Here is a 288,358-nt window from a genome sequence, read left to right as displayed (position 1 = left end):
CTGTTTTCCAGCAAAGGTTAATGGGTACCTGTTTGGACAGGAGCAAAGCATAATTATTTTTTTTTTTGCTTTGAGGACAAATGTGAAAGGTGCCTGGAGAGATCCATGAAGGCTGTCTCCAGACTTGTGTAACGCATTTGATTAATGAGGTAAGGTCTCCGGCCACTGGTAGAACAATGGGAAAACAAAGGAGCATAGGTTGAGCCTCAGTTGATGGTTGCCAACAAGAGTTCTTATTTGAATGACACTCCCCTACTTCTGGTACAATGACACTGACATTCTGAGCCATCCTTTCCCTTTTCACTATTATAACTTTCGGCCTTTTAAGACTGACTCCAACTACAAAAGGAGTTAAGTGTAAACAGAATTCTTTCCTTTCATACTATCTGAAGAGGCAAATGGTGTTTCAATGCAAAATAAACAGAATATAGCTGTGACATTTATATAATTAAGACACAGTTATTAATACAAAGTATTCTTATATTTTTAGGTGGTATTAATTTCTTGTTTTCAATTATTTATTCTTAAGATTTTTTTTTTTTGATGTGGACCATTTTTAAAGTCTTTATTGAATTTGTTACAATATTGCTTCTGTTTTATGTTTTGGTGTTTTGGCTGTGAGGAATGTGGGAATCTTAGTTCCCTGACGAGGGATCGAGCCCGCACCCCCTGCATTGGAAGGCAAAGTTTTAACCACTGGACTGCCAGGCAAGTCCCTCATTTTCAATGATTTAGACCTATGCTACCTGGTAGCCTGAAATTAGGAATTAGACAGACATGAGCAGGTCATGTACACTTAATCATTTCTGATTAACAATTAACAATACACTACATTTCATACCTTTAGAGTTTATGGGGAGAAAATTGTTCTCCCCTTGAAGAAGTTACATACTTGATTTGATTTATTCTTTGTACACTCATTAAAATAACATTTATACATGACTCATAAAAGCCAGGCACTCTGTCAAAAGAATAACAATTCTGTATTTCTAGTCTTGACTTTTGTCCTGAAGGCCAACTGAAAAAGTTCAAGACATTTCCTTTTTAATACCATATTATCTTCCTTCTGGGTTTCTGATTTTTGTAATGATACTACCCTTCACTTACTTCTAAGATGTAACTCCTGAGTCATCTATAATTCCTGGCTTCCTATCTTCTCCCATAGTTACTTAGTAGAAAAGTGATATCTTTTTCCTCTCGAAATAGTTCTGTTTCCATTACTGGGACCGTATTTCAGACTTCATTCGTAGACTCCCTCATTGACCGCCTGGCCTCCACTCTCACCTTCTTTGGGCTAGTATACACTAAAGCCTAATGAGTCTTCCCCAGACACTCTAGAATCCTGTCTCACACAAAAATAGGTTCAATAATTTCATAATACCTACTTTTCCTTTGCTTGAACAAACAACTTTAATAGCTTCACTTTAACACCTAACTAAAATTTTTTGACTGGCATCCAGCATCCTCCCTATTTTGGCTCCAGTCTTATCTCACCCAGCATAACTTAGGTTACTCCTTTAAACAGACCTTTGGCTCCATCTGTATAATCAACCTTCTGAACTCTAACCTTGGCAACCACATTCCTGATTTTGGTATAGTGCTATACTCTTCTTTTGTTTTGGGAAGTTTTCAGCTCTTTTCAACTACTTAAAATTGACCTACATTACAGTGTCCATTCCAAGGCCTATGAGAATTATATTAAAAGGATAATTTTTACTTTTTAATTAAAATTTTAAAAAAATTTTTTAATTAAAATAATTTTTTTGGCCACGCCATGCATCTTGCGTGATCTTAGTTCCCCGACCAGGGATTGAACCTGGACCCGGCAGTGAAAGCTCTGAGTCCTAACCACTGGACTGCCAGGGAATTCCCTAAAAGGATAATTTGTAGATTCAGACTGTTTGGGTTCAAATCCACACCCTGATCAGCAGAGTCTAAATTAAGCTGAAGTGACAATTTCCGCCACCACAAGGGGAAAGTTGCCTGAGACGAGGCCAATATAGATAAAAGCAGAGCCTGGGGGTAGAGGGATGAGTCTTGATGACTTCTGAGCGATGCAGCAATTCTACCTGCCTAGATTTTTTTGGTTCCAAGAATCCATCAATTCCTTTTTTCCCTTAGCCAATTTCAATGACATTTCAGTCATCTGTAACAGAAGGAGTCCTAGCTAGCAGTCCAGAATGCTTGCCTTATCTGACCATTGTATTTTTTCGTCACGCTACATGGAAAGTCAAACTAAAGTAAAAAGTGTCTTGATACTCCTCTCTAGAGTTATATCCTTGACCTGGACACCCTATAACCTTTAGACATTGCTAGTTTCTGTCCCCTCAGGATTTCTTTTTCTTACCTATGGCTAACTACCTCTTTTTCTTTCCTCACATTGTCTCAAAAAAAAGAATCTTTAGGATTAACTAAATACATTCATGCAAATCCTGACATCGCAATTACCTTGATAGGAATTTATAGAGATTAGTTTGTTCAATCCCTCTTTTTTTAAGGGCATGAAGATAAACACACACATATGTAAAATGGTTTTCAAAGAACCTGAAGTACAGTAAACCATTAAAAAAAAAGCTAAATATTGTTATAACTATTTTTATTATCAGGAATTCCTTTATTGTGTCCCTATATTAAAAACTCTCTAAGTGGACCAAGATTTTTTTGTTTTTTGGAGGGGATAAAGATTCAGATACTTAAGAATATTTGAACCAATACTTTATAATAATTTTACATTATTCTGTCTTCTGAATTGTTCATATTTTCTACATTAACTCAAAGTAAACACCATAAGTGGTTGTTAGTAAATTCACACCTGAAGTTAATATTTAAGCCTCAAATTGGAGAAAGCACTTTTTAAAAAAAATATTATTATTTATTTAGGCTGTGCCAGGTCTTAGTTGCAGCATGCAGACTCTTAGTGGTGGCATGTATGTTGCAGCATGCGGGATCTAGTTTCCCAACCAGGGATTGAACCCGGGCCCCCTGCATTGGGAGCACAGAGTCTTACCCACTGGACCACCAGGGAAGTCCTGGAGAAAGCACTTTTGCAAATGGAAATAACCTATGCATTAAGATATATTAGCATAAATGTACTGCCATTATTGAGTGAAAATTTGCATTGACTCAAGTGGAAATATAAAGAAATCAGCATTACAGTGATTACAGCTTAGCAGTTACCTCAATAGCTGGGGATGATGTGTGATGTTGAAAGTACCATAGAGAAGAAAGACATGCTGGTGAATTGGAATGTGACACCACACAGGAAGTAAGCAGTGGCATTACTCACTAAAAGGCCTTGGGGAGGGAAAGAAATTGGTGCTTGAGGAGGAAAAAATGATGGTATTTTACCAAGATAATTAAGGAAATTTTCCTTTGTGAAAAGTAGTTTCAAATAATTCACACACCATGTATGAAGCAAAGGATTCCTGTTCTGTCCAACAGAAGAGTATTCACAGCTAAGACCTAAAGAAGATGATAGTAAATAGTAGGCGACAGAGTCAGTGAGCAAAATCTTCACAGCTCTTCAGTCACCATGAGTTAGACAAAGGACATTAGAAAATGTGGAATTTGGGGTGTCTGTGAAATTTTACTTATCATATCCCACTTAATACTTACTGTTTTGATGCATTTGGGCTACTATAACAAAATACCATACACTGGGTTGCTAGTAAACAACAAACATTTATTTCTAACAGTTCTGGAGGCTGGGAAGTCCAAGATCAAGACACCAGCATTTCAACATCTGGTGAGGACCCCTTCCTGGTTCATAGCTGGTCATCTTTTAGCTGTGTCCTCACATGGCAGAAGAACTGAGGGATCTCTCTGGACCCTCCTTTATTAGGGCACTAATCCCATGTATGAGGACTCTATCCTCCCGACCTAATCAATACCCAAAACCTCCACTCCAAATACCATCATTTTGGGAGTTAGGCTTTAACATATGAATTTAGGGGAGACAGGGGACACAAACATTCAGTCTGTAGCACTTACATTATGGTTGCTATATATTTTCCTTTATTTATACTTCTTTTCTGATTATCTCGGGTAAGAGCAAGAGAGTTTTGATAGCCATGCCTGTCCCATATTTCAAATAGTCCTGAGAAACTGAGAAGGGTGAATGAAAATGACATAAAAAATTCTTCGGTTGCAAGTAACAGAAACTAATTCCTGCTAACTTAAGCAACACAAGAATTTACCAGGTTGTAAACAGGCTGAGCAACAAGCTTCCTAAACATCAAAACCAGGGGAAATCCTGTGATTTAAAAGGCAATGTCATCAGGCCACCACCCTCTGAATAAATCCTCCCCAAGTATTTTCTTTCCTTGAGCCATTCTGCTCAAGAATCAAATTCCAGAGTCTAATTGACTTAGCTTTTGACAAATGACAAACCCTTGGCCAGGAAAAACAGGGGTGCTTTGGTTCATAGTCCCAAGACTAAATCTAACTACGATGAAAGAGCTTGGGCATAGATAATGAATAGACCAAAAAAAAAAAAAAAAAATTACTGAGGGCAGCCATAAATGCATAAGTCATTTACCTAGAGAACACAGAAAATAGATAATTGACCCTAGTGCTACATTTAAATTTTTTTTATGTGGAAAACTTTAATCTCTCAAGCTGATTTTACCATTTCTTTAGATACATATATATATTTTGGGGGAAAAAAGTATTGAAAGGACAATATTGATGCACTCATTGGTATAATAAAAAGTTGCCCACTTTCAAATACAAATTTATAGCTTTTAATAAAAAAACAGCAAGCTTTGGGCTTCCCTGGTGGCGCCGTGGTTAAGAATCCGCCTGCCAAAGCAGGGGACACGGGTTTGAACCCTGGTCCAGGAAGATCCCACATGCCGTGGAGCAACTAAACCCGTGCCCTACAACTACTGAGCCTGCGCTCTAGAGCCCACGAGCCACAACTAGTGAGCCCGCGTGCCACAACTACTGAAGCCCACGTGCCTAGAGCCCATGCTCCGCGACAAGAGAAGCCACCACAATGAGAAGCCCGTGCACCGCAACGAAGAGTAGCTCTCGCTCGCTGCAACTAGAGAAAGCCCGCCCGCAGCAACGAAGACCCAATGCAGCCAAGAATAAAAATAAATAAATTTATTAAAAACAAAACAAAGCAAAACAGCAAGCGTCACTCCTTCTGAGTTTTAATTTCCTTGTCTGTGAAATGAGAGATTGGGACTAGATAATCTCCAACTCCTACATTCTTTAAATCTATGAAGGTAATGACCCACTGCAAGCCAGTCTCGATTAAAATAGTTTTCAGAGATGTGTAGAAATTAAAACTCACCCTTTGATATTTTGGCCTATGACCCAAAGTGGCTGAGTTTAGGGAAATAGGTCATGATATGAACTGTTTTCCCTGAAATTAGGAGTAAACCTCTGATGTCTGTCCTGGGTCCTTATTAACTGAACAGCCTGCTACAGTTCATATAAGAGCAAAGTTGTGGACTTTCTGGAGTAAGTACTCTTACATATCTTGAAATTAGTGAATAGAAAACCAACAATTGATATTATCTGATTTTAGCTGCTATTTTCCCTCTTCCTAGAGTTCCCTATTCCTTACTTTAAAGTATGAACAAAAAAATATGAATCTGATTGACATAAAATATAGGCATTAACAACAGAGATAGTCCCTTATTATATTTGTCAGCAGATATTAAACAAACAAACATTTTTGATGGAAACAGTTCCTCATGCATGTTTGTATGACGTCAGGTCCTATAAATAAAAATATAATAGAGAATTTAATGCATGATAATTATGGTTTAGAATACATATTTTAATAGAGGATGTCTTTGGTTTCTATTATTCCAACACTTGTAAGGAAGCCAAAATTTCTGGCTAACCTCCAAGACAAAAAAACTGTTTTAAAACAACAACAAAAATAGAAATACACCTTATAATAAAATTTTAAGTAATATTTTATTGGCGATATTTGGTGGCATTCTTACCAGAAGTCTACTACCAATTTCTTTGGCCTGTGTAGTTTGAAGTTTACAGACTTTCAAAAGTGTGGTAAGGACTGCAGAGAAGGAAAGGGTGGAGGAGGAGAAGAGGGAAATTGAAAGGTAGAGTACAGTGACGAAAAAAATAAAAGCATATCATTTAAGAGTCAGTGGCTAAGTTTACTTAATTCTAGTCTCTCCATTCAATCCAAAGAAAATGAGTGCATTTTTATATAAGCTATTGACAGTATGTGATGAAAGAAAGTAGAATGTGTTAAACCAAATAACTGATGATTAAATGCTGTCAAGTCAGCATGGAGATGTTTTAACCCATCAGTCATTATTCATTTATTATTGGGTAAATTCAATTTGACACTGTTATTCAACACTGCATTAGTGAACTCTTTCTTAAATGTGGAGTCTACTTACTATACTTCTATTTTCTGGTATTTAATTATTTTTGATTATTATATAGGTACCATAACCACCTGTCATAACTTTGGGAAAATAGAGAAGGAAAATAAATTGAAATCCATCACTATATTATCCTTTAATTCTGTATTAGTTTACTTTCCTCTGGCTTGTCCTTAGTATGTATATGTAGCTCATAATTTGGCATGTGAATTTTTGGAATGCTATTACTCTCACTTAACACTATAAATAAACATTTTCAAATTATAAGAATAGAAAGCATACCCATAATATTTAGTGGCAATATAATATTCTGTCATGTATCAGATCTCCCAAAATTTATTAAACCACCACCAATCTTGGACTTTAAAGCCAATTTCCATTTTCTTTGTATAAGAATTAATATTGCAATGAAAATTACCTCAGTATATTTTCTTCCGTATTTCCTTAGGATAGTTATAACACTTTTGGATTCATTTGGTAAAGAATACAAATATTTTTATATCTCTTGTTTCCATTAGCAAAGTGCTTTCTAAAAAGGCTGTCTGATTACACTCCCACCAACAATATGGAACTTCATTTTCCTCTGACAATCTAATTGATGAAAACATTGGTACTTCATTAGCAGTGTTTTGGCTATTTCTGTGAAACCCTTTGTCCCACATATTTTCACAATTCGTTACTAACTGTTCTATTTTGTGATTTATTACTGCTTTATTACCACTCCCCATTTATCTAAGGAGTCTTTTTGCTAAGTTGGGGGCACTTAAAGATCCATGAGGTAAAACAATGGTCTCAAATCATTATATGACAATCCCAATGATATCATCAGTCTCCATAAAAATTTATATAGGTTTACCTTGTCCTAAATATGCAGTGTGGGATATAAATAATAATTCCATTTCAATTTTAATCACCGGGAATTAATAAATATATACAAAAATATGGATCGCACATGTGAGTATTAGTTCTTTACATTTGGTCTCATATTGTAATGTTTCAAATGAAGAAAATGTCACACAACAGGAACGTGAGATAGGCAGAAGAGTGTGTATCTATTGTTATAGTTGATTTCAAAGGAGATAGGTTAGTAAGAGGAAACGTGGGTCTGCCACGATAAGGAAGAGATACACTGTTGATTCTCTGCCGTTGAGGATGAGGGCTTACACTCCCCTTTAAGAGACATAAGTGTGTGGTTGTAACTAGGGAGTGCTGGTTATGTTGTGACATTGGTCAGAAAAGGGCGTGTTAGGTGGCAAGGTATCTGAAAGAAAAATGAAACATTTAGTCATCACTCTAAGTTGTTATTTTATCAGCATAACAGGCAAGAACTTGTTTCACTAATGTGTTTTTAATGGTGTCATACTGGCTCTGAGAAGGCTTAACGGTGTCATACAAGTGCAGAAGGCTTTTATATTGTTAAGGATGAAGCATGAATAGTGAGTTGTAAAAAATTTGTGGTATGCAAGGTGTGGCCCTGAGCTGATCCCATATCCTGCAAGTCTTTATCTACACCTGCCCCAATGATACGCATGGGGGGAAATCTGTTTATGCTCTCTCATGTATGGATTGTCTTGCTTTATTTAATATTCTGATAAATACTTTTATCTGTGCTCAGTAATTGCATTGGCTACTTTATCCATCCAGGATACCAGACACAAATATTTTCAACAAAATTTCCTAGAATAGTAACAGAAGTTCTTTGACGGTTTTCATGTTACAAATCAGTTTAATATTCTTTCCTTCTAGTACTAGAGAATTATACGATTTAAACAATCTAAACAAATTCTGACCTAATATTGAACTTAAAAAAGCATGTCTAGGAACATCCCTAACAGGATATTCTAATGTCTAATTAGATAATGCTTTATAAAGAAATTTTCATTGAGATTTAATTAGCCTGCACAGATTCACACCTAATGTTGTAATTAACAATTGCAGAAGCTTACATTTTCATATGAAGACCTTTAAAATACTTTCATTCAATTCCTGGAAAGTAGAAATCATTTTTAAACATAAGAATTACAGCTTTTCCTATTTTACCCTCTTAATACTCTTTTTTCCTCCATACTTTATTTTATGGTTGATTATTTTGACCCTGTTTTTCTTTTCTGGTTTTTAAAAATTAAGCAGATAATTGATTTAATCATCCATTATAAGCTATAAGCTTTTTATAAATATTAGAAGTATAGAAAAGTATCAACTAAGTGATTTGATTTGAATACTCTTCCAAATTTCCCTGCATCTAGCCTCACACCCTGAAAATAAAACTTCCACTATTTATTGAGATAGTTTTACAATTAAAGGCCTACTTTTAAAATGTAATACCTTTAAGCTTTATGCTTTTTAAAGCATCAAGATAGTAGTTTATCAAAGACTAACTCTGCAACTTACTTCCCAAAACCCTGGGGAATTGGGGAAAATACTTTTAATTGGGAAGACGTGACGAAAGAATCATGGGACCCCGTATCATGCTAAAAGACATTCATGAGCTAAGGATAACTGGAGAGCTAAAGGTAGCACAAGGTCATTGATCACTGTGGTGAAGAGGAGAGGGGTGATGCAAAGACAAAATGGGACCAAGAAAAAGTCTGCTTATTTCATATTTTTCCAAAGTTATCTATGCATTATAGATAACTCTATGCTCTTCTCTTCATTTCTACAATAATCCTGCAGGTAATCTGAAGAGGTATCTTCATGTAGTAAATGTAAAATGCTATTCTTCATGAATAAAGAGGGCACCAGTAAGTCTACAGAAAATAACATTTGAATTTGAATTTGTAGGTAGAATTGTATTGTCCTTGTGCCTAATGCCATATATTACCAATAACCAACTAGACTTAACAGTTGTGACTAAGGTATACATTTTTAAAATGTAAACATTAAATATTTTATATAACAAGTAAATACCTCACTCTTAATCAATATTAAATTTCATCAAGATTCCTGAAAGGAAATTTTTGATTATCAGATCTCTTCTTCTCTTTCTCACTGATGACCCTTTGTACTATTTTGAGGCAATTTGGCAAATATTTGAACACTCATGATTATTCTTATTTGGTATATTTAAACAATGAATAGGCTTGGCACATGCTTTGAAGAGCTTACCCAGAAGAGAAGACACGCAGGTAATCAAATAATTTCAGGTACATTTTCATAAGTACTGAGATGCATAGAATATTGTGAAGCACGTAGAAGTCTTCTCAGAAGGTGAGATACTTAGAATTAAGGCGAGCCAAGAATGGGAGTGATGAGGAAGCCAGTTGCGGACTGTAAAGAGTTTCAGGTAGAGATAGAACAAAAGGGCCAACTGCACGGACATAATGATGGGTAATTAGAGGGTGTTCAGTATTGTTGAAATGTAAAAATTGAACAGGGATACTTGGGGTAGATGAAGCTGAATTCAGGTGTTAAATGTCATTATGCCACCTTGACCATGTACTAGTAATAGTTATGTAGCAAAGGAACAACATGGTCTTATTTACATTTTAGATATGATACCCTGGGATAGTGTGAGAAATTAATTTGGGGAGGTCCTTGGAGGGGAAAGAACAGAGGCTGGGAAAATAAAGGTGTGAAAAAAATCCACAGGAGAAAGATTAGGGGCCTGAACTAAACATGTGCTTTTGGGTACAGAGTGAAGGGACAGATTTACAAAATGTGTGTAAGGTATGATTCACTCTGTAACCAATTGGGTGACAACAGTTGAGAGAGTTGGAGGAATTCAGGTGATTGCCAGTTGAATGGTGAAAACACCATCCAAAACAGGGGATACTAGACTAGAAGTGACATGTTGCATGTGAGATGTCACGGGAACTCCAAGTACAGATAACATTAGGCAATGGGTTTTGTGAATCTGGATCTCAGGATTCCTTACTATTAATATCTGCTTCTTTCTTCCATACTGCAGAAATATAAACCTTTTTTTCTGAGCTGGTCCTTGTCACTATTTTCCTGGCTGCCCTTCTCCTTATGGTTTTGTGGTTGTACTGTAAAGTCTCTGAGGATAGAAACAGTGTCTTATTCATGTTTCTTCTAATAATTAGCACAATTTCATGTTCCTTTTGGCACTCAAAATATGTTAAATCACTCCTTCCGTTTGTGAGACATTGAGGTTACAAAGATGAAAAACAGGCATAGTCCCTGCCCTCAAATGGCACACTGCATCACTGTGCAAGCAGACAAACACATAATTACCTCTTGATACCTGTCATATTGAAGGGGCTACAAAAGAAAGGAAGTAGCTATTGAACGGATCTTGCAGAAAGAAGGAGTGGGTAGGGATTTTTTGAGATGAGTTTACCGTGCAAAGCCGTGTATGGCTGCTGCTTTCAGGATACCACTTTGGCTGTAAAATGCAAAGCCTAAATGAGTAAGCTACCTCATTCCTCCATAACACATAGCTGCTGAAAGAAGACGTAAGCCTGTTTTTTTCTTGCATTATCAGTTACAGTTGACACAATGGCTCAGTTCCACAGTATCAGATGTGGATTTCAATTCTGCTCAGCTTTGTTCTCTCTTCCCCTAGGTCTTGCCCTACTCAGCGTGGTCAAAGCATACTCACTAGCACTTTGTCCCCATACTAATCCACAGAGAGGGGGAAGATAGAAAGTAGAGGGTAATTTTCTTTCTAAAAGATATTACCCTGAAGTTGTCCACATAAATTCTACTCAGAGTCCTTTGCACAAATTTATTCTCAAGACAAAAATAAGATAAAATGGAGGACGCAAAACAGGTTTCTAGCTGGGCTGCCATGTGTTCTGAAGAACCATGTGAGTTATATTGTCAAAAGGAATGAAGGAAGAATAGATAATAGAGGGTTATATCACCTTCTCTGCCCTAATCACTTAATCCCATTATCATCATACTCAACAGAACCATGATTATCAGAAATTATATCACATCTGTGAACTCAGATTGTTCATCCTATTCTCTGACCCAGTAATTTTATTCTTGCAGTTCACTTGCTCTAGTATTCCTTGCTACTACAATTCTTCAGATTATCTGTGACCTTGAGCTCCATTTTTTTTTCACTACCAGCGGCTTCCTCTTCTTTTTTCTTTGGCCAGCTTAGAATTCTATAATCTGTTAATGTAATCACAACATTGAAAATAATCTTAGTTCCCTTGTCTTCTTCTAATTGTATCATAATTACATAAGTCCAACTGTGATTGAACCCATTTATCCATCTTCTCTAGGCCCACATCTTAGCCTTTAAACATTTCTAGAGAAAAATTAAGAAACATAGATGATTGACTTCACTTTATATTCATTACCATAAATTTCATGTAGACAAACAATACCAGCCAGATATGCTACTATATTCTCTTTGTAAACTTGTACATTCCCATGCTCTAAGGTAAATAGGTGATACTTCCTCTCCCCGCAAGCCTCTTGCACCCTCAGGGGCACCACCCTGAACAATTCCAAGGGCTTAATTCACAATGAAAATGATGTTCAACCTTGAACACTCCCTTTCCTTACCCAGCCTTGTGGCGAATGGCCTCATACTTCAAACATGAATTCCGTGATTTTATTCTTAAAAAAATTTATTTTTTTTAATGGGTTCTATTTTTCATTTATTTATTTTTTTAATTTCCCCGCACCACACAGCATGTGGGGTCTTAGTTCCCCAACCAGGGATCGAACCCGTGACCCCTGCATTGGAAGCGCCAAGTCTTAACCACTGCACCGTCAGGGAAGTCTTAAACGAAATTTAGAAGTCAATCTACAGGTACCAAGTTTTTCCAAAGAGAAAGCAGCCCTCCCTCTATCAAAGCAAAGTCCAGACCATGCACTTTTACTCTAAACTCCACCCCCTGCAAACTTCTCAGGAGATATGTTCAGACATTTCCCAGAATCTTCAAATTCATCCTTTCTAATGGTGTACTCCCATCAGCATACTCTATCAGCTCTAGTACAAACTATAAGTCTTCCTTTCCATCTGTATCGTCCTCCAGATACTGCTCAATTTTTCTGCTCTCTTTCTCAGAAGACTCTTAAAAATTGGGTTCAAAAGTTTCAAATTTCCAGGTATAAAATAAGTAAGTCAAGGGGATGTAATGTACAGCATGGTGACTATAGTTAAAAAAACACTGTACAGGGCTTCCCTGGTGGCGCAGTGGTTAAGAATCTGTCTGCCAATGCAAGGGACACAGGTTTGAGCCCTGGCCTGGGAAGATTCCACATGCGGTGGAGCAACTAAGCCCGTGTGCCACAACTACTGAGCCTGCGCTCTAGAGCCCGCAAGCCACAACTACTGAGCCCACAAGCCACAACTACTGAAGCCTGTGCGCCTAGAGCCCATGCTCCACAACAAGAGAAGCCACGACAATGAGAAGCCCGCGCACCACAACAAAGAGTAGCCCCCGCTCACCGCAACTAGAGAAAGCCCGCGCGCAGCAACGAAGACCCAACACAGCCATAAATCAATTAATTAATTAATTAAAAAAAAAAATACTGGCCCAAGAGGTCTTTAAAAAAAACAAAAAAAACAAAAAAAACCCACTGTACATCTTGATTCTAACAACTTCTCATTCATTCTTTAACACATTAAACAACTTCTCTCATTTGTTCTTTAACACAATCCTGTCTAGTGTCAGTCTTTATAACTCTATTGGGGTCACAGTCTCCAATGATTTCTATACCAGATTGCCAGATTCAAAAGACATTATTTGATTATCATCATACTTGACTCTTGGGAATATATGTAACAGTTTGACCTTTTGCTCCTTCTTGAAATTCTCTTCTCTCTCATATCAAGCTCTTTGAATTTGCCTCCAACTTTCCAGGATGTTCATTTGCTGTCTCAGTCTCTTTTTCTCAAATTATACATGTTGGAGTTCCTCAAAGTACAGTCTTGACCTCCTCTCATGTCTATTTACAAATCTCTACCTGGGCAATGATTCTATTCCCATAGCTTTAAATAATAGCTACATGCTGGTAACTTACAATTTTACTTCTTTGATGAAGATCTCACTTGAGAGAGCAAAATTTATATAACTAACTGTCCCTTTGATACGCTGAGTGGGATACCTTAAGGGAAACTCAAAGTTAAATCATCCAAAACAAAACTCTAGCTTAGGCTTCAATCTGATTCTTCTCTGCTCCTCCTCATCTTAGTAAATGCTGTTATAGTTCACATATTTACAGAATCCCCCAACTGAGAGTGATTTTTGATTTATTTCCTCTTTTACCACCTCACACTTCTTCCTTTATTTCCTACATTTATAGCACCTTAAGGAGTTTTAGCATCTACCTTTCTTTGTAATATATTTTGTATCTATACATTTCTATCTTTGCTGCTAATAGCTCAGCTCCAGCTATTTCCATCTCTTGCTTGCACTGCTTTTATTTATTTTTTAATTTATTTTATTGAAGTAGACTTAATTTACACTGTGTTAATTTCTACTGTACAGCAAACTGATTCAGTTATACATATATACATTCTTTTTTATGTTATTTTCCATTATGGTTTATCACAGGATATTGAATATAGTGCTAAACAGTAGGACCTTGTTGTTTATCCATTCTATATATAGTATTGCTTGGACTACTTTTAATCACTTTCAAACTGATTTCTCATTTCTGTTTTCTCTCCTCCCATTCATTCTGCACACAGCCATTAGAATATCCACTACATATAAATCGGATCATCCTGCCTCTATGAACCACCAATGGAAATTATGGACTTTGGTTGATAATGATGTGTCAGTGTAGATTCATCATTTGTAACAAATGTACCGCTCTCATGGGGGAGGTTGATAGTGAGTGGTAAAGACTGTGTGTGCATGTGTTGGGGACAGGGGATATAGGGGAATTCTCTGTACTTTCCACTTAATTTTGCTGTGAACCTAAAACTCCTCAGAAAATAGTTTATTAATTTTTAAAAATTAATACTTGGCCTACTCAAGTTTCCATTGGATTATACATTTCTTAGAAGTTATGGATATTTTATTAAAAGGTGAAGTGGTTTGGTGAGACACTCAGCAATATCTGACACCTGGTTTTCCTAGCTACCTCTTAGCTTTTTACATATTAAAGATATAACCACAAAGCAGGAGAGACAAGATAATGTAAATTGATTTTGACTCCAACTACTAATCTAAAACTCCTGTAATCTCAGCCACAACACAATACTACCTAAAGCTAAGCAGCCTCAAATCAAAACTAGTTCCATTCCTACTCTACACTTAAACCTAAGTTAAAGGAGCTTACCACTTCCCTGATATGAAAGCCCACATGGGCCTCTGCGTCGCCTATAAGAAACAGGTACACATGACAGCATTAAGTCATTAAATCACAAGTTAATAATCCTTTGAAATTACTTTCGCCTCTGGCTTTATATTCAATTATAAAAATTATGTTAAACAGTTATAACTCTGAGAGAGTTAACCAAGTTCACTAGGCCTTCAAACCAACTGAATTAATCTTTTTTTTTCTTTACACAATCCCTTGGATAATTCAATTTTTATTTAACTTACTAAAGCCATAATTTCTTCTGGGTGTTATTTCAGAGAATTTTTCTGGGGACTAGAAGTGAGTCTTGAATCTTAAGAACCTAATAACGAAAATTATATTTTTGACTTTGGTTTCTTTCAGTTATGAAGTTATTTCTGGGTTCTCCCTAAACCCCCATACTAACATATATTCACTCATTGAGTACATGGGATCATTTTAAATGGAAAATTGGTAAATCCACAATTGCTCTTCAAAATCGCCAGTTAAAGAAGGTGTGATGTTTTCAAGAGACAAGGTTGAAAGTGGTTTGGAGCAGGGATTTAGAAGAAGCCTACTATTAACGTCTGACCTATGTTCATTTGTTCAATTTGTTTCAAATGAATGAGTCTATATAACGAATAATGAATGAGCCTATATAATACATTATTATTAACTAAAGGCCATACTTTATTCAGATTTCCTTAGTTTTAACCTAATGTTCTTTTCAATTCCAGGACCCATCTATGATACCACATTACGTTTAGTCATCACGTCTCCTTGGGTCCTCTTGGCTATAGTAGTCTCTCATCCTTTCCTCGTTTTTTAATGATCTTGACAGTTTTCAGAGTTACTGGTCAGATATTTTATAGAATGTCCCTCTGTTGATATGTGCCTGATATTTTTCTCCTGATTAGGCTGAGGTTATGTGTTTTGAGGAGAAAGAACACAGAGGTGAAGTGCCATTCTCATCACATCATCAATAGGTTTTAAAGATTTATCCACATCGAAAATGTGCAACTCTTTAGTTCGTATATATTAACTTTTATTATATTTGTATATCAATATTCCAAAATATATTTAGTTATTCTACCATTAATGGAGAGCGAGACTACTTCCAATATTTCAAAACTGCAAACAAAGCTTCAATATCTCTTTGTATATGTGTGTGAGATTCTCCAGCAAATATAGGTAAAAATAGAGTATGTGCCTTTTTATCTTTGCTACCTTTTCCTTTCAGAGTGGTTGTATAAATTTATACTTTATAAAAACAACAGTATATAAGGACATACTTGCTCTCCATACTTGTCATCATTTGGTTTTGTAAGGTTTTAAAATTATTGGTACATTATGGATGTGATTGTTTTAATTTGCATTTCCATGATCATTAGTGAATATATTTGTAAGTACACTAGTTGGTTATCCTGTCTTATTAATCAACTGTTTAAAGCCTTTGACCATTTTTCTATTGTGATAATGGTTTTTATTCTTGTATTTAATTGTATTTTCTCTTTCATTGATTATCTTATATTTTTGTTTAAGCCTTTGACCATCTTTCAGTTTTGTTGATTGTCTTTATTCTTTTTTTATTATATCTTCTTTTTCACTATTATTTTAAATGTTTGTTAAAGAACCTACTTTGTGAGGCTCTACTTAACCTTTTACATATGCAAAGTAATAACACTTTGTTTATGTATGTAGCAAATACCCTCTCCCAATCTATGGCTGGTCCTTTCTTTTTTATTATGATTTCTTGAGATGCATGTATATCTTTTATTAATGTACTTCGTTGTTTTTTCTTTTAGTTTGTGTACTTTGTGTCTTATTTAAGAAATCCCCTTACCTTAAGGTCATAAAATTACCCTTTATTTTTCTTCTATAACACTTAAAGTTTTGCTTTTAACATTTATGTTTTATTTACCCTGAAATTTATTTTTCTATATGATGAGACAGCAATCTATTTTTTTATAATTTTCTCAAGTTTCAAATGTCTATGTGTAGAGGTCTACTTTTGGGAGTGCATGGGGGAATCTGGGGCTCAGCTTGTGTGCATCACCTCTGTCAGTGATTGGACCCTGTGCTGTAGGCTGTCAAATGCTTGTCATATATTTTGTCTGTTGTTATAGAGTTTATGATAGGGGTGGGGGCTAATCTGATACCAGCTATATCATTGTCACGATTGCAGGAACTGAGCCCAAGATGTCTATACTTATAAAGGTTATCCTTATATTTTTAATCTTCATACTTGTCTTTAAAAAAAAAAGACACTAATCAGTATCTCTCCTCTTTCCAAACAATATAATGACTGTTGAAAGCCTTAACTCCAATTGCTCTTGTCAACTCGCATGTCTGTTGTTTTAGTTCAATGGTATTTTGTCATTATTATTATTATTGTTTGACCCACTCATTGTTATTTAGATAGTCTCCATTTTGTTAGTTTCTTAGTTCACCATAGTTTCTCACATTTATTTCTTTTCTTCTGACATTAATTTTATTTAGCAGTTTTCCATGAGGATCTGTTAGTGGTTAAACCAGTATTTTTTTAATCTGATAATTTATTTCACTCTAATTTTCTAATGGAATCATAGTTGGAGTACTATTCTAGTTTGTCATTGATTCCCTCTCAACTCTCTAAAGGTGTTTGTTTGGCTTCTATCTTTCCTTTTAAGAAATTTAATCTCAATCAAATCTATGTTTCCTTTTCTTTTTAGATATCGCTTGTGATTTGTTATTAAAATCTTTCTTCTATCTTTGATTTTTAACATTTTACTATGAAATGTCTAGACATAACTGTTTAGGTTTTTTTTTACTTATCTTTTTCATTACTCTATGTGTTTTCAAAATCTGAAGATACATATCTTTCATTGATTACATTCTCAACTATTATCAACCAAATATTACCTTTATTCCGTTCACTCTATTTTCTCCATCTGGAACTGTTTTTAGTTATATATAGGGCTTTTTCCTTCTGTCTTCCAATCTTTTATTTTCTCTCATACTTTCTTTTATCTTTTCATGCCTATCCTGAATAATTTCCTCAGGTCAATCTTCCAGTTCACTAATGTCTTCTTCACTGTATTTAATTTGATTTTTGAAACATATATTGAGTTTTAAATTTCAATTAATATTTTATAATTCTGGAAATTCCATATGGCCTTTATTTAAATATCTTTTATTATGTGAAATATATCATGCCTACAAAAGAGCATAAAGTCTTTATTACAGTTTAAAGACTAACCAATATAGCCAGAAGGTTATTTAAGAAATAGAAAATTTTCACCCTAGAGCTAATCCAGAATCACACTGTGGGGGTTGGGGGTGCCAGCAGCTGAATAAATGTCTCTCAGCTGGAAAAAAAAAAGGAGAAAAAAAGAAATAGAATATTTTCAGTAAGTTTGAAGTCTTGTATATGACCATTCCTGATCTCATTCTTCTTACATCTATCCCCAGTGGTAATCACTATCTTGATTTATATTTTAACTTTTAAGTGAATGATATTACTTTAAATGTGTCCTTCAATTATTTCCCCTACTTTCAATATCGTTTGTTTTTTAGATTCATATATTTTGTTGCAGGTAGCTGTAGTTCTTTTACTTTTACTGTTATATTATGTTTCATTTACACATTTTGTGTAGACAGAGAATTGAGATATTTATATATTGGGGTTCATATAAACAATGCTTATGAGCATCCTTATACATGTTTCCTGGTTCCTAGATACAAGTCTCTCTAGGGTGTCTACCTAGGAGTAGAATTTCAGACCATAGGGAACGCTTATCTTCAAATATACTAAGCATTATCTGTTTTCTCTAGTGCTTGTAACAACATACTTGCCCATCTTCATCTTATAAGCATTCCCGTTATTACATATCATCACCACACTTGGTATTTTCAGACTTTAAGTTTTACCAACTGGCACATATGTATCTACTAAGATATATCTCCTTGTAGTTTTAATTTTTATTTCCCTAGTTACTAATGAGGTTTAATATATTTTCCTGTATTTGTGTGCAATTTATTTTTCAACAATGAGGAGAGCACTTATAACAGTGGTATCTGTACATAATCATTTGACAAAAATGGTTCACATTCTCCGGCGAGAAAAACTGAAGGAGGATGAAGTGCCCGGAGGCCTCTTTAAACTTCTGTACATTTATGAGCAGCTCTGATGTGTGAAATATTTCCAAATGCACTCCTGCTCTCACTTGTTGAACATGATATCTCATCTGAATGAAGTGTAATTCAATCTGCCATGAATAATCTTACCTTTGTTGTGTTTAAAAATATGGTATTGGCAAAGCTTTCCCCAACCAGATACCACAAATTGTAAAAGTGAAGAAGGCTCATACATAAAGTTTTGATGACCGAAATAAAAATGGTATAGCAAAAATAAATGTATTTATGACATAGATAAAGTTAACACTGAATCTTGCATATTGTTATGGAGACAAATAATGGATATACTTATTAACACTTACTCCAATTTTACTGTTTTTTTATCCATATGTTCTCATCTTAGATTTTTATGTCATTTTTCTATTATGTTACCAAACCCCAGTTTCCAGCAGATTTACTGGTTTATCTTTTATTCTTCTAATTTCACCTGGTTGTTTCAAATTATGACATAGCCAAAGGCAAGTTAACAAGTCTAGACAGCATATACATGTTTTGTTATTCTTTGAGAAATATTTTAATTATAACTTTAGTAAAGAAATCTAAGAGAAGACATAATGAGAAATAATCTATAACTTTTAAAATAGTATTTTTGTTTTACTCATTTATCTCTTATAAAAGAAAAACATGTTATATAAAAGAAAGATAATTACTCACCTATTTAATCAGTCCATCTTTTTAAGTTCTAGTTCATTTAAGGCTTAACTGTGCCCTAAGTAAGACAAATGTTTAAGTTTCATCTGTGTACTGAAGATGTGAAACCAAAGGTTACATTAATTTCAATTTGCTTAATGCGAAGTAAACACAAGTAAAGAAGGTATTCTACTAGTATTGAGAAAAGACTTTTTTGGAGAAAGACAAGCATTATAAGTATTAAAGCTTTTAGGATATTTTCTTTCTTTATGCTATTTCTTGAAAATAGGCGTATAGCTATCTGAATGGACAATTTAATGTTATGCTTGGAAAGCTATATTTAAATTTCCACCAGTCCTTATTTAGGGCACAATTCTTTACGGGATTTTTCTTTTTTTGTATGTCACAATGTAGGTACTGAATCTCTATTCTGTCTCAACAGATCTGCTTGTTCTTGTCATTCTGGTTCTACATTGGCCAATGATACACTCTTTTTAACTTTATACCATTCCATATTCCAACATTGTGCTTTTGCATCATAATGTTTTTGTATCAGGGTTTTACATTTTCCAAAGTTCACACTTTTGGTTCAGTGTCTCCGTGTGCCATAAAAGCATTTTCAACATACTCTGTAAATTGCTGCTACATTCCTTAAAAAGGAAGGCTTGCCGCTCAGTGCTTCACTTCAGTAATGTAAGAGAAAGTATAGATCACCCAGGCTTTCGCCTGGAAAAAGAATAATTTAGGTTTGAATGTCACCTGAACTGTATCCCTCCACCCTCCACCATTTGTTACTTCCTATTTCAGACTGGCAAATAGCTCCCTGGACTATTCCAACCTAGAGTTTTGCAGTTTATTTTATTACTTACAGATGGCTTGCATCAAAATAAAGAATGTTTTATAAACAGAAATATATAAGCATAAAATTATCATAAAAATGGAGAAAATATACATCAAGTATTACATTCAATAATTAAATAAGATATGTACTCTAAGCTTATCATATCCCCATAGCTTATTAGTACATTATTTTCTTGAAAGCAATATCTATACAGAACATTAATGTTGCTGACTATTATTGACAGTAGCAGATTGCTCAGATATGATTTACAAAATAAGAAATTCAGAAATGGCAAAGTCTCCAGTGGGAGGATGTTAGAATAAATTCAAAATACAGCCATTTCATGCTCTTTTATACATAATGCATTCCTGAAAAGAGCTACAAGTCAAATATTTAAAACTTTCTATAGACATGTTTCATTTAGAAGATTCCATTTTTAGTTAGTTAAAGAAAAGGATTATAAAATCCACTAACTATAAGTGCAGGTAACACCGGTGAAATTTGAATATTGCCAGTGGACTAAACCAATGTCCATTTCTTGGTTTAATTTTGAAGTAGAGTATTGCAAAATGTTACCTCTGGGAAACTGGGTGAAGAATACGTTGGATTTCTATGTGCTATTTTTTGCAACTGCATGTTAATATAAAATTATCTCAAAAATAAAAATCCATTAACCCTACCTCTTTCTTCAGACAATTTTTAATCATATACCTCAAGTATTTTGTGCCTGCTCTTTATCTGGGGTACTTTACACACAACTGGTAAGTTGATAGGCTTAAGTCAAATTAGAATGCAATTGACAGTCAAAGTTTCACTCCTTTTAAAATACCTAATTATTTACACTTTATTTAATTGTATTCATTTAATGAGACTTACTGTCTTTAACACTAGTGACATCACATTTCTTTTATAAAAACTCAAAACAAAGCATTAAAAACGTAAAATATTTAAATCATTAAACCAACAAAAGCACAGTGTTCTGATAGAGTTGATGACACCGTAAAAAGGAGTTCTTGAACTGCACACAGTGTCAGCAGGAAATAGCTTGTGAAATGTTATGAGTGAATCTGGTCGTAGTAGTTTGAATTTGATATGTAAAAGCCAATTAGAGGTGTCGACGGGCGACTGCAAAAAAAAACTGGGATGTTGGAAGCCATGTATGAAAATCTGGGGTAAGCATTGTGGAATGACATGAAGTCTAAAGGGGTGGGGCAACCTTACAAAATCTTAGTTGTACGAAAGAAACTCATAATCTAAGATATTTTTTTAGTTAATTAATTAATTTATTTATTTATGGCTGTGTTGGGTCTTCGTTTATGTGCGAGGGCTTTCTCTAGTTGCGGCAAGTGGGGGGCACTCTTCATCGCGGTGCGCGGGCCTCTTACTATCGCGGCCTCTCTTGTTGCAGAGCACAGGCTCCAGACGCGCAGGCTCAGTAGTTGTGGCTCACGAGCCCAGTTGCCCCACGACATGTGGGATCTTCCCAGACCAGGGCTCGAACCCGTGTCCCCTGCATTGGCAGGCAGACTCTCAACCACTGCGCCACCAGGGAAGCCCCTAAGATGTTTTTAATAAGGAGAAATTGACCAGCCACCTCTCCCATTTCCCTCACCTGCTCTCTGCCCGGCTCCTCATTACTGACTGCATTGTTCCTGACAGCACTTCCTGCTACTCACAGAGAAAACAGATGTCTCACATAGAATTGTGCCTACATAGTCACCATTTCCACCTTCTGGAACACTATTAAGTGTCTTTCCTGATTCTGGGCTAACTCTTCCAATTGTGCTTCAAATTCATGGGCTCGCTTTCTTCTGAAAAATTTTCTGTCAGTATAAATTATTTTCTCTTTCACCCATATCATGCATGTAAGCCTTTCAATTGATTCCTCATCCTCAGCTGATAGCTGCTCAGATGGCTTCCATCAGAAAAACAAAACAAAACAAATCCTTCCTTTGAATATATATCCTCTTCTAAACATTACCTTCCTTCTCTGAGAAATAGCCATAAAATTAAGATGTCATAGGTATATGGCAAAATGAGCAGACTTAATCATCTTTTAAAAATAATATCCACTCATTATTACTTAGATTTGTTTTCAGGAAAAAATGAATTTTTAAGTGATGAATAAGGTAGGAGCGCTCAGTCTTTGGTTTATAAAATACCTTAATTCTAACACATTTAGTAGGACACTCAAATTCTGCTAGACAAGAATGATTTTCATACATACCAAAGAACTCACAATAATAAACACATTTGGAAGAGAAATAACATATATATATGTTATTATAAAATATATATATATATATATTTTATCCCAATAGTAAGAGAATTGCAATGATCCCAGACAGGGAATTTTTGTAGAGAAGGGAAAATAACACCGTTGACCACCACTATTATTTTCCTCTTCCTTACTATGCCCAAAGGTGCTGCTGAGCCGTCCTGGGGCAGTTATGGGCTGTCTGTCTAAAGACCTTGCTGAAGTTAATGACATACACACCTGTGCCAGTGCCTATTAAGCTTAGCTCACTCCCTAAGCAGCTGAAAAATTCCTTAGGCATCAGTGTTTATCTGAGCCCCTGAGGGCTGCTCGAACAGAGGGCATCTCTGCTAGATCAGATCTATGATAGAGAACCACCGGGCAGTGGTACAAAGGGACTCTCCCCCAACTCCTTATTTTTCAGACTCCTTATTTTGTTTTGCCAAGCTACAAATTCTAGAGGAAAAATTAAAGTAAAAATGCTATTTACCTCATTATTTCTTAGAACTGTCAAAATCATTTTAGTTATTCATTAATTTTTTAATTGACAAAATTGATTTACAGTGTTGTGTTAGTTTCAGGTGTACAGCACAGTGATTCATATATATATATATATATATATATATATATATATATATATACACACACACACACATATATATATTCTTTTTCAGATTCTTTTCCCTTATAGGTTATTACAAAATATTGAGTATAGTTCCCTGTGCTATATGGTAGGTACTTGTTGGTTATCTGTTTTATATATAGTAGTATGTATATGTTAATTACAAACTACTAATAATTTTAGTTATTTAAAAAAAAACTATTTTATGATCTTTTAACACGATTCCTCTGAAAATAAATTTTATGCTCAATAGTTATTTCTCTCTATCCATGATTAAGAGGAAGAAGTTTTAACTTTATAAGCCTTTTGAGACTTTTTCTGGTTTTTTCTGTGCTTAAGTCACATAGATGCAGCCTTCAAGCAACTGTAATTTGAGATAGCTCAGATGTTTGCCAGTGATCAATTCCAGTGCTGTGGTCATTTGCAAGAGGACCACTCATCTCTGCACAATCTTTTACTTATCTTCCAGTTTCTGCTTCACAGTTGCTTCCTCAGCAGAGCTGAAGGAGAATATTCCGGTGATAGCATGATATGAATCTACTCTGGCTCCTCCCAGGGAAGGTTTGCGCTTATATTTCTTTGCCCTTTTCCAACACTTTACTAAAGCTTCCAGCTTTGTCATCTTTATCACAATCTACAGGGCATGTCCAGGATCATTACAAAGATAACAGATAAGTGTTAGATACTAAGTCCTTCATCTTGGCAGGTGGCCCTACTGGGCTCTCTCAGCAACCACATCCTCTCTACTTCCAGAAGCCTGAAAAGTGTCAGCTGAAGCTTTTACTTTTTTCCTGAAACATTTAAAAGTTGTAGACAGCACTCCTTTTTACCTCTAGAAACTTCAGCTTGTTATAACTAAGAACAACATTCTCTAACATTTACCAACATACAATTCTCAAACTAAGGAAACTGATGAAATACTATTATCTAATATACTTTCTTCATTCAGTTTTTTTTCACAGATGTCCCAATAATGTCATTTATAGCATTTTCCCCTGATTTGGATCCCATTCAGACTCTTGCATTGCCTTCGGTTGCATGTCATTTCAGTCTCCTTTAGTCTGGAAGAGTTCTGCAATGTCTCTTGTCTTTTCACAACCATGATATTTTTGAAGTACAGGCCTGCTGTTTTGTAGAAGTAAGAGCTTTTATTGTTATCTTTATTCTTGTTGTTGTTTTATCTCTTCCTCTATATCAGCTGTCTGCACTGGTAAAACTAGCCTCCCCCACCAGGCCCCATCCAAGATGATTACAGACAATCTTTCCTGTCTTCCCTCTACACCTCAATATCAATACCTGAACAAAGTTGGTGAGGGTGAAGGTTGCACAAGGGGATGTAAGAAGCTTATAGTACCTTTTAAAAACAAAAATGGAGTGTTCACTTCATAGAAATTAATGATTAATTTGGAATTGCTGGGGTTGAGCTCTGAATGCTCAAAACACACCAGGATGGATAAATCTAGCAGCCCTCTGAAATATGTTTCTGGAGTTTAGGAGAGCTGTTGGCCTGGAAATGTTTTTGGAACAAATCTACACAAAAGTGATGGATATAGAAAATGGAGTAAGTATTACAACATGATAAAGGAGTTGGAGAGAAAAGAAGAAAAAGTAGAATTCTGAGAATGTCTACAGTTAGGGCAGAGAAAGGGGGGGAAAAAACCTCTGAAGCCACAAATGAAGAAAAGGCACAATGAGAGAACCAGAAAAAGATTTATAAGAACAACTACCAATATATCAAGGAAAGAGCACTCCTCAAAGAGGAAAGAAAAGGTGTAAAATATCACAGGAACTGAGCTCAAAGTGTTCGAGGGCTGGAACCAAAGCACGCTATTAGGAGGAAGTTGTTCTTGTTGAGTTTGTTGCAACAGGACATGAAAGGAAAGCTGAGTGGGGATAAGAAAATTCAAGAGGCAAGTAGAGATTACTCCTTTGTGCCCTTTGACATTGAGAGGAAGGAGAGTCGTTTAACGACTACATGAGAAAGTAGAAGGTTTGAGGGAAGGCATTTTGATGTAGAGGTGAATTAAGCATGCATTGGTGAGCAAACAGCCAAGGAAGAGAGGAGACCTGCCAAACTCAAATTCAAATTAAAAGAGCAAAGAGACTCAGCACATTCATAGGAGCTTTAATCTTCAAAGAAAAACTAGAAGATGGATACCAAGAGAAGAAGAGAGATATTAAAACATCTCACATTAGATGACCTCAGTTTCTACAGTGTAGAAAAATGATATGTTGATTGCTTTAGTAATCAAAATGATATGTTGATTGCTTTAGTAAGGGTAAGGCATAATGACAGAAGATAAAAGTGCTCTGAAACACTGTTGGTAATTCAATAGATCGTCAACATTGAGGATACGTGGAGGATTGACTCCATGCACATGTACTGAATCCAAAGAGCAGCCCAAAATTAACAACACAGAAAATATAGTGCAGAGATGCCCAAGGTTCTGATTTTGGTAAAGTAAGTGAAGGAAATAAGAGATTCTTAGGGTTCAAGCAATGCCATTGCTGAAATGGCTGATCATAGAGGCATGTGATTCTGGACTGGCTCTAAGATTGCTTATCATAGAGGCATGTGATTCTGGAAAGGCTCTAAAAAGCTTAGTGAAGAAAGGCAGAATGAGACACAGAGGAGCCTTATGGTGGCAAAAAACAGACTGAAGAATTGGAGAGAGTGAGCAGGAAAAGGAGGCCATCGATTAACAGGCAGAGATACAGATGGATAGTCAAAGCTGTTTTGTTGTGCAGTGATCTGGAAGTACTAGTGGGAAGAGCAAAGTATACTGATTGTATGTCAATAAATGAACCACAGAAACAGAAGGTGTCTTGAGTTTTGCCATTCAAGATAACTAGGTTTTACTTAAAACAGTTAAGATGAGATTTTTCTTGAAAAGCAAATGCACACTGAAGCTTGCTTATGTTTAAAATCAGGTTCCAAAGGATGGGGTAGAAAGTAAGAAGTATGCTGGCAAAGTGGGTAGTTGGAAAAGAATGATCGGCAGGAATAAAGGAAGCAAAGGATGTAGAATTAGGTTAGATCAGAAATTCTGGTTAAGGAGAGGGGAAAATTCTAAATATGATAAATATGTAATCGGTTATTGGAGGAGTTTTTATATTTAATCATTTCCAGTGTTCCATTTGGAATGCTAGCATGATAAAATAGGACTATAAAATTTTTCTCACTTTATGTTGATTTTTCATCAAAGACACTTAAAGATATACTCACATTAAAGTTGGACACATGTTACCAAACAATAAATGTGCTATTTAGAGTTTAGCAATAATGCTTTTATTAAAAATAATTATTTTATTAAAAATAACTTTCTGTGTATAAGGTCCAATGGGGTAGAAATCCTACTCGCATTGAATGTTCTTGAATAAGGAAAATATTTTTATATGATTTTATTGAATCAAATAGTTACTGGAGGACGTTTTAAAAATTAGCAATGAATCAAGACACTTATTTAAAAATGCAGCATTTTAGGTATATTTTCTAAAGTATTTCATGTGCTCTGACAGTGAAATGATAGTTGGCAAAATCATTCTAAGACAAAAGGATTATCTCATAAACCAATATTTTCTAAAAGATGTTTATCTTCTGAAGGCTTCCGATTATATGTGATTTTAAGATTTCTAAACTATGGTGACATATATTTTCTTTTTGTTAAACATGGACGGGCTCAATTTTATAACTGAACTCTCCTCTTTCTTATAGTGAATAATGCTTAATTCAAAAAGAAATAAATATAATGGAAATAGGAAATGCAGTTTTCAGAGAAAAGTTGATAAATTGTGATTTTATTTTATTTAGGAAGTAAACTGAATGAAAAAACATTGAAACCTCCAGGGATTCCTGGGGTTCCTTTTTTTTTAACTTTATGGAATACCTACAGAGTATATTGGGGCCAATGCGCTGTGCCAGGTAAGGCTTTGTATAAAGTGGACAACTCAGTTGTCCTCTAGGATTAACAGCATTGTAAACAAATAGGTCACAAGGCACTTACTAGGTTTAGTTTGTTGTCGTTTGCCTCTTAACCTAGAGCAATGAGTTGCAAAGTAGGTATATGACTTCCTCTCTCTTCACCCTTCTCACTCTCATCTCCACGCTCATAAACAATGGAATCACAAAAATGGCAAAAACAAAAAAACAATAAGGAGAATAGAGGAGGTAAAATTAAAGATCAGAAGAATAAACTATCACTAGGGCCTTTTGAAAAACAATTTTCCAAGACATGTGGGTGGTCAAAGCGAATAACAGAATCCAAAGATTGCATGAAGAAAGAACAGAATTTCATCTCTGCAGCCTGGAAGGCATCAACACCAGTTATCTGATGAGATTTCCAGATCCTACACTGGAAGCAAATACTGATGTGTACCAGTAGGTTTTTGTTAAATCTTACATGTCTGTCTGTCTCTGGCTCTCTCTTTTTCTCTTTCTCTCCCTTCTTCTCCCTCTCCCCAACTTCCCTCTCAATTGCTCTCTGTCTATACATGAATATGTATATATAGATATAGATATGGATATAGGTATCTCTGGTTTTTTCCATTTTTGAATATATGCACTGCTTAGTTGATGACAATCATATGATTAAAAAATGAAAATAAAGTCATCATTCAGAAAATTGACATTTAGTGTAGAAAAGTATCTGGATAATTGTGTTTCTTCGTTTTCCCTGGACATACTGAAATTAATTAGACACAAATTTATAATATGCAGGATACATACTAATTTTCATGGCAAACGTTTGACCAGAAAAACTCAAAGGTACATAGAAAAAAGTCACAGTTTTAAGTGAAAATCCGTGTTGCTTTCCTGTATAGAATTTATAAAAAGTATAGTACAACATTGTGTCTATGACCAATTACATATATTATAATAACAAATATTAGAAATGCATGTTTTCCTATGTCTCTATGGCAACTTGATTAGTATGAAAAGGAAGGCAAGAACAATATCTTAATTTATAAATTATTTGATTCATATATCTATTGCCAATGCTAATATTTATTTTTAATGTAATTTGCCTTGGAAAAATATATTGTTGATCACAAGCAAATAAAAGACTTTTGTATTATTGCACAAAGAACCTGAGAGAAATTGCACTTATAAATAATGAGGTCTTACTTTAAAAACTTCTTCACAGCAAGGTGGTAAACAGAATCCTAATTTATGAAATTCATCATATATTTGTTTTCTATTAAAAGAATACCAAGTTTTTATCTGTAGGCTTTACATTATATATATTCATTACAAATATTACACACGTTTCAAATTAAATGTCATACAAATTGACAGTGTTTCAAACAATAATGATGTGGATATTTTTACTGTGTTCAAACAGTTTCAGCCCTAATTCCTATACTTTCTAGACAGAACATTTACAATTTTAAAATATTTTCCAAGAGGATAAATGCTTTGCAGTAAAAAGTGAAATACAAAGGATAAAAAGAGCCAATTAACGCAATATCATTTTTCAAAAAACTAAGCTGTAGAAAAGTATCTCAACTGCTGTTTTTACGATTATATTTTATTATAATTTGAAAGAGCACAAAGGTCATTGTGCTTAATGCACATGCCTTATAAGGAACCACAAGGTTTTTTCATTTGCCATCATTTATCCACTGATGTCTAGATAAATCTTTACAGTACCATAAATTTCCACAATATAAACTCAATAAAAGGCCACATGGCATGTACTTTGAAAACATCTGCCCTTGCCATCTATAGAATTTCTATACCACAAAGGAGACCATGTTTAACCTTCACTTTAAACAATGCAATTACTTTGATGCAAATCTTTGGCTTATGATACAAGGACTTTTCTTGGATATGAACAGGGAAAAAAAATCAGTATCTCAGGCTTTCAGTGTTGAAACTGGAAAACTGCCTTTCCCTTCATGTAACCGTTTCATCAAAGCAAACTAGCAGTTCAAAATCATTTTCACTACCACAACTACCACAGAACCTGCAAATATGCTATCTGGGGTCCTTCCACAACCACAGAAACTGAAAGAATATTTGATATCATTTATAGTTTAACTCTATATTTAAGTAAAGAAAGAGGTCACCAAGTATAAAATGTGTGTCATTTAATAAGAATGTGAACTAGTTTTATAAAAATAAGGATACTGAATTATCTCTGGATTGAAGCTGAAAAAACTCCAAGTTATTACCATTCGATGTGCAATATGAAGTTGCCATTTTAATTTGTCAAACCTAAGAAAAAAAGGATGGAATGCCCATATCTTAGGATTTTTTGAAACTGAACTCTTGATCCCACCTCTTAAAAAAATTATGTTTAATAGACTGTCATATAAATCCAAGCTGGTAAAGAATATTTACTGCAGTGAGAATGAATAAAGCCTATGAAAGCCATGAAATGTTAAACAGACTTAATACTGTAGAGAAATGTATTAATTATGCACTTGTAGAAAAATATGGAAATTTGATTGGGAGGAGCTAAACAAAGATTCTGACAATTTAATGATAAATTGGTGAAAGAGAAACCATAAGTGAAATTCAAGAAAAATTTCTACTGCTTTTAAATCAAAATTAGGACAATGTGGAAGTTTTATAGTCTTATTTGTATACTTTTGTATTTGTATTGTATTTATAGAGTATAGCAAGTGAAACTTTCCAGGCAATATAGTTAATATCTTAAGAGATTATGTGTTCTAGATAAAATCATAAATCCACTTTTGCTTGTTTAGAAATGCATACTAGCATCAAAAGCTTAAAATATGCAGATGCACCATGCTCTAGTAAAATTCAAGATATACCTGGCTGCAAAATAAATGTTGATGCAGCATAAATGTATTAATTGCTAATGTTTTTCTTTGTCTTTAATAGCACTCTTTTTTTTTTTTTACAATTTTTTAGTTCACAATGCTTAGGATAACTTCACAGTTATATCTTTCAGACAAAGTCAACATAAAATCCTGAAAAAAACTGTAGCTATTAAACATGTGTTTAATACAAGGTCTCTGTGTTAGAGCTAAATAAGCTGCTGAATACAGTAAGCTTTGTGGGACCCATTGGCTTCCACCTCCTTCTACAAAATGATCCTAACCAGTTATAGAAAATATTTTGAAAAATTATTCAAAAGATGATGTATACGCATGGTAAACATAATTTAAAAATTAAAGAAGAGTATAGCCTAAAGTGCAAAATGTCTCCCGCTGAACGCCTCCTTTATTCTAGAGTCTCTTTCTAAGACATATATTATATTTACATACATTTCCTTGTATATATTTAGTATTGCCACTATATATACATAATCCTTTTCTTTATACAAATAACTCTCCTCAACCATATTGTTTGCAATAAAAATATAGATTAACCATATGTCCATATCAGTAATGTAGATCTCTTACATTCCTTGAAACAGCTATGTATTTTTCCACTATATTCATACGTTAAAATTTACATAATTATTCACATTGAAATGGGCCTTTCATTTGCTTCTAGTGTTTTCTTATTATTTTAATGATGAAATGAAAAGCCTTGAATATATATATCATTGCAACTTATTGGAGTATATTAGTAAGATAATTTTTTAGAAATAAAATTGTTGATAAATATTGATTGTAAAGAATACATTTCATTAAAGGTGTCAGCAAATCAGATTTCCTCAATCCAATATCTGCAAATTTATGCAACTGATAGATTTAACAAAATAAACACAACTAAAGAAGAAATGCGTTCCTATTAATATTGTTGTTATGGACTGAATGTTTGTGTCCCCCACCAAAACTTGTATATCAAAGATCCAAACAACAGTGTGGTTATATTTGGAGATGGGCTGCTAAGGAAGTAATTAAGGTTAAATGAGGTCATAAGGGTGTGGCCCTGTTCCAGTAGGATTAGCATCCTTCTAAGAAGAGACACCAGAGAGCTCACTTTCTCTCTCTCCTCATGCGCACAACAAGGAAAGGGCACGTAAGGACATAGCAAGAAGGTGGCTGTCTACTAGTCAGAAAGAGTGCCTTCACCAGACACCAACTAGCTAACACCTTGATCTCAGACTTCTAGCCTCCAGGACTGTGAGAAAATATCTTTCTCTTGTTTAAGCCACCCAGTCTGTGGTATTTTGCTATGGCAGCCCAAGGAGATGAACACAATTAAAGTTGTAGTCACAATTTTTCTGTCAATTAGATTGAATAATTACCTAAATCAAACTTGCTCATGGTTATCCAGAAAAACTTTTAAACTTTCAGTCTGGCTAGATATGATTTGTTAATAACCAAATTCAGTAAAAACTATATAAATGATATACATATATAGAAGGAGATATAATATGTATATATATGTACATATTATATATATATATACACACATAAGGATAATATAAATGGTAGAAAAACAAATCCATGTTTCAGGAAATGTAATTCACTACATATGTTTCATTTTCTTTCTCAGAAGACGTTTGTCTTTTTATAAAAAATCTTCATACTCAAAAGTGTTTAGGGCTTCTCTGGTGGTGCAGTGGTTAAGAATCCACCTCCTAATGCAGGGGACACGGGTTCGAGCCCTGGTCTGGGAAGATCCCACGTGCCATGGAGCAACTAAGCCCGTGCACCACAACTCCTGAGCCTGCACTCCAGAGCCTGCGAGCCACAACTACTGAGCCCACGTGCCACAACTACTGAAGCCCGCGCGCCTAGAGCCCATGCTCTGCAACAAGAGAAGCCACTGCAGTGAGAAGCCCGCACACCACAACGAAGAGTAACCCCCGCTCACCGCAACTAGAGAAAGCCCGCACGTAGCAACAAAGACCCAACGCAGCCAAAACAAATAAATAAAATAAATAAAATTTTTTAAAAAAGTGTTTATTAAAAACTAAGAAATGGGAGATTTTTCTAAATATGAGAAATAATAAATGAAAATAAAGCTGTAGTGTAAAGGAAGAATCCTCGAATGAATATGTATCTATAGTCAAATGATCACTATTTCATTGACTGTCTCTTGATAAGAAAGCTATTATTCCAGCATCCATATAGAATAGAACTCATTACTCATACAACACTTAGCATTTTAGAAGTAAATTTCGTGTACTTATTCATTATATCCCTACACTTCCACATCATTCCCCCAATAAAAATCACATACTGGGAGTAAGATGAGAGAAGTATTATTATTGAAACTTTACAGATGAGGAAACTCAAGCTCAGGGAAATTAGCATAAAGATGTAAACCAAGATTTCATGAGTATCTAAGCCTGTGTTCTTTCCCCTGCAATGCACTCTATTCTTTCTTCTATACACCTTCATATATGTGTTGAACAAACATTAATGCTTGTCCGTTCTACGTTAGCACTGTGTGAGCAAGTAACTGAGGGAGGAACACAGTGGTGTGGAATCAGAGGAGTACATGGATGCAGTAGGCAGGGCAGGAAATGCTCTGAGAGAAGTAGGCCCAGGGAGCATGGTAATAGACAGCTGACAGTCTGGAGAATATCAAAGAAGTCTTCCAGAAAGGGTGATGCTTGGACCGCTATTAAAGGAGCCATGAGAATTACCCAGATAAACAAGAAAATGAGAAATCTAAAACAGTCCTTATCAGACTTCAATTTCCAATGACATGAAAATGTTGGACAGCTTACTTCTCCAAGGCCCTCCCCATGAGAATTTACATATATAGATAAATACTTGTGCCCACATATTGACTACGTTAATATTGACATACTTACACTTATATAAATTTCCATATCTATAACTATATTTATACATACACATATTATATATTTACATTTGAAATCATTTCTAAATCCATAGTTATTGAGGTCCATGAGTTCACTCCCCACTTACAATCACATCACAGGGTTTATTCTAGTTTTCTCTCTTTCCGTATTTGTAACTTCCTTCTCTGACAGTGGGAAACTGAGGTCTCATTATTCTTAATTGATTAACATATTCGACTCATCCTGCATACTAACTGACCTCTCATTACCATAGCTACCCAGCCCCTATGTTGACACCTTGTTTATCAACTCTTGCACTAGGATAAATACTGTCTTCATCTTATTCAGGTTTTAATATCCCATACTAATTCACCCCATGTATAAACATCTCAGCCTACTTGGGCTCTGAAACCCCACAGCAAGCCATCCCTACACAGGGGATGTCCCACACCAGGCCACCCTACCCCTTCGCAGGTTAAGTGCCTCATTCTGCTTTGACTCTCAACATCCCTCACCAGGCTGCACCTCCAGGTGAGCTCATACCTTGTTCACTGTACTACCCTCCTGCCCCACCCTTCCTCAAAGGCTATAGGAATGAACCATTCAGGAAGAGGAAGAGGAAGGGGAAGGGAAAGGAGAAAAGGAAAGAGGAAGAGTCACAAATCATAAGAACACAGCTTGCTCTTTTTCCACTGGAAAATCAAGAGCAGTGATTCTCAAAAAGGAAACACTACAGATTCTGTGGTTTGAAATGCATAGCCAATATATAATTTTGTTATTTGGAATAGGAAACAAATATATTGTTTCACGATATGAACTACTCAAAATGAAGCTGGACAAAATGTTTGTGGATAAGGATAGGATCTTGTGGTGAGGGAGAAAGGAAGTAAGATTTCATATTTATCAAAATGAAGCATGGGTTTAAAAATATTGCCATAGAGGATAGGCATCTTGGTGTTTAGGAAATACCGGTTTTGCTGGCTTTATTCCAGTCAATATTTATTAGCATTGCAGGGTGAAAGACAGTTAGAGGACCCTTAAATAATTCAACACCAGGAAATCCTCAATTCCCTTAAATTCTAACTCAAAATATATATATACTGTTTAATATTGTTATATATAATATTTAATATCATTATATATGATATTTAATATCTTTATATATGATGTTTAATATCATTATATATAATGGTTAATATCATTATATATAGAATGTTTAATATTATAAAACTTCCTTTACAATGAAGTAGTATTAGGGCACTTGCATGAAAATCTATGATTTGCTAATTAGAAAATCATTTTCTTGTTACTGTTTTTTTTTTTTAATTTATTTACTTTGTTTTTTTAATTTTTGGCTGCGTTGAGTCTTCGTTGCTGTGCGCGGGCTTTCTCTAGTTGCAGCGAGCAAGGGTTACTCTTCTTTGCGGTGCTCGTGCTTCTCATTGCTGTGGCTTCTCTTGTTGCAGAGCACGGGCTCAAGGCATGCAGGCTTCAGTAGTTGTGGCTCACAGGCTCTAGAGCACAGCCTCAGTAGTTGTGGCGCACGGACTTAGTTGCTCTGAGGCATGTGGGATCTTCCCGAACCAGGGCTCAAACCTGTGTCCCCTGCATGGGCAGGAGGATTCTTAACCACTGTGCCACCAGAGAAGCCTTTATTTTTTTAATGAATATTAAATATTCAAACAAATCAGAAATTAACAGAGTGGGAAACTACAGTGTCCCCATTAGTAAAGTGGGTATTATTGATGGAGTAACCTGATGGGGGATTAATTCCATATATTAGTTAGTGACGTCGTTCTTCCTTTTGGGCCACTTGAACATGGCTATTTCCACATATAAAAAACTATAACAGAGTGCCACATCATAATGTTCTTCTTCAATTAAGAAATAATTGAAAAAGCCTTTGAGAGCTACAAGATGTCTTCTGAATCATCAATTTCAAGAATTTACCTTAAGGAAAATTTCCTAAAAAAATCAGAACACATACAATTTTTAACTGTAGTAATAAAGATAACTATGCTATATATGAATTTAAAAATGGAAACCACCTGATATCCTACTATACAGAATTGGAAGAATAATTATTTTACAGTCATAAAGTGGAATATCATATAGTTTTTAAAACAATTTGAAGTAGATATTAGGAAATAATTGTTTTATATGTTTTTGAGTGAAAACCTAGTATATAGCAGTATTCATTTTTATATTAAAAAAATTAATATATTTCTGTGCATTTGCACATAGAGAAAGGCCTGATTGGTTATAGATTAAAATACCATTATGTACTGGAGTTTCAACTGGTTTTATTGTTTTCCCCAAAATTATTCTTTTGTCCATTTTTTTCTCCATTCCTTCAACAAATATTTATTAACTCTATCTTGTTCCAGGCTCAAAGAGAAAATTTCATTTCTTCCCTTGAAATAAAGATAGTATATCAATACCTTAATATCCTTTCTAGCTGAGTACATATGTCCCATCTCTTCTTATTTATAATTATCCAAAAGGCACCTGAAAAAACATCCTGGAACACCTCAAGTTATAACCTGAGTGATTTAAACCTTGGAAAACATTAAAATTAAACTTTGCACAAAGCAGATCTTTGAATTTGACCTTTAAAAATAAGAAAATTCAGTTAATAAAGGGAGAAACTTTATCTCTGAGCACATATGAAAATTCTCTGCCCCAGAACCTGTGGAGTGTATTAGCTTGACCTGTAGGTACACAGTGGATGATTTAGAAAATCAGTATCTCTCTTTAACCATTGTATTAAAACCAAGGAAATAAAATTATGTCCTGATTTCTAGCATAAAAAATTCTGATTGCTAGAAAAATGTTATTCTACCTAGCTAGTTCAATTTGAAACACAGCGAATTAGACTAACTACATTTATTTCTAAATTTACTTTGTGTGATCAAGTAGATCAATTTGAAAAATTAATGTAATGATTACAAAGTAGGAAGGTGATTACAAACTACAGGAAAATAGTCTTTTACTTTAATGTTCCTTGTAAGCACAGAGAATTTCAAGACTAGTAGCTACTATACCATTTCATTTCTATAAACTGGTGTAGGTGTTTGTGTTATAAACAGTAACATATTATTAAGAGGAGTTAAGGATGCTGCAGTAGCTTACAAACCAAGGAGTGTGACTTCACGAGAAGCAGCTATATCCTCTTTATGTTGATCCAGAGTACTAAGCTGCCTAAACAGATGAAGGCAATATTAGTACTGTTTACATTCTTCTTTTGCTCTAAATTTGGAAAACAGTCAATAAACATCAGCTGAGATTTAAAGAGTTATTTTCTCTAAAGTATACTGTATCTCTTTGAATTTTTACGGAAATAAACATTCTCCTGAATTACTACTTTTGGATTATGATAAGATCAGTTTTGCAAACACTTCTTCGTATCATGGACTACACTCACAAAATTTTCTGGTAGGATGCTGTGCAGCTCTCTAGCACAGAACCATGAGGTCTACTTGTGAAGTGTTACCCTTACCCCTACCGTAATGTTAGGATGAGATTGCTCCACTATCTGTGATACTACAGTTCAACTACTGCAAGCTTTTACGACCTACCCCACCCCCATCTGCAGAGGTTACAAGAGGCTTTTTCAACTTCCCTTCTCTATTACCGACAGTAGTTTGACTTATGCAGATTCAGACACAAATGCAGGTATTGCTGCTTCTGCTACTGATGATGACCAACCTACCCCTGGTGCAGCAATACGTATGAAAGTGGCGATAAACAAAATCAGCCCGATTCCATCATTTCTATGATGTTTAAAAAAGAGACAGATGCCTTGCATAAAGGTCATTTGCTCTTCAGGTTGGGGAAATATAGAAACTCATGTTCTACATTTATTAGTTGGAGGGGTTCTTTTTATTATGCTCTAGTGAAAATGTGAATTTGTGTATTTAGTAAGACATGACTGAGTCTGTATGGAAACTAGTCAAATATAACAGTTGTCTGTGGTATAATGAGAGGTCCATCATGTGAATTGCTAGTTAGAGGTAGAGATTGATTAGTTTTAACATAAAATAATGAATTTCATTTCATTCATGTTCCTGTTATACTGAAACAAAAACCATAGCAAGCAGAACTGTTTTAGAAAATTTATATTATAGGGTCCAAACCTGAATATGAGCCCAAAGTCTACTATGTGTTCTTTAGGAAGTGATATTTGGAATGACTCATTAGTAGGCAAAGCTAAAACTCAAGAATATTGAAGCACTTTACTTATGTACTATTTCACTAGAAATAGATAGCTGTCTATAGAAATCTGTGTCCTTCCATTAACCATGCAGAGTTATCACTGAAAATTTCAGTCCCGTCCTCCTTGCACATGGAAGGGGATGTAAGTTAGTTTGTCCTAATGAAACACAAAAGAATTGAGGTGTGCTTATTATGGACCAAAGCATTTAAAAGAGGTGTGTCATCTCCCCTTTCCCTTTCTTTTCTACCAGCTGGATGCGCAGGATTCCAGACTTTAGGGGATGAAGGAGCCACAAGAGAGAAGAAGCCTGATTCCCTAAATATCTACACAGAATAAAATTGCCCACTGACTGGGAACAACTGTATCCAGCTGATTGATATGTGAGCCGCAATTAATTGTGTTAAGACATGGGAATTTGGGGGTTATTTAAGAAATCATCATTACACTAACAAATACAGTTCTCCATAATACTCAAATAATGATTTGAGGCAGGGAAAAAGGTAGAGTACTGGAACAAAGAGGAGAAGGGATGAGCATAGGTGTATGACTGAGTTTTTGCTAATGTGTGAACAAAATAATCTACTAAACAATGATATAGCTAATAGGGGATTAGTTAAAATGTGCATATTCTTCTTCTACATCCATCACTTTAGGCAACTTTGCTGCTGCTTTATGCAAGTTTTCTGGGCCTCAGTTTTCTTAACCGCAAAAGAAGAAATTCCACTAGATGAACTGTATACTTATTGATTCTTTCAGCTATAACACTCCCACTCCCTATTTCCACTAAAACATGAAGCCATGTACTCTAAGTTACAAAGTGACCTAGCATTTCTCTGAGAAGAAGAATTGTGCTATAGAGTAAAGAACACAGCACCACTCACCTACCAGGATTCCAGGGTTTCCTCTACCTCTGGATGACTGCAGGTATTTAGACAAGTTACTTAAATTTTCTGGACTTCAGTTCCTTCACCTATAAAGTAAAAATAAAGGTAAAGTTATCCCTTTAAGCTCTAATATTCAGCAATTTTTAAACAGTCCAATTTGTGTGGTTTTTATGGAAATGAAAAGCCAGGCCATTAGTGTGCTTCTGAAGTAAAGGGCATAGCTTCCCCTATCAAGTGCTATCAAGAAGTTAGGCCAAAATCTGTTGACCCATAAATAATTTTTAAGAGGCCATGACATTTGCACCAGCCCTTTTCTCACTTATCACTGTAGTATTAGGAAATTTTCCCTGAACAGCATGGCAGAGGCAGCAGAAGTACAAATTTATAGTTAGCTCCCAGCCCCTAGGCTAGGGTCACATTCCTCACTGATGATGTTCTCCTAGAGCAGGAGCTCCTCTGGACACCAAAATGCAGTGCAAGGCAAGTCCTTCCCTTCCGTGAAGCAGAGAGGAGGGCTACTTATGTCATGACTAGTCAAGGGCGGGAAGATGAACATTTTCTCAAATTCAGCTTTGAAAGCATCAATTAATTCTACGCATGTCTCTACCACAGCTCAGATGCTCCATACGCAGAAAAGTGAATCAACTGAATTTATCTTTCAAAAAAAGTCAGTGGAAAAGAAAAAAAGGGAAAATGACAGGTCAATTTAACTTTTAGTTATTAGTCGGCCTGTGTGTGTGTGTGTGTGCATGTGTCTGTGTGGGGGGGGGGAAGGAGAAAGGGGGGCGAGGAGAGACTATTTATTAACACAGGCATTGCGTTGGAATGGTTAATTTCTACCTATCTCCAAACACCCACCTTAGGTAATTTTTCTCCATTAAAGTAATTTGAAATTTAAATACAAAATTCCAATTTTATCTCTAGCTACTTAGGAAAGAGCTTAGTTTAAATGAAAGGTCAACTCACTGTTGAAAGGATAAACACAAGAAAATGTTTAGCTTCTCGGGGGTGAAAGTGGTAGCAAAATAAATTTGAGAGAGAAAGACTTCCAGTTTTTTTTTAGTTTTAAGGGTGTGTAGTCTATAAATGAGAACACACATTAGGATAATTGGACTAGAAATGTACACATCTTGAGAATGGACAGCTAAATTTGATTGGGGATTTCTAAACCTCACTGCAACCTTAGCAGTTTTATTATCTGCAATGATTATATTTGTTTGCCTCTGTTTCATGCCTTCAGGAAAGACTTGCTTGATGGCTATTAACCTACATGTGATGAATTTGAGGGGCATAAAAAAAAAATCCAGGTTGAAACTTTATAATTATAGAATGTGGTTTTTATAAAAAGGGAATTTGACATTTAAGTCAGCGCTATTATTTCTTTACTTTTTTTGTGTTATTCATAACACTGATTTCTAAGTTTATTTTAATATAGATTTTCCCTCCTGCTTTTTCCTAAGATACCTATAGCATTATTTGACATTTTACATGAGACATTTGTATGGTTGTGTATACGTTTCATGTGACATAATATGAGGAATTGAGCTGTTACACGCTTAGCTATCTTTTGTTTTGTTTTGTTTTGTTTTTTGTCACTAATTATTAGAGAAAAAAATATGGAACGCTTCGCGAATTTGCGTGTCTTCCTTGCGCAGGGGCCATGCTAATCCTCTCTGTATCGTTCCAATTTTAGTATATGTGCTGCCGAAGCGAGCACTATCTGTTTTATATTTACTTATATTTTGAGAACACCAAACATCATAAACTATCATTGATGATCACCGAATGAGAGCATCTTGACAACCATCTTGGATAGTATGATGTAGAATTCAAGAACACAAGGTCTGACAACAGACAAAAGTTTTCAAAACCTGGTCAGTATGTGGACTTTGGCATATGATCTATTCCTCTCAAGGCTTGTTTTTCTCAGCTGTAATGTGAAGGTACGTTGGCGTCTTAACCATTAAAATGATGCAGTTTCTACTTCAAGCAACAGAGTGTTATCTGCATTTCTATTTTACCTCCTTTTTCATTTAATCTGCATTTTATTCATATTCTTTATTGAGTTGCTTTTTACTAATATTTTCTTCTCTTCCTAACATGGGCATCTTTTGTCCAAGATCAAGCTGCCTGGTTAATTAATGGACAGTTTAGACAAGGACTCATCATTTCTTCTAAATGATGGTTAAATGGGATCCATGCTAGTTTTGACTATTTCCCTGCTGGGGTCATGATATTGAAGTGTAGGTCTTCTTGAAAAGATCTGAGGCCAAAGGCCCTCTGGACTCTCCCATCACTTTTCTGCCTGACCCTGACCTTTATTTAAAAAAAGAAGTGTAGTTTGCTGCTCTGACTTATTCACCACTTTGACCCAGTTTTCTGTTGAAATCTTTGTCCTACAGTTTGTGCAACATGATTCTCCATAATCGGGTCTTGGCCCCTCTGACCTGAACCAACTGATTGTACCCTGAGTTTAAGTGATCGCTCTACTTGGATCAAAGAAGGAAAGAGCTCCTTTCATTCTGTGTCAACACCATCTCAATAGTTGTCTTTCAAACAGCACTGTCTCTTTATCAGGCAAAAGTAAAACATTAATTTTAAATTTGTAGTCTCCTTTAAATGTTACAAAGCCCATATATATCTCTACTATCTTTTTAATTCCTTCTAAGTATAAGACAATGCAGATAAGGCAGGTACTATTGTTATCTTAATTTTACACACAAGAAAGCTAAAACCCAGAGAGGTTAAATGAGTTGCTCCAAGTTACACAGTAACCAGTGTGCAGAACTGAGATAAAATCTCAGGCTTTTTGAATCAGAAACCATTTTTTTTCTTCCAATAATATATGACTGACTTGAGCTATTCAACAAGCGTGAATCAAATGAGGAAAGACTAGGTACCGATAAACATTTTTTTTGTTTCTCTTTGGGAGACGTGTGGCCAGAAATAACATAATGATAAACTGAATGTAAATTTATGAATAGAACTTTGACCGGAGAGAAAAAAAAATTGACCCTGAAACTCTGCCACCCACATGTAATTTTTATTGAAATGTTTCTAAGCTGACTTGTTGATATAGCCAAGAAACCAAAGTGTCACTAAAGGAGTGAATTGTTTAGGTACATGGCCACAACACATGGTGTCCAGATCTGACTCAGAACATCTAGGGTATATTACTAGTTGTTAATGTAAAGAATATAGCACCTGAAAGAATAAGATGACATTAAGTAATTTTCTTTTATAAATACTGTTTTTATCTTTAAATTTAGAAGCAAACAAATATATTTGAGAGGGAGATTACTGATAATTTGCTAATGACATAGCAGATAACATATTTAAGCCTTGATGACTTGAAATTTCCTATTGACAAAATTGAGATAATATTGATGAAAAAATCCTATGAGCCAGTTGTGGGAGACTTTAAGTGTGTTTTTCATTTCTGTATTAATAATATATAATTCAAAGTATTTTACAGTAATTACTTTTCTTTTACAAATTTCCTTTGAGACAGTTAAACCACACGCTAGGTGTAACAGGAAATACTTTGCATGCCTAATTACAGAATTATGCAAATATTCCACCAGTATTACTATCTCTCCAATGATATGGATATATTTTTATCCTACTCACATCATTGAAAGACTTCTACCATCTGGAATAGCTTTCTTGTGAGTACATACCTATGTGTGGATGCATGTATTATGACTCTGTATACTTCTATTAGGAATCTTATTTAAAAATAGATATTTTCATCTAACTATCTAATTACATTTACTAGATATATTGGATCTATGAAATTAACTGAACTTCCATATAATTATTATATGATAGAGAATAACTATAGAATTGGTAATATATTGCTGAGCAAGTAAGAATATCCTTCATCCTGTATTCATGAACCAACGTGTACTAGGTATGGATAAAGTACTTGAAATACAAACATGAATAAAATATGACCAGTGTCCATTCTGAGCTCTAATTCATTGAGGTCATTGGCCAAGAAGCCCTCATGACCCATTCTGCTATTCAGTAGTAGAAACCTCTTCATGCCCCAAAGGGCTCCTTTTCTTTTTCTCTCTGGGCTCTATAGAGCAAGCTACCTTCTTTTCCTCTGGCAGCTACTACTACATCCTCTTTCCCCTTGGGCTCTTCACCAAGAAAGCCTGGATCTACAGAGGATGTGTCCTTCTAAGCTGTATACCCCTTACAAAAAAGGTAGCAGAGCTGACATAACTTCCCCAAGTGTAAACCCTTTGAACTGCAAATCATGAAGTAAAATCAATGATGATCTCATCAGATATGTCAAGGAATCATATAAAAGTAACCAAAATTTTCAAGACTATGTGAAATATGGAGTCAAATCAAAGATAGTTAATGGTATACTTCCAATGAAAAAGTAAAAAGTACATTAAAATGTTGTTTAATAATTATTTTATTCCTAATTCCTATTTTATGAATGTTTTATTCATACTGCATAGTGTATTAATACAGTAGTAAATGTATATCATTTATTAATATATATGTGTTGGGATATTTTCAGATTGTTTTTACTCAGAAGTATGCAGTCACATCATCAAAAAGTCTGCAAACAATAAATGCTGGAGAGGGTATGGAGAAAAGGTAACATTTCTACACTGTTGGTGGGAATGTAAACTGGTACAACCACTATGGAGAACAGTACGGCGGGTCCTTAAAAAACTAAAAATAGAACTACTATATGATCCAGCAATCTCACTCCTGGGTATATAATCTGAAAAACCATAATCCAAAAGGATACATGTACCCCAGTGTTCATTGCAGCACTGTTTACAATAGCCAAGACATGGAAGCCACCTAAATGTCCATTGACAGAGGAATGGATAAAGAAGAGGTGGTACATACATAAATGCAATGGAATATTACTCAGCCATAAAAAAAAATGAAATAATGACATTTGCAGCAACATGGATGGACCTAGGGATTATCATACTAAGTGAAGTGAAGTAAGGTAGAGAAAGGCAAATATCATATGATATCACTCATAGAATCTAAAAAAATGGTACAATGTACTTATTTACAAAACAGAAGTAGAGTCACAGATGTAGAAAGCAAACTTGTGGTTATCGGGGGGGACAAAGGGAGGAGGGATAAATTGGGAGATTGGGATTCACATATACACACTACTATACATAAAATAGATAACTAATAAGGACATACTGTATAGCACAGGGAATTCTATTCAATACTCTGTAATGATCTATATGGGAAACGAATCTAAAAAAGTGGATATATGTATATGTATATGTATAACTGATTCATTTTGCTGTACAGCAGAAACTAACACTACATTGTAAATAAACTATATTCCAATAAAAATTAAAAATAAATACCTTATGTTTCAATTAAAAAAAAAAAAAGTGTGCAGTCAGAAAAGTCTAGAGACCAAATCTACAGACCTCTTCTTTTATTCAATTAAAGTTTTTTTTTTTTCACAAAGTCTCCACTTTTCATGCAGGAAAGTCAATCAAAGGAAAATCTCTGAATGCCCTTTTACCGTAGGTGAAAAATTTGTGTTTCTTTGGGACTCCTACCCAGGTGGCACTATTTGGGCACTCAGCCATGCCCAGGAATGGCTTCTTTTTTCGTGGATAAATCTGTAAATGGCAAAATAATTAGCTAACTAATGATTATTATTAAAGCATACAATGCTACGAATGATACCGCTGATTGCTGAAAATGGTGAGAGTACAGATTAGTAGTAGTAAATGATAACAATAATAATTAATGACAGCTTTATGGCAAGCATTGTGCTAAAAGTTCATCAAAGGCAGTCATTTCCTCTATGTATAAATGAGGAAACACCTATAACAAGGAAACTAATTGCTTGGCAGAGTTATAAAAAACTTCGTAAGAGATAATATTTTTACTGGTCCTTGGCAAATAAATGGGTATTTGCTTAGGCACCTCTTGGCAAAGGACATTTCTGGGCAAAGTACCACCACAACAAAAGAGTCCTCACATATTAGTTCCTGGGAGTTAGAACACTCTCATTCACCCATCCTCTATTTTACTGGCTAGGTCTTACTCTTCTTTATGGTATTAACTTTTCTCCTGTTATCAGACTTCCTTGCCTACTGAATTCTCTGTTGAATTCAGTGTCCCAGAACACATATCTTAATTTCTCATTTAATTATTTGTCTGTAATCTCCAAACATTATTTTCACTAGGCTATAAGATCTGTGAGAACAAGGACCATATCTCTCTCACTCATTTTTATCTTTCCAGAGCCTAGGAGTATGTAAACATATAGTAAGTATCAAATACATTTGATGAATGAATGACTGAATATATTAGTCTGGCTTGATAACAGTCATATGCAACTATCACCTAGTGGTATCTAGACAGAGTAAAAATAAATACTAGTTTGGCCTAAGTTTTAAAGGCCTCTAAGTAAATAGAAGTCACAGCACTATGGCTAAAGAGTATAGATAACTGGGGGAGAATAAAAAGATACATATCAGATTAAACAAATTGGCCCTGAATCCAAGATGCTCCGTATTACTTTATCTGTGATAGTAGCAGGCAATTTCTTGATGCTTCTAAACCTCAGTGTCTTTATTTCTAATATGTGAATAACAATAACATCTGTTTCATGGGATCTTCACAGAGGTAGATGTAATATGAAATTAATGAAGCTTATGCTTCAAGGCCTATGATTTGCACAGGTACCTTTCAAGCTCTAGTTAATGAGTGTAGGACAATTAAGAATAGTTACTATTCACTGTTAAAGAAAACCTGAAATGTCCTAAAACCTTACAGCTTTTAAATGAAAAAAAATTTAGTAGAATTTCCTGCAATAATCCGAAGTGTTTATATGACCTTGGCTATAACAAGTTAGAAAGCTAAAAGGATCTTTCCTAAATTATCAATAACATACAAATTTTAATAACCTTGATAGAGAAAAGACTGATATTTTTTATTCTTTCCATGGAAAAAATTACAAAATTATTGTCATATGAACAGGCCAAAAAAGAATCATAGGAAGGGACTTCCCTGGTGGTCCAGTGGGTAAGACTCCACGCTCATAATGCAGGGGGCCCGGGTTCAATCCCTGGTCAGGGAACTAGATCCCGCAAGCATGCTGCAACTAAGACTCCACATGCCAAAACTAAGAAGCCCGCATGCCACAGCTAAGACCCGGTGCAGCCAAAATAAATAAATATATATAAAAAAAAGAATCATAGGAAAATGTGTATATGTGCATTATCTGACCAGTTCTTAGAATGCTGTATTTGGGGTTATATGCAGAAATAACTATTTAAATCATGATTATTAAAAAATAGATGTTAAATTGAAAGAATTTAACAGAGGAACAATCATCTTATTCTCACCAGACTAAAATTAAATAACATCTTTCTTTTTATTTGCCATTTGTTTTTTCCCATCCCTAACAAATGATACTAGAGAAGTCACCCCAGGTACAATTAACAAAACAGTGCAAACATTTTATTATAAAATGTATACAACTAAAGCATATTTTCCAATGATGACCAATGTTGGAATATGAAAAATGTCCTGTTGCTATCAATCTACAATGCTGAATCAGTGATTTTACTGTAAAGAGCTGATCATGTTTGTTAGAGGAAGAAAGTGCCAACTAACCAAAACAATATGTGTATTCTATTACTCTTCCCATTTGATGTTTGACAAAATAAAATGGTACCTACCCAAACCACAATATCAGGGTTATGTATCCAACGGAGTTTTGTTTATTTGAATCAATATACAGGATTATGCACGTTTATGGGTTTATATTACCACAGCCACAGATGGTAGCCACTGAATGTATGACATTTTTACATGGATGCACATGTTTTCAATGATGCTAAACTTAATAATTTATGTATTTTTTTTATATAGCCCATGAGACTGAAAGGCAGCCAAAGAGAGCCACATCTAGAAATGTTGCTGATGTAAACTAAATTAAGTTGAGCATAATGTTGTGCAAAACAAAATGAAAATTAAAAATAAAACAAATGTATCGGATGCAGTTTTAGTACTAATCAAGTACTATGGGTCACAAAGGTGATAGACATCATGTGCTTATATTAAATGATTAAAGGGAGAACATCTTCTGTTTAATGCCCCAGAATACTGTCCTCTCTGGCCTTCTTAAAAGATTACACAGCACTAAAGGGAAGAACATTCTTTATCCATCTGTGAAGAAATACAGACTGTGGCGGATGCAGGGGAGCCTGAATACATTGAATAATTAGAAAATAGTTCCCTAGAGATACAGAATTTAAAGGGTTACTGTTTAAAAAACAAACACATGCTCTGGAATTAAAATAAAAATAAAAAACCTTACCTGAAACTTATTGGAAAGTAATTTTTTTTCTTGCAATTAATATTTAGGTCCGCTGATAGCATATAAGTGAAGTGAAAAATGTCATATTGGAATTTAGCAGACTATACTTTCAAAGGAATTTCAACTGTTAAAGCTTAGTATCTCTTTGGTTACTTTCAGCATTTGTAGAAATTATTCAGAAGTCTGGTAAAGTCTTTTCCCATGCTGCTATTGCTAACAGAAACACTTTTTAATTATTTATGTGTGTGTTTATAAATTAAGCACACTATGTAAATGTATTCTAAATGTATTCTAACATGCTTTGCTATAAACTGATAATTTATAACTTCTAGGATAAATTTGCAAGAATAGAAAACAGTTCTTTTAATAGTTCACAAAATAAGCTTTCTTATGGGCAAAATTTAGGCAAGTCATGATTCTGCCTAATACACTGTACAAACCATTACTTCATGAAGTTTCATTTAACAGATATTTTGCCTGAAATGCAATCGCATGGTATAAATTTGATATAAATTGAGTGGTAATGAAAAATACCTAAGAACGAATAATAAATAGTGAATGTTTTGAAAGTAATAATACAAATTTATAAATTAGATTTTGGAAGAAAATCTTGTTAACAAAGCTGAAGTTTTAAAATCAAAAATGTTATCTTTGATAAATCATTGAACAAAGGTTAATTTACTCCAACTGTACAAATTTTTGATATTAAAAGGAGGGATATTTTTCAAATGTCTAATTACACAAACACACTCACACATGCACATACATACAATTCACAGACTTTTCTTTGTTTTTTAAAGCTTAGCCCATAACAAAGCCGAAAAGTGGAAGAGACCACACAGGTACCATATTTCTCAGAAGAAGAAACAATTAGCTCTGAAGTCTGCTTCAGGAAAAGTACTAGTTTAATGGGTACACACTGCTGGTCTGAGGCTGGGGGTTTTCCAGCAAACACCATTTTTGCTCTTTTGAAGTGTCTTGATGTTAAGAATCCATCTATTATATGAAAGAAAATGCTCAGGCTTTCTATCTTCACCTAAAGGTGTGGGCTACATGAATCCTCTCTATAAAGATATCAACAAAGAAAAAGACAGAGGGAAAATTGTGAATTCAATCTGAAAAGGCCTTCAAAAGAGATTAGCAAGCAGCGGCGGAGAATTAGATAATAGAAACAGTCTAACAAATGTTTAGAATTGGGTCCCATTTCTCTATATTTTCATCCATATAGAAACTCATTAGAAACTCATCTTAGTGGCTCAATTTTTCAGAAATTCCTTAAACTTGCTTTAAGCCTATTCATCCTCCTTGGTTGAACAGCACTGATGATTGCTGTGCGTGAGATTCTGAGAGGGGACAGTAGAGAATCATGGAATCCCGTACTTAATTTTTCTTAGCATCATAAACCTTGCTTCCCAACACTTATCACAATTCTAATTTTACATTTATTTGAGAGTTAATTTGATAGTATCTGCCTCTCAACTAAACCAACTGTTGAGAAATTGTTTTAACTCACCATTTATCTCTAGCATATGCAGTACTATCTGAGTCATAGTAGGCATTCAACATAACATTTGATGAATGAATAAGTAAATAAAAGCGGAGGTGACTCTCATAAAATCCTTTGGCCTAATCCTACTGAAGACCACGGTAAGCAGTAAGCCTAATAGCTCTGCGGATCATATGTTAATGCATAACTTACAGTATTGGCAGATCAAACAAATTAGATGGAGTAACGCTAGGCATAAGTTAAATGAGCAGCTTTTTAAGAATATTTTTTGCCCTCTGTTACCTTAGAAAAATTTTCCATCTCTAAATACGGTTTCTTTCAAAATAATCTTTAATCCTACTGAATGTTTATTTTTGTATCTATTGTAGATGTTCTAATTAATTCCTCAAACTGGTTACTAATGTAAAAGAAGGTATAGTCAATGATATAATTTTATTCATTTCAGACTTATGCTTTGCATCTAGTTACCTGGAATCTTTCATCACTGTACCTTTCCTATGTGAACTCCTAATGATCCTAAAATATTTATGCACATATGGATGGTTTCCAATTAACTTTGGAGTGTCAAATGACAGTGATTTGAGGAATTTACTAAAAGCATAAACTGAATAAGAGAGGAGTAAGCCTATCTTGTATAGTTAAGGTAGTTTACAAATAACTTTTCGTTTTAGAAATCATATATGCTATGACCACATAATTATTAACCAATGTTTTGATAGGCGAAATAAAGGCAAAAATAATCAATAGATTATTTTCCTATGTGTAGAAATGTATGTTTTATTGTCAAAAGAAAGTTTTATGAAGATATTAATCAGCATTTGCTAAGAGAGGTTGTGGTATGTAATAGAATTAGCACAAAATGGATTCTAGTTCAAGATCATCCAATTAGCTAATGGTGCAACCTTGGGCAAACCATTCTGACCCTCAGTTTATTGTCTGTAAATAAGCATGTTGGATCAATAAATGCCAAACCTAAAGTTCCACTATTTTCTATAGCAACCTCAAGAGTTATCATTCTAGTTCTGATATTCTTGCAAATTTTTGAATGGAGAATTTGAATACATTGTAAATAGTTTGACAGGTTTAATAACTAAGACAAAGATTGAGGAACTCAGCAAAGAGTAGTTTTTTGTTGTTTTAAAGAAAACATATTTTAGTTGACCTTGATGAGGATTAAGTACGTAGACACTGCATGTAAAATGTTTAGAGCCTTAGAGCTCAAAAAGTAGTTGAGCATTTATTATTGAAAAAAATCTTAGCATATGGAATTGAACAGTGAGTTTTAGATTGTGTACTGGTTGGTAGTTTGATATTAAATTTTTATTTTGGGGAAAAAAGGAATAAGTCATTAGAAAATGTCAAAGGAGAGGTGGGATAAGGAAAATAAGATGGAGAGACGATCAATAAAGAATGAGAACTCTTTTTGCTCATAAAATCTTTTAGATAATTGGTTGATGAGAAACAGAGCATATACTCAGTGGTGACGCATTCTGTGTTCGCCTCTCCCACTTCCTCTCCCTCCTCCTTTCAGAGGCCTTCTCCTCCTCCTCCCGATTGACAAATGCCTAACTAGCACCTACCCAGGAGACAGAATGTGTATGTAAACTATGACGACTGTAATTTGCCCAAAGCTTTAGTACCATCACACCAGTTGTACGTATGTGTGTACTTACGTGTGTCTGTATTATACTTAAAATCTACTTTTATACAGTACACTTTTACACAGTACAAAAAATAAGTGGTATTCTCACAGGCTCAGTTTGCCATCAATCATATCAGCAGATATATTTTGAGTTTGTTCTGTTAAAGAAAGTTAATGCTCAGACTACTCTATACACACATTGATTGATATATTTTGTTGTTACTACATATTAAATTGAAAAGTGGACCACATATAGTGTTGATCTGGGGTTAAATAAGACTAACAGAGTATAAAGAAGTCTGATGGAGAGAAATAGACAAGTAGGGGTGTAAAAGAGCCAATTGCCCTTGACTATATTCGATTAGTATGTTCACATAACTTATACTTGTCTTTCCTCAGATGTACTGATCTCCCAAAGTCCAAAACAAAATTTCCCTCTTCCAAGTAACGTATCTAGGTGCTTGTAATGATGTGTGGATTTTCTTTGCTAGTTAAAGCTGTGTGTGTGTATGTGTGTGTGTGTGTGTGAGAGAGAGAGAGAGAGAAAGAAGGATATAGTTTACAAATGCCTTGGCTTACTTACTTTCTTTGCCACCCTTCTCTTCTCACATTTCCCAGTGGCAGTGTAGGGTGAGACGTGATGGAATAGGTGAGAATAAGGGGAGGTTATCACCTTCTCAAAGTCACCACTGTTGTTTCTCCAGGCTCAGATTTCCAATGTTTTTGATCCTGTACAAAGGATATGCTGAATTTATATTTTGGAAAATGCCAAATAAGCAAGGAGCAAAACCAAAATTAGGCCTAACCTAAGGCAAATCCAAATCTCACCATCATAGAATGAACTAGAAAACAAGAAAAACTGAAACATTTAAAAATTAATTATTTACCCCCAAAACATGTTTAATTTTTTTTTAAAGTTTGGCATTATAATGTACTACTTTTTTAGCATGGTCTATAACTTCTTTGTGCCAATATTCTATCATAAGTTTGCAATATCATATGGATGCTCAAATATGATACTTGTTTGGTTGCTATGATGATCGTAATACAATGATTAAAGCAAGGAGGGTCTCAGCTTGTTTTGACACATCTATACGTTAAATTTTTTAAATTAAGTGATGTTTTACAGTTGCTGTAGTTACGTGGTAAATGTAATTATGTGAATTAAATGTTTATGATGTTTTGTAATTAATAGTTACCAAACTTTCTTTTATAAATTAGTGTGTGCAAGTTTGAAAATTGAATCTGAGTAAATTAGTATTCATTTAGCATATTACTTAAATAAATGAAACTGCAGTTTTGAAAGACAAAATGCTCATTCTATTCTGAGGTCGGTGAAAGATGCAAAGATATTTTCATCTAACTCAGATGTGATGCTATGACTAACTTATTATTTTCCTTCCTGTAGTGAATGACCGAGATAAAGACCTATCTCCATGTTAGTTCCAGAACTCGAAGACTGGTAAAGATGAATTTCATTGAGGCAATCCACAACTTAAATAATTTTTTAATGCTTAAAGAAAATACTTACTGAATGTTTTCACAAAATTAACATGATTGCCCTAACTTGTGTTTTTATTTATAAATGCACGTGTCTGCTGCTTCACAAAGTCACCTGAAAAAAAATCCTTAATCCTTGGATCTACATTTGGGCAAAAAATCAATGTAATTGGTAGGCAAAATAAAAATAACATTTCTGAATTTCCACCTGGATCTCTACTTTCACTGAATATACACTTTGTTCAAGACCTTTCTTGGAACAGAATGTTTAGTAGAGTCTTCACAGCAGGTAACACAAGAAACATTTGCATTCTGAAAGAATACCATTTGGATTTCTTCTACAGCTGGTTTCAGCAAACTATTTTCTCTGCAAGCAATCATTGGATGTTATTAAGTACATGTTATCTGAAAAGTACTGCATTAAAACATTCCTTGCAGCATCCTTTTCAACATGAGAGCTGCTATTCTACCTTGTTGGAACATCTTGCATAAATAAATGCCAAGGAAGTTATAGAACCTCTCCTCTTTTATGGAATTTAGGTGAAGGAGAACGATAAAAACATGCCATTATCTTTCTGCTTATGACCAGTAATTATGTCACGTCACTTTAACCACTTTCTAAACATATAAAGAATGTGAAAAAAATGGTTAAAGGAAGAAAATACTGGGTGAGACTGGGGGGCTGAACCTGGTTCCAATGATCTCCTTACTTCCAAAAGCCTCTATTCAGGACACAGCCTCCTCTTAGCCTCACCCCTGTGCACAAAGCCTCTTCTCCCAGATCATATTAACAATCAACCATATGGAAGGGAGAAAGGACCGGAACCCATCACTGCTAGGAGCCCTCTCCTTATACCATAGTGAGAGAACTAAATATGCCTTCTCCATAGAAATGTTATATACTACACAGTAGGTTTAGGTTACATTGCACTGGCTTAGTTCTGGGGGCTACTTCTAGGAAAAATTAACTTCTAAATCTAACCAAATCAATAAATGACTTTAGAAGGCTATTTTGAAGTGGCTGACAGTCTGTTTTTTACCATATTAGATCTATAGCTGTCATTTGAAAGGGCTATTCATTCAAGTGCTTTGGAGTAATAGTTTCAAATGCCTTTAGCAAGTTGGAAAAGTCACTGCCCTCAGATGACTAACACAGGAAAGGTCAATTAAGTAATAGTCTATTCTATTTTACCAAGCTTCTTCCCCGCCAATGCCAAAATATAAATTTATTTTTCAAGAGCTCAAAGGTTTTAAGAAGTGTTCTGTATTATGAATTAGTTATATTTTTAAAGCTACTTTTTCTGTTTAATCTAGATTACATAAGGCATATAATTTTCAACTATTTCTCACACCTGAACCTTCTTCCCTTGATTCTATGGGTCATTCCTTGAGTTCAGATCCTTATTATCCTGGAATATTGTAATTTTCTTTCAGAAGGACTTTTGGCTTCTAATTTTCCCCACTTCTAACACATGCTATTGGCAGACTAGGTTTCTCAATGTAAGGAGCACTGATATCACTACTGTGTTCAAAGATTTTTATTTGTTTGTTTGATTTGTTTTGTTTTTTTCCAGTACCTTTCCTGTTCAATTTGTGAAGTCCTAACTTTCTTAGTCGGGCATCCAAAACCTGCTTTGATATCTTGCATTATCTACTTTTTCATTCTCGTTTCTTACTTTCCAGTTTTATAGATACTTATTTCAGGAAAGTTGGACATTTTCATATTCTCCTTAACACGCTGCCCACATTCCCACATCAGGACTTTGTTCACATGGTTTCCTCATGAAACAGCCTCACTTTGCAGCCTCTCCCACTTACACCCCCACACTTTCCAGGTGCTTATGTTCTGCTCCGCCTGGAAGGAACTTTCTCAAAAGCTATCTTAACTACAGTCTATCCATACGCTTGATTTGTAAGCTCTTCTGCATAATTTTAGGCTGTATCTTTTCTCTGAACTCCAATAGAACTTTTTTAGTCTTCTTTTAAAAAAAATTTGTTTTATTTATTCAGTTGCGCTGGGTCTTAGTTGCGGCTTGTGGGCTCCTTAATTGTGGCACGCGTGTGGGATCTAGTTCCCTGACCAGGGATCGAACCCAGGCCCCCTGCACTGGGAGCGCAGAGTCTTAACCACTGAGCCACCGGGGAAGTCCCCTAGAACTCTTTTAGTCTTTTTTGAAACAACCCATTCTGTCTTCAAAGTGTTAGGCAAAACTACAGTTTTGGTTCATTTAATCAGCCCATGAAAACAAATGTTATATGAACATATTCATATTTCCAAAATAAATTAGGCTAAAACATACACCATGCTGTTTTTCTTACTAGCACACTCCCACTCTTCTGGGTATCTATTGCATACTTCCACTCTCTCCTCATTATACCCACTCTAATCTTCACTTCAGCTACTGGTCTTAGTCCTACATTACTAAGAAGAGAGGCAGGCAATAAGAAAACTTCCTTCCAGCAACATAGATAGACCTAGAGATTATCACACTAAGTGAAGTAAGTGAAAGACAAATATCATATGATATAGCTTATATGTGGAATCTAAAAAAAATTGTACAAATAAACTTATTTACAAAACAGAAACAGACTTACAGACATGGAAAACAAATTTATGGTTACCAAAGGGGAAAGGAGGGAGGGATAAATTAGGAATTTGGGATTAATATACACTACCAGGGCTTCCCTGATGGCGCAGTGGTTGGGAATCCACCTGCAATTGCAGGGGACACGGGTTCGAGCCCTGGTCTGGGAAGAGCCCACATGCTGTGGAGAAACTAAGCCCGTGCGCCACAACTACTGAGCTGGCGAGCCACAACTACTGAAGCCCGCACGCCGAGAGCCCGTGCTCCGCAACAAGAGAAGCCACCGCAATGAGAAGCCCGCGCACCGAAACGAAGAGTAGCCCCCGCTTGTTGCAACTAGAGAAAGCCCGTGCACAGCGATGAAGACCCAACGCAGCCAATAAATTAATAAATTAATTAATAAAACAGATATACACTACCATATATAAAATAGAGAAACAACAAGGTCCTACCGTATAGCACAGGTAACCATATTCAATACCTTGTAATAACCTATAATGGAAAAGAATCTGAAAAAGAATATATATATTCTTTATATATGTATATAACGGAATCGCTCTGTTGTACATCAGAAACTAACACAATATTGTAAATCAACTAAACTTCAATGAAAATAAGAAGAGAACTTCCACAAGCTCACAACAAATCTTCTGCCCATTAACCTGCTTCTCAGTATACATAACTCTTCCCTGTCTCATTTCACCACAAACTCCCCTTGCTCTTATTAACAGTAACTTCTTACTGTGGGTACTAGACCTCATTCTCTGCCAGGATCTCATGCCAGGATATCATTCCAAAGGTCTCTACTAATTCTTGCTATCTATACTATATAATTTCAATTGGTATAAAACCATAATATAATTGTTTTTATGAAAAAAAGGAAAACCTTCTGGGTTTCTGTAGAATAATGACAACCACCTACACTGGAATCTTTCCTCACAGTCTCTAAAAAACCCATATAGAACAAGACGGAACGCACATGAAACCACCCTTAATGCATTCCTAGATGTTAACTAGGAGACAGAAAATACCACAATCCTTAATTTACATAGAAGTAAGGAAACAAACATCCAAAAATGAGTAGAGCCAGATCTGGAAGCCAAGAGTGAGGAGGAGACTGAACAGAAACAAGGAGAAGGTGGTGGGGGCCAAGCAATGGCAGAAAACGTAAAAGGACCCTTGAGAGAGAGAGTTCTACACTTAGATACTGAGAAGAGGTCACAGCATGGACATAACAGGACCCCTGAGAGAGAGAGTTCTACACTTAGATACTGAGAAGAGGTCACAGCATGGACATAACAGGACCCCTGAGAGAGAGAGTTCTACACTTAGATACTGAGAAGAGGTCACAGCATGGACATAACAGGACCCCTGAGAGAGAGAGTTCTACACTTAAATACTGAGAAGAGGTCACAGCATGGACTGCTGGGGAATTATAAAGAAAGGACTTAAAAATGCAGGATCAAAACTAGCAATTTTAGAAAGGCAAGGCATAGCTTCTGGGAGAAAGGGAGGCATTCCTTGGGGCATTGGTGCTGGTGGGAAAGAACAAACAAGTGGTGGAAACTAAGCATTCTATGGAAAGAGAATTAAAAATCAGAAGACTTACCAACCCTTCTCTTGCCCTGAATTGAAAGGAGCCATCTATGAATAAAACTGCCTTTAATTGTACCAAAAGAATTTAGAAACTAAGAAACTTAAGAATCCACACCCAAACTCCTCATAGAGAATTACCTGTTTTTTGTTGGTCTAGGAAAATTTGTTCTTTCAGAAGGAACAGACATTAGCAAAAAACATCCATATATAACTTAGTGAAAAAAAAGCAGAAAATGAGAATCAAAAACATTTCAGCTGATGAAAATTACTCTCATTTAAAATAAAAATATCAAAAAGAAAAAAAAAACAAAGGGCAAAACAAAGCTAGACAATATAAAGAAAAAAAACTACAAATATGTAACATTATATATATATATAGCACATGACACACAAAATAATATGAGTTTTGTCAAAATAAATTAATCATATTAAATATAATGAACTTAATCCACCTATTAAAAGATAAACATTTTCAAACTGACTTACAAAGTAAAAGTCAACTATATGCTGAATTAAGGAAATAAACCTAAAATGATGTTATTCAGAAAGCTAAAAGTGAAAGGATGCACAAAGATGTATCAGGAAATATAAATAATAAGAAAGCATGGGTTGTAATCCTGGTAAACAAGGTAGAATAGGTAAAAAAGCATTAAAGGAGACAGTTTATAATACTAAAGACCACAATACACGATGGAGATGTTATGGTTATCTATGGACCAAATATCAGAGGAACTAACTTTATAAAGTAGAAACTACAAGTGAGGCAGAAGAAATAGACAGAAAACCACTAAAAGTAAGCGATTACCACTCTCAGTGCAACAGAAATCAACTGGATGAAAAAAAAATTAAGGCTAAAGAAGAATTAAGCAACATCATGTAGAGGATAGACCATATGAAAATATATAGAATAACAGAGAAAGTGCCTTCAACTCAAGTGCACAAAAAACAGTCACGAAAACTGACCATATATTTGGTCCCTCAAATGCCCCAAATTTCTGTAAAGTATAAATATTATAAACAACATTATCTTACATGGATATGATAGTTTTAGAAAATAACACAATTTAAAACTAAGCAAGAACAACAATAACAACATCTCTTTATCCTAGAATTAAAAAAAAAAAACAACTCTATTAATTCATTGGAGAAAGAGGAAATAGGAAATTAAATTGAAGAATTTCTGAAAAATAATGATAATTCAACACTGCATATCAGACACTCTTGGCTCTAATTAAAGTGATAATCAAACGAAAATGTATAGCTTTATGTATTTATATTAATAAAAATCAAAGAGTGAAAATAATTTAATTAAATTCTCAAAGCAAAAGTTAAAAAAAGGAGACCCTAAAAAAACAGCAGGAAGCAAATTATTAATGCATGGCAAAAATTAATGAATTTAAAAATAGAAAACAGTACAACCAATTAATAAAGGAAAAAAGTTGTTTTTTGACAAAAATGAAGATAATTACTAGCCCACCTAATCAAAACATAAAAGAAAGCATAAACACAACAATAAATTATAACTGGTAAAAATCATTGAAACAAAAAAAATTAAAAACTAAGTGACTATTTGCCTAACTCTATGCAGATAAATTTGTAAACTTAAATGAAATAGATAACATTCTAGGAAAATACAATTTACCTATATTTAACCCAGTAGAGATAGAAAGGTTAAATTTCTATAGAAGAAAAATGTCATTACAGATATCCACCAAACCTTCATAGACCAGATATTAAGAATTATATGATCGTATTCATGAATAATCTGAGATAACCCATGATGAAAATTAAGGAAACAATAAAAAATTCAGAAAATTAGCAAAATATAAAATTAATATATAGAGAGCAATAGTTTCTACATATATTAACAATACCCAGTTAAAAGATATAATGAAAGGGAAACCTAATTTACAATATCAGCAATAATATAAAATATTTAGGAGTAACATTAAGGAATGTACTTGGCAGTTCCCTGGCAGTCCATTGCTTAGGACTTGGCACTTTGACTGCCCCGGGTTCAATCCCTGGTTGGAGAAGTAAGATCCTGCAAGCCGCGCGTGAGGCCAAAAACAAAAAAAAAAAAGAAAAAGAAAAAGAAAAAGAAAGAAATGTACAAAAACATTATGAGAAAAGCTGTAAAACATTATGGAAAGACAAAGAAGTAAACCTGAACCGATAAAATGATGTTGTTTGTTAGTGGTTTGCAAGAGTCAAGATCATAAATAGTCAATTCTCCTCATCTTGCATGATTATTTTCTATATGAATCTTAAAATCAACTTGTTTAACTCCATGAAAAAAAGATTAACTATGAATCATACTATGTGTGTCTGTCTTCTTTCACTAATTATTGGTTTTCTGAAGTTAATGTACATTGCTGCTATTGTTGTAGTTTATTTTTATTGCTGTATAGCCTTCCTTTGTGTGAATTGTCCACAGTATATTATCCATCCTATTGTTGAGGATAGTTTGCATGGTTTCCAATGTAAGACATTAATTCAAATTGTTTTGCCATGAACATTATTGTACATTTACTTTGATTAACATATTTATACATTTTTCTTGGGCTCAGTCTATGCATAGAATTGCTGGTCATAGAGTATGCATACATTTAGTGTTTGGTAGATAATGCTAAAGAGTTTTCCAATGTGGTTGTAAAAATTTACACTTCCACCCACAGTGTATGAGAGTTCTGACCCTTCCATCCTTAGCAACTATTGGCATTTTGTCCTTTCATTTTGGTCATTCTGGTAGGTACGCAGTGGAATCACACTGTGGTTTTAATTTGCATTTCCCTCGTAGCTACAGAAGTTATTGGTCCTCTTTTATGAAAAGTCTGCTCAAGTCGTTAGACCATTTTATACTACTTTGCCATCTGGCCCTTGGTTAGATTTAGTCAAGAGAAAAATTTGCAGAAGATCAATAGCCGAGAAACAGAAATGCTTTATGCTTCTGCGTCTCAAAAGGAAGCAGGTCCTGGTAGTTTCTGGTAGTTGCAGGTGAAAAAATAACAGGATCAAAGTGTTTCTAACTCCAGCTTTGCAGAGATAACACCTTTCAGCAGCCGGGTCCTGGTCAAGGCAGCACATCTTAGCAGATCTAATATGTACCAGAAGATCACGCCCAAAAGAGATTGCAGCTTTGGAGCATTAGTATCTAATCTCTCATTATCATTCTTCTTTTCCTTTTACTCTTCCAGACCCTCTCCTTCTCTCTTTTGTTGCTCCTTCCAACATTTTTCATCCATTTCCCTATATTCCAGTTCCCTATCTTAAATGCCTTTGGCTTGACAATTAAATGCTTGGATTGGTTTCTGTGTTCATAACTGGCTCATAAAGGGCCTGAGAAACAGAAAAATAAAGTGACATATTCAAGCATGTTCATGAAGCATTGTTTGTAATAGTAAAATACTAGAAAAAACTCAACTGGCTATCAATATGAGAATGGATAACTCACGATGTATTCACACAATATAATTCAAAGCAACAAAAATGAACAAAGCAACAGCATACATAATAGGGAAGATGAATCTTAGATACTGCTAAGTAAAGAAAGTCACAGAAAATTACTACTTTTAGGAAGCTGTTACTATTTATATAAAGTTAGTAAGAACAATACATCATGTTATATGTTGTTTAGAGCCACATACATAAGTGCAGCAAAAAGACAGAGAAAATAAGCTCTAAATTTAGAATATTGTTCATTTCTTCATGGTAGGCAAGGGGATGGAATCAGGGAGGAACACAAAGAAAACTTCAAAGATAGCTGTAATTTTCTAATTCTTAGTTTGGGTGGCATATTCTTCAATGTGAGTTCCATTTTATTGTGTCTACGTGTGTATGCTATTTGTTTTGTATTTCAAGTGCCACAAAACAAAAGTAATTTTTAGAAAAGAAGGCATTTATTGTCCACTCAAGTTTGGAGCCAGCAAACAAAATTCTCATTATATACATAATTATATAACTAAGTCTATTTTCTGGACTTCTAATTTGTTTTATTTATTTGTTTATCTGTTCTCTAACTAATACCTCACTATTTTAATATCATAAGTTTACAATGTTTTAATAGCTAATATTTGCAGGTCACCATTTTTAATGTTAGATATGCTATCAATCATATCATACTTACAATAATGACTTTCATTATTGTGGACCACTTGTCTTTTATTCTTAACTAGTGAAATACTAATTTCTTGATACATTTTTAAATGGTCATGTTTTTGTCTTTTAAAATTAGCTCCATTCTTAGAACTGGAAATTTTAAATATAGTAAAATTAGAGATAATTTTTAAAATACACATATTATCATAGACTTTTAATGTATTGATAGACTCTTGGCAAACACATGAATAAACTTTGGAAAGTAAAACTTTGCTTGACATAGGGAAAGATAATTTTACTGAAATGTCAAGTATAAAGAGAATGCGATTTGTTAATAATATTATAGTGGTTCATTATTATTCACTAAATAGACAAAATATAAAACCTTCAACTATTTTATGAATGGTCCTTGCAATTGACAATTCCAATAAAGTATATCTGTGCTTCAAGGGTCAGAATGATCATTGAACTAGATAAACTTAAAGCTACAGGATTCTGTTTTAAGCTTGTAATTTAGAAAAACAATAGCTCCATGTTAAACCGGGCATTGTGGAAAGCTGTATTTACTCGTTCTGGTAAGTGAGATACAATTCAGTCTATTTCAGCAGCAACTTGCTAAAGTAAGGGTGCAAATTAGGAAACGGCCCACCGGCCCACTTAATACACAAGCAGATCCAGTCAAATGGAAAATGTGTGATTTAAGTCATTTTTTGTATATAAAATAATAACAGTGTTAATCATAATTATTAATATTATTATTATAGGGTTGGACTAAGGATTTAGCATTCTGGCCTGTTTTAAACCTTTGACATTCACTTAGTTACTAAGTTATTTAAATGACAGTTACATGAAACTCTCTTGATCAGCAGAGGTCATTTCCCACTAAGCCCATCTCCACTCTGTTGTTTTAGGACAATGTGGTGGGCATTTTTTTTTGTAGTGAAATTAATTATATCTGTAAATCATAGGATGTAACACATTTGTTATATTTTTATTTCTGAAGAAACAAAAGCAGAGAAAAAATATGCAGAGAATGAAAATCAGGATTCTCTTAACTGCTTTATTATACATTTTACTTTTTTAATGGAAAAATAAGCATCATCCTACAGCTAAAGAAATCTTAGAGGCATAAATACAGTAGGAAAGGAAATCATGAATTTTCTCCTATTTGTGGAAACTGATGGTTTAAGTTTGTCCAACATAAACCTCACTATTTAGGAAAGAAATTCTATCTAATGCATTTATTTGGAAGGTATTTTTATAATATCTGTAAGAATCTGTGGGTTATTTTGGAAAATCTTCCCCCATTTTTAGGGATACTGATTTCGTTGTGGCTAAGCTGCTGCTTATGACCTTGAACAAAGCAGAAGTCTTGGAATGCCTTCCTGCTGTCTGCACAGACCTGTTCTCTCTAGCTACTGCACAAAGGAATTGTTTAATTCCACTTGGAATATAGGTATGTTTGAGTTTCAGGAAATAATGGAGCACTGTTGATTAGTTGTGAACTAGAACAAATAAGCCACAAGAGGGCATATTTTTCTTGGTTTCATCACCCTTAAATAAATAAGGCTTGCCTCAATTAGGTACCATAGGAATCCCTCCCCCTCTCCCATTTTCTTAGAAGAATACACTGTGTCTAAAGCATGTTTTAAGGGTGGTGTGGTGGTGCGAGGCATTAAGAAAAGCAAATTTAAAGATTTTTTCTCTTATATGATGTATAGAAAAGTTGTTTATTTTTCCTTAAAATCTTTCCTTGGGGATGGTTTGTTGCTATAAGAACATTGTTAAAAATAAAAAACAAAGAGTCATCTATTTGATTTTAAACTCCCCCATTCTGCAATAACTCTGTGGAGTCCTATATCAGACACAGAAAGCCTTTCCAGCCTCTAGTGAATGTTCGTAGTCAAGGAGGTGTTCTCTTCTGAGGTCTCAGGACTTGGGCCAAAGGGGTTGGGCTATGTTTTTATTTTTATTTTGAAGTGCATTCCTGTTGAATTTAATTATTCACCACACCCCAACCCAGCTAAGTAAATATAACCTTAAGATTCTGGCTTGGAAAGGTTTTGAAAAATAGCTGATTTTTTTTTTTTTTTTTTTTCAAAAAAAGGCTCTACAGCAGGGTGGTATTTTGCAGAGGGCATTGAGGCAGGAGTCAGAAGGAGCTAGGTGATCACTCCACCTTCTTGGCCTTCTTTTCCTCATGTATAACATGAGGGCTAGAAGGGCTTTGAGGTCTCTCCTAACTCTGAAAGTTTATGATTATTTATGGTGTTATAAGAGTTTAAAACACAAAGACATTACAATTTCACATTCTGATTAACCATAAACTATCTTCTGTCTTTATTTGATGATGAGAAACAGGGATCCATTTACTTCTGAGAGTTCTATGCATGTATAATTAATACTGCATTAAAGATAAAAGTCAGGTGTGTTCTTTTCCACTACTAAACATGATATAATGATCTTAATATGTAACTAGCTAGTGATCAAGTGATGAGTGAATTGTCATGATCAAATGAATCAGATGGGGAAAAAAAATCTGCAGTTTATAAGGGGAAAGTATCTGATAGAAGAGTAGGAGGTGCGTGAGCTGCTTTCAACTCATGCCATCACTTGTTTCAATCAGACATAAACTAACATATATCCCAGTTTTCTCATATGAGTATAACAACATTTTTATCTGTTGGTACTGATATGTGGGAAAACATTCATAAGGTAGTATTTATTATAAGGCAGAGAGGTTTTATGTCTGACCAAGGTATGATTAGTTTTATAGAAGTGAACACTAAACGGCTTGGGTTCCATCTCCATTTTCTTGTCTCTGCACAGAACTTTGCGATCTCTTTTATCTGTCTTTTTTTTTTTCCTTTTAAATTCACTGAATTTCCATACGCTTTGTGAATGGAAGACTGCACAGAAAAGCACCTTCTGCTGAAAGTGTAGTCAAATCCTCTGAGATCCTGCTAGATTTAAATTCTGGACCCAGTAATTATCTTTCTCCTGTCTTCTGGGCAGAGGTAGCTATATGTGGAGTTGGAAAAGCCTAGAATATAACTATTCCACTCTTTCCCATCCCTGCTACCTCCCTTTATGGCTCCCAACATAGACTGATGATTCTTGAAATTCTACAGTTAGAACTTTATTCCTTGGCTTCACTCAGTATAACAATGTAATCCTTTGAGAAACAGTGTATTTCATATTATCTAACATAAATCTACTACCATACAGTAAGAATGACTTACGTTCAATCTGTGAGCCCTAATGAAGATGAGTGAGGGGTGGTATGCCACAGAGGAAGAACCTGGACCCTCAAGACAAGTTTACTTATTCAACAATGTTTCCAAGCACCTAGAAAGTATTTTGTGTTTTCTTTTTCTTTCTTTTTTACCCCTCAGACTAGAACAGGCATAGCAGCAACAATTAGGTAGTTCTAACTGATGATACACACATCTCTTTCAGTGTAATTAAGGATCGTTTACTGAATCTTGAATAGTCACCCTTGAAGATAAGCTAAACTTGTATAATACACATTACACTTTAACAAAACAAAGTAAAATAGACTTTTCCTACTGGGTGTTATTTCAAGGATTCAGATAGGGTATTAAGCAACACTATAGGACAGATTACCAAATTGCTTTTGGTAACAGTAAATTTCAAACTCTTAAAAAGGGTTATAAAACCAGACTGGTGGGATCCTGTAGAGTTAGTAGAAATTTCAGAAATAAATTCAGTGACTAATTATTGTCATCACATCCACTGTTCTCATTAACTCATTTAACCCCCAAATATTTGTTAAACACCCACCATATGCAAGACACTCAGAGAAGGATCGTGAGGATTGCAAAGCCCTGGACACAGCTGAGGCCATTCATCACCACTGAGCTGTGTGGCTGACTCTGCCTGCTGCGTGCTCAGAGTAATTAAAAGGAAAGAAAGCACAGAACCCAGTTTCCAGATGTTCTTCTCATGGTATGGTCAGGATGCCCTAGTAAATACAGTCTAAATTTGAAGTCAGGGTACTTCAAACCAAATCAGTTCAATACAAATTCATAGGCACTGTTTTAGGAGCTGGGGAAACAAGAACACAAAACAGGCAATACACCTGTATGGGATGCAGACAAACGCGTAATTTATTATGATATAACATGAAAGGGACTTATTTAGTAGTGAAATCAAAGTGTTTTGGAAAAACAGGAGGGAGTGATTAATCCTGCAGGGGCTTTGTGGAAAAGGCTGAGACAGTAGCAAAAGGGAGATGTCATTTGCCTTGAGTATATTAAGCTAGGATTTTAGACAGGAGGGAAAAAGGGGAAATCCAGAGTTAACCACAACTCTAATTAAATACAATATTCTGGCCAATAAACTGACAAAATTATTAGAAAATTAATAAATAGAGTAAAAATCTAAAAGTACTTATCATGAACCCACCATGTGCAAAACCCTAAGCTATGCTCTGGGAGACAAAAGAGGTATTTTGTCCTCACAATGAGCTTGCAATTTGGACTGGGGGCAATGGCATAAACAAATAAAAATAATATAAAAATATTTTAAAATGCAACAAACACATCAAGTGTGTGGTTAATTATAAAATGAGTGGTATAACACTGAATATAAAGCATTCAGGAAAAATGTGGCTATAGGTTGGAATAGTAGGGCTTTAAATTGTCCTGTATCCAAAGAGGAAAATTATGGGGTTGGTTGGTTGACAGTCAAAACCAAGGTTACAGTGATGGGGCAGTATGAGACACAGGAAAGAAACTTGGTCAGAGTTAGGAAACTTGAGTCCCTCCTGAGCTGGCTCTGCCACCAACCATCTGTAACTTAAAATGACTCATTTAGCTTTGGTGGCCCTCAGCTCTCTGCTGCAGAGGGAAGGCTGAATGAAGAGTCTCCTCCCCCAGACCAGTTCTTCCATTGTTGCCATTGTCCGCTCACTGCCCCCAAACCAAAACCCCCCTTGTCATTTGCCAAGGGAACTCTGGGACCTTACGAGCTGTGCTCTTAAGTCAACCTGACAAATGCAGGAGGACCCCGTGGCTGCTTTTTTCTATGGCTCCACCCCAAGTTAGTTTTATGTTTGGGACTAATAGGTGCAAGGTGTGTGACCACAGACCTAGAGTTCCAATCATAGAAGGATTTACCATGTAGCCAATAAGGCCCCAGTTCAGGACTCATCCCTTGCAGAGGCCCTTTCCATGTCCCTGTGGTCAGCCAGACCATGAGTTCATATGTCATACGTTTTTCTAAAATCTGTAGAATTAAGCTATTTCTGTATTAGTTTTCTTCAAGAGGATCCCACCTCCAAATAGTGTGAGCTCCAGGCTCCACAAAATGTGGATCCACCCTGGTCCCCATACACTTCCAAGTTTTCTATTGCGTGACCAAGGTCTGTACAAATCTACAAGGAAATCTAACACAGGAGTAAGTGACGTAACCCTGCTGGCCTGGTATGAGGTAGAGAGGAAAAAAGACTTACATCTTGTGTGTGTGTGTGTGTTTGTTTTTTGTCTACCTCCTGCTTGGTCCTTCCTCGGTGCCAGCCCCAGAGTGGAGGGCTGATGTCTGTCGCTCATCCTCCACACCTGCTCTTTCGAGGCCAGTAACAGTGGATCGGGGTTTTACATACTGGAACACAGCTCCTCTTTTTGAGGCTTAGAGTTTTTGAGACAGTGTTTGTCCTGTTTCTTCGGCAGGGAGTCCTTGGAGACGTTATGGTATAGAATAAACACGCCCAAAAGCCACCCGGGCGCGGGCTCAAACGTCAGAAATTCCTTTACATACAGAGTGCCCTGTCCGGAAAAACATCCCCCAGCGCGGCCGGAGCTACACTTAATCCACGCCGCTGACAGCCTGCGCGCCGACTGGGATGGACTTTTGCACGCTGGGGAGGGCTGGCGTGCGCACAGGGAAGGGGGGCCGAGGGCTGGGGGAGGAGATCGGAAGGGGAGAGGTAATCCCCGGCGTTCTGAGCATCCCCTTTTTAGAAAGACTGAGTCTCTCCCGGGACAGCTGCTGCGGTCACACCACAAACTTAAAAGCCGCCCTCCCGCTCCGAGCGTGCCTTTCCTCGCCACCCTCGCCTCCCCACAGCTCCAGCTGGTGCCTGGCTCCGCGCCGCTCGCGGCAGGGCGCTCGGGGGGCAGCAGCGCCCCCTGCCTCCCGGCCTGGCCTCTGCGGCCGCAGCCTCCACGCTCCGCCAGGGCCGCCGGCGGCTCCGCGGCTCAGCCAGGGCTGCCGCTCAGAGGAGGTCGCGCCGGTGTCCCGGGTCGCCGCCTCGCACGTCCACCGCCTGCACCCCCTTCCTCTCTCCCGGAAAAGACGGCGGGCACAGAGAGTGGGCGAGAAGAGTTCGCGGCAGGTAAGGCTGGTTTCGGGTCACCTGCTGCTCCGGTGGGAGGACCGCGGTGGCCAGTAGGGGTGACTGGGTTTGGGGGTGGTCGTGGGTCCGAAGTGAGGATGCCGAGCGGCCGCGAGATAAGGCAACGTTCTGGGGCGGAAAGAGCGCTCCGGAGCTGACGGGAGTGGGCGCGCGGCGGGGTGGGGGGGGAGGCCAGACGGGGAACGGGGCGCCGAGGCGCTGACGGTCCGGGCGCGCGGCGCGGGGACAGCGTGGCGGCGGGCGCAGTCTCCGCTCGCCGCCGCCGCTTCCTCAGCCCGAGCTTTCCGCACCGCGCAAAGTTTTCCTCCCGAGACGCGCCCGGGAACTTCGCTCTCTCTCTCTCTCGCCCCCTCCAGGGCCCCGGCGGCCGCGAGCGCGTCTGAACGTGCCCCGTGGCTCCTCTGGCTGCAGGTTCATTCGCAGACGCGGCGGTGGGGACAGTCTGACGAGGATTTGACCAGGGGCGTCTGCGCCCTCACTCGCTCCTTTTCCCGACGGGCTGGGGGGAGGGGACGGGGAGACCGCGGCGGCTGTTTGTGTTGTGGTGCTTTCGGGGAGGGGTGGGCAACGCCTTTTTCCCTGTGAGGGAACCGCGACGCTCCGTCTGACGGGAGCGTGCATCCTCCCAGACTCTGAGGGCAAAGTTGGAAGCAGACACCAGCCTCAGAGCTGGCTGACTGGGAAAGGCGGCTCCGGCAAAACGTACTCTCGTGGGAGCCGGGCATCCCTCGGTAGCCTCGGCTTGGCTCGCTCCGAAAAGGCCCGGATTTGACTCCTGCTGGGAATTTAACCGGGTGGGTTTAACCCCACCGGTCTTTCCCCCACTGCTCCCTCATCACGCGCCTGGAGTTGACGCGTTAACGGGCCGCCCTGGCAGCGCCCGGGCCGTTTTCGGCACCGGCTCATTTTCCTTCCCTCACGACTTGAGTTCAACCTCGTGGACTGAGTTGCTTTGCTTCCGTCCCAGCGCGCGGGGGTTACTTGACAGGAGGAGGAGGAGGCGCCGCGCTCCCGCCACCAGGCTGGACTCGAGGGGACTGGACGGGAGCTGCGCAGCCAGCAGCTGGGGCCGCTGAGGTCCCCGGTTCCGAGTTACGGAGATGGGAGTTAAATAGGCGAACTTTTTGCCGTTTAGCCCCGAGCGAAGCCGTAATGAAAGGCAAATGTCTCTACCGAGAGCTCTTCTTTCCCCACCAAAGCCCCTCCCATCCTCCCTTAGCTTGTCAGTGCCGTCTGCAAGGGAAGAAGAGGGGGCGGGAACTGAAAGTCTCAGATTTAGCCGAAAAGGTTCTCCTCCCCTGCGGGGGCGGAGGGGGGGGGGCGTGCTCACTAAAGGATGGAAAGGGTTGAGAGGGAGGTAGAGGAGATGGGATGAGACCCCTCCTGGGTCTGGTGCTGCTGTTGTGTAACCATGGCAACCGCCAGGGCAAGAGCGGTCAGAGCCTTCCGGGTTCTGCACGTGGAAAGAAAAATGTGAAGGGTGGGGAAGGGAGAGACTCACATGTCATCACTCCAGTGTTGCCTTCGCTTCTCCCCTTGTTCTGAGGCCAGAGAGCCAAGAGGATGAGCAGGAAGGGTCTGGGTTGGATGTGAGCAGCCCCAGACAGGAGTTGCTTTAACTCTGTCCCGCCTCAGAGTCACTGAGGCTCAACCGAGTAGCTAAAGCTGGCCAGAGGGACATCGTTGATAGGCTACAAAGTGATGGTTCAGGTCAGGAAGATGGGAAAAGGCCTTGGCCTTTGAAAGAGAAAAGGCCAGGAAATACAGGAAGGTGATGTGGGAAGAGATATGAATAGCGTCAAGAGGTAGCTGAGCGACAGTAAAATGGTACTGATTTGGACTGCCAACATTTCACATGGAATTTGCCCATTATGAAATGAAAAATTGGTGAAGGGAAGGGACATTTATCAAATACTTATTGCATCCTAGGTACTTTGTACATTATCACGATTAATATTCTCAACAACACTATATGAAGTTTCATTATTTTTTTTGTTTTTTAGATTGAAAACAATAAGCAGAGACACACAGAGAGTTAGAAATGTGTGTTGTCCCATTTTGGCTTTTGCAATTTTAAGAAAAATTATAGTTCTTAAAAGTGGTATTGGTGGTTACGGGAGTAGACAAGGCAATTATTCTCATTTTAGAGGTGAGAATAATGAGATGTAAAGGTGTTAGCTGATGTGTTCAAATATAAGCTAGTAAGGGGCAGAGCTGAGACTGGAACTGTTTTACCTGGATTCAGGTCACCTTTTAAGGACTTCAGGCAGCTTTTCATGACCCCACTTAAAGGGAGGACCTTTCTAAGATCAGTTGATACATTATCTGTATATTATAATTTACAGGGTAAGAACCCCAAGAATTTAAATGGGATCCAGGGTTGAAGATGGGTATGGGTCACATCAAGTCTGTAGGTCAAGGATCTTATGTACATATTAGTAATCTATATTTATAAAGGTCTTATTGTACCTATAGGAATTATTAGTGGCTTTAATAATGTTTATAAAGGAAAAATGAAAACAAAAGAAACATTTTTCAAATAGTAACTCCATGGCTGCATTGAGAAAATTTCCTGAGATTAATGAAGTTTTCCTTAGTCTACTTACTGCCTTCATGACCTGAATATCTACAAAGTTACTTCATATTTTGGCACCACTATTTCATCTTTGTAAGAGTCTGTGGCCCATTCACTTGGGAGGAGTAATAATTTGACTCCTGTTACCCTCCTGCTGACTCTCTGAGAGGGGAGGTCAAGGAAAAAATGTCTGGCAGTGCAAAGTGTTTTGGAATTATCAGGAAACTATAACCAACACTAGCAGAAACTAAGGGTAAAAGGTAAAGAAATAATTATGTATCTCTTCTTTTGCCTTTTTGCAGAATTTGCCTTTATAGTTACATCTTAGTTAATGAATTTGCTTTATAATTTTGCATGGGAAAAATGCACAAAGATAAACTGTATTTTTAATCTCTTGTGTGTGTGTGTGGGGAAGGGCTGGTAAGGGTGGGAGTGTGAATTATTTTTGGTGTCAGGGAAGGTCAGGAATATAAACAATTACAAAGGCAGAGGAAGCACATGTACTGTTTCCAGTGACAGGGTAACAGATCAAATATAGGTTTGAACTTGAGTCACCAAGCTGAATTACTCTCACATCTTTTCTTTTCCAAAGCTAGGAAATATATTGTTTGGGGTTGGAGTTAAATTAAGACAGGATGTTTCGTGGTGCTTAGTTCTTATTTCTCATACTGTGTTCTCGTTCCATTGGATGGGTATTTGTTAACTATCAAAAGGTTTATCACAGACCTGAAAGTGTCTCTGAAGGTGTCCTGTGGAATTGGTAGGTGTCTCTGTGGCCCAGTGTTTGTTTTCTGCTTAGACAGAGTACTGGGTGAAGTCATCCCCATTTTTATTAGGTATTTGGAATATCAACTTCTCAGTCTCAAGGGGAAAACACTCCAGTTGGTGCTGATTTAATGAATATTAGTATGTCTTCAGATTGTTTGTTATAGCTTCATTATTTTAGAAAAAAAAAGTGACTGAACTTTACTGTTCTGTCTGGGAGATGTAATGCTTTGATGACATATGTTCTTTGGAGAACATTCTTATCAATTAATAAATGATTTATTTAATAAACATGAGTAACCATAGCTCTGTTTGAAAAGTTATTCTTTCTGTATGTACCTGGAGCTATATAGATAACCTAGGTAAAGTAGTAAATATTTCGACTCAATAACATAGTCCTTAAAGGAAAAAGAAACATTCGCATTTGTGAAATAAGTAGTAATAACAACAATAACAATGACTGACCATGGGCAACATTTGTTAATCACATAACTTGCTACCTCAAAACTTAGTTAAAAAATACTTTCTTACTCTATGAAATCTTGGCCAAAATTCCTTTCTATTTTTATATCTTCATCCTGCCTTTCAAGCTAATATTCTAAGTTTTCAGTCATTTGCTTTCTTATGTTGTTGTTTATGATTCCTAACTAGATCGTAAGAACCTTGAAGGAAGGACTTGTCTTCTCTAACTTTTGACACCTTCAGGTTAGTACTGTGCTAAACATATTTAGATACCTAACAAATATTGAGGTCTAATTACTTACCAAGCAGTTAAGAGAGTGATTTTGAATCTCTTTGTTGCCTATCAAAGATCAGCTTAAAGACCTTTGGTTTTATACTTTACTTTCTCTGAGATTTTAGAAAGGAGAGTTTTTTCTTTTACATGAGTTTTACCCTTTCATAGAAAAAAATGTTGAGAAGCTGACTGGTTTATCATGATGCATATAACATAGAGCAATGTAATGATCATGCGAAATAGGGTTTATAATAATACATAGTAAAAAGAGGCATATTATAAAAAGTTACATTTTATTTTTGAATTTCTTGTATTTTTTAGAAGGATCTAAATTAAGAAATGAGAATCTGCATCATCTGTGTCTGCATTATTTCACCTTAACTTTAAGTACCTAAATAATAATTAGAAAGAAGCGTAAAGCTAAATTAAATTCACTGCAAACAAGAAATACACTGAGAAGAAACTGCAACACCTTGAAATTATTTTGAAATTTAAGTAATAATAATGAGGTGTACTTAAATTATTAGACATTTACAAATATAAATTATTAAAGACAAATAGTTAAGTGCTTGAAAAAGTTGCAGTATGTAATAAGATATACTGTTTAGATTTTAAATGATTTTGGTGACTTTTAATCTATCATCATTAATATTTGATCATTTATTTCCATGTTAATGATGATATTTAATAATTTCTAATAGTCATGAACCAGGATATCTTTAACTAGCCTGCTAATCTTTTGCTGGTAAATTTCGACAGTTTGCTCATTCTTTTGTCATACTCAATAAGCCACAAATATTACCCTCCCATAAAAATGTAGAAAATAAATAGAATTAAGTTGCCAAGTGTTCACAGAAGAGTTTGTGTCTCTCTGAATCTGTTATCCTTTTAAATATATGGTTTCTTCTGCTTCAGAAATTAGAAATGACATACTTTATGTCCCTTGTTCCTTCTATAGGGCATTTAACAATATAACTTCAACATTTTATGTTTTTAAGTATGTTCTACTAGAAAGTCACAGGAAAAATGGGAACATTTGCTGTATTTTTCTAATTAAATAGTATCAAGCATTATTAAATGGGACTATAACTGCAAAGAACAAAGTCAAATAAAAAAAGCAAAAAAGTCTAGATTATTGAGCATCTTAAAAGAAATACAGTACTATTACTTTCATGGAAAATAAATAAAATTGTATAGATATATAGATGTGACATTATTAATCTACCATCAGGTAAATGTCCAATTTATTTTTCCTATACTAATTATGCATTTTACTTGGCCTTTTGTATATCTTAAACTGCTTTTAAGGATTTATTGTTATATTTGGTCCTGAAATGAGCCTATATAGCTGGTACCTAATAGCTGAGTTAAATATATAGAGTTTCAAGCACATTAGCAGGAATTAGACTAATAAAATTGCTCAGTAAAGATATTGTCTGGATTTACGTTAGTGAAGAGACAGAGAAGTAGTATAGTCTATGCATTTAATATCAGCATGTATGAACTGCTTAAAAACAATGTCCACAAAAAAAGTACCCTCTTAAGTTGCTTACATAGTCCCATAGAAGCCTTTTTAAAAACATGTTATATTGACCGCTGAAGCCATGCCTAATGATGTCATAATCTCAAGTTATGTCTAAATAAACTGTTGGCTTTTTTTTTTTTGATGGAATGTATAAAATCAGTGTTAGGCTTTTACTCCTCCTTTTTTTGTTTCTTATCCTTCTCATAAAGAGCAGTCCATACATATGACATTCAGGCATTTCTTGTGTTTTGGTATTTGCTGTTGTTGCTTTCAGATAAATCTTTGGTTTTTACATCTGAAATGGTTGTTCTATGAAAGAAAGAAGTGTTTTCTGAGGTAAAAAATGAATACCATTTTTACTTGGAGGAACACTTTCAATTTTGAAACATAACACTTCATTTCAAAGATAACTATTTGGAACTCTCAGAATTCTCAGTTTACTTGTAATACTAAATACGAGGTCAGTAGAAGTTGATACCATTGGGTGGGCCAAAAGGTTTGTTCGTTCTTTTTCCATAAGGTGGCTCTATTAGCACTTAGTTGTCTTTAACTTCATTCAAAACAATTTTGTTAGATTGTATGTGACAACTGTCATATCAGCTTGCATTTAGAAAAAGACTTATCAAAATTGGTGTATTTTGTGTAGGCCATTTTAATATTGAAGACGGAAGAAGAAAAGCAACATTTTTGGCATATTATTCTTTACCATTTCAAGAAAGGTAAAAATGCAACTGAAACGCACAAAAAGATTTGTGCAGTGTATGGAGAAGGTGCTGTGACTGATGGTGTCAAAAGTGGTTTGCGAAGTTGCGTGCTGGAGATTTCTCGCTGGACAATGCTCCATGGTCGGGTAGCCCAGTTGAAGTTCATAGTGATCAAATCAAAACAATAATTGAGAACAATCAACGTTATACCACGCTGGAGATAGCCGACATGTTCAAAATATCCAAATCAAGCATTGAAAATCATTTGCACCAGATTGGTTATGTGAATCTCTTTGATGTCTGGGTTCCACATAAGTTGAGTGAAAAAAACCTTCTTGACCATATTTTTGCATGCGATTCTCTACTGAAACGTAATGAAAACATTCCGTTTTTAAAACAAATTGTGACGGGTGATGGAAAGTAGATACTGTACAACAATGTGGAATGGAAGAGATCATGGGGCAAGAGAAATGAACCACCACCAACTACACCAAAGGCTGGTCTTCATCCAAAGAAGGCAATGTTGTGTATATGGTGGGATTGGAAGGGAGTCCTCTATTGTGAGCTCCTTCCGGAAAGCCAAATGATTAATTCCAACAAGTACTGCTCCCAATTAGACCAACTGAAAGCGGCACTCGACGAAAAGCATCCAGAATTAGCCAAGAGAAAACGCATAATCTTGCATCAGGAGAATGCAAGACCGCATGTTTTTTTTATGGCCAGACAAAAACTGTTACAGCTTGGCTGGGAAGTTCTGATTCATCCGCCATATTCACCAGACATTGCACCTTCAGATTTCCATTTATTTAGGTCTTTACAAAATTTTCTTAATGGAAAAAATTTCAATTCCCTGGAAGACTGTAAAAGGGACCTGAAACAGTTCTTTGCTCAAAAAGATAAAAAGTTTTGGGAAGATGGAATTATGAAGTTGCCTGAAAAATGGCAGAAGGTAGTGGAACAAATGGGTGAATACGTTGTTCAATAAAGTTCTTGGTGAAAATGAAAAATGTGTCTTTTATTTTTACTTAAAAAACCGAAAGCACTTTTTGGCCCACCCAATAATTTGCATTTTCTTGTTGAAATGGGGTGTACATTCTTTTAGAGCTTTTATTTTTATAGTAATGATTTTCATTACAGATATAATTCGTGATCATTGCTGAAAAACTAGTAAACACAGATAAGCATAGAGTAAGGCTTAGTAAGAATTTATCCATAAATGTACTACACACAAATATATATATTTTTTATATATTTATATAAATATATTTTATATATATAATATATATATTTTATATATAATATATATAATTATATATATATTATATATAATTTTTATATAATTTATATATATATAAATTTATATATATTTATATTAAACATGAAATTTATTTTAAAAATAAATTTTGTATGTGACAGCTAGTGCCTAGATCTCATTTTCTAACATGATTCTCCAGTGAAAGGAACCAGGGATCCTCAGAGAAATGGCTGATTCTAGGACTGGGGCAGGAAATGTATGTGAGCCTGGATCATCTTGTGCCAAAAAATAAACAAGTGTTCCAAACACCCACATACAGTCACCACACCACATACGCACAATGACAGAGGTATGTCAAAGGGACATAGGAGCCAATTGAAAAAGCTCCCAATGGCCAAAACTGGAATAATTTGAGCAAAAAAAATAAAGTATTATTGATTATAACCCAAGGTATAAAATAAATATCCATGAGACCATGCTGATATAAATAAATGATGAATAAATTAATAAACAAAGGAGAAGAGACATGTCTCCCATCCAGTAGAATTTCAAACAATTTATGTAGATACTCTGGCCTGAAGGAAGGGGAACATAAAACTCCTTACTTCTGAAATGAGTTGAGCATGGTCACTTCCTCCAAAGAGTACTCAGTATGGTAAGGAGGGAGAGAATTCTTTACAGTGAATAAACCTAGCAGAGACTGTCTCAGTCAGGTGATCAGGGTCAACCTCAGTAGTCCTAAAGCATGTTGATAATATGTGCCCTTGATATGAGGGATGAAAAGAACACTCTCCCTCTCAATCTCTCTCCCAAAAACCTATAACCCCAATAAAACCGTGTGACAAATTCCAGTAGAGGGACAGTCTACAATATGCTTGACCAGTACTCCTCAAACCTATCAAGATCATCAAAACCAAAGTGAGTCTGAGAAACCGTTGGAAGCAAGAAGAAGCCAGAGAGACATGAACTAAATGTAATGTGGTGTCCTGGATGGGATCCGTGAAAAGAAAAAGAACATTAGATAAACACTAAGGAAATCAGAATAAATTATGGAGTTTAGTTAACAATAAAATGTCAATATTGGTTTATTCATTGTAACAAATGTCCATACTAATGTAAGATGTGAAAATAATAGGGGAAACTGGGGTGGGTTCTCGGGGAACTCTTTGTACTATCTTCTCAATGTTTTTGTAAATCTAAAACTGTTCTGAAAAATAAAGTATTTTTAAAAATTATATTTGAAAGCATATAGATTAACCATGGTGAGAAGCTATATAAAAGGTGAACCATTCTCTGGTCAGAAAGGTTAATGTCATTCAATTTATTCTCCTAGTTCAAGGTGCAACTATTTTACCTTTTTTTTTTTCTGTTGATACTAAGTGTAATAGTTCTCATTATAATAAACACATATTTTGAATTAGTCGTTCTCATAGTTACTTATTTTTCAAAATAAAATGTATTACTTGGATTAATAAAAATTTTTAGATCACCATTGTGGTAGGTTCTCATGCAAAGAAAGCTATGTATCAGTCATGTCTTATAAATCAATCTTAAATATTAAAAGAGAAGGCACACTTTTTTTCTACTTCAGTCTTTGCTATTTTATTGATATTGACAAGATCCATCCTCTGTGCCAGATGTCTTCAGTTCTACATGATGATTGTGCTTTCAAAATTCTTGCCAAAATGGCTCAATGACTATGTATTCTTGTTTCTCCTCTTTGAATCCCAAGGACATCTACTACATTAAGTATGTTAAAGATTATTCCCTATCAAATGTTATATGTATAATACACTTATCATTGCTATTTTGAAAATTAAAAATATACCTAGGAAGCTTCTACATCCCCTCAAATTCCTAGAAGCTGAGACTTAGATGTGTTCTAGAAATGTAGATATGGGCTGCCATTTCCCTTTCTGTGTGTGTGTGTGTGTGTGTGTGTGTGTGTGTGTGTGTGTGTGTATGTTTTCAACGCTTTCCCTCACTTTATGTATATACTTTCTCTTACATATAAAAATCACATATTATTCCTTCTATTCCCTGTGTTACAAATCGTTGCATATTTTTTTAAAATCTGAGTTTTATTCTCTTTTAGTAATAAGCTCTCTTGCTTAAAGTTGGACCAAAAGTCCTGTCATTTCACCTTTCTTTTTTTTAAAACATCTTTATTGAAGTATAATTGCTTTACAATGGTGTGTTAGTTTCTGTTTTATAACAAAGTGAATCAGTTATACATATACATATGTTCCCATATCTCTTCCTTCTTGCATCTCCCTCCCTCCCACCCTCCCCATCCCACCCGTCTAGGTGGTCACAAAGCACCGAGCTGATCTCCCTGTGTTATGCGGCTGCTTCCCACTAGCTATCTATTTTACATTTGGTAGTGTATATATGTCCATGACACTCTCTCACTCTGTCACATCTCACCCCTCCCCCTCCCCATATCCTCAAGTCCATTCTCTAGTAGGTCTGTGTCTTTATTCCCGTCTTGCCACTAGGTTCTTCATGGCCTTTTTTTTCCCCCTTAGATTCCATATATATGTGTTAGCATACTGTATTTGTTTTTCTATTTCTGACTTACTTCACTCTGTATGACAGACTCTAACTCCATCCACCTCATTACAAATACCTCCATTTCATTTCTTTTTATGGCTGAGTAATATTCCATTGTATATATGTGCCACATCTTCTTTATCCATTCATCCGATGACGGACACTTAGGTTGCTTCCATGTCCTGGCTATTGTAAATAGAGCTGCAATGAACATTTTGGTACATGACTCTTTTTGAACTATGGTTTTCTCAGGGTATATGCCCAGTAGTGGGATTGCTGGGTCGTATGGTAGTTCTATTTTTAGTTTTTTAAGGAACCTCCATACTGTTCTCCAGAGTGGCTGTATCAATTTACATTCCCACCAACAGTGCAAGAGTGTTCCCTTTTCTCCACACCCTCTCCAGCATTTATTGTTTCTAGATTTTTTTGATGATGGCCATTCTGACCGGTGTGAGATGATATCTCATTGTAGTTTTGATTTGCATTTCTCTAATGATTAATGACGTTGAGCATTCTTTCATGTGTCTGTTGGCCATCTGTATATCTTCTTTGGAGAAATGTCTATTTAGGTCTTCTGCCCATTTTTGGATTGGGTTGTTCGTTTTTTTGTTATTGAGCTGCATGAGCTGCTTGTAAATCTTGGAGATTAATCCTTTGTCAGTTGCTTCATTTGCAAATATTTTCTCCCATTCTGAGGGTTGTCTTTTGGTCTTGTTTATGGTTTCCTTTGCTGTGCAAAAGCTTTTAAGTTTCATTAGGTCCCATTTGTTTATTTTTGTTTTTATTTCCATTTCTCTAGGAGCTGGGTCAAAAAGAATCTTGCTGTGATTTATGTCATAGAGTGTTCTGCCTATGTTTTCCTCTAAGAGTTTGATAGTGTCTGGCCTTACACTTAGGTCTTTAATCCATTTTGAGTTTATTTTTGTGTATGGTGTCAGGGAGTGTTCTAATTTCATACTTTTACATGTACCTGTCCAATTTTCCCAGCACCACTTATTGAAGAGGCTGTTTTTTCTCCACTGTATATGCTTGCCTCCTTTATCAAAGATAAGGTGACCATATGTGCATGGGCTTATCTCTGGGCTTTCTATCCTGTTCCATTGATCTATATTTCTGTTTTTGTGCCAGTACCAAACTGTCTTGATTACTGTAGCTTTGTAATATAGTCTGAAGTCAGGGAGCCTGATTCCTCCAGCTCCATTTTTCATTCTCAAGATTGCTTTGGCTATTCGGGGTCTTTTGTGTTTCCATACAAATTGTGAAATTTTTTGTTCTAGTTCTGTGAAAAATGCCAGTGGTAGTTTGATAGGGATTGCATTGAATCTGTAGATTGCTTTGGGTAGTAGAGTCATTTTCACAATGTTGATTCTTCCAATCCAAGAACATGGTATATCTCTCCATCTATTTGTATCATCTTTAATTTCTTTCATCAGTGTCCTATAATTTTCTGCATACAGGTCTTTTGTCTCCTTAGGTAGGTTTATTCCTAGATATTTTATTCTTTTTGTTGCAATGGTAAACGGGAGTGTTTTCTTAATTTCACTTTCAGATTTTTCGTCATTAGTGTATAGAAATGCAAGAGATTTCTGTGCATTAATTTTGTATCCTGCTACTTTACCAAATTCATTGATTAGCTCTAGTAGTTTTCTGGTAGTATCTTTAGGATTCTCTATGTATAGTATCATGTCATCTGCAAACAGTGACAGCTTTACTTCTTCTTTTCCGATTTGGATTCCTTTTATTTCTTTTTCTTCTCTGATTGCTGTGGCTAACACTTCCAAAACTATGTTGAATAATAGTGGTGAGAGTGGGCAACCTTGTCTTGTTCCTGATCTTAGTGGAAATGGTTTCAGTTTTCCACCATTGAGGACAATATTGGCTGTGGGTTTGTCATATATGGCCTTTATTATGTTGAGGAAAGTTCCCTCTATGCCTACTTTCTGCAGGTCTTTTATCATAAATGGGTGTTGAATTTTGTTGAAAGCTTTCTCTGCATCTATTGAGATGATCATATGGTTTTTCTCCTTCAATTTGTTAATATGGTGTATCACGTTGATTGATTTGCATATATTGAAGAATCCTTGCATTCCTGGGATAAACCCCACTTGATCATGGTGTATGATCCTTTTAATGTGCTGTTGGATTCTGTTTGCTAGTATTTTGTTGAGGATTTTTGCATCTATGTTCATCAGTGATATTGGCCTGTAGTTTTCTTTCTTTCTGACATCTTTGTCTGGTTTTGGTATCAGGGTGATGGTGGCCTCATAGAATGAGTTTGGGAGTGTTCCTCCCTCTGCAATATTTTGGAAGAGTTTGAGAAGGATAGGTGTTAGCTCTTCTCTAACTGTTTGATAGAATTCGCCTGTGAAGCCATCTGGTCCTGGGCTTTTGTGTGTTGGAAGATTTTTAATAACAGTTTCAATTTCAGTGCTTGTGATTGGTCTGTTCATATTTTCTATTTCTTCCTCATTTCGCCTTTCTTATTGAAGCTTTTATACATGCTGATGTCATTTTTTTACTGTTATCTCATACTGTTATCTCATATTTATAATTATTTAACAATTACCTGACTCTGTGCTTTACACTTAACTGCTTTTTGTTGAATTTGTGCTCTACTGTGGCAGTTGTTGAAAAGTTTAAACTTGCTTTTTTTTCCCCCCTGTTTTTAGTTTGTGAATCATAGCACACAAAAAACACATTTCAACAACTTGTTCGGGAAAAGCCATGGAATTCAATCCCAGAATATGTGACTAAAGGGCCTCTTTTTTGGTGATACCCCATTGAACTTCCTGAAATAATAAGTATAATAATAATAATAAGTATCTGAAAAAGACTCAGATCAATACAACTAATATGCTCTGGGCTGTCATTGGAATCTTAGATACAAGGTTTTCATTTTCATTACACAGGAGAATTGAGTACAATTTTGAAAAGAGAGATCCTGCCTGTGATAATTTAACTCATTCAAAAAAATGAATGAAGAAATATAAAATTCTGACCAAAACCTTTAGAAATGCACATACCTAATTTGTATAGTAGAGCTATGTGTGATTTACATTTTTGCATGGGGTACCATTGTCTCCTTTTTCACTTCATATCAACATATTTTCAAGTAATTGATGACTTATGAATACATAATTATAACTAGAGTATTATTTTTAAAAAATTGTTTCAAATGTAAATAATCATCTCAAATCTCATCAATTTTGATGTTTGACTCTCCTTATCAGAAGACAAGTTTTTTAAATAGTAGTGAAATTGTATACCTATTAACTTTACCCTTGACATATGTTCTGATTCAAAATTCATTCTTTTGGCCACACTAGCTTCTGTCTTGTAGCTTCAGATAGTTCCATATCAAAATCAAATTAGGGTGTTACAAGTTGCTTTCCGAGCAGGTTGGTAGAAGGTTAAAGTAGCCAGACTATTCTGTCTGCAAAAGTATTTGCATGATGAAATAGTGTAAGATGAGTTATGTATAATTTTAAAATGGAAAATTGATATAAATCAAGAAATTATTGTATCAACTTATGAAGACTTTTATCACCTGTAAAGTAGCTGTTCAAAAGCATTTGTACTGGATATACAGATTAGAGAATAACATTTCCCTTTCTTTGGCTTGATTCACATTTCACAGAGCCCTGGGGATTATTGTCTGAGACTACACTGTAATGAGGTTTGGCAGAGAGTGTTCATTGTTCAGGTTTTAAAAAGGGCAAGTTTTTGGCAGAAGTAACTTACATAGAAGAGGAATGCTATGCTTACACATGTGCACTCAATAAACCCTTCAAAGAGCTTGGGCTGAGATACTAGGATTCCTCACTTGACCCTACCCCCAGTCTCTGGGTGTTGATTGTTTGGAGCCCTTCTTTTGTTGTGTCATTATCACATAGGCCTTTTCATATTCCAGAAAATGGTACTTTTGATCCATATATCAAAAGTTATTAGAGTACAGTGAGTAGTCATTCATATCCTGTGCACTTTCACTTGAGACTTATTAAGAATAAGAATTGCATTCAGATCTGCTTTCCCCTAGTATTTATCGAACACATAACCATCATCTTCATGATAGCCACCAATCATTCTTTTATATATTTGTAACCCTTGGCTATTTCTGTTAATCAGAAATGACAATTTAGACTTTCCCTTTTTTCCTTTACTGTGTACAAGTGGTGTTAAAAAGTGTGCTTTAAGTGGATAATGTATTAGGATGAGCCAAAACTAAGTCTCATAAATTCCCCAAATTAATAACAGGACAAACTGGCATCGACCACATGGGCCTACCATTTCTGTACTCGTTCCTCATGGGGCTTTGCAGTGATTTCTCCTTTCACTTGGATAATTTTGTCTTTTACTGCCATCACTTCTCCTGGCCCCCAACCAATGCCCACTCCCCTAGCCACCCTCACATATGTCCACTAAATCTTGCTTGCAAAAGTGTTTTTCACTCAAATTCTGCCCTCCTCTTTGTAAGATCTTTTTCAGTTTCAGTAACTATTACTCTCTCTCTTAGTTGGACTAAGTTTCTCAAGAATAAGGATCAAATGGTTGCTACCTTGACAGCTTTCTTCATACTTCCATGCATACCACCTAATCTTGTATGTAATAAGTACACCGTCTCTAATACATGAATATAAATTAATCTATTCAGTATCCCTTACCTGTTTTTTCCTCTTGTAACTACTTTAGATGTGTAATTCATCATAAAGTTTATTTCGCACGTGCATTCCTTTTTTGTAAAGGTTATTTCACACATATTCATCTCATTCTTGATGCCTTCCTATCTTGAATTCCCTTTTCATCTTTTCTTTAATTCACGAAGTATTTGTTGAGTGCCTTCCATGTACTGGGCACTCTAAGAGTCACTGACGAAATACAGATGAGAAACCTTGGCTGCAATCATGAAGTAGATGATTGTAAAGGAACTCATTATCATCCTGGGTCAAATCAAATCTCGTTATGATATTAAAAACCAAAAACAAAGGGTCCTATTCATAGACTTGGCCTTTTCTCTCTGCAGCCTTTTCGTTATGTCATCTTCTTCCCTAACCTCTGCTTTTATCTATGTGGAGATTATGCTTAGAGTATTGTCTCCATCCCTGACTTCTCTCTTGGGTCCCAGGTGTGTCACCACACCACTACAACACCTGTGGGCTAGTGTTCATTGCTCAATACTGTATACTTATAAAGGAGGTCACTCTGGTAACTGAAAGAATCTTTGATTACTGTAACTTTAAACTGAGGCTTTCAAGTTGGGGGGGGGGAAATGTGGTGCAATGGTTCAGACTATGACATACACACACTACTATATATAAAATAGATGACTAATAAGGACCTACTGTATAACACAGGGACTCTACTCAATACTCTGTAATGACCTATATAGGAAAAGAATCTAAAAAAGAGTGGATATATGTATATGTGTAACTGATTCACTTTGCTGTACACCTGAAACTAACATTGTAAATCAAGTATACTCAAAATTAATGAAAAAAAAAAAAGACAATGCCCTATGAAAGCAGACAGCTTGGATTCAGATCCTAGCTCTGTCACCTCTGAGCTGTGTGGTTTAGACAAGTTACTTGACCTTTCTATATCTGTCTCCCGTCTTTTAACTGGGGGTTCATGAAGGCACTAACCTCATAGGGTTATTGTGAGAAATAAATAGGTTAATATAGGTTAACATCAAAATCTGCGTGGCACATTACAATATCTGTGTGTTATCTTTCTGTTATCCTTACACAGATGATGCAAATTACACATAGGTCAGATTCTCACACCACCTACCCACTGTCCTACTGCCTTCTTGTTCTTTATCTGCTGAGTTACATTCACCTCATTCAAAAAAAGTCCTTTGGTGACCTCCCTCAGGTATATTCCTGGATAAGAGAATGACATTTTAGGATTGGCTATTACCACCTTTTAAAGGGACATCATTTGGGGGCGCAGTGCAACAGACCATGCTATAAGGATGTGAGGGAGAATCCAGGGCAAAGGAACCCTTCAATACCAGCTGTCTCAGAAGCAGCAGCTACTTACAGAGGCTAAACAGCAGGTAATAAAATCCTTTGAGGCCCCATCTAAATTTCCAGGTTTATTTTGTAGCATCCCACCATTCCTTAGCTATCTACTACTGGATTTATAACATTGCATATTTCCTTAATAAAGTGCTCCGTCCCCAAATAAACAATACAGATATGTTCAACAGCTTGCACATCCCCCTGCCCCTGACTTTTTTCACCCAATGCACAGACACTTCTCTAGCCCTCCAGTGTGGGCCTACTGTCATTCTAATCCCCTTGCCAGCAGATTACTTCCACTGTTTGATCACCATCTTGTCCCTGTACCTCTGCTAACCAGTTACTGCTCTTGAAACCTCTTATTAAATGCTCTCACTATTGTGCGGTTTCAGAATATTCTATGTTGGTCTCGTTTATAAGGAGTGAAGGGAAACACAGTGACCTGATTTGCTATCCGTCCACTAGAGGATGTGGAAATTGGCCCCGTGACAGTCTCTTGTAGTGCAGTCTCATGCCCAGGTACTAGACTTTTTCTAGACTCTATACCAGTGCTGAACTTGGTGCCCTCATCCAGCTACTAAGAGGTCCCTGGATTTTTGCTCCCTAAATGTTGGGCTTCAGGGGACCTTGCAGGAACCTGCAGTACAGCACTTATGGAATCAAGTTCCCTAAGTGAGGCATCTCTCAAGGAGGAAGTTTCGGAAGAGCCCAGAGATAAATGGGTAGCTCCTGCATCTAGATATAAGCAATCTAATACACAAAGAACATCTTTGTCCCATGCTGCCTCACCTTCTTGGCAGTTCTCTGCAATATAACTAGTGGCAGCAGAAAGTATGTTAATCAGTGATATTTTCCAGAAATTGAACTTAAGGTCACTTCAGCTTCTGAGCAAGTGGAAGTGAAACTGAATAATGTTCTAGTTATTTTATGGGAAAATACTGTTCTAATGCCCTTCTTGGTATTGTTTCAGATTAGTCTGTTCCCGTAATCGCCACTTTTGCTTATGAATGTTCATCAATATACTTTTTATGAATAATAATTTATAAATTGTTTTATATATCTTAAATTAATTATGTATGTTATATATATCATATTAATAACAATATGTAAGACCCTATGTCTATTTCACAGAAAGTGAAATGTTTCAGAGACAGGATAAATAAGATTTACTTGAAATAATTTCTAAATATTTTCTAAATAATTATAAAGCCTCTCACAGTGCTCATCCCAGGAATATTAAATATTTTCCTATGGTTGCAAATAGATTGATGTAAATGGATGCAAAATGTTTCATCTCTACCTATCTGTCTATATAGATAGATAGATATATCTTTAGTATGTGGCATTTTCTATTCCATGAGTTCTTAAGGATGATTTTATTAGAGCAAATTAAGAGAAGGAAGCAATTTTAGAAACTAGAACCCAGAGTCAATTTAGTTTGTTTGTTTTGCTTTTGTCAATTCACTCTTACTCCTGTCGGTTTTTTATTTCTTTCCTGAGTATTTATAAATCTCCTGGCTTGTCTCTTGATGAGATTTTAAGTAAGGGAGATTATTTATATTACTTTTCTAAATAAGTATTTTGCTGGGGCAGGGGAGTTTTTTTTTTACAAATGACTACTTTTAAGTGTCATTTATGGGGACCAGCCAGGCTAATAGTGGTTTTCTGGGTAGATCCAAGGTCATTAAAAAAGTGTGACCCGGGCCAAGGTAGCACCTCCTGTTCCAGGTCCGTAGCTCAGGACTGAAGACAGGGAAGGTGGAACAGTCCTGAGGTTCTCATGCATGTTCTTCTTTGGGGGCCCCTATAATTCCTGGGTTGTATCTGATGGCTTGCTTCTTCTCTAGCTCCGTCACTGGTTCCCCTTTCTCTTCCTCCCACTAATTGCAGTTTGCCCACAGTTCTGTTCTTTTCTCTCTACAGACTTTCCTCCCTGATCCATTCCCTGTCCTCATTTTCGTTATTATTTAAATGAGAAAGACACATAAATTATTAATCCTGACCTCTCTCATGGTCTTGATTCCTCTGCCAGTGCTTTTTCCGGTAAACCCCAGTCTAAGGCAATTGATCATCCACTTAACAAGCAGTTTAAATTCTTATTATGATCTCATCGTGTACTTTCTTCTATTATGGTTGTGATATTGTACACACAAGTGTTTACACTATCTCGTGGTGGAAAGGGAGCACACTTCGGAGTCACAATTTATTATTTGGGAAAATTCGCTGTTATTTAACTCTGTCGGCTTTGGTATACTCATATATTGAAGTGGGGTAAATGACAGCTGTGTATTCAAAACACATGTGAGTATTAAATGAGAAAATGTAAATAAAGAATCTCTCCCAGTGCCTGACACCATTGTTATTTAATAAATCAACACTAATAGTTTTATTTCTTCTCACCAATATTCATTAAGCGTGTTTTACTGTTTACAAAAGCCTTGAAATGCCAGGATACAGACTTTGGATTTTATTCTGCAGGCAATTGGGAGCCACTAAAAGTTTTTGAACCATGAAATAACCCAAGAATTGGTATTTTAGGAAGATGAACCTAGGAATAATTTTCAGGGAGACCAGCTAAGAGACTCTTTATAGATAAAATAAGGTCTGGACTAACACGCCGGTGATGAGAATAGAAAATAAGGGTACTAGAGAAATACAAGGCTATCATATCAGACTTTTACTGTCTGTTATTTATGTATTTCACGATTTTGCCCTGTATAGTCAAAGCATTATTATTATGATGGGAACTTTGCTCTCAGCCTGACTCAGAACTGTTTTATATTCCTCTCAGAGCATAGATGTATTAGCATTAAAACTTTCTCATTGATGTTATGCTTTTTGAAACCAATGTATATTGTTTCCAGAATTCACAATATCTTCCCACGTATAAGGTCTGAGGTCACACTTGATCTCAGCAGGATATAAAATATCTCATGAATTTTTTCCTGCTAAAGGAAGTTTTAAATATTTCAGGTTGCGAAAATAATCTTTAGATACAGAGGATGGAGAGTTTGTGTAGACAGCAACTTTCAGGCAGATATCACGGAACTGGAAATATAAGCCAATGACTATCTTAACTAAATATTTAGTTTGTGAAATAAAATAGTGAATCCTTATTTTGTTGTCATGTATATTTAACATTTAGCATCCGGTATTTCTCATGCTGTTCATCCTTTTGTCTTTTTTTTTTTAATCTTTTGGTGTCCTGTCTATTTTTCAAAAGCTAATGCAAATCTCATGTTCTTCATCAGAATAACAATTCATGAAACATAAATCAGTTCGGTAACTTATTTTCCCTGTCACACATATTCACATTTTATAATAAATTATTTTAATTTAAAATACATTTTATACCTCTAGCAAACCATCCACTCCTAGGGTGGAGATGTATGTCCACATCTGGTTCATTCTCCTTGACACCTAACATAGCAATCAGTCTTTGTTTATTTGTAATTACAAGTGAAAAAAAAATAAAATCAAAGTAGACCTGTGAGAGTCAAAAATAAGATCCTGAGTCAGATGTAGCATCAGCAAACTATTATTTTGTATAAATAAATAATGAAATAGATACTTAAGCTATTCTTTTTATTTTTAGAAAGAATCTGAAAATCATAGAATGATTATTCTTCTCTTAATCAAAGACATCTAAAATAAGTCTCGTAGATAGCAGTAGTTATTTAATTTAAAAAAATATGTTAGGTAGTAGTTGAACTTTGTGTACCATTTAGTTAATAAGCTATGGAAATGGTTTAAGTACTCTATTTTGCCTCCTTACTATCAGTTTATTTTGGCTTTAGATTACCTGCATTTGAAAGACTGTTAAGAACAAAAATTACTATGTGAAAGTAGCAGACAACCTGTTAGTTTAGGAAATAGTACTCCTAAAGTTCAGTTTTACATTCTAAGTATATTGAATTTGTGCATATCCAATACGGAATTTTGGAATTTCTGCAACATGGGTGTATTTTGTTAAAACTTATTTAAGAGAACTAGTACCTGAGGGCTTTTGTTTGTTTGTGTGTTTGTTTGTTTTAATTCCAGCCTGGGGAATAGAGGGTAAGCCTGATAAATTGTCAGTCTCAGGATACCTATTTTGAAATGCCTGTAATTAAAAAAATGATAAATAGTAAAATAATTTTTTGTCTCATAGACTTGTGATATTTCAGAATAAAAAAACAACTTGAGAGAATGTCTAGTCCAACTGTTTAATTTTACAGAGAGGACTGAGGATGAAGTAATGTGAGTTCTTCCTTCCCTCCCTCTCTCCCTTCCTTCCTTCCTTAAACATGAAAGAACAACTTCTATATTCAAAATTGGTGCTGAATGTTTGGAGAGGAATGGCCCCAGGCTTGAGTAATTCATGATCCACATCTATAAGACACTGGTTGTAGTGTGTTCAGAGGCACACAACTGAGTCATCACAAAGCTGAGTTTATAGCTGACGTCTCTTCACTCCTAGAGGGGCAGACATCCTACTTTTTACGGATGTCGACAGATGATTTAGAAAATAAATTTAATGCGTTCTGCGAGAATTGTCGACACTTAGATCCAGGCAAGATGATGACTGCTAGTCACATAGTGATGACCATTTCTGAAAGAATATATTGATTTTCTTATCTGATAATCAAAAGCTCTGTTCTGGTTATGATCACCAATGCTATAGAGCTGCTCTTGAGCTGATCTCTATCTACTTTCATTATTTAAAAAAGGGTACATTTATCAATGTATACCTTATATTAGCACTATAGAATTTTTAATCTATATATTCATGTATACACACTCTTATATATACATATATATGCATATATCTGAAGGGGAGCAAATATGTCGCCCTCTGAAACTGCCTCTTTGGCATAAGGCTTATCTTGCCCTGGTTCTTTTTAAGAGACCACAGGTATAGGAGAAGCTCTGAAAATCTAGTAGAAGTTACCCTTTTGTAAGAGAAATTTACATTTATAAAGGAAACATCCATTTGTAAGGGTGTCTTCCACTCCGTATCAGGAAGAGAAGGATAACCGAATCTTAAACTCTTTTTGCTGGAGAAGGCCACAGACTTACATCTGCATAACAACCACGCCCTTGTTTGTTAAGGACTGGTGTCTAACTGCACATATCCCCCCACCAAAATGCTAAGTAATAGGTAGATTATGCTGGCAGAGATGGGTCTTTTCCACATTTTTAAAATATGAAACTCTGGTACAAAATTCTGTCAAGCCATTCAACTGTAGTGTAGACTTTAATCCAAAATAAATGTCCTTATCAAAAGTATTATGTTAATAGTATCCTCTGCAGTTACTGGTTTGTTGTTTATAGTTCTTTGTCTGTAGGAGATAGCCTTATGTAAAATGTTGCCACTTTCCAATCATCATTTGGGTGTGAACGAAGAAAAAGAGATAACATTTTTACACAATATCATGCTTTCTGGATGTGGTCACCTTTAATAATAGAAACCAAAAGAAACATTTCCCAATGTATTCATCAAAGTTCTACCAGGAAGCAGATGTGCAGTCTTATTTTTCTCTTAATCATGTATTTATTTATTGCATTACATCTTTCAGTTGTGGATATTTTCCTGTAGAGGGAAATTCCATCCTTCCTGGAATAATAATTCCCCAAGTTTTATATGTATTTTTTTCAACTGATGAGTTGATGTGAAAATACAGTCTCCCTTCTTAAATGTATTTGTCTTTTGATCATATCTCTATATAGGGAGAGCTTGAGTGCTTATATCTCTTCCTGAGGATATTTCTGTGGTATCAAAAAAAAAAATTCAGGGAATTTTAGGGGAAAGTAATCATATTTCTACTAAAATTCAAACAAATGGATCTCCAACAATAGAAGCAGTTTCATGGAAAATTTTAGTAACATCTAAAGGTCAAAATTTATAGTAACTCAACCTCCTATCATTCTAGCTTTTTCATTTCTTTTCTTCACTCCTGCTGAAATGATTTGTCTCCATCAGAACATCCCAGCCTTGGCTGTCCTCCATCTTTCCAGAATCTCTTGGTTTCACTTATCTATGTATCCAGCCTAGATCGCCAGATCAGGCATTTCAAACAAAAATTTTCAGCCTACTGTAACATCTCATATGCTGATGTAGTTGATGTAGTTTCCTACATAATGATGCATATACTTGTCTGAGCTCTTTGATTTTCACATGGGTTTCTATTCGTCTGGGTCTATTGAATTACCTGCTGGTTCACCAGCCCATCCTTACTGGTGGATATTACTCTGGACCAAATAATTTGTGTTGATCTCAGAACAATGTTCAGACAACTTTTGACAAATTTGATAATTTATACTCACCTTCGCAACACCTATACACCATCATTCAGACTATGGTATGATCACTTGTTTTGGCCACAGTCTTTTCCATGTTACACTCTCCTGTACAAAACCTCCAACTCATATTTCTTTATATCTTCCTGGCCTTCAAACATAAAATGTGTAAAATAAAACAGGATTTTATTTTCTTAACCTCTTTATTTCTTTTGTCACGATTCAACTAGTAATCTGAATTTAATTAACAATCATCCCTAATGCAGTGTAGAGCATGTGTTTTCCCATCCTGACTCTGTCACTTATTGAATTGTAGCTTTGGACATCTAATTTTATCTTTCTGTTTTAGTTTCCAGGACTGTAAAATGGAGTAATAAGAATATTTAACAGGTTAATGTGGGGATTAAATAAATCAGTGAGTTCGCAACTTAGAATAGTGTCTGTTCTTTAGTTATCCCTGCATAAATGTTAGCTGCTGTTATGATCACTTTCCTTTGCTCTTTATTTCCAGTTAGTTCAGCAAGTTTTCTTAAAATTTCCCTTCTTTTTATTCTCATTGCCTACACCATGATTCAAACGTTCATGGTCTTTTGCCTGTATTATTTTAATAGTCTCCTAATTCATATTCCTGTTCTCATTTAATCATAAGCTCTAACTAACTTAGAATGTTGCATTCCGAAACCTTTATCTTGGTTAGGAACATTGTATTTGGCAAGATAAAGGTTTTATAGAAAAACACATAATCTAAGCAAAACTAAAAATGGTATTAAGTGTCATGCGTGTGTATATACGTGTGTGTGTATGTGTAAGAAACCCTGTACTAAATAAAAGTGAAAGCAACCTCATTCTAACCAAATTAGATACTCATGGTTATTAAACCTCCTTGTGTTGCTTATCATCTTGTTGGTACCTTCCTTGTTGATTAAAAAACTACTGAAGCATGTGATATGCTTGGGTATATATTTATATAATTTTCTGTTAGGGAGACCATATACCTTTTAAAATTTGTGAAGCAGTTTGCATTTTCCCTTGATTTATGTATCTATTTTCTCTACCATATCTTCTCTCCATACAATGGGACTCCTTATATCACACTTATTCCTGTTTCATATGAGAGAGATCAGGAATAGTTGTTTTGTTTAAAGGGAATGAGCAGAAGTGGACTTAAATGTGAATTTTAAAAAATTGTTGTACATATGCATCAAGTTACTGAAAAATCACAAGTAATGAAACCATTGTGGGTAAGGCACAATTTTCTCCTGATAATCGTGATCCTTTCATCATCAACTGTACTCTAATGCCACTGTTGTCATCCATTCCCTGTCCAGAGTGATGGCAGAATCCAGTTTAAGTGCTTTAAATTGGTATGACCTGGGTTTAATCTAACTTTGCAGCTTAGATCACACTTATTTTATCCACACGAAATTATAACATCACCTCTTTTCTCATACCATATCTTATGTGTCTCTTGAAATATTACCCACTCTCAAATTCCAGCTTAAATGCTATCCCGACTATGAAATTTCCACTCCATTCCCCTCCCATCTCAGTCAAGAAATAATTTTTAACAATTTAGTTCATATTTTATACCTCTTATAGCACTTACATTCTGTCTAAATTATAGCTGTTTGTATACATGTTTTTTTTAAGTACACTGTTATCCCCTTTAGTAAAGGACCACATTTTGTTGACCAACTACAAACAGAGTACAGTGGAGTTGAACCTTATACAGGTTCTAAGTTCAATATTTAAAGTTAAAATTTCGTCTTTTCAATATTATTCTGAAAAGTCACTAAAGTAATACATAAAATGTATTATACAGCATTTGTGTGCCAGGTTACGAGCTGACATTCAGTCTCTCAAAAATACATTAACACTGAAAGTTTTCCTTCTACATTGAATCAAGTCACTGTCTTTTTACTTCAGCACAGATGAAGTAATTGGCTTGTATTTAGAGGCTGTGTTGTATGAAAAAAAATCCATGCCTCTTTAAACATGAAAATCAAATACAGCTTGAGGAGATGTTTAGACTATGAGAACTGAGAATGACTAAAGGGATTTCATTTTTTTTCCCCTCAAAATTACTTTTAAATAACTAAGTGGTCTAAAAATTCTTTCTGTCTTCTTGGTTTTCATGAAATTTGGTTGCCTACTTTCACAAGGGTTTGGATAGGTAAGTAGGTAGATAGATAGATCGACAGATAGATCGATAGAGGGGTAGAGGTTTGGGTAAACATATACTAGTTTGGAGGACTATATCAAATTTTAAAACTTCTGTGCATCAGAACAAACAACAGAGTGAAAAGGCAACCTATGACATAGAAGAAATAATTGCAAATCATATATCTGAAAAGTGTTAATATCCAGAATATATAAAGGACTCCTACAACTCAATAACGGCAACAACAACAAAAAACTGATTGAAAAATGAGCAAAGGATTAAATAGATATTTATTCAAAGAACATTTAGAAATAGCCAATAAGCATATGAAAAGATGCTCAATATAACTAATCGTTAGAGAAATGCAAATCAAAACCACCATTAGTTATCACTTCACATCTATTAAGATGGCTACTGTCCAAACAACAGAAAATAACAAGGGTTGGTGAGGATATAGAGAAATTGGAATCCTTGTGCACTGTTAGTGGGAATGTAAAATGATCCACCCGCTTAGGAAAACAGTCCGGAGTTTCCATTAAAAAATTGAAAATATAATTACCACATGATCCAGCAATGCCACTTCTGGGTATATATCCCAAAGACCTGAAAGCAGGGTATCAAAGAAATATTTGCACACCCAAATTTATTGTAGCATTATTCATAATAGCCACAAGGTGGAAACAACCGAAATGTCCATCAGTGGATAAATGGACAAACAAAATATGGTGTGTACATACAGTGGAAAGTGATTCAGCCTTAAAAAAGAAGGAAATCCTGTCACATGCCGCAACATGGATAAACCTTGAAGACATTATGTTAAGTGAAATAATCCAGTCACAAAAAAACACATGGTGTATGATTCCACTTCTATGAGGTGTTTAAGTAGCCAAACTCATAGAAATAAGAAATTGGAATGGTGGTTTCAGGGACTGAGGGGAGGGAGAAATGGGGGATTATTCAATGAGTGTAGAGTTTCAGTTTTGTAAGATGAAAAAGTTCTGGAGATCTGTTGCACAACAATGTGAATATACACAACAATACTAAGTTGCACACTTAAAAATGGTTAAGATGATAAATTTCATGTTACATGGGTTTTTGTTTACCAAAATTAAAAATGATTTAAGAACACTAGTTGAGGGCTTCCCTGGTGGTGCAGTGGTTAAGAATCCCCCTGCCAATGCAGGGGACATGGGTTTGAGCCCTGGTCTGGGAAGATCCCACATGCCGCGGAGCCACTAAGCCCGTGTGCCACAACTGCACTCTAGAGCCGCGCGCCACAACTACTGAGGCCATGTGCCACAACTGCTGAAGCCCGCGCACCTAGAGCCCGTGCTCCGCAACAAGAAAAGCCACAGCAGTGAGAAGCACGAGCACCTCAAGGAAGAGTAGCCCCCGTTTGCCGCAACTAGAGAAAGCCCGAGTGCAGCAATGAAGACCCAACACAGCCAAAAATAAATAAATTAAATAAATTAAAAAAAAAAAAAGAATACTAGTTTAAATAACTAGTTTAAATCTAGGATGCATGGCATTATACGATGTAGTTGCTCAGTTCAAATTATTATTCAAGAACGGCTTTGCAATAGAAACATTGTTAAAAGAGCAAACTTTTACTCAGAGAGACCTTCGGTCAAATCCATGCTCTGCTACTGACTGACTATATGACCTGAAACACTCGTTTAACTTCTCTGAGCATCAGTTTCATCACAAGCTAATTTGGATTAAAAATATCTACCTGCAGCAGCTTGAAATGAAAATCATTGAGTTTAGCACATAGTAAGCATTCAAAAAAGGTTGTTTATTATCATTATTATTGATGGTTCCATTTAAAAAACGTTTATAACTTACAGTGCAAGTTCAAGCCTTCTTTGTTAGAACAGGCATCTGTGACTTTACTCATTTCAGTTTATATTTGGAAGATAGGCAGGACTTACTTTTTTTTTCCTACTGTTTTGAAAGGGCATTCAGACATGAAATGCTTGATTATTTACTTGAATCAGGATTGAAACACTTGGCCAGTTGAAGGCAATTCTGGGAATTAGAAAAAGGGCCCCTCTCTGAATGACTGAAGCTGGATTTCTGAATTGGGTCTTTCAAAAATAATAGGGTTCTTTGCCCATTTTCCATGAATTTACATTTTTCATAGAACATTGCTTTGGATCAGATAAAATTTAAGTAACATCTCTCATTTTTTTCATTACTTTAAAAAATGCAGCCTTAATCTTAATCGTTCTCACTCTCCTTACGTCCTTTCTGTTGGACACAGGACTCTTTCTTTCCTTATTTATTTTCCTATCATGTGTACTCTCTTTATATAGCCTTTGTTTTTTTCAGATTCCAGTTCTTATTTTTCAAGTGTGATAAATATACTCTCATGAATTTTTAGAAATTTAGCTTTATTTTACTGTTCACTTTCTCACAAGCACTATGTTCTTTGCTTTGCAAGAATTTTCTTACTAAATTATGATTCTGTTGTGTGGTGAGTGATATTATTTTCTACTTTACACAGATGAGGAAACTGAGGCACAGAGAGATTACATAACTTGCCCAAGTTCCCGCCTACTAAGTGTGAAGAACGGGATGTGGACCCAGGAGGTTTGATTCCAAGGCTCAGGCTCTCCAGTGCTACACAAATATTACCTCATTTTCTTGGAGAGGCACTTTCAAAGACTGCTTTTTTTTTTCCTTTCCTTTACTCTCTCTATGTTTCACATTCCTACTAATTTCTTTTAGGAATTTCCCCCTTCCCTTCAAAATGTAGATTAACATTTTAGAATATACTGCTTTCCCTCTCCTGTTCCTGCCTTTCTTACTACATCTTTGTCCTTCCAGGTCACTAGCTCACTGCTGGGGATGTCCTTGGCCTCTGAACCTTTGCCCTGTGACATTCATTTGCTGACTCAGTTCCTTTACTTCTGTCTTCCAAGGAGTCTGAGCATTTTAAATGTTACTTTCCTCTCAGTCAGTTCCAAGATGATGTTTGTCTCTGCTAAGTGTATTTCCTCTAAGCTACTGGGAACTTCTGTTCTGCAGATTGCTGTTTGGTGCATTTGGAATGAAGTTGCCAAGTTTCTTTTTGTGCATATGCTCGCTTTTCAGTTCCTGGAACCTTGACAGAGTTTCCACTCTTTTTCTACATTGTTCTCTCTTCACTCTGCTAGTATACCTCTGCCATATTGTTTTCTCTCCACCCCAGTTCTCTTCAGAATCCCTTGTCCTGAATGCTTCAATCTACCAGAAACTTCCACTGTCTTTTTTATTGTGGCAGGAGTTGTATTTTAATTAACTACAATATGTCATTTTGTGAAAACAAATGGCTATACATTCTGGAAACTTTAGCAACTAAGTTTTGTTATTATTTTTTTACCTGATCTACTCCATCTGCTTCTTTCATTTCTCTTATAAGAATTGTGCTTTAATGATTCCCAAGAAACTCATAATGAGGATGTGGCTTTACACAGTAATCACTGTATGTGAACTATGAGTGCTTATGGGTGCTGTGATTGAGGACACAAATCATGCAAGAAATCCAGGGCAGTGGAAAGATCACCGGGCATGTAGTCAGAAGATTCCAGTCAGTCCTTGCTGTTGGTGGTTCTTAATGTCAACTTTATTTTAGCTTCTACAGTATTTCCTCTTATTCTCAGCTTTGTTATTGGTAAAACGGAGGATTAATAATACCTAACTCCAAAGGTGAGGGTCAAATGAGACAAAAAGCACACGTGTTTTACAGTTTGGAAATAGCTATACAACAGGTACAGATTATTATTAGATTGCCTCTCAAAGCACAGAGATGAAAGTTTGTCAAGCACATAAAAATGTAAATGAAAGCGAGTGGAAAATATGACCAGAACTGTATAAGAATTTCATGTATTTAGTTTTCTATCGAGTATCAGGAGTTTTCTTAAAATACTGACATCTGCACTTTGGGTTTTATTTAATGGAAGAAAACTTCAACATAGCCCTATAAATATTTGAGTGTGTGAGGGTGATGGTGACATGTTTTGCTGACCCAAATATCGTAATCCAAAAATAATACTATGTGGGTAGTTCACAGTTTCTTCACATGATAGGGTGGCTATTCCAGTGTGATTCATTGGGAGAACACAGATGGCCTACAAAGACATGGAGTAGCATGTGTTATTATGGATGAAGTTCCACCTGGGAATCCTTTGCTTCCTTCTGTGACGAGTCATGTCCCTCCCACAGGAATGGTGATTTCAAGGTTTTCTATCTCCCTGCATGTCTAATTATATAAGTGATTCATTTACATTTTAATCTTTAAAAATACCATATTGCAAGTGAACACATAGAATCACTGGAAGCCATATGAAAAGGATTTACTATCCCATTTTATTCCCTTCTGAAAACTGCTGAATTACTATACCATTTCAAGCCATTAATTAATGAAGACCTTTGTATGAACAAAATATGGAGGATAAAGCTAAACTTTTCAGTTCTTTTGAAAATTGAGCTTGAACTGTTAACATGATTCCAATTTTTTTTATTCTGTTGATTGCTTTGTCCTCTAGAATCGTGGTAACCATCTGAGTGGTCAAGTTGCTTGTATCTTATGCATACAGACTGATATCAGCTATTTCCCAGGACGTGCCTCGCTCCATACCAGGTGAACAGATTTTTCACTTGTATGTTTATACTTCCCTTCCTAATTCTAGGGTTGCCTTCTTTTCTGCCTTATTGTAATTATTCTCTATAAACCTCTCCCCTTGGTACCAGGTTAAATAATAATGTTTTTCCTCTAGATTATTTATGTCCTTTGCCTGTTTGTAGATAGCTACTTTGCCCTTCCACTTGTTGCTCTGCCAAGATGTGCTCGTTTAGTGCTTTAATCTTTTATCATCAGTCATTTTTCTCTGCATCTTAGCCATTGTTCCATCGTGTCCCTGAACTCCTTCCAGCTTCTCTGCACCTTTTGGATAATGAGGTGCCTGGATCTGAGCACCAGGTACGGTCCCATCAGTCCTGTCTAGGAGGGTCCCATTGCCTCCAGGCTGCTGTGATGCCTTCTTGTTCCCTGAGGTGCTCATTAGAGAGATGATGCCTGTCTCTACAGGCAGAGTCAAGCATGGCTTCATCGCCCCCGTTCTCCTGTAGCTCCCTTCTGGCTAATCCTTTTTCCAGAGTGACAATTCCAATTTCTCTTCTCCCCCCTCATTTTCTTGCTCTCTAGCTCTCACTGTAAGTTTGTCCCTGTTGCCCTTTACTGCTTTTATTTTACTTATCCTGCCTGACTCATGATCTAGTTCATCTGTTTATCTCCCCATTTCTCTCTTTTTCTTGTTCTAACGCAACATCTTCCCAGTTCCACCATTTTCTACTTGGTGCTGATAACAATCTCTGCCACTCTGATTGTACACGCATCTATCTCTTAACCAAATCGACTTCTTTCACTCCTCCATGGGAAAAGATACTCTTATTCCCTTACGTTTATCCAATATCTTACCTTGTCATTTTTTAACGAAACAATAAGTAGTTTGACATTATTCTGTTAGGCTTGAAAATTTAGTTTTATCGCAGTTCCTCAGAGAATTGAGGTATACATTATGTTTAATACTACTGTTTGCAAATTAATAAAATGACATTTAGTTCAGTTTTTAATCCATAAATTATATATTTTGGAGAAAAATATGATAGGTATAATGTCTCTGAAATAGTTACAATGTAAATCATGGTTTGTGCTTCTTAAATACTTGTTAATCCTTTCTTCTTTCACTCCATTCTTCCCTGTCTTTCCTGCTTCCTTCCTCCCATCACATAATGGTCCTGAAATCCTGGCATCTGCAGGATAGTGTGAGGGAGAGAATGCAGCATCTATGACTCTAGACCCTGCTCTAAAAGTGATGAACTGTGCAGCCACATGAATCACTTATATCGTCACTTGTGTTCTCATACATAACAAGAGCTGGCTTCAAACAAGTGATGATTAAGTGAGAATAAGACAGCATTTTATTCACAATTTATAGGAATATGAGAGATAACTCCTAAATGTTTTGGGTCAAATTAAGGAGGACCTTGACAACTGGAAAAGTTTTATGTGAAACAACAGAAGGCTTCCCATTGCTTGTCAAATGAATTTTATCAAAACCTTCAAGAGTATGAATGTGGTTTGGGTAAAAATGGAGAATTGAAGTGAGGGAGGCTGGAAAAGTTGCTAGGAAAATGTTATAACAGTTCAGGAATTAGGTAGTAAAGACAGATAAAGATTAGAGCTTGGAGGAAAAGTTGAATCTAGTATTATGGATTTGGGAACCAACTTTAAAATCAGTGGCTGGTCAAAAGTGGTTGGATTGAGTCTTACCACCTGGAGTGTTTTTTATTTCTTTCTTTCTTTCTTCTTCTTCTTCTTATTTTTAACATCTTTATTGGAGTATAATTGATTTACAATGGTGTGTTAGTTTCTGCTTTATAACAAAGTGAATCAGCTATACATATACATATATCCCCATATCTCCTCCCTCTTGCTTCTCCCTCCTACCCTCCCTATCCCACCCCTCTAGGTGGTCACAAAGCACCGAGCTGATCTCCCTGTGCTATGTGGCTGCTTCCCACTAGCTATCGATTTTACATTTGGTAGTGTATATATGTCCATGCCACTCTCTCACTTCATCCCAGCTTACCCTTCCCCCTCCCCGTGTCCTCAAGTCCATTCTCTAAGTCTGCCTCTTTATTCCTGTCCTGCCCCTAGGTTCTTAAGAACCATTTTTTTTTTTTTTTAGATTCCATATATATGTGTTAGCATACGGTATTTGTTTTTCTCTTTCTGACTTACTTCACTCTGTATGACAGACTCCAGGTCCATCCACCTCACTACAAATAACTCAATTTTGTTTCTTTTTATGGCTGAGTAATATTCCATTGTATATATGTGCCACATCTTCTTTATCCATTCATCTGTCGATGGACACTTAGGTTGCTTCCACGTCCTGGCTATTGTAAATAGAGCTGCAATGAACATTGGGGTGCATGTGTCTTTTTGAATTATGGTTTTCTCAGGGTATATGCCCAGTAGTGGGATTGCTGGGTCGTATGGTAGTTCTATTTTTAGTTTTTTAAGGAACCTCCATACTGTTCTCCATAGTGGCTGTATCAATTTACATTCCCACCAACAGTGCAAGAGTGATCCCTTTTCTCCACACCCTCTCCAGCATTTATTGTTTGTAGATTTTTTGATGATGGCCAGTCTGACTGGTGTGAATGATGTATCATTGTAGTTTTGATTTGCATTTCTCTAATGATTAATGTGTTGAGCATTCTTTCATGTGTTTGTTGGCAATCTGTATATCTTCTTTAGAGAAATGTCTATTTAGGTCTTCTGCCCATTTTTGGATTGGGTTGTTTGTTTTTTTGATATTGAGCTGCATGAGCTGCTTGTAAATTTTGGAGATTAATCCTTTGTCAGTTGCTTCATTGGCAAATATTTTCTCCCATTCTGAGGGTTGTCTTTTCGTCTTGTTTATGGTTTCCTTTGCTGTGCAAAAGCTTTTAAGTTTCATTAGGTCCCATGTGTTTATTTGTGTTTTTATTTCCATTTCTCTAGGACCTGGGTCAAAAAGGATCTTGCTGTGATTTATGTCATAGAGTGTTCTGCCTATGTTTTCCTCTAAGAGTTTGATAGTGTCTGGCCTTATATTTAGGTCTTTAATCCATTTTGAGTTTATTTTTGTGTATGGTGTTAGGGAGTGTTCTAATTTCGTTCTTTTACATGTAGCTGTCCAGTTTTCCCAGCACTGCTTATTGAAGAGGCTGTCTTTTCTCCATTGTATATTCTTGCCTCCTTTATCAAAGATAAGGTGACCATATGTGTGTGGGTTTATCTCTGAGCTTTCTATCCTGTTCCATCACCTGGAGTGTATTCATGGCTAATCCAGACTCCGGAATACCCCTCTGTGACTTGCTGAAATGGAGTATTTGGAGATGGCAGCATGGAAACTGTAATTGTTACAAGCCCCTCAGTTACTTCATATGCTCATAACTGGTTACAGAATTTTCAGGGGAAAGAGTTGTCATTGTCACAATAAGTTAATTTTAGAGTCTAGTGTGATGAGGAAAAGAAGGAGTAACTAAAGGGGGTTAATGGACCAAGAGACTAGGATCAAGGAGGGAAAAACCTGGGCCTGCGATGAGGGAATGATGTGGTTAACCAAGCAGGTAGACACAATAGACACGGTTGGTGGGAATGGGTGAAGAAGTTCAAGTGAGGAATTTGTGAGACACCTAGGAATTCTGAGCTTTTGTTCTTAGTAGAATAGAAAAACTTCCGAATGGTATTGCAAATCAGTGTGCTTTAGGTAACTAAAGTGAAAAGTTGAGAACAGAATATTGTTGGGGAACGGAACTACACCTCTGGCCAGCAGAGATTTGGTTGTTTTGTTCTCTTTTGTTTTCCCCAAATAGTGGTGATGCATGTGAAGCTATAAATTAATGCTTTTCATTTACTTATATGTATTGGGAAAGCAAAATAAAAAAGTAAATGGCTGATCATCTTGGGCACAGTGCATAGGACCCAGACATCAGAGTGTTAGTGTGAGCACTTGAGATAAAACATATAGGGTTTAGGAAACGGTCAAATAGTGGAGAAAAGATGCATAAATTGTACAGTGAGGGCCTGTTTAGGGATACCAAATTGTTAACTTCTTTGTAGAAGCATTTTTTAGGAACTTAGTCTCACTTGGGAAAATGAATACAAAAATCTTTCTGTTAATATTTTGAAAATAACCAGTCTTTTATTCAAGTTATTTTCATTTAGTATACTACACCAGTATTTCAACATTAACATCAAAATTATTGCCTTGTTTGAGATTAGTGTTCTTTATTTACTGCCACGTTTTTAGTAGTGACTTTCTTTAGCCATCGAAGCAAATAAGAATGAATCTTTATTTCATAAAATGAAGAAAGAGAATCAAAACACAGATCTTTAAAAAAAAAAAAATCTGACTTAAAAAAGTAGGCTTGTGTTGGGGATAGTAAGACTTTCTATATCTCAAAGTGGCATTTATTTCTGAAGCATGTCAGCCTCCCTGCACAGTGACTTACTGTGTTTATCTATAAAGAGAAAAGTCAACTATTATGCAAACTCACTTCCATTTGGAAACTGTAGTGCCAAGTGTTAATGGCATCATTATTTCAAACAAAATCTGTTAGAACCATTACTTTTTGTCATAGGTTTCATGTGGGAATTTTCATGAAGAGTTTGTAGTCTATAAGACATTCACATGGCATAACTATTTTCTTCTTACTATCTATTATGCTAATGATTTTCTGGGTAGACAGATTGGTCCTTTTATAAAAAAAAAGTCAGTTTCTTAACCTTTGCTAGCTGTCTTTCTGAATGTATCCCTTATACCAATTGAATATGGGTGATATATTGGTGATATCTTTGGAGGGAAATGTAAACAACACATGAGGGGATGGAGTTTGCCCATAAGTTGGTAAGCATCTTAAAAATTTTCAATATTGAGTTAAAATGTCATCAAGACCATAAGAATTAAAGAGAGACTTGTTTTTCTCAAGAGAGAATTTTGGAACTTTGTTAACTCTTGAAAGTACACTTGTTCTTTCAGGTTGGTAGAATCAAGCTCTAGCATTCTATGAAATACATAAAAGTTGAAGACTGCTTTGTTATATTAAGAATTACTTATCTTATGGCATAATATAAGATGTAAATATAGTAACACCTTATTTTGTCTACGTGTAGCACTTCTAAGCTAATATATATAAAATATACATGTCAGAAGTTGGTGATTAAAAACTACCAATCTTCAGAAGAAAAATCAACATAATTGAATAAATCCAGATAAATTTGGACTTAAAAGCATATCAGGTAAAATAAAGGAAATTGTATACATGTGATGAGTCATATTGTTTATTCATGATTTCAACAGCTCAGTGTTAAATTGTTGTTGATTAAGGTACCTCAGTTTTTTAATGAGAAATCAAAGACCGTTTACTTGTTGTTCTATGATAGGTGCAAAGTCCACTATGGCAATATAAGATGCTTTAATAATTTGCATTCTATTAAAGAGCTAACCTTCATTAGAAATAAATATCTAAAATAAAATAAGGCATTCATATCTGTAAATGTGATACACCTAGAAGGTAAAAAAAGCTAGAATTATATGATTATGCTTTTTCAAATAATAAATGTTTCACAGTCACTAAATATATAAATGAATCATTTACAAAGTGTCTTTAATAAACACCATCACTAGGGGCTGCTCACTGATTTGTCTATAATTAAGGATTCATGTACTCTTGCATATTACCTCCTTGTTGAAAACACATTAAGTTTCGGTATGACCAGGTGTTACCAGAGATTTAATATGTACCCATGGAAAAGAAATAACTAGTTGACCCATCAGGGAGATTAAAACTAACGCCATTGCCTCATGAGTACTAAGCTCTAATGGACAAGTTAACTAGCCTCCTAGTGATTTAGTGCACAGTAAGAAATGTATTAAGTATTACTATCTCTTAGTAACATTTTTTAAATTACAAGAGAAAATAAAAATATTTATATCATGCTTACGTGTTTAGAGGTGAAGTGTATTGATAGCTTCATCTCACATTTAAAAATATTTTTTAAAGAAATCAGATAGATTGGCAGGATGTATAGATAAAGCGAATTTAGAAAACTGTTAATCATTGAATCTGGGTGTGAGTATATGGATGTTTGCTGTATACTTTATGTTTTATAAATATTAAAAATATTAAAATATTAAAAAAATTTTATAATAAAAGTTTGGAAAAACATTTGCAACATAGACTATTACATCATTTTTGAAAGCAATCAATGTGATAAAATATGAAGGGAGCTGCCAATAATAACATGATATAATTCCTTATAAGTAGAAAGACAAGCTATGCTATATTTTAAAATATGAAGTATATTTTTAAAGTAAATTTGAACTTTAGCTAAATTCCTTTCAGATGTATGTATTTTTTGAAAACAGATTTTACTCTTTTCTCTTTAGATTATGTGTTTAAACCTAATTATTTTTTATGGTTGTTTATTATTCAGGGATAACCTAAAGTTATCACCTTGTGTTGTATTTTCATCAATGGGCTTATTCAGTTTTATGGTTCTCTCTGGTACATTTACAAAGTGCACTTTATACTGCACTTCTACTTTCCTATAAACAAGGAAACAATCTGTACTACTATATTTCAAATCATTGCCATCCCAGCCATTACTTCATTTGCAGTGAAAAGCACAAATAAACTGGGCAAGTACATTTCATACATGTTCATTTCTAAAGTGTTAATAAGTAAATGCCTGTCAGCCTTTGCACAGAGGAAGTGGAACACCCCCCCCTCCCCGACATGGTGGGATTTGTGTACTTCTCTGTCCATTCTCCTCACATCTATTAGTCCTTCTGGGTTTTGTTCCATCTTTTCTTAAAATAAAATATTTAAGCAGTCTATTAAAAGGTACGTGTTATCAGCCCCTATGAGTTACGGATATCTGAGCTTTAATTGCTGTGTGTCCTAGACAGTCCTAAGAAAATGGGGCATGGGGAGAGTTTGGAACTTAGACGTTCTCTGATGTCAGTAACATCTGAACGTTTCTCAGTTTAGCAGGCACGGGGGTAGGAGGCCAGGCAGGCAGGAGCAAGCTAAGGCACTGTGTGCTAGAGAAGAGGGGCAAGATAGGGCCTCTTTGGGCTGAGCTGAAAGAGGGAGAGGAGGCAGTCTGCGTGATGGTTTGCCAGGGCTAGCAGTCTTTGGATAATCTATGTCCATACCACATGCAATGTTTTTTATAGATATGATCAGTACAAAAAGACCATGGATTACTAATGATGATTGAATCTCTGGCATATAATTTTACTGATATTTTTCATTGAAACAAATACAGTGTAAAGTCATTATGATGCCTCCGGTCCTACTAGTCATTTACTTTTGAATGTCGTCAAGATTAGAAATTACCTGTCAATAGTTATTTATCTCTCTCAGAATCAGGGTCACAGGTTTCTGTTAATTGCCAGTACGAACAAGTGCAAGTGTCCCAGTTTATAGGCTACTTGCATTTGATATTCATGGGTGCCAAGAGCGAAAGACTGACAACTATGCTAGGGCTTTCAACTATCTTATTAGATTTACAGAATAACAAAATTTACCATATGGGTGACAAGCAGTTGTTCAATTTCTCATCTGGATCAATATTTGTATTTGTTTTCTAAAATATACTTTTTATAGAAATTATTTTGGTAATGAGGTTATCAATATGTATTTGAAGGCATATCACTAGTACCTAATCTTAGCAATGCTCTTTTGTTATTAAATTATTACTAACTCTGTTAATGCTCTTATTGTTCCACTGTTTTCCAAGCATTATCAATACCTCTGTTTTCTTTTACTATAAGATGTTACTAACCTTTTACACCCTTGTTCAGTCTGAGGTCGTTTTCATCCTTACCAACTTCTCTTCTCCACAACCCCCCGTAGGTTTATGTTGTCCTCTTATTGCGATACTACTCCTTTTTAGGTAAGAATACAGATGTCTTTGGGCTACCAAATCATTTAATTTGTTCATCTGAGATCAAATTTAGTTGTAAATGTTGATAGCTCTTTCACTTGCTTGTGATTAACAATGATCCTTCCATATGCAGCTTTGGCTTAGCTTAATAATCAGCAAGAGATCGATCCAGTCATTACTTACTTGCACATTTCAGTGAAGTTTGTCCAGCAGGTGTTTGAAATAATCAAAACCTATGATCAAAAAGCATCCTCTCTGTGTAAACAAATACTTTTCTGCAAGTAAGTGTAGGTGTAAAATAAAACATTAAATTGTAACAAGGAAGAGGTCAAGGTGAGAGAAGCAGGAAATTTTACAGTGATGATATTTTCCTATATTTTATTATCAGGCCATAGCAAACATACAATAATGAACATTTGATATAATTAGAAAGTAAATAAAACCATTCTGGACATATAACACATCTGTAACAGATTTTCTTTGCAAATTAGTTTTCTGGACGTTTTCGTTGTTTTAATCCAAGTGGGCTTAGAAAACTTGATTCTTTTTAGAGAGAATCTATAATTTGTGAATTTATAATATGAATTACAAGTTATTTAATATCTTTTAGGAAAAGGCTAACATAAAACCTCAAGATGGCCTAGAACCTTCAGTTCAATATAAGCGAATATGAAATACTAATGCAAAAAGCATGTGAGATGCTTTGAGGATGTAGAAAGAATGGTATTCCAATAAACTATAATAATTAAAAACTGCATGCTTGAATGATCATCACACATACACACAAATCGATAGTAAATCTCAATTTTAACCAATATTGAAATATATTCTAGTCTGATTATTAAATCTTCTGATGAACTACATACTTTCTGGAGTTGATTTTGAAAATAATCTATTACTGTTTGTTAAGAACATCACACTGTTTTGTTTGCTTGTATGTTTGCTTTGTTCAGTTTTGCTTTTGTTTGGGATTGGAAAATTTCCAGAAATTGTTTATATGTGTGTAAACGTAGAGAAGTTTACCTAGTTTGATTGAAGATTTCTGAAGTGAAGAATGAAGGAAGGAAAGAAGACAGACTGTTCAGAACTAAGAGAGGGAAGGAGAAAATGAACAAACTTCATAAATAATAATTTATTTTCTGTATTCAGTTTTTGCATAGGTTTTCTGTGGCAAATCCCTTATGTTGCTTTACTTGCCTTTTAGTCTCAGTAATATCAGATAACTTCTAATTTCCTGGGGGGGGGGGTGTGTGTGTATATTTCTTTGTGTGCAGGTAACAGTGCTATTTATTTATTTTTTTTTAATTTTTATTTTATATTGGAGTATAGTTGGTTAATAATGTATTAGTTTCAGGTGTAGAGCAAAGTGATTCAGTTATATACATATATAAAGAATATATATATTCCTTTTCAAATTCTTTTCCTGTTTAGGTTATTACAGAATATTAAGCAGAGTTCCCTGTGCTATACAGTAGGTCCTATATCTATTTTAAATATAGCAGTGTGTACATGTCAATTCCAAACTCCCAGTCTATCCCCCTGGTAACCATAAATTTGTTCTCTAAGTCTGTGAATCTGTTTCTGTTTTGTAAATCAGTTCATTTGTATCATTTCTTTTTAGATTCCACATGTAAGCGATATCATATGGTATTTGTCTTTCTCTGTCTGACTTCACTTGTATGATAATCTCCAGGTCCATCCATGTTGCTGCAAGTGGCGTTATTTCATTCTTTTTAATGGCTGAGTAATATTGCATTGTATACATGTACCACATCTTCTTTATCCATTCATCTGTCGATGGACATTTAGGTTGCTTCCACATCTTGGCTATTGTAAACAGCGCTGCAATGGAGGTTTCTTAAAAAACTAAAAATAGAGATACCATATGATCCAGCAATCCCACTCCTTGGCATGTATCTGGAGAAAAACATGGTTCGAAAGGATACGTGCACCCCAATGTTCATTGCAGCAGTGCTATTTATTTTTTATTTTTTTAAATATTTATTTATTTATTTGGCTGCACCTGGTCTTAGTTGTGGCATGAGGGATCTTTGTTGCCGCGTGCGGGATCTTCGTTGTGGCATGCGGGCTCCTTTAGTTGCAGCATGCGGGATCTAGTTCCCAGACCAGGGATCGAACCTAGGCCCCCTGCATTGGGAGCACGGAGTCTTAACCACTGGACCACCAGCCAAGTCCCAACAGTGCTATTTAAACATTTATATTGCTTAGCATTTGAAGAAAGTTCAAGGTGATATTAAGCATTTAAATATTATAACTGGGTTAAATTATTTTTAAAACTCTAGAACCTTGTAAAGCAATTATACTCCAATAAAGGTGTTTAAGAAAAAAACACAAAACTCTAGAAACACTGTTTTGAAATATTATTTTGTTTTTCCCACATTTACAATGAAAGAAACTCACAGGAAACAAAAAAATAACACCATCACCACATAGGGAAGTCAGTGTGAAGAAAGTCAGCTTTGGACTGTCTCCAGCGGGGCTTGATTTTGGTATCACAATGAAGATGTTGTTATACCAGGCTTCTACCTACTTGGTGAACTTAGACATAAACTCGGAAAACAGAAACATAGAAAAGCTTCAGTGACTGTAATCTTCTTGCTATAAATCCGGAAGAGCTGGAAAAGACAGAAGAGTGAAGGAGATATTAAAATGAAGCTTGAAGAGTCAAGCAGTAAATTGATTGGTATGTTGCATTAGCAAATTCTCCTGCAGATATGATTTGGTGGGTGATGCTACTTGCAGTGATACATTTTTAAATTTCCTAGAAAAGCACTTAGAATGGAAATTTCCAAAGCTTTTCAGTACCTTAGCTCAGTAACATTTCCATGGTACCACTAGGCCAACAAATAAACGAAAACCAAGAATTCTGTTTAATAAATAGTTGTAGCCAAACAGCTTATTAGTTCCAGCCAAACAACTTAATAAGTATTTATGTCCTGACAACCTAAATTGAAAGAAAAAATAAAATTAATATTTTTATTTTATTCTTAAATAACCGCAATTACTTCTTGATGGGTGTGTGAGTGTACGTTGGGCACTGCACAACTTCTCAAACCTTGGCAACAGATTGAACAGTCATCTTTATTACCCGTTCCACATGGATTTTCAGGAGGTACTTGCTTTTTATCTCATGACCTGCTGAAAACCCAGCTTTGCACAGCTATGATGCCATTGAAAGGAATGTTGCACTCTCTAACGTTGAAACTGTGAAAAACCTTGACTAGTAATTTGTAACGATACAACATCTGTGTCTGACAGATGTTGAATACAGTTGTGTTTACCTTGACATTTTAAAATATCCCACAGCACGCCCTGTGAGTTCACTTAGCACTCCAGGGTGCCTTGGCACACGGTCTTGGAATCATGTAAACTATTAGATGCTAAAGTGAATCATAGGCCCTGAATCTTAAAACTGAGAAGTCAAAAAGCCTCTGCCAGAGTGAAAGTAAATGGAAAGCACTGTAAAGCAAGTATTCTTTATTCTTTAACATGTCTTATTCTTTAATCTCAGTGTTTTCTAGTTTTCTCAGTCTAGTTATTGCAAATATTTATCAGGATTCATAGTATAATTTTCTGTGGCTTTGGAAATTTGATGTTAGCATACACAGTGGTTGTTTGACGCAAATGTTACTTGTGTATTTTAAGAAAATAATATTATCAGTGTCTATTAGGACATTTTCAATTTTGACATGGCATTTTAAGAGTTGGACTGTTTTTCAAAGTTTCCAACTATACGTTTTTCCAACTACCTTTTCTCAACAGTCCATGAGATGTACGAGAGGAGACTTTCTATCTTCTCATGTGTATATCCTAACTGCAAATAAACCCTGGGGTGCTGTAAGTCAGGGGATTTGAACTAATTTTCCATTTTATCTAATTTTTGCATTTCAGTAACCCAGTTAACTCTATAAACATTGTTTCCTTTTAAAAACAAATATATTATAGAAATGTGTATTTACTCTCAGCTAAGGAACTCAGTGGATCTTATCTGGATTATTAGAAGAAACCAAATATGAGAATTTTTAAACTAGATGATGTTATTCATTTCCTGAACAATAAACTATGAGAACCATCAGTGTCCCCAACTGAACGCTCAGAACCAAAAACTAAAGCAAGTTATGTTAAAGTGAATCATTAAGAATATAAATCAATTTTTAAGTGAAAAGTAAAACAGAAAATATAATAATGTAGAGCTCTTCTTACATATCTCAGGCAGGGGTAAGTAATATTGATCATTCGTGGGGATACCTCATTCCTGTCACTGACATTCTTATGATTTTGAATTAAAATTTTGAGTCATTTATTTTTTTCCCATCTGTTCATTTTTAATCCTAATTTCCCTACCACCTACTTTGTTAATAAAGTTTCCGTACCTTTAAATAGATAAAGTCATCATAATCTCTGGCTGTGGTAACAAATTAGCTGACTTTCATAACAGGGATAACTGGTTTAAATTTTACTCACTGATTGAAATCATTTCTCATCTACTAGACAACCGGTTTTTGAAGGAATGAAACCCAGAACTGGTGCTGGGCAGGCTGGTTGGTCTGGGATCTTGTGAATTCTCTCAGATAAAAAACTCTTAAAAATCTAAAAGGAGAAGTAGCAGGGAGCTGGTCCTATGAATGAAGGCTGTATGGAGGTAACGGGAAGGGCATTTCACCTATGTTGTATGTGCAAGATTGACTCTGGTTGTTTCATATCCAACTACAAGAGCAGAAAGCAATAACTTAGCCTATGTTGTGATGTGCAATATCTAGTAAGTGAAACATTAGGAGAAAATAATAATATGTAAATAATATGGTACTACAAGAAAAATAATTTGATATTTTTAACTTCATAAAATCCTATCACCTAAATGTTAGAAATATAAGTGTGTATATGTATACATACATACACATATGTGTGTGTGTGTGTGTGTGTGTGTGTGTGTGCATGTGTGTTTCTGGTTGTTGCCTGTAAATGGATTGTGGTGTTATATTTTTCATGATTGGTATTGAATTGCTTTCTAGCCAGGTAGCTAGTCGCAGGTCTGTAGATAGAGGCATATTTACAGGTAGTTAGAAATAAGGATGATTAGAAAGATGGACAGAAACTCTACCCCTGTGCCTACTACTGTGAGTGAATAATGTTAAAATTGTGGCACGCAACATAATAAACCCCTTCCCTGAAGGAATGAAAATGTTTGCCTGGTTCACTCACTTCATCCTAATTGCTATACCAAAGTGCCTTCTTCTGGACTTTCCATTCCTGAGGCTCTTTCCTTGCAGTGTGCATGTTAAATTTGCTACTCCTCTGAGCACCCACACTGATTTGCAGCATACTTTTTTAGCCTGCTTCAAAAGTCTGCTGCCATGTTACCGAAAGTATCTGGAGATTTTGCTGTGCATATATATGTATGTATATACACACATATATATTATATATATTTATATATACACATACACAAATATACGACATGTGAAGAGACTGGTTCTTGCCACTCCTCCATTTCTTTTATCTATGAAATCTGCCACTATGCTATTTTTTCTTTTGAAAATATGACTAATTTCATTTTATAAATACAATGACATGCTATCTTAAATGCAAAATTAAGTAAAGGATTTAAAAACAGTATGTGTGAAATGTGATGTCTTGTGTGTGTACATATATATATTGCAAAATGATAAAATACTATACAAATATAAGGTGTATTGAATTATCCTTTTATACCAACTAGTTTTTCTTTATGTGTATATGTTTTGAGTCTCTCTTTAAGTTTTGTATTTGGGTCATCGAAAGTAAGTTTTTTTAATTGGAGTATAGTTGCTTTACAATGTTGTGTTAGTTTCTGCTGTACAACGAAGTGAATCAGCTATATGTATACATATATCCCCTCCCTCTTGGACCTCCCTCCCACCCCTCCCCATCCCACCCATCTAGGTCATCACAGAGCACCGAGCTGAGCTCCCTGTGCTATATGGCAGGTTCCCACTATCTATTTTACTCATGGCAGTGTATATATGTCAATCCTAATCTCCCAATTCGTCCCACCCTCCCCATCCCCCCACCATGTCCACATGTCCATTCTCTATGTCTACGTTTCTATTCCTGCCCTGGAGACAGATTCATCTGTACCATTTTTCTAGATTCCACATATATGCGTTAATATATGATATTTGTTTTTCTCTTTCTGACTTACTTCACTCTGTATGACAGACTCTAGGTCCATCCACATCTCTACAAATGACCCAATTTCATTCCTTTTTATGGCTCAGTAATATTCCATTGTACATATGTACCACATCTTCTTTATCCATTCATCTGTCGTTGAATATTTAGGTTGTTTCCATGTCCTGGCTATTGTAAATAGTGCTGCAATGAACATTGGGGTACATATGTTATTTTGAATTATGGTTTTCTCAGGGTATATGCCCAGTAGTGGGATTGCTGGGTCATATGGTAGTTCTATTTTTAGTTTTTTAAGGAACCTCCATACTGATCTCCACAGTGGCTGTATCAATTTACATTCTCACCAACAGTGCCAGAGGGTTCCCTCTTCTCCACACCCTTTCCAGCATTTATTGTAGATTTTTTGATGATGGCCATTCTGACTGGTGTGAGGTGATACCTCATTGTAGTTGTGATTTGCATTTCTCTAATAATTAGTGATGTTGAGCATCTTTTCTTGTGCCTCTTGGCCATCTGTATGTCTCCTTTGGAGAAATGTCTATTAAAGTCTTCCACCTATTTTTTTATTGGGTTGTTTATTTTTTTGATATTTAGCTCCATGAGCTGTCTGTATATTTTGGAGATTAATCCTTTGTCTGTTGCTTCATTTCCAAATATTTTCTCCCATTCTGAGGGTTGTCTTTTCCTCTTATTTATGGTGTTCCTTTGCTGTGCAAAAGCTTTTAAGTTTCATTAGGTCCCATTTGTTTATTTTTGTTTTTATTTTCATTACTCAAGGAGGTGGGTCAAAAAAAGATCTTGCTGTGGTTTATGTCAAAGAGTGTTTTTCCTGTGTTTTCCTCTAAGAGTTTGATAGTGTCTGCCCTTACATTTTGGTCTTTAAACCATTTTGAGTTTATTTCTGTGTATGGTGTTAGGGAGTGTTCTAATTTCACTCTTTTACATGTAGCTGTCCACTTTTCCCAGTACCACTTATTGAAGAGACTGTCTCTTCTCCACTGTATATTCTTACCTCCTTTGTCATATATTAGGTGACCATAGGTACATGGGTTTATCTCTGGGCTTTCTATCCTGTACCATTGATCTATGTTTCTGTTTTTGTGCCAGTACCATACTGTCCTGATTAATGTAGCTTTGTAGTATAGTCTCCCCAGTATAGGTCCTTCTCTCTACCAGATATTTTATGATTTTTTTGTTGTTAAACACACTGTATTATCTTGCTCAGTGAGAAGGTTGAGTCATGATAATTTCCTGTTCCTTTTATTCAAGTTCTTTCCTATGAGTTGTATTTTCAGTACTCCAAGTGTCCAGCAAGGTAGCCAAGGTAGTTTTTGCAATGCCAAGTTTCTCTGATATTTTGGATAGATTGAGTTTAAAAGTGTCTGTAAAATGGTGGGGGAGAAATGCAGTTTCTTAATTTGTCATTCAGTTCTTAAATACCTTTAGAACTAAAAATTAAATAACAACAATAGCATAAAATATATCAATATCTTCTGATTATATTATTGTTTGATTTAAGAAATGTACTTTTGTCTATCCCCTCCAAAAACAATAATATGTTGTTCAGATCATCACATCTATGTCAATACTTCACAATTTATATTTGGCTTCATCATTCACTTACTCATGGTTTCTTTCATTCTCCATAATAAGTTGAACATGTGTTATATACCAAGCATTATGCCAGAATAAAATAAAGGATAAAAAGTAGAAGCCTCTATCCTCATAATTCCTATACTTGAATGGAACTATTCCAGGAAGAGGTTAAAAATTCAGAAGATAGATTAGAGTGATGCTGTCGTTTATATTCAACAATTCAGAGTCTTGAAGACTCCTAATGAGGTTTCAAGGATTATATTTTTCCTCCTTGCCTTATAAACAAATAAACCAAACTAAACACTAGTGAAAGCCAAGCTAGAACTGTGTATATTATCCAGCTGCTCCAGGATTTCCCTCCAAAACTGATTTGTTCTCCTTAGTTAAGTACAGTGGCCACCAAAGCCAGATTGATTTGTAATGACAATTTTGCCATCTTTGGGATGTTAATCAACGGATTGGCATTAAAGTAAGAATCCATGGTAAATCCTAAGCAAATTCTGTGAGGTATTAATATCTGCTTTATATTAATCAGATGTTTCAAAGTAGTGGTGAAGGGCATAAGGAAGATAAGAACAAGCTTATTTTGGGCTTTAGACTCACTTTAAAGTGTTGGATATTGCAGACTAGCTCTTAAAAAAAAAGCCTCTGTATAAATGCTTGGAAATCTTGCTAAAGATCCTCACAGAAATTCTGGTGTTTCTGTAAATTGTGTTCATTTTTCTGTCACGTCAAGTCTGAGGCGAAAAATATCATCTCCACGCCAGGAATCCCTTCCCCTCTGTCTCACAGCAAAGTATGATGTTTTCTACCTCTGGGGACAAGAACAAAAGGTTCAGATTTCTGCATCTTACAGAAGTTTCAAAGCTAGTTTTAATTTCACCTTTTATTTTGTTTAATTTTAATTAATCTAAATTTTAAAAGTGGTACTCGATACAGTTATTGGAAAACTTTTAAGTTTGTCTGAAACAGCTATAGTACATTCAATCTCCTTTTGCAATTGTAAATTTTATGAAATCTGAATACAGACCAAGTATTTTGAATGAAAATCTAACATTCAAATAGAGAAATGCTGAAAGTGTAAATTGCGCAGCTGATTTGGAAGACTTAGAATGAAAAACATAAAGCGTCTGATTAGTACTTTATCTATTGATTAAATGTTAAAATGATGATATTTTAATATATTGGATTAAATAGATTATAAAAATTGGTTTCACCTGTTACTTTCTACTTACGTGGCTACAAAAATTTTTTAAAGTGTGTGTCTTGCATTATATTTCTATTGGACAGAACTAGTATATATTTTAGAAGTGATATTAAATATAATATTACATATAATAACATACTTTTATGTTATTTTTATCTCTGATCATCTTGAAATTACTGTGATAATAAAATTATGAACATTTACCTTAGACCTTGTATGTCAGGTACTCTGGTAATCATTTTACTTCTCTAGCTGACTGTATATGAGTGTGCCATGTCATCTCATTTCCATATCTAATTACATGTAGCATCGTGATTGGTATGTAGTGCGTATCCATTATCATTCTTGTGAGTAAGTTTTAAGATGCTCTTGTTGGAAGTAATTTTTGCCTCATGGCTAAAGGTATGAGAGGCAGGGTTATTGAAGAGAGAAGAAAAGTTTTAGCAAACTGTTTGAGGTAGACTTCCTCTTAATGTTACTTTTCCTAATTAAGGTGGCAATGTCTTAGCTTCTGGAATTCCCAGAGAAGATCTTTTCACTTCATGGCTCAAGAGAGAGATATTCAGGAAAAAAATGTATAAGATGGGTTATATTTATTTTGAGAAACTATCACTCAGCCAAAAAGAGAAAAGGTTATTACATTCACATCATATTGCTTGTCTGGGAATCTTTCTAGTGAGAAAATGAACGGAGCCATAAAATTAAAGAAAATATTGACAGGGTTTTCAGACACTAGGAAATGGCAGCCCCTCTTTCCTTTCTTATGAAAAATCTCTTTCTGGGATCTCTGAAACCAAACAAATATCAAAGGGCTTTATTCTTCTTTCTAAAAGTTGTCTACATCCTGTTCTCTGAGATCCATGACAAATGCAAATTGGGAAAATGCTGTATTACCATGGAGAACGATTAAATAAAAATAGGACCACCATGAGACAGTTAGATTCCTTATTTCCCTGATGTAGTCTGTGTCTTTTATAAATAAATTACGACATCTTCAGAAAGTTTTTATTGTGGAGTTTTAAATAAGGTTGTAATTTCATGTCTTGAAATAAATTTTGACTTTTAAAGTAATAAAATTCATATGGAAGTAACTCTAGCTGATACTGAAGTTGTAGATGAAACTAACCACTTTCTCAACATTTTACTAGGCGTTTTTGGCTCAAAAATCTGTTATGTTGGTAAAGAAATGACTCCTTAAGCTTTAAGTAAACCTTTGAATAATTTAAAAATTGGGGGAGAAACACCCAGCAAATTGTGTTTTTTAGTCATGTTGATATCTCATTGCTTAGAAATTCTTATACACCCAAACCAACTAAAATTCATTGCCAGCTTCCATATAATTCACAGAAACACATTGTTTTTCTTTTCTTTCTTTTGGGGGAGTGGGTGTTAAATTTAAATAGTACATTAATGTATTAAAGCTCTGTTCAAATGCATTTTTTAACTCTTTTCCTATTCTCTGTTTTTGAGTGCAAAGTGCATTGCACACATCATAAATTAATACTGAGAAACCCAGATTTACCCCAATAGGGTCTCTCAGTGACGACTTTATAAACTAGGCCCTTGTTTATTCTGTGTGTGGCCACTTTGGTTATTAGTAGGAGTTACACTGACTGCCTTTTTGCAGATTTATGAGACTTGGCAAAAACCTTGAGAAAACAGAGCCCTGCTTCTCTCAATAGAAAACATTATTAGATACTAAATAAACATTAATTTAGGTAAACTGGTACTACTCAGTCCAACAGGAATACAGTCTTAGTTAGATTTCATTGTGATGGGTGAAAATATACAGGAGGGGAAATTGCTCTATAGAGATCACAAAGAAGGGACATTTATTTAAGTGATAGCTAAGACTTTGTTCTTAGAACACCTTCATGCTCATTCATGAGGGCCAGTGCTCCTCTGTCCGGGAGGCATGCATCATGCCCTGCTCCCACTGGAGAAGGGTCAGGAGAACACTCAGTCTTTTTAAAATTAGCTCAGAATCCCTGATAGTACAATGATTAATCTTCTCTGAATTCCAACAAGAGCTTTGGGAAGTAGGCATCCTGTGCAGTTAGTTAACACATGGTTTTCAAATAATAACTCTTGAATACACTAAAGTTTATGAAGAGGTTAAAGCATTTTTAAAAGGATGACTTGAACCTATCTCTATCTCTTGTCAATAAGTTAATGTCATGAAAAAAAGGGATGATTTGTATGCTAGATTAAAAATGAGAGTAACACAGCTAGGTACAGTGTGTCACACTGAGTTGGATCCTGAGTTGGACAAACCAATTGTAAAGAGCAATTTGGGGACAATGGTGAAAAATTTAATATGGACTGGATATTAAATAAAATGAAAATTTATTGACAGGCAAAATAGAGGTAATTAACTTATAAATATACAAAATAGAATATTTGATATGATCTTGTGATAAGAAAATATATATGGAAGAATATGGAAAGATAAGCAAGATTTTAACAGTGGTAATCTCTGAGTGGAGTGTGAATAGAAATATGATGTCTTTATTTTCTTCTTTTTGCTTGTCTGTGGTTTAACTGTGTAGAGTGCAAATATACTACTTCTGTAATAATTACAATCTATTATTAATAAAATAATTAACCAGTGGTAAAATTTACCTTGACGTTTACACTAAAATATTGTGTATTGTGAAAGAATGTAAAGAACCCCTAGACTTTAGTCAGTGCATTGGGTTATGTCTTTGTTTTGTGGTGTAGAATCCCATAGGTTGTTTTAATGATATTAAATTTGTTTTTCTTGATAATAAACTAGTTGGTACAAAAACAGCACTGGAACTTTGCTAAGAAATATCAAGTCTCTCTACGATAAGAAGATTAAAGCAGATTTTTCTTCTTTTGAGAATTCTAAATGCATTTTGAAGTTTTAGGGTAACAAAACAGAGAATATTGCTCTAATAAAAGAGTTTTTCCAACTCCTTTCACTCCCATCACTTGTCATGTTATGCATTCATTCATTCAGCATGAAGCCATTCCCTCACAAAAACTTCTGGAAACTTGGATTAAGTAGATCTGGCTCTTAATAAGGACTCTGTGGTAATCAGAAACTGATAATAATGTGTTCATGTCTTGCAAGTTGCAGACTATAGATTATACCGAGTAAATGACATATGACAGAGTCAGGAAATAATAAATAAGAAGAACTCTGTTGTAACAGGTAGGACCGAATTGTGTGTGCTGATGTTTGGAATAACATCATGATGAAGAATGTCTCAACTTTTTTCTTATAATGTAAGTGATCTTGTACACATTAGAACAGTAAGACACCTTAAAGACCATCTTCACTAATCCCTTCATTTAAAGATGAGGAAACCACAATTCACAAAGATAGAATAATTTGCCAACAGTCACACTGAGATTTATTGGCAGAGCTGAAACCAGAACTTAACTTATGTGATTTCTAATATTGTGCATTTTTACTCTGTCCTATGAAAAAGTTTTCCGTATTTGAGGAAGGGGAGAAAATGCAGAAGTCTTATTTAATAAATTAATATGCATTATAGAAAATCATATTGAACTTAAAAATGAAAGCTTGATGTTAAGCTGATTTCTCTTAGATGACCAAATATCTCCCCCTAAAATTTAAGAACAGTAATCTTAAACACATTTGTTCATTTCCATTGATTCTATGTGTTTATTTCAGCCCAATATATAATATATAGTATCATATAATATCATTCAATTTAATTAGTTCTTATGTTCAGAGAACATGTAACTATGGTAAGAATTACAAGTCCAAGAAGTCACGTATTACTCATCTCAAGATTGATTGAATATGAGTAGGCTGATTATATTTTTACTCTGATTTGGATTTCAAAAAGAAGCAATTCTGTTATGTTCTTCAAAAACTTGTTTTGAGCTTCTCTTTTCAGTTTTCATGTCAACTGAGATGTTAACAGTTTGTAACCACATCATGAAAATACATTTGGACATTTTTACCTTCGTACCTGGTATATCTAGAGAGGAAGAATACCAGGTAAAAAAGAGAGGTCAGAGGCTATTTCTTTACACTTCAAAAAGAAAATCATTCTCCTTCTAGTTAAGGTGGAGGAAACAAGACATTTTTCTAACCCTCTGCCCAGTAAGTACAAAGCTCCAAATGAGAATTGTTATTGCTTTGAATGCAGTAACTGTTTAAAGAGTAGAAATGTTTTAAATGTTCACAGTAAGCATACTTAATGTCACTTACGTAAGTTGTCCCATTTAGATGGCAGCTTCCCCATCCCACCTTTTAATCTTGTCTGTTTTATTCCATAGCAGTTTCCACATTCTGACACATTATATTTCCTTTGTGTTTGGTTTCTGTTCCTTTTTCTAAAATACAAGCTGCTTGAAAAGATTCTTTTTTCTGTGTTCACTCAGTATGTGCAGTGCCTGGAAAGTTGCTTGACACTTTGACACTTAGAAGGTGCTCAGTAAATATTCTCTTGAATGAATAAATTAATAGTTATCCACAGTTGTGGTTCAGTTATTATCTTAAATCAGATAAAATAGAATATTTGTCTCCTTATGTTAAGAAATATTATATTTTAGAAATGTCATCTCATAAATCATCTTACAAATTTAATTTTACTAATATATCAGTAAATATTTTTCACATATATACATTAAAAATTATAGGCCACATTAATAGTAGCATGTAGTAATATTTTAACTGCTCGATAATTTCAGCATGCACAGAGAGTTTAACTCTGTCGCTTTGACCTTTACCCTGGGAGGAAAAAAAGGTAGTGATTAAGTGTGTTTGTTGTTATTATTCCGTTGTGGGAATAATTGCTTATTCTGCAAAAGTACTATAAGTTACAGTGTTTACTGTCTTATTTTTTGATAAAGAAATAGAATGTGTGTCTTAGTCTAGCCACAAAAAGGGGATGATTCTGTAGCATTTCATGAATTCAAAGATGAGTATTTTTTCCTGTTTTAACATCTGTGAAAATAGGATGGATCTTACAAACAATGGTATATCATAGTTCGGCAACATTTTTTTCTTGGTGAGACCTAACATGAGGATGTACAGGATAATATATTAGCATCTTAGGTTAGATTAAATAAGGTATAATAAATAATATTAATTCACTTTCTTAGAAATGTTTTCACAATGTATTTAAAAGCTTTATTCTTAAAAAACAGCATTCATCTATAGACTCTGTGAGAAATTTCGGCAGAAATATTATCTTGTTACATTGACTTCAGGTTGTTTTAAGCCTTAGATTTAAAGCGTTTGCTGAGGTAAAAATGATATTTTCATTGTTAAAAGCATATAAATAGATATCTGTTTGGATTACAGTTGATATTTTTATGTGTTGCCTAACTCTTAGTACCATTTACATCTAATAGTTAATTCTCAGATCTCCCTTGTTGACATATTTAACACAGTGGCTCTCTTGATCACTTCATCTTCCTCTAAGGATCACACGCGGATCCAGAGCCCCACACACTTTGCTTTTCCTCCCCTCTCACTAGCAGCTTTTTCCTAGTCTTAGTTGCTGATTCTGCCTCATCTCCCTGACTTTGGAACATGGAACATGCCTGGGATCAGTGCGTGCACCTGTTCTTTCCTCTACCTGCACTCCCGCCCTTGGCAATCTCACCTCTCATAAATGCCATCTACATGCTGGAGACTATCAAAGGTGTACTTCTACCCCTGACTGCTCCCCTCTACTTCTGACTTTAATTCGCTCTTGTCTTCTCAGTGTTGCCAGGTGGATGTCCAGTAGGCAAATTTAACGTATTCAACACCCAAATCTGGGTCTCCCTGCAAGCCTCCTCTTGAGCACCCTCTCTCACATTCCGTATCTAGTCTCTCAGTAAATGGTGTTAGCTCCGTTTTCAGGTCACATGCAGAATCCGACCATCACTTTTTGCCACCTCCACAGCTAAAATTTTGCGTGTTTCATTCACCGAATTTTGACCTTTTCCAGATCTTTGCTTCAGTTTAACTTTTCTTCGAGGCCTTCTGTAAGCATCCTCTTTAAAACTGCAAGCCTCAACCAGGGGCATTCTCCATTCTTCTCTTTTTCATATTTTTTTTTCTGTAGCCCTTGTCATGGCCTGTGTGATATGTGTATTGACTACTCTCTGTCTCTCTGTACCCATCCTTAATAGAATGTAAGCTCCATTGGGAGCAGGAACATATCTATTTGTTTCTCTGTTTTATCCCCAACACCTAGAAGAGCATCTGTCACATTGCAGATGCTCTATAAGTAGTAACTGAATGAATTTAAAACTATCAGCATTACCACCATAGGAGATACTCCTTCATTCTGGCTCTCCTTTCCTCCCTCCCTCCCTCCCTCCCTCCCTCTCTCCCTTCCAGGAAAACATATCACTTGACCTGTGTTGCATACCTATGACTCATAGAGCATATACTTTAGTTAGCTGTGCATCCAAACTTAGGACAACTCTTTATAAGAAACAATTTTTGAATTCTCTTTGCTCATATTATAGTTCAGCAGTTTTTCCACAAGTATGAATTATTATATAGAAAATTATTGTATATTATGTTGAATACTTTTAAAAATAATTTAATATGTTGTTTATACAAATCAATTAAATGACAATGGCTACAAAGTAGTTCTTTAATAATGTAAAAATATCCCCTTAAGAAAAAATATTTAAACCTAAATTTTCTTTCATTCTTGAAATTCTAAAGCTTCCAAAGAAATTCCGCACTTTCAGAGAAAGTGGAGATTTGCAATAACTATTAATTATATAACAAATAGCTTGTAAAATAGTTGCCCATCTGAACTTAAGTAAATTTAATTAATGTTGAAATTTTTATACATATTTTGCATTGTCTAAGCCCTTCTTGATTTTCCTCTTCTTTATATTTCGCCAAATAAGCTATGGTGAAAACATTAATGTGTATAATGTTATTACTATATTGCTATTTATGATAATATCAGAATATTATTTACTTATAACAGTATAATTGATAAATACTGTGAACAAATATAATCCATTTTAAAAATATAGTCTTGATCATTTTGCTAATAGTTTCTCAGATTGACAAAAATGATAAATCTAGTGTTAGATATTATGTCTAACTTTTTAAGGAATGAAACTCCAATTACTTAGATTAATAATTTTCTTTCTCTTATTCATTTCACAATTGCTTAATGTCCTCTAACAGAAATATACCACGTTTGAGCATATCATTTTCTGGTAACTAGATTTTCTAATAACTGACACTGCTGTATTACTAAATTCTATTGTTCATTTCACTTACAAGTTTATGTTGTGACATTTAATAATATCAAACAAATATATTCCTTTGCCATAAATAAATTTATTACAAATTTCTCTAACATTCTTGTTTATGGTATGTTTCAACCAAAGCAGCCTAGCTATTTCAAGATGCCCCTTCATCTTCTTTTCTACAAATGTCCAACCATTTCATTTGGTTAGAGATTATGCTGACAATAGTAATTATAAAAATGAATTACTATATTTTGACTTTGCATCCTATAGTCTTTTTTTGCGAGAAAAACAAAAATATTTTCAAAATGCAAGTAGTATAGATATCTTGTTATATCAGTGTCATGTCTCTGTAGCTTTAAGTTTAAAGCATTTGGTGAAGTAAAATGTTTTCATTTTTTTAAATTTTAAAGAAAAGCAGTTAACTTGAATAGCAGTTTTTCGTATTTTATACATCTGTATTGAAACTTTTCATGGGGCTTTGTTCCTACCTGTCTTGGAATTCTGGAATGATTATGTCTGTGATACTCTTGGTTTTTCTTGAGTAAACCTGATTGTTTAAATCACTCTGAATCATTTTTGCAAAATCAAACTCAATACTATACTTAGTATATGTTATGGATATGGGGGTAAAATCTAAAAATAAAGGTTAGCACTCTTATTGCTAATATTATACTTAGAAAAGACCTTAAAGTTGCAATAGTTCCAGCTTTCATGTTTTAAAGGAAAGGACAGTAAAACCTAGAGAGGTCTTGAACTGCTATAACAAAATGCTACCAACTGGGTAACTTATAAATAACAGAAATCTATTGCTCGCCGTTTTGGAGGCTTGAAGTCCAGGATCAAGGCGTCAGCATGGTTGTCTTCTGGTGAGAGCCTTCTTCCTGGTTTGTAGCTAGTGCCTTCTTCTTGTGTCCTTACATGGCGGAAAGAGCTAGGGGGTCTCTCTGGAGCCTCTTTTTATAAGGCGCTAATCCCATTCATGATGGTTCACGCTCATGACTTAACCATCTATCAAAGGCTCCATCTACGAATGCCATCATCTTTGGACGTTAAGATTTCAACATATGAATTTTAGGTGGGTGGGGGGGCGGAAACATTCAGACCATAATAAAGCCACATAAATTATCTGAGGCAAAAAACTTGCTGGTGGCAGAACCTGGGCTCAAATTAGTATCGGGAATCCATGATGATACTGCTTTCTTCCAAAAGGTAGTCAAATATTTGTTTATATCATGATGTTTTCCATTAAAGACCAATCCATTATTACAAGAAGATGTTGCTCAGTTATGGTTGCTGTTAAAAAGAATGAAAAATTCTAGGAGGGTGAAAATGAAGTATCTTGGTTTTGCCCTTTGTATGAGGACTGTGTTGATTACACTAAGTATAATTTAAAGTAATGGAGTCATTCAAAGAATGTGAGTTTTACCATATAGTTTGATATTAACTTCCCATATATTTCAGTGTTAAATGCTTTATACATCAGTTTACGTATTTACTCCATATTCTTTACATATTACATAGGTCTTCTAACCTGATATCATCTGTATAAGTAAGTGAACACGAAATGAAAATACTATAACTGCTGTGATATCCTGTATTTTTAAGAACATGAGTATTGTTATCTTAGGTTAACTCATAAAATAACTCCATGATGTACTTTTCTTGTGCCTGAGTAGAGTTACACTGCATTTGTCGTGTTTACAGATACATTGTCTGTCAGCCATGAAATGCAATCATGTTTTATGTTGGCCCATTCTTTCTTTTTTAACTTCTAATCAATTCCATGTTGATTATCATTATCAGACTTTTGATCCACCTTTGTTAACAGCTTATTAACTAGTACTTAAGGGGTAGCATTATGTTTCTTCATCTACACCTCAATATTTTCTTTTATTCATAAAGCATGACCTATCTACCTTTCTAATTCCTTACAATACTGGGTTGGCCAAAAAGTTCGTTCGGGTTTTTGGTAAGCTGTTATGGGAAAACCCGAACGAACCTTTTGGCCAACCCAATAGTTAGGTTCTCTATCACAAATTTACATGTGATTTTCAGGTTATTAAAGAATCTCATTTATTTCTCTTAGAAAATTTATAGAACGTTGTATCGCCCAAATTCATTTAGTGTTTAATAAGTCAGAAGAACAGATTTTTTTTTTAATGTTTTCCCTTTAATTTGTTCATTTCTTACCTATCTAAAAAACATTTATTAGACTTTTACTTTGAGCCTAGTCAGCTTCTATGGGCTATTTAAGGGAGATTTGAAAGAATATACGTTTTCTGTGTTTAATCACCTTCCAATATTTTTGGAGAGACAGGAGGCGTGTACAGTTCAGGCAATATACAAGATAATTTGACTGTAAGTTAGTGTGGTAGAAAAAAAATGTGATCGTGATAGAAAGTGAATATTTTGACTTGGAATTTATCCATAAATGCTTTTTGGATGCGATTGGATCTGGGAGAGCAGGATATCATGCACAGGGAGAAGGAAATGAACATGATTTGGATGGCATGTGTTAGTTGACCATCTTGACTGGAACAGGGAGTACACATTGAGGAATAGAGAGAGAAAGTAATTTGTGTGAGGAAGGAACTGGCATACCAAGCAAGGGAGTTTATATTTTAAATTAGAGATGGCATTATGAAAGCAAACACTTTATGAAAACAAACACATCTGGAAACATCAGGCATTCCCAAGATTGTAGTCTACAGCTGGAGTCCAGAATACCAATTGTACTAACCCAGGCATATAGTAACAGCCACTTAAGGCTCCCTTAGTGACCTTGAAAATGGAGTAAAAAAATTAATCCTAGACATAAAGTAACATGTATGTTACTAAATGACATGACTGACACAGATGACAGCCTTGTTTAGTAAAGAATAGATACCGCCTTTTCTTCCCATACATATGTTACTTCTCTATTTGATAAAGAGAAGTAAGAATAGATCTGAAAGCAGGCTTTCTGATAACTGACTCTACACTAGATACGATCCAATAACACTGATCCTTTAGAAAGCAAGATTGAAGTAAGTTGAAAAAATTAACCTCTTTTAAGAAATAGGTTTATGTATGTTGCCTGTTAATTATTTTCAGAATATTTATGTGCACTTTACTAGAACTACATAATATCCCTGTTAGGTTGATGACATATTAACATACTAAATTTACGTAAAAGAACTCTAACACTCTGAGTGGTTAATTAAATTCCTGAAGATAAGATGTCCTGTAGGAGGCAAAGCCAGGACTTCCATCAGGCCTTAGGGCTTTATTGCTCTTTCCGCTACAACATGATTCTTCCCTGTTCATATTTCTCTGTGTCCTTTATAAAATAATCGCTGGAGAAGTTGACATATATTAAAAAGTCAGATTTTAATAGTAGAAGTTATATGACAGAAATCTACAAATAGCAAAATATCAAAAATGTTTCCCCCAGTTGAAAATCTTCTCCCAGTTGATGCACATTCATTTTTAGCAACAATAAGGCATAATTTATCTTTCAATGGTAATTATTTTAATCCTTTTTACAGATTTGAAGTTAAAAACATGTTTATAGACAGTTGTATAATTTAATTGCTTTAAACCTTACCATAAAATACCATTTATAGAATATAATAATTTTTCTTAAAATAGATGAACTTACAAATTTTCCCTAGGTGGGTGGATGATACATGTGCCTGTTTCAAATGGTTCAAATGCAGTATTTGAGAAATCACAGTTGTGTGCCTACTTCACACTGATGCTTATCACAGTTCCTGGCAGTCATCCCTTTTTGAGTGAGTAAGTAAAATAGTACTTACTCACTTAAACTTAAAATAGTAAGTTACATAGTAACGTTCAAAAAGAGAACTCTTTATTAGAGTAATGCAATACAAGAATTTTATTGAAGAGTGCCTGAAAAACTGATTTTTTTGAAGTGCCAAGGATAGGAAGATATCTTTTTCTCTCATCATTTTATAATCAAGAATTTTTTCCTGTTCTTTGACATTCCAAAAGATGCATGCATGCACTATTACAATGGAACTTCACATTCTTTCTTGGCCAAGACAGCAATAACCTCTACATTTCTACTTTTCTCTAAGTGGCTTGCATATTTTACCACTTAGACACTGCTCTCCTACCCCGTTTGAATCTGGGTATGTATTTACTTAGGAAAACATTTGTGCTGTGAATGTTTTAGGACTATGGTGGTTGTAAAGACAGGATGAGTATTTAAATATGTGCTTAATTTCTGCTAAGTTCAATTTTGTGCTTTGTCTTCTAGATAAAAGTCAACAATTAACAGAAGGAGACAAAGGGGAAGTATAAAGGTGATAGTAAAGAAAGAATCACATTAAAATATTTTCTTATTATAAAACTTTCTCCACTGAGACCAACGGGGATATAGGGAGAGTGAAACTTAACAAAATTTCCCAAATTACTGATGGGCATTCGCTCAGTTCCCAATAGGTACCAACAGGATTCGTTGGCAGACGACACCCAGTTGGGGGAACGGAACTATCTTAATCTGTATTAAGGAATAATCATCGTAATGGCTAATGTTTATTTTACACATACTATGTGGAGAGGGAATTTAATGTGTACTATTTCAAATCAAATAACATATCAAAGTTGCTATTTTTCCTAAATTTTGAAGAAATTCTTGTCTAGAAAGTGGTAAAACTAGAACTCATGCCCAAGCCCACCTGACTCCAGATTTCAAACTTTTTACGATTTCATGGCCCCTCTACATACAGGGGTTTTCTGCAACATTCTCAAGTGAGGTGAGAAAAATGTGATTCTGAAAACTCTTGGAAAAAGATACCCAGAAATACCAAGAATGTTCCTGACCCACTCAGTCATTCCTCCTATTTTCTGTGGATATGAATCTTTGTAGCAGACATGGGTCATTCTATTTTGATCCAAAGTTTCCCTATGTTTCTGGTACTCTTTTTTTTTTTTAAAGGGAACGCTATTTATTTATTTATTTATTTTGGCTGTGTTGTCTGGTACTCTTAAGGCTACACAGGCTTTTAAAGTCTTCATGATAGCACACAGAGGTGACATATGGAGATTTTTGGCTGCTTCATCACCATACATCATATAAGTGGGCTGGTGAAGGAAAAAGGAAGAGATCAACTGCTTCTTTCATTTATTTAACACATATATGCTCATCTCCTATTCCATGCCAGACACTGTGCTAGACTTTGGGGATACAGTGGTGAATGTGATTCATGTCTTTGCTTTCATGTGGTTTAAAAGAAGTACATGTGTCTGCAGATGGAGATTACACTTGTTCTGGAAGGTACAAATGCAAATCTTATGAGATGTAGGGAATGGCCTAAATATTATTTGGAAACATTTTTTAAACTGTGATTTTACCATACTATAACAATTTACTCTTTTGAATACTTTGAAAAAGTACAGCAGTTATAATTTAAAGCTACAGTTCTTTATGTGTATAAACTCTTTTGGCTCTTACAATATCCAAATAAGCTTTCAGAAGTAACCTTAGGTTGGCTTACCCTCAAAACTGTTTCTAAATATTAATCTCAGTTCCAAGACTTTTGTCAAACACATTTAGTAACCCCAAATTGAATATTCTAATATAAAAAGCATTTATTTTTCACTTGGCCTTTATTATTATTTTCTAACAATTTCCATGTCCAGTAAAGCAAGTGTGTTCTTTTGGTTAGGATTTCATTTTGGCAGCTCATGTCGCCAGTACTCAACAAACTGGAAATTCAGAGAAAATAACGTATTATTATTCCTGCAGCATGAGATCTTATCTTATCTACTTGTGCATGGAAAAAACTTACATTGTGGGATGAAAGTTGGGAACTTTAATGCCAAATTACACAAACACATTTGCAAGCATGATAGGAGTACATGGGAGTTTCCAGGTTTCCTTTTAAGTTTCATACCCACTTATTATCTTTGGAAAAATAGTTGCTATCATAGTTCATGGAAAAATGGCGGAACTTTAAGTTAACATTTTTTGAGAGCTACCTATATGCCACACAAGGTCGTAAGTGCTTTCCATGCATTATCTCATTTTATTCTTGTAACAACCATATTTAATAAGAACTGAGAATCCTGTTTTACAGATGAGGAAACTGGACTTAGAGAAATTAAGTGAATTCTTTCAGGATGTAAAGCTGATAAGTAGCAAAACGGGGATTACAGCCCAAACCATCGCAGAGCCAGGGCCTAAGCCCTTAAGGCGGTGTTACCCCTGGGAGATTCAAGAATTTTGTAATAGTTGCTATAACACATGGTAAAAATAAATGAGGTTAATTATTGAGGATTTTGAGAGATTACCTAAAGTGAATTCTGTATTTTAAAATCCAGACCACAGTGCTAGTTTCACTTACGAGTTAACTTCAGAGGTTATATCGTAGGAGGTGATATGATATTTTCTCTAAGAGAGAAATATGTAAAAAATAAAAGTGAGCACACATCTGTAGCTGTGTGCTCAACTCAGGAATCTCCTGCTTATTCTAATTGAGGCAGAAAGATTTGGGATGGTCATTTATTTTTTATCTCTTTACTTATTTATTTATTTACAGTCAGCAGTCTTTTATTTGTGTACAAGGTGCTCTGCCACTAATTTCTGTGAGATCTCGGGGAATCGCCGCGCTTGGTTGCTTAAGCTTAAAAATGAATGGGTTGCAAATGAGGAACATTCTACAAAATAAGGAATCAGTACAGTTAAAAAATATCAGCATCGTGAAGGACAAAGAAACTGAGGAACTGCCCCCAATTAAAGAAGGTTTAAGAAACAAGGAGACAAAAGGTGTGATCCTGGATTGGATCCTAAACCAGGAAAAGACATGAGTGGATCAATTGGCAAAATTTAAATAAGGTCTGTAAATCAGTTGACAGTATGATATCGCATTTAATTTTCTGGGATGGTCATTTAAATCCACTTTTTCAGGTACAGCTGGTAAGGATGGGATTTAACACAGCCCAGAAACTGATACTAAATTTACACAATGTTATATGTCAATTATATCGCAATAAAAAAGAAAAAGAAAAATGAAACTGATACTGGTAGATAGGGAACTAAATAAGGATGGCAAGGAGAGTGGAAGGGAAAATTGGATAGCCAAATATTCAGCACACGACTTTAACAGAACAATCATCCAAAAAAAAAAGCAAAATATATTTATATAAGAAAGACAAGAAAGGTGTTTAGAAATAACAGGCTACCTGATACAGAAGTTGAAATTTCTGGTACCTTATCAGTCTCACTTCATAAGACGGCAGCCAAATCCATTCTTCACACAGCCATATGGCTCATGCCCTGGGCAATTGCAAGTTACTTTTAAAATACAAATGTGTTAGTCTAGGACCTACTCTCTTATATGTACTAAGAGAATGTAGGTAAAAGGGATGAATTCACCTTTACCCATGAGCTTGTTAACAAGGTCCACACTATGCTTCCATATTGCATATCTGGTATAACTAATAGTGTTTCTGAAAGAAAGTGTTATAGAGTCATACTCGAAAATACGATATCTTCATATGAAGGTATATATAAAGTTTAAAACTTGTGTTAATTATAAAACAATACTCTATCATTTTACAATAATGCTATTTGGTCTATACATTATTTTTAGTTTTATTAGTGTCTGATCCACATGAATTGAAATATGCATTTTGAAGACAGTAAAGCTTATGTTATACAAACATTAAATGCTTATGCAAATATGTATTTGAATAATAATTGAATATGGAAGGAATTTTTTAATATATGCTTTTAATATTCCATCTTAGGGCTAGTAGATATATGAAGATGATCTAACATGCACGATAGCTCTTTGAATATGTGGGAGAGACAACCTCAAATCTGGTATGCTGTAAATACAGCAATTTTGTAAGCTGTTATAAATAATACTTGGCATGTTTGCAGATCTGGAATGGTTTAAATGTAATTGACTTTTTAACTTTTTAACTTACCTAAACCTAATTCAGTATTAACATAAGGTCTAATTTTGTTCTGCTTTCAGTCAGGAGATATTGCTTTCCTATTTTCTGGGTTATTATAGTCAATAAACTAAAAATTATTTTTGAGCTCCTGCTATATATCAATGTTTTACTGTGTTATGATAATCATAGGATGTTAATAATGAAGTTAGATCAACCACATTTTGTAAGCTGTTATGAATTTCAAAATATACTTTATAATAAATAACAATTTTAAGGTTAGTAAAAAACTGTAAAAAATTGATCTTGGATAAAATATAACTTTTTAAACATTTTTTCATGCAAGAAAATTCTTTTAATTAACTATTTAATACTTTACATATGTCAAAGGATGTCAGCAACTTATAAAATATAAAGTATGTAAACTTCTTAAGTAGCGTCATAACTGGACAGGGTAATTTTTTAAAGAAAGTGAAACGTAAAGAACACTGATAAGAGTTTGCGAAAGGTCTTTTTACCTATTTTAAAAATAAAGGTGAGGGGTAGGAATGGAAAACAGTACACTGAATTAAATAGGATAGATGGATAGGATAGATGCAAAAAAATTAAAATGTGTATGTAATGTATTATCCAATATAAAGGATATATTGAATTGTAGCATATGTCATTACTATATTTTGAATACACCATTGAGTATAGTATATCCTTCAATTCTACATAGCCCGCAAGGTTATTAAAATTCCCTGTTTTCCCCTTTGAAGCTAGTATCCTTTCTGGAAAAGACACCAAAAGAAGCCTAATCCTTTTAATCTTTTAATACAAGTGAAAATCTTAAAGTCAAGCATTATACATATTCACCAGTGTTTATTCTATTTTGATTCTATTTGTTATATGAAGTTATTATTTGATTGGATATTTAGTTATTTTCTCTTTCTTAAAGAACTACATCATTTAATTTATTTTTTCATTGAAGTATAGTTGATTTACAATGTTGTGTTAATTACTGCTGTACAGCAAAGTGATTCAGTTATATATATATATATATATATACATTTAAAAAAATATGCTTTTCCATTATGATTTATCATAGGATATTGAATATAATTATCTGTGCTATACAGTAGGATCTTGTTGTTTATCCATTCTATATATAATAGCTTACATCTGCTGACCCCAACCTCCCACTCCATCCCTCCCAAATCCCCTCCCCTTTCGCAACCACCAGTCTATTCTCTATGTCCGTGATTCTGTTTCTGTTTCATAGATAGATTCATTTGTGTCATATTTTAGATTCCACATATAAATGATATAATATGGTATTTATCTTTCTATTTCAGACTTACTTCACTTAGTATGATAATCTCTAGTTGCATCCATGTTGCTGCAAATGGCATTATTTCATTCTTTTTTTTATGGCTGAGTAGTATTCCATTGTATATATATACCACATCTTCTTTATCCGTTCATCTGTTGATGGACATTTAGGTTGTTTCCATGTCTTGGCTATTGTGAATCGTGCTGCTATGAACATAGGGGCACATGTATCTTTTTGAATTACAGTTTTGTCCAGTTATATGCCCAGGAGTGGGATTGTTGGATCATATGGTAATTCTATTTTTAGTTTTGTGAGGAACCTCCATACTGTTTTCCATAGTGGCTGCACCAACTTACATTCCTACCAACAGTGTAGGAGGGTTCCCTTTTCTCCACATCCTCTCCAGCATTTGTTATTTGTAGACTTTTTAATGATGGCCATTCTGACTGGTGTGAAGTGGTACCTCACTGTAGTTTTGTACATCATTTAATTTAAATGAGTAGCACTGGAAGCACTCCAGATACAATTGTATCTTATCCTTCATGACAAAATTCAGACCATCACTGATTGTCCCCGCTTAAGCCATAGAAATGAAGTTTGTTTATTTACTTGCATTGTCATTTGTTTGTCTTGGTGGTAACCTGTGATTATTTTCTTCATTTATCTTTATACTTTTGGAAATTATATAATAGTTCCCTGAGAACTCTTTATTTTACGGCCCTTATAAACTCTAGGTATATGTTCAGGTCATTATTAAATGTCTTTAAAACCATAATTTGCTTTTGTACTTAAAGAGAATCTTAATAGAAAATTAAATCAAATGCAGTAATTTAAAAATGGCTAATACACATTGATCACTTACTATGTACTGGGCGTGGTGTAGTACTTTACATCATGGTTTATAATCCTTACAACAAATGAGTTAAATACTGGTATAATCTACTATTTCAGATGTGATAAGTGAGACACAGTGAAGTTAAGTAACTTTCCCGTGAATAAACAGGAGGCCAGCGGCAGACCTGGGCTTTGCGCCTGCGTGCTCAAGCACCATGCCACTCTACTTCTGACATGTCCTGGAGGAGTTATGGAAGGTATAACTGGGCATGTTTAGAACTATAGGTAGAAGAAATTTAACAATGCAATCATATAAGTGTACAAAAATGAAAATTATAATATTAGTTTATGTATAATAGTTACAACTTTATTTTCAAATTATTTTTAGCATTTTAATAGCAGAACTAAACCAAATGTGAGAGTATGGACTGGGTCATCGTCTTGGGAACTTTTGAATTTCTGGTAATAGCTGGTAGATCATCTGTGGCAAAATTCAGAGTTCTATTACAGATAACTGTCTTCAGAGACCCAGCCCTTTTCTGGGCTAGCAGCCCCTACAAAGAGCATGTGCAAACTTATCTTGTAATATTTGCCTAAGAAAGACACAATAGTCATCAGTTGTTGAATTCAATTTGCTAAAAGATAAATTTTAAAATATTAATGACTTTCACATTTAATTACATTAAAATTGTTATTTTATTTATTTATCTATTTATCTATCTATTTACTTATCTATTTAATTTATAGCAGAGTAGGGTCAATTATCATGAAATTCAAATCTGATGTGACGACTGAGTTTCTAAATTCTGCATATGAACTTAGTTCCCTTCACATGCTGCCTATTTTTATTCCCAGATAGTTTTATGTTTATGAAGTGAATTATTTAAACTCTTCTTGCTATGCATATGGAATCCTTACATTGCTAGAAATGTTTATTTCCCTTAGGCATTTCATTAAATAGTGAAGAAAGAAATAAATTGTGTTCATGTGTTTAGCACATCCTTTTGCTTTTTAAAAAAGTCATTTAACTTATCATAAGTGTTTTGGTCTCAGAAGTACCTGCATTCCTGGAGAATTTATGGGAATATGAAGTTCAGGGTCACATTTTTTCTGCTCTGTCCTGTTTTTCAGATTAAGAAGTTTGCTTTTAGATACTGGAGTTGCTGGTAATTTGACTGGATTTCTTGGTCTGTTTATTTAAAAGTGTTAGGAGTTTTAAAGAGAATCCTTATAATTGTTCTATATCACATGCCTTAAAAACGTAATTTAATTAGTTCATTATTATTTACTAGTTTCCAGTAGTTACAACCTTTAGATCCTAAATTAAATATAGTGTGAACCCATGTTATAATTTAGTTTTACTATAGGAACTTACTTTACTATTTCCTATACATAAGTAGTTTTATATAATAGGTTGATATCATTTTTACAGCTTGGCAACTAATAACCTCTGTATATTGTTTTTGAGGATATGATGAATCTCTTGTCTCACAGTCCTGTAAAGTATCCGCTAAGCAATAAAAAAAAAACTTTGTTTCCTTCTTGTAGCATAACTAATCTTTTCAATAAATATTTTTAATTGGAAAATATAACATACACGTGAAAATTGTAAAAAACAGCACCACCACACAGGTCAGGAAATAAAAAGAAATTCTTAACTGTACATGTTTGTCTGTCATTCCTATGCTGGTGCTGTGCTCCTCTCTGCGTGTCTTTGCACTGCTCCGTCCTTGTTGTAAGCGCTGCTGAAGTAAAAGCACCATGAGAATATTTTTAAGTGTAATAAGATACCTACGTAGCTTTGAAAGAAAAGCTACATGAGATGCACAATTATTTCTGCTGATACAGAGACCATTGGGCCAATAAATTAATTGGTATATAGAAAATTTGTGTATTCGATCATTGAAGAGTCAATTTTTTAAAAGATTTAAATCCATTTATTGCCCACATAGCAGAAATAGTAGATCAGTATTATAAAGTCTGGGAAAATTTTTATTGGGCATGTAACTCAATGTCTAAATTAATAGCTAAACGTGTGCTTTAGGAAAGAAAGTTAAAACTTTTGGATATTTACCAGAACATGATTCTGTTTTGATGCTAATGATATTCCTAAAAGATAAAAGGAATAAAATAGAGAAACTTCTCAATAACAGACACATGGTTAACTCTTTTTATTTCAAGAAACTATGATCGTTTTGCCTTCTTAATTACAGTAATTCCTAATCTGCTTTATTCAATATTTCATTTACTTAAAAATCTCTTTTTAAACTGCAGAGGGCACGTATCAGAATATTTGAGGTGTAGGATGTTAAGTTTTAAAAAACAATCAGTTTAAATAATATACATTTATATTTTGAATACAAAAGGCAGACATTAAAATTTGACAAGATATCCTATAATTCTCAAAAAGTATATCAGAATTCCAAAGCGTGAGGGATAAGGTTATCTTGGTCATGAAAAGATGCATGGATCAAAATGCTCTCTAGAAAATGAGAATTTGGAAAGAAAAATCTTAAAACTTTGAATTGTGGATTAATCAAATTTAAAGAGAAACAAACTATGATTATGCTGTTGTTGCTTTCTCTGACCCAACAAATTGATAACCATTAGTGATCTGCTTTGAGTAGCCAATTAATATGAGATATAGGCTAAAGAAGATGGCTAGCAAAGTCATTTATAGTCATGTCTTATTAATTTTTTCTAACTGTGTTAATTATTTGAGCAGTTTGGGCTTCGGAGGCACTGATTTCTTTAGGACTTCTTTACAATGTAAGCATGGTTTTGCTGTTACTGTCATGTTCAGGAAAAAAATGTAACCCATAATATTAAATCTAACATGTTACACATGTATGTTCTGAAATCTCATTATTCTATTATTTTTTATTGAGCTGGATTCATTAGAGGTAAGATCATGGAGAATTTGATCTGGCTCTAAGTACAAGGCTATAAGTCTTCCAAACTCAAGTAACATGTAACAGTGGTGCTTTGGTGAGCAGGCATTTATACAATATACTTTCATTGTATTTTAGAAATACAAACGTTGTGTTTAAACCACTGCAAAATAAAAATGGAATTACTGTAATTTATTCTTACTGACATAGAGTGTGGCATGTAAGTCTCTTTTTTCATGATCTCTGAAAAATCAGATGGTCTGACAGACTACTTTGGAATATATCAATTGATGAAGAATTCATGACATCTGAAGGCAATGAAGTCTATTAATGGACAGTTAAAATTCATCAACCAAAAGTTCCTACACTATAAATTCCATCCATTGGTAATAATACTGTACACTTGAGCAGTGATTGCATACCCTCGATGGTACTAAAGTAGTAGAATATCATGTATATTAGAAAACACAGAAAGAGAAATTGGAAAAGGATGACATAAAATAAATGTAAATGACAATTTTAGCATTCCAAGCACCATTCCAGTGAGCCTTCATTCATCCCACTTGCATTCTGCTTTGCTGTCACTGCACTTGATCAATGGAATATAAGATATCTCTCTGCAAACATAAAGTTTCTCCTTGTTTGCCTATGTTGTCTCTTTGTTGTTCAAGTTTATTCTATAATTTCTGTTTGGTTCTTTGTCACTATGTTCCATGTCCCTGCCAGGAAGTAATGTTACTAAATTGATCAGTCTATGTACTCTATAGGAAAACCATCTGATCAAACAATAACTCAAAAATATGAGTTACAGTTAGGCTAAAGTGAGTTTATACTGGTAGTACCTTTAATTTGGGGATGGTCATAGCTCTTTGTGTCTCGTGAGTTAGATAAAAAATTCTCAAGTGACCTCATGTGCACCACAAAGGTATGAAGAACAAATAGCTCTTTATAAATTAAGAAATCAAGGATTCTTTTTCTCCCTTCTCCAACCTACACACACACACACACACACACACACACACACACACACACACAAGCACACACATACCTGAGAAATGATCCTACGTCTAAGTTCAGGGTTTTCAGGTGTGAAGACTTATCATGTATTTTCTTTTCCTATGCATATAGTCTATTTTTTCACTATAATTATACGTTCTTGCAACAAATAGATATAAATAAATAAGAGAAATCAATGAAGTTCACATGCAAAATTTTATATTCCTTGCTCCTCAAATAATATTTTTGACGATTTACCATCCATCTAATAAGTTCTGGACTCTTTGTATTCCTTTGGGAAATGGCATAAGGCCTTCTTGAGTGTGAGATTATGCATTTGGAGCTCTGATTTAGTGGAACAGTGTGTAAAAATCTCTCATAATCACAACACTCCCTATTGGCTCCACATCTGAAGATCCCCAAGAGTGCTGTTTGTCCCAGTGAACATCTGGAACAGATTACGTGCAGTTAATTGGCTCCAGGTCGAGCTTGTTACAGACAGTAGCATGCAGTATAACCTATGCAATTCACCAAATCCACCCACTTTAGGTTAAATCACACCTACTTCTCTCTATAATTCCTCCCAGATGCGGGACACACACACGTGTAGGTACAAAAAACACACACAGACACACACACACACTGACATGCACTGGAAGATAGCAAAATATCAATAGATTATTGGAGAGGTTGTTGGCAATACATTTAACCCATAAATTATCTCAATTAAAAGATTAACTATTGAATTCAAAGGATTGTTGGGAGGAAATACAAAGAATCAGGAGCAGCAGGTTATAGAGTGATTGTTTTATAGGAGAAAAATATATAAAGTTTAAAAAAAACGTTCCAGGAGTTTCAGAATTTTTGTTTTATTTTGTCCCTCACCCTTAACAAATGGTTCAGCACGTGTGGGCACTTATCGGAATGTCATACTAGCAAGGAAAGCAGTGCTTTGATTTTTAAGTTATTTAACAATATTAATGAGTTAGGTAACAAGGAACAGTGTGACTACTGTTCATTGGAAACCAAAACATCAATCTTCTTAACTTATAGTGTTGGACCACAGGGCATGTCTTAGCGATTAATGACCAGTTGGAGGAGTAGATATCTCAATACATAGCTAAGGGCCATTAACCTCAACTGGTCATTAATTCACAGGAAATGTCCTGTACTGAGGTCATTATTGCTAATAAAATGCACACACGGAAAGTTTCCTCTCTTTCGCGTGTGTACATAAACATACATTCACATTACATGCATTGTTACATGTCATAAAAAAAAGTAGTATTACATATGTCCAGAAGCTCAGAAAAACTAAACCTAATGAGAAGTTTAATATACTTAATCTCTATATTCAACTAACCTTTCACTCTTTTTGGAGGGTATGGGTAGGTGGAAGGATACACGTTTGTGTGGCAAAGCTGTGGAGCTGCTGTGATCAGATACCCATTTTCTGCTAACATGTGGACATAGGGAAAAGTAAAAGAAACAGGCAAGTGGGATTAGAGAAGCACTGATGAATATGGATGAAACCAGCACATATGATCTAAGACCAAAGGCAGTGTGGAATAACAGCATCGTTTGAGTCCTAATATTGTATATTAGGTACCAGAACAGGCATGAGGCACATTTAAGCATTAGGCCGAATCCCTCTTTGGTTTCCTCTCTCTTTCACTCCACTGGATTATGCTACATTGTCTCGCCCTTCTCACGCCTATCATGCTTCCAGCTTTTCAGGAACCCTTAACTAGGTATCATTGTTACCTGGAAATGTCTCTTTTTGCTTTTTATTCTCCTTTCTCTGTCCTCTATGAAACTATCCTTGTCTTACTTAAACCTATATGATACTCCTTTGAGCTGCCTTCCATAGCATCTTATAAATATCTCGATTTTAGCAATTATTTCATGATACTTTATTTGTGTATAATCAACTGCTCCTTTCAAATAAGAATCTTATCTTTCTTCTCACTTTAATAAATCATTGGAGATGAGTTATGGTGTTAATGACCGTAAGTATATGTGTATTATATATTCTTAAATGCATATTCTTATTTGCAAAAAAACAGTACGTTTTTAAGGAGAATCTGTAACTCAAAGAATGCATCTCTGTTTTACTAGTGTAAATGTAAAATTGAAAAGTTGCAAACATGCATTTCTTAAGACAGTGAGTAAATTAAAACTCACATAATTTAAAACTAATCCTGATAAATTTTTCTGTAGACCAGTTAAGTGACTCTGTTTTTTGCCAATAGCATATGCATTTTCCTACTAGTTTTGAAATAATACAACTCTTTATTTTTTAAGAGTTTGTTTTAAATATGTTATTTACAGAAGGGCTTTATTAGTGTTTTATTTGAAAATATATATTACTGAAATTTTTAAAACTAGAATTTTCATTAAGGACTGCTGATAGTGTAGATCTTTTTGGTCAGACAGACATTCCTGTTTTCTCTTAAATTATGTCATTAGGTGAAATCATCAAGAAATGTCAAGTAAATGTGAATAAAATATGTTATGTGTGGCAAATGTGAATAAAATATGTTATGTGTGACACATTCACATATGTCAAGTAAATGTGAATAAAATATGTTATGTGTGGCATACGATATTCTTAAATGAGTATCTAATTCAACTTGATTCTTTTCATTTGTAGTAATCTTCTAAATCAAAGAATTAAATATGCATGGATTACACACAAAGACAGAATAGTTTGGTACTTCCTATGGGTAATTAAAGTAACTGAGAAAATATACTTTATTAAGCATTCATATTCAACGTTTCATGAAGAAACAACATACCATTTGTAGTCTATTCTTAGAATGTTTGTCTTGTATAAAAGATTAATACATCCCTATATTTTATTTTATTTCACATTCCCAGATTGATCTTAACTTCTGCGATTTAAGGTAAGTTTAAGGAAACTTGATTCAAAGTCATTGAGGCACTTTAGTAAAGAGTTGATCTACCATAAGAAAAATACCCTTATTTAGACATTCTCTTAAAACTAAGCCATATAGACATAAAGTATTTATTTTGATATTAAATAATTACAAAAATACTAAAGTATAATACATTTTTATTATGGCTAAAGCTGTTACCAATAAATTATTGGTACTTGAAGCAGGTACCACATCTGGAATCCTCCCAGGAAGTACGCATAGCAAGATCCTTTCTGTGGGCTATTTATTAGAAGATGTCGAGGAGAAGTTGAAGACTGCATCAAGAGTTGAAGGTCACTTGATTCTGCCATAATGAAAAGCACCTAAAGACTTAGGGGCTAAGGAGGCTGATTCTAGCTGAAGTCCAGAACAAATGTTTTAATCCATCTCTTATTTGCCACAAGACCTTGAGAGAATTATCAAACCCTGTACCTCAGTTTCCTCATCCGAAAATGAGGAAAATAATTACCTATCTTTCTTGACTGTCATTAGCATTGATTAAAAAATAAACGGAGGCATATTAAAATTTTTAAGAGTTTATATGAGCAAAAATCAATTTGAATTGTGCGGCACCAAACTGGAAGTGGTTAGGAGCACTCCACTGATAGGATATTAGGGGGAAGACTTACACAAAGAAAATTTCGGAAACAAAGAAAGGAAATTATTTTATTGGCTATAGCTTAAAGCCTAGTTAACTGTTTGGTTGTTCTTAGCGTTCTGAGTTCATAGCTTTGAGGCATTTACAGGCTTAGATTTTGTTTGATTAGGTAGGCTACCATGGCATTAGAGCCACCTCAGTCTAATGACCTACTTGTTTAATTAATTTAACAGCATTAAGTGATTTAATTTATGTAACACACTTCTTAAAAAAGTATCTGGTTCATGTAAATACTCAACGAATATTATTTGTAATTATTATTACCAGGCTTAGTTTGAAATATGTGTGTTTTGATTTATTCCATGTCTTAACAAAGACAACCAAGGCAGCTTGTTTATGGCAACCTAGTTAATAACCACCACCTCTTATAAACCCTTTTATTTTACAGTTTGTTTTTATATTCAGTGCTGCCCTGTGTGGAGTAGTATAGGTTGCAGGTAAGATTGCCTTGTCCCAGGCCTAAAGTCTATACTGGTGGCCCTGACCTGATCATGTCCAGTTGTCCCAATTTTAGGTGAACTGTTAAAATATTTTTTGTCAGAAACAAAAGAACTCTCTCAAAATGACAGCTTTTATTAAATTTTGCTTGAGGGTCTTTTCCTTTGAGGATGGTATGGGGAAAGTGTAGGCTTCTACCAGTATTCTTATCTGATCAAGAATTCATCAAGTTGCAGAAAGAATTTGTCACTCCTATATTTGCATGAAACAAAACAAAACAAAAACTTTAGTAGAAGAATAGTTGCTAATTAACATAAGTAGTTGAATTTTTAGTTCTGTACTCATGTCCTCTGAGTAAAGCCAGACCTGAATTTTATTACTCAGTTCTGATTCGTTTCCCTTGCAACAATTTCTAAGAGCAGAACAAGAGAGAAGGAGCAAGCATTTTTTTAAATCTACATACATTCAGAAAATTATAATTTAGTAAGTGTAGGAAAATCTGCAAACTGCTATATTAATAGTTCTTTTCTTCTTTTTAGATTAAATTAACGCTGTTTGAAACAGAACATTGTTTTCATCATGATTGTTACTAAAGATGAGAGACCAAAGTCCAGAAACCATGATTTTTACCTTTTTCATGCCCTGATGATGCTAAGCATGACCATGCTGTTTCTTCCAGTCATTGGAACGTCTAAGCAAAATATTCCACGACTCAAGCTAACCTACAAAGGTAAATGTGTCAGTGTTTTTCAGGTTGCCTTCGCTTATTTAGAAATGCATACTGACTTCAGTGAAATGTTTGTAGTATTGGCATCAGTTAATAATAAGATTATTATAGAACGCAAAGCCCACTGATTCATTATTCTTGGTGAAGAAAATAGACGCCAAAACTGTTCATGTATGCTTTTCAGTTCATTATTTACAATTTTTAACTACTGATTAGCATAATTAAGAAATTTTGGTCAGCAAGTTGTAGTCAGTTTTTTTTTTTTTTTTTGGCTATGCTGCGTGGCATGTGGGATCTTAGCTCCTCTACCACAGATGGAACCCGCGCCCCCTGCATTGGAAGCATGGAGTCTTAACCACTGGACCACCAGGGAAGTCCCTGTAGTCAGTTTTATATTAAAATAAATCAATACCTATGTATGGTCAGGCCACTCAAGATAGCTGTTCTCTTGCTCTCTGTAAGTCCCCTGTTCAACCAGTGCCTGCTTCACCTATACCCTACTCACCTGACAGACCTTCCTACATGATTGCCCCATGTCCCAGCTAATGATTGCTCTAATTTTAGCCACCGTGATAGCCTATCAAAGGGGCAGTTAGGGGCGGGCCCCTCTGCTGGTTTCCCTGGTAACTGATGAGCCAAACTGCCGTCAATTTCCCTTATAAGTGGTAACCTCCCCCTGCCCGTGGGGGTGAAGTCTGCTTGCTTTGTCCTGCTTCGCCATGAGCCGCCGCATACATGGTGGGGTGTTGCTCCAGAACCTTGCTTCAGACATGTAAGATCTCCCATCCATTAAACCATTGATGTCTCTGTCGCTGGCTCCGGGCTCTTTGGTCTTGAAGCTGGGCAAGCACAAGCCTTGTAGGCCTGTGGGGTGCAGCTCAACAGCCTAAAAATAGAAAAATCATTAATTCTATACAGCTGCTACTAATTCGTTGATCCTTAGTATTTTTTAAAACAGTAAGATATCTTCAAATATATTAAACTAAAATACCTTGAATATCTCAAGCATATACATATTTTATTGTTTAAAAAATAGTCTGTGTGAAAAGCTTAAAATACAGAGATGAGAAAACATTTAAGAAATGAAATCTACTAAGCTAATTGTTTTTAAATGTTTAAATTAGTATGAAAGCAAAGTTTATATGCTAATATGTGTTTATATGTAAGTGTAATATATCAATATATATATCGAGAGAGAGAGAACGAGCCAAGTTTCATGCTCAAAGATTTCTTTTTTTTTTTCTGTAATATCCCCTTGGCTTCTTTAATACCTAAGTAACGAGAGGAATGTAGGGGACTCAAACTCCTTTATTCTGAACTTGGCGGGTAAAAATTATGCTGGCAGTTTTAATCTTTAAGACAACTTATTTTCAGCTCAAATTAAATATCAATAATAAAAGCAAATTTGATGTCTAATGTAAGCTTAAGTGGAATTATCTTATTATACTCACTACACATTTCATATGTTGGTATTTGTTTGGAATTTATACCTCATGAATTAAAGAGTTAAGGTAACATTATTTTTGAGTTTTTATATTCTCGAATTTCTAGAGCAGCGACAACTAATCTATGGTTAAAAAAATTCAGGACATTGCCTTTGTGCAGCTGAGGGAAGGATCGAATGGAAAGGGATATGAGAGGAAACTTTCTGGGCTTATGGAAATGTTCTCTATCCTGATAGAGATATGGATCACCCAAGTATATAATATGGACTTTTCACAACCCATCATATTACACAAGTCAGATTTGTTTGCCTGTTTTCAAAATTTATCTTAAGAACAGAACAGAAAACAAGTATGAAAAGCCAAACAATAAAAAAAAAAAAAGAGAGTGTGAAAATAGATTGAACGGAAAAAAAAAGGAAATACTACCTGGTTTCTGTGATATAGTGAATAACATGAGCATTGCATTGATGAGAGTGGACAATGCAAAATAAATTAGACTTGGAAAGAAACTTTAATAATAGTTAATAGTTACTCACTGAGGATTCATCATGAGCAAAGCACTGGTATAAGGAATATGTGTGAATTATGTCATTTTATCCTCATCACCACCCTGTGAGGTGGGGATTATTATCATCTGCCTATAAATGAGGTTATTGAGGTACTGAGGAATTAAGAAATTAAGGTTTCAAATTAGTTGGTGGCTCAGCTCCTGAGTCAGCCCCATGCTTTGGAGAGCCTGGGTGCCTAATCATATTTCTCACACCCTAGACAAGAGCAGCAGTTCTTCCCTGAGGCACTTACCTACCGAAGTGAACTTTAAAGTTGACAGAAGCATCATGCTGATATTTGACTAACTGATTATACGATTTCAATTGTCGAAATTAAATGGAGTTGAAGAAGACCACACGCTCATGGTAGCCAAAAGAGATTTACAGACTTTGATAATCTTATGGGAAAAAGGGAGATTGTCATTGTGCTAATTTGTGTTCATAATCAAAATTTTATACGAGTGACTGTAAAATATTAACTCAAATGTGGTAACTTGATCATTAGAAGATAACAAATCAGTTCCTAAAAATAAAAAAATTAAAAAACATTAATTTTATGTAGCTGCTGCTAATTAGTTTATCCCTAGTTAGAGGGTTTTTTTTTGGTATGAATCTATGTTTTTGTATTAATACTTGGAATCAACCATATAAGAGTTCAAAATCCTGTTTTATTTATCTCTCTGTAGATTTTCACTCTTTCCAGCACCTAGTACTTATATAAAAGGAGAACTGGTATAAATGTTGGATTAAATGCAATAAGAACTATTCTTTGGATGGTTCTTATATTTAGTATACTTTCCAAATATTATATTTTTTAGATATTTATCTACATGTAGATTATCTATTGATACATGTCAAAAGCAATAGCAAAGACTGAATGCAGGGAAGGAATTTTAAAAATCTCTCAGCTCACCCTCAGTACACACACACACACACACACACACTCACACTCACTACCCCCTCACCCCCTCTCCCCCTTGTCCCCCCTTTCTCCTCTCCCTCCTCCCCCTCCCTCTCTCCTATAGCGCCCTGTGGCTGCTGTTGCCATTCATTGCCAGATTGTATGCTAATAATAAAGTAAAGATCTTGGCTAGGAGAATTACTGACAATGCTTACAGAATATGCCTCTTTCCACCTATAAGAATTTGGGGACTTTTCTTCGGAAATCATCAGTTCAACACTATGAAGTAAGTATGCATTAACCATACACTTGGGAGAATTTCAACAGTTTCCCTAGCCACCTCTTCTCTGCCTATCTGAGAGTGTAAAAGGAAAGTAGTTCAAATCCTGATGTAATAGTTTTCAAAAGTAGCCTATTCCTGAATAAACAAAGTTATAACATAAAAATCACTGCTAACTTGGGGTTATGATGAGGAAAATTCCTACCTCTGAGGTAATAATCACAACTCTCCTTTGGCATTTTCTCTTTCTCTTATGACTGACTAATGAGTGAAGATCAGCTAGTATCACCCATTGCTTAGTTTTGAGGGAGTCTAAAACTTCGTGCTTGGCATTAAAATACTGCCAGAATGTGAGGTTAGAAAAATCAGTCAAAATGAAAAATTAACTGTATTTTCAAAAATAATTCATTTTTATGGGCACAAAATCAGCTTTGCTTTCCATAACTCAAGCTTCCTTAGGTGCAGACCAGAGACGCAGCCAGTATCAGTAGAGTTAGCTACTTTAAACAGCTGCAAGATTATTTTGAGGGATTTCTTAAAGGCCAACAGAAATAAAATAACCATTTTATCCAAAGAATGCTCTTTGATAAAGACTTAGCTTTGAACCTCTGAATCCACAGGAGCTTGTTTGGTTCTATTGTTGTGTAAAGAGATTTCCCCTCAGTTGCATATTTTGAATTCTTGCACATTTATGCATACTAAATCAGTTTCTTGAGTAACAAGTAAGGAAACTTAGAGGTCAGGATGTTCTGTATTTCTGGGTTTTGTGTTATAAGGGTAATATATATATATGGCCTTACAAGGTGAGCTTCTCACAGTGACTTGTATACTTTATACTGCAGATGTAGTAAATATAATTTTTGAAAAATGACCAAATTCAGTCTTGCAATTACTGTAAACATTTTTTGTATTATAAATCATCATGAAGGAACTCATGCGGGTTAAGGATATTTATACCCAGGAATCATTAGTATCTGCAATGGTATTTGTTTGGAAAACTCCTAAAGATGAGATAGGTAAAGAGGGAATGGGCAAAAACTTTGAAAAAGGAAGAGAAAAGTCACTGTCCCCCTTGAATTTCTTTACCAGATAGGGAGGCAAACAATAAACAGGTAAACAAACAGATGAAGGTTATTTCAAATAGTGGGAAGTTCTATCAGGAACATCAAACAGGAGACTGCATCCAGGACCCTACTTAGACTTTAGGACACTATGAAGAACCATCATTTTTATACCCATTTTATAGATAAGAAACATGAGGTCAGAACCTGAAGGCCTTGCCCCAAAGCAAGAAGCTGTTAAGTGGCAGAACTAACTTGTGTGTTTTCATCTCTCTAGTTCCAGGCCCATGTTCTGGCCACCTTGTGCCCTTGAGGGAGACATTGCATGTTCAGGAACACAAATATCAAGCTATTAAAAAAAAAAAAATACAAGGTTTCATTATTACATCTTCGGTAGTATGCTCTTCTCAGTAACTACCAATAGTACTAATTATTTTTTGCTCCTCCAAAACTTATGTCTTTTCATAGAAAAGAAAACTGGAAATCATCTTTAAAATTTTTATCTGCTATTGTATAACTAAACATTAGTGCATTTGATAGAATAGTTCTTTATCTTGTTTGAGTCTTCTGAGGAATGAGTGGATAAGTCTATATATTTTTCATTATTTACAAATGACTCTATTTAGCTGTGAAATGTGGTATGCCTCAAGTAGAGATTCATGGCTATTTGACTCATCTAACTTGTTTGATTTGACTAGTTTTGTATCAGTTCTGTTATCTCGATTGAGTATAGCAGTGAAGAAGGCAGGTTCTGAAGCCAAACTGCTTATTAGGTCTTAACTGCTGTTACTAGTTGTGGGATATATGGATGTTTATTTTATGTACTGCAGTTTCCAAGTGCATTAATTAATTTAATTCTAATGAGGTAGTGTGAAGGTGTCTTGATCCATGTAAAGCACGTAAAACAGTGTTTGGCATAGTAAACATTTAATAAATGCTGTCAATTATTAATTTTTGTGAAACACTATTATCTTGCTAGATATTAATGGTTGTTCCCAGACCAGAGTTTTCCCTATATAAACAACTTTGAAAAATATTACATAGTTTCCTCCTGGGGATTTACAGCATATATTAAAGTTGCTTCTGTTTACTCTCAAACATTTTCTACTAGGGTTAGTTTCCCTCAGTCCAGTACCACCCACAGATTGTGAATTTATTGAAGGTACTTTCCAGTATTTTTATCTTCATGGTCTTCTAGTAGTTAACAAGCCGTTAGGTCATTATTGACTTTGATAAGAGTAGTGTCTTTGAGTGGTTGGTAGCCTTCAGGGTGGGTTAAAAGGAATCATAAAATCATTCAGGAGTTCCTTTCTAAAGTGGACATTTTTGTTGTCAAATCAATGAGAAAAGAAGATGACTTGCTCTGAATATCTCTCCTTAAATACATAGTAAAGAAGCATTATCAATCTTATAGTAAGAATTCCCATATATTTTCTTCTATAGAGCAAGTCATTGATGGTTTAATTTTTAATGGACTCACTTGTTTTCCCAGATGTATTTTCTCTAAACTGAGGCTGTGTGTGGGACTGGGCTTTCGTAGGTTTAAGAGATCAAGGATAATATTATTGTGTATTTGATATTCAGCTCTCAGTGGTTAATAACAATAGTTTCTGATGCCCACTGTTTCCAGCCCCATGCTGGCAACAAGGGGATATATTAGCAAGTAGAAGAGGCAAAACTCCCTGGCATCATGTAGTTTATATTCTGATACAGAAAGGTAGACCATACGTAAGTACATTACACAGCAAGATGGAAGATGATAAGTGCTATGGAGAAAAATGAATCAGGAAAGTTGATTGGTGGGGGTGTCGTAGTCAAATATGGGGCTCAAGAAAGAGCTCACCCAGAGAGTGATGTTTTCACAGATACTGCAAGAAATTATTGTTGCAATTCGTGCAGATACTCAGGAAAGGAATATTTTTGGCAAAAGGAACAGCAAGTGCAAAAGTCCTGAGGTGAAAAGGTGTCTGGCATGTTCAAGGATCTTAAAGAAGACAGTATGGCAAAAAAACCAGTGGAATGGGAGAAAGAAGAAAATTGATTAAATCAGAGAGTTAATAGGAGGGAAGAAGGATTAGATCCTTTCACTGTTGCCATTGTTAAAACGTTGGTTTTTAGTCTGAGTGTTATGGGAATCCATTGGAGAATTTTGAGCACAGAGGTGACATGGTCTGACTTTCATTATTATAGGATCACTCTAGTTTCTGTACTGTGTGTGCACTGAAAGGGAGAGATCAGGGAAATAGGGAGCCAAGTCTGAGAGGACTGTAATAATCCAGGTGAGAAATGATGGTCTATGCGCCAGACTAGTTGCAGTGGAGGTAGGAGAAGAAGATATGAAGGTAGAGCCAATAGGATTTGTTGATGGATTGGATATGAAGTAAGAGAGAAGTCAAATCTGACTCCATGGTTTTTTTGTTTGTTTGTTTTTGATCTAAGGATGGGGTTACTATTGAGATGGCAGAGATTGTGAAAGAATGTTGTGTGGGAAGATCAAGTGGACATATTCGTTTGAGAAGGCTATTAGATATCTAAGTAAGATGCCTAGAAAGCACTTGAGTATATCATTTTTGGAGTTTATAGGCGATGTCAATTGGAGATTTGGCAGTTAGCATAGAGAAAAGTTAAATCCATGAAACTCTGTGAGATGACTAAGGGATATAGAAGATTTAGAGGATTGAGTTCTGGGATACTCTTAAGTCAGGAAATTAGTGAAAGGAGAACTGAGCATCTAAGTGAACTAAAAGAAGTGCCCAGGTATGTAGGAGAAAAATCAGAAGTTGTGGTGTAGAGAAAGTTAAATGAAGAAAGTAAGAAAAGGGACTATCAGCAGTGTCATATTCAGCTAATGTGTCACGAAAGATAAGTAAAAATTAACATTAAATTTAACAACAGAAGTCTTTTGTCGACCTTGATAAGAGCAGTGTCTTGAAGTGTGGGAGCCAGTGCACAACTCGGATGGATTCTGAAGAGCATGGGCTCGGGAACTGGGGGCAAGGGCAGATGATTCTTTCAAGGAGTTTTCCCATAATAGAGACATGGGCAGTAGTAGCTGGAAGGACAATGAGATCAAGAGACTTGTTTTTTTCATGAGCTAAACAACAGCATATTTATTTGTTAATTGAAATAATCTAGGAGAGGAATAATTAATGATTCAGGAGAAATGTGGGATAATTCATACCCTATTGAAGAAAATAATGATTTTTTTTTCCTCTAAAATCAGGCTACTTTTAGAACATATGTTAATAAAACTGGCTTATTTTGCGTAGCAAGCTATTGTCTGGTTCATTATCAGTGTCAACTGTTGTGTAGGTGGAAAGAGAGGTTAAACAGATATAAAAATATATTCAGTTTGATATATTGATATAGGTTGTAAGTACTACATAGGTTTAGAAAATTGTTATGTAAGGATTTAGAAATAAAACTTCAGAAAGATTAAATAATAACCTCAGAGTCACATAAGTAGATAATTAAAAAGCTGATCCAAGCCTTCTGCATTTCAGTTCAATAGTGTTTGTACTACAACTTGCCTGTATCCAACACTGTGTTTTAGTAATGATTAAAATCTATTTAACACTATGTAGAGCATTCTTCTAAACATGATTGATCTGTAGAGGTTCACAGAGTGGTAGAAGTTACCTAATAATATACGGTAACATATGATGTAATATTGCCATACAAAAGTATCATATAAAAAGTGTTCCTGGAATTAGGAACATACATAAAAATCACTGAGGCCTATGTGGTCAGCAGTGTCCTCCTGGCAGGGTAAAGGAGAGCTACATCATGAGACACTTGAATTGCATCCTTGTTATGCATAAATATGGAAGGAACTTATAAGGGCATAATTTAAGTAAAGGCAAATTTTTCTGGGATTAAACCCAGTCCACTATTTTTTGGTTAAAATAGGTTTCTTTGAACAGATCGTATACTGTATATAGTTGGTTTACTATTCTGTAAATTATTGAGGAGATAAAATTTTTTATATACGATTTCTTGTTCTATGACTTCACTTACCTAAAATTTGGCTCTAATTTCTTGGGTCTTATTAAAGGAATTTTTACAGTGAGAGTCTTTCAGTATAAATGTAAAAATATAAGTTTACAGGTATTTTTTAAATGAATGTCATTGGGTCTTTTTAACAGAAAATTTGGCAAATGCCTCTCTCTTTCTTAAGAACTTGTAATATACATTTTGCATTTTTCTGAGTCCTTTCAACATGCTGTTTTAATCCTATTAATTCAAAAGAGGCATAAATTAAAGCTAAAGTGCTTTTTACTTAGAAAGAAAGATACTCATAAAGAGGTTTATTTCCCTAAAGCCAAAGTGAGCCAGACACAGTCTAGAAAATAAGATAAATATTTCAGTAATCCCAATGGAATGGTAAAGTGGAGGAAGCAATAGAAGTGAACTTGTCTGTGGGTATGTTCCATAAAAACAGTAAGTAGAATTGTTTTGAAAAAGAACCTTGCTTTTCTAAGTAATGGTAAATCTTAAAATATAAAATATAGCTGTAATGGGTGATAGGGCTTAGAGTTAGAAGACCTCGATAGATCTTAGCTTTCTCTAAGAAAAAGAGAAAATTTCTAGGTTTTAGCTTTCTCTGCCATGTACTGTTCTTGTACCATTAGAACAGTTGTTTGCTCTTTCTGAATCTAGGTTTTCTCATCTGGAAATTAGTGATCATCCTTTGGTTAAGGATCAAATGAAATAATAGAGGAAAAGCTCCTTGGAAGTTATAAAGCACAAATGGATATTATGATAGGCTTCAAAGAGAGACCAGACATAATATATTACTGAATTAATTGAAGTAAGATGTGAAGAAAATTCAAGGTCTTTAAAAATATATTAAGGCATCTTGGATACAATTTCTCCTGCCACACATAACAGGACATTTACTTGAAAGTCAAATAATAAATCATAACTTGTCATCTTTACATTTTCCTTCCAGGTTAATGCATATTAAATGAATGTTCTTCTCTTCTTTGTATGAGAAAACGGAGGGGAAAAAGTTTTATATGTCATTGGTTGAAACTAAGTAGGTTATTTATCACTTATAGCAATTAAGTTAGTTATAAGTTAATCTCATTGGTCACATCTGTACATCCCTAACTTATTCTAACAATGTAGTATTGTAGAGGAAAAATAATAATAATTTGGCTATTTTGCATAAATTAACACATCTTCATATAAGGGTTTGAGAGAAACTGTAGTGTGGAGAAGAAAGAGAGTCCAGCACTTCAAGGCAATTGGGGCCACAGTGTTCTTTAGCTTTTCTACTCCAGCTGTGGTTCAAGGACCAGTAGCGCCAGCATAATTTGAGAGCTTGTTAGAAATGCAGAATCTCAGGCCCCCTCCCAGACTTCTCAGTGAGAGTCCATTTTTTAGCAAGAATCCCAGCTGATCTGAATGCATGTTAATCCTGAGAAGCACTGCTTTTAGAGTGTTTTATTTCCAACTCCCTCCTCTTCCCACCTCCCTCTCCTCCATCCTCCCACCCCCAACACACACAGGAGCATTTGGATATCACAACAGGAATCTCTTATGATTGCAAAGCATTAGAGCCACAACTGGGTATCCAAATGGCACATTAACCTCTCTGAATTATTAATAATCCTGTAATAAATCCTGGTTTAGATGGAAGGTAGATAAACCAACATAAACAAGAATCACTAGTTTGAAAAATCATCAGTTCAATGTTTGTTAGACTTCTTATGTGAAAGAAGAGGTGATGAATTGCAGCAATGATTTAGACATTATTCTTATCTGCAAGGGCTTCTAGTCTTTTTAAGGGACAAAATAACTGCAAAAAGATTGATGCCATAGGATTAGGGTAAATAAAACCAAACATTTCAAAGAATTTCGGAGGAGGTTGGGTGAGAAATTGAACTTTGAACATTGGAAGAAATTTAGAGTTTATTGAATGAAGTATATGTTGGCATTGGAGGATTTTGATCATGAAATTCTAACTTAATTCTAATTTAAGGGAAAAAACCAGAATAGACAGCATCATGTGGGAGAGATTGGAGAGGGAGCAGGGCAGGGAACAAGGTTGTTTAGGAGCCTGTTATAGTAATTTTGAGAAGGAGTAATATGGCTCTTAGCCTGGCTGATGATAAGAATAAATGTTTAGGAAGAAGAATAGATAATTTGCATGAGGAAATCTATAAGGCTTTAAATTTACCTGGAAGTTGTTGTGAGGGAAATGCAATATACTTACAGGTAGCAATTATTTAAATAGGGGAATAAAAGAGTAAGGGAATAAGGAAGAGGAGCTAAAAACGATTCTGTTATCTTGAGCCTGGGAACTAGGTCATGTCATTAAAGTCATTATAGTCAGTAGGACCAGGTGGTTGAGGGAGAAATGACAGTACCAAGCAGGCTACTGGAAATTCTGAACTGTGACTTAGGAGAGGCAGTGGGGTTTTAGGTGTCTATTTTGAAGTCATCAGCAGAGAACTAACAATTTATGGGAAACTATAAATGGAAAACATGATCTCATTGTTTATGCCCTGTAATACTGCCTGAAATTAGGGAAGACATTATTCTGTGACTGTATCTTGAATCTCCCTCTTGGAAGTCCATAAGCATATTCTGATGCAAATTCTGTGCACACCTGTACAGAATTGTCTTCCTTGGGTAAGCTAGAGGACCCTTTCTGGAGAAAACCTAGAGAAAAGTTGCAGATAACTGACATCTGTTTGTTCTGAATGAAAAGCCAAAAGGAAATTTTCCTGAATCAGTGGAAATTAATTTTCAGATCAGATGTCACACTGAATGCCCAGCATGATAAGTGAAAAACAAGACGAGACATATTCAGGCCAATTATTTTAAGTTGTATAATAGCAAGAGTGAGGAGGTGAAAGGAAAAACAGAAGACATTCAAAAGCTTGCGACACTGATGGCATGAGACTTCTAAACCATAACTTTGGAAGCCGGAGGATAGTATATAAATGCCTCAGCTCTCTGAGGGTGAAAGCTATTCAGCCCAGAATTCTATAGTTAGCCCAATTATCAACAAAGGTAAATTAAAGACATTTTCACACATGGAAAATTTCAAAAATATAAGTCACAGTCACTCTTTTTTAGGAAACTTCTGGAGATGTGCTCACCAAAATAAGAAAATAAATCAAAGAGGAAAGACATGGGATCCAGGAAAAATGAGTTTCATACTAGGAGAGTGGTAGAAGGAAGTTTGAGGAAGCTATTCCTCAGGCCAGAGAATAGACAGTCCAGATTGGAGCAGGAGGAAGAAAGGGCCAAAAGGGGATGTTTCCTGGAGGAAAACAAAAAACAATCTGACAGAATTTCATTTGAAAATTTTATGGAGGCATTTTTCAGAAGGTGTGGAAAGTTTTGATCATGATCTTAAGGAAGTCTAAGCAAATGTCACAATTGGGAAATTATTAACAAAAGCAACGTTTTTTTTTTTTTTCAAGAAAGAAAGTATAATCAGAGAACACTATTTTTTTTTTTTTAACATCTTTATTGGAGTATAATTGCTTTACCATGGTGTGTTAGTTTCTGCTTTATAGCAAAGTGAATCAGCTATACATATACATATATCCCCATATCTCTTCCCTCTTGCATCTCCCTCCCTCCCACCCTCCCTATCCCACCCCCCTAGGTGGTCACAAAGCACCGAGCTGATCTCCCTGTGCTATGTGGCTGCTTCCCACTAGCTAGCTATTTTACATTTGGTAGTGTATATATGTCCATGCCACTCTCTCACTTCATCCCAGCTTACCCTTCCCCCTCCCCGTGTCCTCAAGTCCATTCTCTAGTAGGTCTGCGTCTTTATTCCCGTCTTGCCCCTAGGTTCTTCATGACCATTTTTTTTTTTGGATTCCATATATATGTGTTAGCATACAGTATTTTTTTTTTTTTTCCGACTTACTTCACTCTGTATGACAGACTCTAGGTTGATCCACCTCACTACAAATAACTCAATTTCGTTTCTTTTTATGACTGAGTAATATTCCATTGTATATATGTGCCACATCTTCTTTATCCATTCATCTGTTGATGGACACTTAGGTTGCTTCCATGTCCTGGCTATTGTAAATAGAGCTGCAATGAACATTGTGGTACATGTCTCTTTTTGAATTATGGTTTTCTCAGGGTATATGCCCAGTAGTGGGATTGCTGGGTCATATGGTAGTTCTATTTTTAGTTGTTTCAGGAACCTCCATACTATTCTCCATAGTGGCTGTATCAATTTACATTCCCACCAACAGTGCAAGAGGGTTCCCTTTTCTCCACACCCTCTCCAGCATTTATTGTTTGTAGATTTGCTAATGATGGCTATTCTGACTGGTGTGAGTTGATATCTCATTGTAGTTTTGATTTGCATTTCTCTAATGATTAATGATGTTGAGCATTCTTTCATGTGTTTGTTGGCAATCTGTATATCTTCTTTGGAGAAATGTCTATTTAGGTCTTCTGCCCATTTTTGGATTGGGTTGTTTGTTTTTTAGATATTGAGCTGCATGAGCTGCTTGTAAATTTTGGAGATTAATCCTTTGTCAGTTGCTTCATTTGCAAATATTTTCTCTCATTCTGAAGGTTGTCTTTTCGTCTTGTTTATGGTTTCCTTTGCTGTGCAAAAGCTTTTAAGTTTCATTAGGTCCCATTTGTTTATTTGTGTTTTTATTTCCATTTCTCTAGGAGGTGGGTCAAAAAGGATCTTGCTGTGATTTATGTCATAGAGTGTTCTGCCTATATTTTCCTCTAAGAGTTCGACAGTGTTTAGCCTTACATTTAGATCTTTAATCCATTTTGAGTTTATTTTTGTGTATGGTGTTAGGGAGTGTTCTAATTTCAGTCTTTTGCATGTAGCTGTACAGTTTTCCCAGCACCACTTATTGAAGAGGCTGTCTTTTCTCCATTGTATATTCTTGCCTCCTTTATCAAAGATAAGGTGACCATATGTGTGTGGGTTTATCTCTGGGCTTTCTATCCTGTTCCATTGATCTATATTTCTGTTTTTGTGCCAGTACCATACTGTCTTGATTACTGTAGCTTTGTAGTATAGTCTGAAGTCAGGGAGCCTGATTCCTCCAGCTCCGTTTTTCTTTCTCAGGATTGCTTTGGCTATTCGGGGTCTTCTGTGTTTCCACACAAATTGTGAAAATTTTGTTCTAGTTCTGTGAAAAATGCCAGTGATAGTTTGATAGGGATTGCATTGAATCTATAGATTGCTTTGGGTAGTATAGTCATTTTCACAATGTTGATTCTTCCAATCCAAGAACATGGTATATCTCTCCATCTATTTGTATCATCTTTAATTTCTTTCATCAGTGTTTTATAGTTTTCTGCATACAGGTCTTTTGTCTCCTTAGGTAGGTTTATTCCTAGGTATTTTGTTCTTTTTGTTGCAACTGTAAATGAGAGTGTTTCCTTAATTTCATTTTCAGATTTCTCATCATTAGTGTATAGGAATGCCAGAGATTTCTGTACATTAATTTTGTATCCTGCTATTTACCAAATTCATTGATTAGCTCTAGCAGTTTTCTGGTAGCATCTTTAGGATTCTCTATGTATAGTGTCATGTCATCTGCAAACAGTGACAGTTTTACTTCTTTTCTGATTTGGATTCCTTTTATTTCTTTTTCTTCTCTGATTGCTGTAGCTAAAACTTCCAAAACTATGTTGAATAATAGTGGTGAGAGTGGGCAACCTTGTCTTGTTCCTGATCTTAGTGGAAATGGTTTCAGTTTTTCACCATTGAGAATGATGTTGGCTGTGGGTTTGTCATATATGGCCTTTATTATGTTGAGGTAAGTTCCCTCTATACCTACTTTCTGGAGGGTTTTTATCACAAATGGGTGTTGAATTTTGTCAAAAGCTTTTTCTGCATCTATTGAGATGATCATATGGTTTTTCTCCTTCAATTTGTTAATATGGTGTATCACATTGATTGATTTGTGTATATTGAAGAATCCTTGTATTCCTTGGATAAACCCCACTTGATCATGGTGTATAATACTTTTAATATGCTGTTGGGTTCTGTTTGCTAGTATTTTGTTGAGGATTTTTGAATTTATATTCATCAGTGATATTGGCCTGTAGTTTTTTTTCTTTGTGACATCTTTGTCTGATTTTGGTATCAGGGTGATGGTGGCTTCGTAGAATGAGTTTGGGAGTGTTCCTCCCTCTGCTATATTTTGGAAGAGTTTGAGAAGGATAGGTGTTAGCTCCTCTCTAAATGTTTGATAGAATTCGCCTGTGAAACCATCTGGTCCTGGGCTTTTGTTTGTTGGAAGATTTTTAATCACAGTTTCAATTTCAGTGCTTGTGATTGGTCTGTTCATATTTTCTATTTCTTTCTGGTTCAGTCTCGGAAGGTTGTGCATTTCTAAGAATTTGTCCATTTCTTCCAGGTTGTCCATTTTATTGGCATAGAGTTGCTTGTAGTAATCTCTCATGATCCTTTGTATTTCTGCAGTGTCAGTTGTTACTTCTCCTTTTTCATTTCTAATTCTGTTGATTTGAGTATTCTCCCTTTTTTTCTTGATGACTCTGGCTAATGGTTTATCAATTTTGTTTATCTTCTCAAAGAGCCAGCTTTTAGTTTGATTGATCTTTGCTCTCATTTCCTTCATTTCTTTTTCATTTATTTCTGATCTGATCTTTATGATTTCTTTCCTTCTGCTAACTTTGGGGTTTTTTTCTTCTTCTTTCTCTAATTGCTTTAGGTGTAAGGTAGGTTGTTTGAGATGTTTCTTGTTTCTTAAGGTAGGATTGTATTGCTGTAAAGTTCCCTCTTAAAACTGCTTTTGCTGCCTCCCATAGGTTTTGGGTTGTCGTGTTTTCATTGTCATTTGTTTCTAGGTATTTTTTGATTTCCTCTTTGATTTCTTCAATGATCTCTTGGTAATTAAGTAGTTTATTTTTATTTATTTATTCATTTTTAATTTTTTAATTTTTTTTTTTTGTCTGCATTGGGTCTTTGTTGCTGTGCGTGGGCTTTCTCTAGTTGCGGCGAGAGGGGGCTACTCTTCGTTGCGGTGTGCAGGCTTCTCATTGTGGTGGCTTCACTTGTTACGAAGCAGGGGCTCTAGGCAGGCGGGCTTCAGTAGTTGTGGCTCACAGGCTCAGTAGTTGTGACTCGCGGGCTCTAGAGCGCAGGCTCAGTAGTTGTGGTGCACGGACTTAGTTGCTCTGCGGCATGTGGGATCTTCCCGGACCAGGGCTCGAACCCGTGTCCCCTGCATTGGCAGGCGGATTCTTAACCACTGTGCCACCAGGGGAACCCTATTAAGTAGTTTATTGTTTAGCCTCCCTGTGTTTGTATTTTTTACAGATGTTTTCCTGTAATTGATGTCTAGTCTCATAGTGTTGTGGTCGGAAAAGATACTTGATACGATTTCAAGTCTCTTAAATATACCAAGGCTTGACTTGTGACCCAAGATATGATCTATCCTGGAGAATGTTCCATGAGCACTTGAGAAGAAAGTGTATTCTGCTGTTTTTGGATGGAATGTCCTATAAATATCAATTAAATCCATCTTGTTTAATGTATCATTTAAAGCTTGTACTTCCTTATTTATTTTCATTTTGGATGATCTGTCCATTGCTGAAAGTGGGGTGTTAAAATCCCCTACTATGATTGTGTTATTGTCGATTTCCCCTTTTATGGCTGTTAGTATTTGCCTTATGTATTGAGGTGCTCCTATATTGGGTGCATAAATATTTACAATGGTTATAACTTCTTCTTGGATTGATCCCTTGATCATTATGTAGTGTCCTTTTTTGTTTCTTGTAGTAGTCTTTGTTTAGAGAACACTACTTTTCAAAGTAGGGAAGAATATTTACCTTGCGATAGTAATGGAATGATTAAATATAGCTTTTATAAGAATGGACATACCGTAATATTAGGAGCTTGGTTGGAGGGAAAGAGTTGGCATAAGAAAGCTAGAACTCTCAACTTCTATAAACAGGAATTCAGTGGAAATGTCTGAAAATGATGTTTTAAAAGGTAGTAGTACATACATATTATTTGTATATATGAAAATAAATAGAAAATAAACTACTAAATGTGTTAATATGGGGTCTAGATTAGAGGTGGACAGAGGATGGGAGAAGAGACAGATGGCCTTATATACACCTTTTAACTTTACTTTTTGATATGTGTATACTTAACTTAGATTAATATAATTAATTTAAAAAGTAATATTGTTATAAAATATTGTTATATTTTAAGTTATTCTCACAACTCTTTGCTCTGTACATTAACTTGTGGTGATCTTAGCTTGAGGAATTATTTGCTCTTGTCATATTTGTCTTGCTACTTAGAATCAGTAATAGATGGTGTATTAAGGTATGACCTTTCTAAGTTTTTTAAAAATTAAATACACATACTAGATTGAAAACAAACTCATATTCACTTGTGACATGGTGTTTTGATTTTAAATATACCTTGAAATTTGAAAAGGGAGAAATTCTCAATGCTTTGAAGGGAATTGAGAAAATAATTGTCAAAGTAGAATCTGTCTTTCCCAGAATTACCCTCTCAACTATTTCTGAGGCAGTTTATTCTATTATTGAATTGTTCTTCTGGAAATGTATCAGTTATTTATAATGTTAGCCATTTTATAGGTCAGTAGGAAAATTTATCATGGCCCAGCTTTTGAGAATTTAAAACAATTCATTCTTACTCAAAGTAAGAATTTAAAAGGGACCCATAATCGTAAATTATGAATCTCACATGTGATGGATTATATAAAGCGTCTACTGTTGAAAACTAGCCAAAGAAGAAGAAACCTGTGATTTAAATGCATGGATGTAGATGAAAATGTGATGGTGTAGAATTACCACACTTGTATTCCACATCCTGTCCTGGCAAGAATGTAGCTTGATGATTAATAGGCTTTATTTGTTCCTAATTTATGTTTCCCTATGTAGCATCATCTGATTTATTATTGATATAGATAATGTTCTGTCTAAGACCTAATGAACAGAATGATTTCCAACATTCCATTGCAGATGAGCAAATGAGAATTTCATTTTTTTTTTTTTTCTAATTTTAACTTGCATTTGCAAGGTAGGGTTAGACTTTTCACCTAGGAAAATATAACGATAATATAATATACACCTATAATTTGTCTTTTGTCAGGATTTTAGCTTTGAATAACATTCTTTATACATTTGATATTGTTTGAGCAGTTAGCTATGGAGACTAAAGGTACTTAAATAGAGAATAAGTGGTATGTTTGATAGGTGGAAGTGAGCCATCTTGGTGACCAAGGTCTTTTCATATGATCTAAAACCTCAGAAAACCAATTGAAAGTCAGGTAGGGCCAATTTAAGATGGGTTCACTTTCCAAAGGTTAAATCCAAGAAAGAATTCTTCCCTTGCCTCAGACCAAAAGCGGGAGAGACAAATACAGGTTCACAGAGAGCCAGAGGGACTCAGTGAGCCACAACATTAGAGACTAATTTTCATTTTGGGATGAGCAGTTTGCTCCCTTTACTCAATTCCGGACCCAAACTGAGAACAGGCTTTGGGGGTTGGGGGATGGTAAGGGTGTTTTGGTAGCCAAAACATTTATGGGAACTATGGGACGAAGGAGTTCCATAGAAAGAATCTTGGGAGACTAACTGTTGGCATGGAAGCCCAGGGAATTCATAGATCAAGGGGGAGAAGCTGAATTTATGGGGAAGGCAGGAAAAAAAAACTCCTTTCCTTCTTTATTTAGACAGTTTTGCAGAGAACACACTGGAGATGTGACTGTATTCAAGAACCCTCAGAACAGCCCTACTGATATAATGGCTATTTCCTTGAGGAAAAAGAGGGAGTAGGTGTGGCAAGAATTTGTGCTTTTGTGCTGAATATCCTGAGATGGTAGCGAAAGGTGACAGGGTATTTTTTGGGAGGTTGTTTTTTGTTTGTTTGTTTCTTTTGCTTTGTTTTTATTGGCAAGTGCCGAGTCCTAACCACTGGACCACCAGGGAATCCCCAAGGTGACAGGGTTTTGATCTGGATTCCTTGTTGGCTGTAAGCTTTCTCTGCTGAGAAATTCTACTGGAAATTGACTTTTCTCAAAGGTGATTTTATTTTTACCCCATGAAATTCTGCCTTTAATAACTTTGATTTTCTTCTTTAAAAAAAGGTCTTCCTGTGAAGTGTTCTTGAAAGGATGTGGGAAGCCATTTTTTAGCTATGTAGTCTTCTCGTGAGAGAGATTGTCAACTCCACCCAGTATAGAATTTCTGGCAATAAATGCAGGAATTCAAGGGTTTGGGATTTTATTCATTTAACAGTGAAACATTGAGGAAGTCTGTGCTGCTTAATCCTAAATTTATTAGATTCAGTGTGACTGACCACTCCTTTCCTCTCTGGGGTAGCGAGGAAGACTGTAGAGCATCAGGTCAAATGTTTCTTCAGGCTGAATGAACAATTATATGAAGGGACACTAAAAGGGAGATACAAAGAATTCTTTTCAGAACAAGCATTTATTTCAAATAGGAGCAGGGACTGTGGGATCTTCAGCCTTGCCCTCACATGGAGGGGCATGTGGCTGTAGGTGAGGGGATTCATTGCTGCTGTATTTTGCCACGAAGAGAAAACTGGTTTTGTGAAGCCCACTTAACCATTCTGGACCTCACTGCATTGGTAACAGAGGAGTCCAACAGGTTTATTGAGAAGATCTCCCTTTAGCTCTAATTGCCATATACCGTATTTCTGTTCTTCCCAAAGGTAAGAGACTACCTGCTCCAAAGAACAGAGCAATGGCCTGGAGTAAATAGATGAATGACAGTTTGTTACTTGATACGTTGTCCGTTTTAACAAAGTTCAATGTTAGGTTCTAATGCCCTAGAACTCCAGGGTTGGAAGGTGATCAGAGACCGTTTAGTTTCTCTACCCACTGTATTGGCGAGAATTGTGTTATTTGGCTTTTGCTAATGGAGACACAGAGAGGAAGTTCTTTCTATTTTACTATTAAAAATATTTAACAGTCTACTACTTTAAGGACTGTTGTCCTTTGTCACAAGTATATTCTTGGGACTTCCCTGGTGGTCCAGTGGTTAAGACTCCGTGCTCCCAATGCACGGAGTTAACCCCAGGGCATGGGTTTGATCCCTGGTCGGGGAACTAAGGTCCTGCATCCCGCATGCCACAAGGCGTGGCCTAAATAAATAAATAACTAGATAAATAAAGTCTCCAGCCACTGGGAAAAAAAATGTATATTCTCATTTTTGTTGTGGATGAGCATTTTCTCTCCACTAGGCTGTGAGGTCCATAAGAGTGGAACTTGTTATCAGTCGTTGGAGCATGTGCACAGTACCTGGCAATCTTAGATGAGTCAGTTGTTTGCTTTCAAAAATCTAGTTTTATGAGGGTAGAGACTTACTTTGTTGTGTTAGAAATGAGAAATTATTCTAAATATGTTATTAACTGTATGTGGGAGACATAAAATTTACCTGTGACTTCTGGTAAGATATCAGCAGATGTTGATGAACTCTGGACATACTCTTCAGCAATGCACACATACATACAAATATAGGAAAATACCATGCTGTTTATAGGAATTTTGAACCTCAGAACCATCCCGTTGCTCTGCAGTGGTTTATTGATCATGGATTATGAACATCTGCTCTGTGTCATCATTCAACTAAAATCCATCATGTGCATGATTTCCATAGTTAAACTAGTGGAGTAAACGATGAATCATAACTTTGCTGCGTTTATTTTAGAAATAATCAGCTGTAGATTTTTCAAGAATGTATTGAGAACAAGAGTGGGAATTTGAGGGCCTGGGTGATTGAGATTACAAACTGAGAACAAGGTGATAGGACAATGAATTGCTGAAAGAACAGCTAGAAGGCGTGATTATGGTAGTTTCGGTCAAAGGTTTAGGTAGATAGAACAAAGAATGCATTTAGGACCTAGAAGTCTGAGGAAAGGTTGTATTGGTTAAGTAAGTACAGAGCAGGCCCTATCTGAATGGCATTTGTGAAGCCATTCACCCCACCACCAAAGGGGGAAAAAAAAAAAGACGGAGTTTCTGTTCAAAAGGATTATAAACTGTGGACAATCTTAAAAATCACGTGCCTGAGACTTGCCAGTTTAAGAAAAGAAAAAATAAAGCTTTGAAATATATTGCCAAATTATTAGTCTTTAACTTGCATGAGTTTGCAGCCTGCACAGCTCGCATCCATATCTGATTCCTGAAACCCTGGGAGTGTATCAGCTTTAGGTGTTAAGATTCAGACTCTGGATTTAACTTTTTTTTTCTAGGCTTTTGTTGATGATCCCGTGGAAACAAAAATGACTTTGCTTGGTTTGGCAGAAATGCAAGAAAGATAAACTGTTTGGGGAAGAGGGAACCTGTTCCAATCCCTGTCCCAAGGTCTTTTCAAAATGTGTGCATCAGCCTGAGAAATTTTCATATGTAATGCCTAAGTCCAGTTATTTAGTTTGGCTACAAAGCATCGGGGAAGCATGCTTTAATCGTTTTGATGCTAACATTGTTACAAGGCAATGTTAAATCATTTTGAAGTGTTAATCCTTCAGGTTAGTCACTATTTTTGCAGCTGTTTTTCCTTGTCAAATTTGTTTGAAACTAAAACCAATAGTATTAGTTATGGTAAAAGAAAATAAAGCAAATGATGACCTCAACTTTATTTTTCTCACTGTTTGCGTAGAGACGGAAAATGAGACTCAAGATTCTTAAACGTCTTCCTCTTCCCGTTAGCACTGCCATAATTCAGGGACTCACCACGTTTCAGAAACTTCTGGGGAGCCTCTCTGCCCCCATCTTTCCTGATTCTCATCCATCCTGAACACTGCAGCCAGACTTATTTTTGTAATACTCAGCTATAGTCTCTGTCACTTTTCCTGCACAAAATACTTTAGTGGCTTTCAGTTACCTACATAGTACCCGACCTCCGCAGCCTGCCGTCTTTTGCCCTAATTACCTGGAGGCAGCCTCACTTCTCACTGCCCCTGCCTCTTCTCTCTGTTGCAGCCTACTGAACTACTACAATTCCCCAAATTTATTAAAGTGCTTAATTTGTCTCAGACTCTGAGATACGTGCTGGGGTTTCCAAGATAAGTAAGGCCTGGTCTTGGCCCTGAAGGAACTCATACCCCATAGTAGGAGATAGCATTAAACATGCAGTACGTAAGTGTAATATACGATGGTGTATACCCTTGTACATTCTAGTACTCTTCTGCTTGGAATAAACTTTTCTTTATGTTTTTCCTGTAAAGCTTCCGTCTGTCCTTCAAGACTGTTCACAAGTATCACCTCCTTTTGTAAGGTGATGCACAATTAATTACTTGAAAGATTTGTTAGCATTTTGTATACACTTGTATTATAATTTATTGTGCTTATGTTGTACTGTCTATGCATATCTATTTGCACAGGGATCTGTGAGCTCCTTGACGGTAGGACTCAGCCATTCCACAGCCTTAAGCAGCATGTTCAATGCTTAACACGTACTAGAAGCTTATAAATATTTGTGGACAGAGTAGCTTTTTAATGTTATTCCAATATTATTTTAAAAAACATAGAGCTGTTCTAATCTTCATAAGTCAGATTTAATGGAAGGTGAGATAATACTCTTTAATAGAACTCATTTGGCCCAAACCAGAGTTTAATATTCAAAGTAACAGTTAATGTTTTTTGAACTTTTCCTATTTTCAAGGCATTGTTCTAAGAACTTTATATAAATTACCTCCTTTAATCATCATGAGGATTATGAGTTGGAAAATATGACTTCTTTTTATAGATTTTATATAGAGTTTTAAAAATACATCATTAGTATAATAGCTGATAGTTACATAGCACTTCCTGTGTGCTAGGCACTATTCTAATATTCTAATATTACATAGTTTCTATTAATTATTATCCCCATTTTATAGATGAGAAGGCACAGAGAGTTTAAATTTGTTGTCCTCGATCACACAGCCAGAGTTGCAAAACTAGGATATGATGCAGGTGATCTGGGCCTAAAGCTCACACTCTTGATTATTAGGCTAAGCCATGTTTCATTTTGTAATTAACATTGCAATGCATAGTTCAAAATAGTTGATTATAATCTATGGACACTTGAAATAGTATGGATTTATAACCTAAAACCTACTTTCCTCTATTAGTTGGGTCAAGATATCCTCTTGGAAATCCCCTTACGTACTTTCCATTTTGCCCATTTCATTCTTAGTTAAACAAGGGGAAATCCCATGGAAGATACAGAATTGCCTGATTGAATGAAGGTTTGTGTGAAATGTTTTCTCTTGTTAAGGCTTTAGATCGTTATCTGTCTTGTCTGTTCTCTTGGTTCCATTCTTTCCCTTCTGTTCTACTTTGCAATCAATATGGAATATTTACTGGATATCAGCCCTGCAAAAATAGGCTTATTACTACATTTGAAGATGCTAAAATATATTATCCCATTTTGTCTCTGGTCTGAAAAACAATTAATGTTTTATTTAACTTTAGTAGAAAAATAATTCGTGTAGAGTTAAGACTTCGATCCAGGGTGCACAAAGCATGATTCATAAATATTAATAAGACATTTACGTTTGGTAAAGGCACACTCACTTGAGAATTCAAATAGTCTCGTATCTTCTTCAGCATATGACCTTTTAGTTTGTCAAAACTAAGACAAAAAATCTTAGTGACTAAAAGAAGTAACATTTAACCATTGTAAATTAGAAAAGTAGAGTGACAGGAATTCTCAAAAACATGAAATAGTAATAAAGCCCACAGTTTATGGACGGAATATATAGGCTTTAAATTTAAGGGACTCAAATATCCATTTTACAGAGATTGAAAACTGCCATTACACATTTTAGAAGCATCTTGATGCCTGTTTCTAAGACATCGTCTCTTTTTACTTTTCTCATCAATTGATAATGAATTGCTTGAACATAATGATTTAGTTTTAAAGTCCAGTAACATATAATGGACTTTAATAAAAGTGATGAGTGATATTATTATCTTATTGGTAATTAATAGTCTAGGGTTGTACAAAATGAGAGGGTATGTTTTGTACTTGGGGTGAAACATATTGAAAAGATTTGGGCTCCTGTAAACTCAGACCTAAATTTATTTATTTAGTTAGTTTTTTTTTTTTTTTGGTTTTTGGTCTTTTTGGCCATGCCACATGGCTTGCGGGATCTTAGTTCCTTGACCAGAGATTGAACCTGGGCCCTCAGCAGTGAGAGCATGGAGTCCTAACCACTAACCCTCAGACCTAAATTTAAATAGGAATCTGTTCATATCACAATTATAACTGAAACAAAGAATTAGGCCCGGTAATAAACCAAAGATAAATGGAGACTGGGACTGAGGTTATATTATCAGCTTTGCCACCCTAGTTTTGTGACTTTAGGGCATGTGGCTTCATCTTGATGGAATTAAACACCTCCATTTATAAAATCATGAATTTGCATTAATTGATTTTTAAGGTCCCTTCTTGCTTTATAATTCTAATTCCATCACTGGTTCAGGATCACATCTCCTTCAGAATCCAGTGCTTCTTTGTTTACATCTTGCTGTATATGTGAAATAGGCACTGTGTAATCTTCCAGACATGGGGTCAATCTGAACACTATCAAAAGTAGAAGGGAAAAAAAATGCCTGAGATTTATCACGCACTTAGTTTGCTGCTTACTTTGCATATATTGATAATTTGATCAGTTTGCAAATCTTACTGTAGGTAGATGCTTTAATTTATAACTTAAGAAGGCAGGGACTTCCCTGGTGGCGCAGTGGTTAAGACTCCGCCTGCCAATGCAGGGGACACAGGTTCAAGCCCTGGTCCGGGAAGATCCCACGTTCCATGGAGCAACTAAGCCCGTGCGCCACAACTACCTGGACAATGAAGAGTAGCCCCCGCTCGCCCGCCGCAACTAGAGAAAGCCCATGTGCAGCAACAAAGACCCAATGCAGCCAAAAATAGATACGTAGATTTATTTTTAAAAAAGGTATAAAAAAAAAGGTAAACAGCGTTGTGAGAAATTTTGCATTTATTGCTTTTGTGTTAACATGTTTTATATTCATTTTTGATAATAAGATAAACATTGTGTCAATGAAATCAAATATAATAAGTTGCATCTATTGCTAAATGAGTATGTGCTAAAAACTATATATTGTTTTCATATATCTAAATTGGAGCTTTCATGCTGTGTATCTGCATTTACAAAGTGGAACAGTGTGTGTATGGAGGCAAATAAAGATTTTGCTTATTCAGAATTTTTTCTTTCTTTTTATCCTTCTTTTACTTGCCCGTAGACTTGCTGCTTTCAAATAGCTGTATTCCCTTTTTGGGCTCATCAGAAGGACTGGATTTCCAAACCATTCTGTTAGATGAGGAGAGGGGCAGGCTGCTGCTGGGAGCCAAGGACCACATCTTCCTGCTCAGTCTGGTTGACTTAAACAAAAATTTTAAGAAGGTCAGTTTATTTCTATATAGTTGACTGGATGCATTTATTTTCATCTATGCCCTTTTCCTTCTCTTTTGTTTTGTTTTAAGTGATTCAGTGTCAAATGCAGTAGGTCATTTACATGTCAAAAAAGAACATGTTAAAAGAACTTATTGCCTCTGATGCATGTTTTTGGATTTTTATGGATTTAAGTACAAGAGTGAGTGTAATACTAAAACCTTTGAAAATCTGAATGAAAGGCATGAAAAGTTAGTAAATGGATACTACTGCAAAGTTTTGGATTTAAAAGCTGGAAAATGAGTTATTCATGAAATATTAATATTTATATCTGTAGCAATAATTGTAAAAGTAAATTTTTATTAATTTTCAGTGAACAAATAAGCATACTTAATGATAGTGTGACTCTGGTAGCATTTTAGCACTACACTGGTTTCTCCACACTCTCCTTTTATATCTGAGCAAGTTTCTTCTATGGCCCAGTCACATTCAGATAGTGAAGATGAATAATGCCTCACTTGTGGGCTCATTAAGAACAATCTTAGCACTTAAAAGAAATATATACTAGTTATTCAAAACCCATAAAGCAATTGCTGTTGTATCCTACATTTTCAACTAGCACTGTGATACCCAAAGAAAAGACTGTCGCACTGTTTTATCAATTATTGTTAGCCAGTAATTTAGTAAATATCAATATCTATGCAAACAAAAATGGATACCAAGACTACAAGAGTTGAATGACTGATGAGAAGACATAATATATGACCTATTCTGCATCTATGAGGTAACTTTGTTTTTTCTTTCTCTTCTTTGCCAGAAGAAATACTATTGCAAAAGAAATACTAGGAGCCATTTCAAGCTTTCAGGTCAATAGTTCCCAACACTGAGTTAATAGAGACTTCTTCCCATTCAGAGTTATTTGTAGGTCATTCTTGGACTTTGAAGCTTCATATGGCTTTCACCTACAATGACCACTTTAACTTAATCCTCTAATTTTGAGTTATTAAAATAACTAAGTATCGGTTCAGTTATTTGAATATTATCAGCACTCAGGGCTTCAGTCTACATAGGCAAAATATTTGTCACCATATGTGTTACTATCACTTAATGAACACATGCATTAGAAACAATGTTTTTGCTCTTCTAATCATTTAATTTTTAAGTAGTTGTTCCACACATTTTTGAGGTCCACCAAAGGAAAAGGAATAATTTTTTATGAATGCTCAGGTATGATAAAGAAATAATCTTTGAATGCAAATGTATATGCATGCATTCCATGTAATCTGGGTTTCTAGAAGAAGAATGAGGGCTAAAATATTTCCAGTAGTTGTTCTTGACTTGTGTTAGTCCAAACACACAAACTCATAAGGTTATCTTATTTTTTTTGGAATTATTATTATTCTGCAGCCTAGATATTGTTTACAGTAAGGTGGAATAAACAGCTGATTATGTGCTAGAATTTGAAACACTTGTCCTTTCATTCTGCCATTATAGCTCCGTTCCATTTATTCTTTTTTTTTTTAACATCTTTATTGGAGTATAATTACTTTACAATGGTGTGTTAGTTTCTGCTTTATAACAAAGTGAATCAGTTATACCTATACATATGTTCCCATATCTCTTCCCTCTTGCGTCTCCCTCCCTCCCACCCTCCCTATCCCACCCCTCTAGGTGGTCACAAAGCACCGAGCTGATCTCCCTGTGCTATGCGGCTGCTCCCCACTAGCTATCTATTTTACGTTTGGTAGTGTATATATGTCCATGCCACTCTCTCACTTTGTCCCAGCTTACCCTTCCCCCTCCCTATATCCTCAAGTCCATTCTCTAGTAGGTCTGTGTCTTCATTCCCGTCTTGCCCCTAGGTTCTTCATGACCTTTTTTTTTTTTCTTTTCTTAGATTCCATATATATATGTTAGCATACTGTATTTGTTTTTCTCTTTCTGACTTACTTCACTCTGTATGACAGACTCTAGGTCCATCCACCTCACTACAAATAACTCAATTTCATTTCTTTTTATGGCTGAGTAATATTCCATTGTGCACATGTGCCACATCTTCTTTATCCATTCATCTGTTGATGGACATTTAGGTTGCTTCCCTGTCCTGGTTGTTGTAAATAGAGCTGCAATGAACATTTTGGTACATGACTGTTTTTGAATTATGGTTTTCTCAGGGTATAAGCCCAGTAGTGGGATTGCTGGGTCGTATGGTAGTTCTATTTTCAGTTTTTTAAGGAACCTCCATACTGTTCTCCATAGTGGCTGTATCAATTTACATTCCCACCAACAGTGCAAGAGGGATCCCTTTTCTCCACACCCTCTCCAGCATTTATTGTTTGTAGATTTTTTGATGATGGCCATTCTGACCGGTGTGAGATGATATCTCATTGTAGTTTTGATTTGCATTTCTCTAATGATTAATGATGTTGAGCATTCTTTCATGTGCTTGTTGGCAATCTGTGTATCTTCTTTGGAGAAAACTCTATTTAGGTCTTCTGCCCATTTTTGGATTGGGTTGTTTGTTTTTTAGATATTGAGCTGCATGAGCTGCTTGTAAATTTTGGAGATTAATCCTTTGTCAGTTGCTTCATTTGCAACTATTTTCTCCCATTCTGAGGGTTGTCTTTTGGTCTTGTTTATTGTTTCCTTTGCTGTGCAAAAGCTTTTAAGTTTCATTAGGTCCCATTTGTTTATTTTTGATTTTATTTCCATTTCTCTAGGAGGTGGGTCAAAAAGGATCTTGCTGTGATTGATGTCATAGAGTGTTCTGCCTATGTTTTCCTCTAAGAGTTCGATAGTGTCTGGCCTTACATTTAGGTCTTTAATCCATTTTGAGTTTATTTTTGTGTATGGTGTTAGGGAGTGTTCTAATTTCAGTCTTTTACATGCAGCTGTCCAGTTTTCCCAGCACCACTTATTGAAGAGGCTGTCTTTTTTCCACTGTATATTCTTGTCTCCTTTATCAAAGATAAGGTGACCATATGTGTGTGGGTTTACCTCTGGGCTTTCTATCCTGTTCCATTGATCTATATTTCTGTTTTTGTGCCAGTACCATACTGTCTTGATTACTGTAGCTTTGTAGTATAGTCTGAAGTCAGGGAGCCTGATTCCTCCAGCTCCGTTTTTCGTTCTCAAGATTGCTTTGGCTATTCGGGGTCTTTTGTGTTTCCATACAAATTGTGAAATTTTTTGTTCTAGTTCTGTGAAAAATGCCAGTGGTAGTTTGATAGGGATTGCATTGAATCTGTAGATTGCTTTGGGTAGTAGAGTCATTTTCACAATGTTGATTCTTCCAATCCAAGAACATGGTATATCTCTCCATCTATTTGTATCATTTTTAATTTCTTTCATCATTGTCTTATAATTTTCTGCATACAGGTCTTTTGTCTCCCGAGGTAGGTTTATTCCTAGATATTTTATTCTATTTGTTGCAATGGTAAATGTGAGTGTTTCCATAATTTCTCTTTCAGATTTTTCATCATTACTGTGTAGGAATGCCAGAGATTTCTGTGCATTAATTTTGTATCCTGCTACTTTACCAAATTCATTGATTAGCTCTAGTAGTTTTCTGGTAGCATCTTTAGGATTCTCTATGTATAGTATCATGTCATCTGCAAACAGTGACAGCTTTACTTCTTCTTTTCCGATTTGGATTCCTTTTATTTCTTTTTCTTCTCTGATTGCTGTGGCTAACACTTCCAAAACTATGTTGAATAATAGTGGTGAGAGTGGGCAACCTTGTCTTGTTCCTGATCTTAGTGGAAATGGTTTCAGTTTTTCACCATTGAGGACGATGTTGGCTGTGGGTTTGTCATATATGGCCTTTATTATGTTGAGGAAAGTTCCCTCTGTGCCTACTATCTGCAGGGTTTTTATCATAAATGGGTGTTGAATTTTGTCACAAGCTTTCTCTGCATCGATTGAGATGATCATATGGTTTTTCTCCTTCAATTTGTTAATATGGTGTATCACATTGATTGATTTGCATATATTGAAGAATCCTTGCTTTCCTGGGATAAACCCCACTTGATCATGGTGTATGATCCTTTTAATGTGCTGTTGGATTCTGTTTGCTAGTATTTTGTTGAGGATTTTTGTATCTCTGTTCATCAGTGATATTGGCCTGTACTTTTCTTTCTTTGTGACATCTTCGTCTGGTTTTGGTGTCAGGGTAATGGTGGCCTCGTAGAATGAGTTGGGAGTGTTCCTCCCTCTGCTATATTTTGGAAGAGTTTGAGAAGGGTAGGTGTTAGCTCCTCTCTAAATGTTTGATAGAATTCGCCTGTGAAGCCATCTGGTCCTGGGCTTTTGTTTGTTGGAAGATTTTTAATCACAGTTTCAATTTCAGTGCTTGTGATTGGTCTGTTCATATTTTCTATTTCTTTCTGGTTCAGTCTCGGAAGGTTGTGCATTTCTAAGAATTTGTCCATTTCTTCCAGGTTGTCCATTTTATTGGGATAGAGTTGCTTGTAGTAATCTCTCATGATCCTTTGTATTTCTGCAGTGTCAGTTGTTACTTCTCCTTTTTCATTTCTAATTCTATTGATTTGAGTCTTCTTTTTTTTTCTCTATGAGTCTGGCTAATGGTTTATCAATTTTGTTTATCTTCTCATAGAACCAGCTTTTAGTTTGATTGATCTTTGCTATCATTTCCTTCATTTCTTTTTCATTTATTTCTGATCTGATCTTTATGATTTCTTTCCTTCTGCTAACTTTGGGGTTATTTTTGTTCTTCTTTCTCTAATTGCTTTAGGTGTAAGGTTAGGTTGTTTATTTGAGATGTTTCTTGTTTCTTAAGGTAGGATTGTATTGCTATAAACTTCCCTCTTAGAACTGCTTTTGCTGCATCCCATAGGTTTTGGGTCGTCGTGTTTTCATTGTCATTTGTTTCTAGGTATTTTTTGATTTCCTCTTTGATTTCTTCAGTGATCTCTTGGTTATTAAGTAGTGTATTGTTTAGCCTCCATGTGTTTGTATTTTTTACAGATCTTATCCTGTAATTGATATCTAGTCTCATAGCGTTGTGGTCGGAAAAGATACTTGATACGATTTCAATTTTCTTAAATTTACCGAGGCATGCTTTGTGACCCAAGATATGATCTATCCTGGAGAATGTTCCATGAGCACTTGAGAAGAATGTGTATCCTGTTGTTTTTGGATGGAATGTCCTATAAATATCAATTAAGTCCATCTTGTTTAATGTATCATTTAAAACTTGTGTTTCCTTATTTATTTTCATTTTGGATGATCTGTGCATTGGTGAAAGTGGGGTGTTAAAGCCCCCTACTATGATTGTGTTACTGTCGGTTTCCCCTTTTATGGCTGTTAGTATTTGCCTTATATATTGAAGTGCTCCTATGTTGGGTGCATAAATATTTACAATTGTTATATCTTCTTCTTGGATCGATCCCTTGATCATTATGTAGTGTCCTTCTGTGTCTCTTGTAATAGTCTTTATTTTAAAGTCTTTTTTGTCTGATATGAGAATTGGCTACTCCAGCTTTCTTTTCATTTCCATTTGCATGGAATATCTTTTTCCATCCCCTCACTTTCAGTCTGTATGTGTCCCTAGGTCTGAAGTGGGTCTCTTGTAGACAGCATATATACGGGTCTCGTTTTTGTATCCATTCAGCCAGTCTATGTCTTTTGGTTGGAGCATTTAATCCATTTACATTTAAGGTAATTATCGATATGTATGTTCCTATTCCCATTTTCTTAATTGTTTTGGGTTTGTTATTGTAGGTGTTTTCCTTCTCTTGTGTTTCCTGCCTAGAGAAGTTCCTTTAGCATTTGTTGTAAAGGTGGTTTGATGGTGCTGAATTCTCTTAGCTTTTGCTTGTCTGTAAAGGTTTTAATTTCTCCATCAAATCTGAATGAGATCCTTGCTGGTAGAGTAATCTTGGTTGTAAGTTTTTCTCCTTCATCACTTTAAATATGTCCTGCCACTCCCTCTGGCTTGCAGAGTTTCTGCTGAAAGATCAGCTGTTAACCTTATTAACAAGGGGATTCCCTTGTGTGTTATTTGTTGTTTTTCCCTTGCTGCTTTTAATATGTTTTCTTTGTATTTAGTTTTTGACAGTTTGATTAACATGTGTCTTGGCATGTTTCTCCTTGGATTTATCCTGTATGGGACTCTCTGTGCTTCCTGGACTTGATTAACTATTTCCTTTCCCATATTAGGGAAGTTTTCAACTATAATCTCTTCAAATATTTTCTCAGTCCCTTTCTTTTTCTCTTCTTCTTCTGGGACCCCTATAATTCGAATGTTGGTGCGTTTAATGTTGTCCCAGAGGTCTCTGAGACTGTTCTCAGTTGTTTTCATTCTTTTTTCTTTATTCTGCTCTGCAGTAGTTATTTCCATTATTTTGTCTTCCAGGTCACTTATCCGTTCTTCTGCCTCAGTTATTCTGCTATTGATCCCTTCTAGAGAATTTTTAATTTCATTTATTGTGTTGTTCATCATTGTTTGTTTGCTCTTTAGTTCTTCTAGGTCCTTGTTAAACGTTTCTTGTATTTTCTCTATTCTATTTCCAAGATTTTGGATCATCTTTACTATCATTATTCTGAATTCTTTTGCAGGTAGACTGCCTATTTCCTCTTCATTTGTTAGGTCTGGTGGGTTTTTACCTTGCTCCTTCATCTGCTGTGTGTTTTTCTGTCTTCTCATTTTGCTTAACTTACTGTGTTTGGGGTCTCCTTTTCACAGGCTGCAGGTTCATAGTTCCTGTTGTTTTTGGTGTCTGTCCCCAGTGGCTAAGGTTGGTTCAGTGGGTTGTGTAGGCTTCCTGGTGGAGGGGACTAGTGCCTGTGTTCTGGTGGATGAAGCTGGATATTGTCTCTCTGGTGGGCAGGTCCACGTCTGGTGGTGTGTTTTGGGGTGTCTGTGGCCGTAATTATGATTTTAGGCAGCCTCTGTGCTAATATATGGGGTTGTGTTCCTGTCTTGCTAGTTGTTTGGCATAGGGTGTCCAGCACTGTAGCTTGCTGGTCGTTGAGTGAATCTGGGTCTTGGTGTTGAGATGGAGATCTCTGGGAGATTTTCACTGTTTGATATTACGTGGAGCTGGGAGGTCTCTTGTGGACCAGTGTCCTGAAGTTGGCTCTCCCACCTCAGAGGCACAGCACTGACTCCTGTCTGCAGCACCAAGAGCCTTTCTTCCACACGGTGCAGAATAAAAGGGAGAAAAAATAGAAAGAAAGAAAGAAAGAAGATAAAATAAAATAAAGTTATTAAAATAAAAAATAATTATTAAGAAAAAAATTTTAAAAAGTAAAAAAAAACAAAAAACAAAAAAAGAAACAGATGGACAGAACCCTAGGACTAATGGTAAAAGCAAAGCTATACAGACAAAATCACACACAGAAGCATACACATACACACTCACAAAAAGAGAAAAAGGGGAAAAAATATATATATCTTTGCTCCCAAAGTCCACCTCCTCAATTTGGGATGATTCGTTGTCTCTTCAGTTCTTCCACAGATGCAGGGTACATCAAGTTGATTGTGGAGATTTAATCCACTGTTCCTGAGGCTGCTGGGAGAGATTTCTCTTTTTCTTCTTTGTTCACACAGCTCCTGGGGTTCATCTTTGGATTTGGACCCGCCTCTGCGTGTAGGTCGCCTGTGGGCGTCTGTTCTTTGCTCAGACAGGACGGGGTTAAAGGAGCAGCTGATTCGGGGGCTCTGGCTCACTCAGGCCAGGGGGAGGGAGGGGTACGGATGCGGGGCGAGCCTGCAGCGGCACAGGCCAGCGTGACGTTGCAGCAGCCTGAGGCGCAACGTGCGTTCTCCCGGGAAAGTTTTCCCTGGATCATGGGACCCTGGCAGTGGCGGGCTGCACAGGCTTCCCGGAGGGGAGGTGTGGAGAGTGACCTGTGCTCGCACACAGGCTTCTTGGTGGCTGCAGCAGCAGCCTTAGCGTCTCGTGCCCGTCTGTGGGGTCCACGATGATAGCCGCGGCTCGCGCCCGTCTCTGGAACTCCTTTAAGCGGCACTCTTAATCCCCTCTCCTCGGGCACCAGGAAACAAAGAGGCAAGAAAAATTCTCTTGCCTCTTCGGCAGGTTCAGACTTTTTCCCGGACTCCCTCCGGCTAGCCGTGGCGCACTAGCCCCTTCAGGCTGTGTTCACGCCGCCAACCCCAGTCCTCTCCCTGGGATCCGACCGAAGCCGGAGCCTCAGCTCCCAGCCCCCGCTCGCCCCGGCGGGTGAGCAGACAAGCCTCTCGGGCTGGTGAGCGCTGGTCAGCACCGATCCTCTGTGCGGGAGTCTCTCCGCTTTGCGTTCCGCACCCCTGTGGCTGCGCTCTCCTCCGTGGCTCTGAAGCTTCCCCCCTCTGCCACCTGCAGTCTCTGCCCGCGAAGGGGCTTCCTAGTGTGTGGAAACCTTTCCTCCTTCACAGCTCCCTCCCAGACGTGCAGGTCCTGTCCCTATTCTTTTGTCTCTGTTATTTCTTTTTTCTTTTGCCCTACCCAGGTACGTGGGGAGTTTCTTGCCTTTTGGGAGGTCTGAGGTCTGCCAGCGTTCAGTAGGTGTTGTATAGGAGCAGTTCCACGTGTAGATGTATTTCTGATGTATCTGTGGGGAGGAAGGTGATCTCCATGTCTTACTCTTCCGCCATCTTGAAGCTCCTCCCCATTTATTCTTAAGGGTGTATTTTTTCCTTAGGAATTTTTTTTTAAGTACTCATACTCCTAGTAGAGCCTATAGATGGTATCAACTAATACCTTAATCATCAGTAAATATCTTAGTAGGGGATGACTCTTTTTATGAAAGAAGCCAAAGAAAATCCTATTCAACTTTGAAGTTTTGCTTTAAAAGACACTACATAGCTAACAAAGCAGTTTTCCAAATATGTCTCAGTCTTAGATAATAGCAAAAATCAATTCATACTTTTAAGGAAATTTGTTCTTGTGCTGTTCTCTGCCTTCAGGGATTGGAAGAAAAAGTCCATTTATCTGAACTGAGTGTATTAGATCATTGCTTAAAATAAATTCTGATAGCTAACTTCCTTCTGTGGCTATTTTAAGCAAATCTCTCTTTGGCCATATTCCATGCTTGAAATGTGCTAATATTTAATAAAATAAATGTTTGTGAAATATTGCTTTCCCATATGATGTTATTGAAATAAATGGTCATTTGAACATATTATAAAATTAGGGTCTGTACTAGAGATTTTCTGCCTAACTGATTTTTCTTTATCTTTGTAAAATGAACCATTCATAAAGGGATTATGCATGTAAAGGTAAGAATTTATGTTTATGTAGGTATCCACCTTTAAAATTGATATAAATCACACCAGTGCTAAAAGGTACTTATTCCACAGTAGCAAGTAAGTGTCAAGATGTAGTAGTTTCACAGTGTTTAGACCTACATCGTTTGCGTTGGCTCAGTGCCCCTCCGCAAAAATCCAGACTCCTCTGTGGAAGAAACCACACATGTTGGGACTCTGGGGCTGAAGGACGTCCGTTGTATTCTTTAGAGTTAAAGCAATCTACAACACATAATTGAGTTATGAGTGACTGGTTGGGAATTTTTTCCTCTGGGAAATTAAAAAAAAATTCTGTAGAGAGTATTTGAAGTATCAAAATTTAGGATATATGTTTATTTGAAGTGCCTATTGAAAAATAGCCAGTGTCATTTCATAATTGTCACAAGCCTTTAGAGTGGAATCACCAGAAGTAATAGCAAAATCGTTTACAAAAGTAATTTCATAATAAATATTTAATAATATCCTTGTTATTATCTTTACTCTGTTCAGACTAGATTTTGAGTCTTCTGCAATGAATGGGGCAGGTATATCATCAATAAACTTTGATGAGTAAATGGCTGTAGAGGGAGAAAGTCAAAATTAGACCTTTCAGGGCATTTCTACCATCTAGAAAGTAAAAATTAAGTAGACTGAATTTCTTTTTTAACTCTCTGACATTTTGGTAAGAGAGATAAGATTCTGATCTTTTTAAAAAAATTATTTCTACAGGGACTTAATAGACCTAAGGGCAAGTATAAGTATCACCAGGGATGTGATGCCTCAGTATTTAAGTAGGCTTTTTCTAGAGTTGCTCCCTAAGGCCTCTCTTTAGTTCAGGTACCCTGTGGATTCCTCTCTGGGACAGGTTTGGGACAGATAATGCACATTGATTCAACATTCCCTTCTCCCAACACTAGATCAAAATGGAGTAATCAGATCCAGACATAAGTGATCCCATTCCAAGGACAAATATCTGGAACTGTATTTAACCACTCCCAACAGTTTTGTTGTAGGTTGAGTTCCCCCAGAGGCCAACTATGATATGAAGATTAGCTTATAGGATATTTGTAAGGGAGTGTTCTTGGGATCAACACTTGTGAGGGCATCACTAAGGAAGTAGCATTAGACAAGGGGAGAACCAAGCTGTGACGCAGTACCAACAAAAGCCTCAGCCAATAGGCCACGCTGAGAAGGTGGCAAGCCCTTCAATATTTTTCTCTAGTATAAGTGATAATACCATTATTCATCTGGGTTTATCTTGTGAAAGAGAATCTCCATTTTCTCCCCATCTCATCCATTCACCATGACCATCGTATTATCTCTTAAAAAACAAAAATCTGATCATATTTCTTCCCTGTTTACACGCTTCTGGGAGTTCTTGATTTCCAAGAAACTTGAATAAACTTCAAGGCCCTTCCCACCCATTTCTGCTCTGTTTCCAGTCTATTGACTTCTAAGGCCCTTCCCACCCATTTCTGCTCTGTTTCCAGTCTCATTTTTATCCACTCTTCCTCGTTCCCTCACTAGTACTTTACTTTCTGCTTTCCTCTTTCTCTCTTTTACTCTAACTGCCATGTTACAAAATGAATAACTTTCAAGTTTTGTGCTTTTGCTACAACTCTGTGAAATTGACATTCACTTTCTTGCTCATCTCACTCTTTGTTTTTGAAGGCACTTACCTAATACTGCTCTTTTACCGCCTCTTGCTCCCCAAGGCTTCCTTATCCTCAGGAGACATATAACTCTTCTTTGTGTTTACTAGAGCATTTTATATATTTATACAAGTGTCAGATGTCCTACCTGATAGAACTATTATTATCCATTTGTGTAAATATATGACCCTCTTAATTATATTATACTCCTTGAATAGGGGAACTATTTTTTCTGCACTTCTGATTCTCCTTTCGTACATAGTACAGTGTCTTACACATAAAGGATACTAAATAATGTTCATTTTGTTTTTTGAGTTGGTAATTTTGTTATCTTTTCCTCTCTTGAGTGTGCAACCAATATACTACTCTTTAATCAATTAGTGTGCTGTCAGCTTAAAAGACATCTTACTTGGGCTGGTAAAAAATAAGGAAATTTGTTATATTATAGAATAAGAATAATGTACAGAGTTTGAGTGGCTATGTAAATGGTAATATCATCTACTTAACAATGTTGTAAATGATCCAGTTCTTTCTGTCTCTTCTGTCTGCCATTGTTGGTGTTGGCATTATCCTTAGGTTGGTAGCAAAGTGGTTATAACAGTTTCATGGGTCACATCCAGACAAGGAAATGTAAAGGAATAAAAGACCATTACTCACTATGTCTCATCCTTAGGAGCAAGGAAACCTTTTAAAGAACTCTCCCTCACATCTCATTGGCCAGAAACATGTCAATTCCAATTCTTATACTTACTTGAAACAGTGCTGGGGAAGCTGTGATTTGCTTATATCAATCAACTGCTTTAGGTGGAAGAAGTGTTCAGGAATCAATCACGTTGATCACTACACTTAAAGAGAGGGAGTAGAAAACAAGTTCTCTGAAAAAAATAATTTGCTTAGGGGACTTTTTTTTCTAATTAACGTAGATTTCCTGAGGCAAACATAAAAGTTTTCTCAGACAATCAAAAAGAAGAGTGTATATTTTCTGTTCAGAGAAAATTATAAAGATTAGGTAGTTCTACAAGGAAATTATCTGGAAGGATTTATTTTTCTTTCAGGAGATATCTTGGAAAGTATTCACTGCAAGTAAAAATCCTTGAAATAATTTTTCTCCACACTGCATTGTAAAGATTGAAAAATCTGCTAACATGTACAAATACTTCTCTTGCTTATGTAAGAGTTCATCTGCCTCTATAAAACTTCTCTATGATTCTTTATTTAATCTAAGCTTTGTAAAATCTAATCTGCTGCAGATTTCTTCACATTTGCTGATACTCTGTCAGTTTTCTCCCTTCAGTATTGTTAACTGTTGTTGATGGTGACATCGTCAGGAGGGAATACATTACAACTTAACTCAGAGAATTAAAGACTACATCGTTATTCTGTAATACTAGTTTTTAGCATTATCCACTAAATATTTAATGTACAGAGAACATATTTTTAAAAAATCAAATAACTAAATATGACTTAAGCATCGTTGAAAGTATTTTCTAGCAGAATTATGTCTAAAATAATGCTGCTTTGATTGATTTGGTTTTGTCAGTCTCTGGGATTGAAACTTATTGTATGTGTTTGTAGAAGTAAAACTTGGAATACTTTTTAGTAACTGAACTTTGAATAATTTTCTTTATTTTGTCCTACTTTAGTCAGGGTTTTTTGTTTGTTTATTTTTTCCATAGAAAAATTTGAGTATCTACTCTTGGTGCTAAGAACGTCTAACAGAATATAAAACTCAGGTCTTGTCATTGCTCATGCCCTACTTAGGAAGATAAGACATAACACAGTTAAAATAAGACAAGTCAGAAAATTTTTAAATGTCCAAAATAATGAGACAGATCACATAGTAGGAAATCAGGGAGGGGGAAAAAAGATCACATGTTGTGCATGGGATTTGAATTAGTCCAAAATGGATGAGTAAATGTAAATTATTGTTAACAATTTAATTAAATAGTTTGTATTTGGATTTGGACCATAAGGTTTATTATTTCCTTGTCCAGCTAGGATGGGGGAAAACATGTTGGAAAAACAGAGTAGAAGAGAGTCATTTCTCCCCTCCATGTGTAAATTTCTCATAGTTGAAGTTAAAGAAACTAGGTTTCCCTGCCCTTAACCTACCCCATCTCTAGAGTCAGAGGAATTTTAATAGTCCTTGAAAAATGTGGTCAACTGTAGACATTTATATCCATTTATCATTAATTTATAAGTGATGCTTGAGAAACCTGTTCAGTGTAGACATCATAATAATGAAAGTGTTTGACACTTGTACAATATGGTTTAAGGACCTATGGTTTCTAAACAAATTATCCTGAACTACATGGCATCTGTCACTGACTACAAGGGAACATTCTCCACCTCAGCTGGCCTTAAGTAGTCCTAGCAATAATTCATGTAAAATCCAGAGCCCTCTCTATGTAAACTTTAGGAGTAATATATACAAGCTGAAAATCTCTCCCTCTCTCCTCCTCTCTCTTTTTTTTAATGGAGTCATGATTGACAGTAAAAAAAAAATGTCCAATCCTCTCTGGTTATGCTACTTAGTTGACTTCTTGAGTTAATGAATTGTTGGGATCCTTCCATCTGAAAATGTTACTCATTTTGGAAGCAGTTCAAACCCTGCTTAGGTGGAGTGAGTCTCTAAACCAGGATGTAAGCAAACAGGTCACAAAGAGAATGATTTATTAAGCTAAGTACTGCTTTTGTATCTATTAATGAAGCATTTGTTTCTTGGTTTTCTTTCTTTTGTCTTCTCTCGTTTTTCAGGTGGGTTATAGAGGCAGATGAGTAGACCAATGAGAAATAAACTTATTCTGAGACTACAGTTGTTATTTATTTTACCTACGAATCCAGCAGCAACCGTTATGTCAACTCATGGAGTATAATAATAAACAACTTTATTTTACCTCCCACAGTCCCTTTCAATCTGCTCTGTGGGACTGGGTCTTCTCCCTGGACCTGTTTGATGACTCCAGCAGACCCCATGGCTTTCAAGGTCACTCTTAGAGAGTACAGACAGTTGTTTGCCAGCAATTAAAAGGTCCAGTCTAATGTAATAGAGTGTCCAACCTCATTTAAAATTGAACCTTCGCTCACTCTACCGGTCCCCATTTGGGCACACCATGGGAGGGAGGGCAGGTTCCTGAGTAGGGAGATGTTCAGAGGCGTCTTCTCTCCTGACCCTGACTGCGCTCCTCTTCTTCTCTAAGCTGTTACAGTCAGTGTCTGACCCTTGGTGTCGTATCAGGAGAAGAGGAGAGGGGTTCAGGAAAATGTCTTTTGCCATTGTCAGAGGGACCTCACTTCTCAACTTTCTGGTCTTGTCAGACGTTTAAAGAAGGGTGACTTTTCTTTCATTGGCCCCTCTGTGAGTTTCTGGAATTTCCTCTTTCTGGAGTTCTTTCCCTTGCAATTTTCTGGGTAAGCATGACTGCATTTCTCCTCTGACTGGTGTGTCCTCATTCTTTATCTGAGACAGGTTGCAGTTCCACCAGGAACTTCTGAAGTCTTTTCACTCAGCCTTCTTGTACAGGACCTAAGGTGACCTCATGCCATCGCATTTTTGCGTGACTATGTCTCCCATCTGTTCCGTAGGAAGCTGTCTTGTGTATTTTCCTGGACACACTCTAGAAGTTCAGGTTGATATCAGTATAGCCACTGCGCCTGGCCTCTGTGTCCAATGAAACCTGTCAGTCTCTCTCTCACCCTTTAGACATTTGTCCACAATGTCCTACAAATGGCATGTTCAACAGTAAGTGCTTCTTGAGGTCCCATCAAAGCCCCTTCCCTGGCACCTGCTTCTCACCCTGGGGCTTGTAAGACACATGACACAACTGTCTCAGACAAAATATCCTTTTCAAGGGAAAGGAAAAAACTTTGTAAGTTCCAGTGTCCAACTATTGTATAGCTTGAACATAGGTGAAATCATCTAAATGATTCTTGGCCACCAACTTTGAAGATTTTTGCATCCTCAGCTAGCATCTCATTTTAAAATTTTTTCTCAGCTAAAATTTCTTTTTTTAACATCTTGCTCTAATATCTAAGCCATAAAATGAGCTCTGAAAAGAATGTTGCTTTACCTCCAAATATAACAGGCAAGCTCATTGTATATCATTCCTGATGTATACACTCTAGAATCATTGGAGTAACCAAATGGGGAATGTCAGTATCCTTATTAGTATTATTTGCATTTTGGATATTAATAGCCTTATTCAAAACATTTGCTGTTTTACATCTTGTTTCCCATGTTTTTCAATAGTATTTCTGTTGGGTTCTAGCAAAGCTAAGCCATAACCGAGAATCTAATAAACGAGAGTGTAGGACATGCAATGATCCATTTTTAAATAATCTAACAATTAGTCTTCAAATAGTTTACTTTCATTTTGAGACAATACTTAATTATCTTTTTTCTTTTTAATTAAAAATATTTTCTCTTGAAACTGATATGTGTCAAAATTAAATGTTTTATATAAAATGTTCAAAGAATTCCCATGTTAGCTAAACAAAGGTGAAGATCATTAACAGGGCCCCAACAAAAACCTATTAGCTAAATTTACAGTGTTGAAGGCAAAAGCAGTATAATACTTAAAATTTTTATGTTTCATGTAATTGACGTTTGTTTTTAAGGTAAAAAGCACTAAATATGTTTCTGGCAGAAAACAAGGAAGTTTTCCTATGGGTTTTAAAATGAGAAAGCAATGTATCAAAGCAATATAAATTTATAACCTACCTAAAAGAGAACTCCATATTTTTATGGAATAACTTGAGACAATTTCATTTCACCTTGCTAATAAAATTTAGGTCCCCACATTTAAGACCTTTAATTCTTTTGTTTATTAACCAAAAAACAATCAGAACTATTTAAAAGGAAACATTGGTAAACTTAAGACACTTAAAAGCTAGAACTCAGACACTCTTAAGAAGATTGACTTTCTTTTTGAGCAGATTGTCACATTTATAAACATGGAATGACTCTATTAACGTTTTTTTTTTCTTCTTCCCAGCAACTGTAATTTCGTATTATTTTTCTCCTTATTTAACATGAAAATGAGGTACGTAATTATAAACATTAGTCAGTTTACTTGAAATTCATCAAAATATTCTATTTTAATCATTGTTATTAGAAAAATCACTAATCGAAATGAGTTTATAATTTCAACTATAATAATTTTCAGTGACATATTTAAACACCCTTTTTTTGTGTAGCATGAAAAGGACTTTGTTATTTCCCTTTCCTTAAGGAAGTCTAAAACAAGAGGGTTTTCATACACGGGGATCCTGAACTTGCTTGCTTTATATTGAGTATAAGCAGAAATGCTTTTATAAATCAGAATGACCTTCTGACTCTAGTTCATTAACTCATTTCATGGCTGCATAAGACGTTCTCATCTAACGTGTGACCCTGGAAGTCTATTATTTAGGCGAAAAGACTGAGAATAAATAACTTCTCATTTGAAATCAAGTTATTGATAAAAGAAAATTGCCACTCTTTATTCTTAGTTAATACTTGAAATAAAGAAAATATAAACCCTTGGAAACCCTGTGGACTCCCCAGTAAATTGAGTTTTGGTATAAGGCACCCTGCTTAGTTTCACGGTGATTAATCTGCTCCTATTGCCTGCGGAGCACATGCTGTCTGGTAATCACAGAGGTGAAACAATTGCCTCGTTCATGGATGGGCGGGCTCCCCCGCCCGGGTGCTGATGTGCAGGTCCCATCTGCTCACTGTAATGGGCTGTCAGGATGTTGTCAGACTGCTCAGACTTCTGCCGGAACTCGACAAGGACTCTTTCTCTGTCTCCAGTTTTAAAGGAAACTTTGCAGATCCCTTTTCAATAATTTCCGAGTACTTTTTATGTATGCGGGCTGTGCCAGGTGCTAAAGAGGGTAGGAAGAAAACACAATGTCCCTTGTCAGTATCAGTGGCCACTCAACTTTAATGAGTCATATACTTCCTGTAAGAAGAGAAGGGAGACTGTGACTTGCATTCCTCACAAAATTTTGAAATCTATCCACAAGTGTAATTGCATCACAAGTTCAAAATCACCAACCCATTTGTGGATTTCTTAAATTTCCTTTTAATGTGTATGATACAGTAGCATTTCTCTCATTTTCATGCAGTATATTTATTGAGCTCCTGCCATTCCAGGTAGAAAAGGTCATTCTGCGGATAAAGCTAAGATGATATTTGGCAGTGCAGCATTCGCTGCTAACAAGTGGTGCGGTAGAGACTCGAACCCACGTCTTCCAATTCCACTGCAGTTCATTGCTCTGTATGCCAGGAAAAGGTCCCACACTAAATCTACTTGCAAAAAGAAGGGGGCAGATGGATGTGGTAGACGCGAGCGTACTGGAATTCGGAGCTGGTTGACGGAAGAAAGCTAAATGTCAAAGAGGCTTTGGGCTGAGTCCTAAAACAGGAAAGGGAGAGACAGTTCTCACCCAAGACTTCATGAACGAAGCTATGTGGGCGATTAGACGCAAACCTTGAGAATTGAAACTTCTCTTCTGTAGCACTCTCTACCCCAGCCGCTTTTAGTTTTACGCGCTTTACCGCTGGCTCTCCTGTCCTTTTTTCCCAGTACTTCGGTCTTTGAGCTCAGATCTCCTACCTCTCTCTGTCCTTGGAACTGACACTCTGGAGTAGTCACTGCTCCCTTTGTTGTTCAAATCCTTGTATCATATGGCATTTAGAGCAGCATTTTCCCAACCTTTTTGCAACCAGTCAAAAACTTGAATCCTGTTCGTTGACAGAGATAGCCACTTGCATTTTTAAGGCTGTGAGTTTTTTGTCTTTACTTAGGTTTTATGAACAAGTTGTAACTTCCTCTTGTGTATTCCATTCAGTTGTCTTGGCATCTCTGAATTAGGCCAAAGGGCATTTGACTGACCTTGCACTTGCTAACTTGAGTCAATTAAATTGCTTTTCCAAAGATGAAACAAAGAGCAGATATAATTAGAATTTCCTTAGGATGTTGTTATAAGGCCTTATCATTATTTGAATGTTTCTGTAACTTGCCTAAGATTAAATAATTAAAAATAAAGTGCCTGACATTTCACGTTGTGAAATGATAACTGTTAATTAATTATATAACTTATAAATGAAACAGTAATTGTTAGAGACATTGCAGCATTTTACTGTGAGTTCCTCCTGCCTATTTGTCTTCAAAGTGAAGTAAATAGGCTTCAAAAAACAAACCATTTTGGATTTTGGATAGAGATAAGCAAATAAAATCAACATAAGATAACTAGATCATAGGTTGTATTTTTAAATGCATACAGCTCCTGCTATCGTTTCATAAGGAAATTAATATTAAATCTCTTTTGAAAAATGTGCTTAAAATTTAACTTTATAGCATATAAGCATATGTAAAGTGACAGTGAAGACAATGTTTATTTCATCAGAATGATCTCTTTTCATACTAGTAATCTACATTCTATAACTCTGAAGGAAACAGATACGTACATATTTTTACTCATTCTTTTTTTTAAAATATGTAACCCTTCATGAATTTGCATGTCATCCTTGTGCAGGGGCCAGGCTAATCTTCTCTATGTCATTCCAATTTTAGTATAGGTGCTGCCAAAGTGAGCACTACATATATATTATTAGAGGTTAGTATTTGATCCTTCCAAGTGTAACAGGCAAAAATTAATTTTTTGGAAATGATCAATTTCAAATATGAAATACTATGAAAACAACATAAACATACTACAATGGTTAGGTCAGTAAATTACTGAATATGGAAACTGACTTATCAGACATACTTGTTTTAAAACTTTAACCCATAAATTATCATCTTCAAGTGGAGACATTTTGTAAACTTATTTACTTCTCTTCTTTCCCATGTAGTTTTCTGTTACCAACTTGATCTCTAAGATTAGCACTCAAATTAAAACCAATTTGCAGCCCCTAATTATTTTGTAGTGGATCAATTAGTGGTTACACAGTAGATAACTATGTTGAGAGAAATTCTTGGGCTTATCAGGATCCACAGAAAGGATCTGTTTGTTTCCTGATGTCTGTGCTACATGTGGGTGGAGAGAGCAGCTTTGTACATATTTGAGATCCTTGATGTCTAGGCTCCAAGGTCCTGAAGACTACTCCCACCAAAAATGATAGCTTAAAAGCTGTATCTGGTACATCATACAATGTTAAGAACTAGCATTCTGTGGGAATATTTCAGGACAATTAAAATATGGCAATTATGCAAGTAGCACCTCTGCTTCTGGTATGCCTCTCTTTGATAAGTGAAAGAAAAATGTCTGTGGGTAACTTTCTAAAGGAGTAATACAGCTGCATCAACTTTTAGAAATAGTGGTATGTGTTTTGCTTATCTTGCTTAATGGAACTTTTAATATGGCATGATGCTGTGTGTTCAAAGCACCAAAGTGCAAGAAAATGTGTATGTCATCTTACTTTTGACAAATTCAACAAGCAAAGAGAGTAGTAATAATCACTACCTCAAAACTTTCCCATTACCTAATTAATGATCAAGAGGGCCTTTTATAGATATTGTGGACTTTGTATTTTTAAGTGTGGGGTGTGATTTCTGTCTGAGAGTGAGGCAATCTCAAAGTGTACTACCTGGGCTACTGAAATAATTTCAAGATCTCAGGTACCTCTTGGGCTTTTGTGTAAATGATGCTGAAACTTGATACTATATATGAAATACTCTATACCCAATCAGAGTTAACATCTCTCTCTCCCTCTATGTATCTGTCTATCTCTCTTTGTTTCTTACTCTTTTCCCCCTCTGTATCCATCTACACACGTGCACACGGTTTGACTAGAAATATATGGAAGTGGTGGAATGCTTTTATACAGATAGATAGAGATAGAGATATATATGTCACATTATGTATGTCACTTCAAAAGATTATTGAAATACAAATATGTTACTTGATGAACATATTTCTGCCAATCCTATGTAAGTATAAGAGTGTGTGGAAATCTTGGTTGTTTTTTGTTTTGCTTTATTCTTAGATTGAGTTATGTGAAATTTTGTCTCTTTATATTGTTTACCAAAAGGGATCAAAAGGAATATTTTTTAAAAAAAACCCTTATTCTAATGACTAGAATGGGCAAGTAAAAGAAAATCTCACCATAAATCATAATTAAAATGATAGCTTTTAAATATTGGCACAACTACAATGATTTTTTTTTTTTTCCTTTTAAGTAAATGTTTACAGTCTGGAAGACAATCAGATATCTCCCACATTGTTGTTATTATGATAATTCTATTTGTGATTCCTAAATTCTTGACAGCACTGTGTCAAAATAAGCCAGTATATAACCTCAATAACTTTATTTTTAAGGCTTAAATGTTTCCTTAAGAAGTAAAATTGTCTTTGTGATACTATCTTAGAATTCCTATGCTATAACAATAATGATCCAAGGATAATTTCTGTTTTTAACAGGTTTTAGACTTTCTGGGATTGAAGGTGAATGATGAAAAGTGAGATAACATTTTGGGGGAAAAACTCTGCTTTGTAAACAGACATTAGAAGATATATTTAAATTGGTTTTTGGAGTCCAACAAATTCTCAGTGCTTGAATATCTTTGTATAACATTTACCCACTAATCAAAAACCCAATTGTTGGAAGCTTGTCCTTTCAGTTTTATGGCTTCATTTACTAGGATGACACAATTCAATTTACAGTTGTATGACTTAAAATTAATAACTGAAAATGTACAACAAAACCATTAAAACATCTTTTAGAAATTTGTATCCCTTTGCAAAGAGAAAAAAGAATCTGCAATTACTATTTTAGTATCAAGTCTTTAAGACAAAATTAGAGTTGAAACTATTAAACTAAGCTAAACTGTTACATTAGAGTTGAAACTATTAAAAGCAAGTAATTTAAAACAATGGCTCAGAAGTCAGGACTGGTAGGGACTTCATTTCCCACTCAGTGCTCCTTAGGGCTCCTTGAGCATAGTGGCTCCATCCTCTTTGCTCTCTTCTTATAGTGTTTATATCTCCTATGGAAATGCACTTACCGTATCTGTTTACAGAACTGTCTTCCTGACTCACGTCTTAGCACCTCAGTGCCACACCTTGCCAGGTATACAGAAGCCCTTTCATAATTATGTGTCTAATGAACAAATGGTTAATGAACAGAAACTACTCTGTGCTAACCTTGGAACTTCCATTTAGGTTTCAAAAATGATAAAGAAGGTTGCTTCCACATTTTGTCAATCTTTAAATAACTCCCTCCGTTTTGAAGCTCCTATAAATACATTCAAAATTAATTTTAGAAACATCATTCATCTCATAATTTACTTCAACTCAATCACCCAATACACTGGTTAAAGGTAAAAGAATAGAACCCAGTGATGTTCTTTTTCCTTTTTAAGTCACACTTCATGTGAAAGAGTCCTGTATTTCCTTTTCTTTCTTTTTTTGTTTAGTACTAATACCAATAAAATATTCAGGTCTGAACAAATCTACAAATATTTATTCTAAATTTATTTCTGAAATGTGACTAAATCTGACCATCGTATAAAACAGAAAAGAACAAGATCTGACATATTGAAAGGATTCAAAGAAATATTAATCTAGACTAGAGACCAAATAAAATGAACTAGTGATTAAACCAGTTGACACATCATGGACATGCTTTCTGTGTACCATTTATTTTCATTCCAATGATACAAAGTTATCCTTTGTAAAATCACTGTAATATTCAAGAATCAGCAAGTATAGAGTTGCAGTTTTCCAAGATGAAAGAACTCTTGAGATTGGTTGCACAAAATGAATATACTTAACAATACTGTAATGGCTAAGATGGTACATTTTATGTTATGGATATTTTATCACAATTAAAAATAATAAAAAAAAGAATCAGCAAGAAAAAAGTGAGAGGATACCTTGAGTTCATAAGTTCAAATATGAAGCAAAGTTTTCATAAATTCAGGATGTTATTTTTAAAGGGGCAAAAAAGAACACTCAATTCAGTATTTTTGCTATCAGTGATTAAAAACAAAAACAAACAATAAAAAACAATGTGAAGAAACTGTCAAATTTCCTGACAGCTACAGTGTTTTATTTTTGCTATTCATATATTCATTTATTTAGGACTTCATGATTCCAGGTCGATGACCGACTAATGTCAGTTGGCCTATGCGTGGCCCATTTTGATTTATTTACTAACTTACATTACTTAGTTGTTCTTAATTATGTAGTAAACACTTGAAAATGCACCATCCAGAACAAAAGCTAAAATCTGTTAAATAACCTGTTTATTACCGCCAGTATAATCTTTTTATCAGTCTTGGGTAACCATCTTTCTGAGTCCTGTATTCATCACTCTGTTGCTTTTCTTTTTACATATTTATTGTATCTACATATATACCTAAAAAGTGTCTTTTATCTTAGTTGTTTTAAACATTATTCTACGGAGATCATGCTGTTTGTCATTTTGGGGAATATACTTTTTTCACCTAATAATGAATTGCTAAGGTCCATTCATATTGCTCTTCATTGCTGTAGCCCATTCATGTTTTATTGCTGGCTACTATTCAAAATTATGTGAAAGTATAATTGCAGTGATTTAAACCATTCTTTATAAATAGCATCTTTAGGTCTTCATTGTGAACCACATCCAGGTTAGCTGGTCACCTGAGCCTGCTGTTGGCGCTCAACGACCCTATCTATGTACACCCTTTGATTGTAATTTGTAGTTGTTAAAATGTGCTCTAAATGAACAACCTTACTTCATTTAAAAATCTCAGTAATTTAATCGTATTTGTCTGTTCAGAGACTGTAAGTGCTAGTCTATGTTCTTCTTTATTCAGAGACATAAAACCCTAAAATTTCACTATGAGGATAATATCATATAAACATTAGTGACTTCTAAATCATTTGTTCATTCCGGGTTTAACAAGTCTCTTTCAGTGTATTCCCTCAGGATATTTTCCTTTTTCCCCACCTGTTAAAATATTTTCTGCTAACATTGGTGAGAAACATAATAAAGGTTTGTCAGGAACTCTTGGAACATATAAGCTACTCAGAGCTTGACTTTGTTGTTTCTTCTTGTCTATAGCTTAACAAAGAGCATTTCTTTCTGTAAGCTAATGGGGTAATGCAACTATTTGGGGCCTTATTTTGAAAAACTTCCTGGAAGAATTTCTAAAGTTTGTTAAAAAAACAAAACAAACTATTTGTGATAAGTTCAAGACTGATAAAGCATGATTAAAAGTGACCAATCAAGGAGCCTTCTGCCTTTGTCCTTATGCATTTGCCCAAATGATATTTATTATGTAGTGGTTGAGACCCCCCAGTTCAAGGGGCAGACTTTGGGTCATATTTTGGCTCTGTTGCGAACCAGCTTCATGGCCCTTGACTTGTTTAATGACTGTATGAAGAAATTTTCTGACCTGAAAACGGGGAGAGTAAGTACAGCTATCTCATAGGGTCATTGTGAGATTGAAATAAGATAATGCTTATTGTCTTACTTAACGTTTAACTAAATGACAGGTGCATCTCAGCTCTATCTGTGTTAAATATTGTCGACAAGTCCACACTGGTCTTTGACTTGGAGTGATAACTTATGCTTGTGACAAAGAGCTGTTTCTCACACCTCATTGCACGTGTTTATAATGCACTACCACTCCGAGAAAACACAGAAAAACAGGGTAAAAAGAATCTCTTACCTAAGCAAATGCTAACCTGAAATTCCGTTGACGTCACAATAAGAAGTTATGGCCTACTCAACATGACTTATCTATTATTAAATACATTTAAAAAGAAATTAGAAGATTAACAAGTGGATGATTCTGCCCAGTGTTTTCTTATAATCTTTTTAGGGTGGCTTTGGAAAATATTTAAATCTCAAAATTCCTACAGCCTATCTAACAGCATGCTTTTGTCTTGATAGCCACTCTTTAATTTCACACACTCACTTTCCTAATTAGAATTATGTGGTGTTTTAGATATTCAGATTCTAACACACCTTGAAATGTTTTACAGATTTATTGGCCTGCTGCAAAGGAACGGGTGGAATTGTGTAAATTAGCTGGGAAAGATGCCAATGTAAGTATGAGACTTTAAAAAACATCTTTGTTAAACTGGTGCTGATATGATAGCAAATATTTATATTGGGTTTTATTGAATTAATGGCATTAGTATATTATTTTTAAGACTACACTAATATTCTGTGTAAAGATTAATATGGTATAAAATGTTTCTACCTTGCCAAAAGGAATGACATTATTCTCAGAAATTTAGAAATACTACCCTTTCTAAAGTGTTAATTCTGACTGTATTTTCTTCACAAAACCATCTCAGAAATACATTTAAAATATTTAAAAATAAACCATCAGAAAATACTGTATTTCTAGGGTTGTGTGTTTTTCACCTAATGCATGTATTTTGTGAATGTACACAAAACCATCAGTGGTTTTAGCATTACAAACACACACTTGACATTTTATTTAATTTGGGGTGAAATTACACTTACAACATCTACAAGAATTCTTGCAAAATCGACATTATAGAGCTATTAAGAAAGATTGGTTGAAAATGAATAATACAACATTCTGGAATAAGAACTAGAAATAATTTACTCCAAAATTAATGTAAGTGTAACTATAGGAAATAACTTATAAAGGATAAATAGTGGGGTCCTAGTATAAACTTCTAGTTTAAGCTCCCTTAAGGACCAGAGAAACCCCTTTGACAGGCGTAACTGCCCTCATCATTTTTGGGGTATCTTGTCTGGATTGCTTTTGTACTGTCCAAGCTGTCTTACATGCTTCCCCAAATTGTGTTGCCTTTTTTATCTCCAGCAATGCTGTGGCTCTAACTGCCTCTTCTCATCTGAATGTTCTGATTCAGGCCAGATGCTCTGTGTTCTGCCCTGACTTCTTGCCCTGTAATGATAGGGAGAATTGCTCTTCTTTGGCAAAAGAAATCACTTCCTGAATGTAACTCAAGATGAAAAAGTTCTAACTTTGGGCAAAAGCATGGACATCATGAGGCTTCCTTTGCAGTATCCTGGAATGTTTCCTCTAACCACTATAACCCAGGAGTATTAAACTGAGCAGTGCCCTCATATTTAATAACAGCAAATAGTATGTGTTATATGAAAGCATAATTAGATTTAACAATTCTCACTTTATTATTGTGATAAAGGTAAAGCAACACGACGTATGTTGCCTAATGAATTTAAGGGGAAGCTTAGAAGACTTTATTCACTCATTTGTTCATTCATTTAGCCAACAAATATTGATTAAGAGCCTAAATATGTGCATTAATAGTGTATGAAAGCTCTCATGGATCTTTTAATCTAATGAGGGATACAGATATTACACAAATGATTACTTATATGTAGCCACTGTACAGTTGGCCACAGGTTCTACGTCTATAAATTCAACCAACCGTGCATCAAAAATATTCCAAAAAAAAAAATTCCAGAAAGTTCAAAAAGCAAACTTGAATTTATTGCTTACTGGCAACTATTTACATAGTGTTTACATTGTATTTACAATTGTTTACATAGCATTTACATTGTATTAAGTATTATAAGTAATCTAGAGATAAAGTATATATGGGAGGCTGTGTGTTTGCCATTTTATATAAGGGACTTGAGCATCCTCAGATTTTGATATATGTCAAGGTCCTGGAACCAATCCCCCGAGGATACTGAACGATGCCTGTCCTGCAAAACAAAATAATCAAAACAAAGTAAAAGAAAGAAACTTTTGGTTATGCCTCATTCTGTATTCAGTTAGTGTTAAATGTGACTTTTGGGGCACATTTATGTTAGCAGAAATATATCAGAGAGTGTGTGCTTCAAATGCAACAGGAAAAAGTTTTTACATTTATTTTGCTAGAAATGAAAGAGTGTAAACTAATGTAGAATATATTCTTCCTTTCATGTCCCTAATCTCTCCACCCTGTTCAATGTCAGATGCCCTGTGAGCAGGTGCCCCAGTCTGCAAAAGCAACAGTACTTTTTTGAACTCATGGGAAAGAAAGATGCTTTGGTTGTGATTTTTCAAAATTACTTTGTTGCATAACAGTAGAAGCATGTCATAAACAGTGTGAACACTTTTGTGTTTCATCAGTGTTGAGTGTATGATAAGGAGGCAAGTAGGAAAAGGGTGTTTTAAATTTACTCCAATAGAGTAGTGTCAATTTTCCCATGGAATAGGTGAGGGATAAGCACTCAAGGTCAATCAGTGAAGTTTTAATTGTGAAAGTGTTCTCATTGCAGTATGTTCACTAATTCCAGTTGTAGAGTAACTCAGTTGCCCCTCTTATCAAGCTAAAACAAAGGGTGATAAACTTTCTTGAAGGTGGTATCCTAGAGAGTACATAAGACCCAGTATATGGAACCTATTCTTCCAATTCCATTGTATTTGAGAGCTTGTAGTCACTTCTAACTTTAAGTACACTTTAAAGTACACTGTGTACTTTAAGTACACTGTTAACCTAGGATTAGAGATTTAGGGAGCTTCTCTCTTTTTACTGAAGTCTATAAAGTTTGCTGTTGAATTATGTAGGTATAATGCAAGTCTCTGTTTCCTTCTTTTCAATTTGCCCCTTTAAAATAATACTGTATTTTAGAGTTACTAAGAATAGCTAACATTTTTATAGCACTTACCATGTTCCAGGAACTGCTTTCAAAGCTTTATACCTATAATCTCGTTTAATCCTTACAACAATACGGTATGTTAGATTTTATTTTTATTCCTCATTTTCCAGATGAGAAGACTGAGGCCAGAACGATTAAATGACTTGCCCAATATTACATACCTAGTAAATACTGAAGCCAGGAATTGAATCCAGAAGCCTTGCCCCACGATCTATGCTCTTATAATACACTATAATCTACACATCAAGGTCTGAGTTCTATGTGTAAGGTCTGCAAACTGTATCCCTCAAATCATTTCTCTCTTCACGATAACCATAACGCAGATCCTTATTTTACAGCATTACATAGATTTTGGCCAACAGAAAACTGAGGCGAGTGTGTGGTTTTATTAACATCTTTTATTGCCTTTGGCATTACCCTCTCTCCTCCCTTCTCTCCAGTAATTTTTACCTACTTCCCAAGAGTGTGTTTAGAATTAACAAGTGTTTGGAAAGAGTGTCCCTTTACACAAAGGTACTATGTAACTGAAAAATAGTGAATTATTTACCATAATGAAAGTTAGCTAATTGGCGTGGGGAGGGAGTGGAAGGAGAGGAAACAAAAGAGAGCTATTCCACTTTCTTGAGCACAGTCCCCAGTTTAATCCAAGGAAGGGAAGAGGTGACAGGAAGCTATTTGGTTGCATTTTGTGTCTGCTTCGAATATTATTCAAAAGAAAGTCACTAAAGAAATGTCTGGTCCTGCTATAAAAGAGTGGGGTAAACTGCTCAGTCCAGGCAAAAGAATGCATGGGGTGTGGGCAGGCTTAACTGTAGGGGCGCACAACCTTGTCAATGGAGACATTACATAGGGTTAAAGGGTCTTCCATCTCTAAAGTTTTCTGATTAAATTCTTTTTTTTTTTTTTTTAAGAACATCTAAAGTAAAACAAAGTGTTCATTGTAGAAAGTTTGCAAATTATATAGAATTCATCTGTAAATAGTTCTTCCCCCGTGAACATTACCCAGAGATAGCTGGTGACATTTTGATGTTTATTCTTCTATCTTATCTATTTACTATTTTTCAGAATGAAATCATTGTATACATAGTCCCTTAAAACATTTTTTTTTTCACTTCACAGACTGCCATGAGCATTTTCCCATGTCATTAAATTCCTTTTTTATAACACTACTTTTAATAGCTGCACTGCATTCCTTTATATATTATTTCATCAATCCCCTATTGTTAGAGTTTTGGTAGATATCCAGTTTTTACTATTGTGAATGATGCTGCACATGAAAAGCCTTATATATAAATATTGTGAACATCTTAGGTTATTGAGTACAATTACTGGTCAAAGGATATAAAATCTTTTATATACATTGTAAAATGGCCCTCCAGAAAGTTTATGCTTCTTATGCTTTATCCAGCAGCGCATGCTCTTAAGAGGCTATATTTCCCCATACCCTTGCTAATGTTGGATACAACATATAGTTAATGTTTAATACTAATACATTAATGAATGAAATAAATATATTTAATTTTTGCCAATAAAAAGAAAATTATTTTTGTTGTTTTAGCTTGACATTCTTTCATTACTATAAATGCTAAATATTTTATATAGTTGTAAAATTAGGATTTATATTTGTATATTATTACTTTCTGATCCACTCACGTAAAAAATATTCTTTCCTAGTTATCCTACTTGATATATAGATTTTTATAGGCATATCTCTCAATTTTTTTCCTTTAAAGTGTTTTTCTTTGCCCTTCTACCACAACTGGTTTTGCTCTGTAGAAATCCTCCCCTGTTAGATGTTTCATTTTTAAGAGAGGAATGGGATATTTGGATTTTCATATACTTACTTTGAAGCATTGACAACTTACTAAAATATTTTCAACACTGTAAGACCTAAACAGATATCTTTGCAGACTGAACTCTATCAGAAGTCTGCTAGACAAACCTAAGATGTAGCACAATGATTGGCATGTGGCGAATGATCACAAAATATTTGAGGATCACAATATTCTGCAAAATATGCTAAACACAAAAACAGACCACATTCTTAATCATAAGTGTCTTTTCATATATAACCTAAATAAATTAAAATTAGTGATTATAAGTCAGTTATCAGAAATACATATAAAGCTGTATTGGATTTAACTGGACTATATGTAAGGTTAGAGAATTACAAGTAGTTCTGTTTTGCTAATATTTTTCTAGGTATTAGGGGGAAACAAAAATTCTAAGTGTTAATATATAAACTAATATTTACTTGTCTTTTCTCTAAGTATTAATTGTTTCATATTTGTTTTATTTATTTAATTGTATATCTATTTATGTATATGTAAGGATGTGTACGAGAGGTAAAAATTGAAACAAATAATCTTACTTGAGCGAATTAGAAAGTTGATACTTGATTTTAGTTCTGTCTCTCTCTCTTTCTTCCAGTGGAGAGTTGGGGAGGTGGGAAGGAGAGTAGCTAGGAAGCGTGGGGAAGGAAGGAGAAATTCAGTTCTTTTCCCAGGTTGAGTACGTTACTGGCTGAATTGAATTGTTTGGTGTCATGCCCCAACCCTTGCCATTGTGGGCAATAGCTGATAAATTAGGCAGCTTTCAGGGAAAGTTAAAACAGCTGCTTCTCGAATTTATCTTTCTTTATGCCTCACAGAATTACACCACCATTAATAGCCATGCCGGTCACTAAGTGAATTAAATCAAGTTAATTATTGCTCGTGCTGTTGAAGCAAATCTTGGAACCTTTATAAATTAAAAGAGAAATCATTGTAAAGGCTTTTGCTTTGCTTCCAGTGTTTGGCTGAAATGTCCAACCCAGGCAAAATTTAAAATGAGACCTCTTTTAGAATCTCTGTCCCCGGTTTCATCCCCTCACTGCCCTGTCATTGCCTCCAGGCTTCCCAGAGAACTGCCCTCCATCAACTTCACCACCGAAAACTTTGAGCAGAACTGACTTTTTTTGTAAACTGTGTCAGATAACTCGGGATACATGGTTCTATTCCATGGCAGACCAATCTGAGAGAAGAGAGGAATTTCAGAAATAAATCCGTGGTGACATCTCACCAAAGTAAAAACTAGCATAATAGGTTACTTTCCAGGGCTGGCTGCATTTTAATAAAGTAACTCCCAGGAAAGTTAAAGGATGGGAAATGTTTTAGGTGTGATTCAGAGCTTTTTCTTTATCATCACTCAAATGATATCTCCTATGTGTGTAAAACTTCACTCTGGGCCTTATTTGCCTTTTTAAACAGTGCTGTGTCTCTCACAGTCCCTGGTCTTTCTGACTTTATAATTTATAATCTGGAAAGGCAGTTGTTTTATTTCTTTATACAAATATTGATTTCAGAACCTTGTAAAATTACTGTGTTACTCGGCTTGGGCTACCATAACAAAATACCATAAACTAGGCTGCTTAAACAACAGATATTTATTTCTCACAGTTCTGGAGGCTGGGAAATCCAAGGTCAACGTGCAGGCCGACTTGGTTTCTGGTGAAAATTCTCTTCTTGGCTTGCAGGTGGCTATCTTCCTGTGATATCTGCACAGGGCAGAGAGAGTGAGAGCAAGTGCCCTGGTCTCTTCTTAGAAAGGCACTAATCCTATCATGAGGATCTCACTCTCCAAACCTCTTCTAAAGCTAATTACCTCCTAAAGCCCTCACCTCCTAATACCATCACCCTGGGAGGTTTAGGGTTTCAACCCATGAATTTTGGGAGGACACAGATATTCACTCCATAACAATTACCCTCTAAATTCTATGATTCTTTGGTAACACTGAGCTTTTGAAAAAATGGTGAAATCACTGGCAGTGAGTGAATCCCACCTTACTCCAGGCATATAACTCTACTCTTGCCCTCCCTGTGCACTGTTCCATGTGTAGATTTCACCCTGCATAAATCTCTTCATGGGGAAAAGACCAATAAATAAAAGTCCCTTCAGTGAGCATGAGTGAGCAAAAGGAAAGCTAGAGAATATTAAAATCTCTTACCCTAGCAGTGAAGCCATCATTACAATTTATCTGCTGATTGCATATGTTTTTCCTCTTTTTTTGCTTTGGCTTATCTCATATTACTGTGTCATTTGTTCAAAACCATTAGTAGGGCATATGTACTCTCTGAATTAGGTTTTCATTTGCGATCGTCTAGCATGATGTAAAAGAACATGAAGCTAGTTCTCTATGGTGCCTTTGTGTCAATAGAAAATAAATTCTCTTCATCAAACACCTTGATGGAAGGGTGGAAAACACATATGATTTTGTTAAGCAAGATTATCTGACAGAAAATTGTCTTAATGAATATAAAATTTTCCTTTCTTAGGAGGCTACATATAATAATTATATGAGAACATATACTAAACATATGAAAATATTCAAGGTAACAAAGATGTCTGCAGTGTGATTTGCACTTCCTCAGATATGACTTTTATTTTTTCACAGCATACAACCTGTGTAACCATATGCAGTGGCCCTTCTGCTGTTAGAGGGTGCCGACTCTTGCTACCTGATAAACATCCTTCCCTTGCGTGGTTAACTGAGGGATTGGAACTGTCCTTTCATATAGTCTTAAGCAACTGCTTTGTTTATAAGGAAGCAGAGAGCAGAAAACTTAATAAGTTAGTTCTTTATAACATTTTTCTGTAGTAGAATGTGCAGATTTTTATTCACTGGGATCTACAAATTCTTGAGACATAAGATTGCCACGCTAGCTGGACAGAGGAAGAACTAGGTACTAGGAACGCTGTACCACAGATATGGAGACATAGCTATTCATTCTAAAATCAGAACAGCCACTGGGATATTGATTATTTTGTACAGATCAAAATCAGGGTAAGTGATAAACAATTATTAAGTGTGATATTCTTTAATTTAATCCACATAATCATAATCCTATCAGCTAAGTTGTCTGCCTTTTAAAAATTTTATTTAATTTTAAAAATCATCCTACCAGTTAGGTCATTATCTTTTTTATTTTTATTTTTTAATATTCTCCTCCTAACAACCCTAACAACAACAGTGACCTGACAGTTGAAGGACCCGTGGCCACTCAGGCAGAGAGAAAATGGACTTTTTCTCTGAATCTCAGTCGTTTCATAGATTTCCAACCTCCTTAGTAAACACTTGCCCACCTCCTGGGTAGAGCTGATCTAGAATAAAAGTAGACTACTGCCTAGTGTTTTCTCAGGAGTCTTTGGATCCAGGAATCATGAAGCCATGGTTAACAAATTGTTGCCAATAATTATGTAAAGATAAGGGATGACTTACAGGAGATGAATTGAAAATAATATATAATAACAAGAATGACTACTCTGAAAAACTGAGTCACTATTTACAAGTAATTGGGGGATAGAAAATAATTAAGTTATAAAGATATACATTGGAAATAAACATTTTTAGGCCTAAGCGTTTGCAAAAGAGGCAGAAATATGTCTCTTAAAATTTTGGCTTGGTGTAAAAAAATATTTATGGAAAAAACAAGAGATTCTTGAAATAAGCAGGAATTAAGCTAAGTCTTAAAGGCTCTGTAACATTGAAAATAAATGGAAATAAAGTGGTAGGCCATTCTGGAAAATAAGAACGGGATAATATATAGGAAGACACATCTGTGTTGAGTGTTTTATTTAGTGTAGCTGAGACAGTTGAAGTTGCACACAGTAGGTTCTATATGGGATAGACAATGTGGGAACATCAGAGCATGATGGGTTTGGTTCTGTAGGAAATCCTTGAAAGAAAGTATGGATACCTCATTCACATTATGTTCATTCTCTAGGCCCCATTGAGTCCCACTATAGAGATGTGCATTCTAGCACTGTGATGAGTTCAAAACCTTAAACCTTCAAAAAGCTTCAGTCGCTCATTAAAGCCATAGTTTCTAATTTGTTTTGCCTCCTTTGCTAAGTCAGGTGTTAAACATTTCTCATAAGTCTTTTTTATTTTACTTCTTATTTTTGATAATTAATTTACTTGGGAAACAGGTGGTATGAATGATAATCTTTCAAATACCTGAATTGTATGCTAATGCTTTTATTTTTTTATGCCCAATAGACAGAATGTGCAAATTTCATCCGGGTACTTCAACCCTATAACAAAACTCATGTTTATGTCTGTGGAACGGGAGCATTTCATCCAATATGTGGATATATTGATCTTGGAATCTACAAGGAGGTAATATAATGAAATAGCACAGAAACAATTTATTATAATAACTTGTTACTTAATGCCTATGACATAAAATAGTTAGATTTGAATATAAAGATTGAATCGTATTCTGTATGAACTGAATAAGAACTTATATTCCCAACCACTTTATGGATTACCATTTTGATTGTACACTTTATCCACCTAATACAAATTTCTTCTAGTAAAAGTTTTTTTAGTGATATGATTAAATTAAATGGTATACAATGTTGAAAGTGCTTGTTTTCTAGGCTCTATGTACAGCTTTATTTTCTCTTGAGTTTCCTTTATAACTAAATCCATTTAGTATGTTGCTGTTGGTAAAAATTCATTTCCCATAAGACCTTGCAACGGAATGATATCTTATAAATAATTTAATTTTTCCCATCCAACAAATTTGACCTGTTACTTATGTTTACAATAGTAGACACTAAATACAGATAATTTTAATGATTTTCTTAAAATTGTATGGATAGTTGTTATCACACTGGACTTATTATTTCTGCCAGACCAAAGTGACATAGTGGAAATGTGGGATGTATTAATTAGGAGTAATGTATTCCAGCAATCAATGAGCATTTCAGTAAATGAGAAACATGCAGATTACAATAATTTAATCAACAACTAACACGTTAGAGTGCTTTCTTTGTGTCATGGACTGTGCCAGGCACTTTACATGGATTGTTTTTGGAATTTCACAGCACTGTTAATGAAGTTGGTACCTTAATAACTTCCAGTTTGCAAGTTAGTAAAAACTGAGTCTCAGCAGAATGAAATAACATGCCTAAGTCACCCAACTAATAAATGGTCTAGCAAGGAATTGAACCAAAGTAGTCTATCTCTAGAGCAAGCATGCCCAACTGAGCTTCAGAATATGTACTCTAAATCATTCCTTTGTGTGGGTTGATGGGTTACACTGTCATCCTTATGTTTATGTATATACTTCTTGTGAATAACCACACATATTTGCAGGGTAATTGGCTGCGTGTTTGAAAGTAAAGTCTGGGCTCATGGTACAGGTTTCTTTACACTGATTTAACTGATTCAAGCAGAGCTCAAACCCACAACTGTTTGCTGGATAAATTTTTCTCTCTAACCAACTTGTCTAACCAGCCCAGACTCAATGGTTTGAAAGGAAAGCAACCCTGATAGTTAAATCTCTGAACCACTAGGAGACTTGGCAACTTGACTCCATCATACTTTGTTGCTGGTGTAATGTTCTCTTGCCTAGCTTTGATGAAGGGTAATATATAACAGTGGCTTATAGCATAGGCTGCAATTACATGAGATAGCCCCACATCTTGGATGTGTTTTGAGGCATGGGGCTAAAGGCCAAACTCACAACCTGCTGAGGGATGCAAATAGTGTTCATTAACTCCTAAAAGTCACAAGTGCTGAAAGGGAATTTAGAAGGAGCTAATTACTTAGCTTGAGACTGTCAAAAAGCCCCGGGGCCGTCAAATTTACAAGTTCTGTGAATAAGAGAATTATGAGTGAACAGGGATATTGAGCCTTGTGAGTTTTCCACTAGTCAGGAGTACAGGTAATTGTATGGCAGCCCTGCTTGAAGATCATTCTCTTCTAAAACGAATTATTAGTCCCAGGATTCACTGTCCATTCAGAGGGAAGGCACTTCCATCTTCAAATAGATAAGATTGCTTCTCAGGTGGCTGGGAAGAGGGAAGTGCAACAGATAACAGGGATGGAGGAGAGAAGTGTGCGAAGCCCTCTTCCTGGGGACCACTGTTGTGTGCCTGGGGCAACGGGAAGAAAGAGGAAACAGCTAAAATGAATCCCAGATTTCTATCTTTGGCAGTGAGTTGGAGAGGGGTGTTATTTATTGAGATGAGAAGAGTAACAGATTTGTGGGGAAAATGGTGAGTTAGTTTTGTACATTCTGCATTTGAGAAATGTTCCGTAGGTCATACCAAGTGGGCAGTTGGATCCGGATTTCAGGATAGAAGTCAGGGCTGTTGACAACAACTAAGAGCTAAACATGGGGAGCCAGAGTTTGAATTACGGCCCGGATCATTTACCATGGCTCCACGGTCTTCTGCATAAACTTTCTAAGCTTCTGTTTATTCAGCAAAATTATGATAATAATAACAGTAACTCAGAGTTATTTTAAGAATAAAATGAAAAAATGATTGTGCATAGGCTTTGGTATAGCCCTTGCTCTAGTCCAGTCACTTAATTCGCAGCCGTATTAGGCAACAAGGACACAGAAAGGCAGAGGCAAGTATTTCAAAAGTATGCATATAAACTTTATTTCAAAATAATGTCTGCAGTCTCTATCTATCTATCTATCTATTTATCTATCTACCTGTGTATCTACTCTGCAATACTGGGGGTGCCTGATAGTTGTTTAATAATTAGATTGGAAGTATGTTCTTTCCTCTGGAATCTCCCTTCTGCTGCAAATCTCATATTTAAATATTAATAGTATTAATAATATTAATATAATATTAACAATAATTTTTCCTAATGTGATAGTTAAACATTTCCTATTCTTATCTTCTTATGTCTTTACTTCAACAGTATTTCTCTGTGTGCAGTTTAGACAGGTACTTTTGCATGATTAATTAGGCTTAAGGAATTTAATGGGAAAAATCTTATAAAATTGAAGTTGTCTCAAAAGTTAAAGTGTCATGTCATTCAGTTTATCTCAGGAAGTCCATTTAATCAGCCATTATTTTTTTACATCATTTTCCTGTTGGTATCCTTGACTCTGGCTCAAGGAAACTTGCTTTCCTGCTGTCTCCTTTCTCCAGGAGATTATAAGGGAGACCTTGTCCTTAGCCTCCGCAAATACCAATTCTATGGGCTTATCTTGAGAATTTAATGAAATGCTGCGTTTTGACAACAGAAGTCTGTACAATTATAAGGGTTTATCTAGGACTTTGCATCAACTATGACATTCTCCCAGATGTTTTCTTGGTTTTTCTTTTTTAGCTTTTCACTATAATCTTCTGGCACACCAGGATTCAGTTTACTTTTTCCCTTTACAACGTCCCATTATAGGCTTTAGAGTCAACAGTTCTGTTTGACCTGTGGAGAATAATGTGCCCTTAATATTTAAACATTCTTAAGAGCCGTGATCTGTAGGTGTTTTTCCCTGACATATCTCTAGCCCCATCCATAGTTGGGAAACATGCCCTAAATGTGTTCTCACTGGACTTTTTTCATGCCTAGGCGCCACTATCACAACTTGTCATTAGCTGAACTGTTCTAACTAAACATACTTGGGCTTGATCATGTTACATGGTCATGGTGAGTCTATAAATTAATTTCAACACATTTTTAAATCCATGAGTTTGAAATCCTGAGACTAGATTAGTTAAGAACATGAACTTTGGAGACAGCCCTGAGTTCAAGCTACTGCTTTGCCTCTTATTCACTATGTGATGCTGAACAAGATACTTACCCCCTTTTATTCTCAATATTCCTCTTGTAAATCTGGAATTAAAGTAGCTACATCTTTAGGTTAGTGGTGAAGATTCAATGAGACAATGTACATGAAGTTCCTGGCCCATGGTTAGTATGTATTAACTGTTAAGTACCATTACTGTTAGTATTAAAGTGCATTTACTTAAAACTATAAAATGGCAAATGTTAATCATGCTATTTAAATTGGTATTACTATTTTTTAATAAGGCGGTAACTACTGTTGATCCTGTTAATTAGAAAAAGATCTGAAATGACACATCATACAATAATAATAATCCAAATAATCCAATTTCCTCTATCCCTTTTGCTTCTTTACTTGCTTTCTAGATAAGTGGCACTGAATGATCCCTTTTAATTGCATGTGTGCTCTGATATAACTTTGTAGATATGCCATCTAGAGAGAATATCTGACATGCTGAATTTCTCTAACTAGTGCATTTGCAGCCTGAGTCATCAGTCTTTTGCTGGATGGTAGTGTTATTGTTATGAAACACTCAAGCTCATGGGGCCATATTCATTATACATTCATATTTTTCTTGGAAAGTTCAACTTAAGATGTTTTTTTTCCCTGAATGTTAAAAGTCTGCCAATGCCATTCTGTCTGTGGCCACTATTATAAAAATAGATGTTTCAGCCAAAATAACTATGTGGCTTTAATGTGCATAGTGTTTTCGTAATAGTGAAAATACTACAACAGGATTTTTTTTGCCCACATGTATCAACAGCTCTGAAAATGAACTGCCTGCCTTACAACGCTTTTAAGTCACTAAAATTACAAAATATCACGAAGCTTAAGTAATTTGGTATAGTTGTAGATGCTTAGGTAGGTAGACCATAATAGTTATGAAAGTATAATTATTATAGTAAATTTATTCCTTAGAGGAGGAACTTGGCTTATTAGGGTCAGTAAATTAGTTATTAGGCTTAAGAAATAGGAGTGCTTGATGGTGATTTCGATTATGATAGTGGTCCAGGCTAAATGAATCGATGAGGATATTGCTACTTCCGGCTGAAAAATTCATTCATTATTATCATCACTACTTTGGGCAAATGGAGACCAAAACATGGGAATTGAGTCTTGCTAGAAATAATATTTGTGGAAGAGTTAAGAAGCACAGCATGATGTGCATGCTATATGCTCAGTGTTTGTTGAATTAATGAGTTAGAATTTCGTTCTTATCTCCTACGTTCTTGCTGATTTGGATATTTAAAAAAAAATCTCACTTGTGTTAATATTTCTCATAACAGGAAGTTATGTTCAAACTAGACGCACATCATTTGGAGTCTGGCAGACTGAAATGTCCTTTTGATCCTCAGCAGCCTTTTGCTTCAGTAATGACAGGTAAGATCAGTGATGGATTGTTCTAGCTTTTAGGTTGTTTTCTAAAAAGGTGTGTGTAGATTCAACCACATTTTCTGAATGAGTTAAAGATTATTTTGGATTAATCGTCCACTGGCTGTTTGGTTGTAGTTTTTCAGTGTCATGTCTCTCTATACTTAGCTCCTTATCCATAAAGTGAGGCTCCAGTAATCCTTAACGTCAGCACAGTTACATTTTAAATGAACTTCAGGTTGAATTCTTTTTCATACAAATGACACACACGCAATTGTGCTATAATTCTACATATAGCTGTCCCAGATTTTCTTATATTTAGCTATGCCCCATTTGGTTCACTGTGGCAGTTAAATTTAGCAATTCCTTGAACATAATATGTTACAAAATATGTTGAAGATTTGAGTGGGGGGATTAATAGTAAGACGTAAGTGGATAAATTAATAAAACAAATCGAACTATAGAATACAGATAAAAGAATGGTATAACACCTCTCACCCCAGTTTCACCATAACCTGATTATATTAATGGCAATGTGAAATTTTTGCTAGCACATTCAGTTTTCTCTTGCTTTGTATACATCTAAAATTCTCTTACGGGAGGACCGTCCTGTTTAAAGAAGGCAGTACTGTGTGGTCTGAAGTCTTTTCTGAGGAATGTCGGCACGACCTCTGAATTTCAACCATTATAAGGACTCCTTTTGTCTTGGTTTCATTCATGACTTCAGTCTCTTTTTATTTAACTTGTCCATCAGATGTTTGAATAGACTATCAGAGTGACGCACCATGACATTTTAATTTTCACTTAGTGAGAACTAGTGCTCTTCCTTTGAAGTGAAAGTGTGTGTGTTTTTTGAAAATTATGTGACTAATGTTCAGTCATTATCCTCAGAAAATGAGATTGATGATTTGTGATTCTGATCTGTCAAGTGGGGTTGACACAACCTTAATAAAAAACAATAGATTGTAGGTGTTGGTGACCCCTCGTAGGAACCCCTGAGTAATTTAAATACAAAGAAGACAGTTTTAAAGCCTGGATATACAGATCCAACTTTTATGTTGAAATACACCATTTTTTCTGGCAAAATGTTTGAATATTTGTAATTTTATGTTTCAAATTGATGGTGTGTTTCCTTTACTCTTACCAAACTTTTTTCATAATGTCTTTATTGATGTCGTTATTGTTATTCTTCTACTTTTTAAAACTTGCCCCACAATGAAATACTGCCTTCCACCATATGTATTTAAGAGATGGAATCAGTACCATGTCTACATTTACTTTACATAACTGGATTTCTCTCTTTTATATGCATGTGTGTGTTTTTCCCCCTTTTGGAAGTCGACTATTGTCATGAGTATTTAGGTTGGTTGTCTCAAATAGTTCAGGAAAAGTCTTATTTCAGTGGATGTAATCGGAGGATTTTGAAAGTATCTGAATCACTTATGCAAAGGCAGAATTTTCAAGATATGTTTCTGAGGAAAATTGAATTATAGTGATAAAACAGTGTCTGTAGTTGTTCTTCTATTTAGGCATTTAAAAAATCTAAATGCTCTGTAGAGATTAGCTATTTTTAAAATTTTAGTCTATTAAGTATAACCCCAAGTAGTTGAATATAAAGATTTCTTGAAACAGAGGCTTAGCTCTCAAAGGGGTAATGCATGCAACTGTAGGGACCGTATTCTTCCTGCCTCACCCCGCTCTCCCACTACATGCTAACCAGCATTAGGGAACATGGACCACCATTCCCCTCTTTTCCAACCCCCATCCTGTTCTCCCCCCTCCTCCCACTCCTCTCCCTTCTATCCTTTCTTCCTCTCCTCTCCCTCATCTTCCACTCCTCTCCTTTCCCTTCTTCCTCATTTCTTTCCACCCTCCTTCCCCTTCTCCACCTCTTTCTACCTCTCTCACCCCCTTTCTCCTCTTTTCTTCTCTTCTCTCTCTCTCCTTCTGTCTCTGGTAAACGTGGATAGTCACTTTACATAAATAACAGGACAGAGAAGTTTGGTATGCAGTAATGGCAACATCTTTCCTTTTTCAGAAATGCCTGTTTATCACAACTATTAGAGACAGGATTAGCTACAAGGAATGCAACATGTTATAATTACAAAGTATGACTTCAGTGCTGAAAGCTCCCTTTCAGCAGAGGTTAGGCAAAGAAAAGTTGTGGTCACTGAGGTTGTGTCGGTTAAGTAAATACTAATTACACAATTCATTCCTCATTATGGCGTTTACTTTCTAAATATTTTTTGTGTTATTACAAAGAGAGACTCCTAATTATGATATGTCCTTGAATTATTTGTGGGGAGAAGGGAAAGAAGAGGAGCTTATTCATAACAGAAGTTAAATGCATGTGCAATTATTAATTCGGAAGACATTGGCCTTTTTTATATTCAAGTAGTTAGCCTCGGCTTACCAAAGTTCACTGAGTTATCTTTTCTTCAACTAAGCAGATTTTTCAAAATCTGAAGGGGAAATTTATGAAGCAATATATTCTGAAGTTAAGCAATAAACATCATTGGTTTCATGCTGTGAAATTAGTCTATTGTCAGTAGTGTCTGCTGGTAAACTCTTAGAAGTCCTGTGTATTCGTTTCTCCCTTGCAGATGAGTACCTCTACTCTGGAACAGCTTCTGATTTCCTTGGCAAGGATACTGCATTCACGCGGTCCCTTGGGCCTACTCACGACCACCATTACATCAGAACTGATATTTCGGAGCACCACTGGCTCAATGGTTAGTGATTTTCACACTTTTGATCGTTTTGCCTTTGCTTTTGGGTAGATAAGAAACTCATGATTATTCATTCAGATGTGTTTTGGAAGTGATTTAGCTCAACATATAAAATACATTTGAAATAGTTCCTCAGTGCGTTAGACAAATCTCCAGAACCTACTGTGTATATAATAATAATAGTTGGCATTTATTGTGTGTGTGTGCTATTGTCCTTGACATTGTTCCATGCTCTACTTGATTTTTTAAAATATTCACAATGATGTAATATGAGAGATGTGTTATTATTATTATGTGCTTTTTAAAGATGAATAAACTGAGGTAGAGAGAAGTGGAGTAATCTTGGTCAAGGTCTTACAACTTGTCAGTTGCAGAGCTGGCATTCAAGCTGGCAATCTTTCTCCTGCAATCTGTTTTTTAATGACTAAGCCAAATACTGTCTGTGAGCATAATAGGAAGGGGTTATTGTAATGCTAACTTCTTTTATTTAAAAAATAATTTCTATTTTGGTTAAAACATGTGCCTCCAAAATTTTAAGCATATTGATATTGACATGAGTTTGTCTGATTACTTTTGTGTTTAGCGGTCATACAGTATTCCGAGTTTTCAACAACAAAAAAAAAGACTTCCTAAATGAATTTATTTAATGGAAGGAATAGTGAAAGGCTTTTGTTTTTCTTTTGCCCCACTGCCTGACAACAGGTCAGGTTTTATCATGATTTTCTAAAGTTTTCTGATTAACATAGGACTTTATTTCACCGCATGGCACACAGCATTTCTCATTCCCACCATAAATACTGGGTTTTAGTGGAGGAGGCCTGGGTAGAGATTTCCTAGGGGCTATCTCTGTATCTCTCAGTATCATTCAAGCAGTGACAACATAAACAAAAGGGAAAAACACTTTTAAAACATTTCTTTAGTCAAAACCTCCAGATCCATTTGTTTACACAACAATGCGATCTCTATTGACCAAAAGAGAACCCTATTAACAGAGTAAACAAATTTAGAATATCCCCAACTAAGTGATTACTGTTCATTTCTTAACACTTGTGCAAGGCAGGCCGATCTTGTGAATATTGTGAAGGTTTCGCGGGAATTACTTGGTTTGACGGTGACTCCATAGATTTTACCAGTAGAAAAGCTTAGTTATCTGTTTAGGTAACAAGATATTATGGCTTTATTTTATTTATTTATTTTTTAAAGAGTTTGCTGTTTTGAATAATGTTCACTCTTTTTTATTAATTAATTTATTTTTTATTTATTTATTTTGGCTGCATTGGGTCTTCGTTGCTGCGCGCGGGCGTCCTCTCGTTGCGGTGAGCGGGGGCTACTCTTCGTCGTGGTGCACGGGCTTCTCACTGTGGTGGCTTCTTTTGTTGCGAAGCATGGGCTCTAGGTGCACGAACTGCAGTAGTTGTGGCTCACGGGCTCTAGAGTGCAGGCTCAGTAGTTGTGGCGCACGGGCTTAGTTGCTCTGCGGCATGTGGGATCTTCCTGGACCAGTGCTCGAACCTGTGTCCCCTGCGTTGGCAGGCAGATTTTTAGCCACTGTGCCACCAGGGAAGTTCCGATATTATGGCTTTAAAATGAAGTATAGATTGCATTTCCCAGGCTTGGGATGGCAGATATCATCATGTTGCCACTCATTTAAGAGATTAGTCTTATTTTTTCCTTACCTGTGACATGTCCAAAAGAAGTCAACAGTATTGCCAGAACAGTAAATGTGGGAAATATTTATTCACTATTATTTGCCTAACATGCTGTTCTTAGTGCTGTGTGAAGAGAATTACAAAGTAAGAAACCTTTGCGTTGGTTTAGCATTCTCTTAATAAACAACTTTTGAGGGCCTGTGGCATACTGAATGCTCTTCTGTCCACTGGGCCTGCTGAGATTATAGGGGAGGGTCACTGACCTCATGGATGATAAACGCCTGGAGCATAGGAGGAGAGTGGGTGATGGAGCCAGAAAGCTGTAAATATTTTCCTGAAACTACTGTGAAGTTATCTATTATTTAATTCTTTACTTTTATTTTATTGAAGTATAATTGATTTACAGTGTTGTGTTAATTTCTGCTGTATAGCAAAGTGACTCAGTTATTTTATATATATATTCTTTTTCCTATTCTTTTCCATTACACTTTATCACAGGATATGGAATGTAGTTCCCTGTGCTATATAGTAGGACCTTGTCATTTATCCATCCTATATATACTGGTTTGCATCTGCTGATCCCAAACTCCCAGTTCTTTTCTCCCCCATCCCTCCTCCGTCTTGGCAACCAGGAGTCTGTTCTCTATGTCTTGGAGTCTGTTTCTGTTTCATGGACATGTTCATTTGTGTCATATTTTAGATTCCACATACAAGTGATATCATATGGTATTTGTCTTTCTCTTTCTGACTTACTTCGCTTAGTATGATAATCTCTAGGTCCATCCACCTTGCTGCAAATGACATTACTTCATTCTTTTTTATGGCTAATATTCCATTGTATATATTTACCACATCTTCTTTAGCCATTCATCTGTTAATGTATTTAATTCTTTTTTGTGTGTCTTTTTTTGGTAAGGGATAATTGACATATAACATTATATTAGTTTCAGGTGTACAACATGATTTGATACTTGTATATATTGCAAAAATCACCACAGTAAGTCCAGTTAACTTCCATCACCACATATAGTCATAGAATTTTTTTCTTGTGATGAGAACTTTTAAGATCTACTCTTTTAGCAACTTTCAAATATTCAATACACCATTATTAATTATAGTCACCATGATGTACATTACATCCCCAGGACTTATTTCTTTTGTAACTTGAAATTTGTACCTTTTGGAGCCCCTTCAGCAATTCTCTAATTTTAACCAGAAAATCAGATCTTTGTTGTTTATAGAGGTAACTGATACTAGCAGGAAGGGAAAACTAAAGGAGGAGGAGGACAGAGAGAGAAGGGGCCATTGCACCAAAAACAGGAAAATGAGGGTGGGAGAGGAACAAAGGTAGTGGCAGTGGAGGTGGACATGAGAATATACAGCAACAAATAATTGAAATAGAAGATATCTGTTTGGGAATAGAAGAATCCAAGGATATGAGGAAAAATTCAAGAGAAGATTTTGGGTACTGGGAAAACTTTGCAATGAAAGAAGTCAGTAGAAAGGAAGAAACTGAAGGAGGGAGGCAGGATACACAGTAGAAGTCTCAGTGGATTGAATGCAGGCAAATGATTAAGAATTAGGAGACCTACTATTTATGGTTGTAGGACATTTAAGGCAGATTGCTTAGTGGTTAATAACCAGAGGGACCATATAACCTGGTCTGCCTTGGACATTTCCAGTTTACCTTTGCTGTTCTTTAATTCTCTGAAGTGTCCCAATTTAGACAAAAATTACAGCTCTTTTTTGTGGAACTTAATTACGTAAGTTTAAATCCTGACTCTCACTTATTTGTGACCTTGGTCAAACCTTTCTGTGCATTTAAATTCTTTGTCTAAAAACTTGGCGTAATAATAGTATCTGTTCCCAGGGTGTTACAAGAATTAAATTAAATCTTATAGGGTAGTCTGATGGAAGGCAATTGTAAAAGCAGTTCATTGTCAATATTATCATCACCATCATTATCGTTATTCCTGAAGGTGAGAGAGGTAGCACGGTGGGACTAAAGCTCCAGATGCTCTGATTCTCTGACATCTACTCAGCATTTTTAAGTATTGACCGCCTTTTCCTTCTCTCTCTCTACATTTCATAATTCTGTGAGCTCATCCATTCTAATAGTTTTCTGTGTTCTGTGTTCTGTGTTCTTGTTTCCTAAAACTGTATTTCCAACCTTTTCCTGTAACTAAGTGACCTTAAAAATATTTATTTCTGTGTCTTACATTTTCATCTCAGATTCAACAAAAGGAACTAGTTGCTTAATATGGGAGTAAAGATATCTAAGCCTTGGCCTTGATTGTACTACTAAAGTGCTTTGAGATTTATACAAGTTGTCTAGTGATCTTTTGCTTTAGTTTCTTCAAATAGATATATAAAAGACTAATTGGATCTAAAATCTAAAATCCTGTGAGTGTAACTCAAAATTATCTTGTTTCCCCTTTCTAACCTGCCCTTCAATACCTGTTTCCTGATTTTTATCTATCTTAACTTTCTTAACTTCATCCACTCAGTTACCTTGAAGTTATCTTTAATTTCTTCCTCTCCTTTATCTCCCTTTATCTAATCTATCACAAAGAGCCTTTATTTCCTTCAGAATATCTGTTGACCTTGTTCTTTCCATGGCCACCATCTTTCTTTAGGTCTCCATCACCTTGTCTCTGGTTTATTGCTACTATTTTATTGTTTGTTAACTCATTTCCCTATGTCTGGTCTCTTCTGCTTCAAATTTATTTTATATAGCATCCTTCCTAGTCACTGTATTAGGCACTTTTAAAGTATTATCTTATTTAGTGGTATAATTTTGAGAGAATTACTATTTCCATTTAATAGTTGGGGATAGATTAGAAGTCAGATAAATAGTCCGTGGTTAAACAGTTATTGGAAGTGAGATTGAAACTCAGGTATGTCTCTCTAGCTCTACACACTTTATTCTTCTCATTGTATGATACGGTCCATCAGCCTAAATTCTGTTATTGTGATTACCCATCCTCTGCTCTTGCAGCCTCACTACAAATAGGGTCCACATCACGATGCCATTTTGGGCAACAGCAAACTGAGGATGTGGGTCTGGATATGGAGACCATGGAAGACAGAGAAAGTGTGGTTAGGCAAGCAGTGTGGAAGACCTAGACAGTCAGCTGTAGTCATTATTGCGAACATTTGCTGAGTGATGGGCTGGCCAGAATCAGAACAGCATGATGCTTCAGGAGACCCAGTCAGTCAGGAGCCTCTTGGTCCATGGAAACTTGGGCAAAGCAAGGGAGAAATAATAGAAACTACATGAGATTGTTATGAGGAAGTACCCAACATGCTAAGGGAAAAGACTGGCTTTTGGGGGGAGCATTTCTGTTCTCCATTCTGAGACGTGGCCATTTTCCAGATATAGTCAGCCTAGGGTCCAAAGACAGAGGTCAAATAGGTCATCTGGCTAGTGTCAGGAATGTGGGGAGACAAAAAGCAGTGATTGCTAAAGGAACTGTGGTGATTTGGGGAATATTAGACATTATATTATTCGACCTTACATTTCACAAATTGAGACTCAGTATGAAGAAGGGACATGTTCAGGTCTCCTAACTGCCAGACCCATCCTTCCATTACAATACCAAACTTCTGACAAGAGTATCATATCATGTCTCCTGCATCTGGGAGCTTGACTGCCATTTTAGTGGCAATTATGGGGGTAAAGGCTCTGTTTCTTCCTTAAACTGGACCTGACACAGCACAGTAGCTGGTACAGGCTACTTGCTCTAAAGCTGCACTGTCCGATATGGTAAACACTAGCCACATGTGGCTATTTAAATTTAAATTAAGTAAAATTAAATAAACTTAAAATTTGGTTTCTTAGTCACACTAATTATATTTCAAGTGCTCAATAGCCACATGGTCTAGAGGCTACCTTATTGGACAGCACAGATATAAAACATTTCCATCTTCACAGAAATTTCTATTGGACAGCACTGGTCTGAAGTGTACTTTTTATTAATTATGTACAATAGCATAATCACACAGTATAATACATACCACATATCACAGTGCAGTCCACAATCACATAATGCAACAGATGTAAATTTACTGTAGCATGTAGATGTGAAGCTCACTCCCGGGTTTTGTACAGTTATTGCCAGGTTGAAACAACTGACAGATACTTGATATTTCAAATAATGGGGTCAATGTCTAATTAGTTTCTCCTATACATATTATTCCATCGTTGTATTATTTATTTCTTGTTAGACAGTTTGAGGATTTTTTTCTGTTAAATTTTGCTTTCTGTACTTTGATTTTTAGTTAAAAACCTTACTTTTACATGTCTGTAATAAACTAAACTCTTGTAAATGTAAACAGATATTATGTTTAGATTAAGTGGAATACAAAAATTAAATTAAATTTGCAATTGAGTATTTAACTCTTAAGATGCAGGTTTTAAATAATTAACCTTTTAAAAAATATGATTCTACATGAATCATTTTTATCACTGAACCGCTTAGGCAGCTTAAAATCTTTGATGCTTGTGTGTATGCCCTATTTTGTTCTTTGCCCTGCCTGGATTTAACCAGTGAGATCAGCTAATCTCTTCAGTTACCAGTCCTAGGATCCTTGTCAGAGTTTCTGTGGGACTTTGTCTAATCCATTGCCAAAAGACATAGAAGTATGAATCTTGATTTCTTCTTTGAGAAATTAACCCACCTATTAAATACCTCACCAGGAGAGACAAAAATTGCAAAGATGAAGTCCGATGGCAGTTTTAGATGAAGACTTAGATAGTTCCACACTTTTCTTTGTCAGCTTAATCGTAGAACATAGCAGGAAATGGAAATACAGATACACGTCAGAGCGGTTACTCAATCACAGTTGAGCTTTTATGAGAATTTGGGGATAAAACTAAGAAGTATGACCATTTGGAAAATGAAAACAAACAATGACGCCTCAGATGCATATGTTTTTGTTTTCTTTCCTGGAGTAGATGAGAACTTTTGTTTCAAATTTTCATTTCTAACATGTGGAGGCAGTTTTCATTTGAAGTTTCTCTTGGAGTACTGTTGTCTATAAATTCTTCTTCCACACAGAAGGATAACATTTTTCAAACGTGGTAGGAAAAACATATTACAAGAAGAAATAAAGGAAAGTAAGGAACTCACTATGTATTAAGTCATGGTGTAGGTACGCTCATCTGGGTGAAAAGAGGTTCATAAGGAGAAATGAAAGTGATGTGCATTTCAGGCCACGGGGATTTATGCCATTTTCATTTGGCAGTGTCTCCTGGTGTCATGCTAAAAGTTCATTTGTGAAAATGCACTATTTCAAACTCCATCCCTATTAAGGCATGTGTTTCAAATGCCACAGGGGAAAAATGTGCTATAAATAAAGCCCAGGTGTCCCTTGGTATGATTTTAAATTACTTAATTCAACTATGCATGTCATATACTGATGAAATGATATCTATTTTTACACAAACTTGGCAGCAAGTCAAAAAGGAGTTTCTATCATAAAATACTAACATCAGTGTTCTAAGACACAGGACCACAGTTGAGTCTGGAAGAAAGAAAACTCTCTATTCTTGAAACAAGTATTTATTTTTAACTCAAAATTACTTATTATTTAAATCACAGAATAGAGTACTATTGGATACTCTTTTTTTCATAATTAGATTTCTTCACATAATAAATATTTGGCTTAAACACTTCTACCATTTAATTTTCTTACAGTACTCCAGAATAATTTCCTTATAGTACTTGAAAAAGAAGCAACATTTAAAAAAGAGTCCAGTAAAACCAACAGTCACTGAATAAACACAAGACCATCTATGTTATGTATTAGTTGAAAGTTAAAAGAAATGTAACTTGGAAAAGTATTCTATTTTGCCCCACTGATATTATAATGAAATTCCTGGAATGGGGACTGGTGTCATACTCTAACTTTTGACCATTTCAAATGGCAGTAGCTGGCAACAACACCTGGATAATGTTTCACGTAGCCAAAGTGGGGCTGTTCTGTGTATTTCTACAACAGACTGTGTATTACCGTATTTATTTGTTTAACTTTTAGGCCGAGTACATTCTGCTGTGTTGTAGAGCTATGTTTCTCTTGTCGAACTCTGCAAATGAGAGACCACCAATCAGTTCACGTAACTGCTTCTCCTATCTGTGTGTCTGAGAAAAGCTTTACAAGCAACTCTCTCCATCACACTGGAATCCTTTTTACCTGTAATGATTTTCTGTTTCAAATAACTGAGATCTTATTTTCTCTCTGGGGAGAGAAGACTGCAAATTTTGTACCACTATGTTATTTTTAAAAGTATAAATTCAACTCAATCATGAAATAGTTCTGATACTACAATTACAAGGGTCATCGTGCTCCGTGGATAACTTCTACTTAAGTTATATTTAAGTGCTGTGATAAATTCTACTTGTGTCATCCCCATTTTAAGCTCATATATTTGTTAAGATAAAACAAGGCAATCATATTCCTGTAATTTCTGTATAGTTTCAGTTTTATCCCTTTTTTGTCCCACCCTAATTATGAAGAATTTGTATTTATTATCAGTCTTCACTTCTCCTGTCCACCCACACATCTGCATTACTGACCTAGCGTTAATGAGTCTTGTCTGTGTCCTTTTCCCGTATACGAAATGTTAATCTATGGCAGTGACTCTTAAACTCAGATTCTTGTAAGAATCACCTATAAGGTGTTATTTCTTTATTTTTATTTATATATTTTAAAAATTCACATGCTAGTGCCACTGGAGATTTGCATCCAGGTCAATGGCATTGAATTCAGGCATCTGTAAATTCAAAAAACGTGCTATAGATTATTATTAATGCCTGGTCTGTGTCGGTGGGAACCCACAGTTGTCTTTTTCTCTACTCATTGTTGGCAATCGCCTTTCAAGTCATTGGAAACATCAAGACTGGGCCTTCTTCTTAGCCATATCTTGGCCATATGTTAATATTTTCTTAATGCAGATTGTAATTGGTTTGAAGCGAAGAGGCTGCTCTTACTCACTTTTGTATTCTTTATCCTAGTAGTTTTTCTTGTTCTAAGTGCCTTGAATATAGTAGTAATTAAATATATTCTTTGTTTTCATGAATTTGCTAAAATCCTAATGCTACATTTGCAGGAAATTTTATTTCCACAGAGAGTTTTGTTTTGTTTTGTTTTGTTTTAAGAAAACATCATATATTTAAGTCAAAAATTAGAAGTGTTAATTTGTGACTACAAAAGAATTTTAACCTTGCTCAGGGATTCAAAACTAAGTGTTTGTGATGTATAAACAATTTAAAAGAGGGGCTGGAGGGGAAAACAAAAACAAAAACAAAAAGCCTTGAGTGGAATTGTTAATGGACCTTGCTAATTTAAGATTAATTAGAAAAGAAAATTTTTTTAAATCCTGTATGATTGTCTAAAATTTAATTTTTATGTAATTTAGGACCATATCAAAATGAGATTATTGAGGGCATAAAAATCCACTGGAGTTCTAAGTTCCAGAGAAAGAACAGGGAAATAATAAAGAACAAAAAGGAAAAAGATCATGCACATATTTCCCCCCTCTCTTTTCCTCTTAAGGTTTCCCATTTAAGCAGAGAATAGACTGGATGAGAGACCCAGGGTTGACCCAGAGAGGCTGGGCTGATAAAGACTGAACTACTCATCACTTGGAATCAAACATTAACTTTTCTCTATTGAAGAGTCTATCGTGAAGTCTTGTTTACTGGGCTACTGACCAACCGTTCTACATTTGCAGGGGAATAGTTGTCAGTACTCCTGGAGTATCCGGCAGTCGGGGCCTTGGTCAAAACTCTAGAGAAGGCAATGTTAATTTTTTTTCACCTCCTACTTATTATATTTATTTATTTTGGGGGAAACTTTTTGTCTTCTCTTGTTTCCTGCTTCTGCTTCCTAAAGAGTGCTCTGTGCTTTCTTTCAGGAATCTTGTATTTTCTACTTAATTGAAGTCCTTCATTCCTCGATGACCACCCTTTGTCTTCTTTGCTTTAATCAAAATGATTGTTTCTTAACTAGTATCACCCAATTACAAATCTTTTACCTGATTAACTCCCAGTTATATAAAACCAAGACTTAAAAGGTCCAGTACTTTTTAAACAAGGCATTAGTAACCCAAATTGACTTGTCATTGATGCAATGCAAAGGAGTTAATTGTATTGCCATTATTTTTTCACTTGATTTGTATCGTGGACATCTTCCCATGACAGTACATTTAGAATTACTTCATTTTTAATAACTACATGTTATTGTAACAATTGTATGGATGTGCTCAATTTTTCCATCATTCTCTTGTTTGTGGTCCTAATAATAATTATCATCCCAGACATCCTTTTAATAATGAATAACATTTATTAAACCCTTATTATGTGTCATGCACTACCAGATAGTAAGTGCATTACATATATCAATTCACTTGATTATCATATCAGTTACCCTACTAGGTAGATGATATTGGTAGCCTCATATTAGGTATGAGAAAATTGAGGCATAGAGAAGATAAACAATTTGCCCAAAGTCACCTTTCCAGTAAGCAGCAGAAACAGGATATCAAGTTGGAAAGAGTGTCTTCAGAGCCAACGCTGGACTTGACCCAAGCATTACTGGTTGTTTCAATTTTTTTTGGCAGTTACACAAAGTGCAACAAATAACATCATAATATATCTAAATTTGGGATATGTTTATAGTTTTTCCTAAGCTCTTCATAATGGACATTTTGGTTTAGAAGCAGTGACTGCAATCATAAAAAAGGAAAATATAAAATCATAGACTCTTCAGGTTTGAAAGAAGGACTTTTCTGTGTAATTTAGTTGAATTGAAACAATTGTGAATCTCAGCCAGTCGTGTTCTCACCTGATGTCCAGAGTCCTAAAGAACTTGTTCAGGACCTCTTTGTGCTAATACATGTTCCTGCTTTGTGTCATGTTTACTTGTGTATATGTCTCATTTCCCACATTTCATTCATGTTTTTATTTTTAATTCTGCTGCTAATCGTTTTACATACAAAAGACACCAGTACTATCGTGGCTGAATTATTTCAGTATTTTAATGTATAGCTTCTTTTCTTCCAAACAGGAGCAAAATTTATTGGAACTTTCCCCATCCCAGACACCTATAATCCAGATGATGATAAAATATATTTCTTCTTTCGTGAATCATCTCAAGAAGGGAGTACTTCTGATAAGACCATCCTTTCTCGAGTTGGAAGAGTTTGTAAGGCAAGATATATTTATTCCACTTAAGGCATATGTGTATGTGTATGAATAATTAACCATGTAATGTTGAAGTTAATTCCATTATTCATAAATGGTAGAATAAATTCATATTATCTTACATGTATAATTTTTGAGATCCAAAAGTAAAAAGAAAAAAGAAGGATGCAAAATTTTCCAATATTACAAATTATTTTTTCTAGTCCCTGAGCTATTCCCCAGGTTTGAGTTAGATCTCTTGGGCAGCTTGCTCCTTTTATTGGTGGGCTATCCCTTTGCCAGTTATTACTGTTCCCAGTAAGATCACTGCATTGTCCTGATCCATGGAAGTTAAAATGTTTTGTACATTAAATAATTTTATTTTGAAATCGAAAGTAACTTAGCATACTCGCTAGAGTTCCTTAAACACTAACAGAATCATATCCCATATTTTTATCAAAACACATCACATGTAAAATTATGTATCTTTACGTGAATCAAATAAGTTGAAAATGCAGTTATATAGTCTTATTATTAAAATACTTTCTAGAGCATTAACCTAGATTAGGTTCTGAGAGAAGAATGGGATAGGGAGGAAAAAAAAACAATCCAAAAGGCAAAACATTTATCTTGAAGAACATTGAAATTTGCTTTTTAATATTGCCATTTTGTGTAAATTACAGGAAAACAGCAACTCTATGAAACACTTCCATTTTGTGCCATCAAAGTTCTCATTTGAGTGAATACAAGCTTTATAGAATAAAAATGCTACTGGAATCATACTTTTCAGTATATTCTTTTGTTAGTTGGATTTATCTTCACTGAAATCACTTTTCTTACATGGCCAGACACCTTCAGCATTAACTCAGTTATTAAGAGGAAAAGCTGTTAACTTAATAAATACTCTCAGCGGGAAGCTTTCTTTGGTCTTGTACAAACTTTTCATTTTCTTCCATCTGAGCCTATCACTTTTTTTCTCAATCTGTGCCCTCAGGCTTTTGAACACTTCCAGGGACAGAAATATAAACCGTCATTGCACTTAAGAGTGCTAATGATAACATGGCTTTTGAATGAGACCAAACTTGTGAGCGCGGATCATTCTTTACCTAGTGTCCTAGCCAGTAATGCCGTCTCCCACTGATCCCTTCACCCCCAGGGGACAGATTCTCTAAAAAGCATCCTCATTCTTTCAGAGTCTAAGAATTCACAGTCATTTCTCTTGAAGCCTCTCACCGAGAGATGAATGGCCATTGCTTGGAGTAGTCGTAGCATGTGAGTGTACTGAAGCATGCCTTAGAACAACAGTACCCCAGCCGGAAAGCTGTGCTGTGGATGGACATCATTTGTATAAATGAGCCACGTTAAGTATGTCATAAGAGATTTACAATCAATTAAATGTATTTTAAGAGTCACTTTGTGATGAGCGCATGTATAACAAGTGTGGGTTTTGTGAAGCAGTTCAATACTTATTTCTTGATAGGTCAAATCCATTTGATAGAAATTCATTTATAACAAAGTAATGGTTTTACCCTCATACTAAATATATTGAAAGTTAATTTTAGAGGTGGAGAAACATATTAAGGAAAAATTTAGCTGCCCCATTTATAAATTTGTATCATAAAAATATAATCTAGACTTTATGTATCAGCCATGGGATATTTTATTTATGAAAAAACTCCTATAGAACTGCAAAGGCAGAGAGGATTGTAGTACATAAGTCTTCCCACCACAAAAAAACTCTGAGGCCACACAGCAAGATTTTGTCATGCTATTGTGTTTGGATAAAAAGCTAACAAATTGTGATATCAAATAAGGACTTGTGATGGATGAATTTCCTTAAAAGAAAAAGAGAGATAATAGAGGTTCTTCTTAAATTGATGTATCTCTTTACTCAATCCCTGTCTTCAATTAGCACCCTCTTCAGCATTTCCCACTACACATATGATCCACTGGTCAATGTTTACAGTATTTGGTTCTAAATGCATCTTTGTAATTTCTTAATTGCATCCCACCCTGCCCAAGTTACTAACTTTATTTATTAATTTAGGATTAAAGTGCGGTAAAAAGTGAGCACTCATAAGTGGAGATTTCACTGTCGAGATTAAAAATGACTTGAAGTCTTAAAAAAAAAAATGTCCTGCAAAACAATAACAAGTTTAAATTAAAAAAGAGCTTTTCAGCATCATTGTTGCTGTTACACATTATTTTCACATAAAAAATGTTCTTGTGACATTTTGGGGAACATATTTATTCCTCTCTGTTTCATTTTTTTCATCCCATGAGGTTATTATAATATTGTTTTTCTGTTTTCAACAGGTAGTAATGTAATGTACGTCTATGCTGTGAAACAAAATTAAGTTCAATAGATATAAACAAAGCTAAGAAGGAAGAGAACATGCTAGAGAGAGTTGAGAGTAACTGTACACTGTTCTGAATTTACAGAGCTTTTCAGTAACATGAGTCCTTTATACTATTTGTTCCACCGGGATATTTCCACAGTACCTATTTATTTGGAAATATTAAGGTTTTTTTGTTCTTGTTATTATTGTTTGTTTTCATTTTTACCTGATAACCTTCAGGCCAATGAAAAACTGTTGACAGTTTAAGAGCTCCCTATGTCTTCAGCTACTAAACTAAAGTAAAAGTTGTTTTATTGACCTGTCAAAGACATTACTGTTAGAGTGAGTAGTATATAGTGATTGGTGGGGAGGAGCTTTTGGAAATAAGCACAAATCACACAAAGTGAACAAAGAATTGTTTACAGGATAAGGGTGAATCTCTTCAATTTTGTAACCCATGCCTTCATTATTTTATCATTTCATTATTTCAACAACAAGAAAATATAAGTTCTGTGCAAAGTGCAGTACACTAGACACTGGGAGGTAAGTAAACCACTGTCCCTTTTCTTTAAAACCTTAGAGTACAGTGAGGGTAATAGAGACATAAACATAATCACAATATAATGTGATCGAGGTCAGACTGAGAACTCTGTGCATTCAGTGAAGCTCAAAAAATGAGTCCTACAGGGGTAGGACATCATACTTGTACTTACTGAGTTTATAACCTAGTGCATTATATATGCATTAAACAAGAAAGCACACAGATTAACGTATAACTGGAAGGTGTGATAACTGCTATAATGGAAAAATCACAGGGTCAATTAGGAAGAATAGGTGGGCTTTAGATTGTATATGGAAGGTCTCTCTGAGAAAGTGACTTTTGAATCAGATGATAAAAATGATTAGGAAATTGCAGGGCAAAGGTGACAGGGATGGGGAAGAATATTCCAGGCAGAAGGAAAAGCGCATGTGAAATCTCAGAGGTGGGAAAAAGCACTTAAGGAATAAAAAGAGGTTTACTGTGACTGGAGCAAAACAAACAACTGGAAAATTAGCAGGATAGTGATTGTTTCCTTTTAAAACATGCACGAAAGTTCAACAGAAGTCTTCAGAAGTCTTATCTCTCCTGTTCATAATTAGGACTGATTGATAACTGCAGGTATTGATTCCACGATGTACATAAAAGGCTGCAACAACTTCCTGTCCTATTAGATCCTCCATGCATTTTAATTCTCCCTCACTCCTATTCCAAAGACCTTGATACTATCCCTGTAGACAGAAGACTCCTATACTTTTAGTAACTGTGCTTTCCAGAAGATAAGGCAGAAATAAGGAAAATGCGCAAAGAGATACATTCTGATATTTAAGAAACACCAAAAAAAGTTTATGGGCATAGATTTAATATTTGAACATATTGAACTTGATGTAGTTCTGGGTTATGTTGTCATAATAACCAGTTAAAAATATAAACCTGAGACTCAATAGGGTCTAGACTCATGAATGTAGAAATCACCAGTGTATTGGTGGATCTTGAAGTCATGGAAATGTCTGAAATTGCCCAGGAAGATTTGTAGTACAAGATCAAACAGCAAGGACAGAATCCTGAGGGACAATGACGTTTAAGAAAAAGCAGAGGAGAATGTCCACAAAGGCAATTGAGAAGAAATAGTTTGATAGCAGGTAGAGAACTGGACGAGAGTACTGTCACAAGTCAGGGATAAAAACGGTTTCAAGAAGAAGGCAGTTATCAGTAATGTCACACACCAAAAGGAAGTCAGGTAAGATTATGACTAAAAGTCACATATTAGTTTTGGCAGTAAGGATATAATCAATAACTTTTGCCCAAATGATATGAATGTTAACTTGAAGTCAAATCTAGACTTACATCTCTGCTTTACTTTTTTTTTTTAACATCTTTATTGGAGTATAATTGCTTTACAATGGTGTGTTAGTTTCTGCTTTATAACAAAGTGAATCAGCTATACGTATACATATATCCCCATATCTCTTCCCTCTTGCGTCTCCCTCCCTCCCACCCTCCCTATCCCACCCCTCTAGGTGGTCACAAAGCACCGAGCTGATCTCCCTGTGCTATGTGGCTGCTTCCCACTAGCTATCGATTTTACATTTGGTAGTGTATATATGTCCATGCCACTCTCTCACTTTGTCCCAGCTTACCCTTCCCCCTCCCCGTGTCCTCAAGTCCATTCTCTAGCAGGTCTGTGTCTTTATTCCCGTCCTGCCCCTAGGCTCTTCATAACCATTTTTTTTTTTTTTTTTAGATTCCATATATATGTGCTAGCATACAGTATTTGTTTTTCTCTTTCTGACTTACTTCATTCTGTATGACAGACTCTAGGTCCATCCACCTCACTACAAATAACTCAATTTTGTTTCTTTTTATGGCTGAGTAATATTCCATTGTATATATGTGCCACATCTTCATTATTCATTCATCTGTCGATGGACACTTAGGTTGCTTCCATGTCCTGGCTATTGTAAATAGTGCTGCAATGAACATTGTGGTACATGACTAGGATTAATCTCCAAAATTTACAAGCAGCTCATGCAGCTCAATATCAAAAAAACAAACAACCCAATCCAAAAATGGGCAGAAGTCCTAAATAGACATTTCTCCAAAGAAGATATACAGATTGCCAACAAACACATGAAAGAATGCTCAACATCACTAATCATTAGAGAAATGCAAATCAAAACTACAATGAGGTATCACCTCACACCGGTCAGAAAGGCCATCATCAAAAAGTCTACAAACAATAAATGCTGGAGAGGGTGTGGAGAAGGGGGAACCCTCTTGCACTGTTGGTGGGAATGTAAATTGATAGAGCCACTATGGAGAACAGTATGGAGGTTCCTTAAAAAACTAAAAATACAACTACCATACGACCCAGCAATCCCACTACTGGGCATATACCCTGAGAAAACCATAATTCAAAAAGAGACATGTATCTGCTTTACTTTTTTCTAGCTCAGTTTCTTAACCTAGAAAATGAGGACACCCATCTCTTCCATGACTATTTTACCAGGCAAATGAAAGGCTTAAATGAGATCATATGAATTTGGATGTTGACAGATACAGAGGAAAGTACTGGAAAACAAGGGCTACTTAGATAGATTTCTGTTTTCAAGCAGTTAACCATCTAAGAGATCGACATGTGAATAATGTGAGTACATGATCATACCACCCTGTTACATGTCAAAAATCATGTACACACATATACATGTCATACGTACACACTTCTGGAGTCAGCTCAATTAACTGCTTAGGAGTGAAAGAGTGGTAATATGTGTATATTTTGGGAGCTGGGGGGGTGGTGAGAGGCAGGTTAGTTACCAAAGTTTACTGAGAAGAGATGGTATTTCATTAGTTTTAAAGGTTAAAATTATTATTACTTTGCCCTCATTTTTAGCAATATTTGTACTTTGAGGATAGAACTTATTTCTGGATAGAGTCAGAAGAATTTGGAGACATCTCTGGTGAAAATTATGTGAACAATTTGAACAATGCAAATTTTGGACAAGAGATAGGAACAGAGAGATTCACTAAATAGCAAAGAAACTGACCTAGAAGATAATTGACAGCCTCAGGATAATAAGTACCTTCATCCAAAGAATCTCCTTCAAACTCAGTGTGTTTATCATTACAAATGGGAGAACACATTTACTAATGAATTATTTTTCAGTAGTGTCACTACTTTCCCGTCAAACAACTTCTTCAGTTTTCTCATTTTTAAAATAAGGTGCTTAGCCTAGAATGCTCTCTAAAGTCTTTGCCAGGCTCTATAATTCTTTGAACAGTCAATATTTTCAAGCACTAAATGGTGCACCTTACACCCTGGACTGCTCTCATAGATGGTAAATTACACAGGTCTTCGTGGAGAGGTAATAAATGCTGACTGAAAGGGTAGGTGAAACAGCATGAAATAAACCCTCTGAAAAGATTTGTGTCTATTTACTTTGCAAGTTAGTCTTTTCTGATACTATTATTTATGATTGCGTGATGTTTATTACTGTGTGTGTGTGTGTGTGTGTGTGTCTGTGTGTATTTCCTTTCAAAACCCACCCTGTAAGTTAATGTGTATAAATACTAGTCACTTCAGTGGGGCTTGCTTGCAACTTTCTGCCTCAAGTTTGTTTTGCATTATTTTGGGATTCTATTCATTTTTGGAAGCATTGTCCATTCGCTTACTTATGCAAGTCCACTCTGGATTACAGCTGCAGGTTATACCAGTTCTCCTTTTGTTCTGCAGTATTTCCTTTTGTCAATGCCAGGAATTCAGTTTGGTTGGACCTTTCACATAACTTGCCTGGGGGTCTAATTAATAGCCCTTTGCTTTGATTCTACTTGCACCGTCTATTTTGATATATGATCCTATTTGGACAATTACTGCCTTTGAAGATTTGTGTTTTTAGGCTGATGACACTTTCCGTATTTATTGATTTCCCCCGAGTTGTGGTTTTTTTGCTTACTTTCAGCTTGTTGCTTACAACCTAAATGAGAGATTTAGAGCCCACGAGTTACAGATGTGCTTTTGCTTCACTTCCATCTGTTTTCCTGTCAGAAATTCCTAGGCAAGGATTAATACTGTTGGCCGTAGCTTTTAAAACTTTTTTTTAAATTTAATGAACTCTTGATCCTACCTGAAACAGACCGCTGAATATGCCTAGATTTGCCTAAATTTAATCTGTTAAATCTTAGACACTGAATTCTTTAGCACAGTGTATTACCCAAGTCCTGCATTTCTAATAATCTTTACAAGTTTTTGAAGTAGTTAGAAAAACATGTTCTCCATTTCGATTCTCCAGTGGCAAATCAAAAACAGTCATGTCTAAACACTAGAGTTCTTTTTAGGAAAAAAAAATTTTTTTGCCTTGAAAGTCTATTCAGAAGTTATCCCTTAAAAACCACTGTGTGCAATACCTGCCATACAAGTTTTTTGTTTGTTTTTTCTTCTCCCCTTTGAGATGTCTGAGTTTGCCTAGTTTTGTTTCTTCTACTGCTAAGGTATTTCCAGATTATTAATAGATAAGTAGAAGACTTGTTATTATTTTCCTTTTATGTTTTTATTTTTAGTGATCATAACTTTTTTTGCATCTCAATGAAAGAATTAAATGAAATATGGTTATGACGTATTGCTGAAGAAGATTCGTAGGCTGAAAAAGAAAGTACAACATAGTTCTCTCATTTGATTCAGTGGGTTTAACTGCACTATCTTTCATGAGTTCATTTAATGTATTAAAATATCCTCACTTAAGCTCTTCCTCTCAGTATAACAGTGTATTTATATATATATATATATGACTTTTATTTTAATATATATACATGTCCTTCTAATGAGCCTCCTGGGAATCTTATTCTGGGTTTGACTTTTTGTTTCTACCACATGATGATAATAGTTTCAAGCTTCTAAATAGGCCATCCTGCATTTGGATTATCCTTATCATTATTATTGACTTATACACCCCATATAGACCATCTGTATTAAGTTTACAGAGTTTCTAAATTCTGTCCCTAGAAATAACTCAGTGAAAATTGAGGCAGCCCAGAGAGAAGTACATTGAACAATTGCTCTGAAATGTCAGTTGCTGTGATCTTACTTCAGAATTTCCTGGTGCAAATGGGTCTTTAGGTGATTTGAAGATATATCTCAACACAAGATTATTTAAAACCTGCAAGGTACAGCAGTTATTCTAAATAACAAATCAGATAAAGAGTACGAATGATGTATTGAAATACAACAGGCATTAAATCAAAGACAGAAAAGTATTTAATTGCCCTAATCTTTTTTTAATTTGTAAAAAAGATCAGTAGAAAGCCTGTGTGTTTGTCTCAATGTGATAGCTTCAGTTATGGAAAAACAAATGTTTTGTATTGTGGTATTTGGATCACACGTCACAAGAAAGTGGGTAGTGTTAGTTCAAGATAAAATCTCTGAGATTAAATGTTATTGATGGGTAGAATGTGGGAGAGGGGTGCACAAACATGCATAGATATGGTTTCTAAAGTGCTTCAGGAAATTCCCTTCTCTTGTCTGCACAAAGATGCAGAAGAGCTCCATTAGGCAAAATAACTAAATTTTAAGCAAAAGAGAATTTGTAACCTCTGACTTCACCATCGAACCTTTTTTCTTTTTTTAAGTGCTTAAGGTGTACTTATTTATTTGAAAAGCCTGGTGTCCTTCAACTTAAACTAATTAATATGGCTACAAATTTCTGAACGCACATCTCTATTTTAATAGAATATACCGTGTTCACAAATGTCTTAGAGGTTTCATTGATTTATAAAATGTTCATGATTTAAGAGCATAGGAGCTAAATGTCAATTATTACACTTTCCAAGAGCTTCTGTTTCTCAATATAAAGGTGAAAATGACAATATTTATAAAGTGCTGAGAGATCCTTGGAGAGGATGGTGTATAGAGATAAAATCACATTTAACAGATGAACCCAGCATAGTGACCCGAAGGTCAAAAGATACACTCAATAAAAGTTCACGTGTGACAGCTTGTAGCTACTCTACATGTCTGTGTAAGATTTATAAGGACTTGAGTTTGCTATGACAGTAGAAGGAAAATGGAATCACCATTAACCTGCCTCCTGACTGATCGCCCCATTAGGAGATACCAGGATTAGAAGATCACAGTATTTCATAATATGCAGCCATCACCCAATCCAATGATTCAGAGTTAACTATATTTTAAAGCTGCACAAAGATTGTAACTTGTGTTTTGTTTTTCATTTTTAAAATTTTCTGTTTTCATTAATCACTTAAAAATTAAGAAATATTGCAAACATATAAAAAGCTATAAAGAATGGGAAAACAGGCACCCTCTGCACTCACCACCCAGATGGCACACATGTGGTCGGGCTTGTTTACATTTAATTTCTTTGCTACTTTCATCTGCATCTTTGTGTAGAGGATGGAAAGGCTTTTGGCAATCTGACCACAAAGAAGCTGTGATAAATAGAGTGGAGACACACAGAAGTGACCAGTGACTAAAAGCTGCTGATTTTGACATCTCAATAATAAATCTATAGTGTTAGTGAGACAGTTGTGTTCTTTAGAATTTCACAAAAATAAGCAAGGAGGTGAGAGTTTAGTACAAAAGTGGTTACTTCCCTTTCAGCCCTCTTCTGGGCTTAAAGTTCTCAGGGGGGATTTTGTGGATTTGCAAACAAATCCAGGGACTGAGAGCTGGTCCACAAAGTCAGTCAACTGACACTTCCCTGCAGGAGAAATACAACTCCTTGTGAATTGAACTTTGCCATCCCAGGTCATGCTTCTGGATGTCTGTAAGAGTTACTATCCAGTCATTAAATGCTTATAATCCATTCCTGAGAGCTATTATCCCAGAAACTATACTTGTTTTCCCATTGACAGCAGGTGGCTTTCATCTTTGACCTGGATTTTTGTGCTTGTTTTTATCTTTTTATTCCTTGAGAGGCCACGCACAGCAGCTAGATGGGTAGGTGAGAGCATTTAAAGATTCTTTTGTTCAAAGGATTGCAGTTTCCATTTGTCAGGTTGAAAAAAATATGCAGGTACAGTATAAACCTCTTTTCAGCAAATTTGGAGCTAATAGAATAGAGTTTTTTCATGGTTTGTCTTAAATATGGTGATAATTGCAAATAGAAAGAGGGACGGTGTTTGAAAATGAGCCATTTCTTGTCACTTTTATCTAATAATGTGTTGAAAAGAGAATGTGATTGCTCGTTTTTATGATGAAGTAGTAATATGTACAATCGTCAAAGGGATGTTATGGAGCAAGTATTTGACACTATCTGTTTATTCACTTAGCAAAATAATTTGAATAACTGCTCTGTGCTAGGGGTAAAGCAGTAAACCAAACATGGTCCCTGGTATTATATTCATGATAGTTGATATATTTCTTTATGCATATTGTATCAACACTATTTTTCAGTATTTATTACTGACTCAAAATATACAAATATAAGCAATGAAAATTTTATAAATACTATAAATATGTAAGAAGATGCCTTAAAATAGACTTTAGAGTTCTGCTTAGTACAACTAGGGCTCTGCTAAAATAAAAACATATAGAGGCTAGGTATGAGAATTTAAAAAGATATAAATCAAGGGTCAAGAGAAAGATGAGGAGATAACTTATCTTGTATTTTTAAATTTATTTAAAAATCTCTTTCTTTCTGAATAATGCCAGATAACACACTTTGTCACTGGGATCTTACTGTACATTAACATAGAATTCATTATTACATTAGGAGGAAGCATCAGTATTAACATCTGGATTTATATTTATTAACTGATCTGAGGATATTAGCAGTAGAAATAAAAGTCATGTCTAGAAAAGTCTGCCTTTGCATTTGCAGACACAGGAAATCATTTAATAGCTAGCTGAAATATTATTTTTATTATTGAGCAATGATAAATAATAGAGGCACCATATACAAAATATAAATTTAAGAGCAGTTACAGACATGTTTGTTTCTAAAGGGTTATTATATAAAATATATTATATATTCATTTTCTTTCACTTCTTTGCTAATTACTAAATCTTTTAGTAATTCTTCATTGTGTACTAAATTACATACAGACACTTTGGCCTGCTATCAAACCCTTCCTTGATCTTACCCCAGTTTAGTTTTGTAACATTTTCCTCTATTGCAATTTATCCCAGTCTTCGTCTAAACCATATTTGTCCTGGTTCTCCATACATGTTCTGAATTGTTTCACCAGTTGTTCTTTCCCCCATTTTTCCAGCATCTAGAATATTTCCTGAACCAATTTCTGCATGTGTGAATCCACCTGTAATTTTAGACAGTATTAAACCTTGTGAGGTCTGTCCTCATTTTCCCAACAAAGAAATTTCAGAGAAGACTCAGTTTACTGGGCATTTATCTATACGTTTATCTATATTTTTCTAAAGACTTTTGTCAATTTTATTTTGCATTTTTAGCTATTCATTAATTACTAAATATGATCTTAATAAATACCTGACAAGCAGGATGTTAGTGGCATATCTGAAGTAGATGCTGGATAAAAGGAATAAGGGAATGCATTTTCTGCTAAGAATTAAAAACTATTAGAAAACCAACTAGATGTTACTTTGCTTTCTATTATCACCATGTGTTAGCAATTCTAAACAGTATCAGTGACAGAGTACTACTGCCAGAAAAGTCTTTTGTTTATCCAAGTTGTAAACAATTGCTGTGGTTACCATTGTGTTTCTATTATGTATATTTATGTGTACATGTATATGTATAGTCAGTCTTCAACACACATGAACTCAGCTACACATGGTTCAAGGGTAAGTTCACATTGAGTTGGAGTTATTTAAAACTTGCAACACTGAGACATAGTGCAAATTATGAGGTGTGATTATTTTGTTCGTTAAGTGCAAATGTGAGTTCATGCTAATTATTGAATTTGAATGTATTTAAAATTTTAAATTATTCTTCTTTTTAAATTGTTTGTTATAAACCTAAAGAACAACTCAAGCAAACAATAATTATTACTCATTTATACAGAGCTATTACTTAAAATACTTCTGTTGTTTAGCAGAGAGGGATGTTAAACACCATTCACTCTGGGTGTCACGGTACCCCCTTGGTGTGAGGTGTTAAGGCTATGAAGACAGCTATGGTCTCCATTCTCAATGACCTTGCTTGCCCTCCCTTCTCTCTCCTCCTCCCCATTTCTTTCTTCAAGAAGAGCCACTATTTATATGACTTTGAATTCTTCTGTCTGTAGTGGTCATGTAGATGCTTTTCTTTAATTTAATTTTCAGAGATAAAAGAATCACAGGGAAGCTAGTCCCTAGATATTCAGACCTGAAATTTGACAGCAAACTGTTTATTAACTTTATGGAACACAGACTGCATGAAAGACAAAACTTTTTATAGAATTTAGATTTAAATGGAAATATATTAATGGAAATAGTGGCTTCGTAAGTAATTTTTGAAAGTCAAAATTAAGTACTTAATGTATTTATACCATGGAACATCCTTATTTATTTATCATAAGCCTAGCAGATCTAGTTGAGTCAAACAGAAAATCATATTAATTTAGTGTTCACAGGGACATATTAAAAATAAGAAAAATATCTCTTTATGGTGAATTGTTGAACAGCATAACCCTGTTTATTCTACCTAATTGGTATAAATGCTTATGTTTTGCTAAATGTCTAAAGAATATCTTTTTTTCATTTTTTTATTGAGGTATAATGGGCAGACAACATTAGTTACAGGTGTACACCATAATGATTTTATATTTGTATATATTGCAAAAGGGTCACCACAATAAGTCTAGTTAATGTCCATTACCATACATAGCTGCAAGTTTATTTTTTTACTCTCTTAGCAACTTTCAAATATGCAATACAATATTATTTACTATAGTCACCATGCTGTATGTTACATCTCCATGACTTATTTATTTTATGTATTTTTTTTTTGAGTTTTATTTTATTTATTTTTTATACAGCAGGTTCTTATTAGTCATCCATTTTATACACATCAGTGTAGACATGTCAATCCCAATCTCCCAATTCATCCCACCACCACCCCCTGCCGCTTTCCCCCCTTGGTGTCCATACGTTTGTTTCTCTACATTTGTGTCTCTATTTCTGCCCTGCAAACTGGTTCCTCTGTACCATATTTCTAGGTTCCACATATATGCGTTAATATACGATATTTGTTTTTCTCTTTCTGACTTACTTCACTCTGAATGACAGTCTCTAGATCCATCCACGTCCCTAAAAATGACCCAATTTCGTTCCTTTTTATGGCTGACTAATATTCCATTGTATATATGTACCACATCTTCTTTATCCATTCGTCTGTCGATGGGCATTTAGGTTGCTTCCATGACCTGGCTATTGTAAATAGTGCTGCAATGAACATTGGGGTGCATGTGCATGACTTATTTATTTTATAACTGGAAGTTTGTACCTTTTGACCCCCTTCCCCCATTTCACTCACCTCCCACTAAAGAACATGTTTAATGAAATATTTCAGAATAAAATAGTGTGGAAAAACATCAATTAGTATGTAAAACAAGATTACTTTTATATGTATGCTATTATGTGTATGTTTACGTTGCCTTGTGTTTAATTAGTAGGGTACAAATTTGGAAAAGACTGTTTTTAGGTCTATACCAAGGCATATTTCTAAAGTATGCAAATAATTCATCTAAATCATATGCATAATGTACAAATCCGTGGTAACATTTTTTTAACACAAGTTGCCTGGCCTTTGCTAAGCACTTGACAAAAATTTTCCATTTAATAATCAAAATAGCCATATTTCAAGGCATTAATCATATTTCATCAATGAGAAAACAGAGACTTGAAGAATTAAATAATCTTTTGTAAGTCATAAAGCAAAACTTGGCAGAAATGGGAGTCGATTCCAAGCCTGCCTTATTTACTGTTGGCTTGCACGCATCTGCTCATTCAGCAGAGCTATGGTGTTTATATTGCATATTTAACTGTGAGAAAAGCATTTAATTTTGAAGGACAAAACTGCCTTTTCCCTCCTTCGAAAATTCAAGGACTTAAATATGCAAGCTCTCTGTCTTTGTAAAAGCAATGACATTAATAAGATACTGCCTATGATAACCACCAGTTTTAGTTGGTGATAGAATCATGTTGGTAAATCTGTATCTTTATTTTTTTTTCTTTTTTTTTTTTTTTTCTTTTTTTTTCCCAGAATGATGTAGGAGGACAACGCAGCCTGATAAACAAATGGACCACTTTTCTCAAGGCCAGACTGATTTGCTCAATTCCTGGAAGTGATGGGGCAGATACTCATTTTGATGAGCTTCGTAAGACACGTTTCTTTTTTCTTAAAAAAAGTCTTACTAATTAAGTAATTCAGCATTTAATTTATTTTAGCCCCAAATGCCTGATTATAAAGCCCAGGACAGCTTGCAGGAGTGGTGCTTACTAAGTTCCCACACGCAAAGAACTTGGAGGTGCTCTAGGTCTGGGTGTTCATCGTAACGAAGAAGTTCCCCTTTTGTGAGTGTCCTCAAAGTTACGAGGGGAACAAAACTGCAGCAAGAGACAGAAAGATACTAGCTCTGGGACTACAAAGCCCATCCATTCTTCATGTGGTCTTTTATTTGGAAGGAGCCACTGGCTATAGGTAGCGAGAACTTGGGTTCCTTATTCTGTAGATGCCCTCTGCTGGAGAGCCCTGGAGATCTGGTGAACTCTGTCGCTCTGACTTGTTAATAAAAAGGAAACTCTGAGAAGCGTTAGATTCTTCTCTTTTGTTTCCCCATTTTTACTCCTCTCAAAGCTAATTCTAGAAGGAATTTTTCAGCTGTAAATAAAGTTAGTATCATTAGCTTTTACTTTTTGAACTTTTTTTTGGTTTTGCCATGCAGTGTAAAAATGATGATATCATTGAATGATTTGTGTCAGTATTGTATTTACAGTATTAAATTATATATTCAGTATTCATGGATGATTTCTCATGCTGTATATAAGCATGCTCACCTGTTAAATGATATTTTAAAGAATATTATTTACATATACTTTAGTATCAGTGTTGCACAAGTAATTACACAATACCACACAAGGAATGAACTAGTCTAGCTATATTCATATTATTACCAAATAGGTAATTGAATTACTAACAAGTTGACACAATTACAGGACAACACTTTTTTAACACTGGAGGGTAAAAATAACCTGTTTTTAGTTTCTGTTCTATATGAAATCACATACTCCTAATTGGAAACAGTCATGGAGATTATCAAGTGAACCATCCCATTTATAGGTGATGGAAGTAAACACCTTCGAGGGTGAATGTTCAATTCAGTGTCACACAGCTAGTGAGAACTTGTCTTTTCCCCTTAATTTCTTATGTCGTAGTGTAATGACTTTCACTGTTATCTTAATTTTGTATACTGTTTAGAGTCTCAGGAATATTTCATTATTAAAGAAAAAGCAAACGTGATACTGAAAAATACAAATGTAGAATCATTATTTTTTTCCCATTAATAGAAGACATTTACTTACTCCCCACAAGAGATGAAAGAAATCCTGTAGTATATGGAGTCTTTACCACAACCAGGTAAGTTAAAAAAAAAATGCCTGTAATCCTTCTAGAGAATTGTTGTATCTATGTAAGAAAATACTTATATGTTCTTTTTGTCTCTTCCTTTTGTGTGAAGAAACACACATTTAAAAAATTTTACTTTTTCATTTATTGTTTCCTAGAAATCTTTTAATATCAGTACATAAAAATGTCTCTGTTCTCTTTACACCAGCAAAGTATCCCCTATATGGATTAACACAATTTATTTAACTAGTCCTCTGTACCTAGGCATTCGCTTCGTTTCCAGTCCTTTGCTAGTACACATAATGCTTCAATGACTAACCTTGTACATACGCTGTTCCCTGTAGGAGCAAGTATATCTGTGAGCTAAATTCCTAGACTACAATTACTGGATACAAGGGCACATACATATGTTAATCATAATAAATAGGTTGAGCTGCATGACAGAGAAGTAATACCAACAAAATACATGTCTTAGTCATTGTCTAGGCTGTAATCATGAGATGACACTCTTGACTTTTAAAATGTCTTCACATGCTCTTATTTGCACTTCCCCATTACTCTGCAAAGATGGTAGTGTGACTGTTATTATCACCATATCATCACCGCTCTACTGACTTAGGCAAAGGAAGTTTGTATTACATGTACTTGTCCAAAGAAGAGTAGCCAATTAGTGGTAATACTGGGACTAGGACTAAAAGTATCTTCCTAATTTCTACGCCTGTATTCTTGTCTTCTTTCTGCGTAATACTGCCTGTGCTTGTCACTGAGGCTCTGTGACTTCCTTAAAAGTTGTCCCAGCAGCCATGAAGCTTTCTCAAAGAATATTTGGACCCCCACTTAATCTTATTTAATATTAATTTTATTGAATTCATTAACTTACATTTGACTCTGTTCCAAGTGCACTTTTATTCTTGTTACCTATGACTGCCTGTGTTACATTCTTTGAAATACTTTTCACTTTTTCCATAGCGCTGCTATCGGTCGTTATCAATGTATACTGCTATCAGTATTGGAGGAATTGGCAGTATTGGCATTAGTATTAGACGAATGGTCTTACTGCCTCCTTTTGAATAAATTATTAAAATATTTTGTGGGAAAATTATAATTTATTTTCTGAGATATTACTGTCATTTAGTTCACAATACCTTATGGATAAAGTCAAATGTACTATTGGTTCAGAATGTATCAAAAACAAAATACTATGTGGTTAATTAATTATAAAATTAGAGTGGAAATATTTAAATATGAGACTAGAGAAGATATCCTAAGAAGCTGCTATTTTGAACTCCATGTTTCTGCTAATTTATATCTGAACTAAAAAGGTGCAGGAAGAGCACGTGCCTGTAGTTACTCAAGTCAAGTATCTCAGCCCTGGTTCTCTTGGCATCTTTCCATTCACAGAATTTTCTTTAAAGTCACTGTATGTTTCACACACAAGACATAGATGTGTGCAAGAGAAATGTAGCCCCAAGATAGTTCTCGTTTTCTCTTATCGAGTTTTTGCCCACCCAGAGTGTGAAGTTACAAGTCAGCTCTTTGTTCTTGGTGTACTTTGTTATTTTATTTTTAATGCTGCCCTGAAGACTGAGGTAATGTCAGGATGCAAGTCACATCCTTGGTCCAATGAGAAGATGTAATTAATCTGCAATAACACCATGATGCATCGTTCCTTTAAAGTATCATAGGCAGGTCATATGATTGTTATGGGGCCATCATTTCCCTTTCTAGCAGCCAGTTTTCTCCCAGCTGCCTATTTACCATCAGCTCCTGATGCTTCGCATTAATGTCATTCTAAGAATGATTAATGATTGAGTTACTTATGTTAGTGAATCCTAAACTCATTTGTGTAGTGCCAAGTCTCTTAGAGTGTAAAGTGTGATCTTGTTTTTAAGAACAGGAATCACTGAAAATTTTAGATGCAGAGAAAATGCCTTTTAATTTCTGGAAATAAAACCAAGATGAGGGCTTCCCTGGTGGCGCAGTGGTTGAGAATCTGCCTGCCAATTCAGGGGACACGGGTTCGAGCCCTGGTCTGGGAAGATCGCACATGCCGTGGAGCAACTGGGCCCGTGAGCCACAACTACTGAGCCTGCGCATCTGGAGCCTGTGCTCCGCAACAAGAGAGGCCGCGATAGTGAGAGGCCCGCGCACCGCGATGAAGAGTGGCCCCCGCTTGCCACAACTAGAGAAAGCCCTCGCACAGAAACGAAGACCCAACACAGCCATAAATAAATAAATAAAATTAAAAAAAAAAAAAACACCAAGATGAAATATCTGATGCTGCTGCTAACAATTTTCATCATTAGTTTGCAAAAATTTGTTGAATTCCCATGGAGCTTTGCTGCCTCTTAATTGGATGTGCCCCCTTCCTGTGTAATCATGATTAATTTTAAGCATCAGATAAGTTATATACATAAACTCAGAAATTCAAAAAGGAGCAAAAAGATTATTTCAGTGTTTTTAAAATTAATAAAAATTATATGAGGAAATCATTAATAGCCAGTATTTATGGACATTCACTCACTTTAAGAAAACAGATAAATATTTATTATTTACATATCTAAATATTCCTTTTTTTAAAAAGTAGGTAATGTAACTTCTGATTTTGTAAGTTCTTTAGAAGGCATTATGCTATAATAACTTCAAATAAAATTCAAGAGCGTGTGAATAAATATAATACTCTTTCCTGCATATTCCTATCTATCCTCCAATTTTTCCAGGTAATTCCTATTTGTCCATCAGATGTCAATTTAGATGCTACCTACTCCCTGAAAACTTACCAGACAGCCTTGTATTGGGTACCCATCTGTGTGCTTGCCTAGTTTACTATAATTACCTGTAATATAAGTGTTATCAAAACTTATTCAGGATTACTTGGCTGTAAGCTCCTTGAGGACATACACACATTTTGTCTGCCGCACCTGTCAGATAGAATGTCCCAAATAAATGTGTCCACAGCACCTGGTTATAGCATGTGCTCAGTGAATGTCCACCGAATGGACCAGTGAATGACTGAATCATGTTGCTTTCTTTCAGCTCCATCTTCAAAGGCTCTGCTGTGTGTGTGTATAGCATGGCTGACATCAGAGCAGTTTTTAATGGTCCATATGCGCATAAGGAAAGTGCAGATCATCGTTGGGTGCAGTATGATGGAAGAATTCCTTATCCCCGACCTGGTACAGTATGTATCCATACTTAATAATCAAAGTATTTTAAGTCCATATTCTCTTCCTAATCCTAGTATAATAAACTATGCTATTCACCACAGCAACATGCACTGTGGTTTTAAAATAACTGTTTATTTACAGTGATGTGTTAGTATGTCTGACCTTCACTGGAACTTAACATTTTTCATTTGAGTATGAATTTTAAATACTACAGGAAACAATGGGCTATATCGTAAGGAGCAGACTACTCTGAGAATATAGTGTTTATCCTCAACGTGTCTATAGAATCGTCAAAATGAGTTAGTATCTAGGATGACAAATATTCCAAGTTAGAAGGAAATGCTAATAAGTATTTATTCATCACATACAGCTCTGCATGTAGTTAAGAGTCGTCTAGTCCCCACTTCTACCTTAAAAAGACGACATCAGTTATAATCGTTCATTTAAATGATCTGTTCTCTTGTTCCACGTTTATCTTTTCTTTATTATGTTGCCCCTTGGAATTATATGCATATTTTAGATGTGGGAAAGACATAGAAAGCTCTGAGTCCAAAATTCTATTCAAATAGCATAACTCATGTTTAGAGCAGAAATGAAACAGGTAAGAAATGTGTTTTAGAGTTTCTGCATCTGTTTTGAAAAAAACTTTGCAATTTAAAATCTGTATGTGCATTATAAATGGAAGGCTTTTGTTCTGTTGATGTGATTAAAACAGTTTGTTATTTAAATATTTTAGAATTAGTTAATTGGCCTAATATAAAGGTAAAATGCCTCTTTTAAAAAATTAGGATTCATTATGAATATTTCTACCAAGAGCTCAAAATAGTCATCAAAATCCCAGAAAAATCATTGATGTAACCCATCTAATTCTACTGAGTTTTATCTTATGTTTGCTCTTGAAGAGAAAACAGCTGGTAGCCAGGCTTTCTGAATTCTCTTTTCATCTTCCTGTTACGTAACCTAATTAAATTTGGGAACCACACTTTACAACCATGTCTATTTTCCCTTTTGTAATTCCTCAATATGTTTCAGGGATGTTTCTGAACTGATTATGGGATAATCTCAACTTTGGTGGAAAAAACTTTCTGCAAGTAATATTATGATTTTCAATATTCACTTTTTAATTTTCTTTGAACATCAAAGCTGTACTTGCTTGTTGTTATTTTTTTAAACAGTAACATAGGGTGTAGGTACTCTTCTAAAGGCTTTATAAATCTTAATGTAATCTTTATAATGACTCTATAAAGTAAATGCTATTATTATTAATGCCATTTTACAGATGAGCTATCTCAGGCACAGGTAAGTGCAGTAACTTGCCCATGGTCACAAAGCTAGTGAGTGATGCAACTGAGTTTTAAACCCAGATATCTTGTTGGTAGAGTCCAAGCTCTGAGTCCTTGTACTTTGACACTACATTAAAAACTTTTTATGTTGAATTATATCTATTTTTCCCTTCCATGGAAGATCTTTTACTGAATATACATAGTATATATAATGATTATATATGTGAAGGTTGTTTGAGTTTTTTTTGTTTGTTTTTTGTTTTTTGTTTGAGGAGGATGGTAAAATTTCAGAGGGCTCTCTAGCTGGGGAAATTTTACCATACTAGGACTCTGGGGTTAAATGTCAGAGACTGTGATACTCTGAGTTGTTTCTACATATGTTTATTCTCAAAAATAAAGACTGTGACCATTCAGGCCATTAAAAACAAATCTTTAATTATTTGGATGTTACAGGAGAAAGAATTTGGGACTGAAATCACCCACATTCATTACAGAAAATTATTTCCCTACCTATATACAGCAGTTGATTCTTATAATACTAGGAAGTTGATTATCAAAATGACCACCTGCCGATACATCCAGATCACATCTGACAGTGTAGGCTGGAGGTGCTGCAGAGGTGGCAGCTGTCACCACTTCCCTGCTCCTCCCTGAGAGACCTGTGAATGTCATGGGAGCCTAAAGGCAACTCGCACCTTACATGACTCTGCTCAGAAGCACACGGGCACTTCGCTGATATGTGACCCCCGAATAGTAAAACATACATGTCAGTGAGGAGGGTTTTCATCATTGAGGAAAGAAGCACCTCCTTATGTTAAACAGAGCAGCCTTTGCTGTTGGAGTACTCAAAATACAAAGTGTTTACACTGTAGATATTTTCTTGAAGAGTTCAGAATTATCTAGGGAATAAGTTGTATCCAAACTACCAAAAATACTTTTTTTCTTTTTAATAATTTAGATAAAAGGAAAAATATCATCAGGCATAAGGAAGTGCTGTTTAACAAGATTATTCTTTTATCCCTTCTAAACATCATTATTTTCCTATGCTTTTGTAAATGTGTAAACACATTCGCATCTGAAGCTAAGGTTTGAGAATTATGCCTCGTAACTAATCTTTAATCCGTAGCCCATACTCGGGCCACTGTTGGTAACTGAGACAGAAAGACAAAGTCTCCCTTAGGAAGACTCTGTTAGAACACTCTCTTTGATCAGGTACATTATGTTCTTTTATAGAATTTAGGGAAAGAAAAATATATCCTAGTTACTGTCAGGGATTATTATTATTATTTTTTTTTTAACTTTGGGTTTATTTATTTATTTATGGCTGTGTTGGGTCTTCGTTTCTGTGCGAGGGCTTTCTCTAGTTGCGGCAAGTGGGGGCCACTCTTCATCGCGGTGCGCGGGCCTCTCACTATCGCGGCCTCTCTTGTTGCGGAGCACAGGCTCCAGATGCGCAGGCTCAGTAATTGTGGCTCACGGGCCCAGTTGCTCCGCGGCATGTGGGATCTTCCCAGACCAGGGCTCGAACCCGTGTCCCCTGCATTGGCAGGCAGATTCTCAACCACTGCGCCACCAGGGAAGCCCTGTCAGGGATTATTTATCTTGCTTTATAGTTTCAGTTAAAAGCGGCATTCTTTCTTGTTCTGAACTAAACTCAGATTGTGTCTACACTGGTTTTAGATGGGGAGCAACCAGATAAGCCAGTTAAAAAAAATTTATTTATGTAAAATAATATTACTGAGATATTAAAATTTTTTTTTTATTTACCATCTTTTTCCAATTGATTCTCTGTAAGAATAGTGATAACCACTCCCCCTGAAAGGTTTGCAAGAGTATCGAGAAAGCTACCGTAACTAAAGGGTATCAGTTATTTCGAAGTAACTAGCTACTTTTGTACTCTCTTTGAAATCTGTGACCACGTTTGAAAATGTCTAAAATCGTATGTAAATTTGTAACCTTTTGCTTCCTTAATTCTTTATTTATGTTTTCAGTGATATCTTACCTTTTAGTTGCATACAATGATTAGTCAGGTTTTCCACATTATATTTTATATTTGGAGGGCTGGTGCTGAAGTTAGGAATATCATCTATCTGATCTGAAAATCTGCTACACAAATAAGCTTTTCATAAACTAAGGTTACCATTTAAATAACTGTCATTTAATCATTGAAATTATATTTCATAGTGTATCAAGTAATGACTCTTGTTAAGTTTGAGAATCTAAGAACCGGAATGGATGAGAGACACTGCATAATTCACTCTCATTTTACAGAGGAGGAAACTTATGCCCAGAATAATAATTTTCTCAATATCATATCACCAAACACGGCAGAGTGAATAGGGATGTTGACGTTTTCTGACCAGTCTTTTTCCCTTTATTCTTTGATATTCTCTAATACTCACCTATCCCCTAAATTCACCTGATTAATATGCTACTGAATGCTCTACCTAAAATTAACTGCATTTATTTTTATACATTCTCCTGACATACTTGCGCATTTGTTTTTTTTTTTTAAGCAGCCTAATTGTAGTAATTTTTGTTTAAGTGAAGCTATGAGTCTTATTTTCTACAAACCTCCAGCTCAGAAATTTTAGTCAAAAACCGTTATTGAACCCATCTTATGATCCAGACACAGTAATAAGGGCTCATGTTATCCATACATTCTTACAGACAACTTAATGGTGTAGATATTATTATCCCAATTTTATGGATAAGAAAAAGCCCAATGAACCTAAATGTCCATCAACAGATGAATGGATATAGAAGATGTGGGATTTATGTTATATGTATAGTGGAATATTACTTAGCCATAAAAAATGAAATAATGCCATTTGCAGCAACATGGATGGACCTAGAGATTATAATCCTAAGTGAAGTAAATCAGAGAAAGACAAATATCATATGATAACACTTGCATGTGGAATCTAAAAAAATGATACAAATGAACTTATTTACAAAACAGAAATAGACTCACAGGCATAGAAAACAAATTTATAGTTACCAAAAGGGAAAGAGGGGGGAGGGATAAATTAGGAGTTCGGATTAACATATACACACTACTATATATAAAATAGATAAACAATAAGGTACTACTGTATAGCATACGGAACTATATTCAATATCTTATAATAACCTATAATGGATTCTGAAAAAAATATATATATATATATGAATATAAATGAATCTCTTTGCTGTACACCGGAAACAAACACAACATTGTAAATTAACTATTCTTCAATTTAAAAAAATAAATAGAAAAAGCCAATGAGGGTAAGCACATGCTCATGGTCTCAGTTTTTAAAGTGGCGAGACTAGGATTAAATTTAGAGCCATGTAACTCCAAATCAAATGCCATTAACCCCCATGCTATTCTGCCTTCAAAGTGATAAAATCAAACAACCAAACAGAACCTTACATTGTTTCTCCAGAGATCAGTCTGTTCTCTACAAAAATAATAGTGAAGTGTTGAAGCCTTATTGCACTTGTCATTTCTTTTATTGTAATTCAGGGGAACACATCTTACTTTAATCAAAGCATTGCTGAATAATTTGCTTTCTATGAAATGTCAGGCTCTTTACTCTAAAAGCCACTTTCCACTTATGTTAAAAATTTTAAATAGATTATTTTAAAAACCACCTTTGCACTTACATTTTCTCATCCATGTTGCTATTAAGGTTGAATTCTAAGTTGTTCTCCCAGCAGTGCCTTCTGTTGACATTATCACTCCGGTAAATAAACATTAGAACTTTCTGTGTGCCATAGCTACTTAATTTTTTTAGTTTGACAGACTTCTGTACTTCCTGTGATAAAAAGTCAAACCTAAACTCCTAGCCTTACAATGATATCACTACTCTACAATGTTAATAAGCCTGGAAATTCAAGAATGCACAAGATTCATTTACAGAATTCCTTCACTTCAAGTGATTCTTCTGCCCTCTGGTGTCCAAACAGAGTCTCTGAACAAATTATATTTCGTTCAGATGGGCCTTACTGAACTGCTGGGTCTTGGTAATAAGTTCCAAGTGAAATGCAGTATGGAAGAATCTACCATACAATGAGTGATAACAGGTCAGATAGAGAAACCAAACTGAGATCAGGCAAAAAAATCTAGGGAAGATTTGTAAAGGCAGAAGATTTTATTTTTGACATTTGATTTATTATTAAAAATTTACTCTGTAGTTTCATTCTGTGTTGATAAGGAGTTTTTATGCTTTATGCATAAATGTAAATATTAATACATGTTTACTTGAAAGTGAGCTTCAGTTTTTAAACTATTCTCTTATCAGAAAGGTGAGAAGAAAGGACTTTTTGAAAAAAATTTATTGTGGTAAGGACACTTATCGTGAGATCTACTATCTATCCCTTATTATCTATAGGCTATAATGTTGTATAGCAGCTCTCTAGAACTTACCCAGTGTAACTGAAATTTTATACCCACTGATTGATGACTTCCCATTTTCCACTCCCCCAAGCCCCTGGCAACCACAGTTCTATTTTCTGCTTCTATGAGTTTGACTGTGTTTTATATATATACATAAGTGGAATTAAGCAGTTTTTGTCCTTCATGGCTGACTTATTTTACTTAGTGTATTGTCCTCTGGGTTTAACTATGTTGTCACAAGTGGTAGGGTTTCCTTTCTTTCAAGACTGAATAATATTCCACTATATGTATAGACACTTTTTAAAATCCATTCATCAGTCAGTGAACATTTAGGTTGTTTCCACATATGGTATGAAGGGTTGTCAAAATATTAAAAAGTAGAATTACCATATGATCCAGCAATCCTACTTCTGGATATCTGTCCAAATGGATTGAAATTGGGATCTTGAAGAGAGATTAGCACTCCCATGTTCATTTGCAGCACTATTCACAATGGCCAAAATGTGCAGTTTTTGAAGTTAAAACATTAAAGAAATGTATGTTTCACTGCTCCTGAATCATTTTCCCATAGTTTTTAAACAATTTCTAAACCTCTAATTTTGTAAAAATAACAATTCATTTTTAAATTCCATTTCCTCCCAAATAGTTACTGCTTTTACTGTTAAATGTGTCACCTTTACTTTTAAAGATCAAAACTTACACATGAATTTCCCAACTAAGGCTTCATTTTTTGGTAGGGAGCAAAAAGAGGTAGTTATAGGTACTGCTTTTTAATTTCATAACTTGTTTTTACTATGTATATACTGGTGAATGATAAATATATTAAAATTCCCATTAATAGCTTAAACAACAGCAAAACACATTCTTTTTGTGTGCATAGGTATTAGAAAGAGGTGATGCAAATTGTGACTCTGAGAATACCTGAGAATGGTGACTCTGAGAATTCCTTGGTTCAAACATTTGAAGCAAAGCCATAGTTCAAGGAACACCATGATATGGTGAAAAGCATCCTTGACTGTATACTAAAGACGTGATCTCTTACCCCAGCTCTGCCTCTTACACTGTCTGACACTGGACACATTGAATACATATGCTCATTTTCAGCTAGAACTTCCTAATTGTTTTTGTTGTTGTTGCTTTTCTTTTGTTTCCTGTTAAGTCACATAAACTACCAAAACCACTAAGCTAGCCTCCTTCTTCATGTTTATTGACCTTCTATGATGTATATCTGAGTATAGATAATATGCTCTTGTCCTTTTAGTGAGAAAAAGAAAAATACTGAAATGTCCTGTGAAAACTAAGAGTTGTTTAATCTCAAGTAATCCCTGAAAAAACATCTCCCCTCTCCAATTCTATTTTAGGAATTCAGATCTTTAGAAAAAATTAAAATCCTTTTTCTGAAGTCACATTCATATATTAATCAGATCCTTGATTTAACTGACCCACTACAAAGACAATGTTAAGTGATTTTTCAGCTACCATTATATGTAAAGTAATGAAATCTCGTCCTTTCTATAACATTTCAAGTCTTCGTCTAAACAAGAAGCCCCACCATGTACAATTCCTCACATGGGTTTTTCCTCTAGAGTAAATGAAAAATAAAGGTAAATAGATTCCCCTCTTTGTAATAGAGGCTTTACTGTCCCTTCTCTGCTCTGAGATAAAATCTCCCAAACTGTGATGTGGATGAGGTTATGTCTAACAGTCCTTATTTATTTCCCACCAAATTATTAAACTTTCTAACACGTAAAAGACAGTTAAAAATATCACAAAATTCTTTTCCAGGGCCACTGGAAACTTCATCCTACCAAAAATTCTGTCATGGACCAGCTGTGGGTCCTGGCATATCCACCTGTTCCAGAAAAGCGTTTTTTCCTCTGACATATCTAAGCATCACAGCCTTCATTGAGATTGACTTATGATTTTGCTACAAAAAAAGAGCAAATCCTGGAGATATTGTATCATATCATAGGATAATAATACATAATGACAATAACTCAATTCTTATAGCAGACTGGATATATGCAATGGTACTTCACTTCAAACTAGAATGACTGCTGAGAAATTCCAACTTTTACCTTGGTCCAGGTCCTCAACAGCAGGGGTTTGAAATAAAACATGAAATTCATGAGTTCCAAAACTCTTCGGACACCCTGTTTTCTCTTCCTGATCTACCTAAAATATTTGGCTTGAGCAATGACATATTCCTGTAACACACTTTTTATAGAGCTGATGATTCTTAGAATTGTATGTCTTCATGAATCCCCTAAATTAGATCTGAGTTGTAACCTAGACTGGCCCCATTAAGTAAGGATTTTCTTGATTATATTTCTAGAAAAAAAGACGTTTTAAGATTGATTCAAAGATAAGGGTGCAAAAAGAAAGAGAGTCCAAAAGTCGTATCCTAAACTTCCTTTTGATTTGTGTAGTGTTAGACTGTGAGAGATCCAAATGGGATGGAAAAAAATAATGGAAGAATTCCCTCACAGTGTCACACTGTCTTCTTATTTATGCATCTGAAGAATATGTCTAAAATTTCATTGGTGTTTCTTTTGTTTCAACTAAAGTTCCTAATTAATTTAAAGTATATGGAAATCTTTGGGAAAATCTCATTTTACATATTACTAGCTCATAGATGCCTCTCTATCATATTAAATTCACGGGGATTTTTGGCCCCAACATTTGTTCACTGCATGGCTTTCCACTTACTGGATAGGATATCTTTAATTCTAACCCTTCTAGGTTTTTCTTTTTCATTCTAGAAAGGAGAAGCAGAGGCAAGACTAGAATCTGGGCCTCCTGACTCCAAGTTCCTAAGGGTGTATGACAAAACATCTCTACCATTTTCCTTTAACTGTATATAGGCTGTGTTTCTCTGAAATGGTGAAAGGCAGCTGATTCAAATAACAAATCAATCTCTTCAACTGGCTTTCAGCTTTCTTTTCCATAGGGCCAACATTCGCTTTTAAAATGAGGTTCTCCAAATCCCAGGCTACTTACTCCATTCAATCATGTTTTCATTTTTCTGGTATAGAAATTCTTCTAAAAAAAGAGAAGCTTCAAAAAAAGATAGATTTACCTGTATATTTATGTCTCCGGCCCTTCTATCTCATATTGAATATAGCATCTTTCTTTGCCCATATATGTTATAAACTGACTCTTAGAGGAATAAGTAGGGGGATAGGATGGCACCTATTAAATTTGCATGTTTTACTTTATAAATAAAAATGAGACTTCTTTACACATTTAGCTTATTTTTCCCATTTTGCTAAAAATGAAAGCCCGGTTCAGTTGTTCCTCATGCCATGTCTTCCCTCGCACTGATCATCCCTCTGATCTGTTTAAAATGAAACTGCAACCTGTAGAGAAGAGCCCGAAGCAGCAGGGGGAGAAAACTTGTAACAGCTGTCTGGGGCCTTGCCAAGGGGCAAAGTTCTCTCATTGGATAAAACCCATTTTTCTCCTCTTATCCATTGCTTCCCACTGCACGACTGAAGGCCCTCTGCAAACACGCAGACGTGCCAAGCATAACATGATCACACCTAGTCAGGGTGGCAGCCAGCCCTGGGAGATAGGCATGCAACCAGGGCTTATTGCCGCTGGGTTTACCCTTTCATCTCAGAGCTGCCTAGGCAGGTCCTTTTCTCTTCTGCTCTTGTGCTGGTATTGTTTCCAGCAAGATACGGACATTTTAGAGTTTTGGTAATAGCTCGCTCTTTTTTTTTTCTCCTTCATATTTTAAACTATCTTAGAGTTTTTTGAAACAGTAGGTGGAGACACAGGTAAGTTCCCTGATTTCTTTCTTACAGTCACAGGAGCTAAAGTGATGGAAGTCAGACAAATGTTAGAAAGCTGGAAGCAGAAATAAATTGCCCTCTACATATATTCAGATGGACTGACTCAGCAGGTAGAACTTAAAGTACATACATACAGAGAAAAATTCATTAGATTTTTAATACCTGTGATGTATAGCTGCAATAGGAAAGTTTTCTAGGATTTGTGTAAGGAAAATAATTGAATATGGTTATTTAGATGTAGCATTTCCCCACGCTTTCTCTTTTTCCTTTATGTAATTTTTCTCTCCTACTTTCCATTTACCTGCATAAGATACTTGACATCCCAAGTTATTTTTAGATCTGTGTGAGATGCAGCTATGATATCAAAGGAAAAATTCCACTGGTTTTTAATATTTGGTTCAAACTGTACTATCTTAAACCTCAGGGAGTATCTCTACAAAATCATTTTCATTTGTGAAAGCAGAGTGGAGACGCAGACCAGAGAGATCACACACAGCAACCTAGAGGATAAAGATCTTATCCAAACACTGGCAGCATGCCATGAGGAAAAGCTGCCATATGAAAAAAAATACATTTTCAAAGATCATTTTATAATAGTCAATAGAAGCCAGGTTTCCCTTCTCTTCTTTTTTTGTTAGATTTTATTACACTTAAACTTCTTTGTCAGAGGTGAACAATGAGGAAAATTATCATGTTTGTTTCTTTGATGAATGTTCCTAGCTTCATTCACCTATCCTTTCTCACATTAAAATTTCTTATGGTTTGAAAATTTGATATAAAAAACTGACTTGAATGGCACGATGTTATTTCCTTTGAAATATTGGCTACTGCATGATTATAGCTACAAAGTCAAAAGAGATGTTTTTCTTAAGTTGGAGGGCTGTTTCAAAAATGTAATGCAGGCAGAAATCTTGCATTTGCTTTGATTTTAATAATAGGCCCACCAGATAGTACCCCAGGCATTATAAGCTATAAGCCCACTATGAATGGCCTTTGACTGAGTCTCAAACACGCAGCCTGTAATTGGGCAAGAGCTTTGTATCATTTGAGCTCCGTATCCATTTTGAGTTACAGCTTAATCTACTTAATATAGGGTTCCTTGCATTACTGAGTTGACAGATTTCACTTGGCTGAAAGCAAAGTGCTAGAAACAATGACTGAAGATACAGACTTAGATCTTTAGACCAACATCCAGCTAGGAATATGATCAGTAAGTACCAAACGGCTAACATTCTAGGACATTTCTAAACTTTTTGGTGCAGACCTGGGACAAGTCAATAAAACTGATCAAGAAAAGATCAGTTTCTTTTCACATGCAAGATTCTTATGAAAGATAAATATATTCTCAAGCTATTTATAGAAAATTATTAACAGATTCTTTTTAAAAGTACAACTTCTTTGCTATTTCTTGTAATTTAGTGAGCTATTATGATTTTATTGCTGTAAATTTGAGGTCAGGGTCATTTATTGTGACTAACTCCAGTATCTTTAGTTCCTTAAGAATGACGCTAGTGAATGCTTTGAGAAGTACAATTTCGAGCCTTGACAAGATTATAATTAGTGTTGGGTATAAGTGGCTCAGTTCAGTGGAGATTATGGTTCAACTTGTCTAAAAACTAAAACAGGGAGAAAGCAGCACTTTCTTATAAACTTTCCTTAATATTACTCATTTTCTTTTCTATGCCTGCATCATACAGCTAAACTTTTCCATTCCAAAAGAATGTATTAGCCAATTAAGAATTCAAATGTGGTAACAGCACTGTTCTCTCTGAGATAACTTACTAAATTACAATATAATAAAATCATAAAATAGATTTAGTACGTGGGAGGGGAGATATTTGAAGTAATATTTTGAAGGGATTTATGAAGTAATTCCCTTTTCATGTTTTTGGATAGAGGCACATTGAATTCATACCAGTGTGAATTTTTTACTTTTACCACCAGGGGGCAGGGTATGCTAACTATTGAATTAGTGGATGTCAAAAGGCACACAAGAAGCAATTTTAAGACAGAGGTGAAAAATTCCCTGAGGGTTTCCCCACAGATCCTTTAGGGGAAGAGTTGTTGACTTGCTCACAGTAAATTTTCACGCCAGTTATGAAAAACTAGATAATTATGATATCAAACTATTAAAGCTCTTTTACAAGTAACTTTATGACATGTTGATTTGTTCCATTTTATTAACAATCATGGTTTTAATTTAAAACTGAAATTTTACATTAATTAAAGGAAATTGAAAATAATAATGTTTATAGATCACTTTCTTAATTATTTCAACTCAAATTTCATGTACCTTTGTAAGAAAAGAGCTCACTTTGGAAACTTTAGAAAATACAGGTAAATGGATATAATTTAGAAATCTTTTTGGAGAAACACTGAGAAGCTTTAATAAGCATGATAATTTGTTTCATAAGGTTCTCTTTGATGATCATTAGCCATTCCATCTGCCAACAAGCAAAGACAGTTGTCTTTTGAGATCTGAGGCTAATTCAAGAAGAGAATAGTTCAAAAGACAATAGAAATATCTAGCATGGGGGTTTTGTATTTGGTTTTCTGAAGTCATACTTCTTGGAAGAAAAGATATGGATTGGAATTATCAACTTTTACTTGTGCTTATGCAACTGAAAAGTATTTCAAAAGCAATAGCCCAACTGGACATTGATAAAAGATTTAAAATATGTGCACAATTAATGTTTTATTGAGGTATCAATGACATATAACATTAGTTTCAGGTGTACAACATAATTCGATATTTGTATATATTGAAAAATGATCACCACAATAAGTCCAGTTAACATCAGTCACCATACATAGTTACAATTTTTTTTTCTTGTGATGAGAACTTTTAAGATCTACTCTTAGCAACTTTCAAATACGCAATACAGTGTTAGTAACTATAGCCACCATACTGTACATTACATCCTCAGGATTTATAACTGGAAGTTTGTACCCTCTGACCCATTTTGCCCATCCTGCACCCTCTACATCTGGCAACCACCAATCTGTTCTCTGTATCTTTGAGCTCTTTTGTTTGATTCCACACATAAGTGAGATCATACAGTATTTGTCTTTCTCTGTCTGACTTACTTCACTTAGCATAATGCCCTCAAGGTCCATCCATGTTGCAAATAGTAAGATTTCATTTTTTGTGTGGCTGAATAATACTTCATTGTAATAATTAAGAATATTTTTGAAACCAAAAACTGGATTTATATACACTCCAGGTAAGCCGCATTTATTTACATCTGTCAATACATGTGATTTCATATTGATCCTGTTGACCACTCCTTTAATATTATCAATGATAAGCCTTAAAAACTTTACTAGAAGTGAAAATTTCTCAGATGTGTGAACAATGCCTTTACTCCCCTCCTCATTTCTTTTCAGTGTCCAAGCAAAACCTATGACCCACTGATTAAATCCACCCGAGATTTTCCGGACGATGTCATCAGTTTCATAAAGCGGCACCCTGTGATGTATAAATCAGTATATCCAGTTGTGGGAGGACCAACATTCAAGCGCATCAATGTGGATTACAGACTGACACAGATTGTGGTGGATCACGTTGTCGCAGAAGATGGCCAGTACGATGTGATGTTTCTTGGAACAGGTATGCTAGAGCCAGGTTATGCCTTCTTTCAAATGAATTTTTCATTATTAGACAAAACAAAAACTTCAGAAAAGTTTACCGGCCAAAATCAAAATGAGTAACTATTAGCTAATACCCAGTCAGTGTTTTTTTTAACTTGCATAACATGTGCTTTGAATCGACGATCATACATATCTCCCAGCCTCCATTAGTGTTATGTGAGATTTCAAAATATACTACTATATTATGACTGCAATGTGCCTGCTACAGATGAGGTGCTCAATACATATTTGTTGAATGACTATGGACTAAAACAAGTAGGTAAAGCAAAGCTTCTCTATTTTCAAACTTCACATTTCCCTCTCTCTACAGAGATATTTGATAATCTTACCCCAAAGGATCCCTTCACCCAATTTTGAGAATCACTGACTTAGTTGGCTTATGGTGGTTTCAAAAAAGTTAATCATTAATTTGTAAAGAACTTAAAGTAGAAACTACTTGGTGATTATTTTTCCTGTCCTTGAATTTTGTGGATTAAGTATCACTTTTCATTATTAGAGCCCATTTTATTTATTTTTTTGACTGCCAACTCAGTAATTATAAAATGATTACCTTTTTTTTCAAGGGAAAGAAATATTGCTTATTTGGTGCATCTCAAAAAAAAAAAAGTAATATCTAATAATGTCCTGTGAACTGTATTGGCAGTAAAGATAACATGTATCATTAAAACAAAAGGACTACATCCTAGATAATGTTACGTAATTTCATGGATCACGCATTGCATAAAGAAACAGAAATTTGATGAGTTTTTAAGAAATGGACATTTTTATTGAAATGTTTTTAGGACTATACAACAATTTTAGAATAATTTTATTTTTTAAAATATATTGGTTTTACAAAAGTTAGGTTTATTAGGAAGCGTCTGTGTGACAGACTCAGAGGACTTTCAAGAACACCAGTTGTCAAACCTGATTATGTTGCAGATGGCAGTACCAAGGCCCAGGGAAAAAAGTAATACTTTCAAGACTACAGAGATTACTACTGAAGCGTCAAAACATGAAATAATTAGTTTGTCATTAATTCTAATGAGCTTGCCCCTTAATTGCACTGCCCACCCAAAGCTCATTTCTAGTTCTTCAACATTTCAGGGTCAGAAAAGCCATTTAGCCACTAGGTGGTACTACCTAACTTTTACTTAGAAAATTATGAGGATACTAAGATAGATTGATTTTCAATTATGACATTCAGAAAATATATATTTAATATTTTTCAAAGATCCTAGAGTCATTTAAAAACAAATAATCCAGACTATTTTGTACAAATAGGATATTACCATACATGTTAACCTACTTCAACCTCTGCTCAGAAGTTTAAAAGCAACTATTTTAAATTTATTTTTATGTATAAGTCAGTCTCTACATTAATTTCCAAATGGGATTTTTTTCTAAAATGTTCTTTTGATCGTCTTTCTGTAATAACATGCCACCTTGTGGACTGCAATATATGATTAATCTTGTGATAATAGTTTAGTTCTTTTAAATTGAACTAAAATAATTTTAGACAAAATTTTATTTTCTAGCCCATTAATTATATTTCTGTAAGTAAAATACATTTTATGAGTGAGCTACTACTTCCCCCATGTAGATAGCTTCAATGATTCCTCTTCCATTTGTTAAGATTATTAAAAATATATATATTTATCTTTCATGGTGAACTGGATAAGTACTGAATAAATATTTCTTACATTGAGAGAGAAAATTTGTTAATATATTTTAACCTTTTAAATTAAGTTCCAAAAATGTTGTTCCTCTTTTGTTACCCTTTCAACTAATTTTTAAAGGAGACATCTCTATTCCTTGTGTTAGGAATACACTCTGAATGTGTGTCTTTTAATGTTTTCTTTATAAATGTGTTTTATGAGCCGAAAGCTATAGTATTTCAAAAGGGGAGAATCATATACATTAAGCTTCACTTCTCGCATCCTTTGTTTAACCTGATTGCTTGAAAGGCATTGAAAAAAAAAAATGAGGGGAGCCATGTGAAGGTTGCTAGGAAAATGCTTAACTAAACATTGAAGTAGAAACAACAGGATCATGGGTAATGTATTTTTTCAGACATTGGAACAGTCCTAAAAGTTGTCAGCATTTCAAAGGAGAAGTGGAAAATGGAAGAGGTAGTACTGGAGGAGTTACATATATTCAAGGTAAGACTTAGGCCAGAGTTCCGGGAGAAGCGATGGCGAACTTGAGCAGTTCTTATATAGGACATGTTCGTGTCAGTACGTCACCACTCTTTCTGAAGAAATCTTTGCAATTAGCTTCTTTATTTTTCTTTTCCTTAAGCGAAGGAAAAAGTTTTAAAAGCAGCTAAGAATGGGACTCATTTTCCCCTGCAGAAATATCACTGAACTTGGGGCTCCTGGGTTGCCCCTCATGACTGAGTTCTCTAAGCATGTGTTCAGACAAATCGCCACCGTAGATGAAAGCCTAGGGTCTCTTTTACTATCCAGATGCTTTTCTACTTTATAAATTTTACTTTTCAATTTTTCTTCAATTGAATTTAAGGAAACTGGAAGAGTGTATAAATCATGTGTCCCTGCATTTCTGTAAGGAATTTTTTTTTTAAAGTTGCTTGATAGTAAGTCTTTATGTATGCTAAATTCCCCTCAACCACCAAAAGAGTTAGTAGATCTAAAATAATAGTTCTCCAGATTTGGGGAATGTCCTTAGACTTTTAACAGTAGTAAATTTGAATTGTGGCATTCTTTGTAGATCTTCAATGAAATTCAATTTAGAGTTATTTTCTAAAATGAAATTAGAAATAAAATCGCAGTTCTTAGAAGAGCTTTTAAAAAATATGCTGTCTTTTATACTATTTTTGTTGAGACAGTTTATTAAAATAGACTGTTTCCATGTAAACTTCTATTGCCTTAAAAGAGAGTAGAGCTCTCTGCTTTGAGGGGCTCAAGTTAATTAACAGGCTGGGTTCCGCAGGATCCTGTTTACATTGTGATGATAATAGTGGTCCAGGAGTTAACAAGACCTGCTCTCTGGAATCTACCAGAAACAAAGTCGTGGGTAGTTCCTGAGGGAAAAGCCAATGTCAAATATAAGTGGGAACCCAGAGGGCAAAAATAAAGCCCCCATAATACACAGAGGCACATTAGACTAAGTCTACTCAGCGGTTATTACTGACCAAGAGGAATTGTTTGGATTCCACTGTTAAGATTAAATAATGACCCTGTTCCCTTAATTCATAGAAAAAGTTATTGGATAGAACTTTCTCATTTAACATTTCTTTTCATTTTTTTCATATATTTTCTTAAAGTTTTAATATCTGCTTGTGTTTATTGCTTAGTAAATATTGGCTGGTGAGAAATGAATAGTCATATATATAGAGAGAGACATAGACGATAGATAAAAAAATGTTTAAACATTCCATCCTTTTTAGTTTGGTAGCTTTTGTGTTCATGTTTTAAATTTTGTATTGCACGCATAGAGGCATGTTTTCTACAAATAAAACTTTCATGTCGTGAAAACATGTGCATCCTATCTTGCAGTGTTTTATAAAGAATATGCTCATCCACAAGAAGCACTATAACTTTTTAGAATTGTACTACTTGAACAAGTTTTTGAACTACTGATCTAAGTAACAGCAGAAAGAGGCAATAAATAATTATGGAGATGTTCTTGTCAACACTAGTTTGAATTATATGGAAGCAGTTAAGATAAGCAGAGTCAGAAGAGGGAGAAACCTTGTGGGTAACCGGGACCAATTTTCAATGCAGAGTGTCTCCTCATATATTTAGGTAATTTTTCTCTAATAAGATTTAAAAATAACTATTTTGATAATTTTTATTAAGGTTGAATCACTACACATGGGAAGGAAATAGCAAACATTAAGATCTTTTTCTCCTCTATGTAACAGAGCCTTGAAGTTTACTCCAATTATCCTTGGTACAAGATAAAACAAAATATTGGCTACTCTAAAAGATTGTTCGTGATTATCTTTATTAATAGTTAAATTCTATTTTCAGCATTCATCAATCATCTTGAACATGGAGTTGTCTCTGAAGCAGGTACTTTCTAATTTTTGTGTAAAAATTAGCCACAAAAGAAAGATTGTTTGAATCAAAGTTTATTTTAGGGAAAATCCATTGAAACTGGAAGTTAAATTATAAATAGTGTAAAAAGCTTTAGATTATTTGTTTCTTTTATAACTGATTATAGGGCATTGTTTCAGCCTTGCCTTAGGAGACAGGGGACCCAATTTCATTAATTGAATAATACATTCTCCCCTTCCTTTGGCTCTTGAAAATTGAGCTCACTTTCCTAGTCTCATGAGGATGTCATTCTGTCAAGGCTGTAAAGTAATTCATGTAGAATACTAGCCCTAAACATTAAAGATGGTTTTTAATCAGCGAGTCTAGGAGTTAGACTATGGACTGCAATGGCAAACAGCCCAATAGTCACATGGAGCTGGAAGGCAAAGGAGCATGCTAACAAAGTAGAGCAATAATGGAACCATGTTCTAGGGAGTCAGAGAGGAGAGGAACTGGTGTAAAAGGGAGCCAGGGGAGCAGGGAGAGACAGGCAACTGGAGCTATGAAGGATGCTGCAGGTAACCAGATAAATAAAAAGAAGGATGGGATGGGGAAGCATATGCCGAGTAGAAGAGGGGACCATTTGAAAAGGCGTGAAGAGTGAAAGACTAGAACTTATTCTAGTAAGTTTGTGTACAATTGGAGCAGAGAGCATACCTGCACTCAAGGGGCAAGGAGGCTAGAAAGGAATCTGGGGAGGTAAGACAGAAGAAGAGTAGACACATCCTTGCATGGATGCCCTCCTGAGAAGTTTAACAAGTTTATCCAAGACAATGAAAACCTTTAAAACCTTTAGAGAGAGCAGCCTGGTGTGGCAGTGTGGAAGAGGGATTGAGTCCTGGGGTGGAGGTGAGGGTTGCCGGAAAACAAGGGTGAAGCCAGCTGAAACAGTAAGGACACTTACAGGTCATCCAGGAAAGAGATAAGGACTGAGACAAAGGCAGGGGCAGTGGAGAGGGAGGAGGAAATGGATTTGAGAGTGCCGTGTAAGAGAACGGAGAGATAAGGTGGCAGACCGAGTGAGAGTGAAAGAAGATTCAAAGACAACTCCCAGATTCGTGATGTGGGTGATTGGGATGGTGTCTCTTGGTCAAGGTAGGGTAGGAACACTAGATTTAGGGGAATCAGTGTGTGCGTGTTTATGTTGTTTTCAAAATCACTCTGAGTCTTTGTACAGGAAGAAGAGTAAAGATGAGAATCGCAAAGAGGGAAACCCAATGTTCAATGCAAAGAACGGAATCATCAAAGGAAACAGAAGTCTTAGGCAGAAATAAAGAGGGAGAACAGGAGAAAGGGAAGAGACTTTCAAGGAGGCTTTAGTCTTACTGGTATCAAACGCTATAGAGAATTATATAGTAAAATACTAAACAAAGTCCACATTTAGCCTCCAGGAGGTCTTAAGTGGGTGGTAGGGGTATAAGACAGATTTCTATAGGTGGAGTTCATGTATGTTATTTGTGCCAATATCTATTTCTCAGATTTTTTTTCCCTCCATTCCAAGTTTGGCATGTCCACTAGACTTGACCGTAAGTTACTTGAAGGCACAGACTATGGCTCATTCACTTGTTATCATCCCTCACTCTGCCTCCACCACATACCCTCAAGTGAATACATGTAGGGAGCAGTGCATTATTTTCAAAATGTGATTGTGTTTGCTGAGTTTGTCAGTATCCTGCAGGCTTTCACATGTGATACAGCATCCCACAAACCTCCTAAATACTTTCTTCACAGTGATACCAAATACTTTCTCTCTCACTTATCACTCAACTTCCTTCAGGGATCCGTACTTCATTAACAAATGAAATGGTTAGTTAAAACCACAGGAAAGTTTTTTATAAACCTCTTTTCAGCCAACTCTTATATAAGAAGCCATGGCAGGAGAAGACCATCAGTGTTGCCTATACCATCTGTGCTTGATGTAATCTACCAGAGTGTATTTTCAACTACTAACAAAGAATCTGACATCTTAATTCCTCAGTCTAGCAGCTGGTTTTTGACCTTCTTAAATTACTGCCAAGGTTACTCTAGCTCTCTAGAACGCTGTCCAATTCTGTGTCATCATCTTCAAACCACCATCCAACCAGGGATAGAAGACTGACTTATCTTACTCTTCCTTATGTTTCTGTGCAAGTGTTTATAACGGGCAGGGCACCTGAGGAGACAGATTTAGGTCTGTGATGTGGTATTCAAGAAAGGGAAGTTCTTAAGACTCGTCTGAAAGATACTTCTAATGCATTTGTTTTGCCTGATTTGCAGCAACAGTTGTACATTGGTTCCCGAGATGGACTGGCTCAGCTCTCCTTGCACAGATGTGACACTTATGGGAAAGCTTGTGCAGACTGTTGTCTTGCCAGAGACCCCTACTGTGCCTGGGATGGAAATGCATGCTCTCGCTATGCACCCACTTCAAAAAGGTGAGAGGCACATCAAATTAAGATGAAGCCTTGCTTTTCACACAATGAATATCTCACACGAATACCTTCTCTTGTAGTTTAAAGAGAAAACATATAGAGAACATGGTCTGTGGTAGGAATATTACAATCTAAATGTTTTAGAGTTTTTCATACAGCTAAATTTTGAAGGAGGATAAAACAGAATGTTCTGAAATCCGGAAATGTGGAAGTCTTACCAAACTAGTTTTGTTTGATGCATAGCAAGCCAAACGTGGAGATGCCAAGATGTGCAGCAGGGAACGGGTTTATTCACAAAGCAGTCAAGCGGGGAGATGGGGAAAACAAGTCTCAAATTCCCCTCCCCAAAGGCGAGGGACTGAGGATACTTTATGGGAGAAAGCTGAGGCGTGGGGAGCCTGGGGAAGGTTAATTGGAGATAAGAAAAAGGTGAGGTAATCATCGTTCTGCACAGATGCAACTAAGCTACAAGCTTCTTCCTGGGATGCCTGCCCTGAGGGTGGAGTTTTTGGCCTCTGATGTCAAAAGGTCACTGGACACTCCCACATGCCCAGAGGGAGGGTCAGTGGTCCTAACCAGTCTTAACCGGCTAGAGCTCAAACTGAACACAGCTGAGTCCAAGTTCCTAAACAACTTGGGCAAACATCCTGTTTAGGTTACCGGAGGTTTGGAGGACACACACGTTTTTATAGCAACAATTAAAGCAAGCTTGATTAATGAAGGCAGGTTACAGGTTTCATGGATTTAACTGATGATAACCCTCGGTTTCAGAGCTTTAAAAAATTCTGATAAATTGTTTATATCCTTTTTCTTCATCTTTGTCAAAAAGCATGAAAAGTTTGCTTTCTTTACTACTCTACCCTTTGTACATTCTTCCCTTCTTCCCTTATTTATAAATATGTATATACTCGTAATTACTGTTTTACAAATAATGTATAAATATATGTTTTTGTAACAGTGTAGATTATATACAGCCCACAGCACATCCCAGTGATTCTGTATAATTTTGCTTTTACTCCAACTTGACCAATTTCTGCCACCCAGATATGCTTAAATATCCAACTACATCCTGCTGTTTGTAGTTTATTGCTTTATGTGCTCTTAAAAATAATGCTATTCTGGGCCAACAGTACCCAGCTAGGAGTTTATTTTACACACACGGGCAAAAAAGTACCACAAATTAAATGTTTGATGTTCATTTCAGCACAGTTTTCAATAGCAAAATTATTGGAAACACCCTGAATGCTCATTAATATGACCGATGGGGGCTGAGTATATTAAAATATCATTATTTTAAAGTGTGGTTTATAGTAACACTATTTTCTAAAGTATTGCCCAAAGTATATTTTATTCTAGGTAAAATGTCAGCAAATTGTATATGGTATTTTTTTTTTCATCTTTAGGTCTTAACAAAATAAGATAACAGGTGAGCATATGTTAGTCCCGCTACTACATATGCACTTTTATTTTTTTGAAAGTTTACTGATTTGTCAAATTGCAAATTCTAGTGATCACAGATTGAATGTATAGTACAAAAACAGATACTATTCCAAGACCTTTTTATATTCCCTGAAATATCTGAATTAAATGTAAGTGGGGAGATACCATTATTTCAAGTTTAAAGTAAAAAGTCACAACATTTTTGTTACAGTTTTTGACAAAGAATATACTCATCCTAGTTAGTCTTTGGGGAGTGCTTTTCTTTGCAAGAACCTAAAAAACAAGAATGCTCATTACTTGGTAATGAACCTTCAGTTTGATGAATTGATCCTGTTCCTTAAGAAGCCAAGATTTAAAAACATGCTTGACCTTATGTACCTTATACCATCATAATTTTTTCTTCTTGTATTTCTCAAGACTGTATCTCTGATCTTGCAGACAAGCCACTGTGATGTTCTCCCTTACCTAACACTGTCCATGGGAGCCAAAAAATATGTATGATAAATGAATCTTCCACAGGACTGTCATCTGGTCAGCATTCCCCTTAAGGAACACCCTACATATCACAGAATGTTTACTGTGACATCCAGGATCTCTGATGTGGCAACATAAAATAGCCAAAGCAAATGAAACTGTACTCCGAGTGTAAGACTTATTTAACTTAGATGTGGCAGATTTTTTCTTTTTTTATGCAGTAGTTACTATTTCGTCTTAAGGAAAATATGTGACAATAATGTACAAGGCCATTATTTTATTATTATTATCATTATCACTACTCTCAGAGAAACAATGTGAACTATGTGTCAGTAGATAGAAATAACATCTAGCCATTCATGCCATATCAAACTTGTACTTCTGTTTCAAATGATATTTATCTCGTTGTTTAATCACATCAATATAATAATGAATCTTCATATGATAAGGCATTTTGTATTTGTGTGTACTTTCTTACCCACTAACTAAAGCTCTTGTATATCTTACTTTTCCGTTGGCTGACTGAAAAAAAGAAGATACAAATAGTTACCCCCATAGGAAGTATATAATAACTGGATTGTATTTATATTCAACCTGTTCTGTTGAATAATTTGTCAAAAATCAGAGAAAAAGAAAACTGTGGTAGTTAAATAAAATTCAGATCATCTTATTGCCAAAACAGGATTTATTCTGGAATAAAATTCAGATCATCTTATTACCAAAACAGGATTTATTCTGGAATAAAATTCAGATCATCTTATTACCAAAACAGGATTTATTCTGTTAGGACTCTACCACTAGTATTATTTGAATTGATGTTAGAGTGATTGGAATATTGACCTGCATTTAAGTTGAGCAGTAAAGCATAATTCTGCTTCTGCTACTGTTATGAGTGTTAGATGTAGGCTTTGTATATCTCAGATATCATGCTTGAAGTTCTATTTAATCCCTTTTGCATAGGCGAGCTAGACGCCAAGATGTGAAGTATGGGGACCCAATCACCCAGTGCTGGGACATAGAAGACAGTAAGTATAGGTTTAATATGCTTTCCTCTCACTGAAAATTTTAAGCCTGGTCTTTGTGTGTCTTTTTTATTATACGAGTTAAAACACCTACTCATTTTGTGTAATGCTTGTGTTCTGGAAAAGCAATAGGAGGTTTTATAAATCAACCCCCTGTTCACGTGCCTAAGTGGTAATTCTTTGTTATATTGTTATTTGCTTCATATGGCTTTTAAAATTCCTATACCTTTTTTTTTTTTCTTTTTTAATGCCTTATCCATCCTTGTAAAGTCTGAAACTGCTATTAGAGATAAAGCAGACTGTAGTCCAAAACATATGGATATTTAGAGTAAACTCAAAGAGACCCTCCCAGAAAAGTTTGATAAAAGTGTTGGACTTAATAGAAAGAAATTTTAGGTAGCCTGTGCATTATTTGTATTCACTTATTAATTTGTGTATCCATTCAATCAGTAAATATTTATTAAGTGACTTCCATGTGCATGTAATTGTCCCGGGTCTACTTTGAGAGAAAGAGCTCCTTAGAGAACTTACAATTTTTTGGGGAAATGTCATAAGGCACAATTAGTGATGTGGGAGTTTAGCAAAAAAAGAGGTCACCAGAGGCTGTATTGTTCAGAGAAAATGTCATAGAATGGAAGATCTTGAAAGTCTGAGTGTGAGAAGGGCAGAGTGGAGAATTGAGAGGAAGTCTGTTGAGTGACTCTGATAACAGAGAAAAAAATCTGTAGAAGTATATATTCCAGAGCTTTAGTTACTTTCCACTCTCAAGCTCTGCCTTCAGATAGAAAATATATGCACATGCACGCACACGCGCGCACACACACACACACACACACACACACAACTAGAAGAAGAAATGAACTGCCTTTCCATCATCATATTGTTAGTAACCACCTACCATTGAATAAACAACCCAGATTTCGTAGTCTATAACTGGTGGTCTGGCAGAGTTTTCTTTTTTAAAAACAAAACAATTATTTCTAATTTATAATATCATTCTTCTGAAAAATAAACTCTAGTCCAGAATAGTACGTTTGTCTGCTTGTTCTAATGTGTAGATGACTCACTGTTATGCACGGTGTTTTATTTAGCAATCATTACTGTATGCTATGCACGGAGTTTTTCACATGTGTACATGAGATTAGGAGGGACTATTTTAGGTATTGAGGATATACTAATGAACATAAAAGAAAACAATCTGTGCATTCATGGATCTTACGTTTAAATGTGTGTTAGGGGAGGGAGCAGGCAACAAACATGAAAACAAGTAAAATATATGCCATGTCATATAATGATAAATGTTATAAGAACTTATAAAACACCATTGCTTACTAAGGCACTCACAATTACTGGGTCCACTTCATCACAGCCCATTCTTGTTACAGCCCATTGCACATCTCCTTTTCATCATCACCACTCTAACCCAATATATTTTTTGTCAAGATCACCAGCAGTTTCCTCCTTGCCAAATCCAATGGCCACTTTTCCGTTCCCATTTTTACTTACTCTCTAGCGCCCTCCTCCGTGGAACACTTTCTTCACTTGGCTCCATGCAGTGATGTGCTGGAGCCAGCCGTTATGGCCCCATGAGAGCTGACTGTGTATTACGTAGGAATTTTGTGAGCTGGGTTTTAAACCATTGGTAGCTTGAATCAGCCATGGCAGGAGTGTTTACACCAGGAAAATCGGCAAGCACTACAAATAAGGGCTTTTTGTTTTCAGAGGTGGTCTCCCCAGCACCCCTCTGCTTCATGGCACCACAGGGAAAACTTCTGGTTTTTCTCTTACCTTACAGGTTTCTCCTTCTGAGTGTTCTCAACTTTCCTTTTCATCCTACCATCTAAACATCCAGTCTCTGTATATTCACTCCTTAACGCCATCCATTTCAATACTATCAGAGGCAATTTTTTTTTTTTTAGTTTTTTTTTTTTAATTGAAGTACAATGTTGATTTACAATGTTGTGTTACTTTCTGGTGTACAGCAAAGTGATTCAGTTATACATACATATTTATTCTTTTTCATATTCTTTTCCATTATGGTTTATTACAGGATATTGAATATAGTTCCCTGTGCTATACAATAGGACCTTGCTGTTTATCCATTCTATATATCATCATTTGCATCTGCTAATCCCAAACTCTCAATCCATCCCTTTGCCGTCCCCCTCCCCCTTAGCAACCCCAAGTCTGTTCTCTGTGTCTGTCTGTTTCTGTTTCATAGATAAGTTCACTTCTGTCGTATTTTAAATTCTACATATAAGTGATATCATATGGTATTTGTCTTTCTCTTTCTGACTGACTTTGCTTAGTATGATAATCTCTAGGTCCATCCACGTAGCTGCCAATGGCATTATTTCATTCCTTTTTATGGCTGAGTACTATTCCATTATATATATACACCACATCTTCTTTATCCATTCATCTGTCGATGGACATTTAGGTTGCTTCCATGTCTTGGCTATTGTAAATAGTGCCGCTGTGAACATTGGGGTGCATGTATCTTTTCAAATTATAGTTTCGTCCAGATATATGCCCAGGAGTGGGACTGTAGGATCATATGCCAACTCTATTTTTAGTTTTTTGAGGAACCTCCATTCTGTTCTACATAGAGGCTGTACCAATTTACATTCCCACCAACAGTGCAGGAGGGTGCCCTTTTTCTACAGCCTCTCCCTCATTTGTTATTTGTAGACTTTTTAATGATGGCCATCATGACGGCTGTTAGGCGGTACCTCATTGTAGTTTCAATTTGAATTTCTCTAACAATTAGCAATGTTGAGCATCAATTCATGTGCCTATTGGCCATCTGTACGTCTTCTTTGGAGAAATGTCTATTTAGATCTTCTGCACATTTTTTGATTGGGTTTTTTTTGGGGGGGGTTGTTTGTTTTTGTTATTGAGTTGTATGGGCTATTTGTATATTTTGGAAATTAAGCCCTTGTTGGTCGCATCATTTGCAAATATCTTCTCCCAGTCCGTAGGTTGTCTTTTTGTTTTGTTTATGGTTTTCTTTGCTGTGTAAAAGCTTGTAAGTTTGATTAGGTCCCATTTGTTTATTTTTGCTTTTATTCCTTTTGGCTTGGTAGACTGACCTAAGAAAATATTGGTACAATTTATATCAGAGAAATATTTTGCCTACATTCTCTTCCAGGAGTTTTATGGTTTCATGTCTTATACTTAAGTCTTTAAGCCATTTTGAGCTTATTTTTGTGTATGGTGTGAGGGTGTGTTCTAACTTCATTGATTTACAAGAGGCTGTCCAACATTCCCAACAACACTTGCTGAAGAGACTGTCTTTTCTCCAGTGTATATTCTTGCCTCCTTTGTCAAAGATTAATTGACCATACGTGTGTGGGTTTATTTCTAGGCTCTCTATTCTGTTCCATTGATCCATATGTCTGCTTTTATGACAATACCATGAGGTTTTGATTACTGTAGCTTTGCAGTATTGTCTGAAGTCTGGGAGGGTTATGCCTCCTGCTTTGTTCTTTTTCCTCAGGATTGCTTTGGCAATTCTGGGTCTTTTAAGGTTCCATATAAATTTTAGGATTATTGGTTCTAGTTCTGTGAAAAATGTCAGGGGTAACTTAAAAGGGATCTCATTAAATCTGTAGATTGCTTTGTGTAATATGGCCATTTTAACAATATTAATTCTTCCAATCCAAGAGCATGGAATGTTTTTCCATTTCTTTAAATCGTCTTCAGTTTCCTTTATCAGTGTTTTATAGTTCTCAGTGTATATGTCTTTCACCTCCTCGGTCAGGTTTATTCCTAAGTATTTTATTTTTTTTTGATGAGATTTTAAAAGGGATTTTTTTTTTCTTTCTTTTTTTTTTTTTAACTTTCTCTTTCTGATGCAACCAATTTCTGTATGTTGATCTTGTATACTGCTACCTGGCTGAATGTGTTTATCAATTCTAGTAGTTTTTGTGTGAAGTCTTTAGGGTTTTCTATATATAGTATCATGTCATCTGCATACAATGACAATTTTACCTCTTCTCTTCCAACTTGGATACCTTTTCTTTCTTTTTCTTGTCTGCTTGCTGTGGCTAGGACTTCCAGTGCTATGTTGAACAGGAGTGGTGAGAGTGGGCATCCTTGTCTGGTCTGGATTTCAGCAGGAAGGCTTTCAGCTTTTCACTGTTGAGTGTTATGTTGGCTGTTGGTTTGTCATAAATAGCTTTTGTTATGTTGAGGTATGTTTCCTCTAAACTCACTTTGATAAGAGTTTTTATCATGAATGGATGTTGAATTTTATCAAATGCTTTTTCTGCATCTGCTGAGATGATCATGTGGTTTTTGTCTTTCTTTTGTTGATTTGGTGTGTCACATTGATTTGCATATGTTGAACCATCCTTGTGACCCTGGGATAAATCCAGTTTGGTCATGGTGTATGATCTTTTTCACATGTTGTTGGATTTGCTTTGCTAATATTTTGTTGGGAATTTTTGCATCTATATTCATCAAAGATACTGGCCTGCAATTTTCTTTTTTGGTAGTGTCTTTGTCTCGTTTTGGTGTCAGGGTAATGGTGGCTTCATAGAATGACTTTGGGAGTGTTCCCTCCTCCTCAATCTTTTGGAAGAGTTTGAGAAGGATTGGTATAGTTTCTTCTCTTATTGTTTGGTAGAATTCCCCAGTGAAGCCTTCTGGTCCTGGACTTCTGTTTGCAGGGAGTTATATTATTTCAGATTCTATTTCACTTCTAGTGATCAGTCTGTTCAAATTGCCTGTTTCCTTTTGATTCAGTTTTGGTAGGCTGTATGTTTCTAGAAACATGTCCATTTCTTCTGGGTTGTCCAGTTTGTTGGCATATAATTGTTCACAGTATTCTCTATCAGAGGCAATTTGACTCCCAGATTCATTGTCCAGTTCTGAACTCTCGCCTGTGTGCAAGACGTGTATGCTCTGTGCCTGCTCAAGAACCCCTCTCATATGCCTAATAAGAATCTCAAATTATACCTGAGAAAGAATTCTTGTCATTTTCTCTAAAACTTATTTGTTCTGCAGACTTCCCCATATTAATAAATAGTACCACCACTCACCCAACTGCTTTGTCAAAAAGCAGCTAGGAGTCATCTTTTTATGCTTCTCTTTCTTTTACATCTTATCACCAGCCTCTCAGTACAGCCCTTTGGCTCAGTGGTCACCACTGCTACTTCTCATCACCTCCACAGATGCCATCCTAACCAGACCCACCAGAACGCTTCAGTAGCTGCTAAACTGGTCTCCCTGCTTCCATGCTTGCCTCCCTTCAGTCTAGATCCCACTCAGTAGCCAGAGTAACCTCTTTATAAACTTCAGTCAGGGGGCTTCCCTGGTGGTGCAGTGCTTAAGAATCTGCCTGCCAGTGCAGGGGACACGGGTTTGATCCCTGGTCCAGGAAGATCCCACATGCCACGGAGCAACTGAGCCCGTGCACCACAACTACTGAGCCTGCGCTCTGGAGCCCGTGTGCCACAACTACTGAAGCCCGCGTGCCTAGAGCCCGTGCTCCGCAACAAGAGAAACCACTGCAATGAGAAGCCCGCGCACCACAGCTCAGAGTAGCCCCTGCTCGCCACAACTAGAGAAAGCCCGCGTGCAGCAATGAAGACCCAACGCAGTCAAAAAAAAAACACACTTTAATCAGATCTTGTCACTCCCTTACTCAGAATCTTTCACTAGCATCTTAGAGCAATTAGTAAAAACTCCACAGCCTTTACCATGGCCTGCAAGATTCTACCTGATCTGGTTCCTAACACCTTGTCTGATCCTCACATCACTGTGGCATAGCTTGCTCACAGGCTTTCTCTTTTTCAAAAGCACCAGTCTGGTTCCTGCCTCAGCCCTGTTGGCATTTGTTTCCTCTGTACCTGAAGAACTCTTCACTTCAGGTGTCCACATGGCTCCATCTTTGCATCATTTAATCCCATGATTGAAATGTTAATTTCTCAGAGACACCGTTCCTGACTAACCTACCTGAAATACCTTTCTTTCCTTCTAACCCTAATTATTCCCTAATCTGCTTTATTTTTACTTGTAATGCGTAACACAGCCAGATACTATATTCTTTATTTATTCATTCACTTGATAATTTTGTCTCTGTCACTGGAATATAAAGGTGGTGAATTTGCCTGTCATAGTCATCAGTATATTTCCTGCACTGAAAGCAATGCCAGTATGGTAGTCATGCAAGAATGTTTGCATAATGCATAGGGAAAAGGAAGGATACCCAGATGGAGAGCACTTGAGCTGTGCCTTAAGGAAACAATCAAATTTTACTAAGTAGATGAAGTAACAATTATTAAAATCAGAAAGAATTCACATAGGTTTTGTTAAGTTTGTGATGATCCCTCTGTTATTGTCTAGAGTTTATAGGTGCTAAGGAGCTATTTCATATTACTAAGAAAAGTTGTTTTTAAAAATAAAAGTAATTTATACCTGTTTGGTGAATGATTGGAATAGGAGAAGCCAGAGACAGAGAATCAATTGTGAGAATTAAAGTAGAGATTATGAGGGTATTTACAAACTAAGCGTTTTCGATCTTAGGGGAGAGAAAGGGTCACATTTGAACACTTGTCTCTGGTAAAGAAGAAAGGAGATGACTTGCTTATAACCCACCATAAATATGTGTTGCATTGACTTGGTCAAGTCTTGAATAACTGGCAAATAGCTGTTTCGTTTCTTCCTTCCTTCCTTTGTTCATTAATTGTTATATACTGTGATACTGCATGATTATTAATGATATAAAATCAGTAATTCATGTAGATGAACCGTGTTTAACAATGTTAAACACATATAATCTTGCTGCAGTGACTTCAGTGGCATGTCATATGTATATTCTAAAGAAATATTCCAGTTATTTCTCTATGAAAAAAAATTTTTGCCTGCAATCTGGAAGATTAAAATATTATCTTTAAAATTATGTTATACTTAATGAGAAGATATTCTGCTATTTAAAAACATTATTGTATACAACTTTTGCACTTTTAAAAATGGATAGTAACAGAACATTATATATAGTATGTATGTATATATGTGTGTATGTGTATATATATACATACATACATATAGGTTTAAATTTAAAAATAGAAAATTTTAAACTCAGAGATAAAACAAACATTATTGGAAGAAACAATAAATTAATTTCCAGTCAAACTGATGTAGGGATGACTTTGTTTCAAAGGGTCACTGTTTCTACTGATTTGAAGATGGATTTCTTATAATCAGCTCACTATTTCACTTTTCCAGTTGATTTCACTAATTTATCTTTCACTGAATTGACTAATTCTTTGGTTGAATCCGTCTAATTGAGTTTCTCCTGAGCCCTTGCCCCATCACCTAAACAATCAGCCTGCATCCTCCCTGCTTTGTTCATGAACTCCCTTTGCTCAGGAAAATGGTATCTGTTACTATGAAGTGATGCATGTCTTTCTCTTCCGTGATCGGCACTGGTGATCTTCCTGTGCATTAGGAATTTATTAGCTGTGAAAATCGTGGCTATAATCTGTTAAATTGCCAGAAGAGAGTGGATAGATTACAGATTTCAAGTGGAATCCACACATTTTGAAGGTTAGGTAAGGTTAATTCATAATGGGGTCAGCATGTTTGACTTAATCACTGCTGGTAAGACACAAATAAGTTCAAAAGAAGTTTCTTGAAAAGAAGCCTAACTATTGGATGCACGTGCATTCATGCCATTTGCTGATAATTCTGCGTGCTTAGGTTTAGGATTCACTTAGGCCCCTTAAGCCTCACTCTGGTTTATGCCTAAAATGCTAAGTAGGCCCATCTGCAGAATTGAGACATCTGAATATACGATGAAAAAGTGCATGTTTGGGCCAGGCTGAGAAGCCGTCATTTTTTATTTGATCAAATCTGAGCTACAGATCTTAGATCACACATGGGACACAGCCTTTGGCTACTCTGGAAGGAATGTATTTCAGATGGTGCAGTTGATTTACGAGAATAAGGTGTCTGAGACACTGATCCTTTAGCCTCCCATTAACTATCTTATAGCAAATGCATGTTGGGCTAAAATATCCCTCTTTGAATAAAAGAGAACATTTTTTGGTAGATAATACAGATAAGGTCCTGATTCTGAGTATTAGAGCATCTAACTTATTAGCATCATCATAGAGTTTCATTAAGTATAGAGCACTGCACTTACTTTTCTGAGATCAAAATGTCATATGGTCATAACATATGGTTATATGTTATATGGTCAGCTCTGTGGACCAAATCATAATAGAATTTCTCTTTAGAGGTAAGATAAATTTCTCTTTAGAAATATCTGCAGAATTAGTTATATTTTATATAAATTAAAAGGCATTAAAGCATTAAAAGATGTTGAAGTTTATTCAGTTCAGCTCAGAGAGGCTCAGTGTTTAAAGTTGGATCTTGTGAATTCTTGTTTTAAAAAAGAAATTGCAAAAAGTTAATATATTGATGAAAGAGTAAAAATTGCAGTGCAGGGATAGAGTTTTAAAAATCAATCTATTAGATAGTATTTTACTCTCAGGTTACAACATTATAACATGAATTTCCTTTCTCTTTAATAATGTGTATGAATCTTTCCTCCATGGCATCTGTTCTAAATCAGTCTATTTTCCCATTGCTTTTAAAATCGTGTCAAGGTTAATCTCCTATTCCATGTTTGCTTTCCAGGCATTAGTCATGAAGCTGCTGATGAAAAGGTGATTTTTGGCATTGAATTTAATTCAACCTTTCTGGAATGTATACCTAAATCCCAACAAGCATCTATTAAGTGGTATATCCAGCGGTCAGGAGATGAATATCGAGAGGAGGTAAGTTACAGTCATCAAAGAATGCTCACCTTGAGGGAAACAGTGTAAAACTTAAATCAAGTTTAGGTTGTGAGAGGAGATGTTCAACTTTTAGTGCCAAGTGGAGCTCTTATCACTACTTGATAACAAGGAAAATAAAATTTTATACTCTCTAGCACCCAAGGTAACAATGCCTTTGAGATATGAATAGGCCAATTTAATGCAAATGTGTTAATACATTTAAAAGCATATTGAATTAAAAAAATTTACAGGATTCTTCTTCTACTTTTTATTTTTCATTGATGGTCTATATTTTAGAATAATTCCCTGATCAAGAACAAGACTTTCCCCCCACAATAGCCCAATGACTAAATTCTAACTCTCATTGGGTTCAGTTTAGATCATAAAATAAAACATGTCAAGTTTGTACAGAAATGGAAATATCTATCTTATCATATCATAGGAGCAAGTTGGATAAGTATCTGGACATCTGTACCTTTTCACTCTAGTGTATTAAAATTAAATCAACAGAGGGAAAAGTAATATGGATGCTCTACTCATCTTTTGACTTTTTTCTGTTTCAGTTTTCTTCTAACACATACATGTGATTAAAACATATCACAAAGATTTTGTGAGATATGTACGTTATATATGTTACTGAATTTAATGAGATGAGTTTGGGTAGTCTGAGAAATCCTGTATTATTATTATTCAAATGTCATGTAGCAAAGGTTAAATGACAGAATTTTAATATTTCTATTCTAATGCCTATGAGAAACCAGTGATACTCAATCTAGAGTTCTAAAAGTCCCAATATTAAACTAAGGACACTGTAATGGTAATGGAGTGAACACAGGCTCAGAATTAGATGCATTGAGTAATGATTCTTTGGTAATATTAATGAGGACTGTGGGCCGGAATTTTCTAAGGTAAATAAAATCAATGCAAAAGTTACTGTCAAAATTAAATGAGAAAACACATACGAGAATGTGAATTTCAAAGCAGAGGATTACTCACAAGTATAAAGTATGCATATAAAATTGCAGACACACTCTACTGGGAGGATGTGTGAAATACAAAACAGCACTGATGATGTGTGTTCACCCTGACTGCTGAGGGTTTGTGAGCAGGTGGTGACTTCTCTAGCACTCAAGTTTCCCTGCCATATAAGCAGGTGGACCAGATGTTCTCTAAAACATCAGCCTCCTGTGAAGTCTGTAAACATTTAAATAGTATATGTAATCGGTCAAACATTACTGTGTAATAGTGGTTCTCAGCTTCAGGTAGTTTTGCTCCCAAGGTATTCACATTTAGCAATACCTGGAGACATTTTTGGTTGTCACGACTGGGTGGATGGAGGATGCTACTGGCATCTAGTGGGTCGAGGTCAAGGATGATGCTCACCATCCTGCAGTGCACAATACCTCACAATAAATAACCATCCATCTCACCCAAATGCCAGTTGTGCTAAGGTTGAGAAACCTTGGAGTCAAAGAACCAAATTTTATGATAAGTGATTAATGTAAAGATATGTTCCACTGTTACATTAAGAAATTATCATTCTCTTCATCTGAGAATAATTTCTCATATCAAAATATTGACCCTTCACATACTTAATACTAAGGGAATAACTTCCTTCTTTATGTCAGATTTCTCTGGTAAAACTTGATTCTTCATTGTTCCTGACATCCATAAGTTCTAAGAATATGGCATATCCATATTTATACTAAATGTTTAAGAGTCTCACTGTTTACCAATACATATTGAAGTTTTATCTGACATAGAGGTGATTTAATTTCAAGATATAAAGCATTTATTATTTATCCATGAAATATTGCAAGGATATCTGAATTTTTGTAACGTGCAGATTTTCTTTTAGATATATTGCAGTATTTTACTTTTGAATATCCCAAATGACTATTTTTAATTTTATAGTTAATAAAGTTTGATAATTTCTTTTCATTTAAATATAATTTTTTAATGATTTTTTTCTCCATGACAAACTTAATCTGACTTATAAAAAATGTGGAACTCTGCTTGGGGTACTCTCCCAGTTATAGATACGTACGTTTGCCTATGCATGTTTGCATTCACATCTTTCATGTTTCCTGAAAATGCTATGCATTACTTTAATGTACGTTTTAGGTATATCAGGCAGTCATGGTGGTAGCATGCTCCATAAATTTCAATGGAGCAGAAACAGTGTATTTATTGATTTATACTTTAAAATATTTTAGCTGTAATGTTTCAACTGGTATTTTCATCTATCTTTGTAAATAGTTATACACTGTCCAGGATATGCAGTACTGCTTCCTGAACTGAGGAAAGGGGCAAAATCCAGACTAGATTTGAAGCATTTTTCCCAGCAGGATACCCTCTGCTCTTTACCAAGAAGGTCACAGTTTGAAATCTTTCCTCCAGTCAAAAAAAGAAAAAAAAAAAGCCTGAGGGAAGGCCCAGGATCTCCTGTGGCACAGAGGCTGTCACCAGGTTATTCTCTGCCGGGAGGAGAACATTTCCTTACTGAGTTGTTTCACAGTTGGGTGCTGTTGGGGAGGTCATGAGTCAGTTATTCCCTGACTTTCTTATAAAGCTGTTCTTGAAATTGATGATGTTGGTGCTGTAACTAGCAAGTTAATCGTCAGTCCCCAAGCTTCTGTTGAACTTTTGAGATCTGAATAAATAAAAGAGGCAGTACCTTATACCATTTGTGATAGTAATTTTTCTGTGGCTTTTTAAAATACTTTAAAAACATCTTCAAATATTTGTATTTTTCTATCTGTAGGCCTTCGTTTTATTTTTGTTGCTTTTATTATAAAAGCAATATAAATGGTTTTGAAAATAAACAACTATGAGATCACTAAGTGTAGATAAGCACAAATACTATTCTGATGTCTAGTCCAGCTTTTTTTTTTCCTACTTCCCATTACACTATAAGCATTTTCCCCTGCCATTCAATTTTAATACCATGTTTCCTGTCCCACATCCCTGCCATCCTGATGACACAGTCATCCACAGATGTTCCATGTTTTATTAAGTTCACGTAACCTCTTAAAAAAGTAATCAACTTTCCTTTAGCTAAATCTTTCTCTACTTGTCTATTTTCTTAGGACAAATTCTTAAATGTAAAATAAGTGAGTTAAAGACTTTAATTATCTTACAGCTTTGGATAAACAACTGCATATTGCTAATTTCTCATCAAAATCACCATACTGGTAAACTGCCTTACCTATCATTTGCTTGGTTTATGTTGGTATATTCATTTAAAAATTATTTTAACAAACCCTTTTATATTATAGATATTAACATTTTAATGTTATGCATATTATATGTAACTTTTTATTGTTGTCTATCTCTAAAAATTTTTGTGTGTCCCTAACACACGCAAGTTTTATGTTTTATATAGACAAATCTATTGATTTATATCTATATGATTTCTCACTTGTGCTTAGAAGTTCCTTCCCCAATGAAACAGCAAATATATATATTCTAGTCATTTTATGATTTTATTTTTACAATTACAGTTTACATTTTATATTTACACTTACTTAAAGATATTAAATTAATCTAGGAGTGAGTTATGTATTCATTCGATTTTTTTTTTCTTTTAAATAATGAGCCAGTTGCCTCGGCACTATTTTTAAATAAGTAGTCTCCTATGTTTGTTGAAGAAGGGAGATATTCTTGAATCCCTAGTCACTTCCAAGACATGTGCAGTGCTTTAGCTATGAAAGACCTGACAGGTGAATTATCTGCAAAGGAATTACCATTAGGCTGCTATTATCAGAGAAGGAAGTCACTGACCTTTACCTGCTGCTTAGTACCTAACTGTCCTTTGTCACTTACCATGTTTCTCTTTTCATTTTAAATGAATTGCCCTTCACTGAAGATCTACATTGAATAATGCCAAATATATTATCCTTGTTCACATTAAGCAAATGGATAGTTGACCGCGGTTCAAGCATGGTTTTGATATGTAAGGCTGAGCAGTTTTTACTTATCACTTCTAGAGTGAAGAAAATTCCATGAGTTTAAATCACTGGCCAGAGATTACATTATCTCTTTGTAGAGGAGCTGAATTTTCTAAATTGACTGTGCTGACATTTCACTGTCGAGATGCAGTCTGCATAATGCATCCTATTCCAGCATGGAATGAAAGCACTACAGAGAATGGGAATGTAAAGTAGGCAAATGTTAATCAACCACTTAATTTCTGGGTCACAGATTTCTATCTCTAGATGGCAAAAATCCTATGAAAATACATCAATTCAAAATGTGTTTTATTAGAGATACCATGTCATGAAAGGCATATTTTTGAAATTTTAGGAAGAGAAAAAAATCACTTAAATGATCTAATAGACAGTAGATAAATCCAGAAAGAAATTCATTAAAGCAAACTTTTTATCTGTAGGTCAAAAACCAAAAGAAAAAGTAAGCATTCCATCAAAGAAAGGAAAGGTGAAGGACCACGATGGAGTAATGAAATGTCAGGTGTTTATGAAACCCTGAGTCCTGTAGGGACAGAAGTAGACTGGAAAGGAGGGAAGGGGGCCAAACTTCAGAGTTAAAATAACGTAAATGGGACACAAAAAGAGAACAGCAAAAATAATGATGAAGTGTTGCATAATATGTGTGAAATCACAAAGTCATCATTCCTTCCTGTCAGAAGCTTAAAAAGAACAATAAAAAATAGTGACTCAGAGCTGTGACAGTCTCTGAAAGCCACATTAAATGCAGTTTAAACATTAGCAAGAATACCAGCTAGGAAAGAATATCCAGAGATGAACTGGAACTGAAGTCACGCACGTTGGTCGTCATGCTAGTAACCACAGGCCATTTTCCATTAAAGAATTACAGAAGTAAAGGCTTCAGAACATCACCTCTCCAGCAATATGGCAGTAGTCTATGATGTTGCTAATAATACTTCACACTTAACCTTCAAAGAGCTTTACTTTTAACACCCCAAATACACCGTATGTTGTGTCACCAACTTGATAAATGGGACACCAATCGGGGAAGATAAATGAGTAGTCATAGGAAGCAGAGCAGATAGGGACCAGAACCTAGTCTGTGGAGTCAGAGTTTCAATTTCATGTTCTAAGATATATTTAAATGAAAAAACAACAATTCCTACAATAAAATTATTTAAAGGAAGATATATAGTATGTGTTAAATTTGAGATTGATATTATTTTTTAAGACTGATCCTTTAGAGCTCTACCAATTCAAATTCCCTTTTATTTTTGGCAGCAGATTCCTATAGTTTCTGAGAATGTAAGTTACTTCAACATTAGTTTGTATTACAGTAGCATTTAAAAATATCTGGGCCTTTAGATAAATCCATTAGAAAAAAAAAAAAACTACTACACACCAATTCACCAAATGGGCAAAGTAAGGGAAACAAACAGACCCCTGATGGTGTGGATTCATTGTAGAGCAAAGGCAGGGCTGGAGACCATTCAGCCTCATTAACCAGGGATCTGAGCTGTGACCTGCCTTTGGCCTTGTGTGGTACCCCGCCAGCTGCACTTCTCTGGCATAGAAGGTGGTTGGCCATATATTTGTTAGTTAACTGGGCTGGTAGCCAGAGATGTTTCTTTGCCTTTTCTCATATTTCCAGAATTGGAGGGATTTTTCCTACATATTTTTCACATAAAGATGCAAAGTATAGTCCACCCACTGTGAATAAATTTAATTTAGCCGTCGTTATGCCTCCTTGATTTCCATCAACTCTAAGTCTACAATACAGGGGCAGATGTGTAAACTGGGAAATCTTCCAGACTTCTTTGTTGTTGTTCTACTTAATGCTGAGCCGCTCAACAATACTCCACATTAAACAGGGCTCTTGTGTCGGTAAACATGCCTGTGGTTTATTGAAGATAGGTTCTCTATTCACACCAGATTGGAGGCCAGGCAAGCTTAAATGTTTGAATTGTCTTTCAGTACTATTACTTCAAAGGGCAAAGAGCGTCACATTTCAGTGGAGGTTCTTTTTGTTCATTGAGCTTTCTCACACTTGAAATCACATTACCATGTTATAGTATACTGAGGTATGGCAAATATCTCCACAAATGACATAGTCTGAAGTATCATATAGACATAAAGTATCAAAATTCAATCCATAGTAAAAAGAGAAATTCAGCTTTAAATGTTGCTAAACTTCTGACTATATGGTCCTATTCAGTACAGCTCTAACATCCAAAAGGCTGTATCTTCCATTCCTTTCCACTTGACTTTTAACAAGTCACAACTTACAGTTTCCGTAAGCTACTCAGATCATTTATTTGGCAATATCTAGCAAACATTAAATTCCTTTTGGAATAATTGCTCTCTTCTACATTACAGGTAGTAGTGTGCACTAAAGCTCTTTTTCTACACAATGACTGTCAGAGTCACATTCTAGCTCTGAAATTCAGAAACAAATTGGTGTTCTTAGTACACCAATTAGTGTCTGAAATCTTTGTAAAGATGGTCAATTGATAGTTTCCAGGTTTACTTCATTAATTTTCACAGCTTTTTATTCCTATCTGTAGACTGGGAGAAAAACTAACTATATTCCAAAGGCTCAGTTAGATGTAATAAGATGCAACCATACATCTTTGGGGGCTGTTACTTTAGTTGAAAGAGAGTTTAGTCACTCTCTTCGACTGTGGCTGACAATACTATGCTTAATGGCAGAGAGACAGGGATTGTATCTCTTAGGTTCATCTAAGTAAAACTATGTAGCCTCTTTGCATTTGCTCATAGCCCTCTCTGTTTCTCATTTATTGCCTACATTTTTTCCAATTCTGCAGTTGAAACCCGATGAAAGGATCATCAAAACAGAATACGGGCTACTGATTCGAAGTCTGCAGAAGAAGGACTCTGGGATGTATTACTGCAAAGCACAGGAGCACACTTTTATCCACACCATAGTGAAGCTGACTTTGAATGTCATTGAGAATGAACAGATGGAAAATACCCAGAGGGCAGAGCACGAAGAGGGGCGGGTCAAGGATCTGTTGGCTGAGTCACGGTTGAGATACAAAGACTATATCCAAATCCTTAGCAGCCCGAACTTCAGCCTCGACCAGTACTGTGAACAGATGTGGCACAGGGAGAAGCGGAGACAGCGAAACAAGGGCGGCCCAAAGTGGAAGCACATGCAGGAAATGAAGAAGAAACGAAATCGAAGACATCACAGAGACCTAGAAGAGCTTCCTAGAGCTGTGGCTACATAGTTTTCTATTTAATTTAAAGAAAAAGAATTCTTCACCTGCAAAAATACTCTCTTCTCTTTTATTCATCCTTATATTAACTCATAAGAGCTTTCCATGGAGTTTTGCTAAAGCACAAGAACAGTAATCTGAATAAGACTGTATCTGGTGGATATGGCATTAGTAAGGGCAAACCATTCATCTGAACCAATTTTCCAAGAACTAAACTTATACCTGCAAAGTATCAGAATTATCTCAAAAGAGGGGCTTTACATTTGTAAATGTTTTACACTCTGAGTTTTTGAATTTGTTATGTTACGTAAATAACTGAGCTAAGAAAGCGTCAAATTTGACATTGTAATAAGGTGCTTTATTTCCCTTGCATGGTCTTTAAGCATGGAGTTTACCATGTAGTTGTGCTATATGTTCTTATGAACAGATACATCATTCCACTCTAGAACTGGCTACCTGGTGGTAGGATTGGAGGGAAGACATAAGATACAGCTCACATTATCAACAGGAACTTTCCCAGTGAGCCATTCACTCTTGGTGCATGGTTTAGGAATCTGGAGAGGTGCATTACTCCTTTCAGACTCCAGGGGTTACATTTAGTGTCCTGGAGCATTGATTTACTGAAGGGCATAAATGTTCCTCCCAGGATTCCTTATGACCTGTCAGGATAACAGGTTCACAGAGAGAAGTTGGTGCTCAGTTATGTGTCTTTAGAATATATGGTGAGCTTTACAGGGACAGAATGTTTAATAAATATTTTAATAGGATATGGGAAAGCATTTTAATAAAATAAGGGAAACATCATGATGTATACTGCATCCTAATGGGAAAGCACGCAGCTGGGATTTGTTAAGAGAAAGAAAGAAAGACAGCCATAAATTCTGGCTTTGGGGAAAACTCACATCCCCATAAAAAGGAAGAACAATCACAAATACAGTGCGTGAAATGTACTGTAGCTTTACTCACTGGAATATATGTAGCTGCCAATTTGTAATCCATCTGTTAAAAAAAACCTCTAGATTATAACAGACTGCTAGCAAAAGTCTGAGGAAAAGTAAATTTTCTAAAGAATCATGGGAAAAATGAATACAAATTTATTTACAACCAATGGGATTTCAGTATGTACTTCCTCTCTTTTTTCTAAAAATGCATCATGCTCTATAAATTATTTCTATTTACTGCCTTTATGCTCTCCCAAATATTGGATTATTAGATTTTATTTGAATGAATAGGAAAAAGCAATATATACATATATATAGAGAATTAGGTAGACAGCAGTGATGGGGAGCGGGAATACTATATATTTGTTGAATAACAGAACAAATGCAAAAATTTTGACAACGGAAAGGGTTAAATTAACTCTTTGACATCTTTTCTTCACACAATCTTTTTGCATTTCTGAGATTATATGCTGTAATTCAAGTAGCATTGTTTTAGTAATTTAATAATAAATAAGCCTACTGCATGTAAAGAAAACAAACTCACAACATTAACATAAACATTTTTTCACATTTTGTTAGCACTTTCAAATGTTTCTAATTTGTTCTTTCCTCTGAATATGTATGGTATGTTTCCTGCCTTTTTAAGAAGGACTCACCTTTCCTTCGTATAACACAAAACCCTCAGCCTTCTTCTGTTTTGCCTTTTCACGCCGTTTTTAGTGTGAAATGATAAATTAGTCACTTCCTCACATGGAAGGCAGCTTTTCAGAAAACTAAATAGCAGACATAGCTCGTTTCTCATGCATTCTACGTGTCTTGAAAATAAAAGCCTGTGAGAACCCTGTGATTATAGGGCAACTTATTACAGAGTTCAGTATCATGTCTGTGACTGGCTTTATGCTCAAAACGTTCTATCTTACATTCATTGTATTTGCATTGCTTACCTACTCAAAGTAGTCACACTGATCTATGAGGTTAAGTCGCCTTTTGATATGATACTCAAATATTTGTAGATGTTTTACTGTAAAGAAAACTTAAGGAAGATAGTTTTTTTTTTTTTTTTTAAGTGAACCAGAACAAATCACTCTATTAAAAAGTAATTCATAAGAATAGTTGTAGCAAGATCAGACTGCTAACAAGAGTGTTTGTAACTTGATTTGCTGGCTCAAAATGTTCCAGGAACTCATAGTAAGCTCAAAGCATATAAGTAGGAACATGTTTTTTAAAAGATTTCCAAATATTTGTATATCAGACAGTAATGATCAAATTATGGATGGCTTTGGGAAAATTTCATGAAGCTCAAATGTTAGGATTGACTTGTGAAAATAAATTTGGTTTTCATCAAAATATGAATGTCCAAGCCATTTTTTAATTAATTATTTCTAATCTTAGTTATTCAGAAAAAATTGGGGGGGACATTTTAATTTACAGCTAATATTCTGGCTGCTTTGGATCTAAAACTATTAATTTATGATAATTAAAATATATTTGAAATATTGTTAGTAAAATAAAAAGTCATATAATAAATAAACCATATGGGCAAAGATTTATGTGTATTTATAAAGACAGAAGACATCTAAGCTACTATGTTTAATTTTTTAATCTTTTAATTGCCTAGAACGCTTAGAAGAACAGTGTGAATATATTAAATCTAGAGATGAGATACAATATATACTTCCTCACCACTGAAAGTTTTTACCAACTTTTCTTTGAAACAATGAAAAATGAAATTATAGTTAATAGTTTCAAATACATTTGCTAAGAAATCAGCTCTTTATGGAGAGGTCTTAAAATGTCTATGTTTATTCTTGGTTTTATATTTTTTCCCCTGTTTTGAATACATATGGCTCTGACTTGCATATTCTCATCTGCATTTCATTCCAGCTATTTGTGCTGCTAAATGGAATCCTGACTGTCTGCATTCATTTACATTCAATTTATTGGGAATTTTAAGTTTGTTTAGAAATGGATAGTCTAAATAATTAATTTATATATAAACTGTTTCTTCCCCAAAGAGCTCAAAACAGTACATTCACATTATTGAATAAACATTTTTGAAAACCAACCAAATTATTTAAGAAATGGAAAACTGTCACAGAGAAATTTAGAAATTTGCAAAAGCCACAACAGTAGTGAAAAAATTATAATTCACACCATACCTCATCCATCCGTTGACTAAATAACGCTTATTTACAACATGCTGCCTGCAAAATGGTCTTACTCTTGAATTTCTCCTTTGGTCTATGTTTCGGTTCTTTATATGCTATTAATTTTTGTTTCTGCTGGATTGTGTAGACTCAACTAAAAAATAAGTTTACAGTTGTCGGTGCCTGTTTTTCCACATTACATTGAAAATTAAATTTTCAAGGACGGTTTGGTAGCATCCAGATGTCTACAAAATACTAAATTGAACAAGAGCATTAATTAAACACTGATATTTTAAATTTAAATATGATATTTCATATATATCATTAAATGAAAGTGGAAATCAAAACTGAAATAGCTTCCCTTTAGAATTTGTCTTGGACAGCATGTTGGAACTCATTAGCCTTATTGGGAATGGATACTTTAGAAAAAAGAGATATTTGAAATGTTTTTATAGAAAGAAATATTTTTTTTCTCACAGTAAATGACCACAATATTTAAATAATTTAATTTGCATGTGAGATTAAAAAATGAGATCTAAAATTCCAACATTGTACACATTGACAGTGCAAAGACAGGAACATGCACATGACTTATACCTCTCATTTAAATATTTTGTCCTATAAAGTATTTATGGTAAGTTTGATATAGGTGATTTGGGGGTGAAGGGCAAAAATCTGTCAGTTAATTGTGTAATTTAATTCTTAATAATTGTAAGTGGTTAGCAATCTATTTTGAATTTGTAGTTTTGCTATTTTAAAAGAAATGTAGTCTTGTAATCTAAAATAATGGAAAGTTGTTAAATGTATATTTTGGTTGTATTATAATAAAATACAAACATTAGTGTTCTATGGTTATAAACAGAATGTTGGTTTGTGTGCAATTTTGTTTTCAAACCCTAAACATGGTAACCAGATTTTATACATAGAATCGCACTAAATCAAATACCAAGGAAAATATTTCCTGACAATTTTTAGTAGATATAGTTTGCACTGTAAGTATGCAGTAATTTCCCTTATGAAAGAAAAGAATAAGTTTCTCTCCCCAATTAATACAAGTATTACAGTTAAGCTTTACTGTGATTTAAATTTAGACTTTGGTAGACTGAATTAATATTACTACTCCAAGTAACTACTTTTAAGATTTCCAATTACCATTCTATAAGTGACATTTAAAAATACTCGTCTATATGTTTAGTACTGTATGAGCATAATTTTTTAAAGGCATAAGCTGAGGTTTTTGTTTTTGCTTTATAAAGACCTTTCTTGAATTTCTTTTAGAGAAAATTATATTTCTTATTAATTTGGTACACACATAAAGGATATTTTATGTTTACAAATAGATATTATGATATCCCCTCCAACCTGGTAATGAAATAAATTGTAGGGATGTTGTATAGAGAAATGTCAAGTTTTCTGAGTGCTCTGACAAGCTTCGAACATGAGAATTTATAGTAGTGTATATACATAACATTTTTAAAAGAAAAAAATGTATATAGGGCACTCTTAGGTGGATCATGTCCAAGCTGTTACTATAAAGAAAATACAACAGAAGATTAATAATTGAAAAAATTCCAGTTGTATTTGTTTGAATATAGAAAGACACGTGAGTGATTCTCAAGATAAAAGAAACAAATTTTAGCATTTGAGAATCAAAAGCATCTATAACCACACAACTTATCTGCTTTAACATGATTTGCTAGTCCAGGAAACTCTTGCCTAGGAAGATGAAGCTGCGAATAACTTTATTGTTTGTTTCAGAAGCTCAAATACTTTTCATTTGTGTATATACTGGTACAAACACATCTTGGAGAGGGATTTGGCAATATCCAATGAAGTATAAAATGCACATACTCCAAGAACCAGCTTTTCGCAATTAAGTATATATCCTTGAGAACCCTCTTCACATGTGCAGTAATAGACATTTTAAAAAACATTTATTGTAAGATTAATTATAATAGAAAAAAGAGAACAATCTATATGTTCTACAAAAGGAGAACGGATAAATTGAAGTATAGTCACTAAATGGATACAGAAGTTTAAATGGGAAAAAAAAAGAGCTACATGCATCAACATAGAAAAATCTCAGAAACAATGTTAAAGGAATAGAACCAAGGAGTACAGGAAAGCAAAAGGAATTATACTAGGTATATCAAGTTGAAAGAAGCAAACAATACTGCTTATGGATACATACATTCATATGTAAGCAGTAAACATATAAAAAAATTTCTGGAAAAGTTAAGCACCATATTCAGAATATGTTTTTCTCTAAGAAATAAGAGAATGAGGACACAGGGAGCTATGACTGTTTCAATAATTTTTTTTTTAATCTAAACTCAATATTATATTTATATTACATATATTTGTAGGAACTAGTATATTTAAGTGTTAATATTTCACAAAGTTGGGCATTGGATTATAATTTAAATATACTACTCTCAACATAATTCTGTGTGCTTAAAATATTTCATAATAAAAAAGCAGATGAAAGCTCTAAATTTCAATAAAAGAACAAGTTAGCAGTAAAATCTAAAAAGAGAAAGAAAAAGAGAGGGAAAGAGAGAAAAGAATAACATATAGAAATATTAGATATGCAGCCATCATAACAGATGCAACCTTCAAGTTCCCCTGACTCTTACATTATGGACTTTCTTGGACACCCTGATTATTTTAAAAACGTGACAGCTAGGACCTTGTTTGGCCTCAGGGACCCTGGAATAATGCCTATTTTTCAAAGCAACGCCTTATTGTTATGGAAATGCCTAAGGCATCTTGGATATGGAACTATGTGCTTAACATGCCAAAAGGCTCCAAATAGCTGAGTTGGCCTTTCTTGGATTGAACAGTGTTCAAGACTGATATTTCAAATAGAGAGTTTCTTCTTTCTGGCTTACATATCAAATTGATAAGCCAACTTATGCTCTTTAGGTAAGCTGAAGAGGGAAGAGAAATATTTATATCTTGCAAAATGTCTTTAAATGATCCCATGAATCATTATTTTCTATTGGAAAGATTTTATATAAATATAATTCACATTTTTCATTTACCGTGGATGTTTTGCTCATGTGTAGAGATGGGTCAAAATTTAGCCCAACACTTTTGCATTTTGCAAATTCTCAATTTTATTGGGTCCTGTTAATGAGGGGCTAGTACATTTAAATACACATTGTATGAGTAGAAGGGGGCATATTCAGAGAGTATTAATTTAAAGTACATAAACTTGGATAAGAAGAAAATGAAACCAACTTACCAGATAGGAAGTTATCATTTAGAGTCAGGAAAGGGGTTGTTTAATGGGCCATATCCCTCTAAGCTTTTAATATATTGAAACAAATTACTATCAGGTAATTATCTCCAATTATCGAATTGTGTTATAATTGCAGCCCTTTCCTACAGGTCATTTTTACTATTGAAAAACAAATAAAAACTTAAAATCTCCTGTGGTAATTTGTGTTGTTACAGTTAGTCTTTATAGACATTTGGAAGTAGTCTTAGGTTTCAGTACCCACAGGCAAAGTTAAGTGTGAGAATAACCATATCTTACTCAGGTGTGGAAATCATAGAAAGCTGGCCAAGAAGGCAAGGGTCTGATTGTTAGGAACTTTATGATTCAGACTAGATAGAGATTTAATCCTGCAGAACGGGGGAGACATTTTGGTATTTTTAAGCAGAGACATGATATAATGAGATTTTCATCAAATTTGCATTTGAGAAATAAACATAAAGTAAAAAATGACCCCTTAATTTCTATGTTTTGCAACTGGATGGATGACAGTTTAAAAAAAAAAAAAACAGGAATTATAGTGGGGAAAAAAGGAGGTTAGAGTGGGAAGATCATAGTTTCTTTGGGATGATTTGAGGAGTTTGGGATGATGTGAGGAGTGTCTGGTAGACAGTTTGATATACGGGTGTGATGCTCAGGAGAAATGAAAGCTGGAATTATTTTGTGGTCACTGGTATAAATGACAGAAGTAACGTAGTAGGGGATGCAGTGAATACAAGCAAGTTGGGTGGTCATTTTAGCCTAAATTAGTGTGCCTCCTGATGTGGGTTATCATTCATTTCTCTGTACCTCAATGAGATGTCTCTAAGGTACCAAACAACTTAAAAATTTATGAATTTTTCTTATATCTTCCACCAGAAACTAAATTTCTGGAAGACAAAATCTCTATTCTTAATATCTAGTGCAGTCTCTGGCAACTAGAAACCAGTTAAACCTGTGTTGTAAAACGACAAGTTTTCCTCGAAACTGTTATGATTCATTACTTGTGGAACTAGTAAGAAAAAATTCCCCCAAATGGAAGCATTTTCTAAAATTCCTACCCCACGTTCTGCTTTTTAAATCAAATTGGTAAATTGATGAAGGTCTATTTTCATTTTGAATGTTCATCTGTTTTAAACAAAACAATTACAAACTGGTGTTGTTTTTTTTTTCCCTTTGATTCAGGTGGTCTCAGTGCCGTAATCTACAAGGTTTAAACTGGTAGAAAGAAGGTCCATATCATTTGTAATGGATGGTTTGTTGAAACACAAGGACTTTGAAGAGGTCTTTGAAGAAAACTTTAAACATTTAAATTCATAGCACAGTCAAGAATATAGATTTCTCTAATAGATATTCTTTGGTTAATAATATTTTAAATTATTTTATTTGTGCCATAGCATTTCCCTGTTCAATTTACATTAAAGAGCACATAACTCTTAAATGGCATCTTCTTGGAAAAACATTCTACTAGACCTTTAAAGTCTACTAGACCTCTAAAGACCTTTAAAGTCCTAAATGAGAGTAAACCAAAGTTATAACCCTGTTTATCCATTTTCAACCCTGTTTATGTTGTCTTAAAAATGCAGTTGAATTAGGCATATTGGTTACATTTACACATTTTATCAATCAAATAGCAAAAGTTAATTTCTCTCACTGACTTAGAACTATTAAGATGTATTACTTAAGATGCATCATATATTTTAAAAAGGGAAATATTGACATATGAGAGTTTCCATTTTTATTTAAACTCAGGATGATATATGTAACTAGAGCAGAAATCAGCTTTTCAAGGTCCTGCTCCTGAAAAACAAGCATTCCTAGCCATTGGCAAAGCTTAGAACTACCTGCTTTCTTTGTTATTATATAACAAACAACAATCCTTTCTTTTGGACACTTAATATTCATTAAAGCTACTCATAAATGCATTTATATAGCAGTGTTTTACATTTCTAGTGAACAAATTTAATTAACAAAAAATGATAATTCTTTTTGAGTATATGGAGAGTTGTCTGAAATTTATATGATGCAGATGTATATCTGGGGAATCTCAGTAGGAACTCCACACCAAACACATTTAGAAACTCTCCTTTGTTTTCCACTTTATCTCACCAAGGGAGTGACTAATATGAAGTGGTTTGCTGCGTCTCACGAAAAGATGGCAAATTGGATAATGTTCGATTCATGCTTCTCAATGTCAATATTATGGTGTGAGGGATGATGGGGACCAAAGGGAAATAAAAGTGTGCTCAATTCTTGTATTACTGGTAGGAAATAAAGATTTTGATAAATATAAGGAGTCAGTAACAGTGAATTAATTGGAGTATATGGCTTAAGGACAACCTCCATAAATATTTAAAAAAAAAAAAAAAAGAAAGAACGGGGCTCCATTCCAAGTCAACATAAACAAGTGGGGATTTATAGCTAAGAAACAGAGTTGGGGTCAGTGGATGGAAAATACTAAGACAAAAACATCAGTGGTAAGGAGAGTTTCTGCCTAAACTGCCTTGACAGGATTCTTGCTAAAACTGGGTGATGCAGGCCCAACAAAGACGGACACTGAGGTCCAAGATCAAATTAGTTGAGAAGAGGCCTTAAAGAAGCCTAAGGTTTGGTCAAGGAAAGAGTCTTTGTCAGTGTGGCATCCCCAAGCCCAGGACAGGGCGGGGGGGCGGGGGGGGGTGGGGAGGGTAGTGGAGGAAGCTGGAATACACATGTGTAGCCTGGGGTATTCACATGCATCTGCTTGAGGCCCCTTGAAGTTCAGGAAGCAGAGAGAGTCATGGGCCTGAGGCCTCCGTTTATACTCTTGCCCCAGCCCTGCAAATATAATGGGCTAGCCTAGATATGGGGATAAAATAAACAAGCAAATAAGCAAAGAAAAAGGATTTGCATGATCCGATGAAAACAATGTGTGATGAACTGTGGACTATAATCTACTCAAAGCTCTGTCGCTGAGGTTACCAGGGGAGAGACAGAGTGTTGCATTTGGGCAGACCAACAGGAGAGGACGGTTACTTAACTACTGGTCCACGGAACATCTACCACTTCATGGACAAAAACATCCCACCGTGAATGTGACTGCAAGAAGAGGGCTCCCTCCTGTGAAGGTAGCCATAGTCCAGATTTCCTCAGTGGGTACTTAAGATCGCTATGGTCTCATTGGAATATCGCTTTCATTTTAGTTAATCTTTGAGTGAAATATTTTTACCTGGACTTTTCCAAGATACTGGCCACAGTCTGAAATACAGTTTCTCGGGGAAGATGTGATTTGAGTTTCAAACCGTGCAATCCAATAAACACGAAAGTTGCTAACACCCACCAATTATTGAATGCATACTAGGTGCCAGCTACTTTACAGACATGGTCTCAGTTAATGCTCACAACAACACTTAGACGTAGGGATTATTATCCACATTTTTCAAAAGAAGAAGCTGAGACTGGCAGAGAATGAAATTGTGACCTGATGTCATCACAGGTATTACAAAGCTGCTAAGTGGAAGAACAAAAATTTACATCCAGTCTGTCTGATCCTAAATTCCAAGGTGTTAACAGTAACTGTGTTGTCTCTCGGCCCATTTCTAAATTGAAAGTGTCTATAATAAATATTCTCATTACTGCTATATGGAGATTTAATTTTGTTTCTATTTATTAATAGCTAATAATTATAAAAACTAATATTTATGTAATGAAATCTGCATTAAATTCTCTTAACAATCTAATAAAGTAAATACTATTTTAATTTATATTTATTAACAAACTCAATATTCCAGAGATTAAATACATGTTCCAATGATATTTATTTTATACATACTAATATAGACATAGTTGGTGCCAGTTCTAAGGTCTTTAGAAATATTGATTTATTTGTTTCCCACAACCTCGCGTGAACTAGGACTATTTTCATCTAGATTTTACAGATAAGGAAATTTAAGGCACAGAGAGGTGAAATAACTTGCCCAAGGCCACATGAGGGGCAGAGGTAGGGTTTAAAGCTAAAGGGGTTGGGTCTGAATCATTCTGTGTTGCCTTACATCTGCAAATTGATAAAAGCAAGCAAGCAATGACACTCAAGCCCAACCCTTAAACTCTGCTCTAGGAACATCTATATTACATTATTAGAGTGAAGAAATTATATGTAGGATAATTTAGGTGACAAAAATTGTATAGTCATACTAATTTTCCATGTTGCAACATAAGAATTCTTATTAACTGAATTTGTTCTTTTTCTTCTGAGATGATGTCCATCCTTCTCATTCTCTGAATTAATATATTCCCATAGATTTGGAAAATGCCATCAAAGAGTTAGGAAATGGCACTGAATTAACTCGGTAGTAGCTGAGGCACAGGTTAAAATATATGCTCATAAATTCAGTTAGTAGCATTATAGTTATTTATTCGTACTTGCAAAATTCAAGACTTTTTATAAACATTTAGTTACTTTGTATTTTAACATTACCCTTTCAGCTAAGATCAACTGTGGTTTCTAGGGTGAGTATCAAATAAGGCTCTTTGTTACCTCTGCGAGGGTCTGTTGGTCAAAAGTTACTGCTCTTCTGCTTAGAAGTAGGGTGATAGTGTCTGTAGAACTTAAGTGAATTATGGCTCCATTTTAGGAGGCATATTAGACAGAAAACCTCCTCTGGAAGCTCAGAGGACTTAATTCCATCTTTCCTTTTGGCACAGATTGCTTTTTCTCCAGGGAGCCAAGTTTGTAATCAGGACATATGTCAGGTAATACTATCAGTAGGGGCAAGCTGTGCTTTTCTGCAGAACAGCATTTGTGTATATTCTGTGCTAACCAAGGTGCAGGACTGGTTACACCCAAATGATTGCACACAGAAGAGTGGAGTGGATTCCAAAAGAAAGTTGCAGGCAATTACTATAATGGATATTTATAAAAACAATGAGCTAGAGAGAATACCTTGTCCTAAGACTTTGAGTGACTAGGAACAAAATACAGAAAAAAATAGAAGATAAGGGAGAGGTGATTAACAATGTTCTAAATTGTAAGATTCTGGTGGGTGGAGGCCTGGCAATTTTCCACCAATATTTTATTTTTTATTTCAAATTGTCCCCTGTCAATTTCTTTTTAATTTAAGGAGGGTTTATTATGTGAACACACTGTGAATTAATATGTACTACATAATCATCCAATATTACAGAGAGAGTGAAGCAACACAGGTTTATTAAACTGTATCTTTACTTCCCCCTTGGACCTCATTTTGAACTGGAGATATCCCTAAAGCAATGGGATTAGGCATATTTCATCAGAACAATAATCTCTTCAGAAGCAGAATCTAAGCTCTTCAGATTTGGGGTGTGTGTGTGTGTGTGTGTATGTGTGTGTGTGTGTGTGTGTGTGTGTGTAGGAAATCTTTGCTCATCATTCTGACTTCTTTTGCTCTGAAGATATGTGAGGTAAGAAATGAATCTGGCCAGGGAATAGAAAGCAAAAAGTGCGTGAAAAAGTCAATGTTTTTCTAAGAGGATCTTAGTATGCTAGGAGGTTAACAGAGGCTTATCTCTTCCCCTTCCTGAAATCATCTCCCATACGATTTCCATAGTCTTTTCTAGCCAAGTAAAACTCTACAATATCCTTCCTGGCTATTTGTCTACAGTTTAGCCAGTCACACATGTTCAACCACATACTTCTTTGACTTAATACACGCCCTTCTTAAGTAGACATAAAGACATGTACTGAGTAGTAGGTATCAAGTATATGTTTAGTTGCACATTACACCCATTTATATACACATACAACACGCCCACATCTAACAGATGTTATGAGATTCTGATACAACAAGAATTAAAAGAAGTGAAGTGAAGGCTAGTGACCAGAAGAAGGGCATTGGGATAAGATAAAAAAGGAAGATGGAAATGGTGAGACAAATAGTAGTAGAAAATTAACAGGGAATAAAACCTGGATGAGAAGCCAAGTGTAAGGCCTAAAAGAGGCTCATAAGGTGGCCCTCAAGTTCTGAGATTGATTTGGAAGTGATATAAACATCAGAATCTGAGGTTTTAGATGCAAAATAGGGAGAATTACATGAACTATAGTGGAGTTATAGTGAGCAAAGCCTTCTACTCCAGGGGAAAAAAAATAATCCTCAGCTGGAAGGATCCCAGGGATGAAAGACAATATGTAAATTAAATGATGGTATTTCTTACATCCAGGGAACAGGGCTGGGGTGACTGTGTTGAAGGCAAGAAGGAAGGAAGGACGGGGCTACAGCCACGTAGATGACGGAGACCCTCATTTCTCTCCTTCATCAATGTTAGATCAAGACTCAGCTTTTCTAGGAAAACCAATTGAAACAACCCTAGAAACTTCCCTACCACAAATTTTTTTTTTTTTTTTTTTTTTTTTCTGCAAAAGAACTTAAGCTGTAGTCAAGTTTCTACTCATTTCCAGGTGCAGTTGACAGTCTCCTTGACAGTGTGATATGGAGTTGTTAAATAAATATATTTTATTTTTTACTTCTCAAAGCAAAGAGACTCCATCAGTTGCAAATTTCTTCAACTTCCCCTTATCTATATTACACCTGTACATATTCTTAGCCACTTAGAACTGTATCTTAGAATTTGAAGCTCACCTGTCCACTTATGCTCTTGACCTCATCTACTTCTGTCTTCACCAAGAATTTATTGCATCAATTATTTTTTTCTATTTTCAACATTACTTCTTCCTTGGCTATACTCTCTGGTTACATCTCTTCAACTCTCCTTTCTTTTACAGTCATGGTTCAAGATGATGTTGCTACCATTACTGCATATATTTCTTCTCTTTCCTCATATCCTCAAATCACTGAGTTTTGCTAAGATAACCAGTGATCTAGGAGGTGACAATTCCAACATGCACTTATTATTCTTTTTTCTTATTTGATCTCTCTACCAACTCTGACGCTGATGATTAACAGTGAATTCCTCTTGAATTAATTTCATCTTTGAATTCTATTGCATAAGTCTCTTATTTTTTTAGAGAAGATTTAGGTTTATAGTAAGATTGAAAGGAAGGTATAGAGATTTCGCATATACCTCCTGCCCCCCCACATGCATAGCCTCCCCCGTTATTAACATCACTCACCGGAATGGCACATTTTCCACCAAGGATGAAGCTATTTAATACATCAACACATTATAATCACCCAGAGTCCATAGTGTACCTTAGGGTTTACTCTTGGTGCTGCACATTCTATGAGTTTGGGCAAATATATAATGACATAGATATTACTGTATTATACAGAATATTTTCACTGCCCAAACGTTCTGTGTTCTGCCTGTTCTTTTCTCCTCCCCACAACTGGCAACTGTTGACCATTTTATTGGCATCAGAGTTTTGCTGTTTCCAGAATGTCGTATAGTTGGAATCATATGGTATTTAGCCTTCTCAGACTGGTTTTCTTTCACTTAGTAATATGCATTTAAGGTTCCTCCATGTTTTCTCATGGCTTCATAACTCATTTCTTTTAGTGTTGAATAATATTCCACTGCCTGGATGTATTATTCTATAGTTTATTTATCCATTCACCTACTGAAGGACATCCTGGTTCCTTCTACATTTTAGCAATCATGAATAAAGCTGCTATAAATATCTGTGTGCAGGTTTTTGTGTGGACCTAAGTTTTAAACTCCTTTTCATGAATACCAAGGAGTGTAATTGCTGGATCATACAGTAAAAGTATGTTTAGTTTTGTAAGAAATTGCCAAACTGTCTTCCAAAGTGTCTGCACCATTTTGTATTCCCACCAGCAATGAATGAGATTTCCTGCTGCTTCACATCTTTACCAGCATTTGGTGTCTGTGTTCCACATTTTGGCCATTCTAATCAGTGTGTAGTGACCTCATTGTTGGGTTCTTCACAGGGCTGAATAACCAAAGACTGATTCCAGAGAAGAGGAATATGTAAAGGCTAGAGCTAGTTTTATGTTGTACTTAGGTGGGACTTAGGTGGGAACTTGAAGAAAGAAAGATCTTGACAATGTAAAAAGGAGAAACATGCTAAAGAGTGACATACATAGGGAAAGATGGAAGAAAGCTTCTGTTTCTTTATACTGAATGTTATCAGGTTTTTTGAGGACCCAGAAATCCATGCTTGTGAATCACAAGCAAGAAAAGTAAATAGGTTTCTTTTATGTACATCTAACTATTCACTAGAATTTGATAATTTTTTTCTAGAATAAGTGTTTGTGATACTAAAATCAAAAATTCTTTTTTTTTTTTTGTAATAAATAGTCATGAATGCATTCCTTGTGAAAGCACTATAACAGTGCAATTGCACTAGATGGTTAAATTAATCCAAATTTTATCTTGGTTTAAAAATAATAATTCTTACTAATGGCAATAATCAGATTTTTTTGGTATATTTTACTTTCTGAGTTATCTCCAGTTTGGTAAAATTATACTTATGATTCAAAGTACCACATAGTTTAAAAGACCTCAGAGGAAAGTTCCAAAAGACCTTTGCATAAAAACTCTATTATTGTTTCCCCTGACTCAATCTTTAACAGTTACAATTCCACCTAGTTTTGTTTACTGAGCTAAGTGCTCCCATAATAGTTTTACCACCAATACTTTTCTCCAAGAAAATAATATATTTTATATATTATTGAAATGTTTAACTTGATTAATAGCATAACTGCTTATTTATAAAAGGGGCTTCAATCAATGCTTTATTCTGACTATGCAGTAGATATATAAACATTGGATTCAGATTAAATTTGCAATTGCAGCAATGAAGAGAAACATATTATAGGCTAACTTGAGCTATTTGACTATATTTTGCTGACTGTAGTCAAAGATTTAAACAAAATCATCCAACTTATATTGATTCCTATCACTCTGTATCATTTGATTTATACTAAAAGTATATGTATTTGGCAAGAGAGTCAAATACAAACAAAGAATAAAACACAGCAGCTTTGGCAGTTTTGGATTATTTACTTGATTAGAAGTTCATTAGACAATGAAACAGCTCTTTAATGTATTCTAAAAAAGCAAAGATACAATATAATTTTATACAGATAAGTGTGTTCAACAATGATTATCCAGTGTTGATATGCATACATCTTTGAAGTGTGTGATGTAGTGGGAAATTAGTCTGGAAATCATGATCCTGGGTGCTATTCTGGGAATTGACACTAATAGATGAACTCTGCCAGGTTTCTTTCATAAAAATGAGAAAACTTGGATAAATGTGAGTTTTCCAAACAGTGCTTTTTGAAATATTCTTCCAGAAAATATTAACTGGTATGAAATTGAAAGAGGGTGATTGATCACGTAAGTTTGGGAAATACTGTATTTTATATCCTGTCTTGAAAATTCACAGTGTATGTTTATAAATGAGACTCTAAATAAAGGCTGCAATTTAACTTTCACGGGGACATGTGTTTAACGAGGTTAGTTGAAAATGGAACACATTTTTTATGCTATTTTTAGACCCATTTATAAGCCAGATGACTTCCAAAGTTTTTCTCAGTTTTCAAAGTCCATGATTATATTTCTGAAAGCATTTAAATAACATGCCAGTTAAAAAGAAATCAATCTTTATCAATGGTATCCAAATCCGTGAGCAATGACAGAAATAAAAATGATTTTAAGGTATATTGCTTTTATCAGGCACTGATGGATACAGAAATTGCAGACTCCCTATTTTACTTGTAGACCATGTTTTTCTGAGCACATTAGCAAAATGCCTACATTCCTGTACTATGCATCCACTGGGATCAAGGATCAGTGATTAGAATTTTCTGGGTGAGAGGAGGGAGGCAGTTTGAAGTATAACATTAGATTAATTTCTATTGATAAAATTCTTCCTTAAGAACAGGTCATCAGGTTTGTCAGTCGGCTAAATGGTCATCTCTTAGCTATGTGTATGTCTGAAATGCTGGGCTACATGGCAGAAGGACACCTGAGGCTTCCCTAAGGGAACTGAGAGCATCCTTAAGTCTATTTACTACAACTGGTTTCTCTCTCATGTGGAAAGGGACATTTTGCCTGAGAAGTCTGGGTGATGAAATTTTGCAGCAACTACAACCATTTGCAGGTAAAAAAAAAATTATTCATGGAAAACATACCTTTTCTCTTTCAGTCTTTAGAAATCACATACATTTCTCCAGATAGGAGAGCGAAATGACTACCTCACAAAGCAATTACTCTTCTCTCTTCCCACTAGCTCCCATGGAAATTACCAACAGAATATAAAAATAAGGAAAAGCTACATCAGTACAGAAAACTAAAGAAATCTATTACTGAAGACCTCTCAGAAATTTCAGAAGGTTTGTTATATCTAGACAGATGGCATAAGTTTAAGGGAGAGCATGGCAAAAACACTTGGGATTTTCCCCATATTACCGCATCTTGGACGTAATTCTGACGAAACCCCACTAATATCCCACACACAAAATGGAAACGACAAAGACAAGTTAAAGTGTGTAGGATCATCAATCCAAAAATAAGATACTTGGGGAATATCCTTGACTTGTGTGGCCAAGCCAGGCAGAGTGCAGACACCTACAAGGCTCATTTATGCCACAGGACGCCTTCACAGGAGTGAAACTTCATGCTGTGACTTCTCTGACTCTTGACTCTGTCTTTATTCTCCAGCTGAGAGCTTTGATACTACAAAGTAAATTCACAGTAGCTCTGTTTTCCTTCTCTCTTTTTATAGACCTGAAGATTTCAGGAAGAGACCCATATCAGTATCTGACAGGATTTTCCCATCTTCCAGCTTGATTGTGAATCCTTAGTCTAAGTAGAAAAGATTTAAAGGGAGGGTGCAAGCAAATAAAGAACAACAACTACGTGAATAAAAAGATTCTGCATTGAAAAAGTTGGAGGTCTGGCAGTCCAGAGCTGGTAGCTAGGCCTAATGTTTCCAACCGAACATAAAAAATGCTTGCAGAACACTGGCATACCTCGTTTTATCATGCTTCACTTTATTGCATTTAGCAGATATTGCGTTTTTTACAAATTGAAGTTTGGTGACAATGAAGCAAGTCTACTGGCGCCACGTTTCTAACAACATTTGCTCACTTTGTGTCTCTGTGTCACATTTTGGTAATCTTCACCATATTTCAGACTTTTTCAATGTTATTATATTTGTTATGGTGATCTGTGATCAGTGATCTTTGACATTACTAGTGTGACTTGCTAAAGGCTCGGATGATGGTTAGCAATAAAGTATTTTTTAATTAAGGTACATACATTGTTTTTTTAGACATAATGTTATTGCACACTTCATAGACTACAGTATTGTGCAAACAGCTTTTATATTCACTGGGAAATTTAAAAAGGCATGTGACTCATTTTATTGCGGTATTCACTTTGTTGCAGTGGTCTGGAAAGGAACCTGAAATATCTCTCCCAGGTACGTCTGTATAAGCAATACCCAAACCTGGCCATCTGGTGACGATGGTGGACAAAACAGATGAGTCCACACTGTGATTATGCCTGAAACAAGACAGAGACAAAGATACTCTACAACTACAAAAATAACAGCCCTTCTGCTGATTACCACAAGGGACAACTGCTTCTTTATCAATGACAACTTTAGCTTGATTTTAATCCTTTCTCTTTCCAGATAAAAATAACTGAGACAACCAGTCACTGAACTGCCCCTGCTTCCTGACAGCACTCAATCCAAAATGGACCTTCATTTTCTCCATCCCTTTGTGGAATCACATAGTCCAAACCCAAATACTTCAACAAACACCCCCCAAAAACTTCTCCAGAAAATGCACATGTTGACGGCAAGGCACATAAACCAACAAGTGTGTTTTTGGAAGTCATGGCT

The 288,358-nt window shown here is 35.4% G+C and overlaps 1 protein-coding gene and 2 non-coding genes across 6 annotated transcripts; 1 reads left to right on the top strand and 2 right to left on the bottom strand.

The window, feature by feature from the left end:
- Positions 1-39,501: 39,501 nt before the first annotated feature.
- LOC133097099 (U6 spliceosomal RNA) lies at positions 39,502-39,608 on the bottom strand. The gene has a single exon (XR_009701972.1). It is a non-coding gene; the product is annotated as a U6 spliceosomal RNA (small nuclear RNA).
- A 25,559-nt stretch (positions 39,609-65,167) lies between these two features.
- Positions 65,168-272,123, top strand: SEMA3D (semaphorin 3D). 4 transcript variants are annotated; one of them, XM_061197664.1, is made up of 21 exons: positions 65,168-65,524; positions 94,648-94,742; positions 128,999-129,138; positions 135,649-135,674; positions 137,343-137,533; positions 162,012-162,172; positions 186,029-186,091; positions 194,695-194,814; positions 199,522-199,615; positions 202,210-202,338; positions 213,054-213,196; positions 227,218-227,332; positions 228,522-228,591; positions 231,616-231,760; positions 244,595-244,817; positions 246,911-246,999; positions 248,833-248,874; positions 251,155-251,312; positions 254,184-254,248; positions 262,895-263,034; positions 269,807-272,123. In XM_061197664.1, exons 5-21 carry the CDS (start codon positions 137,383-137,385, stop codon positions 270,230-270,232), a joined length of 2,334 nt encoding a protein of 777 aa, XP_061053647.1. In that variant the 5' UTR covers positions 65,168-65,524; positions 94,648-94,742; positions 128,999-129,138; positions 135,649-135,674; positions 137,343-137,382; the 3' UTR covers positions 270,233-272,123. The 4 variants fall into 4 exon arrangements, with proteins under 4 accessions (XP_061053647.1, XP_061053646.1, XP_061053648.1 ...); XM_061197663.1 differs by lacking the exon at positions 128,999-129,138; XM_061197665.1 differs by lacking the exons at positions 128,999-129,138; positions 135,649-135,674.
- LOC133097115 (U6 spliceosomal RNA) lies at positions 180,542-180,648 on the bottom strand. Its single transcript, XR_009701988.1, has one exon. It is a non-coding gene; the product is annotated as a U6 spliceosomal RNA (small nuclear RNA).
- Positions 272,124-288,358: the final 16,235 nt, after the last annotated feature.

Source organism: Eubalaena glacialis, chromosome 8, assembly GCF_028564815.1.
Source record: "Eubalaena glacialis isolate mEubGla1 chromosome 8, mEubGla1.1.hap2.+ XY, whole genome shotgun sequence".
In the NCBI taxonomy this organism is placed as follows: Eukaryota; Metazoa; Chordata; class Mammalia; order Artiodactyla; family Balaenidae; genus Eubalaena; species Eubalaena glacialis.
The sequence above is the reverse complement of the archived record's forward strand: the minus strand, read 5'-3'. Positions and strand labels throughout refer to the sequence as shown.

What these genes read in the sequence shown, in the direction of transcription:
- SEMA3D (XM_061197666.1), top strand. Translation starts at nt 137,383, where the DNA reads ATGATTGTTACTAAAGATGAGAGACCAAAGTCCAGAAACCATGATTTT. An exon ending in ACTCAAGCTAACCTACAAAG is followed by an intron (nt 137,534 to 162,011) that starts GTAAATGTGTCA and finishes ACTTGCCCGTAG; the next exon opens with ACTTGCTGCTTTCAAATAGC. An exon ending in TGTGATGTTTCTTGGAACAG is followed by an intron (nt 244,818 to 246,910) that starts GTATGCTAGAGC and finishes GTATTTTTTCAG; the next exon opens with ACATTGGAACAGTCCTAAAA.